General features: G+C 36.0%; 3 protein-coding genes across 3 annotated transcripts; 1 reads left to right on the top strand and 2 right to left on the bottom strand.

Annotated features, from left to right (window-relative positions):
* Nucleotides 1-8,901: 8,901 nt before the first annotated feature.
* On the top strand, nt 8,902-9,570 carry LOC145667639 (uncharacterized). Its single transcript, XM_081735101.1, has one exon. It carries the CDS (start codon nt 8,902-8,904, stop codon nt 9,568-9,570), a length of 669 nt encoding a protein of 222 aa, XP_081591227.1.
* A 5,298-nt stretch (nt 9,571-14,868) lies between these two features.
* On the bottom strand, nt 14,869-60,729 carry LOC145668229 (cysteine dioxygenase type 1). The gene is made up of 5 exons (XM_081735884.1): nt 60,196-60,729; nt 36,810-36,927; nt 28,134-28,254; nt 23,113-23,282; nt 14,869-17,973 (listed from the first exon to the last, which is right to left on the bottom strand). The coding sequence occupies exons 1-5, from the start codon at nt 60,360-60,362 to the stop codon at nt 17,938-17,940; spliced, it is 612 nt and encodes a 203-aa protein (XP_081592010.1). The 5' UTR covers nt 60,363-60,729; the 3' UTR covers nt 14,869-17,937.
* A 41,158-nt stretch (nt 60,730-101,887) lies between these two features.
* Nucleotides 101,888-237,651, bottom strand: LOC145668230 (uncharacterized). Its single transcript, XM_081735885.1, has 13 exons — nt 237,402-237,651; nt 234,458-234,600; nt 233,417-233,552; nt 230,043-230,193; nt 221,023-221,182; nt 208,807-209,070; nt 185,084-185,297; nt 170,877-171,030; nt 163,240-163,408; nt 156,733-156,897; nt 132,545-132,788; nt 121,888-122,100; nt 101,888-104,278 (listed from the first exon to the last, which is right to left on the bottom strand). Exons 1-13 carry the CDS (start codon nt 237,548-237,550, stop codon nt 102,322-102,324), a joined length of 4,119 nt encoding a protein of 1,372 aa, XP_081592011.1. The 5' UTR covers nt 237,551-237,651; the 3' UTR covers nt 101,888-102,321.
* Between the last annotated feature and the right edge of the window lie 6,142 nt (nt 237,652-243,793).

Here is a 243,793-nt window from a genome sequence, read left to right on the forward strand (position 1 = left end):
ACATCTTTATACCTTTACTGTAGGTGAAAAGATCATAAATGGGATCTCCCTCATATTCGTATGTTGTAATAATTTTGTTCCTCGCAGAAAATCCGTGGGTTTTGGAACTAGGGAAGGAAGTAGATTCCTTCCTGCAGACAGTTTATTATCACGGGTTACATTGAATGAAAGAAACTGATCCAGATATTATTCGGGTTTGAAATATATATTGTAAATGATACTAAAACACAAATTCGGTGGCGTAGTCGATAAAGCGATCCGATCCTAAATTTCCTGCGTTCAGTTCATGGGTGCACGATGTTGGTTTTGTGGTAAATAAGCACTGATTTGGGAGGGGACAGTTCTCCTGTAATCTCATTTCTTTCGTTCTTACATCATTAACTCAGTAATTGTATCCCGTTTGTGCAACGTTAAACTAATGATTTAATGTGAAGTATAAATGTTAAGAAACGAGCATTCAGCTCTCAGTAACCGTAAGGCGCCTTCCTGAATCATGAAATTTGCAGTAATTGACTTCTTTAACCCGTGTAAATAATATTCCAGTTTTTTTATTTATTATTATTATTATAAAGAAATAAGCTGTTCTTTGCTCGCTTTCTGGCATGGAAATTTGGTTTACTTTCGCGATAGTATTCGTTGCTGGAGAACAGAATTTTGTAAATACCAAAATGTGTAAAATTAATAGTTAATATAAAGTAATAAAGATATCATTACAAAAATTCCAAATGAATAAACCGTAACCTAAGAATGAGTGTATACCCTTTATTAAAAGCACGATTTTGTTTCATGTTTACGTGTTTAGTTCATTTTTCTTATCTTAGATTTATTTATTTATTTTATTTTTTTTTTTTTTTATTTTTATTTTTTTTTTAATCATGGATTCGGGAAGTACTAGGTGACAAATTTTCTGCTCGCTACAATATTTACCGAAGCGTCTTCTCGCTGAGTAACATTGAACGGCAAAGGGTAACCAGTCACATGAAAGCTAAAAAAACATGCAAATGGCTGCGTCCATCTCAATATTAGGAACAGTTAATGCCTTTGTGAATCAAGAGAGAAGCCAGAACCTTGCAACTTGGAGTATCATTAAGGGTTTCTGGTGATGTTACATGCCTAAATGTAGATCCTACGTTGCAAATAGGTACGAGTTCGGGGACGAAACAAAGTAGTTTACAAGGATTCGTAGTAAAAACTGGCATTACAAAAGCAGAATTACTACAGTGTATTCAAAGTGTGATGACATACGTCAAAAGTTCACTGCTGCTAGAGATGTTAAAATATTCCAGCTTATGTTCCCAGAAGGTGAGATTGCTAGAAAAAAATACAGTTCCAACATGACAAAATAGCATACACTTTCGTTTATGGGTTATTAGCATATTTTAGAAGTTAAGTAATTCAGTTGCCGGAGGAGTCATAAATGTGCGATTCTGGATTACCGTGAAAGGGCAAGGGTGCACGCATTATTTGAATTGACGATTTTAGGAAATTCTACAGCTTCTGATATTTAATTGCTTTCAGAGGTTTGCATTGATCGTTGAACTTAAAAAAGAACACTTAGATTTCAATGGATGGATCTTCCTTGGTGTGTAAACTTTACATATCTGCGTAACTTGAGGTCAAATATCAAGACGTCGCCAGATGATTTTGTAATACTCGATATAAGTAAGTATGGATTACTCACTTTTCATGGAGCATTTAAGGCTGCAATTGAGACAACAAACTGGAGAATCGTTTCTGAGATCTCTGCATAACTTATTTACGGATGTACCAGCACACCATGTGAATATATCTATAGAGGCTCAGAAAATTTTCCAGTGAAGTTTTGTTCTGTGTTGGCTTAGTAGTATTGCTCGACGAGTCATACGTACCATTTTAAACACATTTCTCATGTGGACTTCTATATATTTCCAAGGTGAGATCAACCCTTCAACAAGAAATTTCAGTCATTAATATGCGATATTCAATTGATAATCGATTGCCCTAATCGTGAGTCCTGTTAAACGTTAAAAGATAATGTAAAAATTAAAACTGGAATAAGGTTAAATAATTGAAAATCTGGTCATTATGAAAGAAGCTTAAGACGACAACTTCGCTGGTATGAATAATGACGTAAGAATAACTGTTCCTGGGCAGATTGTCAAATTATTCCAGTTTGACGAATGTTTCGTTTTTTTAATTCTCTAAATCCGATCACTCTACGTTACGAGTTCGCGTTCTGGTTCGTTTTTCGTCAAGTGTCAGCAGTCGCAGCACCAGACCTTCCTCGTGGCTAAGTAATTAGCGTGTTCGCCTTTGGCGTGGGAAATTCAGGTTCTTTTCCCGGCGGTAGCTCATGTGGTTCGGATTCCACGTTAATCAGTAGGTCCACGTCTCATATAGCCTCGCAACTGAAAGGTACGTTAAGGTAATTAAATGGAATCAGTCGCAGCACCTATCTTATAAACAGTTTCTTCACGCACAATTGTACGATCAAAATGTGAAATGCTCATTTTCCATAAATACGTAGAGAGTCAGGTATTTCTGCAAAATTGCAACATCATTTATAATTAAAGATCCTGGAGTACCGTATCGTGGACTCTTGGATATTTTCTGGTCTAATGACAGAGTTTGATCATCATCATCCAGGATTTCACGACCGATATCTTGGCAGCAGTTAAAAGTGATGGATCTGAGTCTGCCTAGTATTTTTCATATTATGTAGTTCTGTTGCATTCTGTCCTTCACCAAACGTGACCGCTTCAAAAATTTATCATCTTTAAACAAGCACTCAAGCGTCGCAATTGCACGTCTGTTTTCTATAAATGTAGTTGCTGTTTACTAATGGAAAGTTGTCATAATAGCTTATAGTAAAAACATACTCTGTTTAGAGCTAGTCATTCCGAGAAATTTTCAGACACTCCTCCTCGACACAGTCCTAGCCAGAGAAAGGAATTCTGAAGCGGAAGTGGAAAATTAATTACCAAGAAATATTGAGAACATAAACACACAAGGAAGTAAATTAATAATTAAAAAAATACACTATAAAAATGATTTCGCTAAAAGCTTCATCAAGTAGAGATGGGACGAAGTAGAAAGGAAAAAAAATATACAGGGTGTCTACTAAATGTTCATTTTCAAATTCCAGGTTTTATCAAGGTTTTCAAGGTTTATTTTTCCTTTTTTTCCAGGTCTATTCAGTAGTGGCATTTTTTGTAATATGTATAAGTTAATGCAATTTTATATAGTTCTTAACAAAAACTGATTATAATTAGAGAATGCATATGACAAGTGATAGTTTTTTTAAATGACAAGATGAAAAGAAAAAAATTGACTGAAATGTAGGTTCTCAAAACATTTTACCCAAGAACATGTTTAATTAAAATATCCCCTACCAGAAGGCCGGTTGAGAAAAATGTGCAGTAGCTTTAAATATCCTAATGTAAGAATACTATACAGGGGTGAACCTTAATTAAACCGACAAATTGCGGGAAATGATTCTCGGCATCCAAACAAGAAAGAAAAATGCTCTTTAATTCTTCTCCAGGGCGCATAGTTTTCGAGCTAAAAGGTGCCAAAAATGTGGGAAAATGAACTTCCGACGTATATTTCTAAAATTATCCAAAGTAGAGAGTGCTGATTAAAATCTCACAAAGGAAATTATATGTTCAGAACAGATAAGACTTCCTTAAAGAGATATTAAGCTGCACTCTCTACGTTGGACAGGTTTGAAAATATAGGCCTCGGAAGTTCATTTTTCCATACTTTCGGCACCTTGTAGCTCCAAAACTATGTACCGTAGAGAAAAGTTAGAGGATTTTTTTTATTGTTTCGTGCTCGGGAATCATCTCCCGAAGTTTATCGGTTTAGTTTAGGTTCACCCTGTATAATAGTAAATTTTCGTCAAAAACATTACTTCAAATAAACTAATATTATAGTAGTAGCACGTGAGTATTGATGAACAATGACAAAAATTGCGGGAAAATAGCTTACTCACCGCTAAGTTAAGGAATAAAATACCACAACAGTATTTTACTACAAGCACTCCCCTTTAAAGTACTCTTGTGGTATTTTATGCTAAGTACTGGTAGGACTTAGCGATGAGTAAGCTATTTCCTGCCATTTTTGTCAAATTAGTATTAGTTTAGAAGTAAAAAGAAAATGATCATATATAATACAAATTCTTAGCATATTGTTAAACGTTACTGCACTTTCTTCTTGGATGGAGACTGGCCATCAGTTATACGGTGTATTTTATTTAAAAACGTATTGTAACATAAAAGTTTAAAAAACTAAAAAAGTTATGGAACCAGGCACACTATATGAACAAATATAAAAAAACTTTCACAGCGAACAGTTTTTGACATTTAACTTCTAGAGTTCAACATCCCTTTTAACTTTTTCGCCTGTTCTTCCAACGCATCTACTTCTGCTTCGGCGTCAGTTAGTATTCTTTTCTTCTTTAATTCCAACTCTTTTATTTTCTTCTTAATATCTTTCTTTTCTCGAGCTGCTCTGTCTTCTTTTTCACCACGGTCTTTCAGATATTCATTTCTTCTGCTTGATGCATTCCTCACACACTGGATCATACTCTTTGTGATATTCATATTACGTATGCCACCAGTAACACGCACAGCATCCAACACACCTCTCTGGGCAATCAAGCACTCCTTTTGGAGATTTTCAACAATGCACTCTTTGCTAATGGAGAAACTCCTTTCCACTGCTGCGTTGCTATGGAAAAGTACACATATCTTATGCATGAATGTTATAAAGGTATTGGAGACACCTTCTTTGCTTAAGAGATCATGAAGAAAAACGTCTAATCTGTCATTTTTGTAACTGAAATTTGATAGTTTTCGTGTTGTATCTGGATCTGAACAAAATTTTAAATATTCCCGTTTCACCATATCAGCATTTACAGGTGTTATTTGCTCCTTCTCGACAAATGTCTCCAGGGCGAGTGTGATACGTGATTCACGAAGGATTTCGTTGGTCATAGTTTCTGGAGACAAGCAATTTGCAGCTCCTTTACTTTTTCCGGTGATACACCTTTCGGCCACCGGGAATGGTGTTCATTGCGACATCCGCGGGCTTGGACTCCTGTTAAAAAGCTTCGGCACAGGAGTATAAGTGGAATGTGTTCCAGACCTGTCTACTACTCTTGCTACAGAAACATATAAACCAATGTCTTCACAAAGCAGCAAATAAGCTTGATTCATACTATGCAAATAAGCAGCAACTACAGAGAAAGCTTCTGGATTGTATGCCAGTATCCTCTCAGTGTAAGACACAAACTTAATAGATCATGAAATTTAACTTTTCCAATTACCTTACTCTCATCATCGGGAACTAATTTAGCTCTTTTTGTAGTCACTGTTCTTCACAACGACCATGCCAAACAAATAAAAGCTTATTCAGTCTCTTCTTGTATTCTCAACATACTTTCCAAAAACATTCACCGCCTGAACTCTGCTCACATCTATCTTTTTCAACGTCTCCACTGAATAAGTTATTATTGGCTTTTAACTTATGCTGTAGTATATAACTTTCTTGTATTTTACAAAAATATACTTATTCCATACCAATCCCAAAAACAATATTTTAAAAACAATTTTAAAACTTCCAGGTTCCTCGTCCAATTCCAGGCTATTTCCAGGTTTTCCAGGTCCAAAAGTAAATTCCAGGCTAATTCCAGGTTTTCAAGGTTTTCCAGGTCAGTAGACACCCTGATATAGCAGAGAATTAAGTGTGAAGGCCAAAGTGGGAAATGCCGTCGTGCAGTTCGATGAAGTAGTATTTAGCGATCTATACAATGCTGTTCGTGAATTTGCAGTACCAATAAAGACACACGTGACGGAATAAAATTTATGCCAAGGATTCGTTACGTGACTTAACAGAAATTATTACAATTTCCGAGCTGTACAACACATCTAGCCTTGATAAGTTACTATGGCATGAGCTTCCATGTACTGCAAACAGAGCCTCTCTACGCCGTATCATCGCATCAAAGAGGAGTTGAATATATTCACGAGTAATCGCGTAGTACACTGCTGCATGCGAGCTCATATTTTATGGTACTTCTGCTCGAGGAGTGTGACGAACAAGGTTGCAATCAACTATATCGCACATGCGGCCGTTCAGACCAGGGAGCAGCGGTATTCGTCGTTCTTTGAATCCTGACGAGAAGTTGCCCTTAATGTGTAGCAGCTGAGATCATGTGTTCTAACCATTTTGTTCCGCACCATCACACCTGTCGTTCGGCCACTGTTACAACATGATAAGAGTCGTTATAGACTAAATATGGTTATCCTCACTTCAGCATAGAGGGCCAGAAGCTATTGAGATTTTTTTATTTTATTCCACAATTTATGCACCGAGGCTAAGAGAGATGAGATGGATGATAATGGTGGAATGAAAAAGTGGAAGAAAACGGGCAAACCCTCAGAAAACCTACGCACACGGTTTGTCACCACAAAATTTACTTGGCGCGACCTGGGACCAAACCAGGGACCTTACGCACCAGAGGTGAACGCTTTATCACTGAACCACCGCAGTCCCCTTGTATAATGGTGAAATTATGAAAGTGGGAGGAAATAGGTGACAACTCACGCACATGGTGTTTATCCATCACAGAACTCATTTGGCAGGAGCTTGAATCGGTCCAGGAACCCCACGTACCAGAGGTAAGGTACTTATCATTAAGCCACCGCAGCCCTGGTTAATTAATGTGCATGATAATGTAATAGTGACTGGTCTGCCGCTTCCCACTCCCGTAATGGTGTTCATCTTTTCGTTATAGCCTGAAGCATTTTTCATTGTCAGTAGAAGTCTACGCAGCAGTATACTTGCCGCCAGTCCAGCGTTCAACGGACAAAATCGAACCATCGTCTCAGGCAAGTTATCACATCTTACGTGCTTCAGCGTTAACCCTGAATGGCCTGTCACAGCCATGTTATCGAGATGTCTATCATCCCTTGGTGTAGTCACATTGCATAGTCCACTGCTTCAACACACGCATAACATGTCATGGTGTCATGCCTAGTACATGTGTATCAATTTCATGGTAGAGAAGGTATCTTTTGTTCGAATTCTTTCGTCTGTTTATATTGTGCCCATTGACGTCAAGGAGGTGTACTGACGCTTGTCTAAACGTTTTAGGTTTGCTTGTCTACCCTTCACAACCTAAGTGCTTTATAGATCGCCATATCGCAGTGTTACTCCGTAGATCAATCTGAGGGCACTGCTGGACTGGTCGCAATCTCTGAGCTTATAATCGTTCTTGCCGAACAAACACTTCGAGCTGAGATGCATTCCTTCGTGGTGTTGTAACTATTGCAAACAGCAGTGTACATAACTTTGTAATCTAAAGTGAAATTGAACTATTGACCTTACTTTTCGTTATCCTGTCACGAATCCATTCAAAAAATCGTTATCTTGAAGTTTTCACTGTCTATACTGTCAACATTAGGTAAGAAAAGTTGGAGTTTAGTGGTTATAGGTATTCAGGAATTAATTGCATAGATCTGCATAGATTGCATTCTACTCTACACTAGCATCGTATCACTTCTAAATACAAACACCCATAACGTTAATTTTGTGAGTGAATCCGTAACAGGAGAGAGAAAAGCAAAGTGATCTATTGGCAGGGCTTTTCAGGTGGCTTACATTGACAATTAACATAAAGTACGATATTTGGAAATGCGAAGCTTTCCTGGCAGCGCGAAATGAAAACTTGCCAAAAAAAAGTTTTACATAGATAAGTGATGTCTGATCTACATCTACATTGGATTGTATTCACAACACATAGTACAGAACTATAGTACTTGGTTCCTGTGAAAAAGAGTGTCATTTGCAAGTTTATAGGTGGAGAAAACCCTCAAATCTGCTTTACCAAGGGAAACAAAAGTCACGCAGCCAGTGGAATACTCTGTTATAAAGGCCAGGCAAAGCATGGATATCAAGCAATAAGTGTACAGGGTGTAAAGATAATGTCAACTCAGTCCTCTTCGTACTACATTAACACATCTTATCTCATTATTCTTACTTCTGACGAAATCATATCAACAATTGAGGCCTATTCCGGAAGAAGGGCACATAGACCGTTTTCGTGAATAGAGGAAAATAGCCTTTAAGATTGTACCAGAGTATATAAGAACATAAGCTTTCGAATACCTATTACAGTTTTTTTTAATACACAAGATCTATTTGAGTAATAAATAGCTTGTATTAAATTTTAAAATATATACCATACTATATATTTATAAACATATTTGTATAAAATGTTGTGTGTCCTGTTTTCGAAAATCTTTGTTGGTTGGAGAAATAGCACACTATTAATGCATCACAATAATGTCTTTGTGAATAGGTCTTCTCGGGCTAGCAGCCAGGTAAATACTGTTATATCTTGCGATGTTTCGAGGGTTGACATTGTCCTCATCTTCAGGCGAGTATGATGGTGCAATGGAGTGTATGGAATATATATAGCTGGTTTTAGCTGATTAAATTTCTTAATTTGTTTAGAAAATTCCGAGAAGACAACAAATTAAGAAATTTAATCAGCTAAAACCATCCACACCAACTAGACACGGAATCGAAGCTGAGAAAGTGGTTGTAAATCTCACCAATGTACCTTTGGATGAAAACACTACCAGTTTACTAAAGAAAGGGCTAAATTTTGTTATCACACCGAAGAAAATTCCGGCCATAGACATCATTGCCAGCATAGAACAAGCAGTTAGCAATCTTCCCAACGATACAGCAGAAGAAATACGTCAGGAAGCCAGCGTGTCCTGAAAAGAGCCGTCATGCCCAGACCAAACATTAGCAAAGCCGAATGGATCGCACTTAAAGCATTAAGAGAAGACGCAAATATAACTATTCTACCAGCTGACAAAGGAAACATCACTGTAGTGCTTCCCACAGATGTCTATCAAGAGAAGATTTCAGTTACTTCGAGATCCAGCATATACCACCTTGTCACGAGATCCAACATCTGCAGTAGAAAGAAGAACAGCCTCACTACTAAAGAAGTCGGGACTGGACGAAGATACACGCAAACAACTTACACCACACTGCAGCATACCTCCGAGACTATATGGCTTACCAAAAATACATAAAGCAGAGATACCCCTGAGACCAATTGTTAGTGCAATAGGAAGCCCAACCTATTCTTTGGCCAAGTATCTTACAACATTACTCCAACCATACGTGGGCAAGTGTGAACACCATGTGAAAAACTCAACAGAGTTTATAAAAAGCCTGAAGACGATGAAGATCTCTTCCAAAGATCTTATGGTTAGCTTCGACGTGGTATCATTGTTTACCAGAGTTCCGATTAAGGATACACTACTGCTTCTTGGGAAACACTTCCGGCCTGAGATATTGGATCTCTTTCAACATGTTCTCACTTCAACCTTCTTCCTATACCGTGGTCAGTACTATGAACAAACAGACGGCGTCGCCATGGGTTCTCCACTCTCACCTGCAGTAGCCAATTTTTATATGGAGCACTTTGAACATGAAGCACTGAAGAAAGCAACACTTGCACCCACACATTTCTATAGATATGTTGATGACACCTTCACCATCTAGCCACATGGACGCGACTCCTTACAGGAATTCCTGCAGCATCTCAACAGCCAGCATCCGAATATTAAATTCACGATGGAAGTTGAACAAGATGGACGTCTACCATTTCTTGACATCTTGATATACAGAAGACCGGATGGCAGCCTAGGCCATAGGGTATACAGGAAACCAACACATACAGATTTATATCTGAACGCAAACAGTTTCCATCACAAAGCCCAACGGCTTGGAGTTCTCAACACTTTAGCACATAGAGCATTCTCCATTTCCGACAAGGATAGTTTAACAGAGGAACTTAATCACCTTCGCAGCGCCATGCTACAGAATGGATACTCAATGCGAGATATAAATATGGCCCTGAAAAGGACCAGAACGAAGGACACTGACAACAAGGACAAAAGTGCAGAAGAAACTGTGAATGAAGAACGGAAGAACACAATCTGCCTCCCATACACCGGGAACACTTCTGGAAAGCTCAGCAGACTATTTGCCAGGTACAACATCAGGACAATACACAAACTTCCAGCAAAAATAAAAAACTTAATACGATCAACCAAAGACGACCTGGGCCTCCGAACTCCTGGAGTTTACCGCATTCCATGTGAATGTGGTAAGTCATATATAGGACAAACAGGACGAACCATTGAAGCCAGATGCAAAGAACACAACAGTTACATCAGACTAAACCAACCAGAAAAATCCGGACTGGCTGAACATAGCATCAAACAGCAACATAAGATTTTGTTGACAGATGCCGAAATAATAGCAAAATGCTCAAGAGTTTGGGACAGGAGGATAAAAGAAGCCGTTGCAATCACACAAGGAAAAACGAACCTTAACAGAGACACAGGATTCCAACTGAGTAAAACATGGACACGAATCATATCCCGCCATTTCAAGCACCAATCAGAAGCCGCCATTTCAACCACCAATCAGAAGAGTCCAATCACACACACATGAGTATATATATTCCATACACTCCATTGCACCATCATACTCGCCTGAAGATGAGGACGATGTCAGCCCTCGAAACGTCGCAAGATATAACAGTATTTACCTGGCTGCTAGCCCGAGAAGACCTGTTCACAATACGTCGCCAGGAAAGCTTCAATAGATAATGTCTTTATTCTAAATAACAGATATAAGCTATTACACATAGTAATAAATGCGTTATGGATTTTTTTTTCCTCTTCGTACTCATTCAATATAAATTTAACTCAGTAGGTGTCTTTAGCAGACAAGAACTTCATTAAAGACCGAACATCTGTCTGTTCCTGTTCTCTCACTCCAACAAAAGGGACAGGCTTAGGGTCAATCTCTCTCAATTTCTGACACACTATGGTAGCCATTCCACCATCCTTAATACAATACAGCCATGTATAAAGTCGTGGTTTCTTTTACTCACGAGTACATTTTGGTTTTCCCGACATACTCATGCACGAAACTAGGAACGAATCCTGAAGAGACTTTTCTTTGCCACTATAAAGGAATCATAGGAATAGCACTGAGTATGAAGGGAAAAATCGCTTAGTTCTTGTTTTTACTATACTGAGTAACAAAGGAGAACACTTTAGCGGGTAATTCATTCTTAATCGAGTTGAAGAATTTTTCACCACGAACCCTTTTAGTTTTTGATTCTTCACAATTCAAATTCGTGTTACTATAAACTATACACTTTTTTATAAACAAGTGTACTATTAGAATCCATTTTAAACTAGTGCCACATTTGTAGGTTAATAATATTGGAAGGAGCAGGGCAATAACCGCTCCTAAAGTCTGAATGTCAGCTGTGTGCCGAAACAGTGCTGCAAAGGGTTGCAAAAACAATATTGCCACGGTGCCAAAAATAAAGATAACGAGAGGAAATGTTCACAGCACCTACAGTATAACATGGCGGTTCATTTCAAATGATTTATGGAAAAAGGGCACATAGACCTATGTGCCCTTATTACGGAATAGGCCTCAATTGTTTTCAGGTGTTGCTGTATAAATTTGGAAGCAGTTAATAATTTGATGTGATTCGGGGAACAACTTCCTCTAAAGTTACGTGAGGTTGGCCAGCTATCGGTGTCAATGTATTGCTTAATGTTGGTCCAATTTCTGCTGCGCTGTCTATTATACTGAAATCTAGAACTTAGTAGCAAAGTCAATCGTGAGGGATCCCCGGAATGCTACTCGTAATCGTACCAATTAAATGTTTCTAGCTCTGTGCTCTCGGCAAAACTTGTCTTGCAAGATTGGAGTATGTAGATCGTCTAGAAATTGTAAACAAATGCTTTATTTGTCCAGAATCCATATATTCCAAGTGCACAGTTGTCATTACAACGTGTACCATATCTTCAGTAGTCTAAACAGTTGTGAGTGGTCTACAATGCACTCAGGTCTATCGTCACTGGAGAATAGATAGGTACGACACTCATCAGGCCATAAAGGCATTTTTACTCATACATATTCTAGTTTGTAGTACGTAGTCCATTGATATCATGCTTCTTAGTGTCTACGTTCAGGAGAGCTCTTTATGAGGTATCTTTATATATCCTAACAGTGGTCGAAGTAAGACGGTATGCGGTAGTATGCAATGCCGTTACTGGTTTTTCAGTGATGAAGGCATACCGTCTCTGGTTTTTCAACGATTAAAACATACCTTCACTGGAAAGTATTGGGCTATGCTAAATACCTTTAATAAATCCATTTTTATATACAATAATTGACGAATAGCTTTGTACGTAAAAACATTTTATTTCTTATGTAGACATAATTTCTAAGTTGACAACACCGACACTTTTCTTAGCTTTTTCATACCTTTTGTTTTTAAAATGAGGTGTCTTAAAAGAAGTTCAATTAGTTTGTATTTTGGTGTGCGATATGGAATTGTTTCTTTGTTATGTGTATGTGTCTTCTTGCCCTAATGCTTATAAATGCCGTGTTTTGAGTATGGGCATATTTAGGGGTTGTCTGCTGTAGGGGTGTACCTTTCCGAGTGTTTGCAACACCCCAACGTCGAGTGGGAGACCGGAGTTTTCACGCAAGAAATTGTTAATATCCTCATTCGGTTTTTGAGCATTTTCGTGTATAATTCTCTTTAATACAACATAAAGGCATATTTTTTCAGAAAGTTCTTGACAGGGGATGAAAGTCTCTCCGTATCCCCTCCAACCGCGGTACTATAGAGAAACTCTCCAATGGTTTTGTCATTATGTAAATAGAAATGCAATCTTTTAGGCAACACCCTCACAGCATTTCAACATTTAGATAGCTGGTATGACGAGTCAAAATCGTAATGTAAACATACCGCCTCTGCTTTTTTTCCCACTTGGAACACTATCCTAACATAATTGATGTTGAACTGTCATTAATATTTTGGAGCAGTTATCCTCTTTTAGAAGATTAGTTACTACTCTGTGCAATAATTGGCAGCGGTCACTTTCTGATCACTGCACTTCCTGAAAATACTTGTGTGATACGTCAGTGGATTCCAATATATTTTCTTAATCGCCGAAGGGAGAACAGTTACTCTCTACTACTTTGGACTCAGAAGGTGCATAATGATTAACAAATACCTGTTCATGCATTACTGCTTCTGAGACTGCTGGATACTGAACACAGATCGCACAACCTAGTCTTTTTTTTCAGGCATTGACCCCAAAAGAAATAAATAATAACAATAAATAAAACCAATATATATAAGAGGTGGAGATAGCATTGAACGCATTACAGGAGTTCATATTCGATCATGAACTGTATCTCCGTGTTTTGTGTAGACTCAATACCAAAAAGGAACACTAAACTTCAATAAATAAATATATTAGAGATCTGACTAAGAAGACTAACCTATTATCTAAGATGAACTTCCGGAAAGAGGAGAGAATTCATGCGTGCTAAGCCTTATAAGCAATACTGTGTTACCTTCAACGCCTATCTCCTGTTTGCGAGCAACTATTTATATATTCAATAGTTATACTAGTATCGTTACCCAGATTGTCTTGAAATACTGAACAAATGCAACACTTATTCGTTCAGGAATCTTGCTACTCAAAACTTTAACTAGCCATGTCACACAATAATCAAAATCCGGGTTTAGAAGATGGTGATCGTGTTCGGAACAAAACAAAAATCGAAGAGAAAATAGAATCTACAAGAAACGTTGACAATTGTAACTAACTCTTGGCCAGCGTACGCACCAGGATTCAGACATTCACAGTGTGAAATTATGATGCAATTAAAACCGGTTAAGACGTTACAGCGAGCTGCTAGCGTGTTTGCTGTTTCATTCTGGTTCTTTGAATATTGATATAATATTAAAGAAAAATATTCGTATTTATACAAAAAAAAAAACTTTCTCCCTTAGTTGTATAGCTATGTGAAGTTTGACATGATTTTCGTATTCAGTAAAAATCCGCTGTTACAATAATTCACAATTCAGTTGAACTTTTGAATGAATCTTCGTAGGTGCAGCAACTAAATGCGAGGAGTGATCAAAAAGTAACGTTATAAAGCCTGCAGTGAAACGTGCATATATATTATTTTATACAGCCAGCAGATAGTACATACATTAGATTATTTTTCGGCATAGTCTTCATATCGATTGAGGCACTTGTCGCATCGGTGGGATGAGTTTGAAGATTTCCTGCTAGTAAAAATCCTGTCTCTGCTTGTTCAGTCACATTGTCATGAAGTGTTTCGCCTCCTCGTCCGAAGCGAAGCGAGGGCTTCCAAACGACATTCCCAGTTCTGTCATCAGAGGCTGTAACGTGATCTTCCTGTTATCTTGAATCAGCTCCTCTACGCGAGTTGTGTTCAAATCTGTTAATGCCGTGCTGAATCGGCCACTGCATTCCTCGTCAGTGACGTTTTCCCTACCAGCCGGAAACTTTCGACGCCATTCTGCGACATACTGACGAAACATTACAGTCTTTCTGTAAACCTCTACTAGATGCTGGTGAATTTCAGCAGCGGTTATTTGTTTAGCCCACAGAAATCGAATAACTGAGTGGACTTCTTCGCGAGACCAGTTTTCCAAATGAGTTGCTATTTGTGTTTACTTAGGTGGCTGAAGCTGCACAATTGCCAGCTCCATGTATCACAATTACGTACACTCTCCATCCCTCTATAACAGACGAAACTCCAGAAATATCGGCGTTGTAACCTTAGTTTCTGATCCTCCCTTGTAGTATTTCGTCTTGGATCGGAAGATATATATATATTTTTTTTTCGTGTGCTTTTTACTCCAGACAGAGAAAGCAAATGTGCACTCAGCACTGAAAGCATATAGGAAGTGATAAAATAGAAGACCATAAGGAGTTATATATCTATGCTCACTTTTATTAAAGACCAAATACAAATATTGGAAGCAAATCTTGTTTCACACAACATAACGATTACGGCCTTTATTATCCATAATTACAGCATTCCTTTATACAAAACAGTAATAAGATTATTACAACAGAAATCAAGCACTTTAAGACAATGAAACTGCAAAACTTTTACTTTATACATGAACCCAGTGAAGTCACTTTTTCTTAAAAAGACACTATTAACTAATGTAGACACAGGGGCGGATCCAGGGGGGCGATCGCCTCCCTCCCAGAAAAGGAAACTTTCTTATTTTATATATAAATAAACCCATCCATAAAAAGGTTGTAGCTCTTAAAAGTAGCTCTAAGTAGAAGTAGTACTACCGACCGCTTCCCCAGAAGTCCATCCTGATCCGCTCTTGTGTAGACATAATGACAAATTCTGAATAATTTTATTCTAAGAGCACTATAAACAAAGACAAACATTTCATATTTTTAGTGTTTTCTTTTCTGTACAATATTATACTGAAATATTCTACACAGAGACTAATTATATACTCATTGACCTGTTAGCAGTGGCAGTGAAACGGCAGAGCTGCTAAAAGAATCCTAATCGAATCGAGTTTTATAATTTGAAGCTCTTCAAATGTATAACGAGGCTGTTATTGCTGCCCCTGCTTGTTACGTCAAAACAAACGTTATGCGAAATTGAGGATTAGTTATGACCAGAAGGATTAAATAAATTATTATTATCAAACAGTGGCGGATGTAGCCTGGGGCCGGATGACCTACGCTTTTTAATAACAAAAATAATTAAAGCTATTATTTACATACTTTGAAAGTTTAAACTCATGATATACCTTTCATATTCACCCAATCTGGCTGCCTGGCCCCTGGATTCTGGCTGCCCCCAGTTTTTACGTCTAGATCCGCCACTGTAATCAATTGAGTGATGTTTTACATGTAGTATGAACTCCCAGTTTAAATACAAATTAACCTGAAAACAGCATTGACGATTGTGAATTTTTGTGGTGACACGACACACTTTTAGAAAGTACTGCAGGTGCGAAATAACCCTTGAAATTTAAAACGAAAGAAAGAAAAAAAATACTTTAACATATTAAGAGTACACGATACATGGAATGTATAGAAGAATACAAATGCCTATGAAATCCCGAAAATTTGTTCCTATACTGAGCAACAACTTTCCTTTTGTAAGATTTGAAACCAATATATTGAATGCAATGGTTGAAAAAGTTGTACAGAAAGTCCCTGAGTTAGTACATTCAACATTCATAAGTTCATACTCCCGCAAGAAATTTTCTATATAAGTAAAATTTACGAACGGTATTTATTTCTAAAGTTAAGATGTAGTATTATAGTTCTAAATTACATTTAGAGCGCGCCCACTTCACGTGAAGTTATTTCCTCCGACGTCGCTATTGCTGCATTTGATCACTTGGGCTTGATGAACTTGGTAATTAACTGTTCTTGGAATTGTTATTATACTAATTCTTTTTTCTATCATCGGTGTTGTAACGCTATAAGGTGTTGTACCCTATTTTTAAACCGTGTTATGTAATTGAGTTTTTGCATTGTAGTATTGTATTTTTATGAATATTTTGATTTTCATACATATTTGCCGCAAGTCTTAGGTTATTGTAAATATTCTACTTACGCAAAAAAAACCTGGAACAATCTATTTATGCAAGTCGAGAACTGACTGTATCTTTGTTAACATTCTAGTCTGATTCCACAGTTTATGGAGCTATAATTATTCCATATATAATACACAGTTCATGCTGTTTTCAGTATCCTCTAACATCTAAAATATGTTTTATCTATCATTCGTTAGTTTTGCGTACAATTTTCCCTTGTAACATAATACCAGAAAGAAAAAAGAATCTTCAGGTTTCTCCATAGAGAGTGATATGTATGTTGCGTTGACAAATATTTATCTTAGCATTCGTTTGAATGCAATTCCCTGAGGTTGTAAATAAATGTACAGAACAACTGTAAAGTTACTAAACTAAGTACCACAGACACAATTGATGTCACTATCTATGTGATTCCAGCAACTAGCGCGTTGCCAAACGAATAGTCATGGCAGAATGCTAATACCAAAACAGGTAATGCCTATACGTGTGCAAAAACGCTAAATATACCGTAATGAAAACCTCAAAAGGAAATCAATATACTGTCCTGTTTAGATCTTACAATTACATAGCCTCCGATGTCAAATAGGATAGAACTCAAGGCTCATTAGCAAAAAATTCATGAGCACTAAAATCAAAACTTAAGCAAAACATAGCCATTATGTTCATAACCCGTTCATTGTACTTTTCTTAAATATTTAGGTTGAGAAACATTGCCGTAGCTTTAGCTGTGCTCAAAATAGTTATTCGGGATTTCAGTATGCATTACACAAGTCATGGAATGTATACGAAGCTTATACTGATCATAAGGTACTTTATATAGAATAAAGTAAAAACTTTTTCATTATGTTGTCACACACCTTCGATAACTTAAATCATCTAGTAGCATTACTATTAGAAACAGCGCAGTGGCTTTGTAATGACTTTAAGTATCCAAGAAAGAAAACTGAAAAAAGAAAGTTCAAAGCCTTTACCTAAATGAACAGAACTTTTTTTTGTAACCATGCGCATATTTTAGGCAATTTCTATCGTGTAATGAGCTACCAATAAGTTCTAAATCAACAAAAGATGCACTTGGATTTTTGTCCAGCTTAAAAATTGTTTAAACACTTTCGGAAAATACGTTTGCGCATGTTATAAATGCACTTTTCAGAATTTAACAGGACAAAAATGAGAATAACGAATAGTGTGTGTCTAAAAATTAGTGTTAGTAATGAGCAGAAATAAGGAAAGCAGAAATGAAATAAACATAGAAATAACTCCACACATTTATATAAATATATTGTCATAACCCTCAAGACCTTTCTGTTGATATTTAGCAGATTTAGTTATAATTCTGTTGAGCGATTTTCTTCTACTGTGAGATTATTTCTTTCACCTACATCCTCGGTGAATGAAATGGAAACATAGATCCATGTATTTCAGTTGTCTTCTGGAGTTCTACCGGTACGAAGTTCCTGCAAAATTAAGAATAATATTTTAATGTATCTGCTTAGTTAATTAATTGAAAGGTAACTTAACAGGTAACTTAAATCGTTTTCGATGTATAAGGGGAAAAATAGTCGGTTACAGGGTGAGCCAAGATAAAGTGACGCTAAACCAAATGATAAACATATGAACTACAAGGCGATATTTTACAAATAGATCAAAGACAAAAGATGTATTTTTATACGTTCCTTTGTTTCTGCAAGTACTGCTGGAAGTATTGAGTGCCATATTCCAGGTTCAGGTTTCCGATTCAGTGTAACTTGCTGTAGCTCGTTCCATTGAATGTTAACGATGGCGTTGCGTATGTTTTGTTACTGTGCGTCAATGATTCGTGATTTTTTGCGGAATACCTTATTTTCAGGTTGTCCCACAAATAAAAGTCATAGCTGGATAGATCAAGAGTCCTTGTGGGCCATAGATCTTTCGAGAAATTTCTGTCAAGTATGAAAATTGCTTTTTTAAAGGTGGCATTTGCTGTCATGGAAATACGGAAAAAGTCGTTCGTCTGGCGTCAGGAAGGACTCAAAATATCGTCAGTGTAGCGCGCTGAGTTTACTGTGTCCGAAGAAAATAGATCTAATGATGCTTGTCCCCGAGACAGCACACTACACTCCAATCTTTACATTATATAGCGGTTGCTCGAATATTCGTTATGGGTTTTCGATACCAATATTGCGCGTTTTGCAAATTAACGGGGCCATTCAAGGGAAACCCTTAGAAATTATGGATTATGCATTTCTGGGCTGTCAGCATCTATGGCAATTTTAACCCATCCCGTATGAGAGATGACGCCCCTTGAACACACTGCTCGAGGAAATGGGGAAGAAAGAAAGCGGTCTGGAATCTTTTACTTTTCTATTTGCCTGGTGTGAATGAAAAAAATCTAGGAAAAAATTCACGCAAGATGGGTGAACTGAAAAGACTTTTACAGCTTTCCTACCAAGTGTCCCCACTGGAGGTGGAGCCTCGTCTGTCATGAAGTAGGGTTTAGAATTAAAAAAACTTTTTTTTTTTTAATTTCCTGCAGTAGCCGTGTGCAATACAGTACATGTTTAGCATGGCCTACTGGCTTCCAACTCCATATCTTGTATGATTTCAGGTTAAGGTCCTTCAGGATGCACTCCTATGTTGTTCGCGACACTTCCGTCAGCTGAGACAGTCACCTTGTTAACTTAGTGGGGCTCTGCAGCATCCATTGACGAATACCTTCCTTCTGCGTCTCGGTATTTTTCCAACATAGGTATTCTTGCTTCTCATCAAGCACGGATCATGTACGCTCAAACTTCTTTATGGGTTTGTATATGGATGAATGGCGGGTGAATCATAGATAAACTCGGCACGTATTTTTCTTATATTTCTTTCACTGATCTGGCTATAAGTAATAAATATTACTTTACGACGAATAACATGACCTCCTTCGTCAGCGGCATATCTGTGTCTACACTGAAATTGACTTTATTTCGACTGATTTTCCTTCACAACTGCAGGTCAAGTTTTCCCTTCTTTCCACCCAAGATAAGTTGTCTTCTTTCTCTGTTCGCGGTAAATGAAATACAAAATATTGTTGGGCGTCGCTACGTCGAATACACTAACACTTTCCATAACACTGATTTCAGTTAAATGCTCTATTGTGAGTGCCGTAGTTCAATGATATGCAACAGAACCGCCCGCGGACTATGTCATCGACTAAGCCTATCTGAAAGTGGCCCAAGTGAAGCTGCCACCACTATTGATATGCAGAAGACATAGATAGCGTCGGAGAATCCGCCGACATAGCGTGTACTGTGGATATCCGTTCTCTGTGTCGTAACCAACTGTCTATCATGCCATTCATAAAATGGTACATTTCGAGGCTCATAAGGCGAATATGCGTGCACTGAAAATCAAACATGTCATGTAATGGAAAATCAACCACAGAAAGCATACGAGCACAACCTGCGAGAGATTGGTAGAAGTTCGTAGCCACTGTAGGCAATGCATAGATATATCTGACCAATCTGAAATATTAGTTGTGTACAGAAGTGTGGACGAAGCAATCTCATTCGTTAGTGTACCGAAAGTTATCTACCCGATTTCATGTTGTGACGATATTGTTGCAGAAGCAAACTACAGTTTTTTGGGTTGCCAAAAAGGTGAAAAGCAACTATGTGTATTATCAGGAACATGCTTTGATGGATATTTACGATGAAATGTCCATACTGTATGGAGTGGAGACCAACCAGCTGTGGAACTGTATCAGAACAAGACGTTCAGTTGCATAGCCAAATCTTCGCTGGCCAGGTGGATGGAAACTAGGACCGGAATTCGTGCTATTCATTTCACCGACATTCAGTGAAGATTCTCGATGCCAATTCAATGAACTACTGTTCCTTTGGTTTTCTGCAACAACGTCTTTCTTCTTTTAAGGTTATTAAAGTGAAATACACCTGCAAAGAAATTTTCTTCAGTGGAAAGTGCGCTATCTGATCAATGGTTTGAGAGTATTGGTCGTGACATAGGACATAGCCCATGATAGAGGGGTGGGCTGTCAAAAGTAAGTGAACATTTCCAGTATTCTTTGTGGAGGCCTATTAGCTTCTGCGTTCGTTACTGCAATGTGTCCAATTGTGGTCATTTAATCTGCTTTCTTAAATATTATGTTAACAGTAGATGTCAATGTAAGTGAGTTAAGTACGTAACATAGTAAATGAACAAGAGGTGAAGTTTAAAGAGAAGTTTCAATTAATATTCATTTTTTACATACAACTAAAATACTGCAATACTAAACTGTTTAACAATCCAGGTAAGAATTCACTGATAAATAAATAATATTAGTAAGTGATTTAAAAAGAATTGTTTAATAAACACTTGAAAAAATTAGTTTTAGTTTTAGAAAAGTTTTGCGAAAAGGGATACTGGAGGCATGGGACAAAATTAGTACAATAATTTACTGATCACACATGTGAAATTACTTTATGTCGATGCAGAACCTAGCCCCAACCCTAAGGAAATCTGAATAACCCTCCTGACTATAGGTCACCTAATTCAGGCCAAAATCTATTGTTTACTTTCAAAAAAAGTTTTTATTAGTTATGAACTTCAAGCTACTCCTTCTATGATCCGAAAATATTTCCACCAGTACAGAACAATTCTACAGAAGTAGAAGCCTTGTACTATGACATTTCTTGATAAAGGAGTGCTACGAGGGACACTAGGAAAGTGTTGAGACATGGATCTGTAGGTATGCAAAACTTTATTATAGCTATTACATTTTTCAAAGTATTCTTCATGAATCTCCACACGAAGTCTCATCCTTCTGAAGTAATTCTGGAAGCATTGGCACCAGTCTGCTTCGGGCACTGCAATAACTGCTCTGTATAAGCATTGACAGCACCTTCAGGGGAAAGAAATCTACGTATACGAAGTTTATCCTTCATCGTAAGGAACAAGAAAAAGTCACATAGTGGGTGGGGTCATGATTATAGTGTGGGTGGCTAAGAAGTTTAGCACGCCTGTCTTCAATGAATTCAACGGTGATGCTCACTGAATGAGTAGATGAATTGTTATAGTGCAGCTTGATTTTCTGCAGGCCAGTTCTTGGTCGTCTCTCCTGGATTTTCTGGAACACTACTAGAAGACAAACTTTATGTACCATCTCGCTGTAACTATTCGTTGATTTTACAAAGGAATTGTAGCTACGTGTTCATTCGGTGACAAAAATGTTGCCACCATTTTCTTTCAAACACTTTTGTCCGTTTGACTTTCATGGGTGCTTTTTCACCAGGAAACAACCACACAGATGATTGGCGCTTTGTTTCGGGATCAAATTAATATATTTATGTTTTGTTACCAGTAACCTATGTCTGACACCCTCCTTGAATCACCATTGTTAAATTTCTGGAGCATGTCTTGACACCATTCGACACGAGTTTGCTTCTGAGCACCTGTCAAGTTGTGGAGCACCCAACGTGACAAAACCTTCCTCACACGCAGGTATTTGTGTAAAATGTTTGAAACACTCGGCAAACTAATACCAAGGGCACACTCAATGTCACTGTAGATCACACGCGCATCTTCCCTGATCATCATCTCCATAGCATCAATGTTTCTTCCGTGACAGCTGTGGACGGCCTCCCACTGCTCCTCTCATTATCCAGCGAGGCCCGAACCCGTTTGAATTCAATATACTAGCGAAAAACTGTTGCACGTGATAGTGTACTGTCCTCAAATGCAGTAGATAAACGTTCAAGGCACTATGATCCATTTAAACTATATTTTGGTCCTACTAAATCGTCGCACGAAAATCTCTCCTTTCCAACTCCATGGCTGAAACTCAACTAATGACAAATGCAGCGACTACGCAACACTGCTCTTCCTAACGAGACCAGCTCGTTACGAAACTGGCTGAGTTCACTTGTAAAGAAGGGGAGTTCCTTTCAAGAGAAAAAAGTTTTCACTTCCTGCGTTCCAGTTGTCCATATCTCAAAACTTCCCAGTGTCTCGTATTTTTACAAATTCCCTCTTCCAAACGAAGGAAATTGCGAAAATACGCTAACAACTTGCTAAATACAAAAATTACGGTTAATAGTTGAGAATATCAAAATAAAAGAAACACAAAAGTTTTATTTCATATTTCTTTAAGAAATTAACGAAATTCCTACTTTGATCTACCAGACAATAAAGGAACATGTTTCATCGTTTTGTACCTATAAAATGAACGAATGCCAAGCAACGCGTTCCCTCCGGACAGGGGTTCAAAGTTAAAAATCAGTGCTTATAGGTAATGGGGTAAAAATAATTATATAAAAATATGATAATAACAAAACAATATGAATGCTCTAATACATAGGGTTCGAATCAACGGGGGGATGAAGGGAATTTGCTCTCTCTTCTAGTAATTTCCTCGGTACAAGTTCTTCCTTGCCAAGGAAATATTCCCCATTTCCTATATATGTATCTTACTCCTCTGTGTAAAAAGAATGGATGTACCGGTATACCTGTAAATGTCCCCTCTTGCTCGTAAAAGAAAGCTTGATTCGAGTGCTGCTAATACGAGTATGTTTCCTTTTAAAACTCGTATGTAGAACGTTTACTTAAATAAATAAATCAATGAAATAACATGTTCTTACCCTGCTTCTCTTTTCTCCATACTTCGACCAGAAAGTAACCTGTGTCTTCGTGCGACGTCCGGTTTGTTGGTTGAAGATATGGCAGGAATCGAATGGAGGGCAGTATAAGTGTAAACTAACTGCTCTGTCTACGTTGCTAGTATTTTCTACTCGGTGTAGTCCTAACGAATCTGGTAATAAAATAATAAAAGAAAATAATAATATAAATATACGTTTTTATTGTATAGTTACGACCAAAATTGGACAACTGTGAAAAATTTTACACAGTACAGTACAGTATAAAAAATGTATAAATATATGTAAATTAAGAAAATGGAGACTTTTAGTTGGTCTAAAGTTATTTATAAAGGAAATGTATTAATATATCACTCCCAAATTAAGTTTACAAATAATGCATGATTAGTTACTATATTGTAAAATCCCACGTGGTATTGTATACAGACAATACTCTGGGTATACAGACAATACAGACTCTACGCTTGTGTTTAGAAACACCATTACATGGTTTTACGACATTGTACTACGCACCATCATGGATTTACTATAGGCAGCAGACGACGAATCTCTGGCTCCACCTACGAAGCACATGATGACATCGGAGCAGCAGCGCCACCGCCACCCTGGAGGCCTATAAATTCGGCAACAACCAGCGTACCAGTACCGGGAGAGAGGGAACTTCACAGACAGAGAAGAGTTAATGTGCAGGGGAGTAGCGGATTTGAACTTCAAGAAGTGAAGAAAGAAGAACTTCAATGAAGAGTAGCATCAAGCAAGAAAATAGACGTTCCGGGAAGACCTTACTGTGTTAACAAGGAATTGCCGTGAAAAACAAAGGATTATTTTTGCTTTGCAAAAGAGGTACTCTTATACAAAATAAAGATTTCTTTCATAACACACCACTTCCTGGAGAAATAGGCATTGTTTTCCGTCGGCTGGACCTCCTATTGTGTATCAAGATTCTCTCTGGCTATGTAGGTTGTACAGCCTTTGGGCAGTCGGCTGACAGGAACAGAAATGCTCTCTCTTTGAGATAGCATTAGAGTGGCATATTACACATAAATTAGAGAAATCTAATCCTGCAAAACTCGTACTCAAACTCAACTTAGAAGACCGGCCCTTTCCAGAGCCATGCCGAGACTACGAAAGAAGACTCCAACAAGACGACCGTATGAGGAAGAAGTGATCCAGCCAGACGTAGATATCTTTAGGAAGATTGCTCTCGTGACTATTCTGAGAGTGTACTCATTATATAGGGAACGAGACATAACCAGAGTCATACAAAGCAAGATACACAGAAGCGAATTTCAGCTGGAACATCTGCAGGACCACGATTATAATGTGTACTTCAGATCAGAAGTGTCGAAAGACATATTTCTGAAGATTTTTTTCAACGCAGAACCTGTCACAACCTTTGGTTTGCTCTCAAAAATTGTGGACAATCGCAGTAACACCCAACATAGACAAGCTCCTCAATTGCTTGAACCTGAACTAGAAGTAACCACACAGGAAGAGAATCCGCATCACACACAGGTGAAGAAACCACGCTCCGGCTCTTATGAGGGCCACTCTAACATGCAAGTGAAAAACCAAAACACTCAAGTGTAGAAACCACAGACAAGAGAGAAATCTGGCTCTTATGAGAACCATGATGAAACATCCCCACTCAAACAAAGGAACCCCAGAAAAGGCATACAAAGCAACCACAGTGAAGAAAATGACTTCCAGGTTGTGAAGAGAAGAAACAAAAGAGAAGAGAAAGAAAACCAAAACCAAACTGCAAAACCCAGCCACACAGAAGAGAGAGAAACGATTGCAAGAGACCACATACACTTGTGTTATTAAAGGTGTACTTAGTTCAGCAGATATCTCCCAAATCAAAGCAGCCCTTATGGATGAAAACATCCACTTTACAAACCTTATCTTATCCAAACAACAAAGGGACCAGCACTGATGCTTAGACTGTTCTCCAAACACGCAGAAAATGTAAACCGCCTCATTACATATGGACTGAAAATACAAGGAAGACACTACAAAATAGAGAACTCAAAACTGCAACCAAACCGATGCCCATCTGGAATTGTTACCAGTACGGACATCGCCGCCTACAGTTCACAAAACAGTGTGTATGCTTCCTGTTTAGTGACACACACAAAGAAGACTGCGGAAACCCAATAAAGAAAAACTTCTGTGCAACATGCAAAACTTCGACCCACAGAACAGGAAGCAGCAATTGCCTATCCGACCAAAGGCTCTCAATCAACAAAAATATAAAAGCGTCACCATAGAAGAAGTTAGTCAAACCAACGGTGCTGATGGCTCTTTTTAGGCACAGGACAGTGAACAGGAAAAGTCTAAATCAGATACAAACTAAAAGGATCATCCGGCTCCAACAAAAGACCATATTAAGGACGCAATAGAAACAGCAACGAACAACAACATAACTTGGATCACCTCAGTACTGGCCATCTCCACCCCACCAAATGAGCACCAAAGAATATTGGACGACATCCAAATAGCCACCAAAAAGGTTTTTGGTAAAATAATAAATGCTCTCAGAACAACAACTGGAAAAATTCAGATAACCAAGCCAACATATGCTCAGAAAATCAAACAAGTGGAAAACCAAAAACAGCTGTACCACCAGATGCAACAATCAAACAGAGCTACCAGGAAGTCAGGCCTCAAGCAACACGCAGAAGTAGCAGCGGAGAAGAAAGCAAGGGGAGGAAGTAGCTGCAGCCTGCAGACCGCTGACGACTAAAAACACAGAAAATGGACAACGCAAATAGATAAATTGCATGTTCAAAAAATAACACATATCCCCACTAATAATATACCTCCCAAATACAGACTACACAGATTTGTATGATATTAATATATAATTTAACAGATAACTTATTACTAGAGACAAGTTTACATGGATTTTTGCTACCCTTCACTTGTGGTTTTGTTATTTAAATACTAAAGCATGCAGCATGACCGATTAAGAGAATTTTTCTTGGTTTGGAGATTTTTTTTTTTTATCTCACTATCAAAACAAATAAACCTTCTCTCGCGATTTCCTGTCATCTTGTTTACCCTTCTTTCTATCTATCTTACACTTTAGCTACAGATCCGCGTGTAAATGTCTAGTGAATAAATAGAAACCGCGACATACATCCACTGACAGCAGCTTTAGTTTACTAACAGCATGGAGGAGAGACATGTAGAATGTTGGTTGATGTCTTACTCACTATCCAGGGCGAGGGCTTTCCCGACGGGCATTCTTACTTTTAATGTTTCTGTTTCTGGACCAGTACCAGTTCTCTCTCCTACCTCCCCTACTTGCTACGGAGCATTAGGATAACCTAACCCCAAAACTTCTAGTCTGCCACAGAACTCTTGGCTATTCCTTCCCTCCTGCCTTAGCCTGCTTCGATGCTCTGTTGGGAATCCTTCCACAGTTGCTTAGCCTGTTACGGGGCCCTGTGACTACTAACCTCCTCACTGCTTGCCACGGAGCATTGGGGATTCCTTCGCCACTCTGCTTAGCCTGCCACGAGGCCATGTAAAGACCCTGTTCACGTCCTCACGGTCAAGGACTCCCTAATTTCAACTTGATAATTTAGAGAAAACAACTTTGTAGTAGTTTTTGTAAATATTGTATAATGTAATGAATCACATTCTTAGCGCAGAAGAAGCCAAACAGCAGACTCAAAGTGCCAATTTCTTTGATTCTCGGTCAATTTGTACATTTTCACTTTTCTTTGTTTCTCCAAAAGTCGTAGTACAGTCTAATGATCAACGCTTAGTTTCCCTGCAACCTCTCGTCTCATTTTCCGCGAATCTGTTTTGGTAATCACCTTCAAATTGTATTCGTCAACACCCAAACGACGTTTGTGATCTATCTTATCCTCCAGGCTTAAGTCATTACGACCGAATTTTCTGAACCAACCTCCCATATATTATTTGCTCACATTATCTTAATTTAAATCTCACTTTCATTACTGTTTCGAATTCTTGATCTTCCTCTGCGATCAAATTTAAATACAATGCAGTGGGTTTTGCAAAAAATTTGTTTTGGCTTCCTATCGTCTTAAGCATGAAAGTAGATGAATGTACACTCATGTCCAAAATTATTGCCGCATGTCTATAAATATGTTGGTATAGGAATATAATTTGATGACGAATTCGCCCGGTATTTCTTATAATGTTAGTATGTGTATAATCGGCAAAGACATGTATGTGGCAAATTTCATGTCAAAAGAGCAGTAATAAGAACAATAAAACGAAAATAAAATTTTCTCGTCTATTTAGCAATATTTTATTTTACTCATTCTAATTTTTGTATTTATAATTCTTTTCCCATGAAATTTACCACAAATATACATTTCCCGATTATACACACAATATCAGTATTAAAAATATCCTGCAAAATATTTATCAAATTATATTCTTACAAGACGACAGTTATAGATATGCGACAATAATTTTGGACATGAGTGTACAAATATATTTCCTATGACGTATATATCTGCAAAGTGCTAAACATAATATTTCGCAGGGTATTAATAAGGCCATCATGTTTTATGGCCACTAGTATGTGTCAAAGTAAAAATTCCCGAATTCCTTCATTAATTTTGTGCAACTCAATCCATTAGCACATGGAAATATCCTATTTGTTATGGAGTCCGTCAGAAAATTATATCCTTGTGAGCCTCCAGGTAAATGGTCACTTTATTTCCGTCTCGCGAGTCATGCTGGATTCAGTCACGGAACGCCACTGTTTGGATTGAAGTTTAACGGATCTTTCAACATTGAAGTTACACAACCTGCAGCTCAACGTGGGATATGACTCACATGAAAACCCACCGAAAATCGAACTCCCATGAGACGACATTAACATTAACCATAAAGAGGAAGCCAAAGATCGTATTAATTCCTAATGGTATAGAAGTTTGTATAATGAATATTTCATGCGATTTCGAATATCATCTTCCAACACGTCAACAGAACGTTCACCATTTCTAAGCTATACATACCATTTATATAACACACCTCATTCGTGCTCAGTTGATTCCTGCATGTTTCACGAAGTTCTTGATCTTCTTCGGATTCATTGGGAAAGTCAAATCGAATCTCGCTTAGACCACCTTGCAGAACCTATGGAAAAGTATTCAAATAAATACAAAAGTCTGTTTTCTGTGTTAATATCATTTATAAACATTTCTATGACTTTATTGAATTGTACTTCGATATTTACAGAGCAGATACAGAATTCCGTTTGAAGTACGAAATTATGTCTCAATAACGAAACCAAGCTGCAAATGTAACTAAATGTCTTAAGGACACATGTACCGTACGTGCAACATACGAATCCCACATTGTCACAACTAGAGATCGGATTCCTATAACCTAAAATCTTTGAAAATAGCCATGCATTTATGTCCTACAAATGGCAGAATATTACCTAAAAAACAGATTTATTTGGGGCTGCAAGAGTGCAGGGAAAATGCTGCTTGAGTTGTACTTCAATCAATATTATAATAATATACTAATGAACATGGGCGGCGATTCGGGGGGGGGGGCAAAATGGGGCAGTTTCCCCCCACTTTTTTGGAATTACCCATTAATGTATATAGTTTCATTTGGAAATATAAAGTTTTGTAGGTATTATTGGTTCATAGAATAAAAGTGGTGCCATAAAATATTTGTCGTTCTATTAGTACGTATTGGTTGTCTTCCCGTGGAATTAAGAAAGCTACAGGTATTGCGTTTGAACTGCCACCAAAAATGGTCCAAAAATTAACCTATTGGAGCGCCACAATTCGAGCTTAGTTTCATTTCTTCTTGTAATTGATCGATATGTTAGTCAGCCGCTCTGGAACTAATTGAGATAACATTTCGCAAGAAAAGAAGTCCTTTACAAGTTATTCTTTAATTGTACAAAAATCGACAGTTCCTAAAATGTATTTTCTTCTTTCTAATAATAATATTTTGATTTGATTTTATCAGTTTAACATCCTATTCAGCAGCGAAGTTATATGAGACGTGGACTTAATGATCAACGTGGTGTCCGAACCACGTAAGCTCCCCCCGGGAATCGAGCCCGGGTCTCCCACGTCTAAGGCGCGTACGCTAACCGCTTAGCCACGGAGGAGCTCAGTAAGGAATATTAATTTTGCAGTGTAATATACGAGTTTAGGGGATGTACATATACAGGTTTGTATATTCAATTAAATTAGTGAATTCAGCATAATTCTAGGTTTTAGGATTATTTTGTATAACTGAAATGTGGAGTGACTAAGTATTGCTGAGTTTTAATGTATTCCAAGAAAGTGAAAACTGTACTTAACGGTAGCGAACATGTTTCGGGAAGCTGTAAAAGTATTTCTTTAAATGTCGTAGCATATGCTTACAGTATTCACTGTCATTCTAAGAGTAATAACACATATAATAGCATTCGTGGAATTAAAAATATAAGTTGTTCATTAATTTCCAGTTCCAATATAACTTTTGCAAAACAAACCTCATTATTCATTACTATGATTAATTGATTAATATCATTCTTTCCAGCGGCGGCCGCTGAAGGGGAGCCAATGTGCCGTGGCACTACCACAAATAATACAAAAAAATAATATTTGCATCTTACTAAATAACAAACTTTTTTAATTTTATGCACAATACTTTACTTGCAACGTCATCACTGCTCACGAGAAGCTGGTTTGAGTCGCGCTCAGTGATTGAATGCGCTCAGAATTACTCGCACGCTAGCAGTAATATACAGTACATAGGCCTATCTGTACTCTGTTCGTGCCAAGTTCTCCCGTGCTCTCCCTACTGATCTAAAAATGGTTTGTGCGCATGCTCGTTAGTTGCAGAGCAGAAGGAAAGTACGGAGAAATAACTAGCGTTTTGTGCCACGATCGAAGGTGGCTCGAAGCGGGAGATTTGTTTCGTTTTATGTTTTGATGCTCTCGGAAAGAGGGCTTTGGTTTGGAGTTAAGTCGCTTGGAATTCTAACACGTGACTCCTCATTCACTTGTTCCTATTACAGTGTTTCCAAACTAGTTACTTATTACATATCAATATGTACCATCTAGATTTGACCCTCCCAAAAATTGATTTGGAGTTTATTTCGTTATTGTGTTGTCAACCCAGGTATGGTTCCCCCCTGATTGAAACATAAACACATTGTGCGCCTGAGTGTTTATGATGTTGAATGTGGTGTGTGTATGTAACTTGTCAATTATATATTTTTGCAAAGTTTTGATGCTGAGTATTTAAGTGTAGTGCTGTTTTCTTCTATCTCTAAATTTGTAACCACTTTCCGTGAAACCAGAACAATAGATTGTGATACATGCGGCAAATAATTTACTGAAATATCCGTTTTCATTCCTATCATATGACGACAAACTAACTGGAAGCAGGAAATTTAGGAAAGCAAATGCCTAATTTAAAATTATGTGTTAAGCAAGTGATCCGTAATAAGGAAAGATTTCATCAATTTAACATGAACATATATTTGAAAAACAGTTCGAATTTGTGGTTGTGATGTAGCCAATCCTTTATTTTGTTTTCCGTGTGTTGTTTGGGGGGGGGGGGATCGCAAGCTGTACAAAATCTGCTTTATGTTTATAATAAGTTTACTGTAGGCACAAACTTCTTTCTAAATAACTCTCTCTCTTTATATATATATATATATATATATATATATATATATTGTGTGTGTGTAAAAGTAATAAAATAATGTTATTTGTGCCATTACATGTCTTTTTTTTTTTTTTACGGATATGCGCTTATTTATTGTGTACGTTTTGGCACTACCATATCATATACTCACGAGCCGCCACTGATTCTTTCTGTTTATTTGTTTTGCAAATTTGTTATTAAATAGGCCCCTAATCTGATCACACGATTTTCCAGACAGATATTCATGAGCAAGGAATCAAATCTCTTCTTCCACCTTCGTTGTTTAAGAGTACAAAGGGCTAGTATCTACTTGCGTTGCTCTTGTCAATTTACTTAATAAAATATGAAACAAGATATACGGTATAACTGAAAAAGACAGTGTCCTAATAGTTATACAACCTTTCGTCAAACAAAGTGTTACAAGCAACCAGGAAAACTAACATTGATATCAAATATTCAGATCATGTCTTGCCCCCCCCCCACTTTTAACGTCCAACCGGCGCCACTGGTAATGAGAGACATGAAATGGTACTTATATTGGAGAGATTTCTCCTCCTTCGCAAGCAAATGCAGAAATGACGCTACTACTAGAAACTACACAACTTCACACTACGAAAGCAAACGACTTTAGGCACCTTGAAACTCAGTGATGCCAGGTTTTATGACAAAAATTCAGTGTTTATCAAATAACCGTCAAAACGGAAAAATATCCGTACCTTCAGTGTAAAGGCCATAAAAGATCGGCCTTATCATAAACGTACCAGTAATGATCTCATGGAGGTGGCCTGAAGAGAAATTCGTCCGAAGTTATATCGCAGATCGTGGATCGCTGTGTGTTCACAGTACTAGTTTCATCTCAAGCATGTTTAATGTCTCTCTGGCTGTAGATGAAAATATTTTTGCCGATATGCAACAAAGAAACTGGACTTTAGCTATCTTTGCATGGCAGAAGAAAGAGAGAGAGACAGAAGTTGAGGTGGTGATTTATTATTATTATTATTATTATTATTATTATTATTATTATTATTATTATTATTATTATTATTATTAAAGTGATTGAAGATACGCCAGGTGAACCACTTTGGACCCGTCACACTCATTGCTTCAAGCCCTGTTACACAAGATCAAATATTTCTAGTTTTAAAAAGTTCCAAATTACTTCGATGACCCTGGCAAATATATTTCTAAGTAATAAGTAAAATTCACCTAGAGTATGTTTTATATCACTTCAGGCCCAAATAATACCTAAAGATAAAATATGGTTCAAATATGCATTTATATGACCAACATAAACCATATTTTCGTGTTCACAAAAATCAGAAATATGTTTATATTTAATTAGACATATAAAATTATGCCAGGATAAAAATATGACATGTCATTCAAATTCAAGCCTTAGCCACAAGCTTCTTTCTTCATTCTGCGTAAATGTAGAGTTTTGAAAGAGAAGTGTCAAAATTCCTAATACTTGCAACCATTTCTAAGATGTTCGACCTTTGGATAACAGCAACAGCTCCAGGAAGCACTATACAAGATATGATTTGTATTCAAAGGAGGCAGTTAACAATTACGGATGTTCATGACAATTTGTGTAAAAATATTGAAGTAGTTTCTTGATTAGAACCCATAGTACTACCTTGCACCCTCAGTAATTATATAGAACATCAAGATGAGAGTGGAAAGTATACTCCAGTAATAAATTTCGTAACTTAGGTCATGAAAATAACGAATATTTCACAACCACTGCTGTGAATACAGATATACAGAATGCTGCAAGTATATGGATACGGCAAAGATCTGTTATACATAAATGTAATGCAACATGATGAAAGGGCTGGAACTTGTACTCTAGCTGAAGCTGAACCAATGCATAAATAAGTGAATTAAAACTTAAATACTCAAGGCTGCCAAACAGGTTCCATAAGAGCGTAAACATACTATGAAGAAACGTTAAAAATTTTTTAAAAGCCTCTTAACGAACATGGATAAGGACAATAGTAAGAATGCATCAGAAAACAATACTAGTAGAGGGTGGCCCATAATTATGTATATGATGTTCGACTGACTGTAGTATTTGTAATTCTGAACAAAAAGTTTCAATATGGCAACTCTGTGTAGCCTGAGAGTGGGGATAACGGTCAGTGGACTTATGTATGCCAGACAGAATGGCGAAACGGTGGGGCTGAACGAAACATCCCGGAACCGCTGGGTCGGTGGACGTGGTTCTATGGAGTGGCCAGCTCGATCTCCCGATTTAGATCATCTGTTTTTTTCTTAAGTGATTTAAAGGACAAAATATATTAACATTACATATGCAATTTGGCTGCAAAAAACGAAATTACTTTGAAAATTTACATAAATTCATAGAATTTAATGTAAAGCTTTTCCCTCTTCAGGACATAAAACTTTCAACAGAATACTCAAAAATCCGTTCGGCCTACCCTGATTTCATTCATTCTAGACGACTAAAGACCTACATGAGCTGTAGTGCCACACTTTTTATAATTCTTCAAAATTATTAGCATCTACCGAAAAATAATTTATCCGAAAATTAGGCATATACCAATAAATTGAAATTCTTAAACTGAAGAAAATAATAGGCGCCAATGTAAAAGCTGATGTACAGGGCTGTTATAAAGTTCTTGCTATAAAACAAACGCTTATAACTTATTTTAAAAAAAATAATGATATAGCAGTGAAATAAATGTTAAGATCTTTATTGAGACTCGCATTTTGTATCATCATCTATAGATACACTGCCGCCATCATCACCACACCTCCAGCACGGCTCCGTTGAAATCCATACAGTTCTGCAACCTCCGGCGCAATCCGTGAACGCTATTTCCTCTGGCGTAGTCCATTGACACGGCAAACCACATATTCACTTTCGGGCTGTCTCTTTCGTGCGTTTCATATTCATGAGGATTTTCTGTTCCCCAAACAAGACAGTTGTCCCTGTTTACCCTCCCTGGAACATGGAAAGTTGCTTCGTTTGAGAACATAAGTAACTGCAGATGTTCCCTTTCATCATCCAGTAGTTTCAGCATCAACCCACAGAATTCCTGTCTTGTGTCTTGATCTTCTCCTGTCAATTCATGCACAAATTTAATATTGTAGCGTTTGGCTTTCAAATGTTTACGCATTATCTTGCGCGTTGTTGACTGAGGGATTCTCAATTCCAGCGACCACCACAGAATCGATTTTCTTGGACTTCCATCCAGGCTGTCGGCAATCCTTCGCACGGTATTTGGGCTCAGTGGCGGCCGCACAAATACTTCCGGTAGCCAGAAACTTGCTGTGCCAATTCTTTATACTCGTGACATCAGGAGGTACAGTTTTATACACTCATCTGAAGTTTCAATCAATTAGTTTTATATTCAGTTTATATATATTTAACTATATATATACTAATATATATATAAATATATTAGTATATTTCAATAAATTACTGTAATTATCTTAGCATGCTTTCGTACATCATTTACATATTTACGGTTTCTATAGTTAAAACTAAAGGTGTAAATTACGGTGTAGTGACAGACGTTTTGGAAAACATATTTTTTCCAAGGTAATTTGTTTACATTTATTAACGGCATTATAGCTATCAGAATTTTAATATTATACCCCAATATTAAAGCACACAACAATATATTGTTGTCTTGAAAGAACATAATCGTATCCTAACATCACATTTCCTTGAAATTTGTTACTGATGAGTTAAGTAAATTTACTAATTCATGACGTTTGTGTATCACCATTTAAAGATCACAAACTACTTTAGATATAATCAGTTAGTTAACAGTGTAATTTGCTACATATACGTTACATAAATAGTAACTTGTTCCCAGCGAAATAAAGACTTAACTCGGACATATTTTTGGCAATGAACGACATCGGTAGTAATAGCGCCATGAAAGATTTTTTTTCGATTTTCTTTAAAACTATGCATAAAAGTCTTCCCACACATTATCATATTTAGTTCAGCTGATGTGATCTATCGACCTATATATGCCGCGTTCAGTGCATAAGAGAATCAAGTCCAGTTTTTTGGTCATTTTGGACATATTTCATCTTTAATATCTTTACCTGAAGCTCATTTCAGAGCTTAGAAAGATACATGTCCAGATATTATAAATTACTCATAATGTTAAAAAAATGTTTACTTTTCCATCTAATGCAATGTCTCTTGTTATTATAACTTTCGTGATTGGACTTTTGATTTTCTTGTGCTTTCAGCACTCGATGTATATGTTTTGTCTTTGGACAACATGTTAGTTAAATGGAAATTAAAAATTAAGAGTTAATGATAATTCTAGGCTATACCATACTATAAACTGTCATGTTACTAGTGTTATAATAAAGAAGTTAATGACAGTATATTGGTATGGCACAGCATCAATTTTTAATTAATAAAGAAAATTGTTTTCCAATCCTGAACATTTCCTATTGAAAAATCACAAATAGATATTTATCCATATTCTAGGATAAGAGAAGGATTGTCACTTACGTTAATACTTGGTAGAAGAGACCAGAAGATCCAATCTTTGATGAGCGAGAGATATCCATGTCAGCGCTTCAAATGATGGACAACTGCCTTGCCTCTCCACCGTACTGACTGGACTCTCGAAGCAAAGCTATGGCAGTCTTTTATATGAATCGTGTAACTGTGGTTAAATTACTCTTAATTTATATCTATTATGACCCACTCACCTACAGAAGTCACGTTAACATAAAATAATATTTAGAATTTTACTGTTAAAAACTTCTAGTCTCTTCTAACTCAAAGAACGTCAAGAAATAAATAAATCTCTGGTTTTTCAACCTGTATGAGAAAATATTTAAAAATATATATAACTTTTTTTCTTGACTGTGATTTTTACCACAATATATTTTTTTCTGTTGAACATTATGTATATTCTTTGCTGCTTTTAGAAATTGGCAGGAAAATAAAATGGAATCTTTAACACCTATGATTATGTTCTTTAAACTAAAGAATACGGTTGAGTAATGAAAGTGAATTATCATGAAAGAATTGGTGGAATGTGAATGTGGAAGAACTATGAGAAAAGTCATGAATTCGATTTTGTCCACCACAATTGTCAAATCTTCCACCAGGTACCTCTTCGATCGAACCAGGTACCCCTCACACTAAAGGTGAGCACTGAACCAACGAACCATAGGCGCCGACTTGAAGAAAATATTGGGGGAGCCAAAACAATGAATAAATATATAATCATATTCAGCCATTTTCTATCAACTGCTAGATAAAGGCCCCCTCCCCTCCAATCTCGGTCCACTGCATCTGCTCCGCTGCTAAATTCATGACCTTTATGTCTAAAGTCAAATTTGTCTAAAGGCATTAAAACAAATTCAAGTTCAAATTCAGGAAACTTCACTGCACCACACTGGTCTTCACTTGTCATATCAGTGTTGCCATAGTGTTGGTTGAAGCTTCAGTACTCTATTAAACACTGTTTTGAAAACGGCGCTTTCTATCGAATAAAAAGGCTGTTCCTAATGTTGAATTAAAGGCACGACAGGAATTCTTGCTACTCTTTGTTAATCTTTCCTCAACTGGATTATATTAGGGGGGCGAGGACCCCACCTTTAAATATTGGGGGGCCGAAAGTGTCCTGCCCTCCCCCCCTTCCTCCTCAAAGTTGGCGCCTATGCAACGAACCATCATGTCCCACGAAGGAAGAAATGCTAGAATTTATGGTAAGCATATGCTCGACACTTTCGAAAAATATAAAAATATAAATAGTACCAACTCCCGTATACACTCAGTCATTCATAAAATTGAAAGTGATAATACGATGGACTATAAAAATTTTAGGTGGGAATACGCCGTATATTCCCGTATACGCCCAGTTATATCCCTGATCGATGAGCTACCGTTGATTTAAATTTGGAAAATTTGAATCGAATTGTCCTCAATGTTGATATTAATAAATGTTGGTTGAGCAAACAAGGGGTCCACTTGTACCTACGTATCCTCTGTGGGATCTCTGATGGTTAAGACATACCTTCATAAAACAATGTGCGTCTGCGTGGTCGTGAATACTTGAGCCATGACCTTCTCCCCAGCAAAGAATCATCAAATTGAATTTTCCGTTTCCTTCATCTACGAGGTTCCTTGTATACCTGTAACGAAAAACACATTTTTTTCTTTAAAAAAGAAATCCTAAAAGACTACCAGATAGGTTATTAAATTATAATGTAGACTAGATAAGAGAACTGAACCTGGTGCTTAGCACCTGTGATGCTGCGGGTAACCAGGTAACTTTTTCACGACTTTTCTCTAGATTATGCAGGTCAGACTTCCTTCTCAAACCTGAAGACTCAGACAGAGCCAGTGACCAGACAGACTTGAAAGCAGAACAAAATAGCTCTGCAACATTACTTCAGAGTTTTATATTGGATTAATACTCGAGGTCAAACATCCGACATATTTTAATCAAAGAACTCTCTCGTGGCTAAGCGGTTAGCGTACGCACCTTTGGCATGGGCTTTGATTCCCGGCGGAAGCTTATGTGGTCCAGATCCCACTTTAAGCTGTACATCCACATCTCATGTAGCCTCGCTGCTGACAGGAACGCAAAATTCAAAATCGAATCAAACTTTGTATTATGTTCTGAATCTTTCGAATATAATTTCATGATTATTCGTATTCTCATACTGAAAAGTGATATACTGGTTTGATTAGAACACAGACTATACAAAAAAAAAAAAAAAAAAAAAAAAGATTTAGCAAAACACTATTTGGGCTCAGTGTATTAATTGTATTTATTGCGGAAAAAAGAAAGAATATGAAAGAAAAAGAAAGCAAACTACGATTTATCATACATGGTCGATATATTTCTCATAATGTCCAAAGATACAAGGAGTGATGATACACAGATTCACATTATCTTTGATAACAAACCTTTCTATGCTTTAAGGTAATAAAAAACGTGTTCAATGTCTCGTCACAAATCATTCAAATTTTGTGGTTTTGTTGCGTAGATGCCATCCTTAATCATACTCCATAAGGCAAAATCGCAAGGTATTCAACATCCTTTGAGCGAGGAGGCCAGCTGGATGTCCCGCGGTAGGACATCCATTGAAGGAGGAATTAATTCAAGAAACTGCGAACAGAAACCGCGTAGTGTGTTGGGATACCGTCTTGTCAGATAATTTGTGACAACTTAGAGTTGTATCCAAGCTCTGATATTACAGTATCCTCTAGCTTTTCAAGAGACAATTCTCTTTTTCCGAAGGAAGTTTCAACAATATATTACATTTTAATTCTCCTGGTTCGATTCCAGCTCGCGCCGTGTGGATTTTGCGGTGGACAAACACCGTGCTCGTGGATTTTCTCGGGGTTCTCCCGTTTCCTCCCAGTTTCTTCATTCCACCATTTCATTCATTTCTCGTCACCGTCTCCTGTAGCCTCACCGGCATAACCATGGGACGTAAAACTCAAAGATTTCATTTCATTTTTCAATTTTAATTCTGAAAATTGTATATTCAGTTTCTCTTAGGAAACACTGACATTCGGCAACCTTGTATATTCAATCATATGAATCATGTTATGCCGTAGCAGAAAACATTAGAAACAGTTCAGAGACCAAAGACGTATCTTTCCTGCTTATCGCCAAGTTTCAACATTCCCTTCGCAGTGCAAAGAATGTATTGATATTTAAACCTATAGATCTACATAGAAGAATTGCAGTAACGTAATATCACCTTTACCCAATTTGATAAGAAGCAAAAACGGGAATGAACTTTAAAATTCTTAATTAGGTTTTTAATAAAATAATTTAAATGGATTTGTTTTTTAATGGCTGGATAATTAAATACTTTATTTTCTTCTAAATATTTAAAGTAGCTCATTAGAGTTTCAGATAAAATTTTTTAAAAAAAAGTTATCTATATCTTTCTGTTCTGTTTATTGAAACGAGAACGTCTGTACGTTTCCAAGGAAATTTGTATCATACAATGTTTCGTATCTCATAATTTTGTTTGAAAAGGTCATGACTTTGTTTCGATATCCGAGGTCAATTTGGTCTCATAAATAACAACATTACAACATTTAAACAAACACAAGCAAACGATAAAGACTATCTCTAATAAACAGCATTAAGATCGTAATTAATGAACGCAAGTTTATATGACTATAATTAATCTTATGTACCTAGTTGCTTTCCTCAGCTATTTTGTTTTGATTATTTCTGGTGGAGAACATCATGTCCATGGATTTTCTGGGGTACTCCTGTGTCCTCCCACATTTTCATTCCATCAGTACTTCCGTAATCATTCGTCTCTCTTAGCCTGAAGGGCATAAGCGTGGGACGTTAAACGGAAAGATTTTTATTTCATTTTTGTTTTGATTATTTTTCAACCATTGTAGAAATGAGCATTTTTACATTTTCGTAGTGACAAGTCTTGATACTTAAACATTAGTTAAGGAAGGTAAACATAATTAGTGTTGCAAACGAGACGAGAAATAAAGTTTTGTCGTCTCGTCTCGTCTTATACACTTTTGCAGAAGTCTTCTAGAAGTCTCATCACGTAATTTTTTTGTAGATATCTCGTAAATTATTGTAGAAATCTCGTCCTGTCTTGATTCTCGAAGGGATCTTTCCCGTCTCGTTTCGTGTATTATATATATATATACAGCAGACTACCGACTATTCGGCCTAATGTAGCAAAAGAACAGGCAGGATAACAAAAAAGCCAGATATGCAGGGGGACGTACGCAGAGGGTAGGTCCTGGGGGTCCGGAACTCCCCCCCCCCCCGAAATTTCTACTTTTGTGTACATTTAGCCTAATTTTAGGGGAAGTTTTAGGAATTTTAATATAAAATACCCTCATATTGAGTTTGGTTCTCCCCAAAATAAATTCCTGCGTACGCTAATAATTATTCACTTCTTGCCTCACCCATACCATTACAACACACTTCCTATATCAGATCCCGTTCTTATTAACATTTTCTGACTTTATAGCAGGGAGCAGTACTTTATAAATATTTGTTAGGGAGTGCACTGGTAATTAAAAAATATTATAGAAAAAGGAATTCCAGGAATAAAAACATATCTAGGTACACATTTTAAGAAAAAATATTAGTAAATTTAATAATTAATAAATTTATCTAAATAAATAATGATTTAGTTGTTGTAACATTGGTTAAATATCTATGAATAGGTATTTATGATTTTTTATACTAGAAATGTAAATGTTTTTTTTATTTTTCTAGTAATTATATCATTTAATTTTTATTTTGTCACATGAACATGATTTTCCGGGCAAAAAAATACTAGGCAGACAATTTTTTAAATTTTAATTTACCTGTACTTTGGAGTCGTTACAACATCATTTAAAATGTTAATTTTGAGACAAAAATCGATTTTCATTCTTTCCACAACGTTCTTTAATTTTTCAACTTTTTAATATGATCGAATTGGCTTGTTCGACTAAACCATGAATCTCCTGTGTGAGACTAGCAAGTGTGACAATTTTTAAGTTTCCAGCTCAATTTTTGTCCATAAGTTATTTAGTTTTTAGGACTTTTTTTTAAAACATTTTTATCCCACTGTGCGACTATGTATGTGGGTTGACATTACGTGTGTACGTGCAAAAAGCGTCCATACTACCAACACTACCACATGCCATAACACGTAACATTTCCTTGATGTGATTAGGAAAGATCGACTCCACTCAGAACACAGCTGCATAGAAACGTGAAATCTTTCAGTTTAACGTCCCATGATTAAGCCCTTTAGGCTAAGGAAGATAGATAATTAAGACAAGTGAATGATGATGGAAAAAATGGTGGAACGAAAATGTGGGAGGAAACGGAAGTATCCTGAGAAAACCCACGGACATGATGTTGTCTACCACAAAATTACTTGCTCGGAGATCGAACCAAGGACTCCACGCACCAGAGGTAAATGCTTTACCACTGAACGTTGTGCACCCACAGCCGCATTAAATCTCTTAGCATGATTTGTTACTGTGTTATGTATGGCGTGCAATTACATTGGTTGCACTTGTATCAGTAACATATGTTGTGAGATGTTATGTTACTTGCATTTGTTATAAGTCTGGACATATCATTAGGTAATGGCTTGTAGTGCATAACGAGGTAGGACGGGAGGCGTTTATTAAAAAAATCGACGTTGGTGATGTATGGTGGATACCTTCTCAGAGTTTCAAAACGACCAAATTGTGGGTGCGTAGTTAATTGGTGCAAGTGTATCAAAATTGGTCAGTATGTTAGATGTGTCGCGAAGAACTGTGTTTAAGGCGATGAATTCGTACAGAACTACAGAATAACTACAAGCAAAACAACTTAAGCAAAGAGTAATAGTGGACGAATAAGAGGCTTCAGTGGTAGGGATCACCGAGGATTGATTGTTTAAGCTATAGAATGTCACTTGTTTCACCTTCCTATTCCTTCTCATCCCAGAGTAACGGAATAATCCATGGCACCCAGTGGTAACGTCCGGTTGAATCAGCGGGCTGTCATTAGTGATGAGCAAATGCAAGACCAAGACCAAGACTCGGGTGGTCTTGGTCTTGCACATCCAGTCTTGGTCTTGCTCTTGCACATCCAGTCTTGGTCTTGCTCTTGCACACCCAGTCTTGGTCTTGGTCTTGGTCTTGCTGCAAGAGTCTTGCAAATCTTGCTTTTAAGAAATCTTATGCTTTTCATACGTAAATTTCACTCTAGATAAATTCTACATTGCGCCAATAGTAACGGAAATACAATGTATGTTTGTAAGTGAAATATAGTTTACCTTCGTGTAAGTATGATGATAGTGTACTACATAGGTGATGACCTTTATTTTTTTTTCAATGGATCCCCACGCTTCACTACTTACAAGATAAATACAACGTTTCGTAATCTTTTTTATACATTTTTTAAACAGATTCAATACTCTACTGGTTCCCAAATTGGGGAAACGCATGAAAGAAAATCAAGAAGGCACAGATTACTGAAACACCATAAATTGCTGGATTATTTTTACACTCTAAAGGCGTCAGTTTTTTTTTTAAATTTTCAACTAAGACTAGCTAATCTTTTATTGAACAAACTTCCAATTAAATATTGAGATTTTATTTTACTGATTCCAATATGTACTCTATGGAACAAAAACATGGACATTACGCAAAAGCGATGAAGAAATATGGAACCTTCCGATTAAAGGTGAGAATTAGCTAGTTTGAACGGAAAATGCATAAGAAGGAGTTAGAAATAGTAGCAGTAGGGGATAAAAGAAGAATTTTAGATGTAATTAAGAGGAGGGAAAAGTACTAGTTGGGACATTAGCTGAGGAGAAATTATTATGAGGGACATGCTAGAGAATACGGTGGAAGGAAAGAGAGGGAGGAGTAAAGGAAATTGTAGTTGATGGAAGGTATTAAAACAGAAAATTGCTACCTCAAGACGAAGAGACTAGCTGAGGACCACCGTATATCGAAGCTTCTGAGTTGCAACAAGTGACCTGCCAATAATGGCAGAATAGCTATGATGATGATATGTTAGCAATATTGGGCAAAAAAGAGAGAGAAAAATTAAAATAACAACGATTATAATCAAACCTCTTAATATTTTAGAATAACTTGAGTAAAAACTGAAAACGACTCAACTGTCCATGCCTTTTGTGTAAACTCAACTTACACAAATACTTTTGACCTGTATTAGAAATACAAAAACACAGCATCAAACTCCAAATTCACTCAAATAACTATACAAAATCACTCATACTTGTGAATATGGATTATTTATCGTTGTATAATGTTATATCACTCAATCTTCGTGTGCCATATACGTGAGGAGGCTAAACGTTATATTGATAAACAATTAATCAACGTATAAGCACCTGCCTATGAAATCAAACTTGCGGTCACATACACAAGCTTTTGTCAATGTCATGAAAATGTTATTTTGATATTAATTTTTTGAGCACACATTAAAAATTTCTAACGGATGCTTGATCCTTCGAGCCAAGGCCATACCCATGTAGTCGGCACCTATGGTGTACGGAATTACCGATGTTCAATACTACATTTCTCTTTAGTTTTAGAAGAAGAACACCACTAATATGTTTTGAAATTATGTAGTATCTAGTTTTACATGCCACGATTATGCACCGAGGCTAAGAGAGATGGTAATGATGAGAAATGAATGAAATGGTGGAATGAAGAAAGTGGGAGGAAGGGTAAAACCCCGAGAAAACCTACGCACACGGTCTCTATTCACCAAAAAAGCAAGCTGGGATCGAACCAGGTACCCCAGCACCACAGGTGAACGATCTACAACTGAACCGGTACCTGTACAAAACTCTTGCGCAAGAGTCTTGGTCTTGGTCTCGGTCTTGCAGGTATGGTCTTGGTCTAGCATCGGGATTCCTGGTCTTAGTTTTGGTCTTGATTTTGGTCTTGCATGCAAGATTCTTGCAAAAACTGAAAGACCAAGACTCTTGCGCTCATAACTAGCTGTCATTGAATTTCTGACTACGGAAGGTTTGTGCCCAGAACATTCATTAGCGATGGGAACGAGTGAGTTCGAGCAAGTTTTTTTTTTTTTTTTTTAAACTCGACTCGACTCGAAACAGACATCTTTCAGCTCGACTCGCGAACTCGGCTCGAAAAATTTCCTCCAACTCGACTCGAATTCGGGTCGAGTTGAGCCAAAACGAGCCAATTCGAGCTAAACTCTGTGTGTAGTTCCAAGTATTCTCTTCAAATATCCTAATAGACAATATAATTATCAATGATACTTCTACTACAACTTCTTACTACTACTACTACTACTACTATTATTATTATTATTATTATTATTATTATTATTATTATTATTATTATTATTATTATTATTATTATTATTATTATTATTATTATTATTATTATTAATAATAATAATATTGTAACAACATGGTGTATCACCATGAAAGGCGGTTTGTATCTGAATACTGAAAACTAGTTGACTGTCGATCTCGGTCGTCGAGAAGTCTTCAGGGGCAAGAACATCGGTCACAAGGTTCTGAGTTTGAGTTCCGGAAAAGCAAGTATTCGGGCTCGAGCGAAAAATTGTTAAAACATATAGGGCGCCATCCAAACATGTTCAAAACTGCTCGGTCCGAGTTCAGGGTTGTCAACGATTCGAGCGACTCGGCTCATAGCTCATTCACTATCGAGGTGAACCGAGAAGTTACCGAAGCCAACACCTCACCCAACCGAGCTGGCTCGAACCGATGGCTTACCTGAGCCCAATCGAGCGAGTTTGAGCCATCGATTCAGTTGAGCTGAGTCGAACCGGACCGATGGACTCGTTTCAACGGAGCTGGCTCAAATCGATGGCCCACATGAGCCGAGTCGGTGGCTCATCCCAATCGAGCCGGATCCAGCCATGTCGATGACTTGTTCTAACGAGCTGATGGCTCATCCCAATCGAGCAATTCGCTCAGTTGAATCGAGCTGAGCCGGTTGGTATCACTACCCGGGTTGAGCTTCTGCTTGGGCTAAAATATTCGACCTGCAAATTTTAGCCTTGATGGTAAAAACTACATACTTATATTGGTGCTCATTTCATTTGAGGCTGTCTGGTTATGATAATCTATTGTCGTCTCGTTATCGAGACGAGACAGGACACATTAAATGTAAACCGCAAGATGCACTAAAAGTACGAGACGAGATGCACCCCTCTCGTGAGCAATACTAAACGTATTCCACATTACTGCTTACATTTCTCATGGCTTTTGCCTTCCAGTCTAATCAGGCCATGATTTTAAAACGAGTTGAAACGAGCTGAACGAGCGAGCCAGTTAAAAACTCGACCCGACTCGAAACTCGAATCGAATTCGAGTCGAGTTTTAGCTCGACTCGTACACATCTCTATCACTCATCGGCGGCGATGAGTCTTGGATAGACCATTACGATTTGAAAACGAAGCGTCAATCGATGTAATACCACCACATGTTCTCTCTTCCGCCAATAGAAAATTCAAAATTGTCCCATCTGCTTGCAGAATGTTTTTGACATTCTGCCTCATCCTGCCTATAGTTTGGATCTTGCGCCCTGCGACTTTTGGCTCTTCCTCGAACTTGAGGATCACCTTAAGGGCCAACGCTACAGTTGTGACGCGGAGGTGGAAGCAGTAGTCGGCAATGGTGTCACTACAATTCTTCGCTAGTAGTCACTACAATTCTTCGCCGACGACATGAAAAACCATGTTTCGCTTTCGCGCAAGTGTGTTGCCCTTAATGGGAATTATGTTTAAAAAATGATGCCACCATTTGTAGCTGACATTGCAAGCTTTCCACTGATACATGTATCAGTGCTATCTGTCAAACACAAATAAAGATATCACCTTGGAGGCATTACTTTCTGAATCACCATCGTATATATTGTTGTGTCTGTTCAATTGGTAAAATTGAACCATTCAAATTCAAATTCATTTCAGAGAAAACAAAAATATAGTTCTCCATATATGTAAATGAATGGCTAAAACATGGGCGTGCCAGCCGAGGGGGATGAGGGGGACGCGTCCCCCCAGAAATTTTCTAGGATGGGATTCCTCCCCCAGAAAATTGTATAGCAGGAATTCTTCCCCAAATATCTCGGCAAAAATGATAAAATACTGGAATGGGAACGTCGATTGTCAATTAATAATTCCTGGAATTGAAAGGAATTATAGTTTCATTGAAGAAAATTCTGTAACAACTACCAAAGTGTATAAATGAAGTACATACAGAAAGTAGCGACACTATATTAGCTACGTCGAAAACTACCATAAAGCGTTCACATATTCATTTGCAGTATTAAAATGCTACGTTTATATATTTGTGGTCAAGAAAAGTTTATATGTTTGTGGCAAATTCTTTTAACAATGATATCTTGGAAACTACAAGCTCTGGAAAGATGCTGTTTTCACTGATCGATTGCAAATTTTGTGAAGATTGTTGAGTTATAATTGAATATTTTTTTAATGGACGTTATTTCTTTATTACATTTTTTAGGAGTACGCGGAAGTATTGAAATTTTAAAAAGTAAAACATCATATCACAACGAGTTATACATCAAAACACCGCATATTTGTATACGAGGTTAGTATATCTCTCCGGCATTTGTTTCATGGTCAAATGATAATGAAAAACGAAGCATAACTATTTCTCCAGTGTAAGATGAATCTTTATTGTTTGGAGTATTTGGCCCAATGAACACCATACAGCCTATCACTGATATTATACGTAATTAATTGTGTGTGTGGACTAGTATCTTTATGAAAATAGTAGATTCTAATTGAAAGTACGCAATTCTTAGTGTGCCTTTTTATTTTGAACAACTACCACTTTGTGAAAGATTTACAACTTGGTTGCAAGGCAAAAATATTTCGAATTTGACTTAGTACTTATCAAAAGTTTCATGCTGTTTCAAATATTTCTGCCTTGAGATTTTATTTTTAGTCTTCCAAGAAAGCGGTAGCTGCAAGAAAAAAAAATGTCGGTTTCTAAGTATCTAAAAAGATTCTTTTCCCTCTACACTTATAGCATTACAAAGAGAAAAGAGAAAATGTGGAATTATTATTATTATTATTATTATTATTATTTTTAATTTAATACACCGACTCTTGTTGTATCGGCTTCGTGTAAAAATACCACCACTATTGTGCCAACCTGGACAATCGATGGAAGACTTACAGCACTGTTTAGCTTCGGAAATATAACTCAAAACCTGCCTTAAAAGACTTTTTTTTTCTTCATGTGCGGGTAACCTAGGTCTCTTTGCGTGTTCTTTCTAATGTATTGTTGAACTTCGTCAACTGGGCTGTGCGCAAGTGCGCCACTGTTTTTGAAAGGACATGTTTTGCAGAGTGTTTTCTCCAATAGTAACGTTATTTAAACAGCTGTGTTTATGTGTGTTACTGTGAATATAACGTTGATATGAAGTTTTTCATCTCTTGTTTCTGTTTAGTGTTGTTTTATTGTTTGAAATTGATCAATTTGTCATAGAAAAAGAAAAGAAGACAGCACGTGGGCCAAAGCAGTGCCATTGTTGAAGAAAAGAAGAGATAAATTAATTCAAATGATAGTTCAGCTGATGGATTACAACCTGAAACTGACCACGGAAATTCAAATATTGTATCGGTCACCATCACCATCAGTGCCTATAGAAGAAGCCTCTCAATCTCCACGTCTAGCAAGTGGTTCAGATTTTTCCCCACCCTTCGAACCTTTCAAAGCCCAATTAGACTTTAGTGTTACCTACAAATTTTCCACAACCTCTAAAAAGGTCGTGCCAACTTGGTTCCTTCCGTGGTTGCACGTCGATCCAAACAAAATTAACGTAATTTTCTGTTTTTACTGTAAGACATCTTGAAAAACATTTTTAAAAAAGTTCTTACTAAAACCATGGAAGACGCTTTCTATACTGTAGGATTTTGCAACTGGAAGAAAGCTAAAGAGAAATTAAGTTTATACGAAACTTCAGAATGCCATAAACTGGCTGCGCTGCACCCAGAGACAAATTCAAATAGAAAACCAACTAAACAGACAAATTTTAAATGAACAACTGAAAACCAGGAAATTTCTTTAAAAATGTGATTTCAAGTATACATTATCTTGCAAGACAACGACTCACATTTAGAGGACATGATTCCCGGTTCAGGAATTTATTTCAGTTGATGAGCCTTTGCTCTGAAGATTTTCCACAATTGAAAAGCCGGAGAAAGGGAAAGATGAAGATATGTAATTTCATGGATGTTAAAATCCAGAACGAAATCTCGAAAGCATGGGCCAAGAAGTTGCTTTTCATATATGTAACAAAATCAAATCTCAAAACTCTTCTCTGTACTCTATCGTGTCTGATGGTTCCCGTGATGTGAATGGCGAAGAATAATTAGTGCCAGGGGAGTTGATGAAGATCTCTGTTCACATGAAAGTTTTCTTGTGTTCTACAGTATATCAAAAAACTACTGGTGAGTTTATAGATTCAGTTATTCTGGATGAGATGGTGAGACTCCAGTTTTCCATTGCTCAACTCAGCGGACAAGTTTATGATGGCTCTGGAATTAGTGTTCCATCTATTATATGTAAATAGCAACTTCTTGCCTTATACGTACATTGTGGAGCTCACAGTATTAATCCTGTGATTAAGGGTGCCTGTAGTGCGTCAGAAGTATTACCTGACCAGGATATTAGTGCGGTTTTTCGTGGAGGGCGCTAGTGTTGTGTTTACATCAGTTTCTAGGTAAGCGCGGTGGGACAGGGGAACGGAGAGCGTCACTCTGCAGTGTATCCAACGATTTTCAAAAGTTGCAGTTTACATGTTATAAGTAGCCTACTCTGTTTCGTTTAATAAAGAACTCCATAACTTATATATTTGTTATTGAATGCAGTAATGGTTATTCCTGCAGTAATGCAGATGTATTGTGGATAATGGCATATGCATGGAAATTAACAATTTAAGAACAAGATAGCACACAAGTGAATTTCTACCGTGTATTAAGCAGATTATTACATTAAAAAATGATTACGTTTTATTTGATTTCATTATAAAACAGTAGAAACCTGTAAAACTCAGTAATAATATGTTAATGAGTAAAAGATTAATTATGGGTTGGTAGCTTAGATACTTGCGCAATATCTTGTAACTGTAAGTTTAAATCAAGTTAAGGCTCGCGATGCTTGTATTTGTTTTAATGTAGGTTTATCGATTGACAATTAAATTATTTTCTTGAGTTGTAGCCAAGAAAGAATTCCGATACGTTTCCACTCGAGAACTATGGAAGTTCTCTTCGTTGGTCTATTAGCTAGCGCATGTGTCTTTGTTGTACGTGGTTCTGTGAGAGCCCAACAATTAATTTTACAATCTTTCACTTTCATTAATCATCTGTCTCCTCTAGCATAAAGAGCATAATCATGGGACGTTAAACTAAAGAAATTTCATTTCATTTTTTCGATGAATGTGAACCCTTTGGGGGAAAAGGAAGTGAAGAAGAAATTTTCCTTAACTTTTTAAAGGGCTACGGGATTGGATAGCTTGTCTTTCGGGATTGCCTTGTAAAACCTGATTACAATGCATCTTTCTTTTAGGATTATTATCGTAATCCAGCCTTTTAGTAAATGTGAAATAAAAGTATTGATAAAACATCAGCATATGGATAATGTAAGCATAAATATCATTGGTTCAATACACAATAAATTCACAACTTTTATTTATGAGTATAGAAATTCCCTTTGAACTCCCTCTGAATTCCTTTCAGACCCTAGGTCTCTTGTGACAAAGAATTAATTCTACTATCTGTTTTCATACACAATATAACTTTGAAACTTGGGAGCCTAGAATTGTCTTTGTGTCTGTAATACATAATCATTTATCGATTGACTTCAGAAGACTGAGTTTAGCCCGTGAGCATAAGTTGCATATAGTTCAAACATATCAGATGTACGGTCTTGTTTAACAAAGCCTGTGTGCACATATGAAATTCAAAGACAAAGGCAATCAATCGTCTTTAAACAGCTGTATTTTTATTTCAAGTGTAAGTACTAAAATGTGCTACGTATAGTTCCAAGAGGGAATCCTTAAAAAAAAAAAAAAAAAAAAAAAAAAAAAAAAAAAAAAAAAAACCTGAACTTACGTACCTAACATTGGCACTCATCATCTTCTTCATGATTTGATTTAAGAAGCGGCCGCATGATTTCCGGCCAATTGTTTCATCGCCGGTATCTTTGAGCAATGAGATGGCAGTGAAAGACAAACTTCGTTCTTCTAACTTGATATTTTGAAAAACTTACGCAAGTGGTTTTGTTACTTAAATACATATATATTCACTCTAATCAATTTCAAAAGTACCATTAACTTTATAATAACATAATGAATGTAAGAGTTACCATGAAAATGTATTTTGTATTTATTTTTAAATATGAAATTCATTTTTTTCTGAATTTCACTGGAGCTATAATAAATCAATTGTCAGGCTCCCCACTTTAAATTTTAATCGCTCCCCTACCGTCCCCAATGTAACATTGGGTTTATTTCTTTTAAATAATTTTTTCAAAATATGGTAGAAATACTGGATTTTTAAATTACCAAATCATGCTAAATAATGACAGGTTAGATATCAGAGAAAGTTATCTTTATCTACCATCTTAATTAGGGGCGGATCCAAATCTCCTTCGGAGGCGGTTAGATTATCAGTTTCTCTGTCACCAGTCTTTTGCAGCACATCAGAAAATGATCTCAATGCAAATTTGTTACTGAAGGTACTGTCAATCGATCGATCACATGGTCCAAATTGGTAGCAATTTCGAAGACGCCTTATCTCAAAACTATACAATAAAACTTGCTTTAAACAATGAAACCGCAGTTGCCAAAGTATAACTTTGATTCACAAAGATGAACTTCGAGGTTTTGTTAACAGATGAAGTAGGAATTCCTTACACATTAATGCTACGAAGTTCTCAGTGTTCCTTTGTACAACACTGAGATTAGTTTATTCGCAAGTTATTGCCAAATTAATATGGAGGGTGTATGTACTTTCTTTTTTTGCAGTCCCTTAAAATGTTCTGAAAATAACTTACATAACTTTTGAAATTGTGTTTGTCTTAACTTGAACATATGCGTGAAGTGGTTTATTATGAACAGGGCAAAAACAACTGTGATAGATTAATTACAAGTAATCCGGTTAGAAACACTGTTGTTTGTATTTTAGTTCCAAAACCGGCCGCCCGCACTCGTTCGCTGGTCAGGATATAGTGAGAAAGTCTTTGCAGTGGATGTACGAACTATGAGTACTATTGTTGCAGTCACTTTCAGTGAGGTCACGATTTTCTGCTCTAATCGAGGCTAATGCTTGTGGTCTCGTCTTAAACATTGTAAACATTAAATCCTTGTGTCCCACTAGGTGAATTTGTAGACTTAGTCTAATAACGGGAGTTGTTTAACATTATGAAGATATTCTCTCTACGTTGGAAAGATGAAGACTGACGGAATTGTCAATACATCTTCAGGATCAGCAGCTGGGCTTTTGTGGCTTTTTGAAGAAGGGTCTACGTTTCTTGGGCTCATATGACTAGATATATTATCAGAGGTTGAACCTTTTTAACAGGACACTTAAAGATCCAATTTCAGTGTCAAAATGGGAAACAATACAAATCATAAATGAAAACATGAACTTGAATATTATGCTTAGTCACTAATCATAAGTTAATTGTACTGTCATGAAACCTACAAATTAATATCATCGCCCTGGAAATCCCATTAATTATAATAAATATTGTCAACAATACCATAAATAGGACTTTTTGTGTTGCTGGAATAGAACCTGTTATTACCATTGATAGGATTTATCTATCTTAAATTGCGGCACTTTAATTCATGTTATGTGACATTTTGAAAATTAAGGGTGGGGTGCAATGACATCAGGCTTCTTTAAATTTGGCCCACAATGTTGAGTGAAGGGTACTCTCCCCCCCAAAAAAAATTTTTGGTGGGTACGCCTATGGCTAAAACCAAATGTGGTGCTGGTACGCCTTTAGTTTTATTTATGTCATAATAGTCCACAATTGGATATTTTAAATTTTTAGGTAAATCACGATAGGATTAGTCTACTCTGCCTATATTGAGAATTTGCTTCTGATGTAAAGACAACTTGGAAAGGAAAATGGGTGCTCATTCATTTTTACATGACTATGGTTGCGTGGGTTTTTGCCAAAAGTGGAGTTGGCTCGAAATTATTTTCTATTCGTGGTTATTCCCCGAAAGTCACGATCCCAAGTCTAAAGTGGGACTCCGTTGATCTTTCTGAATCGAAAACAATATGAGTGACTGAAATTAATGATTTTTTTGTCAAATCGCTCCGCTGTCAAGTTTCACTTTTATTAATTCCATGATCATTAATTATCTCAATGTGTTACTAATAAAGAAAAAGGATATTATATTTTAAATCTATGTAACCACTGGCAATCAATTATTTTAAAACTGTTAAGAAAACAAAGAAAATGTTCCATATATATATATATATATATATATATATATATGTGTGTGTGTGTGTGTGTGTGTGTGTGTAAACAGCCAGTCCCAAGCCTGGGTAAAGTGTGAGGGAAAGTTAAGTTTAGTATTGACATTTCTGTATGACATTTGCAGTAATTTAATGAATAGTTTGTGCATTTACATTAGTACTGAATTATATAGTTAAGGAGTGGTCTATATTCACAAATTTATTTATTTTTATGTTACTTCTGTAGTTTAACTTCAATCCTGGATTCCAGTTTATAGTTCAAGATTTAAATACAGTGATAATTACTATTATGCATTAGCAAAGATCTTAATTTCATTCTCCTGTGAATGATTCCTTTTGGTTCTTTCGGATCGGTTCTTTTCGGGGAAAAATCACAACAACACTCTTCTTCCGGGGAAAGCCTACGAAATTAACATTCGGGCAATCATCACGACGGGGAAACACTATGCAGTCATTCATATCATTTCATAGATGCAAAGTTTTTGCACATTTTTATTTACACTGTGTAGAATTTGTTTATTAAGATGTTTTAAAGGACAGTATATTCATAATGATAATAAACAGAAAGAAGTAGGTGTGTGATGATACTATGAAACAAGCAGCGTTCTTAGAAACGCCCTTGCATAAGGTTGTGTAACGAAATCAAAATTACTGCGGAGTAACACTATAAGAAATAATTTCCCAATATAGAAGATTATGAAGATGAGTTGCAGAGAGACCTTGATCCAACAGTGGATTGACAATGGTTGAGATGTGTGTATGGGGGGTTTGTGTTATGTGTGTGTGTGTGCACCGCTTCATCTAAGAAGAAAAACAGTGAGAAAGGACAAAATGTCATGGTAATTAAATCAAACTTTATTTCTAGTCTTAGTCAATTCCCGGATCTGTAACTTGTCATTATTAACTTGTTTGATATATTACAAAATTTACGTCATCAGAGATACTGAAACTGTAACGCTCTGCAGAAACAGTTAAGCAACAGTTCTACATTTAAAAAAAAAAAAAAAAAAAAAAAAACTAAGATTAAAACATTCATATTGCTGGGCAAACCTTGTTAAAAAAAAAAAAAAGTATTGCATTGTTGTGAGAATGACAATTTGCACATGAAACTATTTGACACTTGTGCCCTTTAGTAAATACAGATATTGAATACAGGCAGTTAAATCTAGAACTTTCTTGTTACAATAGATAAGCCTATTTACTAAGATAAAAACTTTTCTCTGTGACTGCTTAGTACATTATTTTTATTTTTTAACTTTTATTTACTTTTTTTTTAAATCACTTTAAATTCCAAATAATGTCTCTCACAGTTAGTTTGAACGTAATATACGCCTTGTAAAGTTTCTTTCACTCACTTGAGTTTATAAGAAATGATTCACAAGTAGTACGTGCGTCATTTTTTAGATTAGGTGTATCACTAACTATATGCGCCACTGTTAGGAGATATTACACAAGAATAGATATAATATATTACTTAAATGCATATATATATATATATATATATATATATATATATATATATATATATATATATATATATATATATATATATATATATATATATATATATATATATATATATAATATATTCTAACACAATAAAAACTATGAACTACATCAAATTGGAACGACATACTTTTTGATGAAATAAAACTTTATTTCTCTCAATTTTCTCAAATTCTACGCATCAGAAATTACCTTCAAGCATCTCATTTTGTTCAGTTTGTTGTATTCAATCGATTTGGATAATATTGTAGTAAAACAAAAAAAAAGAATGAAGTTTAAGAGTTAGTCATCATTTTGGGTTATATCTCATCTACCATATTTTCGAGGGATGATCGGAAAATAAGGTTACAAAGCATAAAACTTTTAAGTTATTCACTGTAACTTAACGAAAATTTATTTGTAGATTAACAACATGTCTGTCTTGTTGCAAATTTGAAAATTTCGGATTCTTATCATGTATAGCTGAGAAGTGGATATTAAAAATGTTAAGTCGTTCTGAAAATTGGTCAGTAGAAATAAAGTCAGTAGTGCAGTTCCTGTGGGCCAACAACACTACACCTGCTGATATTCATAGGCAGATTGTAGAGGTGTATGGGGAGGGCTAAACTTCAAAGCAACGTGTAGGGAAGTAGTGTCGTGTCTTCAAAGGAAGACGGATCAATATTGTTAAGACCATCTCTGGACACAACGGTAGACCAGTACTTCAACCTCTGACGTTACGTTTGAACCGACTAGAGCACCAATTCTACAGCCCTTACATAACTTCAGTGACTCTCACCTTTTCCCTGTTCTAAAAGACAAAAATATTTGATCACCATTATCTTGCCCTGATTTTGTCAAAACCGATGCTTCACGGTGAGTACGAGAACTTGACGCAAATTTCTATGCAAATGGTATAAAATAGCCTTAATGGTGTCGTAATGAAACTTGATAAAAGTGCGCTTTCAGTATCAGTTTTGCTTTTATTATTGCGTTATTGGAATGGCTATAGCACAGTCTTTATTTTTACATTTGCAGAAAAATCATTTTTCCCCTAGATTTTCTCGAATATTATTCATGAGGATTTCCAATAATCCATATTTATATTGTTCATGCAATAAGATCTACCGATTGATATATGTATTGCTTTTGGATATTGTTTTTCATTAAACGCTAATAAGATGGTGCAATTTTACATAGTTACTAGCTGAGCCTGCTCTGTCTACACAGTGCACCATTCTAATATAAGTATGAATCTTCTTCCTACTTCCTCACCAGTAGATGTTCCTATACAGACACAAGTGAAGGATGAGCGAGCTCCTTCGTTGCTAAGCGGTTAACGTACTCGCTTTTGTCCTAGGAGACCCGCGTTCGATTCCCAGCTGGAGCTCATGTGGTTCAGATTACATTTTATTCAGTAGGTCCATGCCTCATATAACTTCGCTGCTGAAACGAACGCCAAACTCAAAATCAACTCAACGAGTGGAGGATGAGAGGACTCACAAAGGAAAGACTTGCTGCACACAAACATAAACTTAGCATTTTAATATACGTATAGATGTTTGGGTAAGTTTGTGCTAAACTTGGAAAAGTTATAGATGATTGATTCTCCCTCCTCCCCTCCCTTATAAATTCATATCTGAATACGCCTACGACTCTACAGGCTCTACGGCTATACCTTCTCTACGGCTCTACAGGCCTTCAAAATTGTCTGCGTGCTATAGATTCTCCCATTCCGAAAAATAGAGCGCCTGCGATATCCGTCAACCAACTATACGGAACTCTTCTACTAGTTACCTAACATAAGGATAGCTCTAGCCACGACCTGGCAACAGTGTTAATCTTATGGATTCAAGATGACCTTTAAAACACTGAATAGAAAAATAACGCACGCTTTTCTGAAAATTTGACTGACAAATCTACACAAAATTTGGAATCGACCACCAAAAATGGCACGTTTTAGAGCAAGTGGTTTCTGAGATCTCATTGTCAATAGGAATTAGCCACAAATATATAAACGTGCCACAAACATATAAACTTTTCTTCAGCACAAACATATAAACCTAGCATTTTAATATATAGATATTGTTAAGAGAATATCAGGTATGTAGTTACAACTCAAAGTCTAAGGTCATTGGTGGAAACAAATTTAAGAATTTAAACATGGTAGATAAATATTGAAACATTTTAACATGTCAATTTCAAACTTTGAACTTTAGTCAGAACTCATAGTCTAAGATCATTAGTGGAAACTTGTATTTGGTGTAATCTGATTGGCAATCACTTTCAAATCTTTATTTTTTTTGAATTTTTAAAAAAAAATTGTTTAGATTTTTCCGATCACGGTTTTAAAACTTTTGAACATCTTTGTTTAATTTTTTTCAAGTTTGAAAAATTTTCCACTCATTGATAATTTTTTAGGTTGATCAATATCAAATTTTTGTCTTAACATTTTTCAAAGCATTTCAAACTTTTTGTTTAAAATTTTTGAGGACTTAAATTTAAAAAAAAAAAGTTTGAAAGATATATTTAAAAATTTCGCACTACCTGAAACTCTGTAGTTCATTTAATAAATTGTACAGTGAAAGAAAAGAATCGTTTCTAAAGAATCGGAATAGTTTAGAATATAAAGATCTGGCAACACTGCACATACGAAATTCATCATCAAGATGCAACCATAAATAGAACATGTTTATGCAACAGAGATATGATTTGCATCTACGAGATTTGATAGAGAACATTTACCTATTTTTACTTCTTGATAATTTCCAAATTTAAGGAAGTCAACGCATATCCCTTCCAAACTTTAAGAGGGTGGATCAATGTCCTGTACTTTATGTATGAGAATTAATTCTTACACTCAACCATGTAACAATACAACGTGGTAAAGGCCCATTAAAGGAGAAAAATTACTTTAATAACCTACCACGTGGTAAGCACTATACGAATATTTTTATATTTTTTAGATTCATTCAAGCAGGTAGGCAGGACCACCCAAATTTACAAAATTATATATTTTAGCCCTGGTAGCAGTTACTACTATTTATTTTTCGATAATTCCCGAATTTAAGAGGTGGGCCAATGTAGCCTTCCCTGATTTTAAGAGAGGTGTGTCAATATATTCATGTTTTATCAAAGAGAATAGCCTGTAGCTACTAATATAACTATTCGGAAGTATAGCATTTCTTTCCTCAGACTACACTCTACAACTGAAATCAGAAATAAAATTATATACAATAAAGAAAGGAGATCATTAGTTCTTTCCACCAATCGAGAATCACTACTCATTAAAAGTTCACTTTTCTTGGGAGAAAACCGTGATGGGAAAGGCTAGTAATAAATTACTAGTGTTTTGTAGGTACGTGGATGATTGTTTTGGAGTGTGGAAAGGCACTAGAAGACAATTAGAGAGTTTTATTAGAGAATTGAATGATGAAAGGAAGGGTAAAATTTTAGAGAGGGAAATAGAAGGAGATGGTGTGATAATTTTTTTAGATATGAAAGTAACGAGAACAAGGGAAGGCAATTTTGTAACATCGTGGTTCCAAAAAGACTGTGCAGCAGTCGTATACTGCAATAAGAGAAGTGATGTTGATGAGGGAACAAAGCTAAATGTCATTAAGAATATGGAAGAGAGGATTAGTATCATAAATATGGAGAAAGATCAAAAAGAGAATGATATTGAAAGGCTATGAGAACAGCTGAAAGGGAATGGTTACCGTGACGAGGACAGGAAAAAGAGTAGGAAGAGATGGAAGAAAAGCGAGAGAGAAGAGGAAGAGAAAGAAGAGGACAAGAAGGAAGGATGGCACGGCATTGAAAGTGCAGGGGTGATCACAGAGAAGATCAGAAGAATTCTAAGGAGAGAAGGTATTAAGACTTACAGGAAGGGCGGAATGAAGATACTGGATATCATTAGAAAAAAGAAGATGAGAGCGTCAGCGGATTCGTGTAAAAGGGGGAAGTGCTGTGTGGGATGTGCGATATGGTGTATGTAAGGGAAACCAAGAAGAGGACGCAAGACCGTTTAAAGCAACATAAAGATGATGTCAGATTGAAGAGAGACACTAATGCTATTTTCAAGCACGTCAGTGAAACTGGCCATGGAGTGAAATGGGAAGGAGCAACGGTAGTGGAGTATGAGTGGAAACAACTGGTTAGGAAGTAGAAAGAAGCTAAGAGGATAAGAGAGGTAGCCGATAAAGCTATGAACTGGAATAGTGGTTATAGTATTAATGAAGAGTGGGAGGACATTTTGAAAAAGGAAGAACGGAGAAAGAAGAGGGGTAAAATATCAGGACACTATAATGTTTATTTGATTTATGTATTCTTTTATATATCTTTATTTATTTAGTTAGTTATTTACTTATATTTATGTTTTCATTATTTACTTATGGTTTTCTGCATTTTGTTAATGCTTTTAAAAGGTCACAAGCTTTATAATTTTTGGTTTTGTTTAACTCTTTATTTCAAGCATGTATCTCCAAGGCCTTGTTTTCGCGAATCTTATTGTTAGAAAGCTGTTTCCGGCTATTATCAGTTCATAGTTGTTATGTTGTGACTCATCAATTTTGTCAGGTGAAAGGCAGTTACGCTCGCCCCCGGGGGGAGGGGGTAGTGCTATTAAAAGAAAAGTGAACTTTTAATGAGTAGTGATTCCCGATTGGTGGAAAGAACTAATTGTCTCCTTTCTTTATTGTATATAATTTTATTTCTGATTTCAGTTGTAGAATGTAGTCTGAGGAAGGAAGTGCTATACTTCCGAAACCGTTACTTTTCTAGTTTATTTCTTTATAATAAATATTCTAGCCAGCCTTGTAAGAAAGCTGTGTTTTCCTTTATTCAAGATGGACACAAGGTCTTATTGTCATAATATTTACTTAAACAAATGTATTAAAAACTACACCATTAACTTAAAAATTGTGTTAATAGACTTAGGTTTAGAATTGGGAGGAACATATTAAAACAGAATAAGCACAGAACAGTTTCGAAGAGGAGTAAGATATTTATACTCTTGATAAGTCTATGTATTCGTTTCATCTTTTGTACAACATCACGGTTCTCCTTACGTAGTTTCTGAAAAAATTAAGTAGAGAATAATGTACAGAAACAAGTACATGAGTTTCTAAATTAAATCGGTAGGTGCCGGTAATATGCATAATTAATATGCACAGTAACATGTATAGCTTGGGAATAACCAATTTGTAATAAATATATACTTCAAAAAAGTAAATTAAATCATTTAAAAAAGTGTTTCCTAATCATTAATGTTTAAAATTATATTGTGCACTGCCTTGGCCAATAATTAAATGAATGCTGCAAACCATGCTACCTAATTTGTTTTCTTCATGAAAAAAAAGATAAATTACAATATCTAATCTCTTCCAAGTTATAATCTCTTTCTAGTAGACAATAGGAACATGGTGGCTCAGTGGTAGAGCGTTCACCTCTGTGCGACTGGTCTTTGGTTCAATCTCATGCCATTTGAGTTTGTGGCGAACCATCCACCGATAACGTATCAGTGGATTTTCTCGGAGTTCTCCTGTTTCCTTCCACATCCTCATTCTACCACCATTCACTTGCATTAATCACCCATCATCTTTAACCTAAAAAGCATAATCGTGGAACGTTTATTTAAAAAAAAAATCTTTCTAGACAAAATTATTATTCCCTCTATTACATTTGTTAATAGTAAATAAGTTATATTTTTTAAACGTGTTTCAGTGGCAAATGTGAAGAATAAGATAATACAGTTTTAGATTTCCAAACTATGTTATGCATAAGTGTCAGAAGTCTTATAGAATGAGTTTGTCCGTTCGCTCGTCCGTCTGTCGACAGTATCAAAGCAAAAACGGTAAGAGATATCGAGAAGCGTTTCTTTCAATCAATTCAGAGTTTCAAGAATAGGTTCTGTCTCCTCCAGCGATCCTATTTTCAAACCGGAAGTTGTTCAAATTAGCCATTTCCGGTTTCAACGTTTGTCGCTGACGAATGAAAACCGTGAGAGATATCGAGTAGTAGTTTTTTTTCAATCGATTCAGTTTCTCAAGAGTTGGCTCTATTTCCATCTTTAACTCTCTATTCAAACCGGAAGTGGTTTAATTTAATATCTTCCGGTTTCAACTTTTGTCGCTATAGAACAATAAAAGTAAGGAATAGCGATTAATAGATTTTTGATATGGATTCAGCTTCCGAGAAAGTGGTATGGATAGTGTTTTAGATCTTATTACTCTATTGCAACCAGTAATTATAGGTGTACTATTTATATTCGCGTGTTGAACTCACATAGTTTGGAAGTCTTAGTCTCATCATGTGAAGCGAAATTCACTTGTTCTTTAGTAGATTTTATTTTACACAGAGTTGTAAACACTCAGCTGTCGGGTGTAAGTAAATGAAAAGTAATTTCTTATGTAAGGTCTTTTTTTTGGGGGGGGGGAATGCATTAGTGATGCTCTTTGTACATGTATACGTATCTTTATGAGTAAAGTATAGAGTTCTGTTTAATCTAGTATTGAAGTTCTTGTACTATAAACAAGGAAAATTACAGGTATTATCCGTTTTTCTTGATTTAGCTAAGCAGTTTATTATTGTATGTAAACTACGTTTTTTTTTTTTTCAAATTTCTACTATGGTTGCAAATTTTATTGAGAGAATAAATGTTGTGGAAATAATTGTATATTGGCCTTATATCATGTCCTTTTCGCTCTAACGAAGTTACTAGACTTCTATTTATTTATTTTCTTGATTACACTGGATAAATGCTAACTTAGTGTCTTAGTAATTATTTTTTTCTCATTATTTCACTATGAATCGGTGTATATAAATCAATGTAGGAAGAAACTAACCCTTTTTTTCTTATTTTTAAGATCAACATTCATTATCGCATTTGTTCTTGCAATATGAAAATAAAAATACTTACCGAAAACGATCGAACTTGGCGTAACGTCTCCATTCAATTGGATTACTTTTATATGCAGACATCAGTCCCTGAACATATTCAATGTTAACTCTGTCCTCTGAAAATACTGAATGCAGTTCTCGTCGTAAATCATCAAAAGTTGCAACTACTGGCATGTACTTTTCCATTATCAGTCAATATGTTTGTAAACTTTCAACAACTAAAATCACACACTTAAGGAAATCACAAATGCAATCAAACTGTAAAACGAAAATATGGAAACATGGATACGAACACTATGACTTAATTTGCGAAGAAAAAAAAAGAATAGAAAAACTCTCGTTACTTAATAATTACTGTCAGTAATGTTGTGATATCTCTACCGTTAACTGACCAAATAATAGTGGCTCGAATTATTGCACTCGGAGCAGCAATGACACCATTTTGCAATCGTTTGCGTGTCTTGTGCATCCCGTTGAACCCAGGCTACAATCTAAGACGTATTTGACACTAACCTCAACCTCTGAGTTTTATCACTGTTTGCGATAACCTTTAGTTAGTAACTTGAGGAGAAGAAAAAAAGGAGATAAATAGTCATATGTTGGAAAAATAAAGAAAACACAGCTTCCCTTGTTTTTAATGTTTGAACTTGGTGGTGTATACTAAGTAGGAAAAAGTTGTTCCTGGTATATCATTTGTTTTAAATACCTACAGTACGTTCTACGTCATGGAATTTTTCTTTTGTGAGAACTTGTCTTTAATGATTACAATGAACTATCATTGTATTTGCCCTCAGATGTTAACGGTATATGAGAAAATGATGCATAAATATATAGACGAAGCTTATCATTATCTGCTATTAAGGGAAGATCTCTGTGTTTTTATTTATTGTCGAAACAATGACAAAAAATAAATAGAAGAAAATTAAAGGAAAAATATAGTTTGCTTCACTCGGTGCACATTCACATCATTAACCAATTAAATATTCAACCTTAAAAGTTGTAAAACAAACTTACTATTTTGAAATGGATATGCAGTAAAAGAAAAAAATAGTTAATGTGAACACGATGCTTGATTAAAGTAAACTAAATATCTATGCTATTCATCACAGTACAATTATTTTTTTCTAGCATACAATAATTTGGATTTAAATATAAGGAAGTAGAATTTCAGTTACATGTTCGATTGACTTACAATGTGATATGTTCTGTGTTGTCATACTTTTGGCGTTTTCCATAAACTGTTACATTATGTATTATGAAATGTCAGCTAGATTTACGTCCTAGTTATAAACAGTGATATGTATGTCATTAAATCAGGATGCAGTTTTATCACTCTACATAAATTTGCTGTCAGAAATAAAGACGTGTTAACTGTGTTGAAACTAATATTTTAGAGCATTCAAACATTGCAATTTTCTCGATGTATCCTTTTTACATACACTAGCTTAACCTGCGCTCTCTATACAGCACATCATTCACATATGAGCATGGATCTCCTTGTAATTCCTCGCAACATCTGTACATGTCCCTTTACAGACATAAGTGAAAGACGTCTTGATAAAATTCGGCAAGGGGAATCCTAAAGGGGAGATTTTTTCCATTATTTTTTCAATATATCGCACCATTTGCAAGATTGAGCATACTTCCGATTGAAGATTTAATTCATGGATGATCAGTGTTTTATTTCTTCTTGCTTATGCAATAAACAAACACATTACTTACACAATTAATTATGTCAGTGATGTATGGTGTTCATTGGTCGAAACACTCCAAACAATAAAGATTCATCTTAGCCTGGAGAAATGGTTATCCTTTGTTTTTCATTGTCATTTGGCCATGAAACAAACGCCTGAGAGATATACAATCCTATATGCAATTATGTTGTGTTGGAATGTACAACTCATAGGATATGATGCTTTACCTTTTTTAAAAAAGTTTCAACACTTTCAGTGTACCCCTAAAGAAATAATGGCCACTTTTTTTTAATGTTCAATTAGAACTGGATAATCTACACAAAATTTGGAATCAATCAGCGAAAACGGCACGTTAGCACTTATGCTTTTCGAGATCTCATTGTCGAAAGGATTGGAAAGAAACATATAAACTTTTCTTTGGAGATAAACTTATAAACCTAGTATTTTAATACATAGACTAGCTGAACCTGAAACTTATAAACCTAGTATTTTAATACATAGACTAGCTGAACCTGCGCTCTCTACACAGCGCATCATTCGCATATGTGCATAAATCTCCTTCTCATTCCTCGCAACATCTGTACATGTCCCTTTACAGACACAAGTGAAAGACGTCTTGATAAAAAAAAAAAAAAAAAAAAAGTCGGCAAGGGTATCATAAAGGGGAGATTTTTTCGATTATTCGTTCATTGTGCAAAACACTCAAAAAATAAAGATTCATCTCCACCTCAATGCTCTATGTTCCCGGAACAACACCCCACATATAGTTATCGTTGCAAAGCAAGGCCAACGGCCGAACATTTGAATCCGGAGCTCACTGTTCCGCTGCGACCTATCCTACCAGAAGCTCAACAAAATGTAGCACCACAACCTATTGGTGAAGCAATTTCCGTACAGCAACTCCTTTCATTCTTTGCCATCGCATTGCAAAACATTCACCCGTTTCTAGTCAGCATATTCTCCAGGTGGTCAATCATGCAGCCCGCATTATCTTTAAAAATTCTTCCCAAGCTACTTACTCTGGACCCCTCTTGAGGAATTACATGTCTCCTCCGCCACTTCCAACACTTCTCCTGCACCTTAGTCATGGGTATTTCATTACTTTCTTAATATTCGATCACTTGCCTCCCAGTACACTCTCTTCGAACAGCTACTTCTAAAAAAAAAAAAAAAAAAAAAAAAAAAATTCCACAGTCCTTTGCACCCTTCAAAAACAAACCGCGTAACTTGATGTTGTATCACTGCGCGCACGACTATTTGCTGATTGGTGAAGAGGAAATTGTTTCGTCTGTTTCCCGCAATATTTCTGCTGCAGCACGTGCATGTATTTTTGCTACTGCGATGTGCATTACTCGTCTCACTCTCACACCATTGCCGTGATATAGGGCAAAATACCAATACTATATAATCCCCCCTCCTTTAAGAGCACCTGAACATTGTTATTTTTCTCCACACTGTAATTATAGATGAAATTACAATGAGTTACGTCAAATTATCAACTGAACGATAAAGAGATGGCACTGACATGTAACAGCAAGCATATTTATCATTATGGGAGATTATTTCTTTTTCATCTATTACCTGAATCATTACGAATATCCATGAAAAACAGATGGTACTTTTCCTCCTTAAGTTCAATTTATTGATGTGCTTTCTTACATTGTATAGCATGCGAATGTACAAATACTAACTTCAGTATTACAAAGTAAGTAGGCCTAAATAAATATTCTATGAGAACATGAAAATTAGCTATTATAGGTCTTAATTTTCTTCAAGTGAATTGAATAACGTTGATATCGTTTGATAAAATATTTGCTTTTCTTCTGCACTTACGAGTTTGCCTTGTTTATGTTTAATAGAATAACTCGGAGCAGCAGGTAACCTGCTGCCCTCCTTGGGCGACATCTTTAAATTGTGGCGCGCACTTCGTGTGTTTTGTCATTTGTTGTAACAGTTTTCTCTTACACATTCGATTTTGGTTCAAGATTTCGATCCCATATAGATACATACTTTGAGTCGGATCCTAAATGTTCTTACTGTGCCTAAACAATACATTAATTACCATAATACATTGTATTTGTTGTGTACTATTTCCTCATGGAAGAATAAACTGTTATTAGTCTCATTTTCAATGTTGCTAACTCAGTTATTTTTCAGTTTTTCACAAAGAATGGTTGTCAAACAGTCGTGTCATTTCATGGAAATGGGCTAAGAAAATGAAAAGGAGAAATCAAGTGAACTCACTGTTCTCATTGAAGATATTAAGTTCCTTATAGTATTTCAGATCTTTGTTTGACCTTTCATTAGAGATGAGGAAATAGTCAATTAAAAAAAAGAAAGGGGAGAGAGAGTGAGGGGGTAGAGAGAAGTTAAAGAGGATAAAACCTGTTTTAGTGATTCATTACGAAGTAATATGAGGCTAATTTTATCAGTTATGATTTGTATATTGCCTTTTTAAAATGCGATCAGAATAAATGAGCATTTAAAAGATGCAAAAACCGAATATTCGGTGCCAGAAATGAAATAATGTACAAAGGAATCTTCAACATTTAAGAATTTTTATAATGTTGGATAGGAATGTTCATAACTTTTGAGTCTTATTTTTTTTTTCTGGCTGCAGTGAAATTAAGAGGAGGTACTATGTACATTTTAAATAATGTGTATTAATTCCTGTGTAGAATCTAAAAAGTTTCTTGGAATTTGTTGAATAAGATGTCGATAGAGTCTTCATACTCTCATGACTGATATTAGTTTATGGCGTAACTTTTCTGTTAAATATCAAATGAAAGGATAAGTCACGAGGATTCAAAATATATTTTATAGGTATTTTATTACATATAACAAAGGAAATAAAATAATAAATTCTCTATTCAATAAATAAGTAAACTCAATAGTTTTGAAGTTCTTGCAGAATGAACAATTGCTTGTTCCAAACACTCGCTTGCTTGTAATGGAAACGTACAAGGAGCTCAATTTTGAAATGAAATGAAATGAAATCTTTTGAGTTTTACGTCCCACGATTATGCAGGCTAGGCTAAAGGAGACGGTGATGATGAAAACATGAATGAAATGGTGGAATGAAGAAAGTGGAGGAAACTGAAGGACCCAGTGGAAACCCATGCACACGGTGTTTGTCCATCACAAGGTTCACTTGGTGGAGCTGGGATCGAAACCAGGAACCCCATGTGCCAGAGGTGAACACTCTGGCATTGAGCTACCGCGGCCCCCCAAGAGCTCAATTTTGAATAGAAGTCGTCAGTACAACTGCACATGTTTCTAGATCTGATAATTAACTCCATTGTGGCTATATGATCTGCGTAGTCGTCGTCGGGCGGGAGACCTGCGTTCGATTTCCGGAGGAAATTCATGTAGTTCAGATCACTCGTTCGGCTGTAGGTCCAAATCTCATAGAACCTTGTTGAAGGGGACGATAAACTTTAATCCGTCCATCCAACCATAGATCTTCTAGTAGGAACACTAAGTCATCACGTAATAGTGGTTCTGAATCCTAACATGTTAGGTATGTTTTCAGCTAGAGGAAACGTTAGGAGTGGGGATAGTAAGTTTTAGTTGCAATTTACACTGGTAGAAGAAATTCAACATTTTGCCCTTCTTCCTCTTGGTGCGTGTCTAAGTTTCCATAGTAGTTCAAAGATTCAGGATAGCAGTGCGTACGCCAATGCAAACGAGAGAAAATGGTTCCTGATTCTCCTATCACAAGCCCATGCCATTTTATTTTTAATCTCATTGTTTTCCCCCCTTCAGTTTGTTTATTTATTTATTACCACAAACTTGCATATAACATTATTTGTTTAATTAGTTGGCAACATTTCCGCACTGTAGTCAGCATTGTTTACAAGGGGTGCAAAGCTTCGTGAAAATCAGAGTAGTAGAAACTGTTCAGGCCTTCCTTCTGAACGAAACTCTCCTTACTCCATCTATGTCGTTCAGGATACCTCGATACACCCTACTCCGTTCTGATTCTACCATCGCAGCATGCCGAGCAAATGGGGGAGTGGCCATTGGCTTCCATTCTTCGATTAGTCACCTCCAATATCATTCTGCATTGACTAATGTTCCAGAGTATCTCATTACTACGTTGTACTTCCACTCCCTTTACGTTACCATAGCTACCATCAGTGGCGTATTTACAATTTTCTTTCGGGAGGGGCTTTGCTAACTTTCGGGGGGGGGGCTTTGCCTGAAAATGTGAAAATTCTGCAAGATATTTCATATACTTTAGTATAGTAAGTAAGATTTCGGGGGGGGGGCTTAAGCCCGGAAGCCCCCCCCTAAATACGCCACTGGCTACCATATATGTACGCTCTGGACACCCCATCCCACGCTCATTCTTTCTATACATCTCCAATAACTTTAAATACTATATCATCATGGCCGACATCAATATTCACAGCCGTCCGGATAATCAGAAACAAAGCTTCCTTGACTACATTACTACTCATACCACCGGTCATATTTTTGATATACCTAAAGCAACCAGACCCATCACGAATACCACACCTGACGTAGTTATTTCTTCTGGCAATCTCTTCCAGTGCTGCACTCTCGAAGTGCTCAATTCCATAGGTAGTGATCACCTTCCCATCAAACTTCATATCGATCAACCACAGGCTCCTACTCTTCGTTTGCTACCTGAACCTCGTCGTGTTCCACGATTTGATCAAGCAAAGTGGGATGATTATCGCACTACTATTGCTGAAGATTTGGTTACCATCGAGCCTCCTACTACCGAAGATGATCTCTACGCACGGGTCTCTGAAATCACTCACTCCACCCATCACGCTTCTGACCTTCATATACCCACAACTGAAATATCCAGGTACCAACCACGTTTACCGCCAAACTACCTACCTCTCGTACATCGTTCTCGCAAATTCTTTCGCGAATATCAGCTCACTGGTAACCTAGAAGCTCTTCATCATCATCGCCAACTCCAGCGTACTGTGCGTAACTACATCAAGGCACATAAGCTTCGCAACTGGGTGAAGACGTGTAACAACTTAGCCGAAAGTTCACACCCCATTAAGTATTGGAAGTGATTTCATATGTTAACTGGAAAGCTTACTCGCACACCATATCCGCTGTTAGTTAATAACCAACCATTACACACAGATGAGGAGAAAGCAAACGCCTTTGTAGACCACCTGCAGACTACCTTCACCCCGTTCTCATCTGATTTTGTTCAAAGACATCCTACTGATCGATTGAATTTCTCATCTCTATATCTACACATTCTTCCAGACGACAATCCTCTCACAGCTTCAATTTCTACATCTGATATCGCCACTGTCGTACATCGCAAGCGCAACACAGCTCCTGGCATCGACCGCATAACTTATCGTCATATCAAAGAGGCTCCTTATTCAGGGCCGGATTTAGCATTTTAGCGCCCCTAGGCTCAATAAGTTTTTCCGCCCCCTAGTCTGGTTAAAGTTACTTTCCTAAAAACCTTTATTAAAACATTATATCAGGCCTATATGTTAATTGCTTAAACACCACTCCACGATGCAATTTTATCATTGCAAATTTTTTGAGATATTTACTTGGTTCTGGGCTTAACAAAATACCGTTAATGTATTAACAAAAGATTGGTGAATAACTTTGGTTTTGTTCAATTTAGCCATTTGGGCAAATAAATAAAAAAAACTCTGTAGTAAAAAAATAAGTAAATAAGTGAAAAAAAACAGCCAATTCTCCCGTGTTTCAGATCAATGTTGTAACGAAGTTGATGCATAATGTTTAAAAATAGTTTAACTTTACCAACAATTATTTGTTCCAATGAACTTCAAAATCAGAATGCTTTATTAGCCTGAATTTTTTAATAAATTCAAAAAATATGTTAAGTTATGGCTATTTATTTTTATTTCTAGATATTTTTTAAATTTTTTCTCTCGGCCGTGCGCCCCCTGGGAGCTTGCACGGGCCTACCGGGCCTATTGGGAAATCCGGCCCTATCCTTATTGTCTTTTTCTGCTTCTTTCATATATCTACTCTTTTATTCTCCGGACCGGCTACATCCCTTGTGACTGGAAGATTTCTTTCACTCTTATGTTTATTAAGCCCAACAAACCTCCAGATTCTGTTGCTTCTTACCGTTCGATACTATTAACCTCCGTATTTAGCAAAATTCTTGAGCGCATCATTGCCATCAGATTGCATCACCATCTTTCTCAACATAATCTCTTGCCTGTACACCAAGCTGGTTTCAGACCTAATTTCAGTATCAATGATCAATTGCTCAGACTTTTCAATCTCATCACGAATCATTATAATACTGCTCGGCCTTCATGCCTCATTCTTTTTGCTTTTGATAAAATGTGGCATTTAGCTCTCATGTTCCAACTTCACCGTTTTAGGCTACCGCTCTCCTACCTTCGCTTGATTTTCCATTTTCTTTCTAACCGCCTGTCTTATGTTACTATCAATATCTCCTCATCTCATCCGATTTTTATACATTCTGGTGTACCTCAAGGCTCCGCTCTCTCGCCTCTTCTCTACCTTCTGTTTGTAGCTGATATGCCAACCCTACATCCCAATATGCAGATGATACTGCCTTTCTTTGCACGGCCAGAACTATTCAACAAATCAATTCTGCTCTCCGCCTAGCAATAGACTCTTTTCTCCGCTGGTGCACTAAGTGGCGCCTTCATATAAACTCGACTAAGACTCAAGCTATAGTCTTCATACCGCCTCGAAAACGTTCTCGAGTTCAGAAAACCCCCATCGAGGTTCACGGCACACAAATATCACCTACAAAACAGATCACCTATCTTGGTATCATCATCGATCATCACTTAACTTGGCGGCCACATCTCCAAGAGATCCTTCGCAAAGCGCATGCTCGGCTCAATTTACTAAAACGTCTAGTTGGTACCACCTTGGGATTGCAGCCCACTACAATCCTTAATACGTATAAGGTATTCTTACGCCCAGTTCTAATATATGGTCATCCCTTTATTGCTGCATTACCTTTTTTCTATCAGAAATTGCAAGTTCTTGAAAGACATGCATTTCGTTTGGCGTATAGAATCAAACTTCCTAGTCCGACGCAGGAGCTTTATGACCGTATCACTTTTCCTACCATTCTCTGTCATCTTGAACAGTTACGAGTAAAGTTCATTACTAACCGGTTTCAGCAACGTCATCCATTACTTCTGGATACTATAGACGCCGACCGCCACTATGATTTAGGATATAAATTTTCTACTTGCCCCCTATAGTAGGAAAAAAGTGATCGATCTGGCTCAACATTAGCCAACCTAGCTCATAAGAGGCCAACTCACAAGCCCCTGGGAAAATGACCACCGTGCACCGTGAGCCCACGGTCTTTTACGACCTCCATTTTAGGGGTGAATTTATTCCCTTTTATGAGCACTTTTAAGGGTGTGTATTCGTTCTCTTTTATGACCACTTTTAAGGGGTGAACTCGTTCCCTTTTACGAGCATATTTTCCAACCCCTATTTGAACATAGCAGAATATGAACATACAACAGAACAGATTTGTTCCCATTTATGAACACTCTTTCAGGGGTGAACTCGTTCTCTTTTATGAGCACATTTTAAGGGGTGAACTCGTTCCCTTTTTCAACCCCTATTTTAACATAGCAGAAATTACATAGCACAGCTAATAAAAGAACATGGTTTATTTCAGAAATTACACTGAGACTACGTAACACACAACATCCTCCATTTTAAGGGGGTGTACTCGTTTTCAACCCCTACGAACACATAACACTACGTAACACACAGCAGAACAGATAACAGATAAGAATATGAAACATAGAAGGGGTGTATTCGTTTTCCAACCCTTATTTTAACATAGCAGAAAGTACACTGAGACTATGAACAGATAATACATAAGAATACGTAACATAGCAAGGGTGTATTCATTCCAACCCCTATGTATGTTAATTACGAACAGATAGAAGAGCACATAAAACTACAACCTCCATTTTAAGAGGTGTATTCATTCTCCAACCCTTACGAACACATAGCAGAAATTACGAACACACAGAAGATCAGAAAATACATAAGACTACGTAACATTTCAAGGGTGAACTCGTTCCCTTTTCCAACCCCTATTTTAACATAGCACATCAGACAGAGACTACGAAACATAGCAGAGGTGAACACACAGCAGATACATAAGACTTGTTCCACCCTTATTTAGAGTATGGTATATTTTCCAACCCATGGTCTTTTACGACCTCCATTTTAGAGGGTGAACTTAGAAATTACATAAAACTAAGACAATAATGAGGTTGTATTCGTTCCATGGAAGATTAAACATAGTCCATTTTAAAGGGTGGGCCTATTTTCCAAACATAAGACTACGGAGGGAGGGTGTACTCGTTCTCATTTTTCAACCATTATTTGAACATAGAGATGCAAGGGCTCGGAAAAAAACCGGCTTTTTTGGAAAAAAACTCGGTTTTTTCTGCTTTGCTTTTTTGCTTCGGAAATTTTGGGCTTTTTTCAAAATACTGCTTTAAATTGATAAAACAGACTTTGTATCGCTTCTCTATAACACAAAAAATCATTTAATTAGTGGTTGATGCTGATAATAATATAAAACATCGAAAATAAACTATGAATTTCGAAAAAATATTTCAAACAATTTTTCTTCAACATATTTACATTATGAATTCCACAGGATTAACCAATGTATATAATAAGAATTTTTTAACCTCCTATATACAAAAGTAAGCAGAGTTGGCAAGAACCGTGGTTGTTTTTGAAAATGCCAAAAACCCGTTTTTTGGGGGATGTTTAAACCAGGCTTTTTTGGTTTAAACCAGGCTTTTTTGACTTAGATTTTTTGCTTTATGTATTTATATTACCTATTCACAGAAATAAGTTTGTTTCGCCTTGATGTTATTATGCAACAGCGGGGTTATGCCGGAAGAGCTCCCATAAGCTTAAAGAAGTGCGGTCAGTAAATTTCTTAAGTTGAGAATCTCCCGCCCTAGCCATTGGGAAAATCCCGTCATTACTTGAAATGTAAGACAATAACGGGAAAATCCTGTTATTGCTTTGCATGTAAAATTTAAAGGTCAACGTACCATAATCAGTACGCTAAAACTGAGGTATTAAATTACAAATTTAGTACCGGTACGTAGATATCATTGAAAGTCCAATCCAAGCTAATGTTGGAAGCTACGTAGGCAATCGATAAATTTTGCCAATTTCTATCAATATATTTAAGCAATATTGGCTTCTTTATAAAACAACACGCATTTAGGCATGCAGAAATATACAATTTGGTTTGTTTCGTATATTTAGGCTTAACATCCTTACGAAAGACCGAGGTTATCAAGGAGAAGACTTTCGCTTAAACTGACATCCGAACCGCTACTTGGGTTACGCATGAAAGAAGGTTTGTGGTTCGACCGAGAATTGAACATGGGACACATTGATTAAAAGGTGAAAGGGAAATAAAACTATTGCAGGTGGTTTGATATCTGGAAACGTTACCATGAAGTTCACACGATTCGCATTTTTCATTCTTTTTATTTTTGTGGTTTAAACCAGTTATTAAAAAAAAAAAAGTTGGTGTAAACCAGCCAACCCTAAAAGTAAACACTTCTTTTTAAAGAATACACAAATAACTAGCAAAATAGTATGTAGTATTTTTACTTCAAAATATTCCATACCCTCTTTTTGAAACAAAATAAAATTAAAATAAAACATAAGAGAAATACTTAGATTTATATGATACACTTAAAGGCTGCACATCTAGAGCTTTTGGTTCTGTATATTCTTGAAATTCTACAGTTAAGTTTTATAGAACCACCATCACAGTTTACCCAATCCTCAAGTTTTCTGAATTTTTAACAAGAGGGATTCAACATATCATTACGGAACTCCCCCCCCCCCAAAAAAAGACTACGGAATATATTTAAGTTAAGCTAAATACAACTGCACAACAAACATGACTGAGTGATTAGCTTTTGCGCTTCTATCGGGAAGTCCGGGATTCAACCAGCATTCGACCATTCTGACAAAGCTTTTCTTCATTCCATCTGTGAATGTAGAAATAGTGCGTGTACTGTGAGTTGGGCGACTTCCTTTTTTATTGTTTTTAAATCGTTATTATTACTAATTACCAGCAGTGACGGTTTTGCGAAGGTTAGGGGGGCGGTCTTTCGGACTGAAGCCCGTTCCCCAAAGTTACGGAATGTCTGCAACAAACGAAATATCTATTATTTATGCCTTTACTCATAAACTTTAAGCTCCCGTCAAATAAAAATTACGAATGTTTAAAAAAACTAAACATTAGTAAGAAACCCTTCCCAAAATACTTTTCTAAATCCGCCACTGATTCTCAGTATAAAATGATTTTTAAAGTTGTATCCGGAAGATTATTGCTAAACATATAAACGAAACGAAATATTAGTTATGCCTGTACTCATAAACTTCAAGCACATCCCAAATAAAATTAGGACTTTTTAGGAAACGATACAATCAGAAAAAACCCTCCTAAAGTACTTTTCTAAATCCGCTACTGATTATTTGTATAAATTGGTATTCAAGGTTGTATCCGGAAAATTATTGCTAAATCACTTCACAGCTACAATATAACAGAAATGTGGAAGTACGGTTTGACGGATATATTGAAAAACGTACGCTTTGACGGATAAATAGAAAAACGGGCAAGTTTAACTTTTGCGCTAGAAGCTAGAGTACTAAAAGCTCTTAGAAATGAAACACGGATGACAAACTAGAGAAGAAAAAAGATGTCGATAACTCAAAAGTTAAAATAAAGTTAAATAGCCTCTAAAATTACCCTCAAATACTACATTTTTCATGTTAGCTTTAATTCGTAAAACATGTGCTCCATCCATCTTGATGGTGAATTTCAGAGCGAAATATCACATTCAGGTCATGGAATTCTTATCTAACTATAGAATATACTATAAGAAAGCTATTTAGATAGAAAAATCATGAAGTTGAAAAAAGCCAAAATTTCCAAAATTCTCGTTTTTTTTCCAAAAAAGCCGGCTTTTTGTGTGAAAAAAACCATCGATTCAAAAAAGCCGGCTTTTTTGCATCTCTATTTGAACATAACAGATAATACATTCGAACCCTATAGCAAAGATTCTTTTAAGGAGTGAACTTGTTTTAATTTATATTTGAACATAGCAGAGATTATTTTAAGAATGCGAAACTTCCGTGTTTTGTTATCAGTTACATAATAACTTCCGCCATATGTAGATAATTCTCATTACGTCATTCATCCGGATTTTAAAAAACATTGACCTAGTTTTCTCTTTAACAGACAATAACTTGTCATTCAACGATAGGAATCCCTGAACGTAATGTAATCAATCACAAAGGTATAAAAAAAGAGGGGAATTCCCGAGGATGACTCATACTATTGCGCAATATGACGTAATGCGGTCAGACAGGTATAAAAGACTGACCGACATGTTTTTTTGTAATCACTTCATGTTTACCGTGTGAAGCGTAAAGTTCAGATATTTTTGTGTGTGTGTACGTTTATATTATTAGTGTGGTTTATTAATAGTGTGGTTTTGTTTTCTTTTGTAAGTAAGACATTTTATAATAATAATATTAATATTATATTATAAAAACTCAGTTCAGAATTATTATAGTAACTTTGAAGAGTTAGTTTTTTTTAAAAAAATGGCAACAAAAAAGGTTAAATCAAATATTATCAATTCTGATACTCTATTTAATAATAATTTAAAAAATTTTATTTTAAAATGTGATACTGATTTAAATGAGGATAGTGGATGTTTTTTAAAGAATAAAAGAAAAGACTGTTTAGATATATTAAAACAGGAACAAGATAATTCAGCATTTAAAGTAAATTTTTCTTTGGCTACAACTTTTGTAAAACCAGTAGATTTAGAAACATGTCGATTCTTTGTAAATAGTGGTAACGAAATTATTTTACCGAGTACAGATGTGAATTCTATAATAGAAAAACTATTTAATAAAATTTTAGTTGAACAAGAAAATAGAGCAATTAAGAAATCAGGATGGTCTTTATGTTCTGAACCAAACCATCACTTAGAAATTAAAATCAGTAAATATGATCCTCTTTCCGCTTCTTCTTTTATAAAATTACCTCAATGGATTTTATCCAAAAAGAAATGTTTTAAATATTCAAAATAATGATAATAGATGTTTTATGTATAGTATTCTAGCTGCGTTGCATCCCGCAAAAGAACATCCACATCGTGTGAATAATTACATACAATATATTAATACTTTATTACCATTATTTAAAAAAAAACAATATAAAGTTTCCCGTTGAAATAGAACACATAAGCAAATTTGAACATATGTATAATTCCGTATTTCCTAAGGAACAAATTTCCATTAATATATATGGCATTAACTATGATCATGAAACTATTTTCCCGTTACGTATAAGCGAAAACACAGCTGTAGGTAAACGTATAGATTTACTGTATTGTGAAGAAAATTGCAACAGTCATTATTGTCTTATAAAAAATCTCAATGCGTTATTGAAGAGTCATAAAGAGAAAACTTATGTAAAATTGCCTCAATGGATTTTATCCACAAAATGTGTTTTAAATATTGAAAATAACGATAATAGATGTTTTATGTACTGCATTCTAGCTGCGTTGCATCCCACAAAAGATAATCCGTATCGTGTGAATAATTACATACAATATATTAATACTTTATTACCGTTATTTGCAAAAACCAATATAAAGTTTCCCGTTGAAATAGAACACATAAGCAAATTTGAACATATGTATAATTCCGTATTTCCTAAGGAACAAATTTCCATTAATATATATGGCATTAACTATGATCATGAAACTATTTTCCCGTTACGTATAAGCGAAAACACAGCTGTAGATAAACGTATAGATTTACTGTATTGTGAAGAAAATTGCAACAGTCATTATTGTCTTATAAAAAATCTCAATGCGTTATTGAAGAGTCATAAAGAGAAAACTTATGTAAAATTGCCTCAATGGATTTTATCCAAAAAGAATTGTGTTTTAAATATTGAAAATAACGATAATAGATGTTTTATGTACTGCATTCTAGCTGCGTTGCATCCCACAAAAGAACATCCACATCGTGTGAATAATTACATACAATATATTAATACTTTATTACCATTATTTGAAAAAACCAATATAAATTTCCCGTTGAAATAGAACACATAAGCAAATTTGAACATATGTATAATTCTGTATTTCCTAAGGAACAAATTTCCATTAATATACATGGCATTAACTATGATCATGAAACTATTTTCCCGTTTCATATAAGCGAAAACACAGCTGTAGGTAAACATATTGATTTATTATATTTAAACTCTCATTATTGTCTAATAAAAAATATCAATGCGTTATTGAAGAGTCATAAAGAGAAAACTTATGTAAAATTGCCTCAATGGATTTTATCCACAAAATGTGTTTTAAATATTCAAAATAACGATAATAGATGTTTTATGTATAGTATTCTAGCTGCGTTGCATCCCACAAAAGATAATCCATATCGTGTGAATAATTACATACAATATATTAATACTTTATTACCATTATTTGAAAAAACCAATATACAATTTCCCGTTGAAATAGAACACATAAGCAAATTTGAACATATGTATAATTCCGTATTTCCTAAGGAACAAATTTCCATTAATATATATGGCATTAACTATGATCATGAAACTATTTTCCCGTTAGGTATAAGCGAAAACACAGCTGTAGGTAAACATATTGATTTATTATATTTAAACTCTCATTATTGTTTAATTACAAATTTAAATGGTTTAGTCAGACATCAGTTAGGTAGTCATCAAACATTTATTTGTAGACGATGTTTAATATCTTTTTATAACAAATCAAAATTAGATGAACATGACAAATTATGTAAAGAACACACTCCAACCAAAATTAACATGCCGAAACAAGGAGAAGTTTTAAAATTTCGAAAATTGAAATTGTTATTACAGAATGATGTAATAATAATTGCAGATATGGAAAGTTTATTAAAACCTATAAATAAACAAAGTGGATCTCATACAATACAAATTCACCAACATATACCATGCAGTTTTGGTTATATTGTATGTTGGAGTAACAACTATATGAAATCAGATTTAGTTATTTATCGGGGAGAAAATGTATCGATGAAGTTTATGTCTGCTATGGAGAATGAATTAAGAAAAATCATAAACCTATTAGATCAAGAAAAAACATTAATACCATTAAATAGTTCTCAGTTACAGGAGTTTAACTTATCCACTGAATGCTCAGTTTGTGATAGTAAATATACGAGTAACAATAGAAAAGTTAAACATCATAACCATTTAACTGGTCAATTTATTGCCACGGTGTGCAACAAGTGTAATTTACAAATTAAACGTCAAAGTAATTTTATCCCTGTCTTCTTCCATAATTTGTCTGGGTATGATGCACATTTATTTGTGAAAGAATTAGGTTGCACCCCTGGAAATATTTTTGTAATTGCTGAAAGCACTGAGAAATACATAACATTCTCTAAGCACTTTAATTTTAATGGTAGACCTATCGAGTTACGTTTTGTAGACTTATTTAAATTCCTACCGTATAGTCTCGAAAATTTGGTGTCAAAATTAAAACCTGAGCAATTTGTCTATACAAAGCAATATTTTTCCGATGAAAAGTTTCCTTTAATTCTCCGTAAGGGGATTTATTTTTATGAATACATAACAAATTTAGATACATTTAAAGAAACTGAATTTCCTGGAAGAGGCGTTTAGTAGCAAATTGAATGGAACACAAATTTCCGAGACTGATTATCAATATGCAAAACTGATTTGGCGTGTGTTTAAATGTGAAAATTTAGGGGACTACCACGATCTATATTTAAAATGTGATGTACTTCTCACAGCAGATGTGTTGGAGAATTTTAGAAAGACATGTTTAAATGCTTTTTGTATTGATCCGATTAATTGTTTTACTGCACCTGGGTTGGCATGGCAAGCCATGTTATATAGAACAAAAATTGAACTTGAACTTTTATCAGATATCAATATGTATATGTTTGTAGAAAAATCGATTCGCGGAGGTATTACTCAAGCTGTGTTAAGATATGCCAAAACTAATAATCCTTACGTACGTGATTTTGATGCGGAAAAAGAAAAATCTTATTTACTGTATATTGACATGAACAATCTCTACGGACTATCAATGATTGACTATTTACCATATGGTGGTTTTCGGTGGGAGGATAAAATTGACAATTGGCAAGACAAACATAAAATTATCAATTGGCCCACGGATAGTGAATGGGGATTTTTTCTAGAAGTGGATTTAGAGTATCCAAATTATTTACACGAATACCATTCTGATTTTCCGTGTGCTCCACTAATGAAGTTCCACCGAATGGTAAATATTCAAAATTACTATTGACACTTAAATCGAAATCGAATTATATCTTGCATTATAGAGTATTACAATTTTATCTAAAACAAGGTTTAATATTGGTAAAAGTACATAAAATATTATGCTTTCGTCAATCTAAATGGCTTGCATCTTATATTCAAGAAAATACTCAACGCCGTGCACATGCTACAATTGAATTTGAAAAAGATTTCTATAAGTTGTTAAATAATTCTGTATACGGAAAGACAATGGAGAATGTACGAAAACGAATTGATATAAAATTAATTAACAATGAAAAAAAGTGTAAAAAATTAGTAGCGCAAAATCAGTTTCAAAATTGGGTAAAATTGGCTGATAATTTGGCATTGCTTCATATGGTAAAAAAATCGGTAACCCTTAATAAACCAATTTACGAAGGAGCGACAGTTTTAGAATTATCAAAATTAGCTATATATAACTTCCATTATAATATAATGAAACCGCGATATGGAGATAAAATTAGAATTGCATATATGGATACTGACTCTTTCATTTACCAAATTAAAACTAACAATATTTATAACGATATAAAAGATATGATTGAGTATTTTGACACCTCAAATTATCCTGAAAATAATTCTTTATATAGCACACAAAATAAACACGTTTTGGGTAAAATGAAAGACGAATTAGGTGGAGTTCCTATGATTGAATATGTTGGGTTACGAGCAAAAAATTATGCAATAAAAACTGGTGAAAATAAAGAATTGAAAAAATGTAAAGGGATCAAGAAAAATGTAGTTAAAGAACAAATTACGTTTGACGATTATAAATCATGTATATTTAAAAACGAAACGATCTATAAAACACAATTTGAAATTAAAAGTAAATACCATAATTTAACAACAAATCAGGTGACAAAATTAGCGTTAGATCCGTATGATGACAAAAGAAAAATTTTAAATTGTAATATACACACTGTTCCTTGGGGGTATTATAATAAAAATGTAAAATGTACGATTTGTATATTGTAAATACGATATAATTTTTTTTGGATATATTAGTATTAAAAAATATGTCACAATCAGTTCGAGAACAAATAGTTGCAGAATTACATAAAAGTGCAAGACGAAACTATCCTCGAATACCCGTTATAACGAAAGGGATTCATGATTTATGGCAAGCTGATTTAGTTGAAATGAATAGTGGAAAATTGAAAGGTCTAGCAAAAATTAATCGAAATTACAAATATTTATTAACTGTGATAGATACATTCTCTAAATATGCTTGGGCTATTCCTGTGAAAAATAAAACTGGGAAAGAAATTACACAAGCATTTATAACAGTACTGAGAAAAGCAAACAAAAACCCTAAATTTTTACAAACTGACAGGGGTCGAGAATTTTATAACTCAGAGTTTCAGAAGGCGATGAACCAAAATAACATTAAACATTATTCCACGTACAGTGATGTGAAAGCAAGTATTATTGAAAGATTTAATAGATCATTACGTAATTTAATGTGGAAAAAATTTACACTGCAGGGAAATTATAAATGGATTGGCATTCTACCGGAATTACTACATAATTATAATAATACTATTCATTCCACTATTAAAATGAAACCTATCGACGTTATTAAAAAAGAAAATGAAAAACATCTATTGACAAACATCTATTGCAAAAAGTTTTCTGTGATAAAAAGAAAAAGTAAATTTAAGATAGGTGAATATGTAAGAATTAGTAAATTTAAGCGTCCTGGTTTTGATAGAGGTTTTACACGCAATTGGGGTACAGAAATTTTTCGAATTGCTAAAGTTTTCTTCACTAATCCTCCGACATATCACTTAGTAGACTCAAATAATAAACCTATTGAAGGAAGATTTTACGGACACGAATTACAATTAACGAAATTTCCAAAAACATATTTAATTGAAAAAGTTTTGCGAAAGAAAAATAATAAGGCCTATGTGAAATGGTTAGGTCTGCCAAAAAGTGAAAATTCTTCGATTGATTTAAAACATACTATATTGTAAAAAAAAGAGAAGTCAAGAATTTATAGGTGAAAAATTACATCATTATCAAACGATATCTAATCTTGATGATGAAATGAAAGAAAGGTAGGTAGTAGCAATATATCTGTAATAGAGATGGAATGGAAAATTCCTTTTACATGTATGGTAGCAGGTCCTACAGGTTGTGGAAAATCATATTTTGTTAAAACATTTCTTGACCATTATAGTAAGTTATTTAAAAATATTGTATGGAGTTATGGTGAATGGCAACCGTTGTATGATACTCTTTCAAACTGTACGTTTAAAGAAGGTTTACCTCAAAATAATGAATTTCAAGCACATGAGGGTCCACATCTTGTCATTATAGATGATTTAATGCGTGAGTGTGACCATCGGATTGTAGATATATTTACTAAGGGTAGCCATCATAGAAATATAAGTGTAATATTTATCACAGAATATTTTTCATCAAAAAAGGAATGCGGGATATTTCGTTAAATTGTCATTATATTGTTTGTTTTAAAAATCCTAGAGACCAAGCTCAAATTAATTATCTCGCACGACAATTGTATCCAGGTAATACAAAATTTATTCAAGAAGTATATCAAGATGCAACTCGAATTGCACATGGTTATTTACTCTTTGATTTAAAACAAAATACTCCTGATGAGCAGCGAGTTCGAACAAATATCTTTCCAACAGATTCTTTTAATTATGTTTATGTACCTGTAAAAAAATAATAATTGTAATATGGTTTATATTCAAACAACTATTTGTGCTTTAATAGCCGTAAAAAAATGATTAGTAAGGAAAATGCACATATGTTAAAACTTTTAGCAAAGTCAAAACCGAAAGCACGTAAGGCAATTTTACAAAATGCAGATCCTGATTTAATTCGCTCTATTTGTGAATGTTCCTATAACGTATTACAGGGAAATGTTCCATTAAATAAAACAGAGATAAATAAGCTAAAAAAATATAAAAAGGAACTGAGATATTTGGTGAAAAAAGGTCTGTCATTAAAACAAAAGAAAAAACGAATAATTATACAAAAAGGTGGTTTTCTTACTGCTTTGCTTGCACCTATTATTGGAGGTATACTATCTAGTTTAATTAAATAATTATGCAAAACGCACAAAAACTTATTTTAATCTCACCAGAAAAATTACATCATTATCAAACGATATCTAATCTTGATGATGAAATGAAAGAAATTTTAAATAATAAAAGTTTAAATGTAGAAGAAAAATGGACAAAATATAGAGAAGTCTTACAAAAATATTTAAATATAATTCAAAAACCGGCAGCAGTTACAACAACAGCAACAACTACTACGGAGGAAGAAGAACAAGAGGACGAGGAGGAGGATGAGGAGGATGATGAAATAATATCTACTCTCCCTGAAATTTGTAAACGTAAAGCGAGACATTTATTACGTAAATTGAAACAAAATCCAAATATTCAATGGGACGATAATGGAAATGTGAATATTAATAATAAATTAATTCCAGGTGCAAATATAGTGGATTTGATATCCAATTTTGTTAGATGTCGTAAGAAAAATATTTCAGTTGCCGGCTGGAAACCTTTTGCTACATTATTAGCAAAAGCCAATATACCTTTAGAGTACATTGGTAATCCTCAACGAATAGATTATATTAGAAAACTAACAGAAGACGAAGAAGACGAAGAGGATGGTCCTCCACCCCGTAAACGCAAATGGTGTACTTATAAGCAATAATAATAATATTCTATTGTAATCTATTGTTATTTTTAAGTATATAGAAAGAAAGATGAATGAACCATACCTCAATTATTACATACATCAAGCAGGAGGTAATTATAACGTGTATAGAGGTACAGCATATCAAGAAGGTTATGGCATTGTAGTTTTCTAGGAGGTTTATTTCGTACTATATTTCCTTTATTAAAACAAGGTGCAAAAACTGTTGGTAAAGAATTGATACGTACAGGAATTAATGTAGCAGGAGATGTACTAGATAATAATAGACCTATTGAAGAGTCTTTGCATGATCGATGGCAAGAAGCTAAAACAAATTTAAAAAATAAAGCTCAAAATAAATTAAATCAGGTGTTGGAAGGATCTGGAAGAAGAAAAAGAAAGAAAGTTCATTTTAGTGGTGCTGGTGTGAAACGGATAAAAAGATCCAGATATTTTTGATTGATTAATTATGGAGCAAAGTGATAGTTTTTATCTCACATTTCCTAGCAATAGTTCTATGGAATATTTTCCTCAAAATACTCTTGCTTGTTATACTACTAAATTATATCAACCTATTGTACTGGAGAAGGGAGTGTGGGAAACAGCTGTTGTTGAAGTGCATTATACAAGTTCATTTCAGAATGTTTCCAAATATACAAATAATATTTATTATCGTCTCACGAATACAAAAAACTGGAAAATAACAAATCTTACCAGGCCACTATTATCATGTTGATGATATTCTATCTCAAATTAATCATAAAAGTGATATATTAAATTTACAATTAAAAGTCAAAGCATCAGTGAAACGAATTGAGGTTAATAGAGTAATAAAAGATCAAGAGAAGCATATAGAAGTTCGCCTATCTCCTGAACTAGCCAGAATACTAGGTTTTGATCATATACAGCAGGAAGATATTGCAGTTGTTCATCATGCTCGTTATCCACCTGATTTACAAAAAGCGCTACCTACACTTATGTATATTTACAGTGATATTGTAGAACCACAAATGGTGGGTGACACCGTAGCTCCGTTGTTACGTATTATAAATACAAATATTACAGAGCATGGTATTAATAATGTACATATTTTTGATAATCCTCATTATGTCACTGTGCAACGTAAACAATTTGATCAAATTATTATTGATTTAAGAGATAGTACAGGTAATCCACTTCCTTTCCAATATGGCAGTGTATGTGTAAAATTACATTTTCGTAGACGTAATATGGTATTGTAAATTTTACCATGTGTGAATATTAATAGTAAGAAAAATGCAGTGTGAGTGTATGAAATCAGAATTAGATTTATTTGCTGGTTTACCCACTCAAACCAGTATTATAGGTAATAAAATAGTTCCATATAAACCTGTGGCTTCAATAGCTGATAATGCACCAATAGAATTTGTAGTCCCCGGTCATGGGGATGACTATATTGACTTACCGCACACAATGTTATATGTTAAAGGTAAAATTACTAAATCAGATGGTTCTAATTTAACTTCTGCCGATAAGAAAATCGGCCCTGTAAATGATTTTCTCAATGCAATGTTCAGTGAAGTGCAATTATATTTAAATAATCAAATTATTTCCTACTCTTCACATACATATCCATATCGATCGTATATTGAAAAACTACTAAATTATAATGCTGAAGCTAAAACAACGCATCTTCAAACATCAATGTGGTTTAAAGATACTGCAGGGCATATGGACAGTGTGACTGATGCTAATGTAGGATTTAAACAACGTTTTCTTCTCACTGCTTTAAGTCAGTCATTTGAACTATTGGGTTATATTCATGCTGATATTTTCAATCAGGAGAAATTTTTACTGAATGGTGTACAACTGCGCATTAAACTAATTCCAGCTAAACCTACATTTTGTCTAATGGGTGACGCAGATGCTGATGGAAAAGTTGTAATTACAGATGCAACATTGCTTGTGAAAAAGGTTGATGTATCACCAGCAGTTAAAATAGCACAAAATAAAGTATTACAAAATCCTAAATTTAGAATAAAATATCCTATAACAAAAGTGCAGGTGAAGACAGAAACTCTGCCACAAGGAATTATGGATAGTACACTTCCAGATCTGTTTTCAGGCATAGTGCCTAAACGAATTATTATTGGTTTTGTTACTAATGCTGCTTTCAATGGTACTTATCAAACAAATCCATTCAATTTTCAACATTTTAGTATGTCATTTTTTACATTGTATGTTGATGGAAATCCAATGCCCTTCAAACCTTTACAACCAGATTTTGATAATAAGCTATATGTACAAGCATATTCTACGTTATTTACAGGTTCAGGTATTTATTATTCTAATCAAGGTAATAATATTTCACTCGCTGAATATCCTAATGGTTATACTCTACTGGTGTTTGATTTAACTCCTGATTCAAGCGCAAGTGCTGCATTTCATACTAGTCCACAACGGCAAGGAAGTGTACGTTTAGAGGTTCATTTTAAAGAAGCACTGCCATCTCCTGTAACAACAATTATTTATGGTGAATTCTCTTCAGAATTAGAAATTGATTTCCAGAGAAAAATATATATTAATTAAAGATGTTAAATACAATTGAGCTTTATGAAGCATTACAACAAAATTTGCCTAAAGATCATTTTATTGGTGTATATGCTGCTGATGAGTTACCTTTGTTTATTCATACATTTCCAGCCGCCATAATTATAAACACTGATTCTAGTGATAAGCCTGGTGAACATTGGGTTGCTGTTTATATATCTAATATGTGTGTGGGAAAGTATTTCGATAGCTATGGTATACCTCCCTATATACAACATCATATAAGGTTTTTAAAACGAAACTGTCTGTATTATACATGGAATAATAGACGTATTCAAGGTGATTTATCTCAATTTTGTGGACATTACTGTTTCCTATATTTAGCATGTCGTGCATCTGGTTATTCGATGCAGGATTTTTAAAACAAATTCTCACTCACTACTATTGATGCTAATGATATTATGCTTTATTCATTTATGAGAGTATGATGATGTTATTTTTTTTAAACTCCGCCATTGCCGGTCCCAAGCCCTGGATGAGAAAGGAGGAGGGTTGGGGGTGTTGCTACCCCCGTAAAAGAAAATAATGTTGGGTTGGAAACGAGTACACTTCTATTCTCTGCTATGTTCAAATAAGGGTGGAAAACGAATACACCCCTTCTATGTTTCATATTCTTATCTGTTATCTGTTCTGCTGTGTGTTACGTAGTGTTATGTGTTCGTAGGGGTTGAAAACGAGTACACCCCCTAAAAAGTGGTCATAAAAGGGAATGAATAGACCCCCTTAAAATGGAGGATGTTGTGTGTTACGTAGTCTCAGTGTAATTTCTGAAATAAACCATGTTCTTTTATTAGCTGTGCTATGTAATTTCTGCTATGTTAAAATAAGGGTTGGAAAACGAATACACCCCTTCTATGTTTCATATTCTTATCTGTTATCTGTTCTGCTGTGTGTTACGTAGTGTTATGTGTTCGTAGGGGTTGAAAACGAGTACACCCCCTTAAAATGGAGGATGTTGTGTGTTACGTAGTCTCAGTGTAATTTCTGAAATAAACCATGTTCTTTTATTAGCTGTGCTATGTAATTTCTGCTATGTTAAAATAGGGGTTGAAAAAGGGAACGAGTTCACCCCTTAAAATGTGCTCATAAAAGAGAACGAGTTCACCCCTGAAAGAGTGTTCATAAATGGGAACGAATCTGTTCTGTTGTATGTTCATATTCTGCTATGTTCAAATAGGGGTTGGAAAATATGCTCGTAAAAGGGAACGAGTTCACCCCTTAAAAGTGGTCATAAAAGAGAACGAATACACACCCTTAAAAGTGCTCATAAAAGGGAATAAATTCACCCCTAAAATGGAGGTCGTAAAAGACCGTGGGCTCACGGTGCACGGTGGTCATTTTCTCAGGGGCTTGTGAGTTGGCCTCTTATGAGCTAGGTTGGCTAATGTTGAGCCAGATCGATCACTTTTTTCCTACTCCCTATCCCTCCTCTTCTCTCTATATCTCAAAACCATTCCACCAGACGACCCAGATAACTTTGTCACTTCAGCTTATTTTTCAGATCACCTTCCAATTCATATATCACCTACATACGCTGCACTGTAACCTATTGTGCTAATAGGGCTCCACTTGTCTATGTCACTGTCCAGAGCAGCGCCTGGACAAGAAGATAATCTGCATTCGTCTAACTAACATTTCCTTGTGTTGTCCTGTGATATGCACTTCACTGTCATATTTTCTCCTGTCCTCATGATTATGAACAAAGTTCATAATGTCCGTTGCAATTGAATAAAATGTAATAAGTCATAAACTGTCATTATGATCTAAAAATAAAGTAAATAATTTTGCCACTTAACCTTACTTCCCATAGACCACCTCCAATATTCTTCCTTGCACAGTCTCTCTACCTCTCACCCCGGATAGAGGGCGTAACCCTCGCAAGGGAGCTAGCCTTCGGCTGGCAATTAAAAGAATAAAATAAATAAATAAATAAAAAAGTTTTTAATTGTTATTGTAGCATTTTAATAGATAGATTATCGTTGTGTCAATAAGTAAATAATTAAAAAGAGATAGTAGAAATAATCTTGCATTAATTGATTGAATAATTCTTACTTCACATTTTTATCTAACACTGATGTTATGAAAGATGAGGATTAGTATTTATGTGGATTCTAAATCAGCCGTAAATTGAGTCCGGGCTTTCTTTCACCACATTAACTAGATACAAGAATGCTGGATTACACATCCTGAGAAAGTAATACTCTTTATGGAACTTATGATCTGATTATTCTTTTAGGATGACTTTTAAGAATGAAATAAAATACAATAAACTCTGTTACATAGTATAAAGCAGCCATGTGCAACAGGCGGCCCTCGGTCCAATCCCGGCTCATTCAACCTTTTCATCCGGCCCACCGGCTCCTTTATTGAAAATATACTTCTTACCTATCTTAAACTGAATTGAAAATGTTTTCTGAATAACTGATGTCCACCTGGAAAAATATCATCAGCGTTTGTACATCCAGTATACTATGGAACATTAAGAGACTAGTTCAGAAAATGAAGAATCAAATTCAGCACTAAAATGATAAATAAATAATTAGAATAATAATTTTCGGTTTTTCTTTTGTAAATAAATATGTTGGTTACCGTTATAACAGTTTTCGTGTTCCTGTGATGTTTGTGTACGTAAATGAGTTTCTCCTTTAAATATGGCCAATCGATTGTTATGAAAATGTTATACATTGTCTCATACGGCCAGGACCGGATTAAATGGAGGGACTTAGGGGGGCTGTAGCCCCGGGCCTCCAAGTGGACAGGGACCTCCACTCTAATCAAAATATCACCTGGCTATCTAAAAAGAATCATGGAAATACAATCATCCTCATAAAATAAAATATGACCAAAAATATCAAATATATTCCTTTAACTATCCTACTGTACTTTCACAAAAATGTATTAGGTGAAGTCAGCAGCGGCCACATACCTTTTCTAGCCCCGAGCCTCCACATGGGTTAATCCAGCCCTGCATACGGCCTTCGATGCCAATAACTGCTCTCTGAATGGTCCACCCTCTGTTCCAACTTGCACATACCTGGTATAAAGGGTCACTTACTTGAAGTTTCAACTTCGCTCGGCAGATATAACAGCTGTAGGATATTTGCTGACATCTAATGACGTGATATGTAACTTATACTACATTTGTTTCAATAGTAGAAAATGTGATATGGATAGCTACCGTTGAAGTCACCGTTGCCAATTAAGATGTTAATGAATTGATTTCATTAAGAATTAGCCATGATATACAATGTAACTATCTATTGTAAGAAACAGTCTTCAAAAATCCGTTTTCGTTCAAAAATTACTTGTGGCGTAACGGACGAACATACTATTTTGAAAGTGCCACTGCGTGATTCTAATAAACTAGAAAAGAGCATTTGTTAATTAGAATAGAAAAACTCTTATTTTTTTAAAAAAAATGAAATGAATAAGTTTTATGTCCCACGATTATACCAGCTAGGCCAAAGGAGACGGTCATGATGGAAATGAATGAAGTGGTGGAATGAAGAAAGTGGGAATAAACAGGATAACCCCGAGGAAACTTACGCACGCAGTGTTCGTCTAGCATAAAGCTAACTTTTCGCGAAGTGGGATCGAAGCAAGAACCCCATGCACCAAAGGTGAACCCCTACCACTGTGAGCAGCCGGGGAAGGAAATTGAATCCTTTCTTGTACCTATAACAAGGAAGGATAATATGCTTAACGTAATACTAGCATCAATTACCTGCTTAGCCGAGTTGAAATAAGAAAAAATAGTAATACGTTCCGATAGTCAAGTCAGTTTTTACTATTTCACTACTGAAGCGCTTTCTGATATCGATCATTTTTGATCACTTTTATATATGTTCCCCTCTCCTCCCCCGAGTTGTTGGGCTAAATTTGGATTTAAACGGAATCTGAAGTGTCACTGTTCATCTCAACGACCCCAAAAATTATAGATTTGACACTGATATTGCTCGTTTCGATCATTTTTATATATATCCCCCTCCTCCTAGTTGCGGGGCTGAATTTGGATTTAAACGGTTCGTCTTAGGGATCCCGAAAACTATGGATTCGATACTAATATCGGTCATTTTCGATCAACTCTCTCTCTTCCTGAGTTGAGTGGCTGAATTTGGATTTAAGAGGCATCGGAAGTCTGACTGTTCATCTCAGCGATCCGGAAAACTATGGATTCGACACTGATATTGGTCATTTTCGATCATTTTTATATACCTCCTCCTCTCCTCCCCCAAGTTATGTGGCTGAATTTGGATTTAAACGTCATCAGAAGTGACACTGTTTTCCTTAGTGACCCCGAAAATTATGAATTTGAAACTGATATTGGTCATTTTCGATCATTTTTATATATCTAACCCTCCCTCTAGTTGCGGGACTGAACTTCGGAAGTGTCACTGTTCATCTCAGCGACCCCGAAAATTATGGATTTGGCACTGATACTGGTCATTTCGATCATTTTGATGTATCTCCCCTTCTTCTCCTCCGAGTTGCGTGGCTCAATTTGGATTTAAATGGCACCAGACGTGTCACTGTTCAACTAAACGACCCTGAAAACTATGGATTCGAGACCAATATTGGTTATTTTCGATCATTTTTATGTATCCCCTCCCTTAAGTTATGGAGTTGAATTTGGATTGTTGGATTTTTTTTTCTTTACAAAGACATGATATTTTAAAGTTTCTGTCTTATTATGATCACGTAGTGGGACTTATGAAGATTGTTTTGTTAGTACGCTCGTTTGTTACTCCACACGACAACTGTTGAACGAAAACGAAGTTTCGAATTCTACTTCTTTTGCAATAAGCAGCTAGAGCTATTGTCTTGATCAATTCATTAATAGAGTTAATCCGTTAACATGTTCGTGGATAACGATGACTTTGACACTGGCTATTCATGTTCTGTTTAAAATCTGCAACATCTCCTAACTTCTATGTAACTTGTACAGTACCAAAGAATTTTTTTATCTATAATAATAAAATACAGAATCGTGTATTGCTCTTTACTGTTACCAGAATTTATTTGTTACGTAAGGCTCTTTGCTGTGTTTACTCCTTTACAAAATTTTGGTGAATAACTCAAATATATTGAAGAAAATTGAAATAAGTTACAAAGCTAGCAAGATAGTGTCTGCAAAATACTATTAAATAAACAAATAACTGTTTCTAAACCTTTTCTTATAGTCCATAAATTTAAAATGAAATATTTAAGTTTAACGTCCCCACGATTCTGTCTGTTAAGGTAAGGGAGACAATGATAAAAGCAAATGAATGATGATGGAAGTATTGGTAGAATGATAAAGTGGGAGAAACGGGACTACTCCGAGAAAACTCACGAGCACGATGTTGTCCACCACAAACTTACCTAGCCGGGAATCGAACTAGGAACCCCACTCACCAGAGGTAAGCGCTCGCCCACCTTTTAGTCGTGGGCAAGCGAGAGCGTAGCAAAAATCGTCTTTACTTAATCTGAGTTATGACGTAGAGCAGTTCAACGCTTTGTTGTTGTTTTTGTTTACTCAAGGCTTACGTTGACGATCTCATTTGAAATGTCCTGAACAACTATACGAATTTTCTCTTTTACGTCATATACACTTAAGTGCATGGCTATTCGATGCATTCGCAACGGGTTTTTATGGTTCATGCTTACGCTTGGAATATGCTGACCATGTATTTAAATATGGATGGCTGATCACAATGCACTGCACACGCGAAAGCAATAAAAACAAGCATAATATATTGGCTCGAGCGTATTTGGTGAGTTTCGGAACAACAGACCGCCTACTGTTTCAGAATCAGTAAAAGATGTCTAAAGAAAGGGGAAGAATGAAAAGACGTATTGCCAGCCAAGGGGATTTTAGCAAGAAACAGCTGCTTAGAAGATGCTTTGCGTGTATAACAAAAGAAAATTCACAAAAATACAAGGAAATTCCGAAAAATTAGCTGATCACAGAAAAATCAATGTAACACAATAGCGTTATTTCTCGTGATTCGCATGAATGAGAATAAGGGTGTGGCAGTAAGGCCTGGAAACCCTGACTGGCTCACAGTATGATTTATAACTCTGGCAAAAGTAAAATTACCGGATAGCCACCTAGGTCGAGTTCACTGCTGGGGCGACGCATCCTCATTTAGCCATACACTAAAGGTTCAGGAGATACCTTTGTTTTACTAACTCCTACAACTAAAAATCACATTGGTTCATAATCTGGAGACCTTACCGACCAAGAATTAGGTCTACTACGACTAACGCATCTCCCACCAAAGTGCTCGTCCAGATAACATTTCACTTGAAGGAGTGAGAGGGGTTTCGACTCAGCGCATCATTCTGATATGACCATGGATCTCCTTCCCATTTCTTCGCTATATCTGTGATGTCCGTTTACACACACAAGTGAAGGACAGGATGACTCTCAGAATGAGTGAATTGCTATAGACAAACATATAAACGTAGCATTTTAATGTATAGATGTTAGGTGTGGAGTTGTGAAAAGTACCAGATGATGTCAAACGGATTTTTTTTCTCCTTATAAAGCCACATTTGTCTGAATACGCCTCATTCCAACTCAATGAGGTCTTTGAAGTTGCCAGCATTCAGTACGTTTAAGCAAAGCACCTGCAATGTCCGTCAACCCGTAATACCTTATGCCTCTACTTATTGCCTAACACAAGGCTATGAACCCTAGCTTCGCCCTAGCTACAATGTCAATTTTATGGGCCCAAAACGGCCCATAAAATGTTGAATAGAACAATAACAACACTTTTAAAAAAATGAATAAGAACTGGCAGGTATACAGCACGTTTTTAGAGCTTGTGGTTTCCGAGATCTCATTGTCAAAAGGAATTCGCCACAAATATATAAACGGAATTGACCACAAACATATGAACAGAATTGACACAAACATACTGTATAAACCTAGCATTTTAATATATAGATTCTGAGAAATCATCAATCTATTGCTTAGAGATTATCACCAATCTGCATTGTAAAGAAAATTATGAACCATTTAACTCGTTCTGAGATTGTTCCAATTGATCACGAAAGTTGATACGAGAGATCTCTAGCCAGTGCTGAAAATTATTCACATCGCAGAAACCGCATAGGCGCATAAAAAGTACCGTAATTTCGATAAAATTGTGCTCATTATCTTTATTATTATTATTATTATTATTATTATTATTATTATTATTATTATTATTATTATTATTATTATTATTATTATTATTATTATTATTATTATTATTATTGGACTTCCAAACTTTGCTATTCATAAGTGTCGGATGTCTTATAGAGCAATTTGTCCGTCCGTCTGTAGATAGGTATCCGACCAAAAAAGGTAAGATTTTTTTTGCAATTAATTCAGAGCCCCAAGGATAGCATTGATGTCCTTCGTTAACCTTCTATTCAAAGTGTTTCATATTAGTCATATGCGGTTTCAAGGTTTATTGCCATAGAACGAAAACGGTACCAGATAGCTAGAAGCTGTTTTATACAAACAATTCACCGTCTCAAGACAACATATCATTACTATCCATAACACTCTATCTGCCAGCTGTAGATAGTATTTATTTTAATCTTTGTTTTTTTTGGGGGGGGGCAAAGAATCAATTTATTATTTATTGATAAATCACATTTACCAACATATGCGAGGATGAGTAGCACTTAAGGTAGTATTTTTGCTGGTACATTGTTGCCAGAATGCGCTATTTTATTTAAAAAGTTTTTTTTTTTTTTTTAATATGTAAAAATAGCCTTTACAATTGTCAACGTTGTCAACAAACAGTTTTTATCCCAACCGATAAATATTGATGCGTACTAAACATTTAAATTAAGAATTAACGCGATTAATTCTTTTTCCTCCTTCTAGCAATTGATTATAGGCAATTTGCAGTTTTTGTCATTACACTTCTGGTGATTTAAACCAGGCCCGTGTTGGCCCTCCGGGGCGTGTCCCGGTGCGGCCTCCGAAACATCACAGTATAAATAAAGGTACAAGTTTTTAGTTTTATTGGTAAAGAACTCGTGAAAGGCACAGTCCTCCCTTTACATTAGACGCCCTTGCAAGACCACATCAAAGATGGACGATTTTATTCACTCTTCTGTATACTACAGTCCTGTACAATACACACATACAGTTACAATTTGTAAAGAACCCGTGAAAGATACAGTGCTCCTTTTACATAAGGCACCTTACGAAACATCACACTATAGATAAGTGGTTTTAGTTAGCCAATCCTGCATACCAGTTTTATATATATATACAGGAAGGATACAAGCGCCCTTTACATAAGATGCCCTGCGGAATATCACACTATTTTTTTTTTTTTTAATTATTCTTCTATATTTCAGTTTTGTATTATAAGTTCATACAGTTGCTATTGGCAGAGAACAGATAAAGAATATGATCACTTACAAAATATAAAGTTATGTAGTTATAAAGCGAAACAATGTGATACATCAAGAATAGTTCGGATAGTCAAACGTACGATGCATTTATGAACTACTACATTGACACTAGTCTCTAATTTACGATTTTTACGGCATCTAAGCTTGCAAGTCTTAATATGCATCCATATATACGAGCATATTGATTGTTCCTGTGTGTTTTAAAACAGTGTTCGGATAATCAGTACCTATTGTATTTCTAAGATATAGCTATATTAATTTCAGTGAAATGTGGTCTTCCTGTCACCACGGAACGGCGCGTCCTCAGGTTGTGGGTCGAGGAGAAGGCCTCTATATATAGAGGTTAGCTGCGAATATACTGAATAAGCAGTCGCGGACAGACGATAAGGGGTGATCCTCCAGCTTGGGGATTTGGTGTGAGGCGAACAACCTCATCCTGCAAAAAAAAAAAAAAAAAAAAAAAAAAGATTCTTCAGATACTTATATTCGCAGAATCCTCGGATTAGAACTGATTATTTGGCTCGAACTCAGCAAAGTAAAATCGACATTAGATTTGGAACATGGAATATAAGAAGTCTGTAGGGCACCGGCGTTAAAATTTGTAAGGAATGAGTTTAGAAATAGAGGATGGACCTAGTGGGATATCAGGAAGTTAGATGAGAAGGAAATTGAGGAGTCAAGTCGGAAAATTTTAGTTCTTTTAAGGGGAACGAATTACAAATTACCAACTAGGAACAGGGCTATCCGTTCACAAACGAATGATATTAGCAATTGCATGGATTGAATTTGTTAATGATAGATTTTCTTTTACTTCTCTTAAGGGTCGGTGGTGTAATATTTTGTTTTAAATGCACCAACATAAAATAAGGATGACGATAAAAAGGATAGTTTTTACGAAAGAATAGAACGCGTATTTGATCATCTCCCGCAATACCATATGAAAATTCTGTTAGGCCGTTTCAATGCGAAGGTAGGACGAGAGGGTATTTTCAAACCGATTATAGGGAATAAATGTCTGCATAGGAAAGGTTGTAACAACGGCGTTAGACTCGTGAACTTTGCAACATCCAGAAACCTTATCGTGAAGATTACAAAATCCCCACATCACGACACTCATAAATATACTTGGATTTCATCAGATGGAAAATCACGTAATCAAACTGATCACGTTTTAATAGACAGAAGAAAACATCTAGCATAAATAATGTCCAGTCATTCAGAGGAGCTGATTGTGAAACTAATTACCACCTGGTAGTAGCGATAATGAGAGAGAGAGAGAGAGACTATCGTTGAATAAAGGAAATATTCAATATCTGAAAACAAAGCGGTTTAATTTAAAGAAATTTGAGGAGAGTCAGGTGAGCGGGGAGCCAGATTAAAGTGACAAATAGATACTCGATTTTAGAAGCTTCGGAGTACACTAGTGTTCATTACTTAGGATACTTGGTTGAAATTAGAGATAACATTAAAATTTCAACAAAAGAAAAATTGAGACATGCAGAGATACGTAGGAAGAAACCATGGTTCGACCAGGAATGCACTAAAGTAGCAGAGAAGAGAAAATAGAAGAAACGGCGTTGGCTAAAAAAATCGGAACGAAATAACTATATAAAATTTCATTGTCATCTGGAGGAAAACCTCCCAAATTTTTAGAACAAAGGAACGCGATTTTTGAAATCTGAAATTAATTAACTTGAAGATAATAATAAAAACAAAAACATTCGGGATATGTATAAGGGGATCAACGAATTTAAGAAAGCATATCAACCTCGTGCTTATATATTAAAGAAAGCCAACGGAACAGTTCTCCCTGATAAGGATAGCATCTTAAATAGATGGAAAGCATCTTTCTTTGACGATTTGCTTAACACGCAACCAAAAACTAGTGTGCGTGCAGAAAAGGAGATACACACCGCATAACTGTATATTCCAGAACCAACCGAATAGAAGTAGAAACCGCTATAAAGAAATTAAAGAAACACAAATCTCCGAGTGTAGATGAAATTACGGCTGAGTTAATTTTAGCTGGAGGCGAAAAATTGTGGAACAAGATACACAAACTCATTCTCCTTATCTGGAACAAGGATGAATTGCCACAAGAGTGGAAAGAATCAATCTTTGGTCCAATTCATAAGCAAGGCGACAAAACTGACTGTAATAATTATTGAGGCATTTCTCTTCCGTCAACATCCAATAAATCCTCTTAAACATTCTATTAGAAAGAGTGCCTCCATACGCAGATGAAATTATTGGAGACTATTAGAGCGGATTTAGGTAAAATCGATCAACTATCGACCAGATATTTACCATTAGACTAATACTTGAAAAGAAATAGGAACACAATATCCTGGCACATCAGTTATTGACTTTAGACTTGGGTAGTAGGGAAACATTGAGCAACATGCTTACAGAATTTGGAATGTCGAAAAAGTTAGATTAATTCAGATATGTTTAAATGAATCCCAAAGTAAGGTTCGAATAGAGAAATTCTCGTTCACGAGCTTTCACGTTGAGAATGGACTAAAACAAGATGATGCGTATTATTTAATTTTGGTTTGGAGAACACTATAAGGAAAATCAAAGACAGCAATCAGATCCTAGAGCTGAATTGTATTTACCAGGTTATTGCGTATGCTGATGTAAATTTTATAGGGGATGATAGAACAATAGAAAGGAATGCAGAAATCTTAATTAACGCTTGCAGGGATATGGGCTTAGAAGTAAATGCAGAGAAGACTAAATACATGAAAGTTCGTCGTGATCGTAATACTGCATTTTATGGACACGTTAAAATACCAGATAATGTTTACTTTCGACAAAGTGGATACTTTCAAATATCTAGAATCATTGTTAACAGACCAAAACCACAATCACTAAGAAACTTGACGTCATCTGAAAGCAGGGATTTCGTGTTATTATTCAGTTAAAAATCTTTTGTTGTCGCGAATTCTGTTGAGGAATTTGCAGCTTAAAATATAAAACGATAATCATGCCTGTTGTGCTGTAAAGTTGCGAAACATGGTCACTGACTGAGGGAAAATTGCAGACTGAAAGTATTTGAAAACAAGATTCGGATTCGAAGAGGAACGGGAATGAGGAATGACGGAAACTTCATAACAAGGAAGTGTATAATTTATACGTTTACCAAACATGGTTAGGGTCATCAAGTCTAGTAGGTTCAAATGGGCAGGTCATATAGCTAGAATGGAAGAAATTAGAAACGCTTTCAAAGTTCTAACCGGAAATTCAAATAGGAAAACGACCGTTAGGAACACCGAGCCGCAAATGGAAGCACAACATTAAAATGGTTCTCGCAGAGATTGGAATATAAAGTAGAAACTGAGTCCAGTTGGCTAAGGACAGAAATCAATGGAGAGCTTTTGTAAACGCGCTACTGAATCTCCAGTGACCATAGGCAATAGAGCTACATTAAGTTGTTGATATATTTATCTTCTTTTTGTTTGAGAGAAATGCTGTTACAGGAACTAAAATTTTTTTTTCTCTATTAAAGAGGATTTCGATTCAAGGTTTTCACAAATTAGCTATTTACGTTAATACTAAAACAAATTTGGTGGTGATTTTGATATAAAATGGCACCCATACTTTCTTTAAAAGTCTGTACATAAGATAGATATACACTACCTTCGAAAAGTTTCCGTACAAAGTAGGTTTATGTATACTTTACGTGTATTCGAGAAAAAGCAAAGACATATCAATGGAATTTATTTTTATCTGGAACCTACAATATGTATTTGAGAGGAAAATACAGAAATTTAAGAGAAATGAACCATTGTTTTGTCAAAAATTTAAATCTTTGATTCATCAAAGTAGCCTCCACGTGCTGTGATAACAGCTTTACAGAATTTGGGCATTCGCCGTATTAGTTTCTGTAGAGTTTCGGGTTTAATTGCTATCCAGGCTTTGCGAAGACACTTAAATAAGTGTTTCTCTCTAGAGGGACACATCTTTCGAACTGCCCTATCAAGCTCATCTCATAGTAACTCAATTGGATTACAATCCGGTGATTGTGGGGGCCACACCATATTCTTGAGATTCCCCTGTTGCTCTTTTGCTGACAAATACCCTCTACAAAGTCGGGATGTGTGTTTTGGGTAATTGTCTTGCTGCATGATGAACCCACGACCAATGAGCCTCTCCCCAAATGGCACTGGGTGTCTTATCGAAGTCTGGTGGTACTGTTCTTTCTGTATTGCACCCTGTATTTGCACTAAATCACCCACTTAATTTTTACCAAAGCAACTCCACTGCATCACAGAACCACTCCCGTGCTTTACGTTGGCAAAATACACGACGGAAGCAGTCTTTCGCTCTTGGAGCGACGCACGAAAACCCTGCGTCTATGACTGAAGAGTTCAAACTTTGTTTCGTCAGTAAATAAGCACTTGTTCCACTGCTCTAGCCCCCAGCTTGCAAATTTTCTTGCCCACAGCAATCTCTTCTTTTTGTTTTGAGGGCGCAAGAGCGTTTTCCTAGTTGTCACATGAACGTTTAGTTCCGCATTAACTAACCGCGTCCGTACAATTTCATAGCTGATCGGCTTTTCGCGAGTTTCGTTCCCTTCACCTTGTATTTGGGGCACTCTTTTCAACCTGTTGTGTTTGCTTGTCACTATAATGTACTTATCCTCCCTTGCAGTAGTAGGTCCAGGCCTTCCAGATCTTGCTCGAGAGCGATTTTCCCCTGTTTCAGCAAATCGTTTTAAGGTATCATGCACTGTAGTATGGGGTATTTTCACTTTTGCGGCTATTTCCCGTATTGTATAGCCTTCTTCTCGTAAAGTAACTACTTTTGCTCTCATTTCAATGCCCAATTCCCTTTTCGTACGGGGTATTATGCTGACTAATAGGGAACACTTTACAAATCACTTCAACACACTCATACAACAACTAGCGTGAAATAGACAACTCCCAACAGTGAGATCTGAGAGAGAAGTAGACATAGCAGCTTGAGAGACACCTATGATGCATTTATTGTGTGTTCGACCTTCAATTTGCAGTGTAATGGCCGTTTTGTATCGCACGCGTACGTAATGCACCACCAAAGCGGCATGATATTTAAGTGTATTTTCCTTAATTCATCCACAACAGGCCAAGACCTTTTCTCCTGTCGGATTCTAAAATGTTTCTCCTTTCATTTGTGAGCAAATTATAATGCACTCTTATGTTACATTTTGAAAATTTCTTTATTTCGTGTTTGTCCGGAAACTTTTCGGGGGTAGTGTATATATATATATATATATATATATATATATATATATATATATATATATATATATATATATATATATATTCTCGTTTGTATGGGCGCCCTTTTAGTAGACTTGTCCACCGCCCTCATTAGCATCCCAGCACGGGTCTGATTTAAACATTTACTAAAATTCATCGTTACGATTTGTTTCATTGGTTTTATTCTCAAAATATCTCCATAGACAACACTAACTTTTGTCACAAAATTTATGTCTTTATCATAAGACATCAAAAAATATACTCGATCAAAGTTTAGGTTGCATTTCTTTTGGGACACTGTAGTGCTTTTACATGCACTCCTTCAAGTTCGAGTATTGAATTCGCATAGGCCTACTTTGGAAGGCTTGGTTTCACACTGTGAAATGATACTCATTTATTATTATTATTATTATTATTATTATTATTATTATTATTATTATTATTATTAGTAGTAGTAGTAGTAGTAGTAGTAGTAGTAGTAGTAGTAGTAGTAGTAGTAGTAGTAGTAGTAGTAGTAGTAGTAGTAGCTGTAGTAGTAGCACAATAATAATAATCAGTGACGTACGCAAAGTTTATCAAAGTGGTTCGAGTATTCAATACCATATCCTTTCAGGTCTATAGACTTCCGTTAGTTCGGTATCCAACAGTACGAAATGCCCGATTGTGCGGCACCGGCATGGTCTTTTCTTTTCTTTTTTTTTAAATCCAACATTATAGGTCCATTCCATATGAAATCAACAAATCAAGGTGGCTCATATGTTTTAGAATTTCTTCAAATTTTGTACAAATGTTGTGGTATCCAAACATAGCACACCTGTCAAATTTTACAGCTCTACCTCAAAGGGGCCTGCTGTAGGAGTCATTCGAAATTTGGGGGTTTTGTACAAAAAGCACCTAAGTCCGCCTTCGACTTAAAGTACTGAAACCGCTAGATCTCTGGAGATATTGAAGCTATTTGAAAATGGTTTTCACTAAAATATTCTTAGAGTTTGTATCATTTAAAACACTATACTCATAAACTTCTCAAGTGGGATTAAGCAAATGAATTTTGCCATCAAAGAAAATGAAATGAAATGAAATCTTTAAGTTTAACGTCCCACGCCTATGCCGGTTAGGCTAAAGGAGACGGTGATAATAAGAGATGAGTGAAATGGTGGAATGAAGAAAGTGGGAGGATTGCCATCAAAGAGACAAAAAGAAGAAAAAATAATGTCAAAATTTGGAAATTATTTCTGAAAAAGGCCCACCTAACACCAACCTCAAATTTTTGAAATAAGTAGCTCTGGTGTTCCTGTTTAACATATAAAAAAAATTAGGAGGGTGTTTTCTGGTAAATTCAAGAAAAACAAATTATGACAATGTAAGTTGAGGGCGAACTTAAGCACTTTTTACACAAAACCCCCAAATTTCCAATGACTGTTTCCAATTTTCCGTGTTGAAAGTGTTTATAATTGTCAAGACTGAAGTAATTGAATAAATGAATTGTGCCAGAAATCTGAAACTTCCAGTACCATTGCTGAAAGGACTCACATTCTGTCATTAGTTCCAAAATCATGGACGACTAAGAAAACAATAAATTGAACCATTTCAAACAACCGAGTATCACGTTCGTGCATTAAAAGAACTGACTCACTCAGAAGATATAAGTACAAACAATGGGTTCAAACGGACGGAACCCAAATGGAGACAATTATTAAAGAAACAGACGACTACATTAAGATTTTTGTAGGGAAAAAATGACAAATTAGTGTAGCATCACTTCATAGCCAAATCCCAGAGCTACTACTTCAAATACACACAATAGAGACTTTGGATGACAAATCATGCTTAATTATAGTTGATTTTTGCTGAAAACTACTCCTGTGTTATTTAAGATGAAGTTCAAGAGTGGCTCTGGAGCAACATTCTACCTAACTGTGCAACATTCTAATCTTTTTAAATGTAAAATCCTAAGAGATCCTGTAACTTCAATTTTCAAATGTTTCATTATGTTGTGTCAGTGATATGTTAAAGCACGACACAGTTACATTTTATGCTTTCCAAGTTATTATTTTGAAGTATGTTAACTATGTTTTTCCTCAGAATAAACACGTTATCTACTTCGGAGATGGGTCTGAAGCCCGATTTAAAGACTGTAAAAAAAACTTTGTCAACTTGTGCCTGCATGAGTGATTTTGAACTCACTTGTGAGTGGAACTATTTTGCCACAAGTCACGGCTAAAGTGTTTGCGATGACATAGTTGAGACGCTCAAATGTCTAGCGAGATGTCTAATTTACAGAGTTCACTGGATGACCGAATTGTTATTGTTGCCGATTTCTTCGAATTTTGTCAAACTACAACCAATGTCAAACTAGAACCAACTATAACCAAATGCTTTTTTATGCTGGAATATGTTGGAAACCTTCGTCCAATACTTCAAAAGAGATTGTAAAAGCCTAAAGTTGCAAGGGAGAATGAAATTCATAATTATGAACACATCACCCTGTTGAAACTTGAAGTCAGTAATGTATCTTCCCGTCGTGTATCTCATTCACTCTAAATACTTGAGCAGAATCGAAAGACATTAATCTTTTCATGTGAGCAATTTATTGCGTGCATTTCTGAAGAGAAATTTGTGGGTTGGAAAAATAATTAAGAATTCACAAGAACATCGTGACTAATGTGAATTTCCTTCATCTCTATGGACCCAAGAAAATGTTTTTCTAGCCAAAAACACCTGACATATGCTGGATTCCATACGAAAATTGCATCATTAATATTGGAGTACCCAGCATTTCAACTGGTACTGGCAGAAATTACAGCATTTCTGAGGAAGAAATTCAAGCTACTGAGAAGACCTTCTCTGAAATTGTTGATAAGAGATCTTAGGCTCAATGCTTCAAATTGCTTACAATCAACCAAACATGTAAATGTTACAGTAGGGCGCCGATAATCCGGACGTCAAAAATCCGAACGCGGTCCCGAGAAGCTAGTGACAGTACACTAATTGAGTTTTCTTTGTGTGAAGTCAATGTTTTTACAAAAGCTCGTGTCATACATATTTTTATTTTCCCTTAGGTCTATAAAAGATAAGTTTTAAGTGTGAGTTACAAGAACAGTGTAATTTAATGTACGAGCAGGTTCTTCAGAAACATTAAATGTAGATAGTCTTACGTACGGTATTGTAATTACTGTATATACTGTAGAACCACTGTATCGATAAAAGAGTATGCCGTACAGTATATTTAAGCCTAAATGGCATTTTCCTGGTCATTTTCGAAAATCCAAAGAATTTGAAAATCCGAACTATCTGTGGTCTCAATTAGTTCGGATTTTCTACGCCCTACTGTATTTCTGTATTATATAACGATAGTTCCCTATTCTTAAGTTTTTCTTCTTTTGTTAAATCAAACAGCACTATATAGGCTGCGTAATAGGCACATATTGTTTTAAAATTACTTTATAAATTACATTTAATGAAGGGTTTCTATTTGGATTTTTATTATTTTTTCATAAGAGCCATCAACTATTGTAAAGGAACATACTTAACCATGCAAGTTGTATTACTAGAAAATTAAATAATATGACTTGATTTTTTTTCCTTCAACATATCAAAAAACACCCTCCTAGTTTTTTAATATGATAAACAAGAATACCAGAGCTACTTATTTTGAAAATTTGAGGTTGATGTTAGGTGGGCCTTTTTCAGAAATAATTTTAAAAAAAATTGACATTATTTTTTCTTCTGTTTTCACTTTGATGGTGAAATTTATATGCTTACTGACACTAACACTGAATCCAGCATTTCAGAGCACTTTATCACTGTGACTAAATTAAAAGTGTTTGCAGGTGTTTATTTCCTTTTTAAGAACCTGGTTTGGCTAAAATACCATGCTCCTTACTGATCTTCTGAGCTTTACGAACGTGATACTCGGTTGTTTGAAATGTTTCAACAGTTTTCACAGTCGTCCATGATTTTGGAACTAATTACAGAATCTGAGTCCTTTCAGCAAGGTACTTGAATTTCAGATTTCTGACATAATTCATTTATCCAATTACCTCAGTCTTGACAATTATAAACATTTTCAACTCGGAAAATTGGAAACAGTCATTGGAAATTTGGGGGTTTTGTGTAAAAAGTACTTAAGTACGCCCTCAACTTACATTGTCATAATTTGTTTTTCTTGAACTTAACAAAAATAAACTTCCTAATTTTTTTATATGTTGAAGAGGAACACCAGAGCTACTTATTTCAAAAATTTGAGATTGGTGTTAGGTGGGCCTTTTTCAGAAATAATTTCCAAATTTTGACATTATTTTTTCTTCTTTTTTTTTCTCTTTGATGGCAAAATTCATTTGCTTAATCCCACTTGAGAAGTTTATGAGTATAGTGTTTTAAATGATACAAATTCTAAGAATATTTCAGTGAAAACCATTTTCAAATAGCTTCAATATCTCCAGAGATCTAGCGGTTTCAGTACTTTAAGTCGAAGGCGGACTTAGGTGCTTTTTGTACAAAACCCCCAAATTTCGAATGACTCCTACAGCAGTTCCCTTTGAGGTAGAGCTGTAAAATTTGACAGGTGTGCTATGTTTGGATACCACAACATTTGTACAAAATTTGAAAAAAATTCTAAAACACATGAGCCACCTTGATTTGTTGATTTCATATGTAATGGTCCTATAATGTTGGATTTAAAAAAAAGAACATGCTGGTTTTCTATATCATTGATTTTCTATGTTTTTTTGTACTAACTATAAGCAGTCTCAAAAATACTAATGACTAATAATTTTTGATATTATAATTACAAAACTAATCTATCACGACCCACAAAAATGATTTAATCAGAATCATTCTTATTTTGCTTATTATGTTGCCAAATTTACGGAATAAACCGTTTGTATATACATATACTAAATGTCCATTGGTTGTTCTCTTATATCACTATAGTCCACCTTTGTGACTAATGTTGATGTAAAATGCAAATAACCTTAATTGATTTGTCAAGGTTCATGATATATGATCTACTATGTACACTACTGCTTATTACGTCTTTGCCAACTTCAATGTTTTGGTGGTGGAATCAACATAGAGCTGATTATGTTTCTGAGTTATTTTTGTCTAGTTTCGTCGATTTCATACTCATCGTCGGCATCACTACTATCTTCAGACAATAAATTTTCTATTGAATGTCGCTGATCTCCAGTTCCTTCATTTTTCATTTGTTTGTACGCTGAACTTCTTTTTTCCTCTGTATCTGTTTCTTCCAATAGTTCAATTGATGAATCACTTGATTTACAGCTTTTCTTCACAAATGATTCTTTCAGTTTTGGTTTCCTTATTGAAACACTATCGGTAAACAACGTATTTTCTTCATGTGTTAAGTATTTTTCCTGTTTTTCGTACGCTTTAAATGCACCATCTTGCGCAATTTGTGACGGAACCTCACTTGTACTTGCCTCTGATTTATACCTATCGTTTTGCATTTTTCTGTACTGTCCAGAACACGTTGTGGACCAATCCTCAGCTCTGTTCTCAATCGTTTTTCTCCTGCAAGGTACACGTTTTCGTACTCTGTAAGATTTAATTCCATGTTCATCAGAAGAGTGTTCATTTAATACTTCGGTCTTCTTAAACTTACTACGATTTCCTGAATGTGAAAGTTGACTTCCAGTTTTCTTAGACAGTTTAGGTCTTGCTGGGGAAGAATATAAACTAGAACAAGATTTTGATGATAAGGTGCCCTCTTCAATAGAATTATTTATAGTGGTTTCTAGTTGTGGCCGAGGAGAACATAAAATATTATATTTCGAGTTTATTGATTCGTTTCCGTTAGGTTCTTGATCAGATTCCAAATCCGACTGAAGGTTGTCGCTCCTTCGAGACCCACCTTTCACTAAATGATGTCCTATGCTGGTTTCTTCATCAATCATTTTATGTACGTAAGAATCCATAGATGTAGCTGCATGAACATATTCGTCGACATTAAATGACATTTCAACTTGCATACTTCTATCATGCTCAGACTGTTCATACTTTGCATAAGAATTGTATTTTGTTTCGCATTCAACAAAGAAATTATATTCACTTTCTCTTCTAGCGGCAATACACTGCGCCTCTCCAGTAAGAACTATGTTATTTATGCTTTCATCCTCTGATGTGGTGGTTTCACTTTGAACCATGTCTCGGAAAGTTTGTATGCTATTATTATCAACAAGAGAATTACCAGAATCTAATTCAGGTTGATCATAGTGTAGTAAAGGGCATTCTTCTTCTCTGTTGCCGTTCTTATTTACGGGACGAGGTAAAGACAGAAATTTAAATATGCTTTTGAATCTACTGGGTTTTGTTTCATTGTTGAATGTTTGTAATTCTTCGAGCTCATTTTCTTCCATTATATCCTGATTAGAAAATCGAGCTAAATTTGGATTCCTGTCATTTACTATGTCACCATAAGGTCCCACCTGTGACGGTTGATCAATGGTTAAATGTTTCTGTGAATATAGTGGCTGTCCATAAGTAATATCAGGTCTGACGTCCGGTTGTGCCATCCATTCAACTATACGATTTGTTTCCTCTGTACCTCTCAACATGGATGGAGTAGGATCATGAAGTAACGTCGATCGACCTCTCCGTCGACGGAAGTAATCATTATACAAACGGTCAAAAACCGGGCCTCTTCTCCTACTGTTGTTTTGATTTGGTCTTCTTGTTCTTTGCCGATGATCGTTGATATTAGTCTGTGTCGGAATATGGTTAGGACTGAAAATTGCAGTTGTACTATCCTCTCCAATCCTTTGCTTTTCTACATCACGGAATCCTGTTTCCGCTGGATTCGGAGTATATGATACTTCATTTGGATCGTCCTGATATCCATAAGATAATTCAGAACTTTCAGTTTCATTTTCCTCTTCAGAAGTTGGTATTTCTAGTCCATGTTCGGCATCCTTTGCAGATGTATTCAATTGCACAGTCTTTCGTTTCTTTTCCCTTAGTTGCTTCATGGAACGTCTTTTTCTAATGTCTAAATTATAACTCATTTTTCTAATATCGACATCAGATGAATCTCTGTAATTGAATGGAAAGAAGTTATTAGAGTTACAACTAAGTATTTTAAAGCAAAAATGTTGCATTCTATATTTTTTTAGTTTCAATAAATTATACTTATAGTTACATACTTAATTCTCTGGTTCTAGTTAGCCTTGTTTAGTAATTCGACAAAGAAAAAAAAAATAAAATCTCCGAGCAAAGTACAAAGTTTTACACATCAATATTTAAATTTAAAAAAATAAGTTTAAAATGTTACACATCAATATTTCAATTTAAAACTTTGTGCTTTTCTATGTTGAATTACATATTCTGTATAAAAACTAAATATCTTAGATTCTATCAAATTTTAAGTAAAACAGTAATTATTTCTAACATTGATGCATGTCTGACGATAACCTCCTTCACATCTACCCTAAATTGAGGGAACTATACCACTTTAAAAGGAAATGGAAATAAATAGAGTTTTCTAAAGCATTGTGTTGCGTCATAATTTGTACAATAAAGAATCAACTTTTTACTTTTTAAGTTATTGATAGGTAAATTATGCAAAATGGAAAATATGAATTTCAATGTAAATAGCATTTATTATGAAATGTGTAGTATAATGTTTGTAGTATACCCATGTGGAAAAATCAATATAACACATCAAAGAGTTTTAACATGGCTTAAATACTTTTGCGTGAGTGTAACTAATGTTCACAGGGTTACATATGAACTACAGAAAGATAACTTCCTATGTCTTCTAGAGTATCTTCACTGTCCGTTGCTTCTGTCTATGTTAGTTTTTGGTAAACACCATGAAAAACTAGAGAAGTATGGCATTATTGCCATGCGATCTCTTAACTTCAGGGTTGATATAGGTCGTTCATGTGGACAGATTAATGATATTTCTTCAAGAAATGTAGTTGCAAAAGGATAATCAACCACGAAATCTCTTCTGATATTGAAGCAACGACCTGGGATCTTCTTGAAAACTTCCAATCTGTGCCACTGTTTCATGTGAGAATACATGTATTTGAAGAAGAGAATACCTGATTGTGTTGCTCAAATTTCACAACAGTTGTTTTCGTGATATTAAAGCTAGAATATTGCAACACTATTCTTTACTATTTGAGGCGTTGGATAGCAAAGTGGCGTAACTCTTTTTTTCTTTTCTTTTTTCTTTTTTTTTTTTCAAAAATGAGATTGTCATTTCCGTGAACTTGAAACCATAACTTGTTAGATGGCAAAGTTGCGTATTTCAGAGTTAAGAATAGGCCAAAATATGGCAGCACAAAGATCTGATTTTGTCCATTTTTTAAAAAATCGATTCTAATTAAAGTCTCAATATCTCAAAATGTCTCAAAACTGACTTACGCCACTTTGCCACCAAGCGCTTCATTTTACTGTTCAACTATTGAAGATCCCTGAAAACTTCTGTTTTTATTTAAATGACGTTAAACAGGTCTTTGATTCTAGGCTTTTTCACAACTTCATACCACTGATCAGGTATGTAAATATGATCTGTTTCCGAGGGTTGGTTTTCTTTCTATTGTACCAAAGATCTCGATCACTGGGCAAATAGGTATGTCTAGGAACAAGAAAATAATGTTGAATGGAGTCGTAGACTCTTCAATAATAATGAGAGAATAATACACATTAAACACTGTATTGTTTTTGGTTTGTCCAGTGCAAGAGTCGGAGAACAATATCAACTTTCTCTTAAATTGAAGATTTGAGGGACCAGCAGAACTTTCATGATGCAATTTCAGACGAACCCCTTGAGGCAATATCTTCTCTGGCCACATACACATAATACCTGTATGGGAGTTTCATATGTGGAAACCAAGGTTGTATTAGGTAGAACAATGTCTCTGTTGGAATCTTCGATGTTGTCAGTGCCTGTTGTGAATTGTGGGTGATTACATAATAGTCACAATCATCGCTGAAACAAGTCTTCATGAATTCTCTCAACAGGATGTATGTTTTTTTTTAGCTTTAAATTGACGTAGCCTGACATGCAGTGGAATATTATCTATACGAGAAGCAGCAAATTCATCACAATTTTTACATATGACTTATGTGGTAACTTAAAGCCTATATTAAACTCTCTATTGACAACTTTAGCATACATTTCATATTTAACAGGAAACATTGCATCTTGACACTGTTTCTCATAGAGATTACGCATTTCAGCCATGGATTTCACACTTACAATATACACGTTATATGTATTGTCTTTTCGTGAATAATGACTTCTGTACTTCGGAAATTTTTAGTATGTTCACGAACAGTATCCAATTAGGCTTCAGCATTTTGTGCTTAACATTGCCATGTTTTCTGCGTCTATTTACATGCGTCATGCCAAGATGTGTTGCATTGATCAGTATGTTCATCACTGGGCACATCTTCATCAATATTTTGCACTTTTTCTGTCTCCTCTAGCTATTGCCACCTTTTTCCTGGAAACTGCAAATATGTGTCACAAAAATCATTTAAATATACTCTAACCTTTGCACCAGTAACTGTTGGCGTATGATAAGCGAATATTTTTTTCTTCTGCTCACTCCTACATCATTGCATTTTTTTACCAGTGCCCCGATGCACTCCTTATATTCAGAAAGATCATTAAAATATGCATTTTGAATGTTGTATTCCTGCAGCTTGTAAAACTCGCAACGTAATGTCCTTTTACACTCTTCTTTTAACATTGAATAGCTACACCAGTTGAGGTTAGATGCGTCTGATTTATTTTTGCAGTTACATCCAGGTCGTTGTTGCTTAGCTATTATTTTTTCACCGGTTTTATCACTCACATATTTCGATTGTTTATTTTTCTCTTTATATCATCTCTCTTCCATTCTTCTCGATTCGAATGCGTTTTTACAACCACTTTCGACATTTCATACACAAGGACCCATGTTTCTTTGAAATATTTTACAGCACGGTCACCAGAAGTAAATAATACATAATACAAGAATGTCACAATATTGCACTGTGAGAACAAAATTAAAAATTGGCTTTAATACGAATAAAAGAAGAAGAATATAATAGCAACAATTAGACTTTGTATCAATGTTCCTTCATCTGATAACTGATAAACCAATATGTAACATTCTTATGTTGGTACCTCTGCTACTGGCATACCACACATCTTTTGGAACAATATGATGAATCCATCCGACTTGGCCTAGAATCTCTTCTCAATTGCTCTCTCACAGATAACTCATGGCTACAAGCATCTCTCCCTGTGGATCACGGAGGTCTAGGAATTCGTCGAGCCCTTGACTTGGCTACTCCATCTTTCGTTTCATCCATGTATAGCTCTATGCCTTTGATCACTTCTCTTCTTCGCCAGGATATTCATCAGAATTCAGAAGCTGAGATAAATGATTGTATCTCCCAGTGGATATCGTGCGGCGGACTCGATCTACCTGATTTTGATAAGAGAAGTTTTCAAACTTCATGAGACACTCCTCTTATAGACCAGATTATCTTCTATTCTTCAGTCCTCCACCAATCCTGAAGATAAGGCACGTCTTCTTGCTACTTCTTGCCCTGAAGCAGGTGCCTGGTTACAAGCTATCCCATCTTCATCCCTAGGGCTGCATCTTCCCGACGAAAGTTTTCGAATCGCTTGTGCGTTACGTTTGGGAGCAGATGTCTGTGAACAACACCAGTGCCCTGCTTGCGGAAGTTTAGTGGATAAGAAAGGTATACATGGCCTAATGTGTTAACAGTGCTGGCAGATACTATCGACACTCCACTATTAACGATCTCATTATGAGAGCCCTCATCACCTCTGGAACGCCTTCCGTGAGAGAGCCAATGGGGTGTAGTCGCTCTGATGGCAAGAGACCTGACGGAATGTCTTTGGTGCCTTGGAAACGAGGGAAGGCTTTAATATGGGATTTCACTTGTACCGATACCCTAGCCCCCTCTAATCTTCCTTCATCTTCCACAAAAGCTGAGACGGTTGAAACTCGCAGAGAATATGAAAAGAGACAAAAATATAACAATCTCTTGGACAAATACCACTTCGTCACCATAGCCATTGAAACTTGTGGGTCCTGGGGTCAGGAAGGTCTAAACTTCATTAATGAAGTTGGACACCGCATAACTATTAACACAGGAGACACCCGAGCTTCATCCTATCTTATACAAAGAATAAGTATGGCTGTGCAAAGAGGGAAGTAGCAGCGATGCTAGAAACTCTTCCCCCGGGAAAGCTTTGGACGAAATCTTCCTTTTCTAATCACTCTCCTCTCACCAAACTCTCGCAATTGCTACTAGACGAAGAATCAACCATTTTCATATATTTAAAATATTAAAAATGTAATTGGCCCTAGGACCGTTCCTTGTGGCTTTCACTTCGAAAGTTTCCAATTTTGGACAGTATATTTTATGTTACATAAATAGCTACATTCCTCATCAAATAATAAGTGATAATTAATAAAACTATAAAATAAAAATAAGTGCGTAAATTGTTGAAATATATTTTCTATGTTCTCTAAAAGTACAAATTGTATCATAATGAAAAGTTAGAAATATTCAAAAGGAAAATTGAAAGTTCCTTATAGATGTAGCAGACCTTGTATGTTTTAAATTTCAAACGTGAATAAAACACATTGAATGTGGAAGTAAGTGGAAAAGCTCTTCCTCTCACTCAAAATGCTGATGAGGACGTATTCATGAACTCCGAATATATGCTGCAGGAAACGCGAGAGCTATGCCACATGGTTGTAGTTCACATGATAGATAACAGATGGCAATAGAAGACTAGAAATGGCAAAATTTAAAATTTTCAAGATTTGTGGCATGGCTCCTACTCTAATTTTTGTTAGTAATAATTGAGGGGTCTAGTAAGCACGTTTTTCTAATAAACCAAGAACACTTATTAAAGGGAATTAATAGTGATTTAAAATGTCATTTCAATATCTACTCTATAAACTTGACAATTTCGGTAAAGGCGGGATTGAGCCTGCATGCCTCCTGTAGGATACAGCCTTGACAATGAAGACCGGCTGCATATACGGCCGGATTAATCCACTTGTGAACTTCGAGTACTGTTGTGGTCATTGTTGGGAAATAAAGTAGTACTCATATTTAAATAACTATTGATGTTTACGTAACTTGATAATGGAAAATAAAAAAAGATCAAAACAGGTTAAGGATTAAACTTCTGGGTTTTCGGTGTCTATGGCCATGTTAGCCCGGGGATGACGTTCATCGGCGATCACACTACTACGGGAATTGGAGAGGAAGGAAGGAAGTGTCCTAGACTATTATGTTAGGCATCATCTGGGAATTTGCCTGGTGTGAATAAGGAAAATTTTTAAAAAATCCTCACACAGGATGACTAGCCTGATAAAACTTCTACAGTTTTTCGACCTAGTGTCTCTATAGGGAATCGAACCTGTGACCGTTTGCACAATAGACGAGAGCGTTAGCGACTATGTTACGAGGGGATACTCAAATAAGGTTAAGCTTTACTTCAAAACCATACTGCTGAAAAGGTTCATAAGGTTTCTAATAGAAGTTTAATTGCTAAAAGGAAATGTTTTCTTTTCAGTGTAAAACATTTTGTACTTCACACTAAATAACGTAGTAGACATTACAAGATTCAAACACTAGTTCATTGTAAAATATATTTTTCTTTCTTTCTTTCATATGTGTTTTCTGCAGTAACAATTTTGGAAACGGTTCCAAACCTACCGGTTTCATGCCGGAAAGTATGCTGGTAAAACTCAATTTGACTCGCCCTATATATGTATTCATTCAGATCTCCGGGAAGGGGATGTTTTGAGAAGGACTATTGGACGAGAAAGTAATAATGTGGGGAAGATAGATAGAGCAAGAAAGGCACGCAAGAGCAAAAGGTTTAGGATAGGGACATGGAACGTACCTATCATACTGCAGGGAGGGAAATTAGAAAATCTCAAAGAGGAAATGAAACAAAATAATCTATATTTTGGTAGGAGTTAGTGAAGTTAGATGAGAAGGTAATGGGGCGTTGAACAGCGAAGGATATAAAATGTTTTGCTTGGGTAATGGAAAGGATGGTCGTAATGGTATAGAAATAATTCTTAGCACTCAAAACAGAAGATAGTGATAGTAGAATTTGTTGATAAAGTTATGATTTTAAGACCTAATGGAAAAGAGAAGGACCTAATGGTGATACAAACACACGCACTGATGACCGCATACAACTGAAGAAGTAGAAAAAAATTATGAGAAAATACTTGTAGAAGAAATTATAAGCTAGGAGAAGAGGGGAACATGCGTAATTGTAATGGTAGATTTGAATACAATTGTGACAAGAAAACAGGGAAATAGTGTCGTAGGCAAATATTGTTTAGGCAAACAATTTAAAGAAGAGAGAGACTTGGAAAACACTTGGTTGAATTAGCAAAAGAGAAGAAGATATATGTGGAAATTCTCAATATATGGCCGAAGATATCAGATAGATTGTATTATGATTCATGACAGGTATTGGAATAGCTTGAAGAATCCGAGGACCCTTCCCGGGGTCGACACTTTCTCTGATCATAACCTTGCGAAGTGGCTAGTCACCTGAAAAACATAGACAGAAGAAAAGTAGACAACAAGATGAGAAGTTGACAAACGAGTAAACAATAAACCTATTTCTTTAAAAAAATCCAAGAAAAATATTCAAACGAGGAAAGGATAGATGCAGGTAGTAACAGACAGTGAGAGCATATTAATCATGCTGCATACAGAATGCACACAGTATGCTACAGAAGTAGTAGGTTACCGCAAACAAAAACGGCTAAAAAACAATGGATTACAGAACAGATGTTGCAGAAAATGAGGGAAAGGAAGGCGTGCAAAGAGGTTGATACAGAAGAGAGTAGAAAGATGTACAGGAAATTAAACAACGAGTTACGAAGAGAAACAGACAGTGCAAAAGAAGAGTTTTACAAAATAAAATGCAAGGACATAAAAGAATTAGAAAGAGTGAGGAAATATACAAGGAGGTGAAATCTATGAAACTTCGGAGGAAACAAATTAGTATTATGATGGCAGTGGAAAATAAGAATGGGAAGGTAGTCGGCGAGAGAAGAGAAGCTTAGGAAGATGAAAAGAATATGTTGAGGACTCATATGAGAGTAGGGATAGACCGTGTGGCCTACACGTTGAAGTAGAAAATGAAGTACTCAAGGATGGTAAAGAGTTTAGTGTTCTTCAGGATGAGTCTGAAAAAGCTATAACCAAGATTAGAAATGAAACGGTAACCGAGTAGATAATATACCAATCGAATTCACTAAGAATATGGGAAATAAAGGCAACAAAGACTTGTTCCAATTCTGCAATGAAATATATTAAACAGAAGAGGGGCCAAAGACCTCCTGAAGATGATCATGATACCGATGGCTAAGAAATTAAACCCAGAGAGATATGAGGATTATAGAAGTATTAATCTCATATCGCGCAGCAAAAAATTTTACCTCGAATTCTGAATAGAAGGTTGTATGGAAGAACAGATGAAAAAGTTGAGGAGCAACTCTTCGGGTTCAGGGCACTTCGGGAGGTAAGGGCACAAGAGATGCAATCTGATTACTAGGGTGATAGGTAAAAAGTTTATAGAAAAGGGAAAGAGGCATATGTTGTATTTATTGATCTAGAAACAGATTTTGACGGCGTAATTTGGGAATTGTTGTTGGGAGTTCAAAAGAATGTTCAGTTGCAATGGAAATATTGAAGACTCATAAGAAATTTATTTATAAACCGGCAAGTAAGTGTTAGAATAGGAGAGGAAATGACAGAGGAGAGTGCAATTAGAAGGGAAGTTGGACAGGATGCTGTCTCCCGCCAACATTATTTAATGTCTATCTAGAAGAGATAGTGAAAAAGATCCTACATAATGAAGATGGCATTTCTGTAGGAGATAAAATGATGAGGTGCATATGATTTGAAGATGATATGGTTCTTGTAGAAGAATCCGAAAAGGAAATCAATAATGTTAGTAACTTGGAGAAGGTCTATGAAGACTATGGCATGAAAATAAATGTTGGAAGGACAAAAGCCATGATGATTGGAACAAGAGATTAATCTATCTTACCTAATCGAATAAATAAAATAAAATAAAAAGTTAGTTTGTCTGTGTGCGGCCTGGGTACCAGACGAGTGGACCGAGAGTTACCAAAATTTGGTAACGGGTACCTTGGTCCAGGCCCTAGATCAAGACGAAGCGTTTTTTTTTAATTTCGAATCAGGGGGTCTCAGAGGGAGCGTTTACCAGGACCGGCCTGGGGACTAGACAAGTTTACCGTGAGTTACCAAATTTTGATCACGATACCTTGGTCCAGGCCCCAGACTAAGGCGAAGCATTTTTGTCAAAATTCGAACCAGGGGGTCTTAGGAGGCGTTTACCGGAACATGTAAAAGTAGTAGAAAATGACCGATATTAGTGTCGAATTAAGTTTTTGCGGTAGCTGATATCAATAGTAAAACTTCGATCGCATTAACTTTCAAATTCAGCCTATTTGGCTGTGGACAGGGGGTCACCGAGGTGGGGGGATACCGAGACTTGTAAAAGTAATCCAAAATGGCCGATATTAGTGTCAAATCCATAGTTTTCGCGATCGCTGAGATCAATGATGACACTTCCATTAGCGATGACTTGCAAATTCAGCTACCATTGTATGCCGGCCAGGGTCAGCGTGGGGAAGGATACCGAGACATGTAAAAATATCCCAAAATGGTCGATATTAGTGTGAAATCCATAGTTTTCGCGGTCTCTGAAAGGAATGGTGATACTCTCACAGGCGTTGACTTCCAAATACAGCCCCCATGCTAAGAATGGGTATATATCAGCTAGTGTCAAATATAGAAATAGGAGGGAGAAAATAGAACAAACAAGTGATTAGTTTTTCGATAAATAGATAGTATTATTAGTGATGGTATGAAGTGCGAATATGAATTAAAAGCAAGGATAGGCATGGCAATATAATGCTTTAGGAGGAATAAAAGTCTACTTCTGAGGACCTTGAATAAAGAATTGAGAAAAAACTCATAAAATGCTTCGTGTGGAGTATCGTACTGTATGGGCCAGAAACATGGACATTACGCAAAACGACTGGAAGTTTTCGAAATGTTGATATGGACAAGAATGCAGAGAGTTAGCTGGGTCGAGCAGAAAACGAAAGAGAGGGTGTTAGAAATGGGGGAGAAAACAATAATTTTAGATACTGCTGAGAAGAGGAAGAGAAACTTGTTTGAACATGGTCCTAGAAGAAAATGTATCATAGGGACGTGCTAGCGTGTATGGTGGCAGGAAAGAAAAGGAGGGGATTGAAAAGGCTATAATTGATGGACGGTATCAAAACAGAAAAATCGTACGTGAAGACGAAAAGGTTAGCTGAAATCCATGAAATATGGAAGCTTCTTAGTTGCGGCAAGTGACCTGCCAAATAATGGTAGAATACCTATAATAATAAGTGATGATATGATATGGAAGAAACGGCGTGGAGATTGTCCTTTCTAGTGATTTGAAAGATAATGTGGTAGGTGTGAATAGAAGGAACGACAGAGTGATAACTATGAAGATATGCAGAAACGAAATAATCAATGTAGTATATGCATATATACCGCAAGTAGGCTGGAAGGAGCAATAAAAACGAAGTTTGGGAAGGATTTGGACCACGAACTTCGCAGCATCCCGATAGAAGGAAGAACAATTATGAGTAGTGACTTGAATGGGCATGTCGGTAGAAGCAGGGAAGGAACTGTGGGAACACATGGTGGCTGAGGCGTGGGAGAAAGAAACGAAGAATTAGAAAGAATGATAAACTTTGCGGCGGCATTCGAATTGACGATTTGCAGTACATTTTTTCATAAGAGGAAGGTCAAAAGGTGCCGAGTAGTAGCCGATTGCGAGTAGTGACAAAGAAAGTCAAATCGATTACATTTTGGGCCGAAGACAATGTCTCAAAGAAATTAAAAACTGCAAGATAACACATGAAAGTGTGGCCCGCGGCATAGAATGGTGAACATAGACTGGAAATTCGCAAGTAGATACAATAGAAGGCCGTGAAATGAAGAGGCAAAAATTAGATGGTGGAGACTGAAAGAAGAGAAATTAAGGAGATCGTTCAAATAATGTTTTATGAAAGGAGTAAACCTATAAGAAGAGGATGTGCGAAAATGGTGGAGCGTAAACAATAGGACCATACTGATGGTCACAGAGAACACTTAGGGCAGAACTTCAGGAAAGAGACTTCATGCAAAGAAAGAGACGTAGTAGTGGAACAAGGAAGTGCAATATAAGCTACTAATGCGAAGAAAGAAGCAAAGAGAAAGTGGAATGCTTCTGGGACAGAAAACGAAAAGTGTAACTTCAAGGCGGCTAATAAGACATTAAAGAGGGCATCGCCTATAGAAAAAGCACAAGCCTGGGATGGAATGTATGACGAACTTGAAACATCAGCGGGAATGAAGAAGCTTTCTTTACTTATTAGCGAGAAACTAGATACAAGGTAACAAAAGATATTACTCATATTAGGCAAATGAAAGATTACAAAGGATTGGTACTTACCTATTAAGACAGGATCAAAGAGAGAAAGTTATTTTGAAAATCTTTTAATGAAGAAAAGCCGTGGAAACTTTCCAGCGATGGAACTCCAACTATTCGAGCAATATCAAAAATTAGTCTGAAAGAAGTAGAGGAAACGTTAAAGAATATAAAGACGGGAAAAGCGACAGATCCTGACGGCATACCTTTAGAAGCATGGAAGAAATGGAATCTTTCAATTTTACGTTTCACAGTTATGCCGGCTAAGCTAAAGGAGACGGTGATAATGATAGATAAATGAAATGGTGGAATGAATAAAGTAGGAGGAACTCCGAGAAAAACCTACGAACACGGTGTTTGTCCACCACAAAGTTAACTTGGTGCGAGTTGGAATCGAACCACGGACGTCATGCACCAAAGGTGAACGCTCTACCACTGAACCACCGAAAACATGGAAGAGTTAGGGTCAGAAGCTATCATATGGGATCTGACGCAAAAAATTTATGGACACGAAAAAATGCCAACTCAATGGAGGAATAGTGTTATTGTACCCATTTTTAAGAAGGGAAATGTACAGAACTGTGAAAACTTCAGAGGAATCAAACTAATTTCACTTACGATTAAGATTTGGAAGAAAATTGTAGATGGGCGATTACGAGAGGAAACATCAATAAGAGAAGAATAGTTTGAAGTTTTGCCAGGAAAGAATACAACGAACGCAATTGTTTGCTAAGACAAACTATGGAAATGTATCTGGAAGAAACAAAAAGGATTGTTTGTGATCTGTATTGATTTGGAAAAGGCCTATGACAAAGCATTACATCAGGAAGTATGAAGATGTCTGAGGAAGAAAGGAGTACCAGACGTAAGGATAATCCAAGACACGTATACAGAAGCTATGTCCCAAGTAAGAAGTAGTGTGGAATTAACACGCCAAATCTTTTTCTGAGTTGAATTATACTACCAGCCCTCAGCCTTAAGGCCGTCCTCTTCAACATTGTCATTGATGTTATAACTCAAGATGTGAGGGTTAAAACCTAATGGTTTATGATGTTTGTTGACTATATTGTACTATGCTACTATGCAATACAAACAGGGAGAAGTTGAAAGGAAAGTAGAGTTGATGGAAGTTTTGAAGTGATGAATTAAGTGAAAAGCTGTAAATACTTAGGGTCATCTATTGCCAAGAATGCTAATTTGGAACTGAAAATAACTTGCAGAATGCAAGAGAGATGGCTAAATTGGAAGAAAATATTAGAAGTTGTGTGTGACCGCAGAATCATGGTAAAGAATAAGTTCACAGAACACTGCTTAGGTCAGCAATGATTTACAGAGCAGAAATGGCCAATAATGAAAGCACGTGAAAAAGTACGTACGCTAATGAAGATTACTGAAATGAGATTGCTACTCTGGATGCGTGAGATAAGAAGAAGAGTAAAGAATGAAAGAGTAAGAGGAACAACAATTCTAAACAGATATCTAAGAAAATCAAAGAAAGAAGAAGACTCCAGTGGTACGACCATATAATGAGAAGAATAAACGACTATGTAGTCAGAAGAGTGATGACAATGGAAGTTGATGGGAAGAAAGATAGAGGGAAACCAAGAAGGAAAGGGATAGCTAGTTAAGAGTGACTTAAAGGAGAAAGATTTAGTATGGAAATGATTCCGGTACAGAGTTTTATAAAGAAGCTTCGTCAGAAACGTTGACCGAACTCACTGTATCTTATGTAATTTCGAAATACTCTTGTATCCATATTTTTCTTTATATTACAAAGTTGTTGTCAAAGAAAGTGATCGTGTACACCCTAGTGATAGATTATAATTGCTGGTTCGTTTCCTGACGGGAAGATTATTTTCTTTGTAATTCGGTAATTCTATGTAATGCCGGGGAACGGTGACTAAGTAGTAGAGCGCTTACCTTTGTTGCGTGGGGTCCCTGGTTCAATCCCCGGCCAAGTAAGTTTGTGGTGCTCCAGGAATTTTTCGGAGATACTCCTGTCTCCTCCCACTTTCTCATTCCACAAATTATTCCATTATCATTCACTTACTTTAATCATCGTCTCCCTTAGCCTAACGGGCATAACATGGGGCGTTAAACTAAAACATTTCAATTTTTTTTTACAAAAATTTTATGTGGTGCATTTATATGTAAGAGATAGCGAAATCAGGTCTTAAATAAAAAGAAGTAAATGAGAATACGTAGATATCGTAACAAGATATCACCGACTAAAAGCTATCTTGGCGGCCATACCCCTTCGCGGGTTTTAACAACAGTGAGTGGTTAATCATGTATACGAGTACATAAGGAAACTTGCATATTCATAGTTACTTTCATAATTTTTGCCTTGTAATGGAATTTGTCTTATGGCGTGAACTTTTATGATCAGCAGATGAAGAAAAAAAATACCCGGATGTAAAAAATTAAGATCTTGACAAGGCGATTTTAGAATTTTGTATTTGTCATCCTGACATGCTGTTTTATATGTTTAATCATTTGATTACCATAAAGTTCAAAGTGCATCAAATTACAAAACCAATATGTGTGATATTGCATATAATTGGAGACCATTTCTCTTAACAAGTGATAAGCAAAAATTGGTAATTTTCCTCCTAATGTACTGAAGTGGATCTAGCTGAGTTTCTAGATACAATAATATTAGCTGAAATGCCCGTTCTTCGCAAAGGAAAAAAGGTTTACAGAAAGTGTTTTAATTTCTTTCCCCCTTAGGATAAACATGGGGGATGAATTCGGGCTTAAATAGCATCCGGAATGTCACTACTCATCTCAGTAACACTGGAAACCATGGATTGGATACTAATGTCAGTCTTTTGTGATTATTTTTACATGTCACATCCTTCCAAGTCTCCCCCTTCACCTCCATACTCATGGGGATACATTTGAGCTTAAAGGGTATCGAGTATCACTATTCATCTCAGCGATCCCGAAAACTAAGGATGGACACTAATAACTGTTGTTTTCGATTATTTTTCCATGGCACTCCTTCCTACTTTATGTCAAAGGGTAATTAATTTGAACTTAAGCGGTATCGGGTATGTCACTATTCACCTCAGCGAACCCGACAGCTATGGACTGGACTTTAATATCGATCATTTTCGATTATTTTTGCATATCAGAAAAAAAATCCTTAAAAAGCATGTGAAACTATATGCAGCAAAGGACTATTTACAAGTAGCGCAAGTTAAACTGTATTGTTTGTAGTCAGTGCATCTGTTCCCGGAGCCATTATTTCTCGCTTTATAGGCCACAAAGATAAGGATGATACTCTAACAAAAATGTATACAAAGATGAATGCCTTATTCAACTGTAATGGAAAATAATACATTTTTGAATAGTTCCAGTTCATATCGTCTCTCTCGAGACAAAAGGGCCTATCTCATTTTCTTAACTTTTCCAGGAGACAAATAAATAAATCATGGTTGTGCCGGCTAGGCTAAAGGAAACGGTCATGATGAGAAATGAATGAAATGGTGGAAAGAAGAAAGTGGGAGAACACCGAAGAAACCCACGCACAGGGTGTTTGAGCACCATAAAATTCACTGGGCGCGAGCTGGGATCGAACCAGGGATCTGAAGCAGGGATTTATTTGTAGCCAGGGAAGCCTGGGAATTTCCCCCCTTCTAAGTTTTGGTTTCCCTGTCTCTAGGTTTAATTCTATCTTCCCAGCCTGGGAAGATATTTTCCACCCTTTTTAGGCTATACAATCTGTTTTAAAGTACAATAATTCAACTCCATATTTTAGTAACAATTCTTTACTTTAAGTATATTTATTGTCGCGAGCTATGCTGGTCTTGTTTATAGAGTTGTTTCCCGAAGAAAAATCTTGCAGCTGATACCAACGATTATCATACTTCATCTGAGTAGCACAATACTACTACTACTACTACTACTACTACTACTACTACTACTACTACTACTACTACTACTACTACTACTATTACTATTACTACTACTACTACTACCACTACTACTACTACTACTACTACTATTACTACTACTACTATTACTACTATTATTATTATTACCATTATTATTATTACTATTATTATTATTATTATTAAAAAACATTTTCAGTTATTAATGAGCAGTCACTGCAGTTCTGAATTGGTATTTGGAATTTGTTGACAAGCACCTTAAAAAGAACATAAGGAAATGGATATTTGACTATATTTTAATAAAGGAAAAGCTCCTGATGATTTAAAGGCAAGTAATTCCGGCACACAAAGTAAGAGGCTTTCGTGTTAATTCTGAATGAAATTCGTGTTGAAAAGACAACTGTGATATTTAGAACTGCTTATGTTATTGCCCAAAATCATCTGTCTACCGTGCATCTTATTAAATAGTAAGAAATAAATGGAATGAACCTCGAACAAGTCCTCTACTCTAATGTTACGTGTTCAAATATTATTGACTTTGTAGCTACAGAAATGAACGAAAAATGACCCAATATCTTGCGAATTCCGATCAACCCTTCGCGCTAATAATGGAAGAATCCTCCACTGTGTCTCATAAATCTGTTCTCATTGTGTATATCCGTACTGTAGTTAATCAGGTGTAGCAATATATTTTTAGGTTTATTTGAGATATAGGTAACATTAGGCAGAGGGGTTTGTGATTCCATAGTTAAAATATGTGAAAGTATGAATCTTCCCAAAATGATATTACGGGAAAGACTTATAGCAGTTTGTATTGATGGCGCAAATAACATGCAAGGCGAAATAAATGGTGATGTTTCTTTACTCCAGTGAGAATTAGACACCAATTTATTCGTGTTTCACTGCATGAGTCATAAGCTGGAACTGGCTGTTCACAACGTTGTAAATACGATTTCAGGTATGGTTCATTTTCAAAGCCTGGTTGAGCGATTGCACGTTGTTTACTCAATGTTCCCGAAAACAGGAGATAAATCGAATTAATATCAGAAGAACTAAGTATTCGCTTCTATAATATTACTAAAGTTTTTGATGTACGGTGGTTAGGCTCTTCATACCGTTCAGTAGAAGCATTCTGAAAGTCCTAGCCTGCGCTAGTGGAACACTTTCGAGAAGCTTCTACAAATTTCCAGAGAAGCTTTCAGCAGCGTACAATATTTTCAGATTTGTACGTGAAACTCACTAAGTGGAATTTTGTTTATGAAATGTCCATGATTCGAGATGCGCTCTAACCTCTACATATTCTTAGCCTGTTTCTACAAGAAAGGTCTGCATCCCTTGTACAGGTAATAAGCAAAATTGAAAAACTGTAAATGTTCTGGAAGCGTTGAGAGAAAAGGGGACATATCCATGGAACAATTACGTCAGTTTGAAGAAACTGGTCAGTTTTGTGGAGTCTCACTGGCAAAACCCTTAGACAATTATCTTGTGAAGTACCAGAAAATAAGATTGCAAGGGTCTAGCAGATAACATACGCTCGAAACATTCAGTGGAGCCGAGGTTTTGCTACAATCTAATTGGCGAGAAGAATTGTCTGCAAGAAGGTTAAACGGCGACAAAAAAGTAATGCAAATTTCAAAAATAAAATAAAATAAAAATAAAAGAATTAAAATTTTCCTCTGATTCAGCCAAAATTCTGCAGGAATTTCGAAAGCATAAGATGAAATCTAATATTGGCCCAAATCTACAAAATCTTAACATGGGAATCAGTGTTCTTCCAGTCTCTTCTGCAGAGTGTGAGTGAGGCTTTTCCAGCTTAAACTTCCAGCATACTGATACTAGAAACCATTTATCTGTAAAAAAATCCTCCAATTTATTCTTTTCATAAACGTTAATGGACCAGATATTATCTCGTTCAATGCAGAAAAGTATGCCATCATAAGCTGGATAAGAAATAGACATCATTCTACTACCAAGAAACCAACTGGGAAAAAGACTGTATCCGATGTAAAAGAACCTCGTATTGCTACACTATTCTACGTATTGCTAAAGTGAGGTACGATGTGAAAGTATTGGTAAATTCTAAAGACAATGTTAGATAACACGCCGTAAATCATGCTTTAGCTTAACCCTGTCTTTGTTCAATTCTGGATTAATTTTAATGCCAGCATGTTTTGTTGGCCAAAAGTTTACTTTCAGCAGAATATTGATAGGTGCACACACCCCTGAATCTAATTTTAAGTATAAGGAGCAAAATGGTCCGAAAACTTACTTATGATAATGAGGAATGACATTTAGTAGCGTCTTTCCCTTCTATTTAATAAAATAAGGCTCAAGTATACTATGTGCACCTATCACTGTTCTGCCCGAAGTAAACTCTTACCTTTTGTTGTATTTATTGTTCGGGCGGGGAATTTGGTCTTTAAGGACCAAATTAGAACAGACTAAAGAATTACTTGTCATAGCGAAACCGTTTTACGTAGGAGTGTGACACTTATGACAAGGTGTGCAGATTGCAATCAACTATAGGGCTTTTACTGGATGCTCTACACTTGTCCTCAGCAGTAGGACAAAAAATATTAAGGTAACTAATGCATTCAATCTAACCTACCTAACCAAATCTTATCTAACGTATTTATCCGTATTTATCATAAAATTGTTTTTAAAAAAGTTTAAAAAATGATTAACTTTGGGGGGGGGGTCTCCTATCAAACCAGTACCATAATTTCAAAGGAGATAGGTTTAAAAATAACGTTGTCCCAACTCCACTTTAAAGTTGTTCTGTTACACGGAACACAATTTAGCATAAATGTTCCCCCCTTCTACAAAATCCACAAATAAATCACTGATCTGAAGCATCAGAGGTGAACGCTCTACCACAGAGCCACCGCGACCCCCTTCTCGGAGACAAGTTTAAACCTTTATTATTATTATTATTATTTATTCTATGTTTTCTTTTAAAATTTAGTTTGATTTCATTCGTTTCAGGTATATAACTTACGAGATCAAATTAAATTTTAAGAAAACGCGATAGAATAAATTATGATAAAATCTTTAAACTTGTCTCCTGGAAAAGTTGAAAAAAAAATTAGATACGCACCTTTGTCTCGAGAGGGACGATATTCTAGTTCTTTATGAAGATAAAAATCAATTCAATTCCTCATATGCAATCTAATCTTACGTTATATACAATATTGAAAACGCCTTATAGAGGTACTTACACTTCTTCACTGACATCAGATACATCTCCATAATCTAAAGGCTCCAGACATAATGTACATTTATTCTTAAGATCTCGAAAGCAAGAAGAACAGTAGAGTCCAACACAATCTGGATTCTGGCAGGATGTGAAATCAGAGGCATCGTCTGGCATTCCACATACAAGGCAAAATCTATTTGATCCTTCCCCAATGATGTACCGTAGAAGCGGAAATCTGTAATACGAGATTCAATCCCATTTTTTTAAGAAAGGCAGGAGTCCTAATTACAACAAACAAAGTGTTTTACTTTAATCCCTAAACTAAGACATGATTTCATAATCTTATGCCCTATGCTACAATGCCTGTATGTACTGAAGGTTCGTGGCAATTTCTATGTATTCCTGTATTTCTGTAATACCTGTATTCCTGTATTTCAAGTGAGTATTCCTGTATTTCTATTCACTAATATATACTCTTGCTAACACTTGTTGCGATATTTGTATTATTGGGTTTCATTGGTGAATTTTTACTTAATGTGTAATGCCATATGCAATAAACAAGAATTTTTAGGAATAATCCCCCAAAAAATGGATCAAAAGATAGTAATCTTGACCAAGAATTTTAGGAATGATATTCATTGAAAGAAGATTAAATGCATTAAAAGATTGCGATCTTGAACAATAATAATTAGTTTTTGGATCAGGAGTCACAAAATTTTTCAATGGCCCATAAATTGAGTTTTCGTATTTTCTACGGAATAAACACATCATACTGAGTTAAGTAATAGCTTGGGTTTGGCTACACTATAGACCTATGTAGTTCTCCAAGGCGTACAAGAAAATATTTGAATGAAATATATTGTTAGTTTTTGGATCAGGGGCCCCTAAATCGAGTTTTTGTATTTTCTACGGAATAAGCACATCATACTGAGTTAAGTGATAGTTTGGGTTTGGCTACACTATATGTAGTTCTCCAGCCAGATATAAGGAGTACAAGAAAATTTTTGATTGAAATATACCTAGTATTGGATGTTTTGATCCAAAAACAAATAGAGGGAAAGGAAATAAACGAAATGTCGTTGTTATTATTGATACATGATGATACAGTTGGTGATGGTTTAACTTACTAAAATATGTAACTATCTGAATAGTATAATGAGGAATATGATATTTCATAAGTCTTGTGATGGAATGTGGAAATAAAATGTGAAGTATTAAGCTAATTGATGTTCAGATAAAATAGTAATTCAACTCTTGGAGTTTCAATTACTACTTTATCAAGACAGGACCAACATTTGAAAAGATTATAATTACACTTAAATATGTATAGCCTATATCGAGTTCGTTACATGTATACGTAGGCCTATATAAATTTAGGTAGTCAGAGCAAATGCAAGACCAAGGCCAAGACCCGGGTGATCATAGTCTTGAAATTGGTCTTGCACTGGAGCCCTTAATAAAAAAATAAATCAACTTTCACTTTTTAAAATTTTATTTAAGGTTTATTAAATATTATAAAGCTTGACTAACATAACACAACTCTAAAACTTTTTTTTAAAAAAAACAGGAATTTTTGTACTTAAATGTAATACTGAAACAATATAAATAAGGGAAGAAAACTCGACTTTGAATTTGCAAGTCTAATGCGAGAATTCTCGCTGGAGACACGAGACGAGAACTCAAATAACTTTTTGAAATGCAAGACGGGACGAGCACTACTTTTGAAACTACGAAAGGAGACGAGGATTTACTCACTTCTCGTCTCACATGGTGTTGTGTCCATCTCTAATACAACACTAGTAATATGACAGTATACACCGTGATTAATAAAATATAAGCTACAACTGCCATTAACATTTAAATGAAACTTCGGACTCCGGAAACTTTGGCCATCCCTACTATATATGAGGATGCATATATATACGGGGATGTGTTTGTATGCATAATAGTAAAAGATCTACTTAGAGGATAAGTAAAAAAATCTACTTGGATTGGATTGATATACAGGATGAACCATTTATCTTAATACGTCCTTGTAACTTTTAAATTAGTAGTTTTTAAGAACATTGAAATGTTGTACCAGGGGCGGACTGGCAACCATAGGGCCCACCCTGCTTAACTGAAATAAGGGCCCACTGTATAAAAATGTAAAAAAAAATGTACTAGACATTCTTCATATGTATTACATATAAAAGTCCTTCTTCGAACCCATAAATAGCATCCCATGTATTCATACAAAAGCAAAACATTAATTACAAAAATCCTGAAGTAGGAACATTTTAATAGTAACTCATACAGTGTGTAATTGGCATTGTCATTTTTTATTGTAAACACACACAATACCGGAATTGGTGCTTTCAGTTATTTATATAGTGCTATTGTTTTTTATGTAATGAATTTAAACCATTTATTTAAACAAATGAGTGCCATGTTTTAGAAAACCCAAAACATATACATGTGCAATAAGTAAAAACAACCTCAAGTCAACTTTGAAACATTAAATAATTAAAGCACTGGCAGAAATAATGTAAGTTTCTTTCCTCATATATCAGTTCTAATATCAAATTGGTTGAAATTTTCTACTGAATTGCATACTGTTACCTAATATAATATAATATAATATTAATAGGAATGCCAGAAATGTATCCAGTATTAATATCTTCATTATGCCCCAGTTACACTCACAATTTCAAATATCTGCCTAATTCTTTGGAGCTAGATACAAGATCGTCAATCACTTTGTCGTAATCAAACGTATATGATCTTTCTATGTATAAAAGAATAAAGTCTTCCAACAAATCTTGTCCAAGCGATGAACGCAACCGATTTTTGATCACTTTCATAATCGAGAAAATTCTTTTACATGATACTTGGGTACACGATAGAGTTAGAACATACTTATACGCTTTATACAACGACGGATATAATGGACCATAAAATTTAATTCGTGAAGCAGGTGCAGTGCACAAACTAGACACACTTTACACTGTCTTGCAGGTTTGCATTTCCATTCATCTTCCTCCTCATTCTCAGTTTCATTATCTTCCTCTTCTTCATTTTCCTCTTTTTCAGTACTATGAGCATATTGCTCGCTGCCATGATCATTTCTTAAAATATCGTGCTTTTTATATATTGGTGGATTATAGTCCTTATAATGACGAGCAAATTGGAGCAGATCCTCTTGAATTTGTTCTCTTTCCACTTTGCAATAATGTGCTAGAGTATTGAGAGCTGAATCAGGTAGTTCTTCTAAAGTACTTATCTCATGGAAACGGGTAGGATCCAGCCATGCAATGTCCTTCATGAGACTATCATTGCAGATAAACCGAGAATGTAATTGCTCAATTGCAGTATCGAAAATAACATTGAAAACGTTTATCTGAAACACTTTTGATGGAGAATCTAAAATTCTTGCCTCATCATGGGAAAGCTCGTCTGCTTAAAGAGTTGCTACTGGTATTCACTTTGCAAGGAGAGAAATTTCAACTACAACATCGTATCCTGCATCCTTCAATTGTCTTTTCAAGTCTTTTGCAAACTCCATAGCTTTAGTTTCAATAGAACAAAACACGTTCCGTTTTTAAGTCTGATTGTAACGTACAAATCATTTTTGTAGCCGTTAGATAATCCAAACCAGATTTTTGCAAATACTGCGAAGTAGGTGTACATAGGTGAAAAAGTTGGCTGAAAACAAAAACCACAAGAATGTTTTCAAATTTACACCAGTTCTGAACCAAACACTTGGCTTTGAATGTGACTTTTGCTTGAAAATCACTCATACTTGCAACTGTCCTGCAGTACTCGAATGAGTCACATCACGCTCATTTGTTTCTTGGGGCTTCACAGATTCAAATAGCCTACGTTGTTTTGGGTCAGATGCAGCTTTTTGTAAATCACATCTTCGTTTGTGTTCTCGCTTTTTAGCACCACTTTTATATTATTTGTTTACATTAATCTTACAATCACTCCTACCATCCATACTGACATAACCACATCTGTCTTCCACGACAAACGACACGTAACTGGTGTTCCAATAATTGAATTGCTGCTATCGGATTTGCTCTTCGATGTAATATACAAATAAAACACGAGCCGAGGGCAGCAACTTCATAGTAATTGTTTGAGGTTTGTATAAAACAATCGTTGATAGTGGTGACTAATTTCTTTTTGCTTTACCGCACTGAAAAAAACAACAACAACGAAGCCTGATCCGATTTCTTTCTTCGAAGCTTGGTCTGAGGACAATGCAGTTCAAAAGCGTTCCGGCTCCACCTCCACTTTCCACAATAACGATATCTACAAAACTATTGTTTCTTTAAAACATCGCCACTCGTCGGCTTGTAAAAGGACCGGAGTAGGCAATGGTATCCAAATTCAATAACAGCCTGAAATCTACTGTGTTTCTTATATTTAAAAAAAGTAGCAGCTGCTGTATCACAAACCCCGCAATGTTTTAGGGCCTGATTGTCTCATAGACGGAACCTTTTCAAGTCGATAAACGTGAAGAAGAATAAGGTCTGTTCATGAAAGTTTAACTTTACGTCTTTTTTATGCAAAACACAAGTTTGCGGGAGTTACCCTGCCATATTTTTCATGCTGGTAGGTTTAATTGAGCACATCTTTTTAAAATTGATGGAGGGGGCCCACCTGTTTGGGGGGCCCACCCTGCATTTGCAGGGTAGCAGGGTGGGCCAGTCCGCCCCTGTGTTGTACCATGTAAATATTAACAGTTAGCATTGTCTGATATACTCTAGAATACCACTAAATTAACAATGTTGCCAACCCAATGTTAAGTTATATAATTTTAAATAGAACTACGTTATGGTATTACGTATTTCAAATTTACGTGTTAAACGAAAACTTACAATACTACACTTACTATTCAATGTTGCAAGGTAAGGACGGTGCAGTATCACAAATATCCAAATTACGAGGCTTCTACAACAGAAATAACACGAATGACACCAATGCACAATTCAGATTGCGCTAGTATCGAATACTACGATGACATAGCTTATTTCTAACAAGTAGAAACAAAGTTAAAACGGGTTGAATGTTTGACTTTTTATAACAGGTTTTATTTCGAAGGTGCTTACATAAGTAGCGCATCTAATCGTAGAGATGGTTTTCAGTAGTTGTAGAGATCATATGTCATATAGAGCAGTGTGATATCTCAACCTGTTTCAGAGATATGGTAAACAGTAGTAAAGTTTGCAACACTGTTTAATATTATGTGATTCCAATAATTTATTGAGATTACAACTACCAAAAGCTATTGTTGTATGAAAGCAAAGAAAAGTTACGATTGTTTTTAAAAGTTCTCACAAATACGACATTTTAATAGCAATTTTTATCAGTTTTTCTTATGAAGGGTGCCCCATAATTATGAATATGATGTTTGACTGACTGTAGTATTTATAATTCTGGACAAAATGTTTCGAAATGGCAACACTATGTAGCCTGAAAGTGGGGATAACGGTCACTGAACTTAGAACCGTTAGTGTCATGGCAGTGCGAAAGTGGCTGAACGAAACATTCCCGAACCTCTGGGTCTGTCGACGTGGATCTGTTTAGTGGTTAACTCGACCTCCCGATTTGAGTACCTTACTTTTTCTTATGGGGTGTTTTAAAGGACAAAGCGAATCAATATCACATACGTAATTTGGTCGAACTACAGGAAGATATTACAGAAGAGTTCCACAGAATACCAGTACAGGTCAGTCTAGCAACTGTTACAACGTTGCTCTTTGCAGTGGCGTATCCTGAAAAAATATTCATGTTTACCGCAGCTTGTATAGGATATCTCAACTATACAACATAATTTCTCACTGTATTCCATATTTCTGAGCATCTTAACTGTATGCTTACACAAAAACTGGATTCGCTCGTATGCTAGTTATAACCTTGTTTATGTTAGGCCCGGTCACAAATAGATAAAGGACTGAGGTGGCTCAGTGATAGAGCGCGCTCCTCTGGTGTGTGGGGTTCCTGGTTCGATCCCGACCGCCGAATGGACTTTGTGGTGGACCAGAACTGTTTGTGTGTTTTTTTTTCAGGGTTTTCCGTTTCCACCTCCTTCTTTATTCCATCATTTAGTTTATCATCAGCTTCACCGTCTCCTTTAGCCTCGGTGCATAATCGTTTGACATTAAATACAAAAATAAATAAATAAAATGGAATACTGGTTAGTTACTGGCAGACAGAAGAAAATAGTTAATAACTTACCATAAACTGTGAAGTCTGTTTCCTCTTACTTTCCTGTAATCAGTTGAACACAAACTCCAATCTCATGATCTTTTTTGTAAAGTTCGTTTGATTTAATTTTGAGTTTAGCGTTCCTTTCAGCAGCGAGGCCATATGAGACGTGAATCCACAGTTTACGTGGGATGCGAACTACATGAGCTCCCGCCAGGAATCAAACCCAGGTCTCCCATTGTAAAGTTCGTACTATTGTGCAGCCAAAATGTCTTGAGCCGTGGCAAAAATGCGAACTAACGTTCACACTATCACACACCCATGCGTTGAGCCAATAAGGGTTCAGCTGTTGCTAAGCGAGAGAAAGCGAGTGGAATTCCTTCAGCCGATAGCAGCGCTTGCAACGGAAGACTAGGGATCAAGTCAATGTAGCATATCTATAACACCATCATAAAATTTGAAGCGTATGTTTTGTCTTTTTTCACACAGTATTTGTTTTTCGATGGAAATCAAAGCTAAGGAGTTGAGTATCTTGTTCTTGTGTGGACCGACAGTAAGCTTTTATTCTTTTTAGGGAAAGAAGGATCGCTCTATCGAGGCTGTTGTGGATTACAATCACAATCTAAGATCCATTTCGAAAATCCACACTTTTCTTTAGGACAAATAGGCCTACTTAAATTTAACATTATTGCTTCCACATAGTGAAAACAAACCGAAGTTGAAACAAAAATTCACACTACCCTACCGCGCAATCAACACTAAAGCTCATAAACTTCTAAGATAGTTTTTTGTGTTATTTTTTTCTTCGTTTCACACTTTGACCCTTCTACTCCTACCTGTTCTATTTTGGAGGAGGCCAATGTTTGAGAAGGAACCCAGAGTGGTATAGAAGCAATACAAGGGAGTTGTCGTATGAAAAACAATTTGGTTATCGTAGTTTTTTTTTTTTTTTCATTTTATTTATTTTACATTTTAATTGAGTACCAATTTTGCAGCTCTCAAAATAGGTATTTCAGGAAACAAATGTTAAGTTATACAATAAAAAGTGCTAAATACTCATATAATTATTTACTGTGCCTAGAGGGGAGGAGAAAATTTCTCGTCTTCTGCTGCTAAGTACAAGTGTGTTCATGAGATGTGACAACCACTGAAACCGCTTCCCCCTCCGCAAGAATTGTAGTAGAAGCCTTAGGCCCGTTACACAGTCAAGCGGAGCTCCGCGCTAGGCGTGTGTGCTTACACAGTCATCCGTAGCTACGCGCTCCGAGTCACGTGATTACATACACAATTCTCCTCAGTCAGTGTTGCGAGCCAACATGAGTAAGATCGAAACGATAATAGTGGCTTCTTATTATCTCTGTAAGGAAAGAAAACGAAGAACACAGAAAAATAGGCGGTTCCAAAGTCACCCCTTAGTTACTCAAATAAGTTTGAAAGGAGCTTTTGTGACTCTTTATGTAGGTTTGCGAGAAGATTAGAAAAAGTTCTTCAATTATTTTCGAATGTCAGTCCGGTCGTTCGAGGAATTAATTGCAAAAATTGCGAATATAACGATTTTTGTATTCTACGCAAGCGGGATCCCATAAAAACATAGTCTTAATTCAGCTTCTGTAATAAGTCTTTCTGGATCAATCTTCATTTTGGTTTTGCTACTATGCACTTTGCTCTTTACATTTTAAAGGGAAGTTGCTGCTCCGCGCGCGGAGTTCCGCTTGACTATGTAAGCACCCATTTGCTCAATGGCCCTATCCGCCTCGCGGAGGACGGAGCGCGGTTAGGACCACGCGGAGGCTGCTCCGCGCGTGGAGACCTCCGCGTGACTATGTATGCACCCATAAGAAACAATAGAACAATCTTGCCACGCGGGACTCCGCGCGCGGAGCTCCGCGTGACTGTGTAACGGACCTTAGTTTCTCGCGAGTTTGAACGGTTAACTTCGCCGCTGATCCCAGGCGCAGCTCCATGCGTCTGGGTGTCGCTTTCCATGCTGCTTAGCCAGATGTATGTTGCTCGCTCCTTCCTTATGGTGTTTCAATCTCGTACAGAAGCGCAGTTAAAACATATAGTTAAAGCCACGAGATATTTTTATTTGTGCTTGGAGTGATACTTATGATAAATTTTGCTTCGATTATTTGTTTACCGCCGGTAAACGCGGTAACGCCAAGAAATCGCCTCTGGCTCTTTGTCTCTAAGCATGTATCGATTTGGATGATGCATTGGTAGACTATGCCATGGAGAACAGGGATTAAATTATTGTGAAGAAAGATACGAGAATAATGTGTTAATGTTCAATTTTATGTTCAAGTTATGTTGCTACTTTCTTTACCGCAGTCTTTGAAACATTATGCATATAATTATGTATTTCTAGAATGATCTCTATATCTTTGAAAACCATTTGTATGATAGGATGTGATACTTATCTAAGCACTTTTTCGAAATAAAATTCTTTGAAATACGTTAAATTTTCATTTCCTTGTAATTTTGTTTCTATTTATTCGCAATATGTCATATCAAGATGGTAGTATTTGACAGTAAGGTATTTTAGATGTGCATTGCCCACGTCCGTCTCAACTGCATTATTATTGTTGTAGAAATCTGGAAAGTTTGACTTTTTTATGTTTGTGCTACTGTAGCATTTTTAGTTTGTAACACTGAATAATAGTCATGGTATTGTAAGTTTTCTTTTAACATATAGATTTGAGATTATGTAATAACTATATTTAATATCATTGGAAGAAATACAACTTTATCTTGGATTGGTAACACTATTAATTTGATGATATTACATAGTATGTTAAACAATGTTTCTCTGTCGATTATTTTTGTTCTATTAGTTTAAAAGTTATAATCGCGTATCAAGATAAGTCGTCCACCCTCAATAATTAGAAACAATGGCGATCTTTGTTCCTGCTGCAATGGACAAACCTGTTTCTTAAGTTATGAACTTATTTAGCAAGTTGTTTTTCAAAATAATGTCAACTATTTGTTTTTATTATGACCAATACAGCTCATTTGGTTTAATTTAGCTACTATCGTTTACATGTGGGTGGTCCTGCCTTTCGATTCCTGGCCGGGGTCTCAACCTAGGATTAAAAAACAAAATAGTACTTTGGATTTTATTCTAAAGAGTAAGTCTCGTCTCATATTGCTTTGAAATTGAACAAGGATCGATTAAATAAAGAGTTAATTAATTAAGGAATCATTAAGGAATTCTTTAAGATATGACGAAGAATATATTGTGTAGAAAAGTAACTTCTCGGATTAAAATGTAAGGCATCAAATGCACAAGGTAGTCAAGTTTACTTTTGATCATTTAGGCCATATTTTATCTTTAAGAACTCTGAAGTTTCGTTCAGAACTTAGAAGATTAGAACAACGTCTGAATATTGTAAATAACTGTTATTAGACAGAACAGTTGAAACTTTTCGGTGTAGTGCAGGTAAGTGTTTCATATTAACTTTATATCTACTTTGCTTAAGTGACTTGTTTCCCTTGCGCTGTGAATCTGTCATATGAATATAGAGTTGAGTTGATTTTGAGTTTAACATACCATTCAGCAGAAAGGCTATATGAGACGTGGACCTACTGATTAACGTGGAATCCGAACCACGTGAGCTCCCGCCGGGAATCGAACCTGGGTCTATATATGAATATAGAAAACAGAGAAGTTTTAACAAATTGATCTAAAAATATAGTAGCAGGCCCGCAACCACAGGGGGGCTAGGGGGCCTGGCCCTTCTAAACTTTTCAAGGCCCCTCCAGACCTCAATACAAAATTCTATTATTAATTCAAAAAACAGAATTTAGATATTTGTAAGAAAATGTTTGATGACTTGGCTCCCCCTAACATATTCATGGCCCCCCAAACCTCTGTGGCTGGTTGCGGACCTGTAAGGAGTAGGTATATTTTGCAGAAATGATTCTAATTTTATTTCTAAACCAGAGGGAGTATTAAATCAACACAAAATCGCAAACTGAGTATTGATCTGTAGTTGGCAGTTGATTTGTTGAAAATTTAGTTCAGAGATAACCAATATGAAAACAGGCAAATGTTAAATTGTCTAGTTTAATGTACTGCGAGCAATATTATTAATAATAAAAGATATATAGCTGCTAGTTTTCCTATTTATCTTCATGTCATTTTGCTGCTATCGTTATGGACGCCAAATGTTGTAACTCCGAAAATTGATTTTTTTTTTCAGGAGAGTATTTTGAGCTAACGTCTCATGTAAAGCGCATCAAGAAAACGCTATTCACTATCAGATTAGAAAATGAACTTCATAATTATGTTTTTGTTGCAACCAGAAAATATATATGAATTCTTCATGAGATATGGAACTTCAAAGTTCTCTCTGAAAAAAGTTCTATTTTGGAGTTACATCAGTTGGTGGTCATGCGGTCCATTTTAATCACATTTATTTTAGTTTATTTTATTAAATATGACTATTAATTATTTCTACTTAGTTCCATAAACCTGAACTTACTGGGCGCGTAATCTGTCCAATAGGGACACTTTCTCAACAGGGGCACCACCTTTTTTGAATTTTCTTCTTAGTTGTCTTCGCACGTACTTAAGAAAGGTTCCTCTTGATCTCAAAATATGGTTATATAGCCACACTGATCTTTGCTTCGCACGAAAAGGATGGTAATAACCCATGACAACATGGCGCAGCCTCAGTCCATAAGGTTCCGTAATGGCCAGAAACCAACATATCAGTAATAAGGATACTGTAGAATGAAAAGGTGTTACTAACTTTTAAGTGAAAGATTTGTACGTCCTGAAAACTACTTTCAATTTACTCATTACTGTGGTTTGTGCAAAGACCATTACTATAATTACGCAAATGTGTCTACAAGGATTTATGGCGCAAAGTGAGTCACTGAAATTTTATGGAGTTAAAAAATGTAAAAATGTTTTAAACGTGTTGCTGACTAAATTTTTTTATTAAATTGTATGACTTATACTAGAATATATTATAACTATTTATGCTTTATAATAATAATAATAATAATAATAATAATAATAATAATAATAATAATAATAATAATAATAATTATTATTATTATTATTATTATTATTATTATTATTATTATTATCAAACATCCAATGGACAAATATTTTTGTCTACAGAATGAATTATGTCAATAATTATTGTTCTCATCTTACTTTGTTCATGTAATTCCATGAATTTGCATTTCCTCGTTTTGAAATAAAAATTGTGTCATTGAACCAAATTGTATCCATAAACAGTTAATCCACTTTTAAAATAAATTAATATCTTAGCAAATTAACATACGTTCAGCAATCCCGAATTACAAGCTATCTTCAAAAATACTAAAAATAAAATATCAAAAAAGTCTGTCGTATAAAGCAACTGGACAGAGTACGAGGTTCTATCCAGAATTTTCGGGGCTGGTGTTGCCATCTGGAAAGTAGTAGTAGTAGAGCTTTGCACCGATAGGTGGCAAGATTACATATCTGATGAGTGAGAGTGCACAGCTTCATGCAGCTGGGTTGATGTGTTGAGTTTTCACAGTGCTTATCATGATACTCTGTGTGTGGTGTGTAGCGATTTTACTCTGAATCCGAGAATAGAACAGCGCGTGTGTATCAAATTCTGTGCGAATTTCGGGAAAAGTGCTACGGAGACCTTTGCAATGATTCAACAAGTGTTTGGGGAACACAGCATAAGCCGTACGCGTGTGTTTGAGTGGCATGCTCGGTTCAGAGCCGGCCGTATAGACATCGAAGACGATGCTCACACTGGAAGGCCCGCTAGCCGCACAACGCCAGACATTGTTGCCAAACTTCAACAAACGTATCCTGGAAGTCCTGTTCTTTGAGGGTGTTTAGCACCACCAGCGATGCTTCCTGAGTCCTCTCAAGTGTGTCGAACCGACGGCCTTTCAACTTGCTTTTCAGCTCTCGTCGCCGGTGATAACCCGTGACAAGAAGGCTGGATCATCACATGCGGTCTGACGAAGCTCCGTGCAATTCTGCCACACGTTGTGCCTTTTGCGGCGACATGGTGCATGCCCAATTCAACAGTCAAAATTTGTTGGCTCTCCCATAACCAATTCCCACTTCATCAGCAAGGTCGTGAAAGGTTCGAGATCGATCCTCACGAAACAATTGTTGAAGTTTGGCAACAATGTCTGGCGTTGTGCGTCTAACGGGCCTTCCAGTGTGGGTATCGTTTTCGATGTACGTACGGCCGGCTCTGAACCGAGCATGCCACTCAAACACACGCGTACGGTTTATGCTGTGCTCCCCAAACACTTGTTGAATCATTGCAAAGGTCTTCGTAGCACTTTTTCCGAGATTCGCACAGAATTTGATACACACACGCTGTTCTATTCTCGAATCCATCGTAAAATCGCCACACACAGACTATCGTGAAAAGCACTGTGAAAACTCGACACATCAACCCAGCTGCATAAAACTGTGCACTCTCACTCACCAGATATGCTAGTCTTGCCACCTATCGGTGCAAAGCTCTACTACTACTACTTTCCAGATTTCAGCACCAGTCCTGAAAATTCTGGATAGCACCTCGTAGTTAAAAATTAAACAATAAAAAGCTCAGAGAAGTGGTTGTAAAGAAGAGAGCAGATTGTAAGTATCTTTGTTTTCATGTTCCATTATAATGAATCAATTTTCTATTCATACAATATAGTCATAATATGTTAATTTCAAACTCAAATTTGTACAGTAATAGAAGCTAAATCAAAAACTAACCCCTCCCCCAAAAAATAAATAAGCTTCAATCTTGTTGTAAGTTCAATGTTTCGTTATTATTGGTCCTTTTCACAAATTTAAAACAGAGTAGCAATATTTTGATCAAGCAAGTACTCAGAGCGAAGGAGAATTTGGAAGTCAGACATATTGCAAAAGTCTGGATTCAACCTTGTAATTTCAAAATGGCTGCAAGATATGAGACCATACCGTAGACTAATGATGCGAAACTACGGCCCACGGGCCAGATGTTACCCCCTGAAGTATTCTATCCGGCCTGCGACATGAAGGAAAAGAAGATTATATTAGGATTTTTCAAAGATATCTATTAGAAACAGATTAACAGATAAGCATGTTACTTCCCGAGACTCAGTGCATCGCCTTAAGTCAGAAAATTTCTTTCGAAAAATATTTGCATCAATTAATTCAAATTATTTCTTATAATCCAAGATATTTTCCTCTTTTAATTCTTATCTTTGATTCTTCGATGTGTTACTTTTCTTATTAAAAAAACAAGCTGTGTAAACATATTTTTATAAGGAAAAATAATTTGTATAAAACTGTGTTTATTAAATCGATTATACAAACATATGAATAAACTATACAGAAACAGAAACTAAAATAATATATCACATAATTCATCGAGGACTATCAATCGTCAATCGAAGAGGCAACAGCGCCTCTCCTCCACCATAATCCAATGAGAAACTCTTGTACATCCACCGCTATTCCGTGGACAATATTCTAAAATGATCCTAAGTTTCAAACTTAATTTGGCACTGTAGTATCAGCTCCTTCCACCTTCATGACTGATTCAATGCCTATCATTAGAATCGAAAATTTTCCTATTTATTGAATGTAACGAAGAGATATGGGAGTCAAAACATTGTCCATGAAAACTTAATCTTTTCTATTCTTCATACTCTTTAATCTCATACAGTGAGGAAAACTTATAAATACATTTGTAAATGGGACCAGCAGCCCCCACCACCACCGACCTCCGTGACTGCTGCAGCGACCACCATCTTAACTAAAAATTTCATCTGCCTGGATAAACCGGAGACGGAAGCCAAAAACAATGTCCTTAATTCTAAAATGAGCTATTAAGCTGATCCTGGACTCACTGTTGCTATTTACATAGCTCGTGAGATGCAGATTAGACGCCATCATCCCAATTTCCCAATTAGTGTGTGTTAATAATATATAAGGAAGATAATAACGAGACAGTAGACTCCTCTGCCTCTGACCTCTGGAACTGCTCCAATGTCCACCATTGTAACTAGCAATTTCATCTCCTGGAAATGCCCGGGAGACGGAAGCCGATCAGTAGGTTTATTCAATCTGAGGATGAACTCACAAAGATTGCTTGCTCCTTCCTGTTATCATTTCTATGGCAAGCACGCTAGAAACGTTTGTACCAACATTTCATTGAGGCGGTATTTACATCCAAAACTGAGCCTGTGGGGCATATGTGTCTATAACTTGAAATGAAGCAACAGCCCTTTTCATCTTCGACATTCGCGCCTGTTGCGTAAAGATTATATTCACTGAAAGAAGTCTTCTGTCGAAAAATCTGCATCTATTGCGAAGATGAAAGCTACTCAAAAATCCTGCTTTTCGCACTCCTAAATCACTCTCGGGAGCAAAGACAGATTTCAACTTTAGCATAGTAGCAGTTCAATTGTGGCAGATAACGAAATATTCTGCAAAACAGATCTATAGGTGTACAGAATGTGACGTTTTGGTGGGTTAAATTGTCTAAAGTTTCGGATTGAAGGAGAGTTAGTGTACACATCACAAACCAGTAATTTCTCACCAAAATTTGCTTATGTGATTTTTGTTCAAATACAATTAAGATGAAACTAAATTAAGACGTTACTTAGCACTTGAAATTTAACAATGCTAACAATGCTATTCAGCTAACAAAATAATATCGAATGTATCTACATTTAATTTTAAAATAGGGAAAATGTATAAATTTTTGTGTTGAACTTATCCCGATATTATTTTCTAGATGAAAACATTACGAATAAATAAGTCAAATGAATTGAGATAAATTGTGTTAATTAAATGTATAGTGAATTGCAAGGATAAGCCATGTCTTACAATATTTCCACAACCTAAATAGCAGGCACGTGTCATGCCTTGATGGACTGTAAATACAAAGTCAAACTGGTCCAAACTACTGGTTACAATAGATTGATAAGATCAAAGATAGAACCTCTTCCTCGAATGCTGAATCCGTATCAAAATATCATTACTTGCTATGCCTTACTGTTTTTGTTGTATGGCAATAAAGTCTGAAACCTGAAATCGTTAATTTGAACCACTTCTGGATTGAATAGATGGTTGAAGGAGATTGAATCTACTCTTGGGAAGCTAAATCGATTGCAAAAACCTGCATCTCAATATCTCTTTCCATTTTTGAAATCAGTATTGAAATCAGAAGTAGTAGTAAATTTCAACCACTTCCGGTTTTGGTAGAATGTTGCGGATTCTGATTATATGTTCTCTTAAGACCCAGAATCGTTTGCAGAAAACCGCTCACCACTATCCGATACCATTTTTGTGTGTGTGTGTGAAACATGTTGCAACCGGAAATAGCTACTTTAGACAATTTCCGAATTGAATAGAGGGTTAACTAAGAAGATGGAAACTATTTTAGGGAAGCTGGATCGTTTGCAAACAACCACATAGCAATATCTCTTACTGCTTTTGCTCCGATACCTGACAACAGGCGACGTACGGACCAAGTCGTTTTATAAGACTTCCAACATAGCATAGTTTGGAAGTCTAAATAGTAGTATAAAATATAATAAACAAAAGAAAATATTAAATGTTTAGAACTGTAGGTTGATAATAGTAGTGCTGTTATATCCTTTCATGAGAGGACAGTTACTTTATTCGAAGCTTCTCTGACTTCATAAATGCAATGTTGCACGTTTTGAATCAATTTATGTAGATGCAAGAACAAATTCTTACTTGACAGCTATATGAACATTTTCATATAATGTAACACTGACTAAAATTTCATACTGTGTTAGAAAAATGGCTGCTTATTATTATTGCGCTAAACTAATTATATAATAATAACAATGTTGTTATGCAAAATTAAAAATACAGAATATAGAAAAGCATTGCACTACAACTAAATAAAATGAGAACACATGAACTGGGGGTGGACCAAAACTTGCCAGTAACTCTAAAATTGATACATGCCTTTTAAATCTAATTGTTCCAAACTCTACAGCATAATGAACGGGACTCTAGGATACGCAAACTGACCTGAAAGAACTGATTATTAGGCTACATACCGTCAACAAACTATTTTCTGGCAATAAAGTAGACCTACTCATCAGAACACAGTTTAGTCATATTAACTCCTTACTGTATATCGTTAATTAGGGCACCCTAGCTGTTGATAAATATTTCCCACCGGGACACTTCAGATACTTTACTTTTAAATTCTGTGCACCATCATTCTCAGCTTTTAGGAAGAAGTATTTTTGTTCTCCATTTTTATAAAAACAACACCAATCAAAGTAAAATAGACTACCATGGTACTCGTAGTTCACTCACTGAATGTATTGATTTAGAGTTGTCAAAATCTATGACAAAATCTTCCAGGTACTTGCAATCAGTACATGTGATTTCCCTTAGGCTGTACTAATCTTCCAAAACCAGCAAGTGGCACTAAGATCTTTTCTGTTTCTCTGTGTAGCGGGGACTGACTGTGGGTCACTGACATAGTTCATACTCCATTTCTCTATTCTGAGAAATTCACTTACAGGAAACATTTATTTCCGAAAAAATACATATATACGTATATACTCATACGCGTTACTCATCCGAAATGTAACGCAAACTAGGTACGTTACTTAAAAATTTGTAACGCGTTACCGCTACAGTTACTTTGGAAAAATGTAACGCGTTACTAGGAAACGTTACTTAAAAAGTAACGCGTTACTTCCGTTACGTTACTTCCCAACACTGACTAAATTGAAGTTCAAAACACGTTGTCGAAACCTGGCGCCATCTTCTCCTGAACACCTTCCTTTTCAGTATATAATAAATAAGGCTAGGCTAAGCGTGTTTACTTTCTGAAGATTCATTATATCTAAAGTTTTTAATTTTATTTTGTGGCATTTTCCCTAACAGCACAAGATGTGCTAGGCATGTGCCATTTAGGTGTCCCAGCTACTTTTAAGATACCCGACACTTGGCACATACTGATGAGCGCAAGAGTCTTGGTCTTGCAGTTTTTGAAAGAGTCTTGCATGCAAGATCAAGACCAAGACTATACCTTCAAGACTAAGACACTTGCGCAAGTCTTACACAAGTACAGGTACTACTTTATTTTATGTATAGAATGTAAAAAGGAAGGGGAAAAATCATTACATCTTTCACATGAATTTCTTGGCTTCAGTAAAAATGCCGCTGAAGTAAATGTGCTTCCAGTCAGGCCGGTAGCCAGCCCAAAAATGTAGGGGGGGGGCTGAAGTTAGGGGGGCCGATCCAACCATGTTATAATTTATTATCATGTTATAGTTCATTTGCTAGCCTATGGTGAAAATTTTAGGGGGGCAGCCAAAATTTATGGGGGGCGGCCCCCCTAGACCCCCCTTGGATACGGGCCTGCTCCCAGTACATAGTTTATGCAATCCGTACAATATAGCTACAGTATGTCGTTTTCTGAATCGGTTGTTCGCATTTTCCGTAGTTATTACTAGTTTTGAAGCCACACAGGTGTCATTCTAATCTTAGAAATGTGTCATTGGTGCTGGATAACGACGCATTCCTACGTTTTTAAACAATGGGGACTACTTATCGGAAAATTAGACACTATTTTACGCGTGTGTGCTATCTGGGGTCTTCGAGCTGACCTTCGAGCTGGTAAAGTTTGTCGGCTCATCCTGGGATAAATACAGCTAAACAGGGATTTGTTTTCCACCCCTCAGTTGCTTCAGGCAGTCTGTTGAGGAAACGCACAAACGTCCACTAAGCAGTGGCGGTTTTAGCGGGAAGGCACGGGCCAACCCAAAACTTTTGAAAAATATATAAATACTAAAAGGTCAGTGGCGAAGGGTGGTAAGAGGCCCTGAGGCCCGCCCTACCAATTTGCTTTCAGAAATTATAATTTATAATGAATTTATTTTCCTTCACAGAACGCATGATATTTTTTAAGTTGAAAAAAAATTGTTCGATAAAAATATCATGGTTGGCACCACTGCTGGGAGGCTCACCGAGCAGTGTCTTAGGCGGCAGTAGAACTACCGCCAAGCTACTCAGAAAATCCCGCGAGAGAACGTCTTGGAAATGTTTTCTTCACCAGCGTATAACCTGCGAAAGAGACCGGCCTCAGCGCTTATCGACTTTCGTTTCTACCTACTAGTTTCTCTCGAGACCTTCGATTTCGATTCGATATATCAAACAAATAAAGAGCAAGATAACGTGGGCTCCATTCCGTTCCAACTTTCCTTAATTTTGCGGATTCTAACGCAACGCAAAAACTGGAACAAGAAATTCTAAAGGCGCTACGCCTATTATCGCAAACTAATGCCCCTTTATTCCGTTGAGTTGGCGCAAACCTGTACGAAATCAGACTCATTGAGTTCATTAGAAAGAGTGTATGTTTTTGAGATATTGTGAGTGTTTTTTTTTTTCTTACATTTGCAAAAGTGAATGAGAGAAAATGTTAGTAAGTGGAGAATATGAATATCGTAATATACTGTAATTCCTATTAAAAAACCTACTATGCCAGTGGTCTTTTGAAAATTAATGTGTTATTAATGAACGAAGACTAACGCCTGTGTTGAAAATAGAACAAACAGAGGGCAAGAGAGTTCTGCATGCATTGGTACAGACACTGGCGGATTAAACCAAACGTCTTGGGGGGGGCTCTTTGTTGTGGAGTGGAATATGTTCCCATAAATTACCCCCCCCAAAAAAAAAGAAAGGTAAAGCGGATTCAGGAAAAGAGGGTAAAAGATATAATTGCTACGGAATTTTCACCACAATGCCCCCTCCCCCAAAACGATATTCGGTCTACAGGCCTGGTCGTGGCTATGCTTTACTAAATATTTCGCTAGAAAAATATCAGGTTAAACATTTCTTAGAACGCTCATAATGTTTCTGTATTTTAGTAAAATGAATTAGACAAAAGGACAAAAGAACTTACGACAAGTTACAACGCAAAACGTGCTTTTTTGGTGAATACCACCCAAGGCGTGTCTGTGGATATAATATTGTCGCGATCTACGACAATGTTCCTGTGACATTCAAAAGTGCTAGTCCTCCTACTTTCTCCATTCCATCATTTCATTCATTGCTCATCAGCACCGTCTTCTTTAGCCTAGCCCGCATAACCATGGGACGTAAAACTCAAAAATTTCATTTTCATTTTTTCCATTCAGCCGCTTTTCGCCAAAACGAGATCGCAACCACGTTTTCAGTCGGTGCAAAGTGGATTAAGATTGTTATGCACTAGCCGTATCGTATGCACAACAGTTTTCGAATAGTCACGCGAAGATCTTCGTCACTGGTGACCAAGGCTTCCAACGCAGTCCGCGATAGAGTTTTACCTTCCTCTTTAAATCTCTTCCATTTAGAAGTACAGATTGCAAATTCAGAACTAAAGAGGGAAAACAGCATTTTTTTCTTCAGTTCCGATAGTTTTGTGAAGTCTGATAGTTCTAGAAGGCGGAGGTGTTGCTCAGAGTTTTGTCAGTTGCACGTGTTGGCAATAGAATGTTGAGTCCATATACGTTTAAAACTTCCGGCGCAAGACGCATTTTGAGGTCTTCTACGACCGACTCTATCAACAGAATGTAGACAGTTCTTCAGTAGTAAGATGTCGTGTCATCTGCCCTGAAGTGAGTATGATGTGTTTGTCTTTGGGTGAGATGAGGAGTTCGAATCTGCACATCGACACTGGCAGCCATTCTGTATATTGCTTCGAAAATTGCCCTGAATTCTTCTTTGCTGTTTGAACGCTTCTTGTTTAATGCGGCGATAGTGTCCTGAATGACATCTGACGCTGCGTTCATGTCTAAATCTGTCTTCTGCAAAAGTCGATGAAGGAGAGAGTTATCGCGAGAACATCCTGAAGACAAGTAATAGTTACGATAAACTCGCTGTCTTGCATGGCAGAAGAAAGTGCCCGTGCTTTGGCTGTATCTAACTTGGATCACTTGGAACACACTGTGGAGCCTCACTAATTTTCTTGAAATTTCAAGTGAAATTGTAACACCATGTAGTTCCGTTCAACCCATCTCGTTGCATAAAATGTCTCCAATTGGCCACCAAGCGTAAGCTTAAGGGCAGTATTACGTTTTGACGATGCGGTGGAAAACACAATGATCTCTTTCATTGTTCCCAGACATTTCCTCACGCACTATATCGACGATGACCTGAAGATGGATAAGTTGAGGCTGTGATTGCAATATGAACAGTACAGCGTGTTTGAAGCCTCATTCTGGATCTCCTGCACTGCCCCGCGACTTGGAGAGGTCATGACGGCGCAAACATCTGTACCAATACAACGCAGTTTTTCGGGTCAAGTGAGAAGTCTCGTAGCAAAGATAGAGCAATTTTTCCAATTTTCCCTCCAGTCAGTGAGAGTTCGGGCGGTTCTGCGTCTTCGGATTCCGAGCTCGAATTAATATCCTCACGTTTCAGCTCTGCTGATCGAGGATCAATGAAACTGAAGCAGTCTTCTCTTATTTCACCCATGTGTTCGTACCTTAGAATCAAAGACAGCTGAGATGTGTGCGAAACGTCCGTAGTTTCATCAAACATAATAGAATAAAACTGACCCTCCCGCACTCGATTGACAATACTATAGACGTGATTTCTCATCCACAACCCACAATGAGGGCATTTTGTGTGGTTTTATTGGCAAAAATTGTCCTTTTCGATGTTTTCTTCCAGTGATTCTTTAAGATATCGTTACCACTAGTCATTCTAAATTTGCCCAATTCTCGAAAATTGCCCTCTTTGAACTTAGTTTCTACACCGTCACCATCTGAGGCCGAATTATCCGCACAAGCATCTTCTCTGTGGCCTTGAAAAGCAATGCCTTGCCTTCCAAGGAATATCACATTCTACAACATTAATTTCAGTTTGTCGCGATTTAGGATTACTTGTCTTCTTGACGAGTCGATTTGATTCTCGACTGGTTTCACTGGTTCCCAGTAGTTTTTCAGAAACGTTTTTCCGACCTCGACAGCGTTAATGTACTATTATGCCTTGTTGTGAGTTTCTAAAACAGGGGTGACCACAGAGGGGGGCTATGACGCAAAGTGCGTCATTGAAATATTTGGGGGGTTAAAAATCTATATAAATATGTTTGAGGGGGTGTAAAAATTAATCGAAAAGAAGATTTTTTCATGGAAGAACACCTAAGGATAGACAATTGGGGGGGGGTGCGTCATGGACATAAGGGGGGGGCACCACTGTCTAAAATACCGTAGAAAGTAGCGAATTTCTTCAAAGGTTTAGTCAAAAGAGTTTGGAGAGGCATGTTTATTCGATAGTCCCCAACCAAACCCGTTGCAAAAAATTAGAAATATTTACAAAAAAAAAAAAAAAAGACCCCTCTCATGGGAAAGAACTAGCCATGGATAGTTTTCCTGATGTTATGGCCTCAAGTAAAATCTTCCTTCTTCCTGAAATTTATCTGATATTATGACTCGAGTTATCGTTAGCGTAAACGCAGCATGCTGGACAGACACAATTTTTAAATAGAATTTAAAGAATTAACCCTCTTTTGAAATAACACAAGAACGATCCCAAACTTTCGTTCGGGTGGCGGTAAGCTACAAGCAACAGTGTGTGTAATTTTAATATTTTGGAGGGGTCTTGGGGGGGGCGATCGCCCCCCTCGCCCCCCCTTTAATCCGCCCATGGGTACAGATATATATATATATATATATATATATATATATATATATATATATATATATATATATATATATATATATATATATATATAGTTGTTGAAATAAGGAGCAGCGTATAAAAATATTTAAGTCTGATTCTGTTTTTAAAGCGGAATTAAGTGACACACAAAATATCTTGATTGAATGCTTGTCATGTGTTTTGAACAATATAATTAAAGACAAAATTTTACAAGCAGAGTTTGTTTCAGTACATGTAGACTAAACAACATATGTTTCTTGTGAAGCGCAGACAATGTGATAGTCCATCTTCCCCACCCGATCACGCCAATTAAAACAAATTGCATTATGGCGAATTAAGATCATCTATGAGTCACATACGTCAATTTCAGTTTGAAAATTGAGATCCGGATCGAATAAGTCATGCCTATGAACTACAATTGCATTAAATTTATGTGAATTCGTCTTCTTGTATTTCTATAGTAAAATATTTATGTCTAATCTGTTTCATTTTATTATTATTATTATTATTATTATTATTATTATTATTATTATTATTATTATTATTATTATCGTTATTATTATTAGTAGTAGTAGTAGTAGAACCTTGGGCCTACCCTCTTGAAACTGTCACCCTTCGCCACTGTAAAAGGTACAATAAAGAATAAATATAATTTCCACTATTTATACTAATGGTAGATAATTATTTAACAAAAGCATCAACCACTACTGCAAAAGTGATTTCTTACTGTCATTAATCAATCAAATGTGTATGTATCCATAAGTGAGGGAGCGGGTCTACCCAAAACTAAAATCCTAAAACCGCCCCTGCCAGTAAGGAACTGAATGCGAAATTCAAACAGTCTTTCTCATTCAATACTGAACAGACATACCTACTCCTTTTTAGCTTCGAAACAAGTGTATTTATTTTTTTAAAATTAATATCTTGGATTGCAAGATTGTGTTTTTAAAAAAATGAGTGATAATGACTTAACAGATGTGTCATTAAGTGATGATAGTAGTTTTGTATCACAAGACGATAGTAGCAATGATAGTACTATACATAAAGTTTTCGAAAAGCATAAGAATAAAGTTGCAAAATCAAAAACGCAACTGGCGAGCGCAAAAAGTAAATTTCATGCGTACTTCGAAATTGCTGCAGGAAGTGGGGAGCATCCCTGTGGGTTGTGTAAACTATACAAAAATACGAAGAATAGTTGTTTCCATAAGAAGCAGATAAGCGAAAAGTAAACTAAAATATGTTATAACCGCTGTGGCTCAGTAGTAGAGCGTTTACCGCTGGTGCAGGGGGTTCCTGGTCCGATACCAGCTTAGGCCATGAGAGCTTTCTTGTTGGACAAACACCGTGTGCGTGGGTTATCTCGGGATTTTCCCGTTTCGTCCTATTTTCCTCATTCCACCATTTCGTTCATTATCACCATCACCGTCTTGCTTAGCCTCGGTGCAGAGCCGTGGGACGTTAAATTCGATATTTCATTTCATTTCAAAACATAGCTATTAATGGTGTTCTTCGTCCAAAACTAACGGGAAATGTAGTATTGAACATCAGTAATTACGTACACGATAGGTGCTGGCTACATGGGTATGGCCTTGGCTCCGAAGCTCAAGCATCTGTTGGAAATTTTTAACGTGTGCTCATAAAATTAATATCGAAATAACATTTTCATGACATTGACAAAAATTCGTGCATGTGAACACAAGTTTCATTTCATGGATGGAAGCTTATAGATTGAATAATTGTTTGTCAACAAATCTTTTAGCCTCCTAGGTATACGGCACATCAAGGATTGAACGATACAACATTATACAACAATAAAATCCATATTCACAAGTGAGAGTGATTTTGTACAGTTATTTCAAATAACTTGGAGTTTGATGCCGCTACTTTGTACTTCTAATATAGGTCAAAAGTATTTATATAAATTGAAATGAAAATGAAATGAAATTTTGAGTTTTACGTCCCACGGTTATGCCGGTTAGGCTAAAGGAGACGGTGATAATGAGTAATGAATGAAATGGTGGAATGAAGAAAGTGGGAGGAAACGGGAGAACCCCGAGAAAACCCTCGCACACGGTGTTTGTCCACCACAAAGTTCACTTGGCGGGAGCAGGGTTTGAACCCGAGACCCCTAGCACCAGAGGTCAACGTTATATAAATTGAGTTTACACAATGTAGACATAGGCACTTTAGTCGTTTTCAGTTTTTACTCAAATTATTATAAAATATTAAGAGGTTTGATTATAATCATTATTATTTTAATTTTTTCTCTCTCCTTTTTGGCCAATATTACTAAAAATATCATCATTATCATCATAGCTATTCTGCAATTATTGGCAGGTCACTTGCTGCAACTGAGATGCTTCGATGTAGTACGGTGGTCCTCAGCTGGTCTCTTCGTCATGACGTAGCATTTTTCTGTTTTAATACCTTCCTTCAACCAGGGGTGTCCATCCCCCCAAAGCTGATGGCGCACTCCCCCCAAAACTAATAATCTCTTCCCTCCTCAAAACTCAGGTCCTCTAAAAACAATTGCCTAGTGTAGCAGTAGTTTTTATAGTACTAATAATTGTTATTTTTGTTGTTTTTATTTCTTGTAGTAGTATTATAGAATGCTTGTAGTAGTAGTAGGGGGAGTAGTAATTATAAAAATGGCATTACTTTTATTAGTAGTCTTGGTAGTGTACAATACTAAATATGTTCTATAAGGATATTGAAGGGTATAAAAACTTCTACACACTGTGTATGGCACAGGTATTCTTTTTTTTACAATTAGTAGTATTATTTTTTTTTCTTTACAAAATATTGATATAATTCCCTTGTACATGAAAAGTAAGACGCAAGTTACAAGTTATTGAGTTTGATACCAAAAGAAAATGTTATCCTCGAAATTAGCCTACAAAAAGAAGTGATATCTAACAAAAAACATTCCTGTAAATGAGCCAAGTACGAGTGGCCTTAAAAAGAATTGAAATCACAAAAATAGACGCCAAGTTCTGGTGGACAACAGTTACAAACACTCACTGACTCACTTCAAGTTTAGATTTGAAACTTGGCTGTTGTCTGTATGGTTACCACTAGCTCACAATTATGTCAAACTACTTTATAATTTTCAACAGACAACATAGGCAAGTTTCAAATCTAAATTTGAAAGTGATTCCTTGAGAGTTTGTAACTGTTGTTCACCAGAACTTGGCGCTCATTTTTGTGATTTCAATTCTTGGCGCTATTTTAACCGATCTATTGTTCGGTTACGTTTACATTTATTTATTTATTTATTTATTTATTATGGACGACATATAATATGTAACAATATTCTGTTACTACTTGATGTATGATGAATGATCATATTTTCTATAGTTTTCTATGTGTGTGAATGTGTGATTACATTTTCCAGGATCTGCGAAAAACGAACAACTGCCTAGCTGGCTTCACTCAACAATACATGGAGCTGAATATATAGAATACTACTGGAGCGACCTCTCACAGAAAGTCTCTATTGTACACAGTGATGCCACTTTTGAGTTGGTTTTCAATTTACCGCAGGCCCTGGAAAATGTAATCGCACAAACAGAAAACTATACAAAATATTATCATTAATTCATTTATTATACATCATGTAGCAATTGAACAGCATTACTTATTAAGTGTCGTACATGGTATAAATAAGAAATAAATAAATGCTCCCAGCAGAAAATGGGTAAATTACCTACACAAAGCGATAAACCTACCAGCCCATCCTTTCATATAGCAACTTGCGCGGTACTTCATTCATAGAGTTTCTAAGCAGGGGGTAGGGGGATTCATTCTCGAGATTAAAAAAAAAAAAATCGCACCGTGTTCCAATGTTATTCTGACGACAGCAAAATTACTTATTCGACATTAGAGTAAAATTCTTCCCCAATTTTTTTATTCCCTCCAATTTTTTTCTCGATGGCACAACTTGCGCCATTCATCCCTCCTGTGGGCGGTCCTTCTCTCTTAAAACGAACCAACCTTTCATTTCATACGGCTACTTGCGTGGTACTTCATTCATCGAGTATCGAAGCAGGGGGTACGGGGGTTCACCCCGGAAAATTTTTGAAAATTAGCTTCTCAAAATCGTGTTTTAATGCTATTCCGACAGTAAAATTGCTAGTTCGAAAGTAGAGTAAAATCTCCCCCAAAATTTTTCTCAATGGCGCAGCCTGCGCCATACATCCCCCCTGTGGGCGGCCCTGCCTTCAACTAAAGTCTCCTTCGCCCCCTCCCTCTCTTTTCTCCCACCATACCCTCTAGCACGCCCCTCATAATACAGTTCCTCCTCAGCCAATGTCCCAACCAGTTCCTCTTCCTTCTCTTAATTACATCTACAAGTCTTCTTTTCTCCCATATTGCTACTGTTTCTAACATTTTATTCGTTTTTTGTTCAACCTAGCTAATTCTCTTCCTTTTTTCTCCATGCCAACATTTCGAAAGCCTTCAATTTTCTCATCGCTTTTGCGTAATGTCCATGTTTCTGCCCCATAGAGTACATATTGGAATCAGTAAAAGAAAATCTCAACATTTAATTTGAAGTTTGTTCAATACAAAGATTAGCTAATTGTGGTTGAAAAGAAAAAAATCTGATGCCTTTAGAGCAGCCCTGCCCACGGCGAGCAGATAGTGGAAACTCTCCTCGTGAACGCTCACGAGCATTCTACGAGCAAATACCATTGTTCGTGCTTCGTGGATCTTCGGGTTTTGTCCTTAGAGGAGCGGAAGTGTTGTCAACCTTGGCGGTAATCACTAGCTTACCAAAAAAAAAAAAAAAAAAAGTATGTATGGTAACTGATTGCCATTTAGTGTAAAGTGTTTTTTTACAATGTGGTAACCGTTAATTATAGACAATACAAACTTGTAACAGCAATCAAATGATAAACTATGTACGTTCCTTTTCTTCTTTTTTCTTTCCTTTTGTTAAAGAGGGATGTGGGTTTGTTATATCCGAGTGTGGGTTTGTTATATTATGTTGTTTCGCTTTTTAGGAAAAGAGATAATCTGTTGATAAGAAAAAACTGTAGCACTTGTTTGTAATTATCTAAGTATATCTCCAGAAAATTAGCTTATGCATGTATGTGTGTACGAATAGGCTTAGCAAGGGGTTGGTTGTGGAGATTAGAAGCCACTATTACACTATCAATAGGAAGAATAGTGTTTCTTACTCCACTTTTAAAGTTACTTTGATCGCAAAGAATCAAACAAAATATTAAGAGAGCCAAAGAGATTTTCCATTTTTAAGTGTGACCGTTAGTGACTGCAATTAGTTTTTTTTTTTTTTTTTTTTTTTAACAAGGAGTGTCTTTTTAATAAGGAAAAATGTATTGTCCCTGGCTGGTTGCTTGCCGGTGGCTTGTTAAAAGTGAAAAAGAATGTTAAATCATTTCAACGACTGAAGCTACACGCTTGTCTTTCTTCGATAGTTACTGACTGATTTTGAAAGTCACAATGTTGTAGGCCTACTGTAATAGCGTAGGCCTACTGTAATAGCGTAGGTCTACTGTAATAGCGTAAATTCGAAAGGAAACGTTCCAACTGAATGATACGAACAATTATTCCCAATGTCTTGAACATGAAACGTGGGTTGCACGGATAACGCTTAAAGTAGGCTGGACTGCACTGGAATTTCCTTCCGGCAAATTAGTGTTTGGTCGAAACTCGGTTCTTCTGTGTAATTGTCTCTTAACAACATTTGAACATTTCTTTTAGATAATAATAACTAACTAACTCTATGGTCTATGGAACCCGAAGGTTCAATGCCGCGTTTACAAAATATTTCCACTAACTTATGTCCTTAGCCAACTGGATCCAGTTTCTACTCTGTACTCTTATTTCTGCAAGATCCATCTTAATATTGTCTTCCCATCTACGCCTAGGTCTTCCTAGTGGTCTTCTTCCAATTGGGTTTTCAGTTAAAATTATGAAAGCGTTTCTAATTTCTTCCATTCTGGCTACATGGCCTGCCCACCTGAGCCTTCTACACTTCATAACCCTAATAATGTTAGGTGAGCGGTATAAACTATGCAATTCCTAGTTATGAATTTCCTCCAATCCCCATTTTCATCCCTCTTTGGTCCGAATAATAATAATAATAATAATAATAATAATAATAATAATAATAATAATAATAATAATAATAATAATAATAATAATAATAATGCGTATTATTATTATTATTATTATTATTATTATTATTATTATTATTATTATTATTATTATTATTATTATTATTATTATTATCAACCTCCCGTCGTTCTCCTATCAATCTAGCAACGAAAGGCGTTTACAACTTAGCAAACGTGAAGCGAATGACAAATTACAGACCGAGTGCTAATGTAATACAACGTCACGAATTGTGTAAGCAAGCTAAAAAGGTCTGAAACAATTAGTTTCCGACTTTTCCAGTCGTTTTTACGTCTGTAAGATGACATGTTTAATATTAGTTTCTTTCTTTCTTTCTTTCTTGTTCATTTGTTAGTTACTTCAACGCTAACTGTAACCTCTATCATGCGTCTTCCTCAACCAAAAAACGTACCAATTTTATTTCCTGCAGTGTTTTCGCGTCACTGCTTTCGAAATGGGGAGGGGGAGAGCACACCTGCACATTTCACGCTTGCGTCTGCTCAATGCTTATCATCGTGCGAATTTCTGGCCAGGCTTGGCCATAGGTTTTTTGCCATCATGTGTGGTTGGCAACACTTATCGGATGCAGTGGAAGAAGCGAAGCTAGCAGCACCTGTGCTCACCTGTTCTTATCTTCGCTCGTGTCCGCTCACGCTTTGGCTCCGGGAGCCAATTCATGGACAGGCCTGCTTTAGAGTGTGAAAATAATTTTGCAATTCACGGTGTTTCAGTAATCTTTTCCATCTTAATTGTCTTTCATGCATCTTAGGGGTAGCCTCCACAGTTTGAGAACCAAACAAGTATTGGATCTATTAAAAAATATAAAAATATTACGGAACGTTTTGATTTATCTTATAAGTAGTGAAGCATGGGTCCCGTTCAAAAAAAATCATCGCCTATGTTGTACACTATCATCATACTTACATGAAGGTAAACCATATTAGTTTTAAAACATACATTGTATTTCCGTTACTATTGGCGCATTGTACAATTTATTATTCCTTATATCCAGAGTAAAATTTACCTATGAAAAGCATAAGGTTTCTTAAAAACAAGACTTGCAAGACTCTTGCAAGCAAGACCAAGACCAAGACTGGGTGTGCAAGACCAAGACCAAGAGTTCCAATGCAAGACCAAGACCAAGAGTTCCAATGCAAGACCAAGACCAAGAGTTCCAATGCAAGACCAAGACCAAGACTGGATGTGCAAGACCAAGACCACCCGGGTCTTGGTCTTGGTCTTGCATTTGCTCATCACTATCGGCACATATGATATTCATGTGCTAAGTGGGGCGGATATAGACTGTGACTATCATTTGCCATCCATGTGATTTCTTGCTTAAAAGTATATAAGGCACATACTGGACACATTCCCATGTACCTGAGGGAATATGATAGTCATATGTCTGCTATGTGATTGTGCTGTTAGGGTTAAAGACATTCACAGCAATTATACTCACTTTGTTATTGGTATTATATTAATTATTTAATAATATACAGTGTGTTTGAAAAAGAATTCTCTAGTTTCAATGTCCTAGAACCTGTACAAAGTGACATACAATAGTCTAGTTTGTGGTGTTTGATTCATCAACTCTCCAAATTTGGCTCTCCTGCAGTTGGCAGGTCTGCTTGATCTTGAAACAGCACCAGTCCTGTTTTTTTCTCTGTTTCCTCAGTTCATTCCAGGCAGGCGTGCAGTGCAGAGCAACTCAGCAACAATGTGTACTCCGCAACAGAAAGCGCAGTGCGTTATTTGGCTTGTGAAAACTGAGTCAGTTATAACAGTGCAACGTAATTTTAGACATCAGTATGGCGGTGAACCACCTACAGCAAAAAATATCCGTCATTGGCTAGAGTCTTTCAAGGAAACCGGTAGTGTTTTAAAAGCAAAATCACCAGGTAGATCGAGAACTTCTGAAGATGTTGTTGAACAGATCCGCGTTTCTTGTGTTCGGAGCCCGAAGAAGTCATTGGCCAGACGTAGTCTACAATTAGGAGTGCCTAAAAGTACTGTGTATGATGTTGTGCGTAAAAGACTTAAATTGAGCGCCTACAAATTGCAACTGTTATATGAAATTAAACCTACTGATAAAATCGAAAGGTATGAGTTTGCTGCTGACTTTCTACACAAAATTGATGATGATGTCAATTTTTTTAAAAAATATTCTCTTTTCTGATTAGGCCACATTTCATGTCAGTGGAACAGTTAATCGTCATTTACGGGAAAGAATCGTCCCGGCGGTTGGGACAGTTACACCTGAAATGTTGGTAAATACGTTTCGAGAAGTGGAATATCATCTCGATGTGTGCAGGGCCACAAATGGATCCCACGTTGAAGTCTACCAACATTAAACAAAAGTTGAAGGAATTCCCTTTCATGATATGTACTCATTGATGTAAGTTTTCATTCATTTCCCAATTAAGTTTATATTTAAAACTAGGGAGTTCTTTTTCAAATACCCTGTATTTGTACAAATATTTAACACAATAATTGTTAACGCATTATTAGTGTTTTATAGGTTTTATTGTTACAAATCGTTTAGTCCTTAAAATTTCTGACTTGTAATCCCAACACAAACAATAATTTTTAGTGTTATAAAATACTAGCATATATTACCCGCTTCGCTGAGTTAAAATGAAAATTTAAATTCACAACTCCGTATCTCATGTGTTTGATACTCGTGAAATATGCTGTTTTCGTTTTTAGTGGCACTGATTTAAACTTCACCGGAAATATCACTGTTCATCTCAGCGATCCCGAAAACTATGGTTTCGACACTACTATCGTCCATTTTCGATCATTTTTATACATCTCTCCCTCCCCCAAGTTGCGGAGCTGAATTTGGTTTAAACGGAATCGCAAGTGTCACTGTTCAACTCAGCGACCCCAAAAACTATAAATTAAATACTAATATCGGCCATTTTCGACCATTATATATATATATATATACACCCCTCCCCCTCTTCCATGTTGCGGGGCACGGTATCGGAAGTGTCACCGTTCATTTCAGTGACCCCGAAAACTGGATTCGACACTAATATATTTTTAAATCAGTTTTATGCATTTTCCTTTTCCCCTCCTCCAAGATGCGGGGCTGAATTTGGTTATAAACGGGATCGAAAGTGTCAGTGTTCATGTCAGTGACCTCGAAAACTATGGATTCGACTCTGCTGTTGGAAGTTGCAGTGCTGAATTTGGATTTAATTAGCATCAGAAGTGTCACTGTGCACATCAGTGACCCCGAAAACTGTATATTCGACAATAATATTAGTCGTTTTCGATCGTTTATAAATGTTCCTGCCCCTCCTTCCTTAAGTTGCACCGTGACAGTGATACGACACCACCATCTCAGATCTGAACCTCATCTATAATAAAAATTTCATCGAGATCGGTCAGGTGGTTGAAGAGTGGTGAAGTCAGAAAGACAGTCACTTTCATTTTTATTTTTTACTAGCAGCGTTCACCCCGCTTCGCTGCGGTCACCCCGGAACGCAATAAACTTGGTTACTTAGATAATTTTTACTTTTTCGCTTTCAAGTGATATGGTTAACATTATATCGCCTGTCATTTATGTTAACCCGCCGAGTGACACGGTCATGCGGGTTGCATATAAATACGTTTATTTTTACCTATGATGAACTAACAAAGGATTTGTACGTTATGGACACTTGAATGGTCAATTATCTCAAGACACTGGTAATTAAAAATTAAAGTGATATGATAAAAACCATCTAGGGTCCAAATCCTAATAACCCCCCAAAAATAAAAGAAATTGGTTCAGCCGTATTAGCGTGATGAGGGAACAAAGGATTTGTGCGTTCTCTTTTATATAATAGACTAGCAGCGTTCACCCCGCTTCGCTGCGGTCACCCCGGAACGCAATAAACTTTGTTACTTAGATAATTTTTACTTTTTCGCTTTCAAGTGATATGATAAAAACCATAGAAGATTGCAGTAAATGTTAACATTATATCGCCTGTCATTTATGTTAACCCGCCCCGCTTCGCTGCGGTCACCCCGGAACGCAATAAACCTTGTTAATTAGATAATTTTTACTTTTTCGCTTTCAAGTGATATGATAAAAACCATAGTAGATTCCAGTAAATGTTAACATTATATCGCCTGTCATTTATGTTAACCCGCCGAGTCACATGGTCATGCGGGTTGCATATAAATACGTTTATTTTTACCTATGATGAACTAATAACAAAGGATTTGTACGTATGGACACTTGAATGGTCAATTATCTCAAGACACTGGTAATTAAAAATTAAAGTGATATGATAAAAACCATCTAGGGTCCAAATCCTAATAACCCCCCAAAAATGAAAGAAATTGGTTCAGCCGTATTAGCGTGATGAGTTCACAAAGGATTTGTGCGTTCTCTTTTATATATATAGATTTGGGTTAGTTTCAAATTCAAATTGAACAGTTGGGCCTACTTAAACAATGAAATAACTCAGCTATTTTCCCCTTTCAGAAGATACGTAGTGGCGTATAACCGGGTACTGTCCGATCCTGTCCCATCATAGGCACTCGGTTTTACCCCAATTGTACAAGAGTAGCTCGGGAGAGTAATACTCCCGGAAGTAGGAAAAAAATCATGGTTCTGATTGGTTTGCGTTATCCGTTTATTGCCAAGTAGAATACATATAGCAGAAATCAAAGGCTTGTTGCTGTCGATCTTCGTGACCGTGACCGAGCGTGCTAGCGCTACGGGCTAGGAACTTAAATCCCTCTTGGCGTGGGTTCAAACCCGGCCCAAAGAAAGTTTTTAATTATTTTAAAATTTTCATAACACTTTTATTTCATTAAAATAAGATGAAAATAATAGTCAAAAACGTGATTTACTTACTATTGTGCAGATAAGTAGTAGTGGTAGTAGTACTAGGAGAAGTAGGAACAGTAGCAGTAGGAGGAGGAGGAGGAGGAGGAGGAGGACCGGGTTAGACTCTCCACAGGGCTCATTTTGTTCCACCTTGACCCCTTTGATATAAATTTTGTGACCAACTTAAAACAGCTAGCTAAGATAGCGCGTAAAACAATTAACTAGGGTAGGGAGTATTACTCTCCCGATCGGGTTGTACTTGTACTTGTTAGACAAAACAAAGTGTCACCAAACCTAGCAAAGGACTACGTACGATTACTTAGTATCGAAACAACCCTTATTAAATGCTGTATGGATAATATTATTTACCAGTTTATTCTCTGTAAGAGACGTTGAAGAAAACTTAAAGATCTAACGTGCAAAACTCAGAAAGCAAATGCATGAAAACATAAGAAGTATTACTGGCATAACCCAACTGATTGCAAGCGATCGCTGTAATGACCGGTTCTTCTTCTCCAGTAGTAATACCCAGGGATAGAAAAAGAACGGGTTCTGACCCGCTTTTGAACCGGTTCAGGCACCAAGAACCCATGCTAAAGATAGGAACCTATCTGGAGCATTTTCACAAGAACCGGATCATTTTCCATCCCTGGTAATACCAGTTCACCCACATAGAGAGGGAGAAAAGGCGTCCATTCATCTTCAAAAGAGATATCAAGTTAGGACCCAACTACCTGTTTCTAGCCCACATTCCCCTCATATAACAGAAATATAGAATATAATTAATCAAAAATTAGAAAAAACTTCCATTCAAAGTTAATTCATACACTAAGAAAAAATGTATGTGGCGTACTTAAAAAGATAGGTTACACGCGTAATTCCTGTAGTTTTTAGACAACGTACAGAAAACGTATAACTGAAAACGCATGTCTTATAACACTTTCTGTATAAGTGTTCCATCTATACGTACTTTTCGTATGAAACAATATAGGCGGTAATGATCTTACATACAGATGAACGTATGTAACATATAGATAACGTATGTAACATACGTATACGTATGTAATGTAGGAGATTGTTAGATATCAGACATTCTGCAACGGCATGTCGTAACATCTAAGCGGGAAAAATAGAGAGCATATAGATAACGTATACTGCGTACTGATTTCCGTAGTAAACATAAGGAATCCGTATATTTGTACAATATACCGCTGCGCTTTCCGGATAACGGATCTTTCTCACTGTAGCCTATAAAAAAGAAGGCTGTTTCACTTCGTAATATGGAAGTAATTTCCCTAACTGAAAATAACTTAATATTATATGAATAGATAAGCAGTTTCAAAACCGGTTCGGTTCAAAATCTCTTGTCGTCGCGAATTCTGTCGAGGAATTTGAAGCTTAAAATATATAAAACGATAATCATGCCTGTTGTTCTGTATGGTTGCGAAACATGGTCGCTTACTCTGAGGGAAGAACATAGACTGAAAGTATTTGAGAACAGGATCCTGAGAAGAATATTCGGACCCAAGAGGAACGAGAATGGGGAATGGCGGAAGCTTCATAACGAGGAACTACATAGTTTATACGGTTTACCCAACATTGTTAGGGTCGTCAAGTCTAGGAGGCTTAGGTGGGCAGGTCATGTAGCTAGAATGGAAGAAAGTAGAAACGCTTTCAAAGTCTTGACTGGTAGACCCATAGGAAAACGACCATTAGGAAGACATAGGCGCAGATGGGAGGACAATATTAAGATGGATCTCGCAGAGATAGGAATACAAAGTAGAAACTGGATGCAATTAGCTAAGGATAGAAGTCAGTGGAGAGCTTTTGTGAACGCGGCACTGAACCTCCGGGTTCCATAGGCCATAGAGTTAGTTAGTTAGTTAGTTAGATAAGCAGTTTAGTAGTTAAATAGTACAATATTACATACATACTTTAAGCTTAAATCTTTAAATCATGTAACGGCACATGACGAGAATATAACTTCAAACTTTCGTATTTCTTAAATGATCTATTTACAAGAATAAATTAAATACAGGGTTATCACTTACTAATTTGCATATAGCGACCCTTGTCGATAGGATTGGGATCTGGTAGACAAGGAACAGCTTTAACTTCACTTTTCACTCCAAGAGGTGCAAACGTATTGATAATGCTACGGTACATGTTAGCAATTACTCCTTCGCCTTCTACATGCAACGCCACCATATTTGGAGCTAAAATGAAAGTAAATTATTATTTGCTACTTTTAATTTACTAAAATTATCGCGACTGAGAAATATGTATACACAGTTAACTTCAAATCATATTTGACAATAAAGTACTGTGTAAATAACTTCTTGATGTGAATGGCAAAATAAGTGCTTATGTCCATGAAATCTCTGAAAAGAACAATTCCTAGAACCAAAGAAAAACTGCGGAATAAGAAATTGTATAACTTCTTGTATTCAACTGGCACTCTTCTCTTTGAACGAAATTCGCTTTCTATTCAAGACACGAAAGTGGGCGTCTTCAATCCAGATTGTATATAAGCAGTCAAAATTGGATATCTCTCTCATAATGTGTCTGAGGAAGGCTATGTTACATAGCCGAAACTGTAACACAAATATATATATACTGCGGTCAGTTGGAGTTTTATTAGTAAGCTCAGTCTTATATAAAATTGCATCATATTACAAGGGCAAGGTATGCACATCAGGTAACATTATGTGCTCTGTTTATCTTATCAAAACAAGCTTATACTCAATATATTAATGGACATGAAGAAAAACATGGTGCTAATGAGCCTCTTCCGTTTAAGGAATGGTGGAAAAACAATTGTGAAAGAATTCCAAGTTTCGCATATTGGAGTACACTGATGGAACTAGAGAATTCGGTTCTGAAATTTTTGACATCAATCTGAAGCTCCAAGTTTGAGTCCTATGGGAATTCTCTGACAAGATGAGCTCCTTGGTTCTTTTTATTTAAACACCAAAACTATGACAGATGGCTTCCAGTGCATTGACGTGACATGAAAAATCTGCCAGAGATACACCCGAGAATTCATGAGGAGTTTTTAGCTGGGAAGTTTACTCCCGACATAAGTGAGAGATTATTTTCTGCAATGGTATTGGACCAGGTGCATGAATAGTGCAATGCTTACGTTAAGGGAGGATGGAGGTGCAGTGAGATTAACAAAAAACCCAGATGTTTTGAGGCGATGGATGGTAGCTAGTCCTGAAGTAACAAGATTGATACAAAAATTTCAAGAAGGATTTAAAAAGCCTAACACAGTCTCAAAGGAACACCATGAATACTCATCAAAAACCCAGTCAACACGTAACGGTTTTGAAGATTTAGGCAATCCATCTAAAGACAGCAGCCAAGACTTGCGAAATGTGCATAATAGGGTTATTGTTTCTCAAAGGGTAATTGTGGATTTAAGAGAAATAAGAGACCTTGGAATGCATCAATTTAAAGAATTTGTCAACACCAAACATATCTTTAGGAGTGCTTATGAAGCTGGCTATTGTTGGAGACAGTGCTTGGTTAAACAACCTACCTTACCTGATCCAGGCCTTTGCGGTTGGAACAGAAATGATACTGGGAGCTGAGAGCCAACATGGACAACTCTTCCTGAAGCAGCTCGTGGATGTAGGGATTTATTCAGTTGTTCTTGCAATAAGTACAACACTCCTTGTTGCATGTACAAAATGCAGTGTACAACGCTCACGAATGCAGTGTACAATGCTTTGCAAGTGTACTGACTGTGAAAATGAAAGTTAACAATTCGAACTTCCTACTTATGTTGACACTAGCGATTATGATTTTGACGACGTTGAGACTGACATTTAATGTGGTTTGTTACATTACATTAGTTTTACCTTCATTTTAAAAGCTGTTTAATCTCTAGTACTTCTTCCCGTTTTGTTTCTAACTTTGTCAGGAGCAAAAGTGTTTGTTGTGTCAAAGTAAGAAAATGAATGATGAAGTCCAATAATGCAAAATTAAATTAAGCACAAACAAATGAAATGTTATAAATAATTTCCCTTTATATCTCCAGGTTTCAAAATAAAGGGTGTCAAAAAAGACCCTAATGTATAATTAAGAGGATTGGGAAATTATTTTTCACAACGTTACTATGTATAACATCGGAACAGTATTTGGCAGAAGCATTGCCAATACTCCAATATATTTTTCAGGGTACATTAAGGTCACGTGCTTTCACCCGGGATTATTTCAGTATATTTCCCGATTTCCCTCAAATTTTCCCTTTTCCATACTTCACAGGGGCATAGACAGTATTGCAATTGAGAAATTGTATCATTTTAAAGAAAATGAAGTATTATCCATGAAATTCGTTGGAATATTAATTTATCCAGAAATTTGAGATCGCCATTTTCCCTGTTAGTGTAAATTTCCTACTTACAAACAGGATTAGAAAATATTTTTTCTCATGTCATTATATAGAATATTCCAATGTTATTTGGCAAAGAGATACCATAACCCGTTTGTATTATTTCAGAGTACATTAGGTTCGCGTACTCTCACCTGGGGTGGCTCTAGGGGGGCTTAAACTTCCAAAAACGATATTTTTTAAAAGAAAAATTCCCAATTTCCTCAAAATTTCCCTTTCTTTGTACGTCATACGGACATACGACATGTTGCATTTAAAAGCCTGTTTTATTGTGAGGATAATGAGGTAACAACCATGAAATTCGAATGAATAGTGTTGAAGCAGTAGCTACTTAAAATGAATATTCTGAAAATAGCCCTATTGTTCAAGATGGCGGCCATTTTCCAATATGGCTGTCAAGAACTTTGGGCCCTACCTCTAGATTTCTTCTGCCAGATGTAAACAAGTATTCGCTTAATCGCTTAACCTAGAAATTGAACTTTTGGTAGTACACAGGACGTAAGGTATCAGATTTTTGGAAATTCAATTGGGAAGGGGGGATAAGGGTGGCAATCATTATAGTAAAATGCCCTTATTTCCAAATCTCTGAAGGGTAAATAGGTTAAATTTGGTATATGTACTTCCCATTTAAAATAATTAGACATGTGTATCACCATTTTGTGGTATTTTTCCTAGAAAAGAAGAAAAAGGTTGGGATTATATGAGAGAATCTAGAACACTTGGAATCCGTTTCCCAACAACGGTGTATTCTTGGTGTGCTGAGAGTTCAAAGGAATAGCCTACTGAACTGGCAATATTGGTTTATCGTTTAACATACGGTTCCTTACCAGTGTGAAACGCAAACGGTTGGTGTGATTGGAAAAATTCCGCCATTTTAGATTGAAAACCACTTATTTCTAACAAATTTCGATTTTAAAAAAAATCGTATCTTCACTCATAACGGAATTGGCCTATGGCTACAGACTTTTGATACACCCGTTATATACATGGTTTAATTAAAAATACGGGGAATTTTAGACTTTCACGGGCTTTAGTTGTGCCGACATATTTATCCTTCACGTATATATCTTGACATTGCTAGCCATGTCGGATGCATACTTTATTGTTGGCTGTCGATAAAATTTCAAGATATTGTGTGCCCAGTGACTTTTTACTGCTGGAAAAAGTGGAACAAAGAATTTGCTTTAAAAGTGCGATAAAATACAAAATCGTACTGGAAATGTTGCTATTAGTGAATCTTCTATAAGTAAATCAATCGTTTACAACCCCTAGAAACGTTTCCAAGAGGATCGTGAAAGTGCTGAAATAACGAGCGGTATGGACGTTCCCGCTCAATAACAAATGAAAACGTCAAAAAAAATTGAAGAAAATGATTATGGACAATCACCGAATCATTATTACAGAGATTGTTGATATTGTTTGGCACATTATTTGTCTCTTTATTTTGGATGTTTTGGGCATGAAACGTGTAGTAGCAAAATTTGTAGCCAAACTGTTGAATATCGACGACACTGCACTGATGGTTCGTAAGGTTTTGGCGAAAAACAACATCGTTATTACAATTTAGCCTATGTAATCGCCAACATGACATTTTGTCAATTCTCTCTATTCCCGAAGATTAAAAAAAGAAAAAAGAAAAAAGAAAAAAACCGTGAAAAACAACTTTCTCGTATCTACATTAACAGCATCATCTTAGTGTATCGCAATGTCGTGTGTGTTCAGTAAGATGTGTCATCAGTCTAAAAAGGTTGAGAATCATGAGTCAAAGGAGACGGGTTCAGGGTTGTCACACCCGAGACTCGCGATGATGTCAAAGACGGGTCTGAATTATGCTAATTTTTGTCAATTATGCCAGATTTTCAAATTATCGTCCCTAACTAATTTTAAGGACCCGCCCCTACTTATCTTCATTATTTTAATGAAGTGTTTCAACTGTATTCACGTACAAACCTAATATGACGCTGTCAGGAATGATAATGAAATAAATTGGTAAATGCACTTTATACGGGAGGAAGGTCGAATTTATGTTTTATGAATGGATAACATTTTAAGAAATATATACACAACATGCCGCTTCCGACACAGGCCTGAAGCATTTCTTTAGCGTATTACTTGCTCTCCCCTGACGCTCACATCCCTCCCCTCTCAAGTTGTAAATTGAAAAGGACAGAAACATCCCAGACAACCAAACATTCAGGTTTCAGTTGACAGTAATAAAACTATGGGTAAGTAAATATGTTTTGTAGAGTCATGTTTTGTTATTTTTGAACATTTCTCTGAATTCAACAATAAATTACAACCGCGGAAATACTGGCTGGTCTCATTGTTCCAACCATCGCTTCAACTATGAAGAAGAATTCCCGACGGTCCTTGAACCATCTAAATTTTCGTTCTTTTTCTGTTCATTAGAGGGAAGAATGAAATTATGCTAGATTTGCCCAAGATGCTAAAGTCAAGATGCTAGATGCTAAATGCATGTGAATTATGCTAGATCTAGCACCAAGATGCTAGATATGGCTTCACTGGACGGGTTATTATTGCAAGTGAATGATTTTGGAAGAGTCGGTGGAATAATAATGCGGGAGAGAACGAGAGAACCTAAAGAAAACTCATGATGGTGTCCAGCACATACTCACATGGCCTGAAATCGAACCAAGGAACCCTTTGCACCAAAAGTGACCACTCTATCACTGAGCCACCGTACCCTCAGTCATATACAGGATGTCCGGAATGAGACTGACGGTTTTTAAGTGTTTAGTTTTAATATGGTCAGAGATACGAAGGAAAAAAACATGCATTTTAAAGGAGATCTAAAAAGGTTATTTGGTCTTACTTACAAGTCATTCTAACTCAGTGTAACTCCACATAAGCTCCATTTGTAACTTATAATATCTAGCCTGAACTCAATCTCTCTCGACATATTCTGTAACATCTGAGGTGTTACTGAAGCAATCGCATTCCTAATACGGTTCTTCAGTTCATCAAGGTTACGCACCTTTTCACCAGAATACACAAGGTCTTTCACATACCTCCACAGGAAGAAGTCTAGGGGTAACATCAGGAGAGCATGGTGGTCACCTAATTGGCCCATCACGACCTATCCAACGGCCAGGAAATTTAGTATCAAGGTACTCCCTCGCTTGTAGGCTCCAATGTGGCGGGACACTATCCAATTGGAATATCACTTGAGGTTGCAAATGTTGTAACTGGGGAACAGCAAAGTGTTGAAGCATGTCTAAGAACACATTCCCTGTTATGGTTTGCTGTATGAAAAAGAAGGGGTCTATAACTGCATTATGCGTTAAAGCACACCAAACATTCAATTTGGGACTGTCTCTAGAAGTCCTATGTATGCATGCGGATTCTCAGATCCCCATATCCTAACATTGTGTCTGTTAACACAGCCAGACAAATGAAATGTTGCCTCATCAGAGAAAACAACATTCAATAGGAAATTATGGTCATAATCAATCCTGTCCATAATTTCAGTAGCAAATGCTGCTCTCTGTGGCTTATAGTTGGGCTTAATTTCTTGCAACAATTGCACCTTATAAGCGTGCAAACGTAATCGTTTGTGTACCACATCGTGCACTGTTGGCTTTGGAATTGCCAATTGCCTGCTCGCTGCGCGAATTGACTTCCTCGGGCTACGTGAGAAACACACTCTTATTGCTTCCACATTTTCTTCTGACAACGCGATTTACCACCGCTGTGTATTTTTACTACACTCCCCGTTGATAAAAATTGATCCTTCCACGCCTGGAAATTGTTGCGTGATGGAAGATCCTTGTGGTAAACACATCGAAAGTTTCGTTGAACTTAAACAACACTTTTTGTCTCTGCAAACCACCACATGCACTGCGCCTTTTCGATTGCCGACGCCATTTGTTTATCGGTGATACTAGCGCCGTCACCGGTAGTTGTTCAAGTATGAAAATTTGCTGAACAAAACTTTTTGAGTTTTCCTTCAATATGAATATTTTTTCTTCTATGTCTCTGATCATATTACAACTATATAGTTTTAAAAACTGTCAGTTCCATCCCGGATACAATGTATTAATGTTCCTGTATTATTATTATTATTATTATTATTATTATTATTATTATTATTATTATTATTATTATTATTATTATTATTATTATTATTATCTGGAATACGTACCTTGAATTTCTGTTTTGATTTGTCCATGACGTCGAATAGTGTCGAGAACCCAGAACAAACTATAATCTGTCACCATATGGATGCCCACTTTAAAAGTGTGTATTATTAAGAAAATTATGTTTCTAGCTAGCTTGATTCTCTCTTCTTCAACAAGCTTCAATGATGAAACCTGATAAGAAAATTAATCATTTATAACTATATTAACATATATTTTTCAACTGATATTTTTAAAAGATAACTGGTAAACGAATGTAAATCAATACAGAAATCCTTAAATTAAAATGTTCCACATCTTTAATGATGGAGGAGGAATGTATAGGCCTATGACAGATTTTAAAAACGTAGTTAAAGTGAGAAGTTATATTGTAAAAAATGAAACGAAGTCTTTCAGTTTCACATCCCACGCTTATGCCGGCTAGACCAAAGGAGACGGTGATGATGAGAAATGAATGAAATGGTGGAATGAAGAAACTGGGAGGAAATGGGAGAATCCAGGGGAAACCCACGCACACGATGTTTGTCCACCATAAAGTTTACTTGGCGCGAGTTGGGATCGAACTAGGAACCCCATGCACCAGAGGTGAACGCTCTACCACTCAGCCACCGCGGCCCCTAATTTATATTGTAGTTGCTCATACACAGTTTGGCGGATGCTCAGTAAGTTTGGGGGGTAACATGACCTTTAAAACACGATTCAAGAGAAAGGTAACTTTGTTCCCTGCTGGGCAATGTACAAACTTACTTTTGATTAATTACAGTTGATTGATGAGTTGGAACTTATTGTTCTTTTCAGCACTGAGACTATACGTGATGGGACATCCTTAAGCTGGGATCCGAACCAGTGTTAAGGTTTCTTTTTATGAACGGTGCATTGGCAATTTTCAACAGGAGGAGAATATCGGACGAATATACTTTTGCTCCCTGTAATTACAAGAAATATAAAGAACTCTGAAAACACTACTTGAAAGATATTTAAAACTAAAGCTCAAGAATTCGTGATAATTTTCAATTTCGCAAGTCCCAAACCTAAAATTTATTAAAAAAAAAAAAAAACTCATTGGTCCCAGGACCTGCCAAAAGGCAGAATACTTGATAATAATAATTACTACTTATTTTATATGAGCACAGGTATAGAAACGTTGTTAGATCTATATAGAGTGTGTTTCCTAGTGGTGTATACTGCTTTGATGGTTTGGGCTACCACTAACCTTTATAACACCTGTACATTATTATTATTATTATTATTATTATTATTATTATTATTATTATTATTATTATTATTATTATTATTATTATTATTATTATTATTATTATTATTGTTGGAGTTCAGTTTGCCCGTTATTATACAGTCTTCAAAATAAGAAAAAAACTTACAACACACTTTCCTTTTATCAAGTAGAAAAATATTTTCTCTTCACTAGCAAGACGTATTATCTTATTAGTATTACTGAAAAACGATCGTACATTTCTATCTTAATTTGTTGCATAAAGTATCCCTACATTTTCATTGGAAATGTGGTAACCCTACTCACCAGAGCAAATGGAAGTTGTCCGAGGAATGAAGAATACTGAAATAGGCGACTAGCAACGAAGGTGCCAGTCTGTAAGAGCCTTTGCAACGAAAAGCAAGTAATGAGACAAGTATTTTTAACGGCTAGGCAACTATCGCAAAATACTGTAAAACACAAAATTTTCGTTGTGTTGATGCAAATCGCTACGGAACAAGGCTTATGATGTCCGAGACAATTCCCAAAGACCCTCAAATTGCTCTGTCATTACTCATATAATTTCCCATTGCTCTTCGCTCACACCCAAGAACCCGATTTATCTAGAGACAATTGGTGTTTCTAGCAGCCCGTTTGTAGTCTGTCGGTGGAGGTGGACGCAGGCACGTAGCCAGGATCTCGTGAAGGGAAGGGGTCCGTGACATTAAATACTGTGGTCATCACACCAGGGGCTTGATCATTTTAAACTTTTTTACTGGAACATATATTGGTTCGTTTAGTTAGGATTTCGTAACGGTGGGGGGGGGGACGTGACGTGAAATTCTGAAGGTCCAAGAGCTCAATCAATCTAAACTACTTTACTATCAACATACATTAGTTCGTTAGAACAATAAAATTAGGATATCTTGGTAAGTATTTTAATAACAAACTATGAAGAAATCTCGAGTAAAATAATTTAAAAAACGCATTGAAAAAGATATTACAATATTTACGTCCTTCCTCTGTGTATTCAAATATAACAATTTTCCTTTCGTTATGGCCTCAACTTTATAAAAATTACATATTCGCTATTATATAAAGTACTTCAATAATGTAAAACGTATTTCAATAATGTCGTGTCAAATATTTTACAATATCTGCGTTCCTTTCTCTGTCAAATCAAATGCTAATAGAATTTTCTTTCCACATAAATTTTTGTTTTTATTCCGTCAACTACTGTCGGTTCGAAGTGACAGGTTAAAGGAGCAGGAGAAAATTGTTTTTGAAATAACGTGTTTGATACTGCAAGGATGCGATGACGAAAAATTATGATTAAAAAAATGTCCACGCTGTTACTCAACAGCACTATGCATTCGGAAGCTTGAAATCTCCCTGACTAGTAGCAGAAATTCTTAGAATTCTGTAACTTTTCTAGAAATTTCAAATTCCCTGACTCTTCCAGGATATCTTGCTCACCTCGCCACATGTATTGCAAGTAATACAAATTTCCTCATAAGAAAGAGTAACCAAAAGCTTCCTGTAGTTTTTATTTTTTATTTTTAACGCTGATCCTTCTTTTTCTCGTTCCATTTTATTTCATCCTTCCTTATTTTTTTTTCATTTGAGGTCTCGAAGAGGGGGGTCCGGACCCCCCTGCCTTGGCTACGTGCCTGGTGGACGGAAGGGGAATGTGCTGATAACAAGATTCTTGCTGCAGTAGAGTAACTAGAGAAGTGGTTTCTGCTGCGTTGTCATATCGAATGCCTCTTAAGGAAACGAGACAAACTGCGTGCAAAGAAGTTAGTGGATGTTTCTACATACATACAGTTCTCAGAAACTTGTATCATTAATAGCACATACTAAAGTATAAAAGTATCAATATAATTTAGTTTATATTATAATAACTTTATTCGGTAATATTCTAGGCTACCGCAAGTAGGCCCGGTAGACCACAAAATACGCCTCAGGTATTTACTCTTTGATAAGATCGTTAGGGAAAATGAAAATTATGCCAAATACGAATTCATATTTCATCTAAAATGGCGGACGTGAATTTTATCTGTAAATGACAGCTGATAAGGTGTTAGGGGCATGTACGTGTCTTTAGTTGTGTTTGATTCAAAAACTATTAGATAATTTCAACTAAATTTACATTAATGTATTCAACAGAATCTTAGTATGGTTATAGACTACATATAATCATTCTTGGCTCAAGAGAAGTGGACAATAGAGTAAAAGGTACATTTGAAAGTAAAAATGAAATAAATATTTTCATTTAATTGTTCTCACTAAATAACACTTCCCATGAAATGCGATGCGTCTACGGATGCGAGAAAACAGTTTATAAATCGGGATCTTTGGAGGGGATGAAATTTCGAAAATTTAGTTAATGCAAACGGATTCATACCAATGAATTTCCTGAGTCAAAGATACATTTTCAAACATTTTTCGTTAATTTTGCCTGACAAGGGGCATAAAATAAATTGAAACCAATACTTGGTGAGATAATGAAATGATTTTTTTTAAAGCTCATTATTTTAATTGTAGGAGAGTACTGTGATTAATGGTACTGTGTTCACCTAATGCGAAGAATCACTGATTCGTTTTCCAACTTGTGGGATATATCACTTTTGTGAGTTCATCTCTCCTCTCTATCAATATATTATGAATTCTTTATCACTGTTGACTTGCATTTATCATTAGATTCCTTTAGTTTGACAACATTTGTATTCTATTTGTCGAAAATTATTCAAAAGAAGCACATGATAGTATTAGAGTTGTTGTTTCTCCCCGCTTGTAAGGTATAATTTCTTTAAACTGAAGCAGTGTTGGGTAAGTTACTTGTAAAAATGTAACGCGTTACAAGTTACTTTACTTTCTCTTAAAATGTAACGCGTTAGTAACGCGTTACTTGCATCAAAAAAGTAACTGTTACTTTACTTCGAAAGTAACGCGTTACTAACGCGTTACTTTTAGATCCGAAACTTTGAATATGTGGAAAAAAATCTTATTAGTTCAGTTTTCCGTACTGCTATTACTACCGCTATTATTATTATTATTATTATTATTATTATTATTATTATTATTATTATTATTATTATTATTATTATTATTATTACACGTTCTGAATCGATTTATGTAAATGCAAGGACAAATTTTTACTTGACAACTATATGAACATTTTAATGTAATGTAACATTGACTAAAATGCCATACTGCGTTACTCGTAGGGATGGGCACGAGTGAATTCGAGCAGTTTTCTTTGAAACTCGATTCGACTAGAAACAGACATCTTTGAGCCAGAACTCGGCTTGAAAAATTTCCTCCAACTCGACTCGAATTCGGGTCGAGTTTCGAGTCGAGTTGAGTCAAATCTGGTGTATAGTTTCGAGTACCCTCTTCAAGTATCTTACATAGACAATATAATTATTATCAATGGTACTACTACTACTACTACAACTTCTTTTTTCTTCTTCTTCTTCTTCTTCTTCTATTATTATTATTATTATTATTATTATTATTATTATTATTATTATTATTATTATTATTATTATTATTATTATTATTATTATTATTATTATTATAACAACACTGTGTATAAACATGAAAGATAGGCGGTTTATATATGAATACTAAAAAAGTAGTTGATTGCCAACCTCGGTAGTCGTGAAGTCTAGGAGTAAAGGACATTGTTCACGAGCTTCTGAATTTGGGTTGAGGGTCTAGGTTGAGTATTCGGGCTCGAGCCAAACGTTGTTAAAAGTTATAGGGCACTGGCCAAATATCTTCAAAACTGCTCGGCCCGGGTTTAGAATTGTCAACGACTCGAGCAGATCGGCTCACAGCTCATTCACTATCGACTCAAACCGAGAAGTGAGCTGAGCCAACAACCCATCCAACCGAGTCGGCTAGAGCCCTTCGCTCAGTTGAGTCGAACCGAGCAGATGGCTTATCTCAACCGAGCCGGCTGAGCCTCTCGTGAGCAACAATAAAAGTATTCCATATTACTGCTTAGCTTACATTTCTTATGGCTTTCGCTTTCCAGTTTAATCAGCCCATGATTTCAAAACGAGTTAAAACGAGCGAGCCGCTTATCAAACTCGACTCGACTCGAAACTCGACGCCAAAAACAGTGAATTAGTTCGGAACTCGACTCGAGAATATTACTTTTGACTCGACTCGAAACTCGACTTGGATTCGAGTCGAGTTTTAGCTTGACTCGTGCCCATCCCTATGCGTTAGAAAAAATGGTTGCTTATTATTATTCTGCTAAACTAATTATATAATAATAACAATGTTGATATGTAAAATTAAAAATACAGAATATAGAGAAACATTACACTACAACTGACGAAATGAGAACACATGAACTGGGGGTGAATCAAAGTTGCCAATAACTCTAAAATCGATACATGCTTTTTAAAGCTAGTTGTTCCAAACTCTATAATCAACGGGACTTTAAGATATGCAAACTGATCTAAAAGAACCCTAATATTACATACCATCAACATTACATCAATAAAGTAGGCCTGATCATCAGAACACCGTTTATTCATATTAAACCCTTACTGAATGTCGTTCATTATGGTACCCTAATTGTTGATAAATATTTCCCGCCGGGGCACCACTTTACTTTTAAATTCTATTCAGCAGTGGCGTACTTACGATTTTGTTTCGGTGGGGCTTTGCCTGAAAATGTGAAAATTCTGCAAGATATTTTATATACTTTACTATAGTAAGTAAGATTTCGGGGGAGGGGGCTTAAGCCCGGAAGCCCCACCCCTAAATACGCCACTGCTGTTCACCATCATCTTCAGCTTTTAAGAAAAAGTATTCTTTCGAATATTCGAACGCTAAAATATTTTCGTTCTCCATCTTTATAAAAACAACACCATTTAAAGTAAAACAGACTACCAGTACCATTGCACTCGTAGTTCACTCACTGAATGCATTGATTTGGAGCTGTCAAAATCTAAGACAAAATCTTCCAGGTGCTTGCAATCAGTACACGTGATTTCCCTTAGACTGTCCTCATCTTTCAAAAGAAGCAAGTGGTACTATATTTTGTTATGTAAATAAACAAATCAAATTGTATCTATGAGTGTATTTGCAAGCCTACCAACGTAAAGTTCGTAAGGCGAAACGGGAAAATGCACATCGAGATTTGCCGTTCCGCCTTGCATTAAGATGAAAAGTGATAACAGGTTTTACATGCTAATTTAATTGCTAGAGGTCATAAGGCGAAACGGGAAAAGGCGAACAGTACAGGAATTGTCGGTCACTGACATCGTTCATGCTCCATTTTTCCATTCTGAGAAATTCACTTACAGGAAAGAAACATTTGTTTCCGAAAAAAAATATACATATATTGTAGTTACTCATCTGAAATGTAACGCAAAAAAAGTAACGCAAACTAGGTACGTTACTTAAAAATTTGTAACGCGTTACCGTTACAGTTACTTTGGAAAAAATGTAATGCGTTACTAGGAAACGTTACTTAAAAAGTAACGCGTTACAAGTAACGCGTTACTTGCGTTACGTTACTTCCCAAGACTGAACTGAAGATAGTAAATACCTTATCTATGTGATGTCCTATCATTAAAACAAATATAATCCTGATCCAGGGAGTAATTTTTTTAGTGATAATACAGCTTCCGAAAGTTTTCATATGCAAAATTTCATCTTCATATAATAGACTAATAAATTTTCCGTCGCTAGAACAGCTTTGAAATAAATGTATTGAAAGAATTCATATGGACTCTTCATGAAGTAAATGGACTATCTGCAACATTTTAGAACTTCTACTAATTCTTTAGATCTAGAACTTCTACTACTAGATAGAACTTCTACTAGATGGAACTTTCTAGAACTTCTAGATAGAACTTCTACTACTATCAATACAAATAATAATTTGTAATTGCATGGCTTATAATGTTTACGCTAAAAAGATAACTAAATGTAACCCATAGTTTGAGAAATTATTATATCGTTTTAGGTAATTACTTCTTACACTTAGCCCTCGCAAGTGCCAAATGTAGCCTGTCGTCCTAATATTAGTTCTATGCTAATTCACATACAAGAAAGTTTAAATAAATAAAAGAAAACTATTTAAATGTTATTAATATCTGCCAGCATTTCCGATCCTCCAAATTTCCTTATTTCTTGTGGGTGTGTATATAAAAAGGTGAAAAAACTTATATATGGAAATTTGGCATAAAGCTCTCATAAAAATCTAATAATAGATTTAATACTTTTCATGAATTGCTAGAACCTGAAGTAGCTGTTAATATTTAATCTTCATTATTAGTGCTACAATGAAATCCATTCCTAGATATTCACATTATATAATTATGATATTTTCAAGATACACTTATTAACAATTAACACAATTTTTCAATGTAATAACAGTAAGAATTACTTTTTTAAGCATACCACTATGTATTTGCGTTTTTCTCTTCTGTTTAAGGGCAAAATAGTTTCCATATCCATTTCAACCCTTTTCATATCGATTTCAAAAATATCTTTTGTAATATAATGATTATCAAAGTGATCCACTGTCAGGTATTTATGACGATAAAATATAGTTCTGTGAAGGAAAACAAACAAACTATAATTCATATCCATACTTCTGTCTAAGAAACACACATACTGTAGCGCTCAAAAATATACAACCACCGTCACAAAAGCATGGTTTTCGACTGTTATTTGATACTACTTGTCCTTTCTGACAGCTCGCTGCGCGCACGTAATGCTCAATGCCGTGTTGCCAGCTTTTGGGTTCGGTATCGAAATACGAAATTATTCACTGCAAGTAAATCTCAGTTTCATAAAATTAAATGACACAAAAGAGAACTAAAAAGAATGATCTCAATAACCAGCAGGTCGACTACTGAAGTTGACATTTGACTAAAACAATATGCATTTGTTTACAATCAAATTGGCAACGTGCGGAAAGAGAGAAATGTTTACCATTACAGAGCGAGAGAAATGAGCCATTATAAGTGGCTGAATGTGCTGTTGCCATAGAAACAGTTCTTCTTGTCTGATTGATATGACCACGTGGGGGAAGGAGAAAACAAATTAAAGCAACTGTCAGAAGAGCCAAGTTTTATCAAATGGACAGTAGTCACGTTTGTTGTTTTATTGCAAAATAAGTACATATTATGAAAGAACAAGTCATTTTACATAAGAAACCACTGTTTTGAATTCGTTTTGGTAGTTTCTCCGACTCTATGTGGGAGTTCTTAGTTTTGGGTAATTTGCAGTAAATGATCTAATTTTTATCTTCTTAGATAGAGATACACGTTTATTTTAAACAAAAATATACAATTCTTGTTTAGAAAATTATAACAAAGACAAAAATTAGCTTGTCTTCCACGAAAATTTTCTTATGTTCAAGTTAGGACGTGAGAACTGCGATTTTATACATCTGTAAAAATACGTTTCCATTTTTTTTTTGTTTTTTTTTGTTTTGTTATAATTTATTTAGCTGTCGAAGATATTCATTTTTGTTTAGTACCTTACCAACACTTTGTTGGTCCACATTTTGCATTGTACAGCGCTCTTTACACGTTCTGGCATTAATCTTACCAAATCCCTGGAAAAGGTTCTTTACGGTCCTGAAGTTTTCCCACATTTCAGAAATCGCTCTCCGGAGCTCCAACACTGAATCTATCTTCCCTTTTGCTAATTCTCGGTTCATCAAGTTCATACCTCTTCAGTTGGATTCATACACTATGTGATCAAAAGTATCCAGACACCCCCAAAAACATACGTTTTTCATATTAGGTGCATTGTGCTGCCACCTACTGCCAGGTACTTAATATTCAACGACCTCAGCAGTGTTGCCATTGTCATAAATCGGCCCGTTGGTACCACGCTGGCATTTTCAGCCCCATTTGCGAAAAAGTTGGTACAATTGTACTCAATTCAGCACCATTTAACAAATATATTCACATTTTCAAAAGTTCACGTTACTCATACTGTGTTGGACTCTTAAGAAATGCTGGTGAACATTCATTCTGTGACGTTGCACCGCATAACGCTACAAACTATGTGTGAAAAATTCGTAATTCGAACTATACGGGAAAAAGATGACGCTAAATGGGCGCATCCGCGCCGTGCCTGAAGGAGACGAGAAAGAAGCAGTGTAGTGGAAATTTTAGCTTGAAATCTAAAAAGAAAAAAGAAAAAAAGACACATATAAGTTGAATCAAGTCGAATATCCTTTATCCCTTGTTTTATATTTTTTTTTCATATATGACCAATTGGCCATAATACCGTTTTGGTTTATTGGTCACTTTGAAATAGAGGCGCGTTTGGTTTCCTTAGAATACATATGAAGATGATAACTGTTTTCCCTTTTAATTTGCGGTCTCTTATACTTTCTACGTGCGAGAAAAATTTCATCAACTTCCACAGTTGTTCGGGGTCCTCCTATTTAGATGTTTTTAAAAAGTAATTTTTAACAAGAGCAGTTTCTTGATTTGGACTCTTGGAAGGGGGGAAGGAGTGTTCTAGAACTTTGCCTCTTTTAGTTTCGTGTTATAGAGTTATGTATAACACTGGTATAAAATAATGAATTCAGCCCTTTTTGTTTCAATTTGGTACTATTTTTCAGCCCACTCCAGAGCTAGGACTGTGGCAACACTGGACCTCAGTAGTCATTATACATCGTGAGAAAGCAGAATGGGACGCTCCGCGGAACTCACGGACTTCGAACGTGTTCAGGTGATTGGGTGTCACTTGTGTCAGAAGTCTGTACGCGAGATTTCCACAGTCCTAAACATCCCTAGACCACTGTGTCTGATGTGATAGTGAAGTGGAAACGTGAAGGGACACGTACAGCACAAAAGCGTACAGGTCGACCTCGTTTGTTGATTGACAGAGACCGCCGACAGTTGAAGAGGGTTGTAAAGTGTAATAGGCAGACATCTATCCAAACCATCACACAGAAATTCCAAACTGCATCAGGATCCACTCCAAGTACTATGACAGTTAAGCGTGAGGTGAGAAAACGGATTTCATGGTCGAGCGGCTGTTCATAAGCCACACATCACGCAGGTAAATCCCAAACGACGCCTCGCTTGGTGCAAGAAGCGTAAACATTGGACGATTGAACAGTGAAAAAACGTTGTGTGGAGTGACGAATCACGGTGCACAATGTGGCGATCCGATGGCAGGGTGTGGGTATGGCGAATGCCCGGTGAACGTCATCTGTCAGCGTGTGTAGTGCCAAAAATAAAATTCAGAGGTGGCGGTGTTATGGTGTTGTCGTGTTTTTCTTGGACCCCTTGTTGTTTTGCGTGGCACTCTCATAGCGCAGGTCTGCATTGATGTTTTAAGTACCTTCTTGCTTCCCACTATTGAAGAGCAATTCGGGGATGGCAATTGCATCTTTCAACACGAGCACCTGTTCATACTGCAGGGCCTGTGGGGGAGTGGTTACACGACCATAACATTCCTGTAATAAACTGGCTTCCACAGAGTCCTAACTTGAATCCTATAGGACACCTTTGGAATGTTTTGGAACTTCGACTTCGTGCCAGGGCTCACCGACCTACATTGATATCTCTCCTCGCTCAGCACTTCGTGAAGAATTGGCTGCCATTCCCCAAGAAACCTTCCAGCACCTGATTGAAAGTATGCCTGCGAGAGTGGAAGCTGTCATCAAGGCTAAGGGTGAATATTGAACACCATATTGAATTCCAGCAGTACCAATGAAGGGCGCCACGAACTTGTAAGTGATTTTCAGCCAGGTGTCCGGATACTTTTGATCACATAGTGTATCTAGCGATTGTGCTGGACCTTCCGGCAGAGAAATTTTCATCTCGTTGAACCACTTCTTAGCGTTTCGGTAGATATGGCAAGTGCATTATCTTATTGGTACAACTGAGTCTTCCCTCTTCTCAGCAAGTTCGTCTTTGACGGAATCACATATTCCTTCATTAAATCTAAGTATGCATTTGTATTTACAGAACCATCCATCATGGCTATCTATCAGCACGATTTCAAGAATACGTTTCCTGCCGCGACTCTTACATTCGGACGTTGTTTCGTGTCTTCATATCACTTAACGGTTTGGTGAACACACGATTTACTAATGTTCAAGATATCAGCTATCTCTCTCTCACTTTTGCCATCTTTTCTTAAACCAATTAATTGACATTCACCATTTCAAAAGAAACACTGGCCCTGTCTTCGATCAAACACAGTTGTGGTATGTAAACTCATGTGTAAATCAACTGGCCGTGTGTTGGTCTGCAGTTTTGTGTTATCGCTAATAAATGGTAGTGCCATCAAGTTTATGAAGTTTTATGACAGATAGCAGTTTTATAGGCTACTACTGAAAACCCGTGAAAATTAGAATTTTGCGACATATTTTAAAGTTTAAACGATCGATTTAAAATGGTGTAATTACTTGCGCACAGATTTGTAGCACACATCGATTATATTTATCTATTTTTCATACCTTTATACTTAAGGATTGAGTATTTTAGTTTGATACTAATCCTTTACTTCGGCTCATGAGGTGTATATATGTTCATTTACGGCAAATTATCCAAAAGTAAAAAAAAAAAAAAAAAATCCCGCTTGAAGTCGGGGAAACCACCAAAACCAATTCAAAACAGTATTTCCTTATGTAAAATGACATGTTCTTTCAGAATATATTTTTTCAATAAAATAACAATGGGACTGTAACAGTTGAAAATCATGTTTTTTATAAGGATGGTCTTATATATTTGAGCGCAACAGTAGTAGAAATTTGATTCAATTAACCAAATGCACTAGTAAAAATTTTAAAGAGCTAGGAAAAGTAAGTGTAAGCATTTTAAATAACAACAACAAAAAAGAATATAAATTACCAAAGGCCGTGAAATAAATTATACAATTTCAAGATACTTGGAATTTCTGTTCTTGCTACATACGTGTAAGAACTCTACAGCTGTTTATTGGCTAGTTGTTTAATTTAACATACCTTTTCGGCACTGAAACCATATGATACGGTACCTAATGTTCAAAACTCAGTAGATGGTTTTGAATCCTAGGCAACTATCCCCGTCAGAGATAGAAACTGTGACCACGCGAACAGAAAGCAAGGATGTTAGCTATTCGTCATGAAGAACTATTTCTGCATTTGCTGTTCTATCTGATGGGTAACTGAAAGCACTATTGTAATAGGTATGAATGACTTCACGTACTCTACAGGCAGTGACGTATAACGTCCTCTCCAAAATCAAATCGATCCCTCCCTGTCAGCGCCTTACCCTCACCTTGCTGGCAAGTTCTCGGTCTGTGATATCACGATTCTGCATGACTAAAGTCCTCGCTCCACAACAATCTCATCTGGGCTTATTGAGCATAGGTGTTCATTTTACTCCGACCTCACTCACCCTCGCCCTCGCAGTGGCAGTTGGTCCTCGCTCCTCTCTCACCTCGCGAAGGGAGTTGTCCATCGCCCTCTCTCGTCCTCACCCTCGTGCTGGAAATTTGTCCTCGACCTTGCGAAGGGAGTTGTCCATCGCCATCGCGCACCCTCGCCCTCGCAGTGGCAGTTTGCCCCGCCTTCTTTCACCCTTGCCCTTACGAAGGGAGTTGTCCATCACCCTCGTGCTGGAAACTTGAAACGATATACACGTATATCAAAACCAATATATCAGGTATCCGGTTTAAAATATAAAGGAGTATGTTCAAGGTGAATAGAAGAATAAACGATGAAAAATACTATGTTACACAAGAAAAAATTCTTCTAAGTCTTTCCCAGTAGAGATTATTCCAAGAATGGTAGAAACATTCCCATGATGTATTGCCATTTTGATACGTTGTATTAGGAAGGAAATATCTCATGCATTTCCTGATGTCTGTGATATTCGTTGACCGTTTCCTTCATGAAATTAAGGTTTTTCCCCCTCCATGATCCACTAGTTTCCATGGCGATAGGACACACAAAAAATTATCTAATAAATTACAATATTTGTTGATTTTTTTAATCTATCTTCGTGACGCTGCATTAACAGCTGAAAATGATAAGTACTGTAGTGTAAAGTCCCATACTAGTACTTTATCTCCCTTCCATTGAACCAAAGTCATTCCATCAAGTCTTTTTCCACCTTGTCCATTGCCTCGCCCTCGTGTTGGGAATTGGTCCTCGCTCTCACGCCATTTTGGGCGAAGGAATTTAAGGTGAGGATGCCCTTTGTAACATTTCTCCAAGAAAAAAAAAGAACTTTAGTCTGGACACTGAAACAGCTGATTAGTAATATCCGCATACAGTTAGCAACTATGATATATGTTAGTAGGTCAGGTTCAATGAACATTATGCTTCGTTTGTTCATCGAGAATTAACAGCGCCACCTATGAACTGTGGTCGAAATGTCAACCCGCGATTAGCGTCAGAACAGAAGAAAAGGTAATCGTCGACGGATCTAAAATTACACTTCGGATATAAGAATACAAGTTAGAAATTGTAATAGTTAAATGGATTGAAGTAAATTTTGTGAATAGTGTTGGAAATTAATTTAAGATCCGCTTGTGAAGTGGTGTGAAAGCAAAGCCTGAAATGTGAATAATTATATAATCATATTGTAAGTGTGTGTTTGATGTGGCATATTCAACGGGACCGTAAGTATGTTCTAAATTCTAACCTTTTTATTTTTGCGCCATTTTGGACCGATTAATACTTCGATTCCGGGGGATATGTTCATCGGATCACACGTAACTATTTCTTTAGTTATATTGAAATTAACATATAAATTACTTGAAACAATTTTGGATTTAATATTGAAAGCTTTAAATTATTATTTGGATAGAATTAATTCATGGGCGTTAAATTGTGGAATTGTTCACACCGCTATCAAAAGAAATGAAAGGGGAAGATTTCAATTTAAGTGTTGTTTGTTAAGTGTTAAAAATATATATATAGTTGTTGCTATTATTCTAGTTGTTACATATATTGGAAATAAATTGTTAATCATATTGAAATTATTGAATACTTTTTGCTAACTAAATCATTTGCCTTCGGTTCCGCATCAAAGGGAGATTACATTAAACCCTTTCGAGAATAGCAGTGTACCCGTTATGGCGCATTACTGCTACATACAAATTAAAAGTTACCTTTTCTTCTGTTCTCGGTAACTAAACTTTGATGCGTGAGGGAATCGAACCTGTCTTTATTGAAGGCAAACAACTTGATTTAGTAGGAATTATATGCTGGGTAATATTCTTTGTGTTTGGTTTAGGCAGATAACTAGAGAAAAAAAAAAAGAAAATGAGTATTTATAATGCGCAGAGAGGGTTACGAGTTAACCAATTACGGCGTGCGACAGCACCTTACGTTCCGGTGGCAGACCCACCCCTTATAGTTTTTGATAACGAGAATCATGAGGAGGGGAGAGAAAGACAGCCAGTTGCGGCTAACATAGAGAGACATTGGAATCAACCAGTGTTGCGAGCTCCCATAGTTTGTAATTTCCAGAAGCAATTTTCTCAAAGTATTTTTCGTTCTTTAGAGAAACAAATTAGTGAAGTACCGGAAATAGATGGAACGGATGGGTTACTGGTTTGTCATTTCCTATTAAAGCTTGATATGTTAATTGTTAAGGAAATAGCTCCTGTGGAAGCTATACTAGTTTCAAGTCTTCAGAAATGTAGAAAACAAGCTTACGAGGAATTACAACGTTTACTTACTATCACTACAGATTGGGAACATATTTGCCATTCGTTATTGGTTAAGTTTGTAACTCCTTTGGTAAATACTGAATTTATGAAATCGGTTTTGTATAGAGTTATGCGGGAAGACGAAAATTTATTAAATTTCATTCAAGAGAAGTTTAGTACTTTGAATATTTTGGAAATGGAAATGTGTGAGGAGGAAATATGTAAAATGATTAGTAATTTAGTAACTCCGGAAATTAGAAATTTGTTATTAATTTTAAGTGTTCCGAAAACAATACATGAGTATGTAGACTTCGCTGAGAGTTTTGAAATTAATGAAAAGTATAGTCAAGATTATAAAAGGGTTATGAGGAAGGACCACATACCTCCCCCGAGATTTAAAGCCCCTCTAAGGAGTATGAACACTCGCCAAACATCGGAGAGTAGAACATTTAAGCACAGAGGAAATTTTTCGAGATCAAATCACGCTTTAGGATTACATAGTGCTTCAAACTCAATCAAGGAAGACGGTAATGATGGAACATTATTACAATTACCTGTTAGCATTTGTCATACGTTGTTTCCCTGTATTATTGACACGGGATCAAGTTTAAATTTCGTCGAGGAAAAGGTTTTAGAGGCAATTCGAACAAAATGTCAACCTGTGGTGAAGCAAGTAAATTATTCCGTCACTATAATGCAAGACAAGGAACTAGTAGTGCGTGAATTGGTACAAATTATATTTTTCATTAATGGTGTTCGATTTTCTTCCTGGTTTGGTGTAGTGAAACATCCAAAACTTAAACTATTAATTGGAATAAACTTTCTTCGCGAAAATTTTGCACATATTAACGTTAATGCTCAAGAACTTTGGTTTGAGAAAGTGAATCTTAAAGTTGGATTAAAACCTTTAGATTGGGAATCTTGTGTTATGAACAGTAAGCTGTGCGATTCTCCATATATTTTCAGGTCTGTCCGGAATGCCCCCAGGCACCTTGGCGCCACAGCCTGGGAGTCCTACGGAGGTAACAGACCTGATTTTACACAACATGCATTGGGCCGAGCAAAAATTCCAAATTCACCACAGCCAAGGAGTTTTGGGAAAAAGAGCCAGACCAGCAATGGTAGAGGAAGGAGGCAGAGAGGAGAAAAGGTTCCGTTGGAAACTTCGTGCGTGGGGCTGATGTCGCCAGGAACATCGACGGCGCATGAGAATGTGGGAGAACCAGCTGGCTCCAGGGTTTCCAATCCTACGTATAGAGATATCTCCATGGAGGAGGCCGAAATAAAATCAAAAGGTATTAATGATTTTGAGAATATTGTTAATGAAAATTTAATTGACTATGTGAAAAATTTAGCTATAGAATTTCAAGACGTTATAACGGAAAAATTAGGCCAGGTTAAGGATTATCAGTATGAAATTCAGTTAACAGATCCTTCTCCTAGCATAACTCAACCGTATTCAGTTCCTAAGCATAAATTGAAAGAAATTAATCAGTATATAGATAAATTAATAGAAACTGGCGTTGTTGAAGAGATTGATAGTAGTCCTTACATTTCACCATGTTTCTTGGTGACGAATAAGGACAATTCTAAGAGGCTTGTCATAAATTATTTTTCTGTCAACAAGAAGTTGTTATTGACAGCTTATCCGTCACCTAATTTAGAGGGCATTATTTCTAATATTGGACGTCATACTCTGTATACAACGGTCGATTTAAAAAGTTCTTTTTTTCAAGTAAACATTAAGCCAGAATGTAGAAAAATAACTGCTTTTGCAACACCTAATAGGCTATTACAAATGGTTAAGCTCCCGATGGGTTTAGCTGTTAGCCCATTTATTCTTTCTAGCTTAATGCATAAAATCTTTAGAGATCTAGAAGGTGACTATTTAGATATTTATTGTGACGATTTGATTATTCACACAGATTCAGTAGAAAAGCATAAAGAAATATTAGAAAAAGTACTTGAACGTCTTCGTGAATGGGGGATTACTATCAGTCCTCATAAAGCAAAAATTTTGAAGTCAAAAATTAAAATCTTAGGATATGAATTCAGTAATGGGGAAATGAAAATAGATGAAGATAGAGTCAAAGTAATTAGAGATTTGCCTAAACCAAAGAACAAGCGTGCTTTAAATAAGATGTTAGGATTTTTGAATTACTATCTTAGATTTCTTAAAGATTATGCTGATTTGTTGACTCCATTAAATGCAATGAGGTCTCCCTCAGTTCCATTTGTCTGGGGAAAGGAGGAGGATGAACTTTTAGAGAAAATTAAAGAAGCTATCATAAATCACGTGATTCTTAGAGTTCCAGATATGGATGCTCCTTTTGTAATTCATGTTGATGCTTCGACTAAAAATTATGGGGCCATATTAAGTCAATATGATGGAGAAGGTAAATTAAGACCTGTTTATTTTCTTAGTAAACGTATACCCCCATCAGACTGGTCTAAGAGCATTTTTGAACTTGAATCGAGAAGTTTAGTTCACGCTCTTGATAAATTTGATATGTATTTACATAAAAGGTTCACGGTCTATTGTGATAATTCAGCTTTGACTTGGATTCTTCGAAATCATAAGCGTCAAAAGAAATATGGTTCCCTTATAGAAAAGGTTAGTAAATATCAGTTTGATATAGTTTATTTGCGTAGTGGACACAATAATTTAGCGGATTATATTTCTCGTATGAATAATTATATTGATTTTACCCCTCCTTCGAAGGACATTATGGAAATTGAGAAAGTAGATGGGAAGGATGTACATTTAAATTTTGTAAATTTTTGGAGAAATCCATTTTTCCATAGACCTTTGAGTGAGCATCAGCGAGAGGATCCATCTTTGCGTACTATTATTCAAGAAATTGAGAGTGGTAAGAATAAACATCCTTATTTGATTAAAGATGGTGTATTGTTAAAGAAAACTAAGGGGAAACAATATGGTGGCTTAAGAGCGGTTATTCCTGAGTCACTTAAGTATAGTATTATTAAATATCATCACGAAGACCCTGTGGGAGGTGGCCACAGTGGATCGCAACGTACGATTGCTAAAATAGCTAGTAGATATACTTGTAAAGATTTATTTCCAAGTATTCGAGAGTTTATACAAAAATGTCAAATTTGTCAATTTTGTAAAGACAGGAATACCACTCAATATGGTACTTACTACTCACATAAAGAAAGATATCCGAACAATTCCGTATATTTAGATATAATGGGTCCCTGGCCTGTTAGTAATGGTTTTAAATATGTTTTGGTATTAACAGATGGTTATTCACGATTTGTGATTATTGAACCTCTTAGAAATTTAAATGCGAAATCGATCTGTTTAAAATTAGATAAGATATTCTACTCCTACGGATATCCAAACAAAATTATATGTGACAATGCAAGTTATTTTCAAAGCGAATACTTCAAGAGTTACTTGTTTAGTCTAGGTATTAAACGTATTCATACGTCTCCTTACTCCATGTCCAGTAATTTGACAGAGCGTCAAAATAAAAACATTAAACAAATAATAAAATGTTACGTACATAAAAATCAATCTCAATGGTCAAAGTATATATATCAGGTACAATATACTTTAAATACTAGTGAGAATAGTGAAACGAGGAAGACAGCGAGTGAATTATTTTTGGGACGCAAAATGTTTAATCCTTTGGACATTAATTGGATCTTAGACCTAGGTATTCTTGAAAATTCGCAAAATAAAGAAGAACTAAGTAAAATTGTTGTAGAAAACATTGAAAAGGCCTGGAAAAGAAAAGAGAAGATTTATTCAAAGAAACATAGGGACATAGATTTGCCAGTAGGCGAGAAAGTACTTGTAAAGAGAATAATGAAGGCTTCTCTTGAAAAGAGATTTCAGCCAAAATTAAGTAGTCAGTTCCATGGCCCATTTGAAATCCTTAGTTACCCAACAAGGAACACCGTCTGGTTACAGTTAGTAGCGGATAAGAATATTAAAATAAAAAGGCATGTTAGTTTCATTAAGAAATATTATCCTAGCAATACTAATAACTCTAACAATTCTTGCAATTTTAGCAATATTAACTATCGAAGACAGCTTGAGAATTTTGATTCTAAAAATTGTAACGCTAGTAATAGCTCTGAAATAAATAGTAACAACAATGATAGTAATCACTCTGACTTTGTAACATGAAAATTTTTAAGAAGAATTTGTCATTAATTATTGTATTAAACTTATAAATGTAATCTTGTTGTGTTTGTTGTATACTGTGCTTGTTGTTCAATTCTGCAGGTTCAGAATTGGGTAGGTTATGCCATGGCTGTGAACGTCCTTGTAAACGTCGAGACCCTCGTTATGTCAAACCCTTTCATTCTTATCTGGCGCCCAATCCGAGTCATAAGGTGGATGGAAAAACTCTGTATGCGCAACATACTGGTTATTTGTCATCTCTTCAGTAATGGATGGACACTCGTCATCTGAATTCATCGAATGGAAAATGGAGCTCCTGTTGACATCTTCTTGTGAAAGACTTTGGTGAATTTCGTGGTGAGTTTGTTCCAATTCTTCTGCATGCAGTGATTAAGATAAACAATATTTTTTTCTTTTCGAAATTTCTCTAACCAGTTTATGAAAAAAAACTCGACCGTGGGGAATTTTATATGTAACATTTCTCCAAGAAAAAAAAGAACTTTAGTCTGGACACTGAAACAGCTGATTAGTAATATCCGCATACAGTTAGCAACTATGATATATGTTAGTAGGTCAGGTTCAATGAACATTATGCTTCGTTTGTTCATCGAGAATTAACAGCGCCACCTATGAACTGTGGTCGAAATGTCAACCCGCGATTAGCGTCAGAACAGAAGAAAAGGTAATCGTCGACGGATCTAAAATTACACTTCGGATATAAGAATACAAGTTAGAAATTGTAATAGTTAAATGGATTTGAAGTAAATTTTGTGAATAGTGTTGGAAATTAATTTAAGATCCGCTTGTGAAGTGGTGTGAAAGCAAAGCCTGAAATGTGAATAATTATATAATCATATTGTAAGTGTGTGTTTGATGTGGCATATTCAACGGGACCGTAAGTATGTTCTAAATTCTAACCTTTTTATTTTTGCGCCATTTTGGACCGATTAATACTTCGATTCCGGGGGATATGTTCATCGGATCACACGTAACTATTTCTTTAGTTATATTGAAATTAACATATAAATTACTTGAAACAATTTTGGATTTAATATTGAAAGCTTTAAATTATTATTTGGATAGAATTAATTCATGGGCGTTAAATTGTGGAATTGTTCACACCGCTATCAAAAGAAATGAAAGGGGAAGATTTCAATTTAAGTGTTGTTTGTTAAGTGTTAAAAATATATATATAGTTGTTGCTATTATTCTTGTTGTTACATATATTGGAAATAAATTGTTAATCATATTGAAATTATTGAATACTTTTTGCTAACTAAATCATTTGCCTTCGGTTCCGCATCAAAGGGAGATTACATTAAACCCTTTCGAGAATAGCAGTGTACCCGTTATGGCGCATTACTGCTACACCTTGAGAGAGCCACCCTCGCGAGGATGAACACTTCTATTGTTGAGGGCTTAGTTGGACGTAGTTCACTGTTCATCTTTGAATCTGTTCTACCACACCTTGATGCGTTAAATGCACATTATTCATCGGTCTCGAATGCCTATCGGATCTCGGAAATCGTCTCTACTTGAGTATCACCAAACTTTCGGCAAACCTTTACTCATATGCGCTGCTCAAGTTGTTCACTAATTTGACACAAATTGCAAATCCAACCATCGTTCACTACACGTCTGTAGTTACAGGTTTGACTGCTCTTGACTGACGCTTAATGTAAGGGAAGAAAAATTCACACATGCAAACATGCATATGAATGTCCCTTACACATCTTCACTGACAAGCGCCATCCGTACCTTCATTATACTACATCTTTCTTCTATGTGTACTTAATTTATTTACGCGGGAAAATTAAGGTTCAATATATTTTTAATACACTTCATATTTCAAGCCTACTTATCGTCCAGGAGAGGGTTCATTCCCTCCAAACGACCTTTCTGGATACACTGGTGGTTGTGATAGAGTTGTTCCAATCTTTTCCCCATATTTGAGTATTCTTCCCTGGCTAACAAATTATCTACTGAACCTTACTGTTATATCTTGTGGTTTTCTTTTTTTCTGCACAGATTTCTAAGTAGGTGTTAATTAATTCGTTTCTTCTCCGATATTTCACAGTTGGTCCTTTATTGGAAACAATCTGTGAAATGTACCACCAAAGTGAGTTCTAGTGATCAGGCAATCAAATTGTTTTTCAGATGCCTCACCATTCTGATCTCTCATTATTTTGTTCTATTACGACTTATGCGAAAATAACACAAAAAATGATGTAGCGCCAGCTACGCAACCAGACAACTTGAAACCTTACGACTGCCAGGTCACCATGGCAAGTGGAAATACGAGTGTTGCGCTTCTTTTTCTTTCTTCTTCTTTCTTTCGTTAGAATTTCCCGTTTTTGCCTGACAATAGTTTTGATTTTTATGTGCTTGGATGACTTAAAAACTAATTATAATAAAATTGTTAGAAATTTCAGTTTTCAGTTTACATTAAACTTTAACGTGAATTGCCTATCAGGAAAGTGGACAAGTGCTTAAATTAAAGACAATGGCGTGAACATAAAACCCGCTGCTATTCTGTAAAATTTCACTTATATTGAATTCAGTTGCTGTTCTCTTTGAGGCAGAGCTTTTCACTAAAGTAAGCTTCTAGTTTTAATACCAGCAACTATTATTTAAGGCAAAAAGATGTCCCGGGTCTATGTATCAAATTGGATTTTTGTTATTTTGACGCCTGTTTTCAGAACTGTCACCTAAATCAGAAGAAAATTTTTCGAAGCTTGCAATCAGAGAAACACATAATCTAATATCTAACTATAATGTTACGATATATGTACTTCAAAATGCATATTTCATAGAGAGAAAAGCTTACTTGAAAATAATATAGGTACCAAAGAAAGTCACACAAACACTCATTAAATCAAACACAGACATAATAACATCGGTTCTTTGTTTTATCTCCGTGACAATACCGGCTGCAACTTCTTTCCATGTCTTTGATTGAGTGGTATTGAAGCTATATACATGTTTCGTTTTAACTTTCACATAAAATGCGTTATGTATTAGACGACCAAACTCTGCTAATTCTAAAAAGTAAAAGAAGAGAAGTTTTAGAGTTGCAAGTAGCATAAGTTGAAAGAAATGTTAGATAGTATGTATTGTAACTTGCCAGCTAAATCAATCTTTTTTGTGAAGTCCTTCTGTTTTAACACGAAACCAACTACACTACACTGATTTCAGCTCTTGCAAACACTTAAATATATTAAGGGTGCACATACTAGACTTTTAGTCAGTAACTCATATATTATATAAATAAAATTTAGTTTTCGGTGCGAGCGGTCCCGGGTTCGATTCCTGGTGGAGGCACCTGGTCAAAAAAGTGTAAAAAGTTTTTCAGGCCAGCCATCCTGAGTGAGGTTTCCTGGATTTTCCTCATTAACACCACGCAAATGCCAGGGTGATACCTAACTTATAAGTCCCAGGCCACTTCCTTCCTTCCCTTTCCCCGGATAGGTGGTCACCGAGGGACGTCAACCCTCAAAACATGAATGGCTAACATGGCCATAGATACTGAAAGCCCAGAAATCTAAATCCTAAAATGCGAAGCAATAAATGTACTGAAGATGATCAAAAGAAAAATTAAAAATTAATGTAATGTGATAAATTTATTTGTATCTTTGTTAACGGTATTAAGTACCAATTCATCTTTCTTTCTTAGCCAATTGATTTGTGAGAGGAATTATTTCTCTGTTTTCTTTCAAATAAATTGAAATTTCAATTATGTGATTTTACTTATTTCTTCTCCAAGTCTTGTGGCCCCTTCGTAAAGTAGTCGTTAATGCTCTCGTTTTTGGAGCGAGCGGTCCCGGATTCCTTCCCGGTGGGGACACTCGTGTAAAGACCTAGTGCGCACGTTATTTAAATTTTGATATGCAAATGTCATATCAAAATCTTTGCATATCAAAATGGAAATTATATGTAAATGTGTAACCACATATACTTTATATCAATTCATTTAAATATTTAATCATGCATAATTAGATGTTAAAAAGCCAACAAGATGTATATGCTTCGTATTAAATTCACATCATTTTCATAGGAAGAGATGGAAGAACTTCGAGTACAAAGTTTTTTTTTTTTCTGGAAGAGCATTTCAAAATTTTCAAACTGAAGTTCAGCAAACTCATAGCCTCCAGCGGAACACACACGAACAGCAACTAAGATGGTACAACTGTTTCCAGCTTACTATGAGTTTCCAGACTAGATTTTGGACTATCCAGAGATAGTTGTACGCAGGACTACAACTATATGTCAAGGACTAGTGGATGAGAGATGGGTTGGCTACTCTCCAATATAGCGCCGTTCAGTCGTGAACATGGCTATTGTATACTAGTCACACAGTAGTGTTGTTTTTTGGGAACAATAAGGTGCTAGAAACTCTCTTGATGACGTATTTTGTCACCTTACCCGCCCTCCCCGCCACGGCTCTAGGCCGGTAAAAACGAAGCTATCGCCAGCCTCAACGCGGAGTAATATGTTTTTGAAATTGTGATTTGGTTTTCGAAAATTTGTTTTTATTCAAATTTAAAAGGTTCTTGGATGCACCCGTTTATAAATTATGATTATTTAACACGGTATGTCACATGTCCGACAGTATCACGTACTCTTTCAGTACGTTTTGACAGTACTATTTACAGGCAGTTGTTTGAGCTCGTTGAGCGGTGTTCGTCTGCAAAGATGGAAGGGGTTTTCTGCCCACCAATGTATCCGGAAGACATATATATTAATTAACCACCCCTAAGGTAATGACAGTCATGTATTATAATGTAGGTATATAGTAAATTGTATAATGTTGTTAATCTAAGGTTTGATTTTGCAGCATATTTGTTCAATAAGCAGGGATGAGTGAAATTCAGTAAAAGTTTGTATTGAGATTACACCCCGCTGCAGACTGTGTTTGGGTATAGATGTCACTACCTGTCACGTGAGTTCTTGATGGAAGGGGGAACATGTATTTTTTCTAATATGTTTTGTTTTTCTAATTGTTTAAATAGTCTTCCGGTACATGACATGTGTTGTGTTATATATTAAAATATTCATAGAAGATCAAAGAATCATGTAAAGTATGTGAAACTCACCAGAGATTGTATATAAATGTAATATTAGGGCATAACTGTGGTGACCTATTTAGGAATTTCGGTTGTCACCAAAAGAGAGAGAGAACGTTGACCATAAGAAAACCGGTAGACTGAAGGTGAGTCTAGGTTTTTCAAGTTCCAGCGAGCCTAATGACTAGGATCGCAGGAGAGGTCACGAGACACTTCGTTCTTAGTTTGAACACAGGACACATCGTGCAGTGACACTTCGAGTCTGTTCATAGGACACTTCACGTCGCTCAGTGAGACTTTACTACGTTTGAGTTCTTAGTGCATAGAACATTTCATTTAGTGACATTAGTTTATCATGTCTTTGCTAGTGTAATAGCAACTACTATGACATGTATCACATAATGCTTAGATAGCAAAAAGGGGAAATATCTTCTCTATATGACCCCATCGGGAGTGTAATTTTTTTTTTAAGTAACTTGCTATAGTTACATATGCGTATATATATAGTTAGGGGTGTTTCGTTGTACACCAAGACCAACTATTATCTAAGAACATGTACGTATTATAAAGAGATTAGTAACGAGTGTTGGTGGACTCACCTTGTGGCTCACATTTACCATGAGCACACTTCCAACCAGTTTGTTTTGTGTTTAATACACAAATATGTTAGAAGATATGTCATCAGAAGAAACATTTATTTTTTTTTTAACCTGTGCATCACAAATTAGTGCACCACAGACATATTTTTCTTTTAACTTGTGAAAGTTAAATAGTGGGACTTTTTGCACCACAGAGCACCAAATACAGTAAGGCGTGACGAGCCTATGTCACCTTTACTGTAATAGTGATGACAGTAACTCTCAACTTGTAACAGAGAGATACCAATGCAGAGATCGACGAAGACCACGTGATCTTCAAGACTGATCATCAAAAACCGTAATATGTGGGATAAAATTACGTCACGCATATACGGAAGAATGCGTGCAGAGTGGAGGATCCAGACAACAGTGAAGACTGGACTCATGCAGGACATATCTGTGAAAACTACAAATTAAATCACGCGTGGACTAGAACTATCGGTATAAGTAAAACATATTGGCCACTAAAATGAGTATCATTTTTTTTTCTTTCTTCTCGTGCACAAGTGTTGTTTGTGAAATCGAGTGTAAATATTTCAAATTCAATTCCGCCAAGGATCTATTAAATAGTTATGAAAATCTACTTATACGTCTGTTGCATACTACAATCCCCGTACGAATCCTGAAGGTTTACTTGCTGCCTGGTGAGTACAAAAATATCTAAAATGTTTTGTAACTTCTGTTCTTTTCAGGTGGACTTCGTTCGGCGACTTCATTTAACTTACTGCTAATAGTACTCCTTGTTAATGTATTCTGTTGGTATCATTAGACTCAAACTCATGTTACATGAGCCGCTACTAATTGTGTAGCCCATGAGTCGCTTCGAGAGCGTACAATCAGGGTAGGGAAACATGAACTATGAGACCTGTGTAGATCTCAAAATCGGGATTTTCTGTTTAAGTTTAAAAGTAGCATAGATCTACATAGGGGCAATTTTGATTAGTCTATCAAAATTAAAATTTTGTTTTTTTTAAAGAGTCTCAACATTTTTTTTTTAACTCAGTCTCTACCGCAACCAAACAGTTCATAGTTCATGGAACCCACGAGGACAGACAGTCTTCTCAGGTGTGACGTAAGACTGCTGTCAAATGTAGAGAGAGAGACACACCTCACCATCACTGGTACGCCTTCCTCTTCTCTCTACAGAGCCTCACGCAAATTTACATGCTGGACACTTCATGTCGTATGCAAATGTCAGCACACCTATGCTTGGAAGGTAAATTCTTCATGTGTCACCGAGCCGGGGGCTCATCACACCTTATTCAATTGGCTCCCAAGCGTGGGGCTTGATGGACGTCTCCGTCCTTATTCAAGTGGCACCCGAGCTTTAGGGGCTAAGCATACGCTTGCAGCGTAAGCCGAAAAGGGTACCTACCTTGATACACCAACAGAAGTACAAGGGTAGAGCAGTAACTTTTCATTTTTTTTTATTTATCTCTTATGCCGCGTGATAGTTTGAAACATAGTCCCCATAGTATCCAAGAACCTTGTTACAGTGTGTTATATTTGTTCTTGAAGAGTATGTATTATGAGTGAAAATTTTGTGTCATGTGTATTTGCATAAAAATTAGGGGGGAAAGATTTTGTGTGTAATAACTATTAGGCATATTAGAGTTTGTGTTGTTTTTGATTAAATGCCGGTAACGAGAGCTCAGACGCGTAAGATGGAAGAGGAATTTAGATCTGACGTGTACGCTCAGCGTATTGAGCTGGATGTAGATATAGCTAGAAATAATGTTACCGTCAATAGCGTAGAGAATGTCAATGAAATAGATAATATGCATAGTGAAACAGGCGTAGAAAGAACCACTGAAGATATAGTAGGTTCAGGAACCGGTGACAGTCACGTACGTTACGGTGACGTCACAGAGAGAGAAAACAGTAACCCAGCTGATGGACAGTGTGGCCAACCTGTCCAGGAAAACACAGCTGAGGCAACACCCAGGGAAAGCGAGGTAGTACCTACCGGAAGTCAAGTCGTAGAGACCGGAAGTGGGCAGTCCGGAGCTCAATTCGTAACGACTTCTGACTTATCGAGGCTACTAAGTGGATTTCTAGATACTATTACGGCTAAAATTGAGCAGTCGAGTGCTAGTATACAATCGAATAGCGAAAAACTTGAAAAGTCTCTAGTAGGGAGGATAGATTCCTTTGTAGCAGAAAATAATAGGAAGTTTGAGCAATTGAACGAATCAATTGCGTCAGTAAATAGGAGACTTGACACCTCCAACTTGGAGCTGCAGACACAGCTCGTGTGTACAAGTCAGAGGATACAGGCTTCATTAGAACAAGTTAGCGATAGGGTACAGTCTAATGAAGTCTCTATCGCATCATGTAGTAGTGAGATCCGAAAAGTTGAACAGTCAGTGAAAGATGCTCAAAGTTCACTGACAGTTCAAATCAGCGATGTCGAGAATAGATCGAAGGACCTCAGTGATAGGTTAGGCGACCTCTCCACCAAACAAACAGACATCGATCATGCAGTTGAGAGCATGCACTTGCGAATGGAGAGAGTCGATCGAAGTATAGATAACATTGTAGGCAGTCAGGCCGAAATCAGAGCTGAACTTCAGACAGTGCAAAGTGAATTTGCACTGAGATCTGAATCCACAGCACAGCTGGGAGACAAAATCAAGGATCTCCGAGACGAAATGTCTCGTGAGATACAGAAAGTGAAACAGAGTTCACGACTCGAGATAGAGACACTACTAACTGCACGAGACGGGTTGTCGTCTCGTTCTAGCGAGAACGAGACACAACAAACAGAGGAGAGAGTAGTTGTCGACAGTGGTCCCAGCACGAGCTATTTGATAGCCCCGCCTGTACTGTTGTCGAGTAATAGTAGGGAACCTGTGCCATCAACATCGCGTGTGGGAGGACACGGAAGCGTTCACACAGTTCAAAGTAGTGGCGAAGCTGCCCAACTTGCCACTGCAATGAACTCGTTCTTGCACAGAGACCTGAAACTACCGACATACAATGGGAATGAGGACGAATCAGCTACCCATAATTATCTAGTAGATTTAGATAATTATTTCGAGCTAACTGGAGTAGCGCCAGAGCATAGACTGAGCTTCTTAACACGCTCGTTAAGAGGAATCAGTCTACAATGGTACAAAGTGATGCAACACAAGATCACCGACTATGCTAGTTTTATAGAGGAATTTAAGAAAAACTACTTAAGCTCCGATCGTTTAGCATCCTTGCGTGCAACCCTGCTAATGAGTCATTATGACCCTAGAATTTTCAGACAGCCGAGTGAGTACCTTCTCACTCAGCTGCAGAGAAATGCTGTATTGGACCCTCCCTTGTCCGAGCAAAATCTTTTAAAGTTACTACCTAGACAGCTTCCTCAGTGGATCTGTAGGTGTTTGATTAGTGCAAAACCACAAAGCATCTCAGAGCTTCTCGCGTTAGTGAATGAAGTACAGTTAACGCACAGGGAGAACGGTAATAACCAGCAGCGTCGAAACATAAATATGATTGAAGTGGTAGAAAACAATCAATCAGCAGGGGGGAACTTCAAACGTAACACGAGACGTAACAGGGCACAGCAGGGGCCGTATACTAGAAATAGTAGGGGCAGGCTAGAACGATCTAATGAGAATAGAGAGCCTAGTAGTAATCCTCGAAATGAATTCCGACAGAATCGGTTCAGAGGTAACGGAACTAGTTCGTACCGAGGTACAAGAGGTAGCAACAGAGGCAATAGAAATAGGCCTAACCACCAGATGAGAAACAGTAGAGACGAACAGATACAAGTTCTTGAAGTGTACGATACACGAGACGAGACTCGGGCAAGTACTTCGAGACAAGTACAGTCCGACAACAATGGGCGTGGTCTGAATGTTTCTCGTAACTGAGGACATTCGGCACACATTTGGAATCCCATTAGCGTGGAATCTCAGGATAGCGATTACACACCAATGAGGTCGGATAATGTAACTGAATGTGTGCTGGAAATTTCGAGAAATGAAATAGATGAAAATGAGACATTGGTCAAGGAAGTAAATGTAAATGCTAGTGATAATTGTAATCAGTGCCAGGAAATTATTGAGAAAAATCATTTTAAGGAAAATTTAGTAAATTTTGATACAAATAGTGAGAAATTAGAATTAAAATTGAGAAATGGTAACGTAATACTGTTGAATCGAACAGAATATGATCAGGCAAATGCTATTTTTGATAATTTATTAGACACTAGTGATGACCTAGTTGTTAGAAATAATGTGATAACTTTACCTGAAATTGAAGTTATCGTATTCGCTCAGCCGGTACTTGGCTTGTTGGACTCAGGTTCGAGCATCAACGCGATCAGTAGTGAATTGTGGCAAACAGTACAGAATAGTAAACCCAGACCTGCATTCCTTAGAACAAATAATATGAAAGTAACATCTGCATTCGGAAGTAGTGTGGCTAAGATTCTTGGTCAGATTTTATTGCAAGTAACGATCAATGGAGAAGAGTTTGAAACTGTGTCATTAGTAGTGCAAGGGTTGAATAGAAAGTTGATTCTTGGTTCTCAGTTCTTTGCTGAGACTGACGCTGTGTTAGACTATGGGAGAGGGGTGTTCAGTTTGAAGAAGCCAGTAGAAGTAGATGTAAGTTTCAAAGACGTCGAAATATCAAATGAAGATCTAGTGCTGAGAAATATTGAGGAGATTTTTAGTTTTGATGATCTCGAAGGCGGAGATCCAAATAACGGTTATTCACTTGTAAGAGGTAGACAAGTTGGCAATCATGAGATGGGTACGGAGATAGGGAAGAATAGGCTAATTGAGAGCAACCCACCCGTAAAGTCGCAGGTTAGAGGATACCCGACGCCCACAGAATTGGCCAGTACCGTATTTTCACCAGAAGAGTGGAAAAATTTTCAAACGCGCGCGAGTGAGCGTGATATAAAAGAGCACATAGATGGCTACACTGATCTCACTGATTCTCAGAGAGCAGAACTCACCTCCCTCCTCATAAGACATAAACAGCTGTTTGATGAGAGACCCGGTTGCATTAGAGGTTATGAACATGAGATACATCTAACCGACACAAAACCGATTCGTTCAAAAATGTTCCCGTTTGCACATTGTTATCAGAATCAGGTCAGGAATGAGATTAATCGTTTTCTAGCATGGGGAATAGTGAAAAAGGCTGCCACGCCTTATAGCAATTCACTAGTAGTAGTACCGAAGAAGAATGGGAAGTTACGCCTTTGTATCGACGGGCGCCCTCTTTCGCGGGTCACTTTGGCAGAAACAGACCAACCAATCCCCGCCATTGACGTTTTACAAGAATTGAGCGACAAAAATATTTTTTCTGTTTTCGATGCAGTCGATTTTTTTTTCAAGTACGTGTAAAAGAGGAATTCCAGAAGTATCTAGGATTTGTGCACGAAGGCATTTCATATTGCTTCGTCAGACTACCATTTGGGACAAAGACGTCTCTGTCTTCCTGTATAAGGGCACTTGATTTAGTTCTAGGAGATGATGTAAAGAGCTTTTGTCAAACATACGTCGATGACCTAGCGGTAGGCTCATACAATTTTACACAGCATTTAGACCATCTAGACCAAGTTTTCACTAGGCTGGAAACTGGCGGAATAACGCTCAGATTAAAGAAATGTGTTTTTGCACGCACACATGTCAAACTTTTAGGTTTCGAGTTGTCTGCTGAAGGAATCAGAAAAGACAGGGAAAAGATGGAGAAAGTAGTAAATTTTAGACCTCCAAAGACGGTGAAGGAAGTTAGACAGTTGATAGGTTTCCTCCAACATTATCGTCCCTTCAGTAATCGTTATTCTGAGGTACTAATTCCACTTTTTGATCTTCTGAAGAAGAATACGAAATTTAAATGGGAGAAAGTGCATGATGATGCCTTGGTAAAAATAAAAGAGATTTTTCAAGAAGAAATCGTTTTAAAGAAACCACTTCCTGATAAAGAATTCATTTTAGAAGTGGATGCCAGTGATAGGAGTTGTAATAGTATCCTGTATCAGATAGACGACAATGGTGAAGACAGAATCATTGGGATGTCTTCAAAAGTCTTCAATAGTGCGCAGAGGGCGTACTCGATTACTGAAAAGGAACTTTTGAGCTTAGTAGAGGGTGTCGCTAAATTCAAATATTATTTGATAGGAAGGAAATTTAGAGTTCGCAGCGATCACTTATCATTGAAGTTCATTTTACATTGTCGATTGACGAATCAACGTATCACACGTTGGGCCTTAGGGCTCGCGAATTTAGATTTTTCATTCGAATTTGTTCGATCAAGAGACAATAAAGCGGATTATCATTCACGCTACCCAGCGCAGTCTAGTAACGTGACAAATTTTGACAGTAAGCCTGTGTTACGCGAGACATTAATGTCATTGTTAGAGGAAGTTCCGTGTGAACTTCGGAAGTTAATTGCAGTGTTGCCAGAACTGCAATCGTCAGATGCCTTTTACGGTCCTCTGAAGAAGGCGACACAGAGTGCCGAAACGTCGAAGAAAATAAAAAGTCAGCATCACGAATATATATTGTTTAGTGGAAGATTATGTAAAAGAGATAAGGATGGTGTAAAGATTTGTATACCAGAAGTTTTGGTTCGACCACTTCTAAAGTACCACCACGATGAAAGTGGGCACCTATCCGCTTCGAAGCTGATACCACAGCTCGTCGAAACATACACTTGGCCAAAAATGAGAGAGCAGATAAGGAAATACTGCGGGTCATGTGTCATTTGTCAGAAGGCTACTGCCCCACACACCTACATGTGTGGGCCACTAAACTCTATTATTCCTGAGAAGCCTGGTGTGTTCATCGCCGCAGATTTCTGTGGACCACTAGTGCGAGGTATAGGTGGTGTCCAATACATACTTGTATTTGTTGACATTTTCTCCAAATTAATTGGTCTTTTCGCATGTCGTCGCGCAACCACACACACGGCCTTACAGAAATTGAAACAGTTTCTCAAACTGTGTCCGCGAGCTGAAATTCTATTGACGGACCACGGTTCTCAATTCTGCAGTAATCAGTGGAAGAGAGAGATTCAGGTCTTAGGACTGAAACATTACATGTCTACTGCCTATTACCCTCAAGCGGAACCTGCAGAGACAGTAGTGAAGAGTACAACCAGGATGTTGAGAAAGTATTGCCATAACAATCAACGTTATTGGCCAAGACATTTAAGTAAAGTAGAAAGATGCTTGAATAGTGCTAAACATCTTAGTACAGGGTTTTCAGCTTATGAGCTGCATCTGGGAGTTTCGTCCACTGCTGACGTTGCCAGAATATTTGAAATACCCGAAGTTGAATGGCCAGTAGATAAGGATTACTTCGTGGAAGTAGCACACAAGAACTTGAAGAAGAATGCAGCAGCCAGGAAGAAATACTTCGATTCTCATCATACTTTAGTACAATATGATGTAGGACAGTTAGTGCTAGCACGTGTATTCCCGAAATCTGATGCTTTGGCCGGAATTTCGAAGAAAATATTACTGATGTATTCTGGACCCTGGTTGATCCTCTCTAAAACTGACAAGAATGTGTATACTCTCGCTGACCCACAGACTAAAGTGGCAGTGATAAAAAGAAACGCTTACTTGCTTAAGCGGTATAGAGAAAGAGAACCTGAAAGTCAGAGAAAAATTGCAGCAACTGAAGAAGAGATTGCTGAAACAACGAAGAAGAACTGAGCTCTTCGTGTTACATTCATGTAAATATTTTGTTTTACGTGTAACATTAATAGTTTAAACTTTTGTGTATGTATTATGCCATTAGATTATTATGGGAACAAGTTTTCTTTCATGTTTTTATTAGGTATTAATCAGTATTGTTGTGTTAAAGTATTTTCTATTACGTCCGCACTTATTGTATATACTTGTGTGTAATGATGTATTTCGATAAGCTTTGATAGCTAAAGTATCTTTACTCTCAAAACATATCGAAAGGGGGGAATTTGTAAAGACCTAGTGCGCACGTTATTTAAATTTTGATATGCAAATGTCATATCAAAATCTTTGCATATCAAAATGGAAATTATATGTAAATGTGTAACCACATATACTTTATATCAATTCATTTAAATATTTAATCATGCATAATTAGATGTTAAAAAGCCAACAAGATGTATATGCTTCGTATTAAATTCACATCATTTTCATAGGAAGAGATGGAAGAACTTCGAGTACAAAGTTTTTTTTTTTCTGGAAGAGCATTTCAAAATTTTCAAACTGAAGTTCAGCAAACTCATAGCCTCCAGCGGAACACACACGAACAGCAACTAAGATGGTACAACTGTTTCCAGCTTACTATGAGTTTCCAGACTAGATTTTGGACTATCCAGAGATAGTTGTACGCAGGACTACAACTATATGTCAAGGACTAGTGGATGAGAGATGGGTTGGCTACTCTCCAATATAGCGCCGTTCAGTCGTGAACATGGCTATTGTATACTAGTCACACAGTAGTGTTGTTTTTTGGGAACAATAAGGTGCTAGAAACTCTCTTGATGACGTATTTTGTCACCTTACCCGCCCTCCCCGCCACGGCTCTAGGCCGGTAAAAACGAAGCTATCGCCAGCCTCAACGCGGAGTAATATGTTTTTGAAATTGTGATTTGGTTTTCGAAAATTTGTTTTTATTCAAATTTAAAAGGTTCTTGGATGCACCCGTTTATAAATTATGATTATTTAACACGGTATGTCACATGTCCGACAGTATCACGTACTCTTTCAGTACGTTTTGACAGTACTATTTACAGGCAGTTGTTTGAGCTCGTTGAGCGGTGTTCGTCTGCAAAGATGGAAGGGGTTTTCTGCCCACCAATGTATCCGGAAGACATATATATTAATTAACCACCCCTAAGGTAATGACAGTCATGTATTATAATGTAGGTATATAGTAAATTGTATAATGTTGTTAATCTAAGGTTTGATTTTGCAGCATATTTGTTCAATAAGCAGGGATGAGTGAAATTCAGTAAAAGTTTGTATTGAGATTACACCCCGCTGCAGACTGTGTTTGGGTATAGATGTCACTACCTGTCACGTGAGTTCTTGATGGAAGGGGGAACATGTATTTTTTCTAATATGTTTTGTTTTTCTAATTGTTTAAATAGTCTTCCGGTACATGACATGTGTTGTGTTATATATTAAAATATTCATAGAAGATCAAAGAATCATGTAAAGTATGTGAAACTCACCAGAGATTGTATATAAATGTAATATTAGGGCATAACTGTGGTGACCTATTTAGGAATTTCGGTTGTCACCAAAAGAGAGAGAGAACGTTGACCATAAGAAAACCGGTAGACTGAAGGTGAGTCTAGGTTTTTCAAGTTCCAGCGAGCCTAATGACTAGGATCGCAGGAGAGGTCACGAGACACTTCGTTCTTAGTTTGAACACAGGACACATCGTGCAGTGACACTTCGAGTCTGTTCATAGGACACTTCACGTCGCTCAGTGAGACTTTACTACGTTTGAGTTCTTAGTGCATAGAACATTTCATTTAGTGACATTAGTTTATCATGTCTTTGCTAGTGTAATAGCAACTACTATGACATGTATCACATAATGCTTAGATAGCAAAAAGGGGAAATATCTTCTCTATATGACCCCATCGGGAGTGTAATTTTTTTTTTAAGTAACTTGCTATAGTTACATATGCGTATATATATAGTTAGGGGTGTTTCGTTGTACACCAAGACCAACTATTATCTAAGAACATGTACGTATTATAAAGAGATTAGTAACGAGTGTTGGTGGACTCACCTTGTGGCTCACATTTACCATGAGCACACTTCCAACCAGTTTGTTTTGTGTTTAATACACAAATATGTTAGAAGATATGTCATCAGAAGAAACATTTATTTTTTTTTTTAACCTGTGCATCACAAATTAGTGCACCACAGACATATTTTTCTTTTAACTTGTGAAAGTTAAATAGTGGGACTTTTTGCACCACAGAGCACCAAATACAGTAAGGCGTGACGAGCCTATGTCACCTTTACTGTAATAGTGATGACAGTAACTCTCAACTTGTAACAGAGAGATACCAATGCAGAGATCGACGAAGACCACGTGATCTTCAAGACTGATCATCAAAAACCGTAATATGTGGGATAAAATTACGTCACGCATATACGGAAGAATGCGTGCAGAGTGGAGGATCCAGACAACAGTGAAGACTGGACTCATGCAGGACATATCTGTGAAAACTACAAATTAAATCACGCGTGGACTAGAACTATCGGTATAAGTAAAACATATTGGCCACTAAAATGAGTATCATTTTTTTTTCTTTCTTCTCGTGCACAAGTGTTGTTTGTGAAATCGAGTGTAAATATTTCAAATTCAATTCCGCCAAGGATCTATTAAATAGTTATGAAAATCTACTTATACGTCTGTTGCATACTACAATCCCCGTACGAATCCTGAAGGTTTACTTGCTGCCTGGTGAGTACAAAAATATCTAAAATGTTTTGTAACTTCTGTTCTTTTCAGGTGGACTTCGTTCGGCGACTTCATTTAACTTACTGCTAATAGTACTCCTTGTTAATGTATTCTGTTGGTATCATTAGACTCAAACTCATGTTACATGAGCCGCTACTAATTGTGTAGCCCATGAGTCGCTTCGAGAGCGTACAATCAGGGTAGGGAAACATGAACTATGAGACCTGTGTAGATCTCAAAATCGGGATTTTCTGTTTAAGTTTAAAAGTAGCATAGATCTACATAGGGGCAATTTTGATTAGTCTATCAAAATTAAAATTTTGTTTTTTTTAAAGAGTCTCAACATTTTTTTTTTAACTCAGTCTCTACCGCAACCAAACAGTTCATAGTTCATGGAACCCACGAGGACAGACAGTCTTCTCAGGTGTGACGTAAGACTGCTGTCAAATGTAGAGAGAGAGACACACCTCACCATCACTGGTACGCCTTCCTCTTCTCTCTACAGAGCCTCACGCAAATTTACATGCTGGACACTTCATGTCGTATGCAAATGTCAGCACACCTATGCTTGGAAGGTAAATTCTTCATGTGTCACCGAGCCGGGGGCTCATCACACCTTATTCAATTGGCTCCCAAGCGTGGGGCTTGATGGACGTCTCCGTCCTTATTCACTCGGTCGAAAAAGTGTTAAATTTTTTTTCAGAGCAGCCATACTGAGTGAGATTTTACTGGGTTTTCCTCATTCACACCAAGCAAATACCGGGGTGGTACCAAACATAATGGTCCCAGGCCACTTTCTTCCTTCCCTTTCCTCAGATAGTGTGATCTAGGGAAGTCATTGCTCATTCGTGATGGGCTAACATGGTCATAGATACCGAAAACTCAGAAATCTAAATTCTAATACTAATCCTAATTCTCCAAGTCTACGTATGGATCCCTTGCTTTTCCAAAATAAATTTGTGTTGTATATAAATTTCTTAATTTAATATATAAGCATCTCTCAAATTGAATTTGATTAATGATAATCAGGGGTGTAGCCAAGGGGAGCCCCATCGGGGCCAGGCCCCCCCAAATGATTTCCTGCCTCCCCCTCAAATGACCAACTTTTAAAACATCATCGTAAGATTACTTCGTTTCAGTCACTTAAAAATAACAAAGTTTACATATAATTAATAATTTACTGTAAAATAGTATGGAAAAATACTATTTTACCATACCAATCGAAAAATAATATGATATCTCTTCCTTACACCGATCGGAAAATATTATGGTATACTTTTTCTTTTCACAGCAGATTACACAATTTACTGCGATTTATATTCGATAGTTTGAAAACAAATGTTTTAACAAGGTACTATAAATACTACCGTACAACAATGGTACTAAACTGATTTTTAAGTAGGCCTGCATTACCTTTTTAATATGATGTAACCAATGTTTTAAAAAAATATTTATATCAGATGGAAAATTTGGTGAAAACAACGTTATTCGGTTTTTCAGTTTGGATTCCAATTAATCGGTAATTTTCAATTATTTTTACGTCACCATCCCGCTTAGGAGTACTAAAGGGGACTAAAACTTGGATTTAAATGACATCGGAAGTGTCATTGTTCATATCAGCCACCCCGAAAACTATGGATTCGACATTAATATTGGTCATTTTCGATCATTTTTAGGTATCTTCCTCTTCTCTTCAAAGTGCACCTTCAAAGTGAAGCAATAAAATCCATCTCAGGCCCGAAACTCATCTATGTTGAAAATTTGATCGTGATCGGTCAGATAGATAGATAGATTTTTCCATTATTTTGGAAAGTTGTGAACTATAGCCCATATAAATTGAATCATACAGTAGGGATTCCACGATGCACTAGACACCAGCATGACTGGTGAGGAACTCTGTGTGTATTGCAATACAATACAACTCCGTTTTGTGGCTATCGCAGCATTGCATTTACGACACACGCTTTTCTGGAGTTAGTTGTTAGTGATAGTAACCACCGCTTTAAAATTCCTTCCCGTTCCCACTCGTATTGCTATTTTTGAGAATATTATTTAAAACTTTTGATTCGAATCGTTACCCATTCTTTCCTTCTCAGAGCTTTCGCATGTGAAACAGAAGAAACTCTTTTTCGTGAAATAATATTTTCCGCGACTGAACGATCCACGATTTGCAGACCAAAAGATATTAAAAACCGAACGATATTATAAATCGTCAGATATTAATATCGTACTATTTTTTTTTTCAATTTTTGGATTTGAATATTTCTGAAGAAATCGAATTTATTCGCATTCTCGCACTGTTTTAGGACAAGAAGAATTTGTAAAGTGGTAAAACTGAAGTCCAAAGTCCAAAGAAGATGCTCGAAAAATTATTCACAAACGTGATGTCCCTGCTCCTTCACGTGTGCAGCCACTTCTAATCTGTGGTCGACGAGGAACAGAACTTTGCGTCGTTGACACTGGCTAACTTCAAATGCACGAAGAATCCTGGATCTCGGAAGAAGAGGGCGATGTTATTTCTTTAGATCCTGTTTTAACTGCATCTTCCGCAGTACTTTCTCCTTGCCAATCACCAGTGACCTAAAATGATGGGTGCGATTCCCTTAGGGAAACTACAGTAGTTTTGAAGAATTAGGATTGGTTAATTAAACAACCTTATGGGGTTAAAATATTATTACGAGTCTACCATTTTTTAATACTTTGATTTGTTGGCGAAAAACGCTACAAATATGTTCACAATAATATAAGCATTTTGTAATAAAAATTGTACCATTAAAAATAGTTTTTTTTATTGTAATAACCATCAAAATAATCAAAATTGATAAAAAAAACAAAAATCAAAAAGTGTTACGTTACAAAGTTGAAGAGGTTGGACCTTGCGTTACGAAGTATGACAAGGAGGAGAAGGAGGTAAAAATTGGTGAAAAATAGCGTTACGAAATATGTTAGTGCCCCTAAAACAGTAAATGAGATATAGCTTTTAATAAAATTGTTTTTTTTTTTTTTTTTTTTAGTGACGAATAATAAATAAATATTTTTGTCAGGAAATTTTTAAAAAATTAAGTGAAATTTCAAAGAAAATCAGTCTTATGAAGATACAAGGGCTTAAACTAAAATAGTTATGCAGAAAGTTGTAATGTTTGGCGGGGACAGTAGTTATTGGTTAAACATAATAAAAGCTACCTGGAATATAATTTATGGAGAAAAAACGAATAATAATAATAATAATAATAATAATAATAATAATAATAATAATAATAATAATAAGAAGAAGAAGAAGAAGAAGAAGAAGAAGCTAAAAACCAGCTTTTTAGTTTTCCGGAAGGAAACTAAAATTTTCCGTTTTTTCCAGGCCTCAAACGCACTAGCTGCAACACAATTTCTTTGGCTTTGTACATTGTAGCTGCCCCCCCCCCTAAAAAACGACTGGCCCCTCCTACATAAAACTGCTGGCTACACCCCTGAATAGAGTTGTACTCGTATATCACCAAATTGTATATTGTATTTAATTTTCAAGAAATCAGAGATATTTCAAAAGATCTGAAGAAGAAATCAGTAATAGAAAACCATTAAAACTTCAGATCATTTAAACGAAAACCGAAAAATAATTCCACACATAAATCAAGGAGTTAAATATTACAGGTCATATATACTCACCACTCTTAATTAATCATGTTAATATATGATTTATATCATTTTAACCACATAAACTCATCTGTGTTTCAGTTTATTTTATTCAGATTAAAATTAAATGTTTGTCTCTGTCGAATAAATAGGCCGAAAAGTAAATAAATTATGAAAAAAGGTAAAAGACTGAAATTTTCAAAATTGAAGTGTATTAAGGGACTATGTAAGTTGTTTTTATAATATGTTGCAACTATCTCAAAATGCTTGTAAGTAAATAGACCATTATTATATATATTATCTTTCAACGTTTCCAGCATTCACCTATCCATAACTAATATGCTTCATACAGCATCCGAAGTGTTTTTGAGGAAAAAGGAAAACGTTGTTCCTTACAATTGAAGGATGAAAACCAAAGCAGTATAAATGTATATGTTTTGTTTGGGAGAAGAAACGAGTTTTTTTTTTTTTTTTTTTTTTTTTTTTTTTTAAGTTGGCTGATCCCATAAGTTTCTTAAGCCAAATGCGATTATAAATAATTATATCTACGGCAAATAACATTGCTGAGCTTAGATTTCTTTGCCACATGAACTTTCAGGTATTTGGTTGTCATTTATGAGTGTTGCTCACTTTGATCAATATACCTATTACTTATAACGTTATGTTTTCCCTCACTCAATTAAGAGGCTTATTGTTTATTTAAATTCTGTGGTTTAAAATTATATACACAATTCATAGAGAATTGAACTGGAGAGCTTAGGCTTCATATGGAAGCTACAACTACTTCATTATGGAAGTTAGTAATATAATCATATTATTTTAGTAAAATGTTAATATTTTACTTCGTAATAATGTACCGTTTTTAGCTTCCGGCGTAAACATACGAGAGTTTGAAGTTTCACTCCAGGTGTGTGTGTGTGATGCTGGATTTCTCGGTAACTACGGCTGGATCTGAACCAAATTTGGTGGCCAAGTAGCCCATGATCTAAAGAATAAAGACCACTATATTTGGTAGCCAACCCCAGCCAAGGAAGGCTCGATTGACCTTGTATGTTGTATTTTGTTTCTCGGTAACTATTTGCCACATCCAAATCAAATTTGGTAGGCAAGCAGCGTATCATCTAAAAAAAATAATGATCCCTGTATTTGGTGACCGACCTCGGCTAGGGATAGGCTAGGCTTGGCCACAGAGAGTGTGTTTGAAATCTTTGCATGCCGGAACCTTCTGCGTTCAATTCACATCGGCTTCGTAATGATTGTTTCCCTTTGGATTTTTTAACACTTATACGATTCTGCAAATTAACAAACTACCAGTGTGGTCAAAAGCAGTTTGTATATAGGGATGCGCACGAGACAAGATTTGTGATTGTCTCGTCTCGAAAATGTGTTGTAAAAGTGATGTCTCGACTCGAAAACTGTATATTTCTCTATGGGAAGAGCCGTGTCTCAACTCGAATTGTGTCAGGAAAATCCTGTCTCGACTCGTCTCGTGCGCATCCCTATTTGTATAGGTGAGAACTTTCCATCTCAGGTATCAAAGTTGTGACAACATTTCCGTTATAAATTCAGAATTTCTATAAAGCAAATGAAGAACTTGTGATTAAATAATATTCAATTTTCTTTTCTTTGTTTCGTGTATTAACTGTGTGATCAAGACATTGATTTCTACATTTTTTGTTAGAATAACATCCAATGATTTTACTATATACAGGGTGTTTAATAAGTAATGGTCATAAATTAAACCGTAGATAGTACACGCCAAAACTAACAAAAAAGTCTTAGTAAACATGTGTCCGCAAACGCTTCGTAACAGAGATAGGGGCTGTCGAAAGTGTGCGAAAATTAAGTTTAAAGACGAATATCTCAAAAAGTATGAATCGGACAGAGGGCGGTCTAATGAATGACTATCGAAGTCAGACCTGCGCTATGCAGAAATGCATGGTTGATAACTCTGCAATGCGCGCGCAAGGGATTCCCCAAAGAAACTGAGGGATTCCCGGAAAATTGTCCAAGGAAACGGGACTCGAGATAAACATCGAGGGCGAATCTATCCACCAGTAATTCATAAGTCGTGGTACCAGGTCAAAAGCTCGATTACATACAAAATGGCTTACAATGTTAACGTGCCGTGTGGGGTTGCATAACCAGCAGGAAATGAGAGAGGGAATCGAAAAAAGGTGATGGTGCATGTTGTGAACTACTTCAGAGCACATTCCTAAGACGAATGCACATGTGCAGAGTAGTCCTTTACTATACCGATACCAAGGTAAAACAAACGATGCGCGAAAATGAATGGAATGGCCGAAAGGAACATTGGTAGAACATGCAAGCCAGCTGGAAATATTGAATCGGTGTTACAACAGACGTTGAGCTTACCTTGGGTGCATGATGTTGCGGGTTCAAATCCGCTGAAGTGCCCACTGAATGTAGTGGTTCTGATCCCAGATTTTCCAAATCGTAGGTCCCGTCCTTCGAAGCTCCGAAGCTCGTTTAAAGCAACAGTAACTCAATCAATCGAGCGGTAAGCCAGGAAATATGAAATGGAAGAACACTACATTGTTTCGATTACAGACGTGAATTGGAAACACGCTTGACTTTCCACGTTTGTTTATTATGTTGCCTGAAGGTTTCTGCTACAGTCTACATGCTTTCGTCGTACCGAAGTAGTCGCTTGGGAGAATGATTCAGAGTGTAGAGGTTCGCTGTCTTCACTTGTCTTTCTCGCCTACAGTGAATGTAGTAGTTCTGTGTGTTGAAGAGGTGTCAAATGCGCGTGCCTTTGCAGTGTTGTGGATGTACTTACTTCACCGTATTGCGGGGAACAGTGCAATAATTTCAGTAGTGTTGCAAAGCCACGGGGATACTATTGTGCAGTGTTAATTAGTCCCATTAGTGTGGTGCTAAATTATTGTTTACCTTGCCATTGATACAATGTATAGTAATATTGAGTATGCCGACATGCACTTTATGTACGGCAAAGCAAACGGGAATGCGGTAGAGGCCGCTAGGTTATATCGCGAGACTTTCCCTACGATACAGCAACCAGGCCGAAGAACATTCATGAGAATACACCAGCGGCTACGAGAACATGAGAGCTTTACACATTGTTCCAGGCCGGGAAAGCCAAGGACAGTAAGTACCCCTGAATTAGAAGAACGCGTTCTTCAGGCAGTGGATGAAAACCCAGGAACGAGCACAAGACGTGTGGGATTTGCAGAACGCGTATCCAATGCTCTCGTATAGCACATTCTCCATGAACAGCAGTTGTACCCATACCATCTGCAGCGTGTCCAACTTCTGACCCCCACAGACTTTCCGTCGAGAATGCAGTTTTGTCAGTGACTTCGCAGACAAATTACTGGCAATCCTCATTTCACTGATGACGTCCTATTAACTGATGAAGCACAATTCACCCGGGATGGCATTGTAAATTTTCTCAATTCTCATGTCTGGACCCTGAGAATCCACTTGCAATAGTGGAGCTAGGACATCAGCGTAGGTTTTTCTTAAATGTGTCGGTAGGACTCTAAGGTGATCAGCTCGTAGCAACATTCTTTCCTTCTAATGCATTAACTGGGATCTCATATTTGCGATTTCTCCAGCACGATTTGCCGCTTCTACTCGAAGATATACCTCTCGATAGCGTCAGCGACTGTGGTTTATGCATGATGGAGCGCCAGCACGTTTCTTTAACCGTGTCAGAGAACATTTACATGCCCGATTCGGACGAAAGTGGATAGGACGTGAGGGTCCTATTGCTTGGCAACCGCGCTCCCCAGACTTAAATCGTTTAGATTTCTTTCTCTGGGGCCATGTGAAATCGCAAGTTTATTCTACCCCTGTTGCAACATTACAAGGCCTTCGAGAAAGGACGGACATATCAACAGGATGCCGACATGTTATCACGAGTATGTGGATCTTTGCGAAGACGGGTACGAGCATGCATTGGCATGAATGGACGACACTTCCAATATTTACTTTAATGATAGAGGTAAGTTAACTTCTCATGCATCTCTTCTGTGGTTACACATCTGGGTATTTACTGTTTACCTTATGATTAATACTGTACACATTACCAACATGACGATTTCTGTTTGTTGATATGGATAAACACGACATGTCCATTATTTTTTGCTTGTTGTAATACACTTACACGTTCAACATGCGTAATGTTTCAGATTCGCCTCCCACATACTCGAATGTTGTCATGCTTTTCCCATTGCAGTCCAGTTTGCGGATATTCGTTACGTTAACTGCTAAGCACATAATGCTTCATCAGTGCCTTGCATACCGTTTCATTTACCTAAGTGCTGCCACACTTGTACGTATACATTAGTTGTCGGAATTCTTCCTGGAGTAATTTACAACGTACATCACCACACTTCGATTGCCTCTCTCATTTCCTGCTGGTCATGCAACCCCACACGGCACGTTAACATTGTCAGCCATTTTGTATGTAATCGAGCTTTCGACCTGGTACCACGACTTATGAATTACTGGTGGATAGACTCGCCCTCGATGTTCATCTCGAGTCCCGTTTCCTTGGACAATTTTCCGGGAATCCCTCAGTTTCTTTGGGGAATCCCTTGCGCGCGCATTGCAGAGTTATCAACCATGCATTTCTGCGTAGCGCAGGTCTGACTTCGATAGTCATTCATTGGACCGCCCTCTGTCCGATTCATACTTTTTGAGATATTCGTCTTTAAACTTCATTTTCGCACACTTTCGACAACCCCTATCTCTGTTACGAAGTGTTTGCGGACACATGTTTACTAAGACTTTTTTGTTAGTTTTGGCGTGTACTATCTACGGTTTAATTTATGACCATTACTTATTAAACACCCTGTATATATATATATATATATATATATATATATATATATATATATGTTCTTACTGATGTGTATTAGCGCTATCAATCAGTTCATGTTTTAACTTTTCGAGTCTTGACATCTCAGTGAGTCACGAGAGTTCGAGATTGTAACACTCAAGTCACTGTCCTGGCATATGAACAAATTTTTCAAAGTATTGTAAATTTGTAAAAAGTAATATAAAACTATTTACAGTATACTTTTCAGTATACAAAAGAACAGCTGGCCTCCCAAAATTTTCCGTTTCTCCATTTGCTTCCCAAGAAAGTAAAGCTGGCGTCATCACTGCTCATGGTCTGCCTCTGTGTTTTCCTTATCTCCATTTCTTCCAGATTAACACATTTTTATAACGCCAACTAGCAGACAATATATCACGAAGAATACACCACTATCTGATGTATAAAGCAAATCAAAAGCAGTTCAAAATAAATTGATATTTAATACTTTGAGCTGTATGAACCTACTTTAAGGTTACTCTTAATGGTGACCCAAGTGAATTGCTTTATGATTTACTATTCTCTTTTTCTATTCAACTTCTGTGTTACAGGATCAGGCAATCTTGCTTTTATTTTCCTCTTCCAGAATCTTTGGTAAATATTATGACTTTCCAGGCTTGAATTCATCTTCTAACAGGTCGTAATCCGGCTCTGCAAAGCACAACACGGATCTTCTTTGAAGGCGGTAAGCTTTTAAGTTGAGCTCACTGTTGTCCACCATGATAAAGTTTGATTAGACCAATGTATCAGATATAATATAGTTTATTATGCAGTTTTCAATCAGTATATGGACGAGGGGTCGATTTTCTGTAAGAACCTTCGCTCACATTCATTTGTTGGTCGAACTTAGATTTTCTTGTAGTCGATGAATCTTCTACAAGTTCGCTGACAAAATTAAGAACGTTCTTAACGTTAAGCTTTGACTTTTTAATTCCTTCAAATTTCGCTAACGAAAATACTTCATAAGTTACCACGATGGTGTCTCACATAAAACTACATAGTTTTGAAGAAATATGGTAAATAAAGCAAACCGAAATATTCTATATAACTTTGGAATACAATCGAATGCGGTGAATATTGAGGGTAGTTGTGAGTACACCACAAATATTTCTATCGGATGACCCTAGAACATTTTGTCTCGTTGTATAATTCTCCCTATCCTTCCTGCTTAGGCATCAAATTCAGCACCCATGAAGACCTTCTCCAGAGCAATGGCTAGGTTCTCGCAAAACGGTTCATGTGGTTCGGATTCCACGTTAATCAGTAGGTCCACGTCTCATATAGCCTCGCTGCTGAACGGGACGTAAAACTCAAAATCAATCAATCAATCAATCGCAAAACGGTATTTTGAACTTACTAAATATTACACACAGAAATTATAATATTTTCATTTCATTTTTGTAATATTATAAAAAGTAAAAAATAATGATAATACTAGTGAACAGCTTAATTTAAATTTTTAAAGCGCCTTATGTAGAGTCGTTTTGACGTATGATTAGCGTCATACTAAAGGCCTGACTACTGCAGGAAACATATTTTAGTCGAATTCTTTAGTAGGCACTAATCACGCGTCAGAACATCTCTGCGTAAGGCCTAAAATTTGCACACGAGAGATTTTGTTTTCCCTTGAACTTACTGGAACCAAAAATTAAAAAAAAAAAAAAAAAAAACGCAACTAGTACAAAATGAAATCATTGTGTAATGCTAATGACTTTCAAAACCCTTATAATATCTTTGCTAGATAGTTTACATTCTTGCTTTTATATGGGAGACTCAGGTTCGATTCTAAGTGTAAGACATGTAATAGATGAATTGATGTCTTTAATAAGATACACCAACTTCATTCAACCAATTAACTTTGATACTGTTGGGAGAATATAGTGGTCAGGTTGAAGAGGCTAAAGGAAATAGATATTAGATAATGTACTTACTTTTCTTTACTGTACCAACTACAGTGTCTTTAACAAAATCCACCAAAATGCAAATATAATCAAGGAACTTGAGAAGATAACACAAAGTATGGCCTACGTATGTCAGACTGCATAACCAATCAAATGTAGGTCCCAGAGTAGCTCGGCAATCTTCCACAGCATCGTCCATTACTCTCATACAACGTTCGAATGGAGTTCCCAGTTTCTTGTTACAGAAATTCACTATATTACCCAGCCATTCAATAGCAGAAGATATTAGGTTAACTGTAAGACAAATAAAAAAATTAACATTCCACATAAAATTCTGGTAGTACACTCTGTGAAGGGCTGGGGTACGTTTAAAGTCGTGGTCACCACATAAACTCCAAATACCATAACTTCTGACTTCTATACCGAAGTTCTCTACCTTTTTAATTCAAATAACGTCTAATTACATTTAGGGCCGTGCCGTGGAAAAACAGCGCCCGGGGCGTGAGTATACGACGGCGCCCCCATACATATATTCGAAGCAATTTTTTCTATCTTTTTTCTTTTTTTCCCGAATTTTTCGCCCCCTTACTTCGGCGCCCGGGGCCGTCGCTCCGCTCGCCCCCCCCCACGGCACGGCCCTGATTACATTACAATTTTACTAGGACAACAGTGGGATTTTAATTCTACTAAGAATCGAATCGAAGATGTATAATTCAAATATGTATAGCCAGTGTTTCTTTGAGAAGCAATGTTCCGGGGAGCACACTTAGTATTCCGGGGGTCACTACTGATTTATTCTATGTATTATTATAATTTAGACGTATTATTTTGGTCTCCTCCGCGGGGCCACTCTCACATCCCCCCCCCCCCAAAAAAAAAACATGTCTGGAAGAAACACTGTGTATAGCTCGTTTGATTTAACTGTACGTGCGGCAAATCTGAGAACTAATTTCCTTGTTCATAAGTGACTTTAGTCGCATGGCAGAGTTGAGATTTCTTTTACTTGAGATTTCTTTCATCTGCAGTTTTTCAAGAAAATGAAAAGGATATTCCGAACCAAATCAAATTTAATGGAATCAGTCGTGTACTACTTTAAGTCGTTGTGCAGTAAATATGTAAACTACGGTACAGGGTTGAACCACTAAAGTATGGCTTTAGACTTGAATTTCCCATGTGAAAATAGAACTTAAAGAATTTCAAATAGTGTATAGGCTAATAAAAATATCAAATAATATCAAAAAACATATGTCTACAACAGTAGCGGAGACACGAATACCATCATAAGGTGTAAAATGCCATGCCAAAAACACTCAGACGAGGATATATACAGGTATGTATATGAATCGATGCACTGACCATACGCCAGTAGTAGTCCCCCCGTTATATCTAGTCGAGTCAGCAAAAATTTTTGTGACGTCATAGGTCAAAGGTCAATGACCTTGGCCCGGGGTCAATGACCTAGGGGTACCTAGGACCACCCCCTCTAAATTTTGGCAGGGGTACCTTGGCCCACCCCCTAAATTTTGGCAGTGGTACATAGGACCACCCCCCTTAAATTTTGGAAATTGCCAAATCTAAAAATTTGCTATGGTAGCCTAGGACCATAGTATGTACCTCTATCAGTATTGGGTGTCTATGTCGTTCCCTTTCATGGGTAAAAAATTGCCAAAAATTCAAATTTCGGGGGTTTTTGACCTAATTTATCCCCTTTGATGAGGTGTTATTACCCTATATAGTTATATGGGCGTATACAGGGGTCCATTACCTTTCATAACATATGGGTATATTAATGCACCCGTTGAAAAATTTGGGAGGGGTACCTTGGCCCACCCCTTAAATTTTGGAAATTGCCCAATTTCAACATGCGGTATCATAGTACAGGACCCTAATATGTATCATGATAAATTTGGGTGGTCTACTTCGTTTCCTTCTAGGGGTACAAAATTGCCAAAAATATAAACGTAAGCAATACGTTGTACCACGTGTTTGGTTTTTCGACCTAATTTATCTCCTTGGATGAGGTCCTATTACCTTATATGATTATATGGTCATGTATAGGGGTCCATTACCTATCATAAGACATGGGTATATTAATGCACCCCTTGAAAAATTTGGGAGGGGTACCTTGGCCCACCCCTTAAATTTTGGAAATTGACCAATTTCAACATTGGGTATTATAGTATAGGACCCTAATATGCATTATGATAAATTTGGGTGGTCCACCTCATTCCCTTCTAGGGGTACAAAATTGCCAAAATATAAACGTAAGCAATACGTTATACCACGTGTTTGGTTTTCGGCCTAATTTATGTGCTTGGATGAGGTCCTATTACCTTATATAGTTATATGATCATGTATAGGGGTTTATTACCTATCATAAGACATAGGTACATTTGTGCACCCCCGGGAGGGGTACAATGGTCCACCCCTTAAATTTTGGAAATTGACCAATTTAAACATTTGGTATTATAGTACAAGACCCTAATATGTATTATGATAAATTTGGGTGGTCCACCTCGTTCCCTTCTAGGGGTACAAAATTGCCAAAAATATAAACGTAAGCAATACGTTATACCACGTGTTTGGTTTTTGGTCGATTTTATTCCCTTTGATGAGGTGTTATTACCTTATATGTTTACATGAGCGTATACAGGAGTCTATTACCTTTCATAAGACATGGGTATATTGATGCACTCCTTTAAATTTTTGGGAGGGGTACCTTGGCCCAACCCTTTAATTTTGGAAATTGCTTAATTTCAACATGTGGTGTCATAGTACTGGATACTAATATGTATCATGATAAATTTGGGTGGTCCACCTCGTTCCCTTTTAGGGGTACCAAATTGCCAAAATATAAACGTAAGCAATACGTTATACCACGTGTTTGATTTTTGACCTAATTTATCTCCTTGATGAGGTCCTATTACATCATATAGTTATATGGTCATATATAGGGGTCCATTCCCTATCATAAGACATAGGTACATTGATGCACCCCGGGAGGGGTACAATGGCCCACCCCTTTAATTTGGAAATTGCTCAATTAAACATTTGGTATTACAGTATAAGACCCTAATATGGATCACTATAAATTTGGGTGGTCCACCTCGTTCCCTTTTAGGGGTACAAAATTGACAAAATATAAACGTAAGCATTACGTTGTACCACGTGTTTGGTTTTTGACCTAATTTATTCCTTTGGATGAGGTCCTATTACCTTATATGGTTATATGGTCATGTATATGGGTCCTCGCTATCATAGTACATGACCTCAATATGTATCATGATAAATTTGGGTGGTCCATCTTGTTCCCTTTCATGGGTAAAAATTGCTAAAATATAAACATAAGCAATATGTTGTACCATGTGTTTGGTTTTTGGCCCAATTTCTTCCCTTTGATGAGGTTTTATTACCTTATATGGTTATATGGTCATGTATATAGGTTCATTTCCTATCATAAGATATGGGTACATTGATGCATCCTTTAAAAATTTGGGAGGGGTATCTTGGCTCATCCACTCGGTTTTAGAAATTGTTTAATATAAGCATTTGGTATCATAGTACAGGTCTCCAATATGTACCACTATAAATTTGGATGGTCCACATCGTTCCCTTTTCATAGGTAAAGAACTACCAAAAATCAAATTTCGGAGGTTATTGACCCCTATTTAGCATGTTATATGGTTTATTACCTTTATATGTTTATGTTCCCTTTTAAATTTGGGAATTATCAAATAACAAAATTCGGTAAACGTTTTCTAAGACCCATTGTAGATGTTGATGTTCCTCTTATGGCCAAATATTCAAAATTTAAATGTTATTGACCGGCTTTATTATTGAATAAGTACAGGATTTATTACTTTTTTCATAAGACACAGGTGTATTTGTGTACCAATCTTAAATTTTGGAAGGGGTACATTTCTTATTGTCGTATCAATAATTGGTAGTTGTTCATTGGGTAAATCATTACGATCACGTGATCGGTTATTGACCTATGATGGGATTAGGAGTCCAGGACATTGGTACATTGAAACTTTGTAGGATAATTTGAGAATGCGTCATTGGTTTTGATTATTCCCGCCAAATATAAACGTAAGCAAGACGTTGTACCACGTGATTGTCCTTGATGAGGTAGTGTACAGGGATTCATTTCCTTTGTTGTGGTACTTCTTAAGTTTGAGTACACACACACTTCTAGAAAACAGTTGGTTCTACTCAGGTAAACAATTGACGGACATTATTGACCTTATTGAACATATAATGATATGATTAACTCTAAGACTTAGGTATATCAAGAGAAGTATTCTTTAAATTTGGGAATGGTGATAAACAGAATTTTAACATAAGGTGCGAAATTTGAAACAATACATTGAACTTTAGTCACAGCTCATAGTCTAAGATCATTGGTGGTGATTGATTTGAAATCTGATAGCTAACCTTATTGAATCTTATGACTCATAGACGAAAGGCAATACATGCTACAACAGTTTAAAATTTAATCATAAGGTGATGTAATCTGACACTAGCAAAGTTATTGTGTAAGCAATTTGATTGGATGATCACTATCTTTCCTGCAATCTGATTGGTTGATCACTATCTTTCGTGCAATCTGATTGGTTGATGATTTTCAAATCTTTGCTGTATTCAGTTTTAAGTTTTGTTTTAACATTTAAAAAGTTTTTAAATTTTTTTTGTTTGAAACTTTGGTTTGACATTTTTCGTTTCCAAATTTTTTGTTTCAAAATTTTTTGTTTAAAAATTTTTCGTTTGAAATTTTTTGTTTGAAAATTTTTGTTCGAAAATTTTGTTTAAAATTTTTTGTTTGAAATTTTTCGTTTCCAAATTTTTTGTTTGAAATTTTTTGTTTCAAAATTTTGTTTGAAATTTTTTTTCGCTTCAAAATTTTGTTTGAATTTTTTTCGTTTGAAATGTTTTGTTTGAATTTTTTTCGTTTCAAAATTTTGTTTCAAAGATTTTTGTTCTAAATTTTTGTTTCAAAGTTTGGTTTGACATTTTTAAAAGTTTGTGCACTTATTAGTAAAGAACTGGAACTGTTTAGAACAAAAACCTTTGACAACATTGTGGTGCAATAGTACACGTCAGAACCTGGGGTTGTACTTGAAATGAAAAAACACAATTCATTGAAATGGATCATTTTATTACACTCCACATACATCCATACCAGATAGTGGTTCTGGATATTGTCGATACAATGTATTTTGAACTTCTTGCACTAGTTTGTCTTTAGCATATAATTTTAATTCCAATTGAAGTCTTTTAAGGTCTAATGCAATATCAATTGGTGGAAACTCAATGTCCATTTGATCACAAATAAACTGTTTATCAATACAGGTATGCACCCACGAACGATGTTGACAACCATCACAATATCTAGATACATGTTGTACAATATGCATAACACATTTTTCAAAATAGTACTTTTTCAGGAATATACTAGTTTTGTTGCACACTTCCACTGCATGTTTCACACACTGGAATACGCTGATAAATTTGTTCCATTCTGTTTCCGTTAGATACACCATGTTGCGAGGGACATGGAATGTACTCTTTTTACGTAACAGCACCATCTTCTCTTCGAGGACTGTACGCATCACCACTTCATGATTTGAGCCTAATGATTTGACTATGGTCACATTTAGCTCATCATGAAAATAATCGTTCATTTGGTCGATTCGTGAACATAATATTTGCCATTCTTCACAGGTCAGTTGTACACCAAATTGTTCTGCTTTGCCCAATCGAATCACTGGTTCAAATGTTCTAGCACTGATACCAATCATCACATGTTTTGTTTATTGGATAATAGCTTGCGAAGATGAACTCTTTATCGTTAGAAGTGCACATCTTTCCTCCTGAAAAGCACTTGCTCAAATGATTTCACGGTATTGGTTGATTTATAGAACTACGGCTGACGTCATGTGCTGACGTTTGAATTCATGGTTTCATCACAGTTGCTGACGTCATGCTGACCAACCACATTCATACAACTATGTCTGATGTGGTGACGTTTGAATTCATGATTTCATCACAATTGCTGACGAATCTGGCTGTGTACTAAATTCAAACTGATGACTTCGACCCAAGAGTCTTTTATAACATAAAGATACAGATCCAGTATTTAAGAAACGCAGCAGTTCTTCTTGTTTTGATGCTTCCATGGGTAAATATCTTGCTGGTAAAATTATATTCTTACCATTTTCAAGCTTCACTACGATTCTTAATCCAAACTTTGTAGGGATCATTTGGCTAGCTAAGATTCTATAAGGTACATTCTGTTGTAAATCAGTAATCTTGGTAAATGATTTCATCACATCACGCGTGTTTAGAAACTGCAGACAAGTAGCCATGATGATGTTATCATGAATACTAACTCGAACGATGATGCAAAACTGATGACGTTGCATTATCATGTTCTGACGTGTACTATTGCACCACATGTTGCCAGAGGTTTTTGCTCTAAACAGTTCCGGTTCTTTACTAATGAGTGCACAAACTTTTAAAAATGTCAAACCAAACTTTGAAACAAAAATTTAGAACAAAAAATCTTTGAAACAAAATTTTGAAACGAAAAAAATTCAAACAAAACATTTCAAACGAAAAAAAATTCAAACAAAATTTTGAAGCGAAAAAAAATTTCAAACAAAATTTTGAAACAAAAAATTTCAAACAAAAAAATTGGAAACGAAAAATTTCAAACAAAAAATTTTAAACAAAATTTTCGAACAAAAATTTTCAAAAAAAAATTTCAAACGAAAAATTTTTAAACAAAAAATTTTGAAACAAAAAATTTGGAAACGAAAAATGTCAAACAAAATTTTGAAACAAAAAAAATCAAACAAAAATTTGAAAGCAAGAATTTTTAAACAAAAAGTTTCAAGCAAAAAAATTTTACGTTTCACGGTTAACCGTCAAACTTTAACCGGTTTTTAACTATTCGATTAACAAATAAACGGTTTTGATCATATTTATCAGTGAGTGCAAAATGTTGAACGAAACCAAGATTTTTAAATGTTAAACAAACTTAAAACTGAATACAGCAAAGATTTGAAAATCATCAACCAATCAGATTGCACGAAAGATAGTGATCAACCAATCAGATTGCAGGAAAGATAGTGATCATCCAATCAAATTGCTTACACAATAACTTTGCTAGTGTCAGATTACATCACCTTATGATTAAATTTTAAACTGTTGTAGCATGTATTGCCTTTCGTCTATGAGTCATAAGATTCAATAAGGTTAGCTATCAGATTTCAAATCAATCACCACCAATGATCTTAGACTATGAGCTGTGACTAAAGTTCAATGTATTGTTTCAAATTTCGCACCTTATGTTAAAATTCTGTTTATCACCATTCCCAAATTTAAAGAATACTTCTCTTGATATACCTAAGTCTTAGAGTTAATCATATCATTATATGTTCAATAAGGTCAATAATGTCCGTCAATTGTTTACCTGAGTAGAACCAACTGTTTTCTAGAAGTGTGTGTGTACTCAAACTTAAGAAGTACCACAACAAAGGAAATGAATCCCTGTACACTACCTCATCAAGGACAATCACGTGGTACAACGTCTTGCTTACGTTTATATTTGGCGGGAATAATCAAAACCAATGACGCATTCTCAAATTATCCTACAAAGTTTCAATGTACCAATGTCCTGGACTCCTAATCCCATCATAGGTCAATAACCGATCACGTGATCGTAATGATTTACCCAATGAACAATTACCAATTATTGATACGACAATAAGAAATGTACCCCTTCCAAAATTTAAGATTGGTACACAAATACACCTGTGTCTTATGAAAAAAGTAATAAATCCTGTACTTATTCAATAATAAAGCCGGTCAATAACATTTAAATTTTGAATATTTGGCCATAAGAGGAACATCAACATCTACAATGGGTCTTAGAAAACGTTTACCGAATTTTGTTATTTGATAATTCCCAAATTTAAAAGGGAACATAAACATATAAAGGTAATAAACCATATAACATGCTAAATAGGGGTCAATAACCTCCGAAATTTGATTTTTGGTAGTTCTTTACCTATGAAAAGGGAACGATGTGGACCATCCAAATTTATAGTGGTACATATTGGAGACCTGTACTATGATACCAAATGCTTATATTAAACAATTTCTAAAACCGAGTGGATGAGCCAAGATACCCCTCCCAAATTTTTAAAGGATGCATCAATGTACCCATATCTTATGATAGGAAATGAACCTATATACATGACCATATGACCATATAAGGTAATAAAACCTCATCAAAGGGAAGAAATTGGGCCAAAAACCAAACACATGGTACAACATATTGCTTATGTTTATATTTTAGCAATTTTTACCCATGAAAGGGAACAAGATGGACCACCCAAATTTATCATGATACATATTGAGGTCATGTACTATGATAGCGAGGACCCATATACATGACCATATAACCATATAAGGTAATAGGACCTCATCCAAAGGAATAAATTAGGTCAAAAACCAAACACGTGGTACAACGTAATGCTTACGTTTATATTTTGTCAATTTTGTACCCCTAAAAGGGAACGAGGTGGACCACCCAAATTTATAGTGATCCATATTAGGGTCTTATACTGTAATACCAAATGTTTAATTGAGCAATTTCCAAATTAAAGGGGTGGGCCATTGTACCCCTCCCGGGGTGCATCAATGTACCTATGTCTTATGATAGGCAATGGACCCCTATATATGACCCCTATATATGACCATGGCAATTTCCAAAATTTAAGGGGGGTGGTCCTATGTACCCCTGCCAAAATTTAGGGGTGGGCCAAGGTACCCCTGCCAAAATTTAGAGGGGGTGGTCCTAGGTACCCCTAGGTCATTGACCCCGGGCCAAGGTCATTGACCTTTGACCTATGACGTCACAAAAATTTTTGCTGACTCGACTAGATATAACGGGGGGACTACTACTACGCCGCCGGCTGAATCGTTCGCCACATGACTGGACGGACAGACATTCATATACTCTTGCGATACCACGTTAAGTATTATATTTCAGCACACAGAGGTGAGTCGAATTGCAGAGAGACATACTAATGAAATTATTTAAGAGATAGGTAGAAGTACTCAACTGACTGTCGTTACAATCCATGAAGGGCTACAGTTAGCCAGACATCGCACATTCAACGTAGTGATGCATGGTCAGTGCATCAGTTCTCAGGTGTCACTGTTTCTCACTTTCGGGACCTGGGTTCTCTACTTCTTAATTTTCGTAGTTCCCTCAATTGCCTTATTACGATGAAAATATGAAATGAAACATTTCAATTGTACGATCCACGATTATGCCTTCGAAGCTATATAAAAGAGGTGATAAAAAGAACGAAATGGAGGAATGAAGAAATTGAGAGGAAACGAGAGAACACGAGAAAACCCACGCAATGGTGATTGTACACTACAAGGCCCACTTGGCGAGAGCTGGAATCAAACCGGGGCCCCACACGCCAGAGGGCAGTGCTTTACCACTGAGCTACCGCGCCCCTCATGATGATGGATCAACGCCAGAAAATGTTAGTAGTCAAATTAGGAGTGGAAACAAGGATCACGCACTACGAAATCGTGTGCCCATACACATCAGCTAAGCAATCTATCATTAAAAACAAAAACTTAAACAACCCGTTTCTTTCTTGATGTTCTTGCTCGCACTAGCAGACGATATAAGTTGATGCATATGCTGACGAGAAAGAACTTCTCCCCTCAAGAAGAAAGGGTTCAGTACTTAACAAATTTGTTAGAATCTTATGTAGTGTTAATAGGAGCTTCTGGGAAGTAAGTTTTGTTTTTAACATGTCTGTACAATATTTGTGGTAAATTATTAGAAAAGTGATATTATCGGGGATCACAAATGGAATAAACTGCTAATTAGCAGGATCAATTTTTGATACCTTTATAGTAAGGGTAAGTAGGCTTAAGCTCATTGACCCGCTCCCTACACCATTAGTCCACAGCCGATTTATGTGTATATTTTGAATAGTATGATTAAATAAAATATACAACTTTTAATAACAGTTCTCACTTGGATGCTGTAGAGGTCACTAATCTCTATCTTCACTCAAGTTTCTAAAATCTTATACAAAACTTCAACAAAATATACCTAACATGAAGCAGTATTCTGTTTTGCAACTAAAACTTAATGAAATTGAAATAAAGGTCAAATTAGAATAATTAACTTAAATCCAAAAAAATAACTGCACTAAGTAGATACATTGTAATTATACTAATACAATATTTAGATTACATATGTTAATTTTATGAATAATAAATAATTAACAAAATATGTCTGTTAAGCTTGCCCTTAACAGGTACAGATGTACGGGAGCTGACAGTCTGCATTACAAAAATAATAAAATGTAAGATATAGAATGTAAACAGAGACACGTTTTTAGGTCAGGGAAAAGTCATGAAAATTACTTAAGTTACACCCTGGTAAAAGTCATTCAAATAAGAGAAACAGGTTACTTTTACTTTGCATTCTGTACAAGACTTTTTAAGAGTAAGTACAGTTTCTGAAGATGATTACAATAAGTAATGAAATTACAATGTTCAGTTCATTTCTGTGAGTGCTTTGAGCTTGTTTTGATAACATAATTAGGGAAAATATAGTAAGATAAAACCCTTTTCACTGACTCGGTAATTACAAATTACAGAAAGAAACAATACTTTTACACTGAGTTGTTCATATTTTATTCATCACTCACTACTAATGTTTCCCAGAATCTGAGAAGACGTTTCTTTTCTAAATTATTCTTTAAAGAAGAAACAGTTGAAAGTTAAATTAGTTGTGTTTTTCTTGATGGACAACTTGCTGACTGCTTTAAATGTCTCTTTATTGAATGGATTTGCTATATGTTTTTTAAAAAATTTAGAAGTGTATACGAGAATGAAGGAATCAGTACAACAGCAGTGAGTTCACAATTTTAAGAAAATATTCTTAAAAGCATGGACGAAGAAAAAGGGTGATACATAATAGCATGCTAAGGAAGTGGATATGGATGTGAACAATAGTATTACAGAAACAGATCACTCCTTTGATTATTATTGTTAAATCTTAATATTTACTCTGAAACATAGTTTATTCTGAGACAGAACAAGTACTATGTTAATTAGCAAAATCTGCTAAATAATAATTTTATAAATGATGTTCGATATTTATCCGGTACCTCAAACAAAAATGAAATGAAATCTTGTTTTACGTCCCACGGTTATGCCGGCTAGGCTAATGGTGAAATGAAGAAAGTGAGGAAATGGGAGAACCCCGAGAAAACCCATGCACACGGCGCTTGTCCACCACAAAGCTCACTTGACGCCAGCTGGGATCGAACCAAGGACCCCAGGAACCAGAGGTGAACGCTCTACGATTGAGCCACCGTGCTCCTATTACATCGAACAAGTAAATAAAACTTGACTGCTATTTAATTTAAAAATTGCGAGAAATAAACGGAACTTTTAAAAATCTGGAATTATAGTAATCTTGGATAAATGTTTTTCTGGTAGTAGTGGTGCTGCGCTAGGCTGAGGTATGAACCATTTCGGTCTCCAAAATTCCTTAACTTAATGAAGTTTCCTAATAGTTGGCAAATTGATCTGATTTTTGATAATAGATGAAGATAAGACTGTCAGTTGTAAACTCTTTCCTTTCTGATTGTATCAAACTTTCTTATTTGCTATGAAGATTTGTAGCCTTAATTTAATGATTACACTGTCTTAGAAATTATGTTTGTTTTTTCGCCATTACTAATTATTGAACTCGTGCTTCTGAACAATTTGTGATGTACGCCACATTAAGAACCGCTGGCACGATGGAACAGATTCTTTATTTAAAGAAGACGAGTTAATTTGCATTTTTGAAGCAGTTTACTTTTCTCGGTTTGGTACAAATAGTCCGTGTATCGTTCTTGTTACAGAGCAGTGAAAAGAAATGAAATTTGTATTTAATATAGCATTAAATTATTATTTTAATAATATAGTTCTGTGGCATTAATAACCTAAGCAGAATTTAGAACATCGTTAGATGTATGTATAGAGATATAAACATGATTTCAATTCTCTTTAAAAATACTATGAAGAAAGCTTAGTACCAAATATCTAATTGAAACGAACTTTTCATAATATTAGTTTTAAAGGTGTAATGCTAAAACATGACTGTAATTAAATATTTTAATTGTCTTACAAGCTACACACACTTACTTATATTCATTACTATCCTCTTTATAGTAAGCATAACTTCTTTTATTTGCTCAATAACATACTTAATAGCATCCATCACTTTTGTTAATGCTTTCTTAAGTGCTACAAACGGCTGTTTTATGATGTTTATGATTTCACGAGCAAGGTTTTTCACTTCTTCCTGAAAAAAGAAGTCGACATGAATAATTACTCAATGAAAGAAATGGATGCATTTGATAATTAGATAAAACATTTAACTCTTAATGCGTCATACTTGATAATCCACGTACAGTTTCAACAAGTTCTCTTGTCTTCTTCGGTAGGTTTGCTTCGGTTTCGCTTCACTTTCCAAGGTTCTGAGGAAATACAAGTTTCGTTTCAAATTATTTACAAGAATTCATACTAGGAACTTAGGAATAATAAATTGGAACTTTGAACTATGTTGTGTAACCTTATTCTTCAGCTGATAATATCAGACAAATTACGAAATGAAGTTTCTCCGTCACGTGATGTGATTTAAATTTGCAATTGGAATCTCCAAATCCGCCGAAGAAGACTCAGACAGAAAAACATGTCCAAGTTTTCATATTTGCCTTTGGACGTTCAGCATCACAGTAGAAACTTTAGGAATAATGTAAATATCCACGGGATTTCTCTTGAATTTCAATGGAATGCGTCTGTCACGAGTCAATACAGTGAAACATCCATTAACGAGCACCACTCGATAACAGACATCTCCATAATACGAACAGATTTTTTGCACCGGCAAATACAGTATATATAGGAAAGTAGCAAAATCTGGCACCCCATTCCCTAATAGCATGTTGGTTTGCAGCAAGTCTTTCACTATATTTGATTTTAACTTGCTATACTTTCCGTGCACTGTACACCTGTTGCAGGCTTTTTGAAAGAGTTATTCGCAAATGTCGTAATTTGATTTTCACTTGCTAGATTTTACTTGCCTCGGAGGCTTGCAGCAACTTTGTAGTAAGTGTGTTAGTTCTAGTTTCTACCAACAGGTGACACAAAAGTCTAATCTTAGAAATCTCCCCGCCAGGCCGCCATTTATAGTAGATGCGAAGTATGTGAAACATTAAAACGAGTGGGTAATTTAGATAATCATTGGTATGTAAGGGTCCAGTACGTAGAGATAATGTGTATTTTAAACGTGTATTGTTTAACAAAGTTGTTAAGAAAAATATACTGTGTATGTTCGTATACAGTAAAGTGCTTGCTGCAGGCTTGCTATGCTAACTCCACACAATTGCAGTAAACTTGCAACGCAAGTATATACCTGCAGAAGACTTACTACACTCACTTGCTGAAGACCTGCTGTAGATTTGCAATGCAAGTATATACTTGCAGAAGACTTACTACAAACTTGCTGTAGACTTGCTGAGGACGTACAGTGCAAGTGGTATCCTTGCCGAGACTTGCTTTCAACTTACACAAATTTGCTGCCAAATTGTTGTGCACTTGCAGCGCAAGTGATATGCTTGCAGAGACTTGCGTCAAACCTGCACTAACTTGCTGCTGACTTGCTGTGCACGTGCAATGCAAGTGGAAACTTGTAATAGGGTTGCTGTGCAAGTAAACCCCTTGCAGAAACTTGCTTTGCAAACTTACCATACACTTGCACTAGAGGTGTGCTGCAAGTTCGAAGAGTGTCAACTAGGAAGTTTGCATTAAACTTGCAGACTTGCATCACAAGTCTGCTGCAAGTTTGCCAGACTTGAATTGCAAATCTGCTGCAAGTTTGTTGCGAGTCATTTTTGCTATTTGGGTTATGTTTTTCAGTCGTATAATTGGCAGAATTAGAACGTGCCATTTTAAGTATTCGATATAAGTTAAACAAGTTTCTTATGTCTAGTTGGCAGTGGAAAGTTGATAGATCTGACGTGGTTGAAGCAGTGAAGTTTTTCTTTAACTTACAAAATTCATGAATCTGAAAAAAGATTACTAGCAGCGAGTTGTCTAAAAATTACCAAATAAACTAAAGAAAATGAAATATGACCAGATAATGACGTACCATAACTTCAGAAAATATAAGTAATTTGACTGATAAAATACATAAACATGTTGAGGAAATGTAAACACTTTTATTTTTCATTGTATGTATATGCTTCTTGCGTAAACGTTCAACATAATTATGAAAACTGTTTAATAATAATAATAATAATAATAATAATAATAATAATAATAATAATAATAATAATAATAATAATAATAATACACCAATCACAATCATCGGCAAAAGTCACATATCTAATTGTCTTTGTCCGCTTCAGCACATTCAACATGTGCCCAGTCTTGACCACAAGACACATAATACAATTTGTCGCTTGCCACGAAGGCCAATCACTTGAGGGTTTTTACTCTGGACGATGGTCAATCCACTCTCATCGCCGTTATACCCGATCACGCTGGTAATTATGCTTCCGAAATTACTTTTCCAAAATATTGAAGAATTTGGAAACACTTTCAAGTGCAAAACCTACCGCCCTTGCAAATAACGTACCCGTTAGTGCATATACAAAGAGGATGTGCTTACATCGTTTAAGAAACAACTTAAACAATTTTTTCATGTCATTTCATTACGGAAAGGATATTCTAGATTGTTTCTCCTAGCTAACTGGAAGGCAATTCTTCCTAAATCTGCTCTAGTTAACCCGAAAAAAACTAGCTTCCATTGTTAAACAGTATCGTACCAGTTCCTTCTCAAGCGCTTCATTAAAAATTGCAAGAGCCGCTTTTAGTCTGAGCCGCTGTCATTGTATCACCATACTTTTCTTAACATAACCTTCAAAGAGTAGTCTTCGGGACATTATACATCTTACACGTTTTCTTCCATCCCATTTCCTTAGACCTCACATTAGTTATACTTTGAGCCATAGTCTCTTTCGGCCAATTCTGACTACAGTGTGTGGTTTTCTTTCCTTTGTTCTCCTTAAGGAGGTTTCTTTTTGGCGCTGTAGCAATGGAAAACTCCCACCAGAACTCAAGCAACTCTATTTCATTTTATATAAGACTATAGCCTGTAAAAATGAGGAACTATACCGTCTAATAATGACATATATGCCATTAAAAGAGGGTGTCGCTTTAAAACTCCGAAGGGGGTGCCGGATCAGGGTTTCAGCACATGGCGGAAACAAACGTAATAGTTTCGCAATTAAATCTTACAACATATTACTAAACACGTATTTAGTTACTTTGTAGTTCCTTAATTAGCTACTATAATGAAAATTTTACCTACCCATACTCTTTTACCTTTAAACTTCGGGTTTCTGTGACACTACCAAAACTTGCAAGTCACTCAAATCAAAATGACTGTTGATGCTCACGCCTACACTGTGTAGAATTACTTTCAAATGTCAGCACCCTCTCTTAATCGTAGTAAGCAATGTGGCCAGCACAAAACTTGGCTGTTTACGTCTCACAGAGACGGTAGATACTGGGGTGCCGATTAGGGGTAGGGGGCCACTTTTGGTAAATTTCCTCTACGAATTATTACGAAACAGAACTGTTCATTTTACAGTACGAATATTGACAGTATTCTTTTTACCCCAAATCTCTTCATAAGGTGTGTTTTATTCTAAGTTCATTCGAATTTAGGACAGAAAAATACCTTCTGTACTTTGAAAATAAAACTGCGATACAGTACAGTATACAGGAAATCCATTTCGTACAAAATGTCTTTGTCATAAGTCACTGATTTGGTGAACCATACATAGAACAGTTGCATGCTGAACCTGAAATTATTATTTTCTCTTTTCTTCAATCAGTTGGTTTCTGGTGGGTAGTGATGTGAGGCGGAAAATTTTCCGCGGAAAATTTTCCATTTTGGAAAATTTTCCGGAAAATTTTCCGCTATATTTTTCCGGAAAATTTTCCGTTCTAACAAAATATCAGTAATGAAGTAACAATTCCGCAGCAATCATAAAATTGTTTGAATTCATGTATAGAAATTTTAAAAAGTGGAAGATCGTTTAAAGAATCTGAAAATTTTCATGGCTCAGACAATTTTCAGTACTATGTAAGAACAAATGAAACAGTTTTTCATGAATCGAAATATTTTCTCTCATATGGAAAAATTGAATAACTTCGGTTTTTATGTCGGAAAATTTTCATCATTTGAAGCAAAAAGTAAAACAGCTTTTTGTGAATCGGAAAGTTTTTTTTGCTCTGTAGAAACAAGTGAAAGGAATTTTTATGAATCGGAAAATTTTCATCACGATGTAGAAACAAGTGTGAAAAAAAAAACTTCATAATCCGGAGAATTATGGATATTGTGTATAGTGATGTTAGGTGGAAAATTTTCCACTATATTTAACTGCACATAGAGTTACAAAATTGAATTACTGTAGAAGAAAGTTAGTCAGCAACAAATTATAATTTTCCAATTAGCTTTCGGGAACGGGAAAATTTTCTAATATTTCAAGTTGAGAAGTAAAATTTTACACAGTGCTTCTCTCTCTCTCTTCATCTGCGAGCTCCTTCGCTGCTAAGCGGTTAGCATACGCGCCTTTGGCATGCAAGACCTTTCTTTGATTCCCAGCGGGAGCTCATGTAGTTCGGATTCCATGTTAATTAGTTGGTCCCGTCTTATATGGTCTCGCTGCTGAGAAGGACGTTAAACTCAAAATCAACTCAATTCAACTTCTCTCTCTCTCTCACACACACACACACACACAGAGAGAGAGAGAGAGAGAGAGAGAGAAACACTGTATATTTTTACTTTCCAACTTAAAATAGAAAATTTTCTGGTTTCCGAAAGCTAACTGGAAAACTATAATTTGTTGCTGTCTAACTTTCCTCTACAGGAGTTGAATTTTATAGCTGAATGTGCAGTTACATATAGTGGAAAATTTTCCACCAAATATCACTATACATAATATCCAAAATTCTCCGGATTATGAAAAGTTTTTTTTTTTTCACTTGTTTCTACATCGTGATGAAAATTTTCCGACTAATGAAAATTCCTTTCACTTGTTTGTACAGAGAAATAAAATTTTCCAATTCGCAAAAAGTTGATTTAATTTTTGCTTCAAAATTATGAAAATTTTCCGACTCATGAAGAGTTCTTTAATTTTTCCATACAAGACAGAAAATATTTCGATTCATGAAAAATTATTTCACTTGTTCTTACATAGTACTGAAAATTGTCTGAGCCATGAAAATTTTCAGATTCTTTAAACGATCTTTCACTTTTTAACATTTCTATACATGAATTCAATCAATTTTATGAATACTGAGGAATTGTTACTTGATCACTGATATTTGTTAAGAACGGAAAATTTTCCAGAAAAATATAGAAGAAAATTTTCCACCTCACATCACGGCTAAACAACGATGTAGGAATAAGTGGAGTATGTTTTTATGAATCGGAAAATTTTCCGTTTGAAAATTTTCCGGAAAATTTTCATCACTGTATAGGATAGTCAATTTTTCGATTCATGAAAAATTGTTTCACTTGTTCCTACATAGTACTGAAAATTGTCTGAGCCATGAAAATTTTCAGATTCTTTAAACGATCTTTCACTTTTTAACATTTCTATACATGAAGTTGATTGATTTTATGAATACTGAGGAATTGTTACTTGATCACTGATATTTGTTAAGAACGGAAAATTTTCCAGAAAAATATAGAAGAAAATTTTCCTCTTCACACCACGGCTAAACAACGATGTAGGAATAAGTAAAGTATGTTTTTATGAATCGGAAAATTTTCCCGGAAAATTTTCTGGAAAATTTTCCGGAAAATTTTCCGTTTCAAAATTTTCCGGAAAATTTTCATCACTGCTGGTGGGAGTCCTAGAAGACCTTCAATAAGCGGAAACCCAGCCATATGGCCATGAATTCTATGCAAAACTTCTTTTCTTCTAGGATTGCCATCTTTTGGTAACTCTAAAGCAAGACCCACTTATCGAGCATGTGCAGGTCGGCAGTTCCATACCCAAATACCAAATTTATACAATGAACAATTTATTAAGAATAATAGAAAGAAATACAGATATATGCATTCATAGATGAGAATTGAATTGAAATTTTAAACCAATAACACACGAAACAGCAAATTCGTAGCATCAGCTTGTTGGTGGCTAGTTGAACCGAAACCACTGAGCGGAATATAGAATGACATCATTGGCAGTGATTTCGCTGTTGTCACACTGAAATCTTTTAGCGAGGGAACCATATTAGTATCTCAATAGTCATAGGCAGGCATCATTATGGATCAAAATTTACAAACGCAATTAATAATTTACGTCACAGGTGAATTGAAACGGACTAATTTTCCGCCTCAATTATATATTATTGTTCTCTGTACTAAAGAATACAGAATAACTATATTTAGAAACTTTTACACCGAAATTTCCGAAGCTGGGAAATTCCATTACAAAGATTGCCATTTGCGTTAGCCAGAATTCGCGAAAGCGCACCCGCAGCGAGGCTACCTGTTAAAAATAAACGCTCATAAAAGTAGTGCGTTTCAGAGTGTTTTGGATATTTTTTTTTTTTAATTTCGAGGGGGCAGGCAAAACACTAGAGAGACATTTTGGGGTGCAGCTATTGTTTCTTTTCTTGTATACTGAAAATATTAATTGTCTTAAATTATCTACTTGACAATACCTGTCTTGGAGGCTAACGATGTTACCGGGGGGTGTGCGCCTCCTTACCCACCTCCAGTATTGTCATTGCTCTGTGCTAATGTACAGGTAGAGTTTCTTGAACTTTACAGGGACCGTCAAGTAAGACGCATTCATAGGTAAGTTTATGTGTATGTGAAATTTAATTACATTTCTATATTTATGAAAGATAATTTATTTAAGAACTCATGATGCAGATTCAACATGTTATTCGTCGTTTGAAGTCACATTGAACCTCTTTGAAAAAGTATCGTGTGGAAAAGCTACAATATGAAATAACACAAACACTAGGTTAATTTTTTTTCAAGTTACCATTTACTGTAAAATGTCAAGTTATTTCATTATTTCCTAAATTAGACAGATGCGAAATGCAAAATGTACGATTGATGTTAAATATTTTTTATCTTTATTATTATTCATCATTATTTTAATGGAAAGTTATCCACGAGGAAAAAGGTCATGAAGTAATTACATTTTCTCAAGTTAGAGAAAAAAGTATCGTATTTTACGGACTGTAAGACGCTACGGACTATAAGACGTACTTAATTTTTAAGCAATTTAAAAAAAAGATACCGTAAAATTTTTACCGTTTTTATTAGATGGAGGAGGGAGACAGTGTTAGCACGCTTGTGAATCCCCGCAACTTACTGTATGTTTGTCGCATCCCATAGGTGCACTGCTGCTACCAGTTGAATCCAATGTTATCAGATAGAGTTAGGTTTCCAGCGGCATCGAATATGTGCCCATTTTTGAGACTGGCGGGAATTTCAAATCAAACACTGGACATTTTTATATTAATTTCCAGTATGCCTGAATTTTGGAGGCAATTTTTCGAAAAAAAAAAACTGCGTCTTATAGTCCATAAAATACGGTAGATAAAGCACTTTAACTACCCAAGAACTTAAAAAAATGTATTAACGTATATAATTTGAACACGAACAATACATTTTATTCCAGGTCATATCCATAGAACGAGAAAGGGGTCACTATTATTGAGTGAGTTCAGCTAATACAGAGTGTCCGGAATGCGACTGACGGTTTTTAAAAGTATAGTTTTAATATGGTCAGAGATACAGAAAAAAAAACAGAGAACTTAGAAAGTTTATTTGGTCTTACTTACAAGTCATTCTAACTCAGTGTAACTCCACGTCAGCTCCATTTGTAACTCTTACAATATCTAGCCTGAACTCAATCTCTCTCCACGTATTCTGTAACATCTGAGGTGTTACTGAAGCAATCACATTCCTATTACGGTTCTTCAGTTCATCAAGGTTACGCACTTTTTCACCAGAATACACAAGGTCTTTCACATATCCCCACAGGAAGAAGTCCAGGGGGGTAACATTTGTCTCTGCAAACCACCACACGCATTGCGCCTTTTCGACTGCCGATGTCATTTCTGTTTATCGGCTATACAAGCGCCGTCATCGATAGTTGTCCAAGTATGAAACTTTGCTGAACAAAACTTTTTGATTTTTCCTTCAATATGATTTTTTTTTATTCTGTATCTCTGACCATATTAAAACTATACACTTTTAAAATACGTCAGTCCCATTCAGGACACCCTGTATACTAAGGAGAACAAGATGAAGAAAATTAAGGTCTGCGTGGAAAACTCATGGAGTAAGGAGATCTCTATATCAACAATAAACATCAACTGTGTTCCTTCTGTTACACATCATGGGCCTTATGAAGAGTCGTTCTGACGTGCCATACTAAAGAGTTCGACTAAAATATGTCTCCATACAGTAGTCAGACCTTTAGTATGACGCTAATCATATGTTGAAATGACTCTGCATAAGGCCCCATATTATTATAATTTAACAATGATAGAATGGCAGCATGTTTATCAATATTTTCATTTTTTCCTGAAAACTCTTGCTTTGTCTACTCCGTTCAAATTACTTTCATGAACCAGGTAAGAGGAATACATTGTAATATAAGGGGCTAGACTTTTAAAAATAAAGAGATGGCCTTATATTCTATACAAAACATGAGCTGTAACATACAATATTGGTATTCATTCATGATTTAAAAATAAACAAGCGAAAGAAAATTCAATAGAAATATGTCTAGCAAATTTTATGTTACAAGCAGCGTAAAGCCAACTAGCAAAATATTGTTCACATTAATATAAACAACTATTGGTCATTATTTTGTTATAATCCGTTATTATTTTAGTACTAATGATAATATTCATATTAAGGTGAACACAAATTTAACAATTACTTCTCATTGATTCATGGCAATTTTGTTAAAAAAAATTTACTGTGTAGAACAGAGAAGGTGCTTGAAGAGTTTCAAACCTCTCTTCGAGCAAACAAGAAAAAAAGGCTTAGCTTATTAAGTTCGTTGGAAACATATTGAACCACAAACTACTGTAGAGTCTCAGTATACCTGACTGCATGCTAGAGATTCGGAAATGACGTTCGTATTATGTAGAATGTTTTTTCCTGGTCCGGTCAAAGTCAGTACAAAACTATAAGCAATCAAGGCTTGGCGGCCCTTCTTGGAGAACAGCTGTGGAAGAACCAGGAACACTATTGATCTATGAAAGAAAAAGACAGAATGGAAGCAAAATAATTATATATATGCATTAAATTCATGAATGAAAGCGGAGGTAAAAATTACAAATTTGGTAACATATGCACTCTTATGAAAAGTAATACGGTATTTGAAATAATTAACATAATTAGGTGTGGACGTGCTTCGAGGTCAAGAAAATAGAAATAATGTCTACTAGCCTTTATTTTTGATCATATTCTAATATAACGACGATACAATGCTTCGTTCAACAAAAAATATGAAAATTAGTCCGCCACAATGATACTTAAAGAAAACATTATCGGTACAGCGTATTCGTATATGAAAATGACAAGTAGTATTAACATTCGCATATGTAGGAAAATATCCTTTATTCCATAAATTTTCTAACCTACAGTATATGTGGAAAAAGAAAGATAAATTCTAAATTATGCAAATTTAAACCTTAAACAACATGTGCTCAAAAATTTGAATATATGCATTATTAATACAGCCATATACTTTATCATAATGTCATAATGTTACAAAATAATATTATTAATATTCAAAAGAACAAACCACTCTGCTTCTTACCTATCATCTTTCTGGTGCACATTTCTTTGGTTTGATAGTCAACAGCAACGTTACCATGATTTGAATTTCATTTATTTCATTTATTAAAAGTTCATGAATTCTTAACGTAAGGGTATGGGGAAAAGTTAATATAAAAAGAAAAAAACGACGCTACTACCAAGCAAATCTGTTTGGACGGGTCTGAAGTTCAAGTACCATAGCTTGGTCTTGATGCAGCAGAGGAGCTGTGGTACTGTTTTAGTTTCCTACCCTCCATCATAGACCTCCGCAGCCAGCAGACACCAGAAATGCTCTATAGGGTGTACCTGTGGGATTTGATATATTGACATTCTGTGATATTAATGGTACTGAACGCGCCATCAACCAGTCAGCTCTTTTCCTGGCATAATGGCTGATTGCGAGGTCTAGTGAAAATGCTTAGTTATTACCATGACGATGTGTGTTAATGAATTAAAGCAACTTTGGTAGACATCTGTTAGTTTACACGTCGGCTGTGATTGCTAAACCATTAACTGTATTGATGAATCGTTGGGTGACACCCGTTGATAAAATGACCACCCATACCAGTGCGTTCTTCTAAAAATTTTCCTTTGCTTTTGTAGTATATAGTAGCTGGAGTGCCCATAATATCGAGGGAATAATATCCGCCGTTTCCTGGTATTTCATCTCCGGCAAATGAAAATTATTTTTTATGGTCCATCATGATCACTGCATCTGGATGCAAAATGTTGCGATCAATTTCTCTACACTTGCCTGCTACTGTAGCAAGTTACTTTTCTTTATACGTGGGTGCTTTTTAACGCTTGAAATATTTCACACCCATTTTCTACAAATTGCGTCCAATAGTTTTTCTGGAAACACGAAAATTGTCTGACCACTTGCCCCAACACAGTTTTCTGCAAGTTTCTTCAGTTTCTTCTTGTCACTGTAAGCCAGTTTGTCAAGGTGGATACATATTGGCAAGTCTTCAATCGCGAGACCATTTTGATAGTGTTTTATGATGGTATATATCATGTAACGTGGAAAGTTCACTTTCTGAAAATACTTGACAATTTTCAACACAGACAATTGCCCAAGAAGGTGATACACATATCGTCGTATGCAATTCTTTGTTCTTTTTTCAGCCGCATACTGCTCACATCTGCTTGCTCAGTACGAAGCATACTATCTATAAAACTGATCCCCAAGACTGACTCGCACTGCTCAATGTGACTTTGGTACAGCGATGATGTTTCTATATTAACTTTCGCCCATGCCCTAATATCATTGTATAGATGACCCTAATCGGAATTGAATGTTACGCCACGCAAGGATTGTTGAAGAGAGCGAAAGAAGTGGAAGTTTGACGGTGGAAGGTTGGGTGAGTATGATGGGTATGGTAACACACGCCATCGAAGTTCCAAAAGTTTTAGACGGGTGACCAAACTTGTGTTTGCTTTCGTGGTGTCATGATGGACATTACCGAATTCTGTCCGTTTTTGGATGATGACTTTGTTCAAACTGTTCAATTGCCGACAGTACATTTCGGAATTGTTTTGTTCCTAGGTAGACGCTAAAAAAACACGGCCCCTTTGAAATCCCACTACACTGAGACCATAATTTATCTCTAATGAATGCGTTCGTTGTCGTTTGAGGCGGACCACCCCTTCAATACCACGAACGTTTCCGCTCCACATTCTTGTACACTATCCACTTCTCATCACCAGTTATTAATCGCTTCAAAAAGGATCGCTTTCCTCTAATAAGCATGTCATATATGTTATCTGTGGCATGAAATGAACTTTTCAGTTCATGAGGAACTCACACATTGAGCTTGCTTATGTATCCCAGTTTCTTCAGATGATCATGAACAGTTGATTGATGAATATTCAATGTTTCTGCAATCTCTCGTGTTGCATGACGATAGTTCGACTCAATTAATGCCTTTATTTAGTCGTCATCAACCTTGGTTGGCTTTCCTGATCGAGTAGTGTCGATAAGATCAGTCATTTTTTTTTGACAGAATTTCGAAAACATTTTTATCACAGAATTTCGAAAACCATCGTTGGCACTGACGTTCCTGTAGAGTATTGATGCCGTAAACTCTACGCAACTTCCCACAAGCTTGTCGCGCGTTCTGCCCTTTCCTAAAGTAAAACAATCAAATATGGCGGAAACGCAACTTTTGGTTTTCCATCTTCCATGTGTTGTCAAAGCTGTAAAAACCAACCAAACGAAGAACAATATTAGTACATATGTCGCTCAACCTCTCAGCTATTCGTAACATAACAATTACATGGATGTGAATAACTCTAATACTTCCATAAATCAACACTTCTCATTTTTTACCGAAATAGGTCATAACCTTTAAAACAATATCTGCAAAGAAATTATAAGAAAAATGGTAGAGTGGCACAGCTGTAGAATTATCTTTTGTGCGAAGTTCCTAGAATCGATTTTAGATCATGAGAGTTTATAATTTTTTTTTCAGAATTCTTTATTTACTCCCACTACATTAACTTCATTAATTGTTTCGTCGTTTATTGCCATTCATTTTGTTTAACCTACCAATGGAGTTTAAAATGGAAGTTTCATTTCAATCAAGAAAATAATTTTAGCTGATCCTGTATCGTAAGATCTTTGCTCTAACCTACTGCATATACAAATAGACTTACCGAATAGTGGTAGAAAATGCAAGGCCTAAACAAAGAATTATTCCCGCAGCCGAGCATACCAAAGTAGCTGTTGATAATGATATATTCAAAGAAATCACGAAGAACCCAAGCATCAAATAAGTAATAAATATCCCTCCTGAAATGATATCAATTCGAACACATTACTTATGTTATTAAACCATTTGATATTTAAAGAACAATATATTTTCAACATGATTGAATAACATCTAAACTCATTTTATAACGTCTACAATCAATATTTTTTTAAAATGTACCGTTCATTTGTAGAATAAAAAATAAAAAATATTAGTGCTTATGCTGATTTTGATGGTGATAGTATAGCCTCTTTTTTTGGGGGGGGGAGTATCAAAATTCAATTGTGCCTTTGCAATGTTTGTTTGAAATTGCCCTTTCAATAATGGACCAACGAACTAATAAGCCATATTACAACAATACGCTAACATTTCTTATCGTACAGCCGACATCCAGTTAATTGCCAGCTTAAGAGCAACCAATCATTTTTCCATGTTCTCTCAACCAGCTAATGAACTGTATAATTTACAACGACTAGGGATGCGCACGAATCGAGACATGTCTCGAATGCCGACTCGACTTAACTTGAATTTGAGTCGAGATATACTGTAAAGTTCGAGACGAGTCGAGGCAAACGTATTTTTCGACTCGAATTGTCTCAAAAATCTTTCATAATTTTTAATGTTATTTTGAAGAAAGTATTCATTCAGAAACAACCTTGAAACCAATTCCAGCATTCATTACTTTAGAAAGGTGCAGAACGCATAAACTTAATAGTTAGTCTTTCGAGATCAAGATTTAATTTTCAGTTCAATTCAGTTCAAAAGATAATACTTGGAGTTACATAATTGAGATTCCTGTTCTATATCTTCATATTATCTTTTTTAAAAAATGGAATCAATTTCTTCTAGTGCTTTTAATAAAAACAACTGCATTACCTAATTCATTTTGGACTGGAGAATCTTACAGAATATTTTATGTTAAAAATTAAGTACTATTTTAACATACCGAAAAATCCTAGAGCACTCTTTGCAACGAAGTTCTCAAAAGTTTCGTTTATCCAGATTCTAGTGCACCAGTGATCCATAGGATCTTCGCCTTCCTTTAAACAATATTCACATTTTAAGTAATAGCGTACTTTCTCCCGTGATCTGAAAATATTATAAAACATAAATTTGTAAAGATGTGGGCAAAACTACTTAAAAGAGACCTAAGACCTTCAAGTTAATTTGTCGTTTTCTTATGATATAAAGGCAATGCAATGTAAAGTTTAAGATCGTCAAATCCTTGCACTTTCTTTTTGTCCTTTTTGATTATATGGAGAATTATGGTCAGATACGGTCAGATTGTCAAACCAAAAGAACAGACCCACACTACCCCAAGCAAATAGAAGGTGCCGATTTTTTTATCTTATGCATTTTTTATTATTTTTTAAAATTTTTATATTTTAATTGTTTGTATTTTTTAATATTTTCACAGATTTGGACACCGAACAATACAAACACTGGACGCACACAACAGCACGCCGGGATGGGTACACGTCCACTCCAGATGGAAGAAGACGTCCACGGACCATCCACTTTCTACGACTCCCAATAACCACCCGCGAGTCCGGTAGGGTATTCGCGGCTGAAAGGGCATGCAAGAACATGCGGATGGGTGATATACGAATGAGAAATGAAGCAGTCCTCCCAGCTCCACATCCTTCCCAACGAGGACGATCTCCTACATAGAGGTGCTGTAGGTCGAGAAACGTGAAAGGACCATTTATAGTCCCGAACGTAAGAAACAGAGAAAGTAAGTAAAAACTTCAGTAATGCTAGTTTCTGCCAAGCAGTAGCGTACGCAGGAATTTATTTTGGGAGGGTCCAAACTCAATATGAGGGGATTTTATATGAAAATTCCTAAAACTGCCCCTAAAACTAGGCTAAATCTACAGAAAAATCGAAATTTCGGGGGTCCGGACCCACAGGACCCACCCAGTGCGTACGTTTCTGCTGCCAAGAGCAGAATTCTTCTTAATAATACTTTGTAATAATAATAATAATGTATATACACATTCAGACATATAAGGGGTAATTATTGGTGCATATGCCCTTATTAAATCTTTCAAAATTATTTTTTTACGAATATACCAAACTTATGAATATGTGATAAATTTTCATTGTCTCTCTTTCTCATCTCTTATTCTTTCAATTTCACTCGCACGTTTAACACAAGGATATTCATATAGTAAAAACAACATTATTGTATTCTAATTGATATCATTGATATCAGAGTTTGCTCCTTCCTGAGAGTTACCTAATGCGTCCTCCTTACGTCAATCTGGGCTGCGTATGTAGGCCTACCCGACAAATCGATGGGTATTAAATTAAGCATGTAATGTTTTAGGAATATAAGTAAGATTTCTCAAATCTACATCCTACAGTTTTAAAAATGCATTATTGCTGTTTCTATGTATGTACAGTGGCGTATTTACAATTTTGTTTCGGGTGCTTGGCTAACTTTGTTCCTGGAAATGTGAAAATTCTGCAAGGTATTTCATTTACTTTAATATAGTAAATACAATTTCGGGGGCTTAAGCCTGGAAACCCCCTTAAATACGCCGCTGTTTATGTACAAATAATTTCCAGATGTGTAAATATTAAGTATATTATTACACAGATAACAAATACATTATTATTTATTGTAACTACCTTCCTCGATCATCTAGTGGCTAACACGTGTACCTTTGGTGCATGTCGTCCTGGGTTACATTCCCACTGGAAGAGCACAAAAAATCTTAATTTCATAATCATTAATTATTCATCTCTTTTAACCTAAAAGGCATAATCATGAGAAGTTAAGAAAAAATACTTTATTTTTGTTCTTGTGATTATACATGTACAGATAATTTGAAAATGTAAATAACAAGTATAATCAAAACTCCGTACATATGACGTTTATAGGACGTTTAGCTTTTATTCTGTCGCTGATGAGAAATTAATTTACTATATCTGTAATCATGTACATTTGCTTGTTATAGTTTTAAAAATGGAAGCAATTGCCTTTTAATGATACTTTTATAATTAAACATTCTGTTATCTCAAGCTACTGGGAGCAGTGGGGACTCGAGTGAGCAGAGGCACATATTAGGGCGAACGTATCGCGTTTAATTGATGAAGTAAAAAGAAAAATGATATATATGCCAATTTTGACGCGATTCCGAAATGGTTGACGCATTATGATTATATGTAAGAAAACTGTTGTCTTACTTTGATATTTGCAGTTAAGAATGTGGGCATATGTTGGACAGATGGGGGCCAGCATTTATTACCAAGTAGTAGTAGTAGTAGTAGTAGTAGTAGTAGTAGTAGTAGTAGTAGTAGAAGTAGTAATAGTAGTAGTAGTAGTAGTAGTAGTAGTAGTAGAAGTAGTAATAGTAGTAGTAGTAGTACCATTAGTAAATAATAGTACCATTAGTAATAGTAGTAGTAGTAGTAATAGTAGTGGTAGTTGTAGTAGTACTATGAGTAGGAGTAGGAACGGGTTAGAAGCCCCGCAGGGGTTGGTTGGGTTCTGTTCTACCCAAGTCTGGCCCCCATCTGTCTGACATAACCCAAAATGTGTCTACTATTGGATACATTTTCAAGCATTGGTGTAGCTTTTTATTATCTATTCACAGTTATCTCCAATTTTTCTATGAGTGTCATCACTGGTCTAGTGGCTGCCACGTATGCTTTGGTGCACGTGGTGTTAAGTTTGATTTCCGATGGGAGCGCAAAAAAGATAATAATAATAATTTCACAATCATTCAGCTTCATTAATCATTCGTCTCCGTTAGCCTAAAGGGCATAACCCTTGAACATTAAGCTTACAAATTTCGTTTTCCAGTTTCCTTTCTTGGAATCCTATTATGGAATTAGTTCCACTATTTTTCGTTGTAAAATAATACTAGTTAATGTGTACTTACCTTCTAAATATATTTTCTAACTTTTCCTTTAACCCATATTTTATAGTCCGTTTTCGATCCTTTAAATAAGATATTTCTTTTTCCCTCTTGTACTTGTTAAATTTCTTTAATAACATATAAGTTTTGCAAACACGCACAAAGTGTGACATTTTGTTATTTGTATACCAATTCGTGAAGTTTTAAAATCCAAAAGCCAACATAATATCAAAAGTTATTAGTTATTTCTACTTTTCAATTCGGCCTCCCATTGGATGGCTTCTTCATAGGCTCGAACGATGAGTTCCAGAAGCCTGCTCCCTGATTATGTAATAAATAAAAATATAAGTCAATAAAAGTAAATCTGTGATTAACAGTATGTTTATTTGTTAGTCTTATTATTGTAACAAACAAATTTATTTTAATTTTTTATATATATTTGCAAATATTTATTTTCATTTTTTGTTTAAAATATTTAATCAACTATTACCAGCAACTGAATAAATAGTTTCAGATAAAACATAGCAATATATTAATTTATCATATTTGTATATGCTTTATAAAAAGATTCATTTCACATGGCTTTCGAGAAAAAATAACAATTATGGATCATCTCAATATTGTTTTTGGTATAGCAGCAACAGATAATAGTAAATCTGTTATTTCATATTATCCATTGTAGGTTAGGATCACCGGGTACTCCTATTTATGTGGATCTGATGAATGTTTTTGATATAATTGTTATGTAAACCATATTGATTTGGTATCTTTGTTTAAATCTATATCATGTTATCCCGGCGATTTCCTTTTTATATATAAATTTAGATGATTTTCTTGAATTAACTGTAATGAATTCTTGATTAGATTCGAATTTTTTGTATATAGAATCATTTTTATGTTGATAGGAAACATGTAGAAAAACTTGAGCAGGCGTTCATTAAATTAATTTCTATTTTTTTGTATTAGCTCACATTGAAAAACTAAATGATTTATATTGCCTATTTCTTTTCCAAACTAGCAGTAATTTGTTTCCTTTCTTATTATAATGAATAATTTCGTAGGAGTTAAAGCAGAGTTAAGAACTAATCGATAATATAAAACTATTTTTGATCTGGGCCAGCATTTAAGAGAATCCCAATCAGTTTTCTTGTTTAAATCTATTAAGTTCCAATAATGGATGCCTGGACCTTCTCTTATTTTTCTTTTCCACTGAATAAGGTTATCATCCAATTTGTTGCTTATAATATATTTGAAATTGTAAAAAGGAATTCCGATATTCGTATTAGTTCCAATATTTACTGCGTGTTTACATAATTTATCAACTTCTTAGTTTCATTTTATATTGACATGACCCTTCGTATAACATAATATTGTTTCATAATTATTAATTTTCAGGGTATGATATAATTTTTTAATCAGCATCAAGTTCCCTGAGGTTTGTACAGACCGTTTCGTGTTATTTATCGCTTTTATGACGCTTAGAGCGTCCGTGCAAATACATGGACATCTGATGTTATTTTTTAAAAATATATAATAATGCTTGTCGTATTGCAAAAGCTTCACCTTCAAAAATCTATAATGCTGAAGGTAGGCCTAGTTTATATTGTTGTAAAAATTGAATATTCGGGATCATTATGGCTACTCCCACAGGTTTGTTCTTTTGTTTCGACGCATCCGCAAATATTAGCTGGCAGTTTTTCGGTAAGGAATCTATATGAGATTGCCAGATGTTTTTGTAAAGATTTGGCAGATTTTCTAATTTGTGATATTGTATATAGTTAAAAATGATAGTTGGAATAGTTATGAAATTCACTTCATATTAAAATAGATAGACTGGTATTACCGGCGATTTTGATATTCTTGCTTGCAATTCCTTCAGATCTATGAATATCTTATAAATTCAAGGTAACTGTTTAATATACGGTATTTTTTATTTTGATTCACCATATTCAAGTGTACTAATCCAGGTAGTATGTCTGAAGTTGATTTTGCCATTCTAGATGATAGCAATTTCGAGGTGAGTTTTTGAATAGTTATTGTTATTACGATATTGTTAGATGCTACTAATATTGCGTTTTTTGGACAAAATGCTGGTTGAACTAATATGATTTTGGCTGTATTGTATTGAATAGTCTTAAGTTTGTTATAAAAATCTGTATTATTCCTATTGTAAAACATAGAACCATATAACATTTTTGCCAGGAGTGTTTGTTGGTTTATTAGATTAATTGCATGAGGATGGATACCCCATTTCTACGACTTATACTTTTGAAAATGATATATTTAATGGCTTCAGAGGTTAAATAAGATATGTGTGATTTCCATTCAAGCTTTGTATCTAAATTGAAACCTAAATACTTTATTTGATTAATATATTTTGAATGTATTCTTCTTAGTTTTATCTATGGAATATGACTAATTTGTTTCTTCGTAAAGATAGTATAATACAACTTGTTCCAATTTATATTCAAACCATTGTCATCACTCCATGGTCGTATGATTTCAATATTTCGTTCCAATTTTTGATTCCAGTATGTAAATTTTCGCAATTTTATAATTTATTATATCATCTGCGTATATGTATATATTTGATTTTTACTTAAGATTTAAGCTAGATCCACTAGAAATACATTGAATAAAAGTGGACTAAGTTTACTACCTTAAAGAAGGCCCGCGGAGATCCGTCTTGGTTTAGAATAAGATTGCTTGATTTTTATGTACACTTTGTCAAAAAGTAAATTATATATGCTTTGGAATATTCAATTTGATGAGTTTTCTAGTTAATAAATCTAAATTAATAGAATCATATGCTTTCTGAAAATCTATAGTGAATAATATTAAATTTTCTTTGTTGACGTTTTCCATATTTCTAATATGACTGGACCTATTGCATCGTAAGTAAAGCTGTTTTTGTCTAAATCCTGTAATATTATTTGGAAAAACTAAGTTGTGTTCTATATACCACTGCAATCGGTTTAGCATTAACTGTTCGAAAATTTTAAGTCCACATGGGAGAAGAGCTATAGGTCTATAGCTATTTGGTTCATTGCAAGGTTTGTTTGGTTTTAAAATCGGTACAATTAAAGATTTTTTCCATACTACAGGGATTTGACCAGTTTGCCATATATAGTTCACAGAAGATAAAAATAAATTTTTACCTTCCACCGGAAATTAATGTAGTGAATATATTGTAGTCCATCAATACCAGGTGACGTATTTTTTATGTTTTTGAGAACTGTTTCTAATTCCTCCATAGTAAATATAGATTCCATCTGTGTGAAATTATTATTTATAAGTTTTTGAAATTAAATTATTATTTGTATTTACATAATCTGGCGTGAGGTTATTCTGAAATTGAAAGATCCATTAATTATTATTAGTATATAATTCATTAGTGTTTGGAGTTATTCATATTTTATTTAATTGAAGGTTAAAGAATTTCCATATTCACATTTTGGGAGCTTGGAACGAAAGATTGTTGCAAAACTTTTCCCAGTTGGTTCTTTTGATTTTGCTTTGAATAGCCTTAGTAAGCGCTTTGATATTTTTGTAACCTAAGAAATCTTGTCTAGAGCTCTTTTGTTTGTCTCTTTCTGTGCATCTTTATTCCACCAAATCGTTTTTTCGCTTGATGCTTAGTTGAGTTGTGTGTCCTTAATTCTTTAGTCTTTGCTTCTGTTTGCGTGATCATATGATTAAAATTATTAATGTACCAATGAGTTATATTCGTAGATTGTGTATGTTCCGTAATTTCATTTTGGCATTTCTGCCAATTTAGATTATAAGATTTTTTGTTATTTTAGATGAAAATTCTTGAGTTGAACTAATATCTTTGTAAGGTGTCTGAAATTCTATAGGATGTGTTGTATTCAGTATGGGTCTGTGGTCACTACCAAATGGATGAAAGTAAACTGTCCACTCTGCCTGAATTAAATATTGGATTTTACTTATTGTAATATCAGGTACACTATTACCATTTAATGTTATTCTAGTAGCTGTTCCATTGTTAAGTATTAAATAAGATGAATCTGTTAGTACTTGATTTAAAATGTCTCCAGCCGTATTATTGTAAGAGCCCCCCAGGCAAAAAACTGGGTATTACAATCGCCCATAATGTAATCTATATCATTGTTTAAAATTAATTGATACCAAAAATGTTTATCTGGTACGGTATTGGGCGGTACATATATATTAACAAATTTAGTATTGTTGATTTCGAAACTGAAAAGTTTGATATCTGTATAATTATGATTGATATGTAAATTTAATGATCTATAAGATATATATTTTTAATATAGGTCGATAATCCTCCGTATTCATCCTCTCTTAAATGTTCTATAATAGTATAGTTTTTTAAAAAAAATCAGCGGTATTTTAACTTTACCCCATGTTTCTTGTAATAAAATTGTATCTGGTGAGAAAATGTTAATTAAATGTAAAATAGCATATTTCTTTGTGTATCAGCTCTGACAATTCCACTACATAATTTTTAAACTAATCTTCTTATCCATCATCAAATATACAAATAAAATAAATTTAATTCTATATTAATGTTTATTACTGATTTTTTATTGATGGATATCACGTATGGAAGTAAATAGGATGTGAAATTTATTAGAAAGCTGTTCCGTAGTTCGGATGAAATGTTACAATTTTAAAATGTTAAGATACTACTAAGTAATTGTTTGATTGCAAATATAGTTTTAGCTGTTGGTAATCCCTATTGTTGTATCTTTTTTTTTAAAAGCAAGTTTCACAGACAGGGTTTTCTTGTTTTGAGGAAAATATACATTTTTCTTCCTTGAGACGAGAATAATCTATTATTTGAAGAAACTGTATTGAAGTTAGAATTTTTTACCGTTTGTCTGATAACTTTACTTGATTTATATTTCTAACTGATGAATGTTGAAAGCTAATGCTAGGTAGGTTAAAATTAAAACTGTTCTTTCTTGTATTGTTTTTTTCCTGAATTGAATTGAGTACTTCCTGTATTGCGTCTTTTTTTCCAAGGAAGTGAATCTTGTTCTTGTTGAATCATTTTTTCCTAGAATTTACAGTTGAAGAAGGATCAGATAATGTAAATGTATGAAACGAAGTAGCTGTCTTACTTTGTGTCTTAGAAAGGATACAATCTTCTATTGTTATGGTTCTATTGAATAATTCCCATTTATTATTTGGATTGTGTAATTTCTCAATTTGCATATTCGCTTCATTAAAGGATAGGTGATATCTGGCCATTATAGACATAATTTTCCTTTGCCCGGCTCTTTCAGGACAGTCCCGAAAATCTGCATCGTGACCCATACCGCAATGGAAGCATTTAATGTTTTCAGAACATTGCGAGTTGGGATGTGATAATGCACATTTTTTTGCATACAGATATTTTTTATTTACTAGTCCTCGATGTATGGCCATATCGTAAGCATAGATTACATTGCGTAATAGCAGGGATAAATGTTTCTACCGGTAACCTTAAATAATAAAATTTAACGTCAACTGGTAAGTATTGGGCATTAAATGTTACTATGATATTAGAAGTGGCTATTTCCTTGCCTTCCTTGAACCTAAATATCCATTTGATTGATACTATTGGGACATCACTATTTCTTACATTAATTCTTCTTCCGGTACATCCGGGTCAACATCTTTAACCACTCCTCTTGCATAAGTGGCAAAGTTGGGGATAAATGCTATCCAGTTTTGATTCTTAAGAATTTGATGGCTTAAAAAGTCATTTGCTGCTTTGCCTTATTGAAATAGATTTTTATTAATTTTTTACCAATTGTTTTGAAATTGATAATTCCTGCTATGTCCGCTAAGTAAATTTTCTACTTATGGACATCAAGTGTTTTGTACCTAGTTCTATATTTGATTTCAAAAACACATAATATGGTGCTGAATGAGAATCAGTAAAGCGATTTTCTAAGGACGGGTTTGTTTCTTTTTGTTCATTTATATTATTTGCTGACACTTTGGATATTTTTTCTTCTGACTTTTTATCTATTTGTATATTCATGTCAATAGTTTGGTTTGTATCCATTTCTATTTGTTTGTTGTTTATATCTAAAGTTTGGTTGCTAGGGTGAAGGCTTTCCGCCATTTTGATCAAAAGTTTAATTATTATAGAACTTTAAATCGCAAAACACACTATAAAACACACAAAAGAAGAACTGTCTTAACACTAACATTTAAATCCTAATTCTATTTACACTTTTTACAAAATGTCATGCGTAAGTCCATGCATAAGAATCTGTAACGATCTCACCCGAACTGCAAGTATGTGAAGGTTAAGGTATAGTTTAAAGTCATGCAGATAACGTATTAGCAATCTTGCTAATCAAGATCACTATGTTATTACTACCACACTATTGCACTTCACTCTGTAAACCACATCATGTCCAGGTATATTCGATCCT

Source organism: Thermobia domestica, chromosome 13 (genome assembly GCF_964235325.1).
Source record: "Thermobia domestica chromosome 13, izTheDome1.hap1.1, whole genome shotgun sequence".
NCBI classification, from domain to species: Eukaryota; Metazoa; Arthropoda; class Insecta; order Zygentoma; family Lepismatidae; genus Thermobia; species Thermobia domestica.

Coding starts and splice junctions, on each gene's coding strand:
- LOC145667639 (XM_081735101.1), top strand. CDS start 8,902: ATGTCTATCAAGAGAAGATTTCAGTTACTTCGAGATCCAGCATATACC.
- LOC145668229 (XM_081735884.1), bottom strand. CDS start 60,362: ATGGAAAAGTACATGCCAGTAGTTGCAACTTTTGATGATTTACGACGA. Junction 36,928..60,195: donor GCCAAGTTCGATCGTTTTCG/GTAAGTATTTTT, acceptor TTTTCGTTACAG/GTATACAAGGAACCTCGTAG. Junction 28,255..36,809: donor ACGCACATTGTTTTATGAAG/GTATGTCTTAAC, acceptor ACTTTTCCATAG/GTTCTGCAAGGTGGTCTAAG.
- LOC145668230 (XM_081735885.1), bottom strand. CDS start 237,550: ATGTCACACTTTGTGCGTGTTTGCAAAACTTATATGTTATTAAAGAAA. Junction 209,071..221,022: donor GAGGATAGTAATGAATATAA/GTAAGTGTGTGT, acceptor TTTGTCTTACAG/TTAACCTAATATCTTCTGCT. Junction 156,898..163,239: donor AATCAAAACAGAAATTCAAG/GTACGTATTCCA, acceptor CTTTCATTTTAG/CTCCAAATATGGTGGCGTTG.